The sequence below is a fragment of the Fringilla coelebs genome (genome assembly GCF_963513975.1).
Source record: "Fringilla coelebs genome assembly, chromosome: 3".
NCBI lineage: Eukaryota > Metazoa > Chordata > Aves > Passeriformes > Fringillidae > Fringilla > Fringilla coelebs.
The window spans coordinates 24,526,275-24,800,047 of NC_140030.1; the positions used below are offsets into that span (position 1 = coordinate 24,526,275).

General features: G+C 38.6%; 2 protein-coding genes across 10 annotated transcripts; both read left to right on the forward strand.

Moving 5' to 3' along the window:
- Positions 1-12,112: 12,112 nt before the first annotated feature.
- Positions 12,113-115,033, forward strand: MLIP (muscular LMNA interacting protein). 9 transcript variants are annotated; one of them, XM_084203089.1, is made up of 16 exons: positions 12,159-12,257; positions 13,433-13,473; positions 54,094-54,243; positions 56,392-56,760; positions 62,657-64,285; positions 64,983-65,117; positions 69,669-69,740; positions 78,988-79,053; positions 79,136-79,219; positions 79,315-79,374; positions 81,084-81,128; positions 83,617-83,661; positions 89,835-89,960; positions 105,056-105,109; positions 112,552-112,586; positions 114,716-115,033. In XM_084203089.1, the coding sequence occupies exons 4-15, from the start codon at positions 56,518-56,520 to the stop codon at positions 112,576-112,578; spliced, it is 2,586 nt and encodes an 861-aa protein (XP_084059215.1). In that variant the 5' UTR covers positions 12,159-12,257; positions 13,433-13,473; positions 54,094-54,243; positions 56,392-56,517; the 3' UTR covers positions 112,579-112,586; positions 114,716-115,033. The 9 variants fall into 9 exon arrangements, with proteins under 9 accessions (XP_084059211.1, XP_084059212.1, XP_084059213.1 ...); XM_084203090.1 differs by lacking the exon at positions 13,433-13,473 and adding an exon at positions 23,740-23,829 and having other exon boundaries at positions 12,208-12,257; XM_084203085.1 differs by lacking the exon at positions 13,433-13,473 and having other exon boundaries at positions 12,113-12,257.
- Positions 115,034-122,192: 7,159 nt separating this feature from the next.
- On the forward strand, positions 122,193-160,506 carry TINAG (tubulointerstitial nephritis antigen; the record flags this gene model as incomplete). Its single annotated transcript, XM_084202198.1, has 11 exons — positions 122,193-122,562; positions 126,859-126,922; positions 127,921-128,010; positions 129,594-129,708; positions 135,914-136,037; positions 137,743-137,893; positions 143,315-143,495; positions 143,949-143,994; positions 148,466-148,571; positions 159,109-159,154; positions 160,381-160,506. The coding sequence occupies 11 exons, from the start codon at positions 122,193-122,195 to the stop codon at positions 160,495-160,497; spliced, it is 1,410 nt and encodes a 469-aa protein (XP_084058324.1). The 3' UTR covers positions 160,498-160,506.
- Positions 160,507-273,773: the final 113,267 nt, after the last annotated feature.

The window sequence follows — 273,773 nt, forward strand, 5'->3', positions numbered from 1 at the left end:
CAAGCAACTCAGGGTTTTCCATTGCCATCCTGAATGTCTCTACGTTGCCCTGTCTGTAATGGGCAGTGGAAATAGTTTGCTTCCTCTTTGCTGTGCCATTTTTTCACAAAGGAAATCTGTTCTATTTTCCCTCAATCATGCTGCCCCAGGAAATGTACATTCAAATATAAATAGTAAAGAAAAGCTCCAAGAGCAAAGCTTGCCTATTTATTAGGGTAATGCTGAGGTCAGTGAAGATAAGCAGGGAAATAAGAAAGCAAAGGTAAAATCCCTCTGGGATTCTGGGAAGAGAAGCACTGGGTTTGAGAAAAGGATATAACAAAATATAATGCAAGTTTAGAGTTGTTGAGTTTTGTTCCTTTCATTTGTTTGTGGTTTGTTTTGTTTTGTTGTTGTTGTTGTTTTGTTTTAACAAAGCTGAAAGAGTAAAGGAAGCTGATAAAGCTGATGTTGGGATGTTCCTGGAGCTTGAATGTGAAGGCAGTGATAGAGGGTGCTGGGTGCTTAGGGGATGGTCAGGTGAAGGTGGTTAGGCCATGCGGTCAGAAATGTGATGTGTGTTGCTTACATCCATTTTGTGTTGGTTTTGCTTTATAGAGGAGCTTGATTGATAACTTTTGCTGCAAGGAGAGAGAGACTACAGGCCTGAACCTCTTTTCATTGAGTTAGACCTTGCACAAATGCATGCTCTATTACTTAGTTGCATTTGCAATTGCGAAATTGGCACCATCCTCAGCTGGGGGTTGGTTTTGTGTTGGTCCCTGTGATTCAGGTTTGAGGAAAGGGGCTGCTCAGCATCCCATCAGGGAGAGAGGCACACAGGAGGATGACTGGCTGCAGGGGAAGGAGCAGCCATGGTTTAGGGACAGTAGTGGCACGGGCTCACATGGCGTTTCAGAGGGAGAGTGGGCAGGGGGATGTGCAGAAAGCAGAGGGGCAGAGATACACCTGCACTTGGACCAGGACATTTGATTTGTTAGAATCAACAGAATGTCTCCAAATCAGTGAGAATCAGTCAGTGTGAGCTTTCACCTGCCTGGAGAGGGCACGGAGGGGCTGCTGTAGATCACACCTCAGCCCACTCTTCTCTTGGGAGTGCAGGTTTCCTGCCTCTGCAGCACTTCTGGGCTGAGACACTCTTCAGCCTCTGCTGTAGAAAACTGGTTGTTTATTTAGTGCTGGTTCCTCTTTATCTGCAGCAACATGGAACGCTAGATGTAAGACTTCCCCAACACCATGTGTTTTGTGGAGCAGTTAACACAATCACCTCAGAAATGTTGAAGGAGCACTTTTTATCAATTTAATTTATTTTATAATTTTCAGACCTAGTTCTATCATAATATTTGAAAGATAGTATGCAAGCAGTCATGAAATATTTGAAGAAAATCTCTTTTAGAGAATTAGTTTTAGTTCTTTGGAAACTGGGCAGTAGGAACCATGCTGAAAAAAAGTACTTAAAAAACTGACATTCAAACTGGCTAAGGTCTCTTCTTCAAAATGACAAATAGGTACAGGTGACTCAGCATTGCTAATGAGATACATGTCAGTCACGGGGAGGTGTGCACATATCTATTTTTCAGCAGCACAGGACACAAAGAAAGGTCTTCCCTGAGCTTTGAACTGGCAGCTCGATGAAATGCAAAGCCTGGTCCTGGATATGACCCTAGGTAACTTAGAGCACAGATCTCTGCAGTAGTTCTTGAGGTGTCAGAACTTCATTAAGTGACCCAGTAAAGCACCTGTATGTGTAGATGTGCATTTGCTGTACTGCAAGGCTGCTGGCTGTTGTTAAGCAAGAAGCATATTTCACCAAAGAACAGAACTATCCAGTGCAAGGAAAGCTTATAAATTATGTCATGTGTGCATAACAAAAACAGGACTTGTAGCTTTGCCAGTGCTTAGGATCTATATATGTTATTTAAAGCTTCCAGAAATGTGCCCTTCTTAGTTTAAACAGAAGAAGGAGGGAATAAAAGGTATATAATTGGGTGCTCAGTACACCAGGGTATACACTAAATTTATACATGGTTTTAAAATTAGTTTGCATCTATCAGGGGTGAGATTCAGCTCTGGACTGACGCCTGCACTTTGGTGTCTGTGTGTAGTGTGCTGTGAGCTGAGGGGAGTCAGACCTAGTGTCAGGGGAGCCTGGGGAATAACTCATTTTCCTTCAATGCAGAAACCCCCTGGCTGAAAGTGCAACACCAAAAGCATCTGTATGCTTGTGTCATTTCCTAAATCAAATAATGTACAGCGAGGAAATAATAGATAAACAATTGAATTGTGCGTGATGTCAACATTAAATGTGCTCATGAAGTAGAAGTAGCTGATAAATAAGAAATTCTAACTTTCCTGAAAATTTTCATACATCTAGTAATTTGGCCACTTTATTTATTACACATTATCATCTTACCTGTTTGTTAGATATATTGGCTCACCCTTATATGTTTTCATTACATGTTAAACCCTTTTTGGAAAGCAGTAAAAAGGAGGATGATTTTGTGCATCAGAGTGAAATTTGTAATAATCTATTCATTGATGAAAACAATTACTGATACATTATATGACTATGCATCAAGAACCTGACACTGAGGGTTTTTTCCTCAGTTACAGCATTTAAATGAATTATAAAACATTGCAATGTGATTCTCAAAGAACACAAAGTTCTTGTCCAAAAACAAATACTAATCAAATCCATGTATGCATATTTTACTGACAAATTTAAACATTTATATTTTCTCTTAATGTTTCCCTTAAATATGTTTTGTCAGTAAAGGAGCTGAAATACGCAATTTTTCAAAGATCAATATTTGATATGATTTATGGTTCTTAATTAATCCTTTATTGCTTTCAGGGGAATGAATTGAATGAATTATGAAGTTAAATTAATTTCTCATATTTACTTGTCTTTATTTTTGAAAAGTATATTAATCTTTTTTTCACCTAGAGGAGGTTTTTTAAAAGATTAGCTAATGAGAGGAAAAGGCAATTTATCCTAATTTTGCTTCATCAATGGCTTTTTGTCATAAACCAAAAAATGAAAGGAGGACTAAGGGGAATCATCCTTTATTGGAAATGGTAAGAAACAGAGACAAAGGATAAGGAAAAGTCTGGGGTACTTAATGCCTTCTTTGCCTCAGTCTTTAATAGCAAGACCGGTTGTTCTCTGGGTGCCAGTCCCCTAACCTGTCACACAAGGATAGGGAGAAGCATGAAAGCCCCACAATCCGAGGGGAAACCTGCTGCACAAGTTAGACACGCACAGGGCATGGGGAACCAGCCAGGGGTACTGAGCCAGCTGGTGGAGTGCTCCCCGAGCCCTCTCATCCTCTCTTGGCACTGCTGACTAACTGGGCAGCTCCCACCCGACTGGAAGTTGGCAAGTGGGGTTCCCATCTAGAAGAGGGGCTGGAAGGAGGATCCAGGAAACCTCAACTTGACTGACCTAACCTTCTATGACAAAGTGACCCACTTAGATGTTGTCTACCTAGAATTTAGTAAAGCCTTTGATGTAATTTCCCAGAGCGTTCTCCTGGAGCACCTGGCTGCTGGTGGTTTGGGCAGGGACGCTGTTGCTGGGTGAAACACTGGCTGGATGGCCAGGCCCAGAGGATGGGGATGAATGGGGCTGCATTCAGCTGGTGGCTGGTCACTGGTGGTGTTTCCCAGGACTCAGTACTGGGGCCAGTCCTCTTTAATGTCCTTATCGATGATCTGGATGAGGGGACTGAGTGCACCCTCAGTAGGTTTGCTGGTGACACCAGGCTGTGTAGGAGTGTTGATCTGCTGGAGGGCAGGAAGGCTCTGCAGAGGATTTGGACAGGCTGGATTGATGGTCCAAGGCCAGTTGTGTGAGGTTCAGTGAGGCCAAGTGTCAGGTTCTGCCCTTCAGTCACAAGAGCCCCATGCAGAGCTACAGGCTGGGAAAGGACCTGGGGGTGCTGGGCTTCAGCTGGCTGAGCATGATCCAGAGTGTGCCCAGGTGGGCAGGAGGGCCAGTGGCACCCTGGCCTGTCTCAGCCCTAGTGTGGCCAGCAGGAGCAGGGCAGGGATTGTCCCCCTGCACTCAGCACTGCTGAGGCCACAGCTCCAGCACTGGGTCCAGTTCTGGGCCCCTCACTGTGAGAAAGACATTGAGGGGCTGCAGTGAGTCGAGGGAAGGGCAGCGGAGCTGGGGAAGGGTCTGGAGCACAAGTGCTGTGAGGAGCAGCTGGGGGAGCTGGGGGTGTTCAGCCTGGAGAGGAGGAGGCTCAGGGGAGACCTCATTGCTGTCTACAGCTGCCTGAGAGGAGACTGTAAAAAGGTGGGGTTTGGTCTCTTTTGCCATGTAACAAGTGACAGGGCAAGAGGAAATGCTCTGAAGTAGTGCCAAGGTAGGTTTATACTGGATATTAGAAAAAAGACTTTTATAGTAGGTTTGTATTGGATATTAGAAAAAAGTCTTTACAGAAAGGGTGTTCAAGGATCAGAACACATTGCCCAGGGAAGTGGCTGAGTCACCATCCCTGGAAATATTTAAAAGACATGTAGTTGTGGCACTTAAGGACATAAATAAGTGTGGGCTTGGCAGTGCTGGGTTAGTAGTTGGACTCAATGATGTTAAATGTCTTTTCCAACCTGAACAATTCTATGATTCTCTACGGTGTTACGCCTCTCACATATTTTTTTCTCATCACCCGTTTCCCCTGTCCCTTTAAAATATTCCTATTGAACACTTCCCTGTTCTTGACCTGATTCTTTTCTCTGCAATCTTTCCCATCTTGCTGAAGATACCTCGGATAATCCTCACACGCCCGTCCACTTCTGATGAAGATGCCGACCAGCTGCCCCCAGACCCCGAGGACTTCGAGCCCGAGGAGCCTGACAGCACAGAAAGCCATGCCTATTCAGACTGTCTGAGCAGTGCTTTCTATCCTCCCTAATAAAGTCCTTTTCTGGCAGGAGTCCATGGGTGGTTTTCTTTCCCATTGTTTGATTACATTTAATGTAGTACTTGAACCGCTATGCCTTATTTATAGTGAAAACCGTGACATGGAGGAGGGATTTGGGAGGAGAGCCCTGCTTGTATTTCTTTGCCTTGAACTTCCTTCAGCAAGAACTTGTGAACCTGAAATGAAGTGCACTGGGTCAAGTTTTGTGAATATCACCATGTTTCAGTAGCCACTTTTAAAGGTACCCTGCAGTACCTAAATGTAATGGAGAAAAAAGCAGGTGATTTTTATTCAGAAGGTACTTCACCCATTTGGAAACACACTGAAAACAATTGTATAGTTGGGTGGGATTTTTCAAATCTTGTGTCCATGATTTGTCTATACAGTTCATTTTTCTATCTCCCCCCAGGTTCCTTTGATTTGTCCCTTTTAATGTCATTGTTTTCTATGAGAATTAAAAAAAAAAAAAATCTGTCTTTAAATATTCCTGGTTTTTTGTTTGTGTTTTTTTTTTTTTTACCCACTGAGCAATGTTATCTGTGTTGGAATTCTGTATCTCATTTTATTGTAATAAAGAACAGTTTCTCCAGTTGTATCAGTAATGTGAATGTATATCAGATTTGGACAGGACCAGTAAGTTGTATTTTATTCGATCCAATGCATGAGGCACCTTATGCAACCATGTACCCGAGAGTGAAGTGAGAAGCAATTTCTTAGGCATGAGGAACTATCTGAAACTTCTGCTTTTCCCCTGACTTGCATATAAGCAGAACACTTAATTTGCCTTACTGCAGTATGCCTGTGTGTGTGTGTGAGGTAAGCATTTAAGAGCCAATTGTCCTGTACAACACTTTACAGTCCTTTAATTCTCTTCACTGCTATTCAGTTTCTAATGCATTTTAAGCTGTTTAAGAGGAACTGTTTGGGACTGTTCTTTCTTTGGGGTTCCACAGTGCTGCCTTAGCTCAGAGGTGAGGTCTGGCCCTGCTAGACTTGAATGCCATGACTTTTTTTCATGTACATTAAGTGTGCATTGATGGTTTTTATGATGTTTATACAGTTTATTTTCCTGTAAATGTAATATAACACAACCCAGTGACCTGGTAAATGCTCACATTTTATTCACATTCTTGAGAAAGATTTCTCAGGTGATCATCCATAACTTCAATGCTGGTAGCTGGCTTTTGCAGAATTAGAAAGTTCCCAGGAGGGTATGGCTATCACAAAGAGAACAATATCTCCTACTAACAAAAGGGATATTTTATTTTGAAAAGATGGATTTGTGCTAACAGTATGATATCAAGTCAATGGCATTCACTTGTTTTTTTATTATCTTGTACATCTGCATTTTAATTGATGATAGCAATAGGAATATTAAGCTAACTTCATTCATTTGCAAAATGATCATTATCCTAGAATCTCCTATGACTGTAATATTAAAGACTGTATAATGTGCATAAGCATAGGCTTGAATTATATTGATAAATGAAATTTTACTTAAAATTTTTTGTTTTTCATCTCTTTTCTTCTTTCAAAATACACAGGGTTCTTCCACTATGACTTAATTTTGATCAAAGCATGTTGCAAAAATATCAATCTCAGAATCCACAAATGCTTTAGCCCTTTAGCTAGTAATGCACCATTTACTGCTACTTTATTGTGTCTTACAATAGACACAATAAAGACTGCAAAAAAACCCCACAAACCCTCAGCTGTTGTGAATCAGCCTTAGATTGCAGAACAAGTTGTAGTTGAAAGCTAGTAAAAATAAGAGTTCTCTTGAGAACTTGGTATTTTCTTCCTTTTTACTTCCCATGCACAAGTGGTTGTTTTAGATTTTCTATTAGATCTTGGAAATCAAACCAGTTGCTATCAAAATGACGAGCTTTTAACCAAATGCTGTCGCCATTCAGGTAAGTTTTAAGCACTGAGATTTTTATCTGTCCTTCACTGATTTTCAAGGCAAATTTCATATTGCAGTGTTGAAAAATTTGCTGTGAGTATAAACTTACAGTGGTAGCACTCTCTATGGATGTGCAGCTCTACAAAATGCATCAATCAAAGCCTATGCTTATTCAAGCTTTCATTAAAGAAAAAAAAATACAGCGGCAGTTGATTATGTTTTGCTTTTGCTCTGCGAAAGAGGAGCAGAGGTAAAGGTCAGAAGGTGGTGTCCTTATCAGCCCTGAGTAAAGTCTCTTGAGGTTTGGCTGTTTGATAAGAATGGGCAGAGACAGATGGTGGAGAGGCTCAATGGGAGTTGCTCTGTTAATGACAGCTCATATCCTGTGTCCTCATTTCCTGCTGACCTGGGAGGTGACTAGAAAAACTTACTGCCTGCCTATGGACTACTTGTGTTCTGTGGTGAACGGGCTTCTCCTCATTCTCAGCTGCCACATCATTTAAAAGATAGCTATGAAGGTATATAATGATTTAGCAGTGTATTTCATTAGCCCAATCTCATTAGTGTTGCATCCATCGTTGGGGAGGAAGGCATGGCAAACAGTACCAATCAATGTGGGAGGGAAGATTTTTCTTTGTACAGCTAATCTATTGATGGATATTTTACAGCCCAGGATAATTTGGTTTGCTGGGATGTAGCAGGATTATTCAGGGACATCATGTATATAGCTGAAATAATGGATATCTGACAGAAAAGAAGTCTGTTGTTCCATTCCTGTCTGTGCTCCTGGAGCACAGTAGATGTAGGGCCTTGCCAGGACAATGATTGTCCACTTTAGAACAATTAACTTAAAAGACCTGCAAAGAGAAGAATGTATGTACAGCTTCCCGGGATTGCCATATCAGAAAAGGACCTGAGCTCTTGGAATCAGTTTACTTCCTTGTTTTCATCCTCAAACATAAGCAAACTTCTCTCTTTGGAGAATATTTGTCAAGGAGCCTTGTGCTCCCTGTGTGTGACACGTGGGACTCCCCTTCCTCACACAAGGCACGGCCGTGCGGTGCCTGTGCTGTTTTCCTTGCCCACCCCTGCTGTCTCCTGCTCTGCCAGCGTTTGCAGAGCCAGCGGGGCGGACCAGGGAGTGACAGCAGCAGCTGGCAGGTGCTGTGGCAGGAATGTGGACCCATCTCTCCTAAGGATCAGCTTCCCACCCCTGGCTCCTGGCTGCCTGGAAGGTAAGCCTGCTTCATATGCTGTCACCGTAGCTCTGTCACGCTCTTCATTTCTGCAGGGATCCTGCCGTGGAATACCAGCTCAAAATGCTGCTAGGCTTCTGTCATTTCCAGGAGTGTGACCTGGGGTAGCACAGGGAATGCTTGCTGGCACTTACAGAGGCACTCTGCTGAGTTTGGTGCTTGTTGCTCTTTTCAACTTTTTGATTGAAGTGTGGGACAGAAATGCTCTCCACATTAGAGCTTTAAAAGTCACTGTGAGAATAATTTCTGTATTTCTGTATTTAACTGGTAAATGTGACTTAAGTAGATGGTTTTCAACTGAGTATGGTCTCATTGACCACATCAGTATTAGTATAATCAGAATTAGTACTTCTGTTGAATTCTTATGATGTGTCTGATGCTGAGCAAATAAAAGCTACAGTCTGAGGAGAGCAGAAGTGCAGATGTGTGACTTGTGGTGCAGCCACTGGCTGGCAGCCCTGGGCAACTGCTGAGCCAGGCTGAAAATGAAAATGTGCAAATTTAAAGAATTTCAGGAGCCACAAGAGTGAAAACACAGCTGAGAGTGACACACAAACTTCATGATTGCATCAGAAGCATTCACTTGCTTCCTTCTCCAAGAACAGCAGATCAAATGAGCACAGAAAACACATCTGTTTAAGTGCCTTATTTACACAGTGCTGTTATCTGGGATATTCAGCACTTGCATCTTACAAGAAAGCCCACAACCCTCTCCTCCATCAGCTTCTTCTGGCCTCTTGTTTCTCTTCTCCTGCTCTGAGAAGAGAAACAGGTGTCAAGAGATGAGTAACTGTAATAAAAAGAAGCAATTGGAAATAGCACAGTAATTTAGGCAATGTCTAGAACATGCTTTTTACTTAGCACCTGTTTGCTCTGTTTCCCCTTGTGAAATAAAACAGGAAATATACAGTTACTAGCAGTGTCTCAGAAAGTTCTTGGAGTAGACGAATGATTATTTCTCTGTAGGAATAAGAAATTTACTCTCATAATTATATAAACCATGGTCTTTCCTCAGCTTTGGTGATGAAATGCCATGCTGAGCAAGGTGGGGTAGATAATAAGGTGATGTCAGTTTTTCTATGCTATCTCCAGGGTCCTTATATAAAATAGCATTCAGGCTACAGAAGAGCTCTGCATCCAGTGTTTCCTGGGCTCCTTGATTTGAGTGTGATGGGATGAAGTTTGGTGTCATACTCCCTTGAATTCATAGCCTTTTTTCCGTGTTCCCATCTCCAATGCAGTTTGCTCCAAGGGCTTTGCAGCTGCACAGGCAGCAGCATGCTGCATCCAGAATATGAATTTCCATTCATGAGAAGTAGAGGTTCTCAAGTGAATGCTTTAGATGCTGTTACAAGAATGCTAATGGGAAACGCACTTGTGAAATTACATACTCTCATCACTATCTTATGTTAAAATTATTGAGTACAGTTCACACCATAATCAATTGTTTGTGTTTTTCTGTAGTGATTGTTTTCTATATCAAAGGGTGAGCTGACACATGAAAACAGTATTAAACCCCGCAAGTAAAGGCTGTAAACATATTTGAATATTAAGTTCTAGGGTAATTAGGATGAGTGCTAAGTTACATGCAACATAAACACCAGATAAAAATCTGCCATTGCCTGCTTGTGTACACCTCGAGTGCTGCATTGCTGGTTTCTTGCACCACTGAGAGCCTGCTCTCTTACCAACATGGGTGTCTGTTCCCCATCCCAAGGAGGAAGTGACTCCCTGGGAGCCACTGTTTGGAAGCCTGCTTACATCCAGGGTCTCCTGGCTCCCAGAGGGACAGGGCTGGGAGGGCACTGAGCCACGCAGCTGAGTGTGCCCACCTGAGATGCTCCTGTCCTTGTCTGTCAATTAAAACCATTGCAAATGGACTCCATTGCAAATGAAGATTAAGAGGACTGGAGGGGCTTCAGGTTCTTCACCTGCACTGCAGGAATGGTCAGTAATGTCAGCAGCAGGATAGTGCAAGCTGCTGTTTGGAGCCCACTGAAGACCTCCTTTGAGGTCTTTAAGTTGTGCAAAGCCATTATGAAGTCCCTTATCCACAGGGATAAGTCTCAGCCTCACAAAAAGATTATGGAGCTGTGAACTTATTACTGTTTGCCTTCCCACTAAAGAGTGGAGAATTGCAGCTTTGCTCTGGGTATTATGTCACTTTTGCTCCTTTTGTCCTAGCATTTCCACGAGACACAGTGGGGTGTATTTTTACTTCATGACATCAAGCTCAGATTTCTTCCCTCTGCTGCAGCAGCCCTTGCAGATTTGACTGGTTCTTTGCATTTGCCTTGCCATATTTACTCTTCTGATGGCTGTCTTACACTTCTAAAAACAGGTAAAATGAAGGCTGAAGAAAACAATTGTCACTGAAGTAACTTTTTGTTTGTTCTGAAGAATGTTTCAGAACAGGAGCAGTCTAAGGTTTTATCAGCTTTTCCTATATAAGGTATAAAGACTGTTGGGAGATGACTGGCTGCCTTTTCTTCCTATTCAAGGCTCTAAAGATCACGTGAGTATAGCATCTCTAAAGAAACATGCAGAAAGGAGTGTGCCTAGTTAGGGCTCTTGAAAAATTATAGATGAAAAATGGTTCAATATCCATTTATTCATTTATCCTATTTGCTTATTTATCTATTTTATGAGAGTCTTCTTCTCCAATGTGTCAACAGCAAGAGGTGGAAAGGATGTGTGTTTAGTGGGGACTTAGTGAGATGCTTAAACAGCCAGCTTTAGAGGATGTCTAATGAACCACTGTGATGGTGTTTGCAGGAGTGCCAGGATGAGGGAGAGATGAGAAAGTTGACTCCATGTTTCAGAAGGCTTGATTTATTATTTTATGATATATATTATATTAAAACTATACTAAAAGAATAGAAGAAAGGATTTCATCAGAAGGCTGGCTAAGAATAGAAAAAGAATGAATAGCAATGGTTTGTCTCTGAGACAGTCTGGACAGCTGGACTGTGATTGGCCATTAATTAGAAACAACCACATGAGACCAATCACAGATCCACCTGCTGCATTCCACAGCAGCAGATAATCATTGTTTACACTTTGTTCCTGAGGCCTCTCAGCTTCTCAGGAGGAAAAATCCTAAGGAAAGGATTTTACAGAAAATATCATGGCTACAAACCACAGATTACCAGAGAGCACATTCTTGTTTAAATGCAACAAACATTTTCTGTGTTACTCTGTGTCTTCATGCTTCCCCTTCCCTTGCTGGTACGTGCAGAGCCAGGCTTGTGTGTGAATCACACCTTAGACAACATGAGCCCAGTGGATGTGGCAACAGAAGGGTGTGTTGTAAACCTTGGCATCCTCAGCAGAGCTGCTGAGAGGTTCCTCCAGCCCTGCAGTTTCTAATATTGGCCTCCTGACTTTGTCACTGTGAACCAGAGCCAGGTTATTCTTCAACACTCAACTAACAAACTCCACAGCCACCCTCGTGTGGCTGTCGGCTCCACTTTAGTTGTTCCCTGGTCATTTCTTCACAGGGCCTGCTGGAAGTTCAGCAATTCCTCCTGCATTTCAAAAGTGCAAGATGTCATTCTCATATTAGGATAGGAGAGTACTCTCTGCTTGAGGGAATGTGGGGATAGCTCAGTCCCAAACACTCAACAGGGAAAGATCAATAGTTATGGTAAAACACTGTTTTAAAGTGCTTTTCTGTTCACTTTTGTCTTGGCATAGCACATGTGAATTGTATTCATTATTTTGCTTGCTTAATAATCTCTGTGAACTCAAGTTAGTGCTACTGAGACATACAGCTATTAATTTTCATGGACTTTTTTGGTATGAGCTTTTGGGATAGAGGGGAAAACGGAGAGAGTGAATGAGTCTGGTAACCAAAATCCATCCTGAACAATCTGTGATACCAGCTCAATGTTTATTGTTATCAGAGGCAGCTGCCTGCCCTCTCTCCACACTTCTATTTGTGGATTTTCGATGGCTATAAATGGAAACACACGCTGACCAGAAATCACCACAGTGCTCCTGATACTTTTCTGTCCCGACTCCAAAAGTGCAGGGATATCTAACATGTAGTCAGGTTCAATCACTTCTGCTCAGGATATTAGGTGATTTTTATTCCTCTGGGAAATGGAGTTAGGAAAACATGAAACCAAAGCCTCAGGAAGAGAAGCTTTAGAGGAAAAGCAAATGGTAAGATGTGTTGAGAAATGTTGATATTTTAAATTTTTTAAAATGTAATTATAAGCAGGAAAAGAAATAATCCATTGTACTTTACAGCAGTATTTCCTGGCTTCTTTTAACCACTAACCTTGAAGATTAAAACTTCATTCATGTGTATTTAATTAATCATGACAGTGCATTTCTGTGGAAATTATGGACATTTTTGAATTCATTTTGTGCTCATGTGAAATGCCAAAACTGAAATCTGGTTAAACTTTGTTATCATTACCCAAACTGATAGCTAATATGAGTGGTTTTCTTGTATTTTTCTTAAGGGACTATATTTTTGCACGTTATGTTCCATAACTTTAGATCAGTAAATGGCAGAAGGAATTGTTTGTGTCTGGAATGAATCTGAAACTTAGTGAAAAAAGGTGTGACAAAAACAAATTATTAAGAGAAAGTGAAAACAGTCAAAATGCAGCTTATTCCTAATTAGCTGAGGCTTGCAATGGAGTTTGTAATCTGCCTTGCATTAATGAGTTTTTTCCTTGATATCACAAAAAAGGCAGTTTATTCTTGGCTTTGCAAAGCCGTGAAGAAAAGTGGTCATCACTCTTGCTAAGAAACAAATGAGCACTGAATTTTTTAGCACTTAAATGGTGGTATTGCATTGATTTGGTTTGGTAGTGGGCCAACTTTTACTCCTGTTTAATCACAATGTTGGCCTCTACCAGCCTCAGTTAGATTGGTTTTGGCAAGCTTGTGTGTTAGTTCACAGTTTTCAATACCACTTCACCAAGGCGAGGTGCATTGGGCAGGAAATAAGGAAAGCACTGAAACTGAAAGTAATGACCTGGTTTTATTGTACCTTTTCTTTAAAAAAACCCAGTATTTATCTAAAGAGTAATATCTGAAAGAGCATTGCTAAAGCTTCATTGCTCAAGTTCTAATGGGAATATTATTTATTGTTTTAATTGTATAATTTCTCATTAATTAATGAATGAATTCTTTAGACAGTGACCTAATTTTCAATTTGCGATTGATATATAAAATATAAGGAAAACGTCCAAATTAAAAACAAGTATAAAATCCACTTGATCTTTAAGGAAGTTTTCAAAGGAAACCTTTGACATTTTGTTCTAGCTCATGCAAAGGGAAAATACATAGCAATTTAATCAGCCTGTATGGTTATCTAATTGCAGACCATATCCTCATGCACAAAGAATTGAGCAGCCAACCTTAAGTAAGGCTTTTCCAGAATGCAGAGTGCTTCATTTGGAACACTAATTATCTGCTGTTGACCTTCTTTGTGTGCATCATTTACTAATTTTAAGAAGAGCAAACTGCAGCGAACAGGGACTCCTCTGATGGGAGCCGTGCTAACGCCCATGTCAGGTCACACGCTGCTCAGTAGCTTCAAAACTAAATCCTCCCTACACGTTGAGCTGAGAGTGTCCCTGAGCAGAGGCAGGTCACGTCCCTGTGGGTGCTCAGCGAGGGGATGGAGGCGCCTGGGCTCAGGGGGCTTCACAGCGCTCTGTTGACAGTGGGGGAATGCCTCTGCTCTGTCCTCCCAGCCCCTTCCCTGTCCCCTTCCAGCTGAGCCCCAGCTTCCTCTACATCCCACCTCAGCTGTCTCTGTCTGTTTAGGCTTAATGCCTTTCTTTCTGTTTGCCAGACTGATTTCCCTTTGCCCCCACATTTTTTCCCTAGTTTCGTATCACCTGGATTTTTATTGATTCTGCCTTTTACTCTTTGTTACATGCTGGTCAGGTAAACTGACTGCATGGGAGCAGTGTCAGAGTTACAAATACTGTTTGTACATGCTGTTGTGGATGTCTGTTCACATATTTCACTTCAGCTGAGCAAACACATGCACTGTTTCATACTCTGCTTCCACCTCCTGGGCTGCCTTTTTGCACTTCACCTCAGTCACAAACTCGCTGTTTTGCCACACTGGTGTCCTGGTAAGTCTGCTTGTATTCCTGAATCATGAACAGCCTTGCATGTGTAAGAGGTTGTTTTCAAGGACATGATATCTTTTCCAAATTCCCAAATTCCAAGTTGCCTTCTGCAGTATCCCGCTTACCAGCTCCTGGATAGGCTGAAGACAGTTTTCCTAAAGCCCAGGGTGTGTGTTTTGGTGCTTGCCTTCCTCAGTTCCCCACAAGGTCTTAGGCCTCGCTATTTCACAGTCACTACAGCCTGCCCCTGGGTGTACACATCCACTGCCCCTTCTTCCTTGTTTATGAATAACAGATCCAGCTGGGTATGACCCTGCTCAGCCCACCCTGTGCCCACATCAAAAGCAGTCCTCGACACCCTGCAGAAATTGTCTGCATTGCTTGTGCCGTGCCATTTTGTTCTCTGCAGGTGTCACACAAGTTTAAGTCTCATGTGAAAAAACCCAAACAAACAGGGTGTGCAGTCTAGATACTTCCTTGAGTTGTTGAAAGAAATTGTTGTGAGGAGCGCTCTCTACTTCCTCACCCCTTCCATGCTGTCTGTAGCCCAGTCCCCCTGTGTTGTCACCCTCACTGAACTCTCCTCGGATCCTGACCCACATGCACACACCCAGCCCTGTTGTTCAACCTCTTCTCCACATTTTGGCTGCTGCTTCACACAGAGATTGTCTTCTATTCCCTGCCTTTCTGAAGAGCCCATGTCCCTTGCAGCGCTATAGCCGTGTGAGCTATCCCACCACATCTGTTATTTCTGTATTGTTGTAGCTCCTATATGTATTTCTGTGTGTAAGACCAATCTTGGATTTTTATGCCCTGTTACTAATATTTTCTAGCTATTGTCAAAAGAACAAGGTCTATGTCATCCTGAAAATACTCTGGTTGTAGCATGTCAATCAAACAGAGACCAGTTCATGCTCAGAGTCTAACACAGAAGACAGCATCACAGACAGTTTTATGAAGTGGTATTGTACCTTTACATTCACTGCTTACTGTGCATGAGATAAATGCTATAAAATTCTCTACCACTTCAGGCTATTTCACGTAATATTTCACATAATAAGAATTCTTATCCTCGCTTCCTGGAGGAAGACTCGGCAGCCAGGATCCTGAAGAGAGTCTTTGTGTGGAGCTGACTGTGAGGATGGAAGATAATGGAGGGCCCATTTTGTGAAGGGAAAATAGAATGACTCACTATAAAATGGATTGGACTAAGTAGATGGACATTGGACATACCTGCCCTTTTCAGAGCTTTGATAAATCAGAAGGACCCAGCAATTCCAAAGTTTCCCTACTGAAACAACAGCTCACCTCAAAATAGTCTCTTTTCATTTTGAAGTCCTCATCCCTTAATGCATATTGCCTTATTTGAATTTATTTTAATTATATTTCACACTTGACTCTTTCCTATTTGACGTCTTCTCTCTTCATGAAAAACGGCACTATTGCATTTAAAATAATGTTTATTGGTACGTTTAATGGGGAATATTTAATCTTTGTAGTTTAGTTTGCATTATAAGGGTTTTTCTTTACTTTCTTCTTACATGGAGTAGCAATAAAGAACAGTTCTATAGCGAAAATAGATCAACCAAATGGATATATGAATCATAAAGGATGCCATGCACTCCTTAAAAGGTTAGGTTTTGAATGACAGAGTTGCAGGACTTCATTCAGAGAATTAGCATTTGCTTTTGACAAACAGTCTGTGTGCATACAGCTTTACAGAGCAAGGCAATTTGGATCAAGCCCGCCCAAAGAAACAATGGTTAATCTTCCTACTCTGGTAGAAGCATCAGAAGTCCTGTCAATATCAGGCCTTCATGGCAAGTGTGGGCAGTAGAGATTCCTTGAAGAAGGCAGGCTCTTTCCTGAAGTTTGCCACCTAAGGGAGCCCAGACAGAATGAGGATGGTGAGGTGACTAATGAGGTGATGGCAGGTCCTGCTTGCAGGTTTTGTTGTTGATTTAACGACGTGTAAACCAGGTGAGAAGCGAGTGCGAGATGGGAAGGGTTGTTTGAAAAGCAGCAGATAAGGGAGCTGGGTGGAGATGGGTGGGAGAGGGCAGGGCAGGCAGCGCTGGGTACAGCCGTGCCTCCGTGGAAACCCTCCTGCCAGGTGAGCCCTGCTCTTGGGCCGGGAGGGCTGGGGTCAGGGATGGCAGTGCTCCTCCTGGGGTCAGGGATGGCAGCGCTCCTCCTGGGGTCAGGGATCAGGGATGGCAGTGCTCCTCCTGGGGTCAGGGATGGCAGTGCTCCTCCTGGGGTCAGGGATGGCAGCACTCCTCCCGGGGTCATGGATCAGGGATGGCAGCGCTCCTCCTGGGATCAGGGATGGCAGCGCTCCTCCTGGGATAGCAGCGCTCCTCCTGGGATCAGGGATGGCAGCACTCCTCCTGGGGTCATGGATCAGGGATGGCAGTGCTCCTCCTGGGGTTAGGGATGGCAGCACTCCTCCTGGGGTCAGGGATGTCAGCACTCTCCTGGGGTCATGGATCAGGGATGGCAGTGCTCCTCCTGGGGTCATGGATCAGGGATGGCAGCGCTCCTCCTGGGGTCAGGGATGGCAGCGCTCCTCCTGGGATTAGGGATGGCAGCGCTCCTCCTGGGGTCAGGGATGGCAGCACTCCTCCTGGGGTCAGGGATCAGGGATGGCAGTGCTCCTCCTGGGATTAGGGATGGCAGCACTCCTCCTGGGATGGCAGCACTCCTCCTGGGGTCAGGGATGGCAGCACTCCTCCTGGGGTCAGGGATGGCAGCACTCCTCCTGGGATGGCAGCGCTCCTCCTGGGCTCCTGGGGTCAGTTATGGCAGCACTCCTCCTGGGCTGCTTGCTTGCCAGGAGCAGGGTCCCATGGCCAATCTCTGCCACGCTCCTTGGGTGTGCAGCAGGCAGGTGTCCTGTGGCCAAGGTGTGCTGTGGCCAAGGTGTCCTGTGGCCAAGGTGTGCTGTGGCCAAGATGTGCTGTGGCCAAGATGTGCCGTGGCCTCCGTGGGTGGCCACAAGGAGGGCGGAGGAGCCGAGGGAAGAGCGGGTGTTTGTGCAGAGACAGCGGCTCCAACGCCTGGACAACGGGATCTGCTTTGGCGCAGCAGAAATCTCCGTGGCTGAGGAGCAAAGGATAGTTTGGTAACTGGGTGCTGAAGTTTGAGTATCATGCTCATTTCATGACATAAACATAAATATAAACACAAAAGTCAGAGAAGGCTTTGTATGAGTATATGTTTAAATTATTCCTTTTTATCTGAGAGGACGGTTTTAGCTCTTGCTGTGGAGGGTGTGTGTGACCTCCTCTGGGAGATTTTGTCTTGTAGCTGAGCTCAGGTGGGCGAGTTGACACACTTAAAGAGTTTTGTGCTACTTTGTCCCAAATTACAGCAGCTTTGGCAAAAAGGGTTGCTTCAGAAGAGCAACTTTCAAATAACCCAGAGCTGTGTAGATCAGCACTGAGGCTTTGCAGTTGCTACAGCAATAAGATCCTAACACGGTGACAATTGCATCTTGCTGTAGAGGTGTAGGAAAATGACCAGGGCAGAGCTCCAGCCACAAGATCAGCATTGCCTCCTGCGTACCTAGAGCTGCATTCCTGCCTGTGTGGAGGCATGGATTACTTCAGCAGGCAATCACCCAGAAGGAGGAGGGAATAAATTGGAGCCTGCACGTAGCAGCATATTTTTAGCACTGTTGATGTGACATTAAACAGGACAAAAGAAAGTGGGAAGCACTGAATCTTGATCTGCCCTTCTTTCTAATCCTGTCACGGAAATAAATGCAGTGAGGCAAGAGCTGCCTTTTCTTTAGGCTGACACCAGTCTTACAGAGGCACTGCTGGAACATTTGAGGCAGACTTTGGTTGTGTCAGTGGGAAAAGAGCTATCTTGGAGATATCTTCAGTGCACTTTTGGTTGGGGGTTATGTGAAACGATACCATACAATATCACACAGGGGCTCAGAAGAGGAGTGCAGCAGATTCCTGTAGGGTCTTGGATGTTGTGGTAAAAGCCTTTTCATGAACAAGTAGCAACTGCCTATATTAATGTTTTGGGGTGAGGAAAGATAAGAACCCCTGTGCCCCTGTAACAGTTGCATCAATTGCATCACAAAGTCATGCAGAGCAAGTCCAGCGATTGAATTTTGGGTGAGGCATCCAGAAAAAGAGTTTTGGTATGGAGAGACAGCCCGTGTTGATTAATTAAAGCAGTTCTGGGAAACAGTTCTAGGCATGAAACTCTCTTGAAATCAGTTAAATGGAATTTTTTTTTCTGTGGTGTTGGTTTGAGACTTCCCTGAGTGATACTCAGGTATAACCTGAGAGTTATAATGAGTGAGAGACCATTTCCAGAAGTAAGTTTGGCTATGGAGGCTGTTATTTAAAAAAACCTTATTTTTTCCAAAGATATTCCTCAGGAATGTCTGAGTTATGGGTGTTACTTGTGAAGATGTTCACAGCTGCTGCTCACACTGAAATTCAGAATGAATTCTAGGAAAAGCTCCTTCATTAGAAGTAAAGTGCAGCACTGGAACAACCAGGGAATTTGTGGACTATCTACTCTGGGAAGTTTTCAGGACTTAACCATATGAAATCATGGCCTTGCTCTGGCAGTAGTCTGAATCCATATGCTGGAGTGGATGATTTTTGGAGGTCCTTTCCAAGCATTTCTTTGATTTAATTTTGAAGCTACACTACAGCATTTGTCATGAAACATGCTTATAGCTTTTCCCATCTGCAAATCTCCTTTAACACATTTAGTATGGATACACAATGAGACTGTACTTATCATTAAGGCATCCTCATTCCAACATTTTAAACCTAATGTTTTCAATTCACTGTTCTTTGAATTCTGAAAGCACTCAGTAATAGAGTGGCAGCATTAAATCTTTTGCTTTTGTATGAATTCCTGAAAATAGAGATCTTTGTGGTTTAACCCCAGACAGCAATTAAGTACCACACAGTTGCACCCTCCTCCCCCTTTCCCAGGAAGGAGGAGAGGTGTGGAGGAGAATAAAAAAACCAAAAAACTTGTGGGTTGAGATAAAACCAATTTTTATCTGTTTAATAATTTCATCTGTTTAACAAGTTTAGTAATTGAAACAACCAATAATGGTAATTATAATGACAATAATGAAACAGACAAATAGAGAGGGATAAAAGCTAACAAAGACACAGAGGCACAGCACAATTGCTCATCACCTGCTGACCAGTGCCCAGCCTGTACCTGAGCAGCAATCAGCTCCTCCTGACCAACTCCTCCCAGTTCATATACTGGGCATGTGTTCCATGCTATGGCTCAGAGCTTTGGCTGGTTCAGGTCAGCCCTCGTGACCGTGCTCCCTCCCAGCTCTCGTGTGCCCGCTCCCTGGCAAGCAAGGGAAACTGAAAAGTCCTGGATTTAGAGGAAACACGAGTTAGGAAAAACTGAAACATCAGTGCCTTACTAAGACCTGTATCCCAGCTGAAACCAGGACAAACTACTTGACAATGTACAGAATAAAAAGAGAGGAGTGGTTAATGAAAGGGATAAAGAAGGCAGATGTTAATGAAGCTGGGCTTGGAGGACAACATGCATGTGGTGTCCCACATTCCTCCAAAAGGGGAGGAGGCACCCAAGATTCACAGATGCCTGGAGTCAAAAAGGAACAACAAAAGTCAGAGGGTCTACAAAAATTTGCAAAGTTTTATTAATAAATTACACTCATGGCAGGGCAACTGGAGTTGCCTGATATAAACACACTGCAGTGGATTTTGAGTAAGGAGTGGGGTGAAAGAGGAGGGAGAGAATAAAGAGAGGGAGAAAGAAGAAAAAAAGATCCCTAGTCCTGGCTCCAGCATCAATCCTGCTGATGGAGTGCCCAGGGTCCTGGATCATATGTGTGCCTAGGTTTTGTGGGGTTACGTTTTCATTGATACTTTTTGCCTGTTCTGGAGCTGTCTCACTTTCTGTGCGAATTAGTTGTCATATGCAGTTCATTCTTCTAGATCCTTCTGGAAACAGGTTGGAGGGCGTTGGGGATCTTTGGTGGTCTTGATCCCCCTCTGCTGGGTTGGCCTTTTGCTGGCAGCCCATTCCTGCTTCTAGACCTGATTCTGGCACTTGTGCTGTGCTGTGTTTGCTGATCTCCCGAAACCAGAACAAGGATGTTTATCCCATAAAAGTGCTGCCCTACCTCACCATGGCCTGCTTCTCCAGTCACATCAAGTGAGGCATCGAGCCTCCCTCAAGTGATGGTTGCTTATCTCTCCTTGGGAAGAAGATTCCACTGGATGAGGAGAAGCTGGAGTAGGGCAGCCTATATTTCACTTTTTAAGCACGTGGTCGGCTGCACTGAGGTTAGCAAAGGCAGGCTGAGGAAACACAAGCTGTGTGTGGAATGAGTTTGTGCCCCAGACCCATGAGGAGGCACTGGTGAGTACCTGCCACTTCCTGACAGGATGGAAATGGAGCAGTGCCTGGTGGTCCTTAGTTTCTAGGATCACCCAAAACCTTTCCTTCCTGTTGCTTCTCCTTTAGAGGGAAGCACTATCCTAACCCCTAAGTTCTCTGTACCGAGGGAGTAGAGCTTCAACTCTTGATTGATCATGAAGGTCATGCAGGAAACCTTTCTGCATTTTTGAGAGTTAACTGCTACCTTGTTTGGTGATGGTGATCTGTTGTACATATTGCAAAATAATTTCTGATGGAAATTTTGCTATATTAGTACCTTCCTGGTAACAAAGATCCATTCAATTTGCTGAACATCGGTGAAAAATTAATTTTGTTCAACCGCTTTTAATTTGTTCAGGATTCTCAAAAGTAGAAAGTGACTGGCTGAAGCTTTTCCTATCTTGAATTGTACACAAATGAATGTATTCATACCCCAGAACTGACAGAAATCCCAAAGCAATTTCACATTTTTCTTTATGAGACAGAAAGTGAATCATTGCCATTCTCTCTTTACTGTATCATGTTTCTTGTTCTTGAAGAACATTTGGAAACCAAACATGGGAAACTTATAGTGTTTTATAAATGTTATGTTTTTAAATGATGTGAAATGAACCAATGGGTTTGCTTTAAACATTTAAAACTGAAGATTCAGGGAACAGCCATCAAAAATTTTCCCCTGTTGAATAGATTTAAAATTGTTTTTATCGAAACTCCATGCATCTCATAAAATGTTACTGGCAGTACATTTATCACCATTTTACTCCTTCTTGAGCATACACCTGTTGGTGATGATAAAAAAAAAAGTTTGAAAAACATCATTAGATTTTTTCAGCCTCAAGCAAGAATTAAATGGCTTAATATACTTTTTTAGTAAATACACCTTAAAATACATCCAGATCAAACCCGAAATATCAACTGAGTTAAGTGATAATCAGACAATGAGTAATTCTTAGCAAAGCTCCTGAGCCAAAACTCAGTTCTTTCAGTCTGAGACTACAAAAGCAAAATGCAAGGTATCTGTATTTGAAGTTCCAGCAGAGGAAAGGACATGATTTGTCTTTCTCTCTGCTTTTCTTTAATAGATCATGTTTTCACTAATGTGATGGAACACATCTCAGTTAAAAATCCATCAGCTTTTCTTATGGCAATCTTATTAACAAAGTTTTAGGTGAACTGTACACTGATATATACATATTAAAAAAAATCCAAAGAAAATGTCAGTATATTTTTGTTGGGAGAGAAGTAGCTAAATCTAACAGGAAAGATTTTCTTTTTTTCATTTCATTTCATTTTATTCCTAATAACAATATATTCTAGTTTACAGTGTCTTTTTCTGAGAAATAAACTGTATGTGCTGAAGGATTATAAGGATAAATGATTCATGTAATGATTTTCAGCTCCTTCCCAGTTTCTAACTCTTAGAAGTCAGGGCTGTGCACCTCCAACCTTGCCAATGACTTGTGGTGACACAGAGCTGCATCGTGTGATGGATTGCCTGGGGTTTTCAGAGGCTCCAGTGCACTTTAAAGTTTGGGAAATAGGATTATCAGAGCAAATTTAATTTTCACTTTGTTTTATTTGCTTTGTTTCATTCATAAGTGTTATGATAAAAGTGTCAGTAACAGGATTACAGGCTATTTCTTTGTTCTCCAGTGGTGATTGTGCTTAGGAATCACCATGACCAGCTACATCAGGATACAATAGGATCTGAAAGAGAGTAGTTCCCAAAGTGGTATTGTAAGTAAAATGCAGCAAAATATAAACTAATATTTCATCCTTCTCTTTCCAATGGAATATTTTTTGCATTTTTTCAGAACGTGCTTCTTGGCATATGTAGAAAATCTAAGTCAAATGACTGAGATGTCTAAAGAAAGAAAAAATTGTAATTTTCACCCTTCCACATAATGTCAATCAAAGGGATGTGTCCAGAAAATCATTCTGCATACTGCAAAGGGCTCTCAGAAATTACCCCCTGGCAGCAAGTGTGTGGGTAACACTCTCCAAATTACTAGGGACAAGTTGAACCAGTTTCTTAAAATCAGCTAAATTTGTAGATATTAGTCATTTTTAAGAAGAATAGATGGTAAAACTGCATGATTTCTAGGAGCACTGCCTCTATGACGTGCTCAGGTACTGCAGATACGAGTGCCACGTAAAAGTATGGAAATAATTTTCATGATGCTCTGGGCAGTGTATGTCTTGGGAGGGGTGTGAGATGGGGCTTAGCAGGAATAGGGTATGCTTTGGCACGTGCTGATTTTCAGAATATCCTCTGGTGTAGCAATATTACATATTCCTCAGAATTCAAATCTTATTTGAAATGTTGACCCCAGTATTCTGAAGGAATCTCTTCTCTTTTCCTATGTTGGAGCTTCTTGATAGGAAACTCTAATAAGAACAGAAGTACTTATGTGCTGTTATATTTACTGTGTATTGTAGACTTCCTGTAAAAAATTATTTTTCTTTGAAATGGTATATTAGAATTTTCTAATTAACGTTCTTTTGTTCTGTTTTTATTGCTATTTCTCATGCAAGATCTTACAGGTTTAGATGTTCCTTCATTAATGCAGGAGATAGTTGCCTTCTTTCAGATTTCTTAAACAAGAACAATTTGTTCCAATAATGGAATTATATTTGAAATAATGGCTTTTATATAAAACATAAATAGTGACAGTAGTTGTCTCACTGAGCTGTCTCAGGGTGGCAGTGATTTGATTTGATAGTTGTTTATCTTGCTTTGTAAGTGCAGAGATTGTCTTATATTGTAGCTACCTTATTTTTGATGTCTGTGAGAGGGTACAATTCTAAATGGATATCCAGCAGCTAACGTGTAGTACGAGAATTTCTCAAATTTTCTTCACATGTAAATGATTTAGAGAGCTAGCCATGGACATAAAATATATTATATATAAAGTAAATTTATTTATATAAATGCAGATAGCCACTTTCAATCAATGTATGAGTGAGCAGATGATGATTTTCCAGTAAATCTGTTGTAACTTACATGTGTATGTCTTGCAAATAGACTATGTTTTATGTAAAATGATGATCTGAGTAGCATGTCTGAAACACTGCCCCACAGTAGAACAGATGCCAAACAATGAAGAGCACTGTTTTTGTATTTGCAGGTGTGGGACAGAATTTGCAGCATGAAGTGTGAAGGGAGTTGCTAAGCTGTTTTGTAAAACCAGCTTTCACTTTTCAAGCAGAATGTAAAGGTATTTTTAGCATTATTGGATGTTTCTGAGTTCAGTGCACCAGCTTTTCCTCCTAAAATAAGAGACCAGAACTTGTTCAGAGTGTGACTGTGCCTGCTTCTGAGAGAATTCTGGGAAGTATCCTAGCCAAATATTCTTTTTTTTTTTTTTTTTTTTGTCTGGGAAGTGGAGGAAATTGTGAGAGGGATTTTAGTACTCCAGCTTAGTGAACATAAAAGGAATTAGATAATATTCCAAACTGAATTCCAAGTTATTGTTTTGGAAACCAGTGGAGAATCAAATCATTGCATAAGTGTTAATAATATTTGCATCATCATTAGCATTACTAATATCGTGATTTTCTATGATGTATGTTGCAATTTCAGCCATGAATCATCTACATCAGGACCTTTTAGCTCAAGGTTAGGAGTTCCAGTGAGTACTTATCTGCAGAACACTTATATACTAAATTCTTCATTTGAGTTCTTGGAAATGTCTTTCAAGTTAAGATGTTTGCTTTAAGCTGCTATTGGATATGTAGAAAAGGCATGAATTCAAGTGATGTTGAAGCAATCTTCAGAAGACTATGACCAACGTATTTTTTCCCATCTGATGCATGAACAAACATCCCAGACTGTTATATTCTTGAATTCAACCAAGAGTTCTCTAATTAAATGTGTGTAATTAAAAATATGTAGATTTCATGAACAGAAAGTTATTTCCATAATTCACAATGTTTTTATGCTGGAAAATGAAGCACATTTAAGCAGTTTTAATGAAGTTTTAAAACCATAATTATATAATTAGTTTAAAATGTTTTCTATGCTGTTACTTTCATTTCAGAGGAATGAAAATATCTGACAGAAAAATAATCAGAAAGTACATATATGTGTATTAGCTGTGTGCTGAAATAAGTTATTTAGAATTCCACTGAAGTGACTGGCTAGGTATTATGTGGAATGACAAGTACTTGAGCTGTTTGGGACTATTAACCCACAAAGAAACTGAAACACACTTTTGAACTTTTAAAAAAGACCCAGGTCAATGAATTATATCTCAGTGAAATTTATTTTCACTAACCAGTTACTTTTCAAATTTGTTTTATTACGTTATCACCTCCTAATTTCACATTTTTGGCCTGCTGTTGTGGTGTGTCTTCCCTGCCTGCCCTGTCAGAAGTGCCTCTGGTGCTGGGTTTTGTTTGTGATGTGGCTTCTCCTGAGCATGGCTGCTGCCTGTCAGGAGATGTGGCACCTGAGGAATAAACCCCAGTCTGGCTTTGGGTGTGAGATGAACACCCAGGTGGATGTTGAGCTGAGCCAAGGCAGTGGCAGCTTTGGATAAGCAGCAGTGGTAGCCTGGGTTCCTAAGGATGTTTTATCCCCATATTTAGGCACCTGTGAGTTTACAGGTGTGGAAGAGGGATGAACACTGAATGGAGGAGGAGTAGGGGTTGAAAAGTTGAGCCTGGGAGAAGCACAAGTGCTATTTTGAGTTGCTAGATCATTTTTGGTGGGGAGCTTCAGCACTTCATTGTTTCCTGAAGCAATGGGACTTAACAACAGCATTTTACTCTGCTGTGTATGTCAGTAAAATCAGTGCTGCAGGGAGAAGACTGGTGATGTAAGAAGTGGGGTGAATCTGGGGGTTCTTTGCACTCCCTGGTGCTGTGGGAAAATGTGGAATGCACCACAAACCTTTTTAGTTCTGCACACCATAGGCATGGTTGTAATACACACATTAGACAAGACTTGAGAAGAAAGCTGATAATGAGACAGGAGAGGCAGGGAGTCCTAAAAATTATTAAAAGAAGGTGGAAAAAGAGTAATAAATGTAATTCTCCTTGAAATTGGGAAACTAAAACAAACGGGAAAAAAAGGTAATTACTTTTGAAAAATGGAGTAAAAAAAGCCTACAGAATGGTGGGAGTGAAAATTCATAGATATGTGTGAATTAAAGAAGTTCAAGAAACATGGGAATAGAGATGGAGAATGAGAAATAGGGGATGTGTTTGGCTGAATTTGCAGCAAGCTTGTCTTTTAATAATTGATATTTGACTAGCTGTATTTTATTTGTCAATGTAATAATTCCATCATTTGTACCTACTATTAAGTTTCCTCACACTTTTGGTGAATGACTATGTAGAATTCACAGATTACTTGGAGAACACCTGTAAATATCTTCTAAATTATGGCTCAACAGCAGAAACTCCCTCTGCTAACCTGTTCATAGCAACCCTTTGTATTGGTAAAGTGATTCTCCCAACATCTCTTAATTCCCCACTAGACACTTAGAAGCCTCTTCCATGAAAAAGTTCAGTTGGGTTTTTTCACATATTACAGGATAAAAGATTTCAGTAAGGAGACTAAAACCTTGTTGCATTTTTCTTGCTGGCTTCATCAGCACAGTTTTCCACGTGGGTTGATGCTGATCCTAGGGAAAAAAACCCTCTTTTCCCTCTGTACAAACACGTTTTGCCATTGATTTCCATACCTTGCTGAACTGTAAAAAAGATTTCCTTCCTTTCCCTGCAGCACTTTATATAAAGCATTCAACTGCACTTGTAACTCAGTCCTAACCAATTGCTTTTCTGCTGATCTATAGAAATAGATGTAGATAGGTATTCAGGAGATTTTATATCCTGCAACTGCTGTATAACTAGAAGATATATTTCTACTCAGAAAGCTGGGAGTGATACTTTGCATCATATCTTAAAGTGAGAATGCTTCAGCTCTTTTCTTGATTTGTTTTGCTATTATTATTTCTATGGTTAATATCTCTCCAGCATTGCAGACAATCCTCCTTTCCTGCTACTCTTTTAGTGACATGGTTGCCTTCTCACTCGACAGCACCAGGCAATGTGTCACATTTCTGAGTGACCTCTTGTTCTCCTGTATTTTCTGAAGTGTTTACAGGGTTTGTGGCGCTCCTGCTCGCTGCACTCCAGGCAGCTGCTGTGCTCCAGCCTGGCAGGAGCTTTGGGCATTATAACAAGAATTGTCCTTTTACAGCTTTGCAGGGCTCTGCAGTCCTATGGTTGGTTCTTTATGGGAGTCTAGAGATAACCTTGTATTTTTTCAGCATTAGGAAGCCTGAAGTAATATCAGATAACATAAATCAGATTGCGCGGTTGCCCTTGTTGTTTGTGGGCTCTTACAAGATTGTATTTTGGTTCCTTTATTTTCATTTTGGTTGTCTTCTGTCACTTACAGGAGCAACAGACTGACTGCTATTAATTTCTGACATATTATTTATTTTTTGGCACTTGGTTGGCACCTGTTTCTCTCTGATAAGTACTTAGGGCTACGACTTCGTGTGGATCTGTGCACACACTTCATTAGCAGCACTCCTCCACTGATTTTGTTTGGATTGCTTCTGTGATTTACTATCCATAGGGACCAGAGTTTGCAGTTGAAAAATTTGATAACTCCATGAAAATTATTGTTGTAAGCACTGTGTGTCTGGCTGCTTGTACTGAGATGAATGTAAGCACTGACTGTGTGTCCCTTTAGGAGAAGCACTTGCACTGTTAATTGCTAGTGCTCAGCTTCATGTGGCTCCTTTGCTACAAATGCTGACAATTTGGATTATCTGCCATTTTGTTTAGATTGAAAAAAAACTGCATCAAGGCCCCAAACACTACAGATTTTTTTAAAGCTTGCCACCACAGAATGCAGGTTTATCCAGAGAGATGGCTGGCATCCTGATATAGTCCCTGTTCCTGCCTGTGATTATGGGCTCTCTGTACAGACTTGGCTGCAATAAACATAGGTAAAATTTGGGGGTAACCCCTTAAACACACACAAACCTTTTTTTTAAAAGGATTTTCTTAAAAACACTTGTAACTATTTCCTGGTCTTAGCAGCATTTTAATATTCCTGTTAGGGGGTGTGTGTGTGTATCTATTTCTACACAGTTTTGAAATAACTAATGTACATTGATTGTACTGGAAAATCACAGTAATTAATTTTTCTCTGAACAGAATGTGATGAAGGGAATGGTAGTTAGTGCAAAAATAAATATTATTCCTGTGTTTATTTGGATTTTTCACTTTTTTCCAGTAGAGTGGATTTAAAAATGCTCAGAAGAAATCGTATTAGCATAATATGACAGTTTTTCTTCCCTAACATAATTCTTTCAGTCACAAAGGAGATGTATTTAATACAAGGGATATGTGTCTCCTTCAGCTTGGCATAAGAGTTCATATTTGGTAAAGCATAGCAGCAGTGACTGCTGAAATACAGTAGTTAGCCTGATGGCTAATTGAAAAGGAGAAGGAAAAGGAGATGTTTGAACAGAAGGAAAAAGAATGTCATATGTAAAATACTTTTTATCATAAACAGGTCAGAGCTTATTTTGTGTTGCAATGATAGTTCACTACTGAGCTCCAAAATATTATTGGGAAATCCCCATGTGTCAGATTCTTCAGAAAACAGGGTTTAAGAAGAGGGTTTTGAGCCATGGTTTGGTGTTTCATTGCCATAAAAAAAAGGGGAAAGAGGCAATGTAATAAAAAGAAACATTAGAAAAAGAAACCTTGTCTCTTACTGTTTGTATTCTCCCCTAAAAAGATGGAGGTAAAAATTCAATTAGCAGCATAAGTCACAGGCTAAGGTTTGAGCTCCCCAGAAAAAAACTCTGCAGTCAAGTTCTGCTGCTATTTTTAGCAATTTTTCTACTTTGCTGGAAAGGATGGAAGATGAGACCACTGCTGGTGACTCACATTGATGACAGAATGGATAATAGCAAGTAGGTGTTTGGCTCCAGCTCTAGCTCTGCTCACCAGTAAATATCTCTACTGAAATAATGTGTCAGGAATGGAGAATTGGTCCAAGCACAAATGTTTTGAAGTAATATTGTGAAAGCAGCTAAGGTGATGGCTTGCATTTTTTCTTTGTGCTTTGGGTGCTTCCTGGTGTAAAACTGAGGCTTGACCTGCATTTGGTAATCCTGGAAAAAAGTGGTAGGAGTGAGGTAGGACTAAAATATTCCTTGCTTGGCTCCCTGCTGTAAGAACAGTGCTGGCAATGTGATGTCAGAAAACAAGAATGGATTACTGAATTGGAGATCCAGTCTATCTAGCTCACAGTCCTGTCCTCAGCTGTTACTTGAGCTTCGTGTTTATGATTAAAAAAAAGTCACAGTGAAAAGGACAGATATTCCTGTGTCTTCTTGTCCCCCTGAGCTTAGTGTAAATAAGTGGATCTGTACATTGTGGATGTATTTTCTTGGGTTTTGATCTGTTTTTCTTTTTGGCATCTGGAACTTCCTGGTGCAGCAAGTTTCATAATAATTATGTGTTATGTGAGCTGACACTTTTGTTTGTGTGATAAATTCATGTGGTGCCTCATGGCAATTTTGTTCTTATCCCAAGAATCCATGAGACTGGAGTAGAAACTTAGCTTTATACAGATCTGTTTTTCTGTACAATATTACAGTAGTCATAGTCTTGTTCTAGGTACCCACTAGCTCATATTTACAGGGAATCTTGTGCATGAATGGTCCAACTAATGTTGCTTAGACAGGAATCATATCCCCTCTTTGAGATGTCCATAATGTACATCTGAGTGAGAAAATAATCTGATTTTTTTAATATCAGTTAAAAAAGAGACCATGATTAAGCTGACCCATATTAAACATTTACCTTTGGGTAGGATGGACTGCATCTCAGAAGTGCCAGTTCCTCTCTTTTGTATGTGGAGACAACATGGCTTTGATGTAGATTTCTGTTCTGGACACCTCTGCATTTGGTCAGATGAATATTGCTTTTGGGGATGTCATTCACTGCAGAAGAAGAAATATACATTATCCTGGGAAAAAACTAGCTTTATGAATCATTCACTATATAATAAGCTGGTAAAATGCATTTTACTTGCTGTCCTACCTCAGACACGCTTTGGGCAAGTGGTAGCCAGACCCTTTGGGCACTAGCTACAGTGATTTTGCAGTACAGAAGGAAGTGGCAAAGGAGATTTTATACAATGAATACTCTTAAGCAGGGTTTTTTCCTTAATGCCTGACATCATGATGTGCCCACTTTTTTTTTTTTTTGGTGGAATTGTCTGTAACCTCAAGAGAGCCCATTCCTTGGATGATGTGTTTCATTTAGATTGTGAAGAGAGCTCCCAGCACAGTGTCTCTTCAAAGGTCACCCAGAACATTTTGATTAATGCTATCTTGTGTCCGTTTGGCAGCTAGCAAAAGGGAGGAAAAGAAAACAGACCAAAAAAAAAAAAAAAAAAAAAAAGGCAAGGCAAGGTGAAAAAACCACTTTGCTCCTTTAACCAGAGCAAGGTGGCAGGTAAATGTTATCGTCACAAGCACATGGTGTGCAGTGTGCTGGGAATAAGAGACGATCCCGGGGCCAAGGGAAGAGGAAAGCTGGTCTCTGCACCTGGGAGATAGTGAGCCTCAGCTTGCAGGTGCCTTGGTGGTGTGCCTTTAATTGAGAGCTTGCCATCTTCAATCAATTCCAAACATTTGATCTCCCTGATGAATCAAAGGTTGCTGTTCCTCCCTGAGGAATCTGCTGCTGCTGCACTGAGCACTGGCACAAACACGCTGCCTGCCGACTGATGGTGCCCTCCCGATGTCGTCTGTCCTGCTCCTGATGCCAAATCCATAGAGTTTGATTCCACTAGGTCATTGGAAACTGTGTTTTGATTTCAACCATTTTCTAATAGGAAAATACAAGAGAAAAACTTATTCAAAGACATAAACAGCCCTAGTTTGAGCACCTAAGTAAGCTTCAAGAACCTCTAGCATTTGACTTACCCTGGTTATGCGGTTTCTGTAAGTAACAGCAAATGATATTTAGGTCCTAGTTGTGCTTTCTGGCATTCTAGCACTAAGCTTTCTTCAAAAAAACCAAAAAAGAACTTCAGACCTATTTCTTGCAGTGGGAATGAATGCTGGCATTCCATCATTCATTCCCACTACAATTTCAGGTGCCAGCATGATATTTCAATGCAGGTATTGTAAAGATAGTATCAGAGTACTGTTTAAATTTTATTTAAGACCTATGCTATGAACTTCGGATGTGGAAGGCAGGCTCTGAGGGTTTGAGACCTACAGAAGATTTCAATATTTTACTTGCCAGTCTTCAGAAATAATTGAAGAGGAGTGAGTGGGTAGACCCCAGATTAGAGTAATTTTTCTCCTACTACTTCAGAGTCTGATCTTGCCTCAATTACCTGATTTTCATTCCCTAAAATCAGTAATTTAGAAATCCTTATTTTAGCTAACAGGGCTAATCAATAGGCTGTGATTCATCTCTCCTGAATTTAGACAGCTGCATTTACCTCTGAAGAGGTTTTCAGGCTCCTGTTGCAGTCATGGAAGGAAGTAGGGACTTCTTGGGCATTATTCTCTGATGAAGTTGAAATGCCTATCCTCACTCTAAGTGTCTAATTTCTCTCCTTTGGCCCCAATGGAGCTTTGAACAACCTCACATGTAGATTAAGTAAATACCTATGTTTCCTTAACTGTCTGTATAGGAAAAGTCCCTTTAAGTTTGCAGAAGCTTTGGCTTTTCATATTATTGCAATACTATTTTTTGTCTGTCAATTCATTTAATTCATTGCTCAGAGTTATCTTTGATGTGGAACAAAGGTATCAGCAAGCACACCAAAACTTTAGATGTGAATTTCAAGATATACACAAGTGAAAATGCAGGGAAAATGTAGACTGAAATCTGGGCACAGTCCCAAGAAACAGCCATTGACATTCCTACTGCCGTGGAAAGTGTTAGGCTATATTAAGAACCACTGTTTTTGATTGATAGCAGAGGGGATTCCAGTCTAGAAAAGTATTTTTAGCATGTTAAATATGTCAGGCATTTATTATCTTACACATTCCTGTCTTTTTCTCATGTTTTCTGAAGCTATTTTTTCCCACAACCTCTTTTAATATCCTACTACATCCTATATATTCTTTCTGGTACATTGGGCAAAGCTCTGCTCGTGTTCCTCTCTTGAACAACAAAGGATCAAATGGTCAGAAGGGTATTCAATTTGTACTGTTAATTATGTGAATTTAAGTACAGCAGTTTCCAGGCTGTAATAACCACAACTGCTTCCTCTTAGAGGAATGTTGCCATGTAGACATCACCACTGCAGTGGGATTGATCCACAAAGCTTGTAGATTCCTTTATTGAATTGTCAAACAGAATAGTCCTGGAAGGTTATTCTCCTTGCTGTGTTGTGAATTCAGGACAGTCTCTGATTTAGTAGTTACTACTCAGGAAAGAAAAAATTGTGAAGGGACATCACATGTCCTTAGAGAGGGCAATCACACCCACAGAAAAATATGGCTGTAGGATCAATGTAATTATCTGTATTTTCCTTGTCATCTCTATTGTGTTTTGGGAAAATAGAATTAAGAAATGTGGGGGAAAAAAATCTGCTAATGGGATGATTTACATATACTTAATAAATGCTTTTCACCCAGTATTAATTTGTTAGAAGGAGATAGGATTTTTTTAACTACTGTGTATTCACTGATCATCACAGATGCAGAAAAAGAACAAAGAGCCACAGTTCTTTTCCAGCTCTCCTCCAGCCCAACTCCTTGTCTGCAAGTGATGTTCTTTGTCTCCTTAGTTCAACTGTCCAGATTTTCGCTTTACCTTAGGCAATGTGGAATTTTTCCCTAGAGAATTAAGTTTTCTCTGGACAAAACAGCCTCAGAAAAAATAGTTTCAAAAACCTAGTGCCAAAGACTTCTGATTTCAGTCCAATAAGTGCAAGCACAAAGGAAATTAGGTTAATCTGACACCAGGGGCAATGAGTCAGAGTATCTGGCTCAGTCATACAGGTACTCAGAGGGTTTAACTGCTATGGGTACCGTGGTCAGTACCTTTGATAAGTATCATGCATTTAATTTCTGTCTGTGTCACTACATGTCTGTAGGTACAAATGTATCACTCCAATGATAACCCTCTCTCTTCTTACAAATGTCCTTCTTTATTTGTAGACAGAGCATCCTTTGTAAAGCTGCTCTTGTTTAAATGAGAAAACCTGTTTTGTCTGTAAAGATTTTATATTGCAAGGCATTTTCCCCTAGAACTGAATTTTTCTGCATTATGATTTTCTAACAGAAATAGAAAGCTAGATGAGAACAATCAACTGGTTCATCTGTTGCTATATCAGTTAATTCTTGCAAGAATTTTTGCAGAGTTCCTGCATAATTTTACTGCTTTAATTCATACTCAACAGAGTATTTACACTCTGAAATTAAGCAAAATTCAAGCAATGGAAGTGGGATATTTCCACATATTTCTGTCTTGCACTTTCATGGCAAAGGCATAGAAAAGTTCTCTGCAGTCTAAGTGAAGTTTTCATTGATTATTTGAAGGCAGATACACGGACTGCATCTATGATGATCAGTGCATACACAGTAGTTAAATAAATCTCACCCTCTAGTAATAATGCCCCTTTATTATTGTTGGGAAATAAGCAGTCATAAATACTGAATATTTTCTGAATGTAAAGTAGTGTAATAGAAGAGGGAATGAGCATTACCTGTTGCAAGAGTGGCCTCTTGCCTGGTGGTTGGGGAATACATGGGTTTAAGTTTCTTTGGGCAGACTTTATTCAGAAAGCTGGTTTGAAAAGGGAAAACAACTGCCTATATTACACACCCTTCTTGTTTGGTAATGTAACCATCTCTGTGTTGCCAGCCTCTTCCTAATGTAATAGAAAGAATATTTGAAATTGAAACAACTTAGAAAATCAAACAACTTATAAATAGCTTATGGGTGGTAGAAATTAGATGCTAAACAATATTTAGGAAGGTATTTAGAAATGGGTTATATGCTAATGGAAAACATTGTAACAAATAAATTATAGTCCTTACAATAGAGTCATGATAATATTATATAATGTTTTATGTAAAAAATTCTTTTTTGAGACTTGCCTGTTTTCCTGTGCTACTAAAAGCCTGATGGCTGAAGTTTGGCCCAGAATTTGCATTACTGTCCTGAGGGGCTGTTTCAGAGTGCTAGATGGCCCTGGAATATGTTTCCTGATCCCCAGCTGAGTATAGCTTCCTGCTCTCATTATTTTCCCCACTGGCTCTGTGATGTGGACCAGGGAAGCCACAGGAATATACAAGGAGTGGCAGCTCACATCAGCTGAAGAAGAACCCCACAGTCCCTTAATACACTTTCAGATGAGTTCTACCTCTTTAATGAGCTCCTCCTCAGATCCTTCAGATTTTTTATGCTTTCCTGAAGCTGCAGGATTCATTCTTTACTATTGCACAATTTTAGCTCTATATAAACTTTGCTCCATCATTATTGTAATGCTTTCTCATAGGCACAGCAGCGTCAGATTTTTTTCTGTTTTTCTTACTATTACCAACATATCTTTATGACAGCTTTAAAGAAAAGGAAGAGACCTGTAATGGTTTCTATGATGTTGAAATGCTGCTCTGCAGCAGAGTGTTCCACAGGAATGGTGCAATATGGTATGTAGTGCTTTGTATGGAATTATGCATCCACAGATATTATAGGTGATAACAAGTCTGAAGCTGGTTACTAGGTGAGCTCTGGTTTAACCAAGACCTGTGTTAATGAGCCAAGCTTTGTATTTTTAAGAGATTCTCCACCCCAAAGGAACAAATATCATGGTGGTTTTGTGGTTAGAAAGCTATTTGCTAATTTATCACATTTGAGGTACAGTTTAGCCTTTGCCTACAAGTTGTGGGGATTGTATTAAAGAATATGGGCTCACTAGCTTTCCTTTTCCTCACTGTCATGTCCTTGTCAATTTTAAGGCTATTTGGTTTAATTTAAAATTGTCTTTCTTTGCAGTAATCACTCTTACTGCATGGATCAAATATGTGTTTGGGAATGCCTTTAGAGAATTAGGGTTTGACAAGGCGCAGTGATATTTATGCACATTTATGTACATTGAAGCATGTAATTGATTCTTTTTGGAGACAACAGATAGATCCTGAGACTATTGCCTTTATATTGGTTTTCCCTATCACTAGTAAACTTGTCTGGCTTTCATAAAAAATCTTTATTTCTATAACAGGCAAAGAAATGTAATTGCTTTTGTAGAGTTGCACATCATAAGCTGAAGAGCTCCAGTGTATTTTATCACAGTTGGAGTTGACTGATGGAGATTGACCTCATGCTAATCACTGTAAATGTAAATCCTTCTGTCTCAGTGCTTACTACAAAGATTGCTGATGTAATTTGTTCATATAAACAATAAGGTTTTTTTAGTTGTTTAGTAGCCTTTGTAAAATCTGACAAACTAATACATGACTTCTGACCATCTATAATATTTATGGTGCACTTTCAGTCATACAAGATTTACTGCTCCTAAATTGGACAGAAAAGAGGGAATAGCTTCCAAGTTGACAGCATTTACACTCTTTAAATCATCAAATCTGTTATATTTGTTAATATTGTTAGCATTTTTGTAAGTGATTCTTCAAATATTTTAGTCCCTGTCATGTGTCTTGCTTAATGAGATGGATATTTAAGCCAAAAAGGATAATAACAAGAAAGATTTTTTTTCTGGAGACTCATATAAGGAGTAAGATATAATATATATATTATAGTATATTTTACATTTAGTTCTGAATTTAGCACAGTAACAATATCTAGCCTTGTTAATGGTGTGTTCTTCTGTCTCATGTTTTGGGAGGATCTAGTGCAGGATTAGATGAGGTTTCCATGACAGAATATAACCTAAGGACACCCTGTGCTGTCATTTCTCTTTAGAAAAAGTAAGAGCAGCACATCTGACTTCACATAAACAATGTCTTTAAAGTACTCTGGAAAAAAATTGACGACATTTCTTCACAGAAATAAATGAAAATCCCAGAGTGAAAATCTCAGAGGCCTCTCTGGTCCCAGAATTTCCATCCCACCTCTCCTCTCCTCAGCACTCATAATTGGGTTGGGCAGATACAACACCACATTGTCCCCCTTTGGTCTCAGAGAGCCATGGACACACTGGTGATGACCTGAGCACCTGCTGCCACCTCTGCAGGCAGTGCTCACTGGAGCCTGTGCCAGTGGGAATGAGCTGCCAAGGACTAGTCCCAAGTTGCTAGAGATTTAGGGATCAGTCTTTCCTGAAGGTGATACTTGGCCCCAGAAAAACTGCTGTCATGCAGTGTTTCTAAGGGGTGTTTTTATTTTATGAAGGTTGGAAAACAGTAGTTAGGCTAAATGATGCCTAGAAAGTTTTTTTGTCTCCTTCATTGACAGTGGAAAATGCACTGTATCTCTTGCATATGTGTTTGCCACGCACCTTAATAAAATCTTCACTGGGATAAAACAAGTAAAATGATTTCAAGGTCTTCTATAGGTAATCAGACATTTATTTTATACTGCCATTATTGCATTCCTAGATGGTATATGTGGTACTAAAAAATGAGGCATTTTCATAATATAAAAGCTATTAGAATATCCAACTGCAATCACTGCCAGTCTTTTATAGTATCTACATTGGCAGAACCTTAGTTTGCTTGTAATGCTTGAAAGTTTATTACTTATTCATCAGCATCTTAAATTAGACAGCCTCAGTATCTCGGCTCTCTGCAGCAGGGCATGTTGATTAGTGTTTCTAGAAAGATTTGGCGTAAGTTAGGTTGATGCTGGCAGAGAGAGGTGGTAGCATATGTAGTGCATTATCACTATACGTTTTCAGTGTTGACAGGAACAGAAGGAAGCTGACATAACACATCTTGATAAGTAATACTGCTATTACCAGTGTCACTTTTATCACCAGCTATGCAAAACACTGACCTAGGAGTCTGATTTGATGTTAAAATAACATTGGTGTGTATTGACATAAATATCATACTGATTTTGTCATGACATTCCTTGGCAGGAATATTATTGTATATTGCTTCAGTTTACTTGTTTGTGTTGCCCTTAATATCTCCTTCAGAAGGCAGTAGTTATTTTTGTGCCTTTTTTCCTCCTCTAGTGACAAAGATAGTACTTCTTGGTGTGGATATGAAATGCTTATAGGTAACATTTTCATATGAGAGGCTGTCATACAATTAATTTCATTGTCAGCAATTCAAGTAATGAACAGATTTAGTGTCATTCAAAGATTTTTTTTTTCAGAACACAAATCCATTTTTGATAATTCCATCAAAATTTGATATTTGGAACAGCATAGTTTTTCTGTTAAAATTGGAATTTTACTATTACTTATGTAATGACTGATGCATCGTTAAGATGTGCCAATCATTTGATTGCAATCCAAAGCTGATTAGAAGTTGCTAACTTCTGAATGTGAATGACTGGTATCAAAATACTAGGCTGATCTAGTAGAGGAACTCTGGAAAACAACGTGGTGCAAATTGCATAACCCTCCAAAGTACAGGAATTTTAGGGTGACATAACTGGCATGGACTCTGAATGGTTGGTGGGAACCTGAGCTGTGAGGCATTTGCTTGCACAGGTTCATGATGCCTTAGCACTCTGGATCTCACTGGAGTTGATTTGGCCGTAGACTTTTATTTTCACCATGTCAGTACTATGGGAGCATACAGAAAGTGTGGGGATCTGTCTAGGGCACAAACAGCTCAGCAGTGCACATTTGGACAAAAAAGATCTTTTGTCAGAACTGAGAGTTGCTTGCTGGAACCTCTGGGATGTGAGAGGTGGGCCCACAATGGCTCTTAGTCCCGTGTTGCCTTTGCAGGGCTCATCCACAGGTGCCGTGCGGTGTTTTGTACATGCACACAGGCACATCCCCTCTAAAGCTTGGAGGGCCATGTTTACAGGAGAGGAGACACCACCATGCTCCATCTGGATGGGAGCCACACTGGTGTGGAGGATGAGTCATTTGGCTAGCACAGAGCTGTGCTCTGCTTATTAAATTAGGCGACGCGTTACACAATTAGCCTGTATTTGCGCGGCTGGTGACCCAGACTGGCTCAGGTCTCCCGAGCTCTGGAGCTTAGGAAGGGATAATTTGGATCTATCTGTAGTAATCACCCAAGAAAATTGTGACCCTGCAGTAGTGAGCTGCCTCGGGGAGCCACCAGGAAAAGCCCGAGCCCCGGCCCTTGGAAGCGGTAAGGAGCTGACACGGAGCCCGGGGAGCAGCTCGAGGTCGCCTGCTTGGCATTCTCAGCTGTGACTCCTTCCAAATTTAGGCCTCTCAACTAGGTATCAGTTTCTTACGAGAATGAGATGTGAGAACTGCCCCGCTGGATCAGGCAGAGCAGCTGTGCAGCGTCCTGTCTCAGGCTGTGTCTGAGAGCTGGCACCCCGAGCGCCGCGGCAGAGAGGGGCCAGCAGCAGAGCTGAGCTCACATCTCCCCATTTGCTGGGCAATTACAGCACTTCATCATTAGGCACTGAGTATGTCAGTGAGTTTCTCCTAATGAAAGTCTTTCATGTTGTTTAACTAATTGAATATTCACTGGGCCAGAGCAGGGGATCTAAACTGTCCTTTCCATTCCCGTGTCCTGATCAACTGCTAATCCTTAGCTGCTTCTACAGTACCCTAAATATTAATGATTTATATGGATTTTTTGGGTGGAATTTCTATGTATTTGTTAAATGAATCTCTCTTTGTTGCCTTTTATTAACCTAATATTTTAACTTTTTTCCCCTCAAATATTCTGATTATTGTCTTTCCCCCCCTCCAATGATTCAATTTTCCTCAGAAAATTTCCAGAAGATTTAAATGTTTCTGTGCATTCTGAACAGAATTTGTGTGTTTGAAAATCTCTTACATTTGATATCAAAATCTAACAGCAAACCAATTCTTGGTGACTTTTTTTGTGCACCTTCCTTTGCTGCTACATGAGTAAATGACATTCTTCACATCTTCTTCAAAGATGTCATGCCTCTATTTTATTTTAGATTTCATTTTTCAATAATTATATTGTCATCTTATAATGTTAATAGTAATGAAAAAGCTTTTGCATTGGACTAGCTCTCATAAAGCTCTCAGAAGTTCTGTTTGATAATTTAGTGAGTTCATTTTTACGATTCCTGGAAAAGTTTGCAGTCAGCATGAACAGAGAAGAAACATGGGGCTTTACCAGAGGGTTTATCTAACTGATCAGTTGCAATGATGGATGCAGTGTATTAGAATTCTTTCCCAGAATATACTTTCTAAGTGTGTATTTGTGTAACAGATGTTTTAAAGTGGTGAAAAACAGCAAAGAAAAAAAAAAACAACAAAAAAGGGAGATAAATATCTAAGAAGTGATGTAGAATTCAATGTTGCTGACTAAGAAATACTGCAAAAGAGTTTTTCAGGATGTTTCAGGTTTGTTTTACCAGGTATCAAAGACCACATGACTGCATAAGCTTGACTAACACAATCAAATAAGTCATCCCCTGTCAGCAGAGACACATTGTTATGCTACCCAGGGAAGAAGTAATGGTAGGCTATTTAAATAAATCCATTTGCACCACAGTATTTTTTTTATTTTGCAGTTGTGGACGTCCAGCAGTCCCTAGATGACTGATTCACTATCTGTACCTACACTGATGGATAATAACCTTTAAAAAGAGTTGTGCAATCAGATGCACATGCTCCAAGAGAGATAAACTAAGTCTGGATGAGAAAACAACTTCTAAAGTGTGCCACATTGGTAATTAGGGTTGAAACAAGCTGACAGAGTTTAGAATTTGGCCTTCTGAAGTGATACAGCATAATTCTTATGGAACTGTTCCTTTCATTAGTTTTCATGGAATGAAGTGTATTTTTAAGTGCAGGTGCAAATGTATGAAAGCCTATTTTATTTTTATTTTGATGTAATCTCAAAAACACCATAAAACCTTGCTCAAGTCTAATTTTTTTCATTTAAAAAAAATCCATTAGACTGTAGAGTTTCTTGTGAGCAAGGCCCAGTGTATTGTTACAGGACAAGTATATAGTCTGCTGATCTAGCTGTTTGCAAAAGCAAATCCCAAATTCTTGACACTTCACCTCCACCCACATAACATTCTCCTGTCTTTCGTTTGAGCACACACACGCACAAAGACACGCACTTGCTCCAGAAACCATGCCAAAGCCTCTTGATCCTGAATGCTCTATTGAATGTTTGAGGTTCTAGTAAATTTGGAGGGAAAATGCAATGACTAAGAAATAGTTTGTGTCCTGTGTAGCAGACAAGGAGATCTTAAGCAGACCTGATTTTATTTTTGTAGCACAAATCACTCTCTATAAACCTTTTGGGCTGTTGAATTTTGCCAAGAACAGCTGTGGGTCAGTACAACCTTAAATCTTGTGTTTCTTTAGCATTAGCTAGGAGCCAAACAAAAATGTCTGCCAACTGCTTCAAAGCTGTGACTATGTGCATTTCTCATTGTTTTGGAAGAAGAATAAAGGCTGATGGCAGATCAGATGTGCAGATCCTTCACCTGCAGCCTTCTGGCTTGTTTGTGACCATCAGGTCATGCAGTGACTCTTGGCTGCTTGCAGGCAAAAGGCAGGTTCCAGTGAGTGCTGCAAAACAAAACCTGTCATCTCAGAGCTACCTAAAGCTCATTTCTTGCTCCACAAATCCTTCTTCCAAGGCCTTAGTGTCAGGATTTTTGAGTCAAAAATTCTCTGACTCTGGAAGGTTGTAACACATTATAACATGCAATAATTGTGTCTAACAATTCTGACTAGGAAAAGACTTTAGCAGAAGGAAGGTTTCAACCTTTGACAATCTGTTTTCTGATGCTGATGGTGGAAGATCTCTTTCAGATCTTATGCTGAAAAACATATCTGAGAGAGAGATGTCTGAAAATAGTCTGGTAGCTGGGTCATTCATCAGCTCTGCAGGAAATGTGGGGTGAGTTTATTCTTGTCATTCAGAGAGACACTTTCAAAAGCAGTTCTGTCTCTCCATTCTGGTGCTTCCACCAATTATTCCCTCCTGGATTCAAGTCACCGTCCAGATAAAATGAAAGAAGCCAAATATGTTCTGTTAAAGGGTTTTGTTTAAGCAAACTGACTTTTTTAGTGTGGGAGAAAATACTTAAATGAAAAATTCCTGGTCCACTGCAGAACTGCAAAGGAGATGGGATCTCCTATGTACAATGGCAATACAGAGTCTGTTGAGGCAACCTGCAACAAAACACAGCCTCTGACTTCTACTGAAATGAAAGGCAGCCTTTTCAATTAGTGGAATTTCATAATCTATTAGTATATTTGGTAATTTCCTAAAAGAATCTTTCTTGAAAAGCAGAGAAAAAGTATTTTTTTTGGTATAAGAGGTCTTTTTATGCTACTTCAAAAAACAACTTCATTCGTTTTCTTAACTTTTAAATTCTTTTCTTCCTGCCGATTTCTGGCTAGTTAACAAACAAGACCTTACAGGCAGGGCAGATGCAAAGTCAGGGGTTGGAGCTGGGAGACAAATCCTGCATGAGGGAGTATCTCTACAACTTTTTGGGAGAACACATGTCAGGGATTACACTTGCTCTACGTGTCAGAGAATGGGTGTTTTAGGGAAGAGGACTGAGCTTGTGGGTGTATCTGCCTTTTGCTCGCCTTGGGGGCCTGAGTTCTCCCCTTGACCTCAGTTCTGAGTTCTCCCAGACCTCAGATTAGAGCAGTGTTCTCTGCTCTAATCAAAACCTCACCTGGATAGCTGTGGCAGCACTAAGCTCCTCATCACTTTTTTCCTGAAGAAAGAGCTGTAGTCAATAGGACCATAAAGTCCAACACTATGAAAAAGAATTTGACATAAATTGTACAGCAGTGCCTTTTTTTTGGTAAAAACTGAGTTTGGAATATTTTAAAATAATCCAAAGATTTAGTGAAAAGTGTGCATAATTAGAATTTAATTGGATTGCCAATACATTGCAATGGTCTTGATACATGACCTAGACTTTAAGGGATTTTATTTATTTATTTTTTAAATTTGAGACTAGCTGTGCTTCTGAGTTATGTAAACTAATTAAGCTGTTCAGAAGACATTGATTATGAACCTTTCACAGATTGTGCCTTGTGCAGGCAGATAGGAGAGCTTTATTAAAAATGCTTGTCATTTCTTAATATTGTTCACAGGACATATAATCTCTGGGATAAAGAATACTTGCAAGAGTCATTTGCTGATGCAGAACAAGGACTTTTATTAAGTCCAAATCTGTTTATTATCTGTAAATCTTCTAACTTGTCAAAATATTGGATGAAAAAGTAATGCATGAGTTATAGGGTCTTTTCTGTTGAATTTAAATGAAGGATATATATTTGATCTCTGGTTTAATGATCCCTGCTCTCAAAAATTAAAACTATGATGATATCTCAAACTAACAAACTGATAACTGAAATGCTTTCAATTTTTAAAATTTTATATTAACCTCTTATTTTACTTAATTGAACCTTAACTGAATTTCAGTTTCAATCTTCACCCAAGATATATTTCTCCCCTTTTTAAAGCAAAGACCAAGTTCAGAAACTCAAAATCGTACTTGTTTTCACTCAATTCTTGGGTGAAATTTGACTAATTTCAAGTAACTTTAAGAAAGAATAGTCCAAAGTTATTAAAAAAAATGAAATCACCATTTCTTCTGAAATCTTGTAAGATTCTCCTCAATCCAGGCATTTCAGAGCACTGCAGTAAGCAAGGGATGTTTTCCCTGAACCTGTCAGCTCTGCTTTTGGGAGATTGCAGATTCATCTCCCACTATGGCAAAAGGAGCAAAGGTCTCTTTGAATGGCTACAGAATTTTGGGCTCTAAAGCCCAGAGTTTGAAGAAGAGGTCATGTGTCTTTAGCTAATAGAAAACACAGCCCAAGAGAACCTTGACTTATGAACGCTCCTAACGTCATCAAAATGCTAAATGTCCTTTTCAGGAGGAGGGACAGAATCCATCCTATGGAATGTATGTCAGGAATGTCACTTCATGCACAGCTTGAGGGTAACCCGTTCTCCCTGATGATGAGGGTGGTTTAAGAATCTTGTGAAATATACTGGAATTACTGCCAGGGCCAGCCTTGATTGTACTGAGTTTATTTTGGGGAATTATAGGAAATACAGGCTTTGAACTATCTTAAGGTAACAAAAATATTTATAAAATCTCTGATATTGTAGTTCTGTCAGTAAATTAATTCAATGGCTCCTTTAATCCAAAACTATGATTATTACATTCATGCCTTCCTCCAATTTCCTAGAACGAAGATACAACATGACAGCACAAATACATAGGAATTAAGTACTGAACCTACATTGTTTCTTACTACCTGCCAAAGTGTTTTCCATGTCGTTGTCACCTGTATTCTAATATTGGGAACTTCTGAAGAAAGTATCTGTAGACAGCAGGTAGATTTTTGTTAATTTCAATTAGGTCCCCTCCCTTGTTTTATAATCCTTTGAGCCTCTGATCCTTTTAGTTAGTTTGTAGCATCTATGCAAAGAGTGCTATTTTTACATTTTCAACTGAAACACCAAAGTATTCTTTGTAACACCGACAGGGTTTTGCTTAAATTTGGGAGACTCTTTAGAACCCTGACATTAGTAGCAGACTTGGTCATGAAGTATTTTCTCACTCCCCAGATTTGTTGTCTAAAGAAATTATGCTTGTTCTTGGTGCAAAATGTACAGCCTGCTGTTCTCCTACAGTTCTTCTATTCTTTCTCCTACACTCTAAAATATCTGAGGAATGGTACATGACTGTGTTTAGTGAATTATTATGCCAAAGAGGAAAAGTAACAATTTTTTTTTTTTGGATGAGACAAAGTCAAGTTTGTACATATATAACGTAAAATTATTTGATAAGTAAAGTTATTTAATTGGAACAAGTGTAACTATTCTTCCCAATAGATAAAGTCATATGAAAATGACCCTAACACTGTCAAACATGCAGTATTCTTGATATCTGGGAAAGCTCAAGTTAAATGTTTAAAGACAGCTGCTTTTAAATTATTAACACAGAGAAGAAAACAAGATTCTAAGTTTATCATCGTGCCCTCCTGTGAACGTGCAGAAGAAGCCAGCAGCCATTCAGCTTTACCTTATTGTTTGCTAGTAGCTGAGTGCCAGAATAATTACTCTTTGTAGCCAGCATTCTTCTGGGCCCACACAGACCTACTCAGAAAATAGCTCATTAAAAGGACCTCTGAAAGTCCTTGCTGAGAAGGGGAAATTATGACCTCTTCTTCAGTTTTATCATAGACATTTTGTTGCTGCTTTTTTAATGTTCATTTTTTATTTATCTTGCAACTGTGCTCTACATACTACAGGCAGCAGTCTGCAGAAGGAGGCATCTGAATTATCAACCCTCTGAGTTTTATTAGTAGGGGACAGGTAAGAATGCTGGTAGATGGGCTTGTATTGATTATTCATTAAATGGCTGGCACAGATGACTGTTAAGGGTGCAGCTTCTGACGAGAAGCCTATTGCTGATAATACAAGATGAAATAATCCATTTCTTAGAGATTAAAATATTAACTGCCTTCCCTTATGTGTGCTTTGTTTAAAAGCTGAAAATTTAGCAGCAATTTCCAAAGTACTCTGTGTATCCCTAATGTACCATCAATGAGAACTCTGTTCTCTTCTTTATGGAAGGGAGCTGAGGAATATGGGCTAGCTGGTATTACAAGACTTCCACTGCTGTCTGCTGAAATGACAGTAGAAAAAAAATGATGTCAGATTAACTAGAAGTTCTCAGTCTGGTCATATTTGGAGTAGATAAAGACTAAGGTTTTAATTTGCCTGCATTGAAATCTATGACAGCATTGCTTTTCTTTTTTCAAAATACCCTTTTCTGATGGATAAAAAATTTGTAAAGTCCGGATGGCTTTTTGAATCTTGGAAAACATATTTGAGAGTATATCATGAACATTTAGTGGGGCAACACCAAAACATGAAAGATGTGCTGTTATCTGTCATTGGCATGTGGGTGGCAGCTGTATGGCCTTTTAAAAATTTAACACAATTCTTTATTAATATTCTTTGGATCCTGGCTCCAAAAATATAGTTCCTCAGCAGTACCAGTGCCCAGACACAAGTTGTAGCAGTTTGGGAAAGGAGATACCTATTGAAGATATGATTATTATTTTAAAATAATAGTAATAGCAGAGTCCCAACACAGGAAAGAATATGTGCTGCCAGAAGCAAATCACATCAGCCTTTACTTTCCTCCTGCCAGATCAAATATTTTTAAATTAATATTTACTTTCTAATTAAATAAAACTTGTCCAAAACTTGTCTCAAAATCCCTTGTTTTCTACAGTTTAAAAAAAAAGAAAATATTTTAATAAACTAAACTGAAAAAGCCATCAAAAACTTAAACATACTTTTAACAAGTTTTGTTTAGCTGAGAACAGGCAGCAGTAATAAATGAGGAATATTAGAGGAAAAGGAAATTTTTAGGAAATCAGAAAATCAAAATGAGGAGACAGCTGTCAGTGGAGACATGCATGTAGTAGCTGGAGGTTGTGTATGAGTACATCACTGATTTTGGTGTTGGCAGGAGAGCAGCTGGAGCTGGTTGGTTGTATCAGGGCAGGAGGTAATGACAGGACCTGTTAACCTGGGGCATGGGAATGGGCACATTGAATCTTACAGAGGTAGCTGCAATCTCTGAGGAGGGACTGTTGGAAACTGTCTTGTATCCTCTCTTGGAAAGAATTTTCTTTGCTGAAAGTGCTGGCAGTGAGAATGGATTTGAACCTGAAGTTGTAGTTCTTTGGGTTAGAGGACAATTTTTCTTAGAGTAAATGCTACAATTAACAGGTGACCTTGGTACAAAAGGCCATGGTTGTTCATTTCTTCCTGTCAGACTTGGATGCTGGGATGTTCACACTGTGTTGGAGTGTTTTGGATAGAGTTATAGCTGGGGAAACACAGAAAAAATGGTGTTGTGAAACAAATGATGTTGTGCTTGCCAAAATATTGCTGAAGTGGCCTTGCTAACAGCAGGTTTGCCCCGAAGTACTGAGAGCCCTGACATCCAGCATGTCCTCATGAGGGTCCATGAGGGATTTCACACACAGCTGTTAACCTGGAGAAGTTTGAAGTGTAACTCATCTGCTGAAGTGGGGCTGTACCAGTCCTCCTTCAGTTGCATCTAAGCAAACCAGCAAAGCAATGCTTCAAAACTGAGCAGAAACCTTGCACAGGTGGGAAATGCTCAATCTCATCTGCTGTATGCAAATCACTACCAAACCTCAAGGGAGGTAAGACCAGGTACCTTGTGCAACTCGTGCAAACTAGAGAAGCACATACAGAGAAGCAAAAGTTCCTAGTTACTCTAATTGGAAAATTAACAGTCTAATCACAGAGTTATAATGCTATTAATTCCCTTTTCCCTGACAGGAACAAGTTGAAGGAAACACTTCTCTAAAACAATATTTATGTGAACCCTTTTGCTAGTCAAAGTATTAAGAGAATGAGGCTGTTGTTCTTATAGCAGATAATTTTTCGCAGGGTGTGTTTGGTTACTCAGCAGTTTTCTCAAACCCTCATGCACTAACTCATACCCAGCTGGAGCCACAGCTCTTGGTGCAGAAGGAGAAACTTTACTACTGTGCCTTTGGCTTCTTAGGGAGTGATCTGTATGTGTAATCCTGCAGACTTTGGGTACAGCAGATAGAGGGGGAGGGGGGTTCAACTTGTTCATTGCTGATTCCACTGTGTCCTGGCGGTCTTGGGCTGATGCTCGGTATTCTGAATTTATCATTTATTTTGTATTCAACCTGACCACTAATCCCCTGAGTTTATCCATTTGGGAAAGACTTTTGTGCACTACCTCTCACACTTACCCTCTCTTCAATCTGTTTTCTCTCAGCACCTCCTCATTGTACTGTTCACCCAAGTGCACACAAACTCTCACGTACATGAGACTTATATCATGGTGTAGTCTAGGTACAGACATACACTTAAAGTCCAATGGTCCTATTATTTCAGCTCCTTCCCAGTGATCTCACAGTTGAAAGCAACCTAGATAATGTTCTCATTTCTACCTCTTTTATTTTCAGTGTATTGTTATGGAAGCTGCCAGCATCTCCAGTTGTTTGCAGGAAGGTGGATGATGGTGGGGTGGGGCTTACCCTGTGCTTTGGGCCCACTTGAAGCTACTTTACTGTCTTTGTTAACAGTTTACTTGTTCCTCTTTCATCAGCCAGAACATCCTAAATCTAAATGTAACGGTGTTTGATAAGTTTTATGTATGCCACATACTGGTTTTTTGCTTGCTCTGTTATTCTTAATACCAGCACACAAGGCTACATCCCTGTAGTGAATAACAACTTATTATTAACAATTTGTGCTTGTAACCCTAAGGCTCCTATTCCACACTTGCACTTTCAAAGCTTCTGCTATTATCTTGTCCTTGTACTTTTGGAAGCATCTTTTAAAATTCCCTGTTTTTCTTCAACAGCTTTCAAGCTATGATAGCGTGACATGTAGTATTAGCACATATGTATCCTTTTTCTGGAGTCACTCTGGAGTTAATCCAGTGTACAAAATTAATGGTATAATGGTCTGCTTGGAGATAAGCTCAACTGGTTAAAGCACATGCTAAGAATGCCAAGGTTGTGGGTTCAATCCCTGGCCACTCACAACCCAAAAAATGAGTTGGACTCATTGATCCTTATGGGTCCCTTCCAACTCAGACTATTCTGTCATTCTATCAATAAGAGGGTGTAGTTTTCAACACATGCAGGGGTATGTGCAGGCATAGCTGTGATGCTGGGCACCACCTGCTTCCAAAATGCAATGCTTGCAACAGCGTCAGTGGTGTGTTCCCTAACCTGCTCTGCAATGTGTTTTTGGAAGGAGAACAGCAGAGATGCTCACCTGTGGTGGCTGCACCTCTGGGCTTGGCTCTCCTCAGGTGTGGCAGGCAGGACTGGCAGTGCTCAGGGTGTGGTGGCAGGATGTCACATGTGAATTGGGGCACGTGAGCCTCAGCTCTGCGGGGAGGGAGCTGCTCTGCCTGAAATCCCTCTGCCCCTCAACCACATTTTGTGACACCAAAAGGCAAATGGCTGATGTGTGATACTATGAAATTGAAGTTCCTTGCTAGCATCATCCCACAAGACTGATGTCTCAGCTCTGACAGATGTAAGGAGGGATTTATTTATCCTCCCAGTGCTTGTTTTGAAACAACCTCTTATTGATAGGCACAGCTTTTGGGAAATCACAAGGAGGGTAATTATGGCATATAGATTAAGGAGAATGTCCTTTAAGGTTGCTGTGAGGGTAACAGCAGCATTTTGGGACTCTTACAGGGCTGAAACTGCAGAAACTTACAGAAAAAAAGGAAAAAAATCTAATTTTCAATTTCTCACTGAGTAATCAAGTCAGAATTGTTAAAAAATGGACTGGAAAATGGGGATCTGTTTTTCCTCTCTGCTATACTAATGTGACTAACCAGTGTGCAGCCTTTTTTGTTGGGTAGAGGTATCATGACATTGCATAAGCATACATTATGGATAGCAGTTTTTAAATGTATCAGCTAATGTGCTGGTAATGAATGCTTTACATATGAAGGCATAAGTCCTGTGACCTGTTGTCATCTTATTGCAAAGCTCCCATACCTTCTCAGTGATTTCTCATGTGCAGCTCCTTACAGCACTGACTCCTTCTTTATAGCACAACCAACAAACTCCAACTCTCTCCTCACCCAGCTAAGCCACTCTCTTGTAGCACTCCTGTTACTGGACACAGCTGTGTCCTATTAAGGGCAGTCCTGTTCCTAATCTTTGGTGATTGGTACAGCTGCAACTCCTCAGGTGTGAGACTGCCTCCTGCACTATCTTTATTTTCTTACATTCTATCCCCCCACAATGACTGCAGTTTCTAGGCAGATATTTTTCTTTATCTGCAGGCACTGGATTTGATCTGAAGTCTCACATTTCCCAAGAAGTCTTCTGACAATGATGAATACAAAAATATTTGATAAACAATCCATGTGCATGCTAGACAGCACCAGTTTTTTGTTTTATTTTCATTTTTAAATAGTTTTCTTTTGCCTTCAAACTTTTTCGGTCTACTTTTGTCAGTCCTTGACTGCTTTCTGTAGAAGGCCAGATGGCCACACTAGTGCAACATCAGCAACAAGATTTCAGCTTACTTTCTGGTTGATCCACACAGCAAAATGAACACAGCACAGCCCAAAGGAAGTGGTGATTGCCTGCTGAAGGAGAAGCTAGGGGCAGTCTAGGTGTGGGACAGCCTAGCTGTGGTTTTGTACGTGGGTGATGGACTAGAGCAGCTGGGGATGCTACAACACAGTGTTTTGGCTTGGGGCATGTTGCTTCTTAGGAAATTTTGGAGACTGAAAGCAAATAAGCAGTTTAAGGGTGTCAGTGACACTAGAAATATAATTTAAAGACCCAGATCATCTTAGGGTCAAATATTTTATGACCATTTAGTCACACTGCATTTAATTAAGTCAAGTAAGCCTGACAGGCTAGGTATTTTACTTGCCCTTAGCTAAAGGAGGAAATTAAATGTTATTTTTACTTACTTTCCATCAAACTTCGCTGCATATGTGTAGAGCAGTATCAAAGAGCAATTACAGTTGTATAAAGTCTGCTGGGCTGGAGAGCTAATTAAACTGATGTTTGAAAAAAACCACTTAATCTGAATGAGCTCTTGCATTTTGAATAATAGATTAAAAATTTTTACTATTATTCATTTGCTCTTTCTAGTGCTTTACACACATCACACATTAATTTTCAAAAGGTACTTGTCTGCATTTGAGTGTGTGTTGATGTAATGAAAGAAATGATTTGCTGAAGGTGATAAAATGGGCACATCACAAAGCTTGGGGAAGCTTCTGGACCACAGTTATCCTTGGGAGCTTTGGCACAAACTTCATCTTGACTGTAATTTCGAAGTTTCACAGGGAGAAAGTTGGTGTTCAGATGATCATCTGCTGCTGTTTGTAAAAGGTTTTAGAAAAGCCAGAGCTCAGGACACAATAAACAGCTAATCCATATTAGGTTACTGTGATAGCTGCAAAGAGCCAGGCTATGAAGACAGGCTGAAGATTCTTGCATCTCATTCACTGATAGTTCCATCTGACTAGATTTTTCTCTGTCTCAAGGAGGAGGCAATGTTTCTTTGTGGTTTGACTTTAGTCTGGACATAGAAAAGGAGTTTAAGGAGAGATTACAGAACTCAGGCTGTGTTTTTGGATGGCCCCTCTCCCTAGCTGGGTGGATGGTGTTAGCTGTGCTCTCTCTGAGTGTCAGAGCTATATTTATCCCTCAGGAATTGTGGGCATGTGAATTTGTGCTCTGACCAAAACAGTACTTCAGTCAACATGTTTCTATTTCATGATGTACGCACTTGTTATTTGTTATTATTTACTCATAATTTCCTTTTCTGTCCTTTAAACAAATAAATATCTTCAAAAGGGAGAATGATGTTTCAAGTATGAGGTTTTCTCAGGGTGTTGTTTTATTAATAGAATGACTTACATTAACAAATCAGTGGAAGAAGTGGTAACATGAACCAGCATATTGAATTTCACTTTAGCAATCTGTATTCCAGAAGGAAGTCCTGAGAAGCAATCATTGACAATAGAACCTCTATTTAAATTACAAAATAGGCAGCATGCTGAATGCATATGGAGCATATGAGAGATTAAATAGAAGTGTTCATTTGTGTTCATAAGGTAACCAAGACAATAAAAATGGGCTCTACAACTAAGGACTACAGAAGCTGTGGTAATGAAAACAATAATTAATATGATTTAAGTTACTCTCCCCAGGGCAGCTGTAAATTGATGGTATTAATTATGCAACAAACCTGTTTGGAAATTGATGACATAGGAGCTCATGGAAGTCATCTAGAATAAATTTTTCATTTTGAAGCTTTTTGGCAATATATTATCTAGCTGCCAATAGACACCAATGGATATTCAAAGGTTATTTATATTAAACTCTATAATTTTTATTATTAAAAAACCTAATTATTGTGAAGGCTGCAATTATAAACAATCAGTTATTTCATGTGCAGATTGATTATATAATATAAACCAGAATTCCTTACTATTAAATTCAACAGATGTCACATTTGATATTTTTCTGCCACTGTAACTGTATTGATTCAAGTGAATTCCAGCAGCAGGGAATGTATGATATTGAATTACCTCTGCTGCTACTACTGTTTATAGGGAAAAGACAATAAGAAGTTTAATATTTTTTTTTAATATATATTTGAATTTTAAGCTTTTTTTCTTCATTGTTTACCTCCACATATCAGAGTGGCTATTAACAGATGTAATGAAGTGCTGGAGGTCCAGCTGGTTCATTTCTTTTCATTTCTTCAAGGCCAGAAACATCAGCCAGAGAGAGAGATGGTAAATGAGATGGGTATATAAAAAAGGTGCAAAAATCTTTTTTCTACCTTAAAGAAGGAAGTAGTATGTAACAGTTCCTTCTGCTTTGCATTGTTGAATGAAAATTTAAATTTTAAAATGTCAAAGTATTTTTGCTTATTTTAAAAAAATATGTAAAATGAACGTAAGCACTTAAAAATAATTTAAAGCCACAAATATTTCTCTTTTGTTTTCCCTCAGTGGCAATGCTTGTGTTTTCTGGCTGGTCATGATATTTGCTTGTCTAGGTTTCTGTGAAGCAGCTTAGATTGCATGACCAGTTTTAGCTGCTGGAAGTACCTGTTTCTCAATTGCTATGAGTGAAATTAAGAGGAGCACAGTCCTGTCACTGCTTAGTACAGTATCCAGCAACTTGAAATTGTCTGAAATGCAGAAATTGTATTTGCTTGTGCATGCTTTCTAAACTTTAAGAAAATGATATACACTAGAGGATTATAAATAATGCCATGATTTAATGGCATCTCCCACCTGAAAAAAAAAAATCTTGTTTGTGTATTTTTATGTATTTTCCAATCATAGTTTTAGCTTGCAAGCAATTTTGGTGATTATTTCCACAATGTCTTTAGGCCAAAGACGGCAAGGTTTACTTTGTGGGTTCTGTAATTTTTCCACCAAAGCAATAAAATTGGAAGTGCAGGGTAAGACACATACAAAATAAGGTGATATCAAGATGTCTCCATTACTGTGCAACAGCCTGGAGCCTCTAGTCTAATTTCTTGTTTGTATTTTCTCATTACAAATATGCAGATAAAATAGTGGGAGTTTAGCAATGCTGACAAATTATATTGGAATTTGCCATAAATCTGTTTGTGTTCAGGCTTGCTATTTGCACACTTATTCCCTCTCTTCCTTTTTCTTTTATAAGGAATATTTTGCCCTTTGACTCAAAAATGTCCAGTGATACAGAACAGCTGCTGTCAAGTGTCAAAACAAGAGCATGAATAAAGGGTGAGGTAGAGGAGGAAAATGTTTTTAAAGGTTGTCAAAGTCATCAGCTGCACTTCCTAATTAAAGAGAGAAGATGAAAGCAAAACAACACCTCTTCAGGCAAGCAAAGGCCATCTCTAGCTGATTTCAGTGTAGAGCCAGGTAGGGTGTAAGACTGCAGTGAATAGTGTTACCTGTACAGAAATGCCTGATGCTGATGTGATGCCCCTGCCTGTGTGCAGGTGATCCTGCCCCTTGAAGGCACCTTTGGGGGCAGCAGCTGCTGGGCTGCAGGCTGCATCCCCGGCTGTGTCGTGGGGAGTGAGCGCGTCCTTGAGCACTGCTGGCGCTCGGCTGGCTTTTATCAGGTGCAGGGACTGAGTGTTTATTGTGCTGGCTAATAATATTTAAAAATTGTGTTGGTCTGTTATGAAAAGCAATGATCAAGTGCCTTAGCTCCTGAGAGAAGGACAGAGCTGTTGTTTCTCCTTCATATAAAATAACATCCCGAGCTCCTGGCATGGTGCAGCATTAGCTGTTCTTCCTTCACTGTTGATTCAGGCTGTGCATTCTATATGCCAATGCTTGGTCACTTGTGGGAAATGGAGGGGGGAGTAAAAGTAGGAGAGCACCTTGTACCTGCACACCTGGATGTGTCTGAGAGAGCACAGTTGTTCCAAACTGCAGAAGAAAGAGCAGTTGACAGCATTTCTACATATAACCTGCCTCTGTTTTGCCCAAGCAATCCAGGAGACAGCTGTTAGTAGAAGTAACTAATGTTTGCCTAGAGTTTTTTAAAACTAGAAATCCGTGTCCATCATTTTAATGTTCCAGCCACAAGATGATCAAGTAATGTAAACCATAATTCTGCTCTGTTCCATAATTGCTATTTACTTGTGGATGCAAATTACAAAGAAGCATAATGAGAGTCATAGCTCTTCAATTTGTTTCACTTCAAACAAGCAAGCAAGCAAAAAAAAAAAGCAAAAAAAGCTGAGTCAATAATCATGTTTTCTTGTATGACTCAATACAGTCCAACCTTCTGCATATTAGAGTTCATTGAAAAGACAATTAACAGCCATAAGATTTACATAAGATATAACAAAGGAATATCAATGTACTTCATAGTTTTGAATCAGAAAAAAGAATTTTTTGCACCAACAAGTAGTGGGAAAGCCAGCATGTCAGGTTCAGTGGTTTGGGGTGTGGCTCCCTCTATTTACCTGGCGAAAGCACGTGCAGTTCCTGATATCTGGCAAAGCAACTGAGAGTTGTGTGTTGATATGGACTTCTTCTCCCTGGTGCATCTCCTGTGGAGGGGATTCAAGTGTTCGGAGAGCACTGTGATAAAATCAAACATTTAGGTGAAATTGCCTTCATTTAGTCTCTCTTGTCTTTAGTGCAGTCAGGCCCTATATACACAGTCCTACTGAGAGGGCAACAGGGGGAAGGAGAAACAGGCATACAGACAAACAACTAGTTGGTGTATGTGGCAGGGAAGCCCAAAGAAAATGGAGAAGATACTTAAATTGCAATTTATTTCTGATATTGCTCAGAATTAGCTGCATTTGCATTAGAAAATGTGAACATGTTTTGCTTTTTTTTCAGAGCAAAAGCTTTTCCAATTTGGTTTTTGTTAAACAAATACTCTAGGGGCCGTAATTTGCCCAAATACACTGGTAAAATTGAATTTTTGTTCTACTTAAGTGGAGTTAAACAAAGATAAAAACAGCCTTGAAATGGATTAAATATGGTTTTCTGATTTCGTTATGGAAAATTGAAAGAATAGCAAGCTACCAAACAAAAGTTCTCCTGTCTGCTGAGCCACACCACTAGAATGTAGAGAATGTTGACGAGTATAACCAAGGCACTGTTTTGTCTGTTAAATAAGGCTTTAATACACAATTAGCCAGTTAAAAACCCCCACCAAAACAATGACAGGTAGACTTAAAAGCAGATATTTAAGTTATATAAATTCATTATTTCATGTTACTCACATTATCTCAATTCTGATAAAAATTGTCTTTATTTGGATAAAGAAGATGAATTAATTTTGTGTTTTGCAGGTCTCTTCTCAAGAATCTGGGACCAAACCATTGACCTTCACATTCGTACCATCCATTGGAAAGCTTCCAACTCACTTTGAGGTTGTGGATATCTCTAAGTTCCTTGTGACAATTCCAGAGGAACCAAAGGATCTGAGCAACCAAAAAATTGTAAGTAAGGTAGATTTTTGTTTTCATTACTTTTTACACTTCTTCAAAAGATAAAGAAAATTTTATTCTGAGCATTGCGGAACTGAAGCCCTTTCCCTTGAATGGTTTCTTGGCTTGTGCTTGGTTTAATTACCAAGATGTGGAATCATAGTGCAAGAGAAGGCGAGTGCCTGCTCAGTAGCTTGCTTTGCCTTTGGCAGACTTTATATTGGAAGGAAACCCTTGATCATCTCAATTCTGCGCTCTGTCAGTCATGCAATGGCAGAGGGGGATTCCTTCTAGATCTTCATGACAGCCAGGGTGGTGTGCAAGGAGTGTTATCACATGGAAATTGACCAGGAGTTGTTCACTGGATCCTGGTTTCAGCAAATGCCAGTGCTATGGCTTCCAGAAAGGTGCCAATTCCTTTCATGGCTGCATAGTAATGCCTCAAAGTGGAAGCGAGCTTTTGATTTTTGAAAACTTGTCCCTGTGATTTCCTGCAACAGTGAAGCCAGCAGCACAACATTCCTGGCTCTCCTTCCTTTAGTCAAGCCTTTGCTTGTTCCTTTCCTGCCTCACAACACTTAATGTGTTGTTTTATTCCATGCTGCTTGAAAGGCTACCACAATCCTCAGGTTAATATTAGTGCTTATGGCAATTCTGCTTTTGTGTAACAGCTCTTTCCCTGGCACATTGCTGGGGCTGCAGTTCTGGGTTATTTTCCATGTAATAAAATTTTCAGAGGAGTTCACAGCCCTCTGACCTGAACATGTTCCAGCATTTCAGTGACCTATCTGTTGAAAAGGGGGTTAGATAGAGCAAAGGATCAAGGCTGTGTGTCCACTGTCTGCGCAGGCAGCACCCAAAAGCCTTTCCCGTCCCTGGGGTGTAATTCAAGCAAAGGAGAAATGCAGGAGAATGACCTTCTTAAGGCTGAGTTTATCCTGATTACGGACTCCAGTGATGAAGATGAAGTAGCTGCTGCCTCAAACATTTGAAGAGACATCCACTGGAATATTATTCCCAGGTGGTTTAACTAATTAGTTCCATTTACAGCTGCTCACTATTGGTTTTGTTATAAGTAATGCCCAGGCTAAAGCAGAATCAGATCTTCCTGTGTTTCTCTTCCCCATGTGTTTCTCTGTAGACAGAGGAAACTCTTCTGGCAGTTGATGCAGCTGTGAGGCCTTCATAGCACAGATCAGTCCCTCTTCTCAAATGTCTAGAACTTGAACAATGTTTCCACAACCAACATCAGATAATCAAAATAACACTGTCAAATTCATAGTGGTGATATCCCCCTTTGTGGTCCAATATTTTTCTAAGAACTGAACTTCAGGACTCATGGAACTGCCAGTGAAGTGGAAATTTGTAATTACCGTGTTCCTCAAGCAGCATTCAAATGAGCCCCATCTGGAGGCTTCCTCTTGCAGTACACAATATGTCTATTCATTTACCTGATTCCTCCTCTGAGGGAAACATAATTTACAATAGCAGGTTTGATATTGAACGCTTTAATGATATGTGTGTCATGTGTGTAGTCTGCACTATTCCTGCTTTCATCCGAAGCATGCTTGAGAAGTGACATACTGGATGTGGAAATTGCAGAAAATATGAGGAACAATTGTGGTCTGTGCTGCGGAGCTTGAACATACAGCAAGGCTCTCTGACCTCTGAGTCTGTTTGCTCTCTTTGAAGGATGCCTTGTCTTAAGGGCCTTTGTTTCTTCATTAATATGTATAGGTTTTGTCCCAGATTTGTCTGTCAGGCTCTCTGAGGAGCATTGTCTGCCCCGTGGATCCCGCGGTCGGGGTGCCTTCCCACCGTGTCTGGCGTAGCGCGGTGTGACAGCTCCCTCGGCTCGGCTGCGCCCTCCTTGCCGGCCCCTCTGCCGGCCCTGTCTGGGGCCATCACCGTCTCAGAGCCCCCTGTTGCTCTGTGAGCTGCTGGGAAGGCAGCCCCCACAGCACTGGCTGGGGGCTGGAAGCTGGGACTCCCCGGGGAAGTGGCTTCTGCTGTGTGCACTGATGCCTAAATTCTTCATTTGCCCACTGCACTTTTGGTAGTGCAGAGACAGCCACTACCTAAAGCCAAGATTGCTTCACAATTTGGGGAACACAAATAAAATGCAGTTAATTGGGATCTTTTTCCTTGTGTCTTTTGCAGTCTGACGCAGTCTCTGATGCGCTGGTCTTGAAGAGTGGGGCCAAAGAAGGCTGTGTGTCCACGGTCTGTGCAGGCAGCACCAGACAGGCTTTCCCGTCCCTGGGGTGTGATTCAAGCAAAGGAGAAATGCAGGAGAATGACCTTTTTAAGGCTGAGTTTATCCTGATTACGGACTCTGGTGATGAAGATGAAGTAGCTGCTGCCTCCAACAACGTTCATCAGCCTTCCAATGGCTACAGTCCTATCAGTGCTCAGCTGCTGACCACATCCCCCGTTTGCCCTGGCACCGAGGCAGGGAAACCTCCTGGAGATGGGCACCTTCCAGGTGTTGCACTTTCCCACAGTACGAGTGATCCACAAAAGCATCAGGTAATGAGCTCTTTAGACTCTAGAGATAACCTTTGCTTTCTTAACCTTTCAGGATATGGAGCCAGTTTGTGCTGCACCTGGGTCAATTTGTTCTTTAATTAACATTTTCATTGGCCATTTCTGTAACGTTTGGACCTTAAGGAGGTGGCCCAACTCTTTTGGCTTGCTTCCTCTCCATTGGATTCTGGTGTGTGTGTGGAGCAGATGAGGCAGATCTACTCTTTCATTAAAAAGCAGGTCATCATGACAGCAAGTTAATCAGAGATGTTAGATTCCTAGCTAGTCTAAATTGGGTAAGGTCATTGAAATCAATGGAGCCTCGAGATCATTTGAATTATTAGCATCAGACTTCCCAGACCTAGATTCTTTTTTCTCCTCAGCACCTCTTGCAGTCCTTCATGCAATAGAAGGAAGCTTTAAAAATCCTATTAATCTGGTTGTTGGTTGGTACACCTGACTTTGCACAGGTGCATAGAACTAATGAAGATGACATTTCTATTTTATGTGGATCTTTATAGGTGCATTTATCAACTTATTAAATTTTCAATTCTCCCTGGGGCATTTCCAAAAAGTCTTTGAAATGTTTCATTTACAAAATGCATCAATCCAAACTTCTGCATGAAAAGTTAATGTCTCCCCTCTTGGGAAGAATACTGATATATATTGAAGTGGGTATATGCAGTGGAAAATTCCATCTTTAACAAAATAGCAATGTCTGTGTCCCATGAAATAAATTCAGGCATTTCCTTTGACCTCGACTGGGTTACCATCACTTGAAAATGCAATTCTTCATTGATAGTTTAAAAACAAATGTTAAGCATGACTACTTTGTTTCTGAAAATGATTTCCAGATTTCCTATCTTGTGTCAAAATACTTTTGCCACTCATTTTTTCATAAAAATTCAGAGTCAATTTATGAGAGAAGACATTGTGGATAAGAAATCCACTCTGGATGGGGATTCACAGCAATATGAAATGTTCATTTCTTCTGAGAGACTCCCAGTAAAGTCAGTGGGAATTTTCCGTGAGGGAGGTTAAAGTCATAGGTAAGCATACATAGAGGAAGCAGCCTGTAACAGAATACTTGTTCTGAGGAAATACAAATTTACTTTAGCAATATTCAGGCTTACTTAGGTATTTTTTAAAAAAGCTTTTACAGAAACTGGGTGAATTTTGGAATACTATACAGAAGAGTTCCTATGTTGGATCTTTCTTAAGCTTCTGGTGACTTGAGAAGTAAAGAGGGGTTTGGCTGGTGAGGTAACAGAAGAAAATGATTGCACAGAACAAGAAATTAAATCCAACTTTGCTAACTATTCACCTGAACAGGAAGAGAGGCAGTATGTAATATGGGTAATTGCATATCTTGTAATTATTCTTTCGTCACGAGTTTTCAAGACTGTACTTCCTCAGTCTTCATTATCTCAGTATCTTTAGCCATCTCTATTGCTTCATAAAAAAGATGTTTTTACTAAGCTGCCTTTCACTGTTGTTCTGGTTCTAAGGTGTTTCCTTAGGCATCACTCTTTCAACTTGTTGTCTAATGAAGGATCATCAGTTCTGAAATGAGGGAAAAACTACAAGAAGATTAAAGACATGCATTGTTTATCTGTTGGTACATTTCCTTTTTACACAGGACTCCATGTATGGGCTACCTTTTCAGTTCTTGGATTATAAGGGCAGTATCATGTCCCTTTTAAGAGTTATTGCATATAACATTACCTTAACTTAAAAACCTAATTAGACCATGAGTTTCCTGTCTGATGTGAAAAAAGCAAGGACCAGTACTGGGGACCATTGCATTGCAGAAGGGCTCACTCTGACCCAGAGGGCTCATTCAGCTTCATTCATTTCTGACTTTGTTTAAACAGAAGGAAAAAAAGAAAGCATTAAACATTTTGAAATTTCTGTTCTGTGAGACTCAGAGGTCCTGACTGATGTTGGAAAATGCCACGCTATATTCAAAGTCTGAAAAAAAATAACCTGTTATTCTGGTCACATTTGGAACTTTTTGGTAATAGTTTAGTGTTTATATATTGTGTTGGGGTTCTTTTGCCCCCCCCCCCTTTATTTTTTTTTAATGTTAAAGAGAGTCTAGCCATGCAAGAGAGTCAGACTGACTCCTGCCTTTGGGAACTTACCCTTTGGCTTGAGTGGGATATCTGCTTCCTGAGCCCAACTTGGAGAAATTTTTTGACTTGCTGTGGGGATAAGTAACCAGAAGGATTTTTAGTTACTTGAAGTCACTTGACATTCCTCAGTCCATTTAGTGCCATCTGGTTTGGCTTTTCCAGACAAATGAGTCAGGGGTCCCTACAAACTCATGCCATTGCTTGGACAATTCACCTTCCTTGTTGGGAGAAACTGGACTAAATATCATTTATATTAATTGGGTCTCAGCTCACAGTCTGATTTACTGTGTTGTCTCTAGGGATTTTTTCAAGTTTTCTACAGTTTCTGGTGTTTCCTTATGACTTTCTGGTTCTCAGGTTGCAGGCTTTGTAGGTAATTTGTTTTTATTTTTTCCCGTCTATAGGGAGATTCTACTGAGGTCAAAGCATGGTTAATTTGGCTCAGGATCAGGTCTAAATTGAAGACATGATTCACTCAGACATGATTTCTGCATTTTGGGGGTCTCAGTTTGCATGCTCTCTCCCTTTTCCTGTTTGACCAGCACATCTTTCAAGGTCTTGCTGGTATAACTAGTCACATCTTTTGTGCCCTTCCAGAACAGCGTGACCTCAGCAGAATGACCATTTGCTTTATCTCCAGGTCAGTTCTGCCATTTCAAATGTGCTAAAGGTCTTCTGGGCAAGGCTCAATTCTAGTATTATGTCCACTTTGAAAATTCTGGAATTATTAACTACAAGGCATCAAGATCTTTTTCAAGTGCCTTTAGCCCTTTGTGCTAACGTAACCTTGCCACCTATTTCAACTTTCTTCATACATTTTTGGGACATGTATAGGTACTCAGGGGGAGAGAAAAAGGCTTGCAGATGTATCACAGACCAAAGAAGCACAAATCTACTTTGGTCACTCACTTCTTCTGCAGTAATCCAATTCACCTACAGGAGGATTTAATCCAGTAGAGAACCTGAACAGAAAAAGATTCCTCTGATTGAGGGAAGTTATTCTATCTTGCCTGGCACTGTTGAGGCTGTAACTGTAAAGCTATGCTCAGTTTGGTGGCCAGCAACCCTCAAATTCAAGAGAGACGTGAGGAAGGGAATGGGGTCCAGCACAAAAGTGTAAATATGTCTGGGTCACATGTGAGCTGAGGCTGAAGGAGCTGGCTTTGCTGACTCCCACCAAGAGACAGCCAAGGAGGCATCTGGGAACTGCCCAGCCCCGCTGGCAGGGCATTAAGGACACGACAGAGCCAAACTCTCCTCTGCAGGGGCAGGCGAGGCAGCAATGGCTGCAAATCACAGCGAGGTGATCCCACCTGGACATCAGGAGCAGCTTCCTCAGCGGGAGGGAGGTGGTGCAGCACTGGCACAGGCTGCCTGGGGGTGCTGGAGCTCCATTAGAGCTCTGGGGACTGAGGAGACACAGCCACGGCTGACCTGAGCCAATGGTGCTGCTGAGAGCCCTGCTTTGAGAAGGAGGCTGGACTAGATGACCTCTGGAAGTCACTTCCAAGCCACTTTGATTATGATTCCCTGATCCTGTAAATAAGAGGGTGATCATCTATGGATGTGGTTATTAATGCTGTGTTGCAACAGCAAAATAATTTCTGAAGACTTGATTAATGGCTCAATTAACTCAGCATTTAAATGTTCAGTGGTATTTAAACTGGAAGAATACTGCAAAATATCTTTATCTTACTTGCAGGAACATATTTGTCATCTGCTACCATGAACACTTTTGTAGCTGCTTATAAATCTTATGAAGTTTTAACTTATTAGAAGTCAGTGCACATCATATGCTTTTATTATGAAGTTTCATATTTGTTCCTCACTTTCTTTTAATCTGTTGTCTTTGTAAGGGAAATTTATCTATTCTAGTTTGAAATACAGAGATTAAATACCCTAGCTCTCTTTTGGTAGTTGATTAACTTCCAGAATTCATTATTAAATTCAGGAGGCTGCTCCAAATTATCAGATTTATTACCACACTGCTTTTCAACTTGTTAAATAATTTTATCTTTCATGACATATTTAATAATAATTTTTCATAATGATTAAATGTTGGTAAATGATTTTCAATTTCCAGTATTTTTGCTTCTTCTTAATTAGCAGCATTTTCAACAAGAGTCCTAATTTCTCAATTGAATAGAATATATATACAATGATATAAACAACATTAATTTTTATATCCAAATTTGCCCTGTATACATCCATTGACTTTCCACTTTGAAATGGGATGCCTTAACACATGTATAAAACAGGGGAAGTTAGTGTTGTTGCAAAGGCATTCAGAGGTTTTGTGTTTATTCCTGTAAATCAGAGCATTGACCTGGCTCTTCTGAAGTTACCTTATGCAGAAAGCATCTTTGGTTTAAAAGGCTTGCTATTTGTATGGTATAATTTAGCAGGAAGAGCTCACTGGTTTTAAGTTATAAGGGCTAATAGGGTTTTGAAGTGTGTGTTTAGCCCGTATTTAGGCATATTTTTTGCCCTTGAAAGGTTTTAAATCTTCCTCTTCTGTCACAGCTTCTTCCAGCATGTGGTCTTACTTGAACATTAGTTGTTTTGTTCTTATTTTTGTTTTGTAACATATCAATACTATATTACATAATCATAATCATCATAATTCATCTCTATTATGGGTAAGACATATGTATTAAAAATATAATTCATAGGCTGAGCCACAGCCATGAACAAGCTGTGTTGAAACTGAATCATATAATAGTCTTTCATAGAGCTGCATAATATTTTCAGGGTATCTAACAGCAGTTAAATAGGTGTTCTTATATTTACGTCAAGTTTTATGAAATTGGAGTCAATTTCCCTGCTTTCAAGTTGCTCAGTGAAATGTTAGGTGACAATTTGTATCCTTTTGGTTTTACAGTAGACTTTAATAATGATTTCATACTGATATGTTTTATTCATATTGTGTATACCTCAGTTTTTAATTTCAGCATTATAATAACTTGGAAGATTTTGAGAGAATTTCTTTCTTTAGAAGCATGAAACTGTATAACAGGTTGATAATATACTTGTATGCTCTAATTAGTTTTGACAAATCCTAATTAGAACAGACCCAAGAAAAAAGACACTCATGAAAGAGCTCATTACTGTTTTATTAGTGTATCGAAAGACTGTGGAGAAGGGGATAAGGACTCTCACATGCCTGCAAACTGTCAAATGCTCTGCTCTGTGAATGACAGGAGAAGCGAAAAGCAGACTGGATGTCTGATTTAAGTAGTTCCAAGCAAATTTCTCATTCTGATATCACAGTGCTGCAGAAGGGCAGTTCAGTTGTTTACTGAATGAGAAAAAGAGCACTTGACTTGAATCCTATTTTCAAAAAGGCTGCTTTCCAGTGAACTGGCAAAGTGAGATTGGGCACTGTTGCAATTTTCTTACCTTCCATTGTGTTTACATAATGTGGATGGCATCACCTGATTCCGGACACTCATGGCACTACTGTCTTGGGTTTTACGTAAAGGAAAAATACTGTAGCATTGAACCTTGTTTACATCAACAAAACTGAAGTGTCATAAACCCAAAGTCCCACATAGCTTGTCTGCCTCAGTCACCTCCCCATAAGGACCTTATCCACCAGGCTCTATGGCCAAGCTTAAAACAGCCCTATGCTTTTAACCCACACAGCAGTACTAATGGAAACCCTATACGCATGACCACAGGACTGAAATGTGGGGTGTTTAACAGTTCCACAAGTTCCACCTATTTTAACAATTCTGTTCTTTTTTTTTTTTTTTTCTCTCCAGTTAATTTCTGCTTTTTCCACCTCTGATCATCTTTCCTCTAAACCACCTGCTGTCCACTTAATTTCTTCAATTAATCAGAAAGTAGCGTGCGGTGCCATGGTTAACATGAATCAAGCCTCTTCGCTGGAAGATTCCTGTCACAACTGGCAGTCAGCAACCAGGTTTTCTAAGCAAGACTCATCTCTCTACTTTCAGTCTGCTTCCCATAGTTCACCCCCCTCGTTGTCTAGAATATCCTCTTCTGCATCAAAGGGTTGGTACTCCACTCCTCGATTGTCTGACAGCCTACAAACACCAAGTGTCTATAACCCTGACTGTGTTTGCAAAATGGGAGGCTTCACCACATCCTCTGTTCCGGCAAGGAGTCCAAATCTTTCCTCCAATCCTCCATGTTCAACTGAAATTCAAGGATCTTTAGCTCAGCCTATATCCCCCAGTTCTTCCCAAAAATTGAGTGCTCTGTCTCCTCTCCCTGTACATATAATAACACATCCATTATCTCCTAGCCCTAAACCTTTGTCTCCACCCTCTCTTTACGGGTCCTCTTCGACCATATGTAGTATAAATGAGCCTTGCACACAAACATTATCCAGAGGAAATTTGGCCAAGTCAGGAGTCAAATCCCCTCTGCCAACCAGACTGACTCTCCTAACTGCTATTCTGAGATCAGGCTCCTCTCAGCGGAGGCCACTTTCTCCTGCTTCTTGTCCCACATTTTCCCCTAGCTCCCTTAGTTCCTCAACACTTGCAATAGATCAAAAGTTCAAAACAACTCCCCCAACCCCCAAGAAATCTCTTTCAAGCCCTCCTATAAGGCCAGATTCCCCCAGCAAAGGGGATTATTTGCTTTCAGGATGGGCTCAGCATTTGTCTTTACCTTCCAAGCCTCATCCCACCCCTCAAGCGAGGTCCCTTTCTCCTAAAAAGCACCCTCCCGTTCAATTGCGTCCCCCTGACTGCCGAAACTCTTTGTCATCCCCTCTCTCCTCCCACAGAAGATCAGTTGCCTCTCCAGATTTGCAGACTTCACTGCATCCTCCTTGTGCCCCAGCTCCCTCTTCCTTTGGATACCCCACCTCTCCTTCTCCAGAAGGGCTGGGCTACTCTGCCTCCCGGTGCCGGGCACCTCAGAAGTCTCAGAGAGTACACACTTACTCACCCATCTTTACTTGCCAGTCATATCCTTTGCTTGCTTCTACCAGTCCTAGTGGTGCATTGTCTCCCCCCCCAGAAAAACACTCATCTCCTTCCCCAAGTTTTTTGCACTCACCTTCTAGATCTAGATCAGATTCATCCCAAACATCTGTTCAGGAGATCAGTGCCTCCTCTCCTACCTCTTCTAGCATCTCAAAGCAGTGGTCTCTCCCACGGCCTCACTCTACCCCACTGGTTCCACAAACTGGTAGTATTAGTTCCCACCCATTACAATTTAATTCTTCAGTGGTGCAAGAAAATTTTAGGTCTAACTCTTCCTCTCCGAGACCTGAGCATTCTGCCACCTCATCAGTGATAAAGTGCAGATCTCCCATCTCAGACAAGTCACCAGGCACACTGCCATCAAGACCCAGAGAGCTGACTCCACCACAATCTTTTTCCCTGCCTCCTGACCATGAAAACATCAAACCCAAGGTACTCTTGGTGCATGCTTATTTTATAATATTTATTTGTCCCTGTAGGAAAAAATCCCACCCATGTTGCAGAATACTAGTAAAATTAATGGGATGTGGAAAAGATGTGGAAAAGGAACAGGTTTTGTATTAAGAGTGAAGATGGTGAAAATCAAATCCTACCCTTCAAATTGCTAGCACTGTGTTCTGTATTAGGGAGAAGATGTTGTAGGAATCCTTTAGCATAAAAAAAAAAAGATACTTTATTCTTGATTTACTACTAAAGATGGATTTGTGTGAAGTGATTCTGATGTACATTTGGTACACATATTTGTGAAGCTTGCCTAAAATCCTGGTGTATCAAAAATCAACCATGAAGAATGTTCTCTTCACCCCATTCTAAAATAAATCCCTATGTGTTCCCAGGGAAAGTAATAGAAGTGTGGTGATTTGAGGTGCAGGGCTGAGCAAGAAGCAGTTTAATCTAATTGATGTGAACTAGCTGTTCCACTGATAGGAGATTCTGAAGCACCCCAACCTGCCTGTCCTCCTCACTTCTCTGGAGGCTTTCCTCCTCCCAGCCACCCTGGGACTAGTCCAGAGGCAATAAGGAGCCAAGCCTGAGCAAAGACTTTGTGGCCAAGGGCCAGCAAGGGAAGATGAGGACAGTCTCCTGCTTCTTCCCTTCCTTTTGTACTCCTCTGATTTTGTTGTGCTAGACAGAGTATGAGGGGGAAAGAAAAGCCAAGCTTCCCACAGCTCGAACTACTGCAAATACCGAAGTCTCACACCTGGCAGATCAGCCAAGCTCCTGCTGTTCGCCATCCACCCAAAGGAGGGAGGGCCATTGCAGGGTGAGAATGAGCAGCCATGGCAATTGCTGCAGGAGGGCTTGGAAACCAGCCACACTGTGGATTTAAAGGTGTGTCTCAAGAAAGAGAAGGGAAGGGAAGGGTATCCAAAAACATGCAGCAGGTAGGTGAAAACAAGAGGAACTGCTATGCAAAAAGGAGGAGTTTCTTGCAGAAGGCACCAGAGCTGCAGGAGGCTTCCCAAAATTTTTTATCTTATCTTTGCACTCTGTGCCTTCCTTGTGCTGTGTTCTCTTCCTTCAACAATCTGAGCTCTGTCCATCACACAAAATCTCTCATAGTTTATTGATTTATTTCCTCACAGCACAAAATTACAGCCTGATCTGCCAGATCAAGTTGTGTCAGATGTAGTCCTAACAGTTTGGCCATGGTAGGGGTGACAAAAAATGTTAATTGGAAATGAGAAGTTAAAACCAGCACAAAGTAGCAATTGTCATGAATGGTTCTTTTAAAATCCAAACAAGCCAAGAGGAACCATTGTGCTGAGCAAAGCTGTACAGTGTTGTTACACCCTGTCAGTATTAGTTAATGAAACAAAAAGAGATGTGGAATTGTAGAAATTCCAAGAAAAAAGACACTGTGACCAAACCATAACCCATGACCAAGCCTGCAGATAGCAAAACAGTTGCTGTTCCTGCTAGCTGGTGCATCGAGCACTGTGAGGTCTCTGGCAGTAAGGAGATTCTCTGCTTGTGACACAGAGCTATTGCCTGGGTTTATATTTGCAGAGGTTGTTATGCTTCTGTCTTTCCTACTGTCCCTTTTCCTACTACTTCTGCTTTATCATGCAATATGATGGCAAATATTGAAACTGCCCCACCATCCCATGGAGACTGGTATCCACCAGTATAACAGACTTGGACCATTAGTCTGGTCTATTTTTAATCATGTAGATAAAGCTGACTCAGCTGGAGGTGTGGAAGACCTAAAATATCTAAATCTAATGCAGCTGGGTGTTCAGTGCAAGAAAGGTCTCTTATAGCTTTAAAATGTGAGTTGGAGACTTCATCTACTGTTAATAATACTGCCTGTTCACCCCCCTTCTGCTCACTTATTTCCACCCCTAGATTATGGTATGGCTCCTTGAACTTTGCTGATGTGTAAATGGTAGCAGGCTGTCCAGTGATACTCCAGCCTCAAATCTCAGTATGTTTCCAGAGGAAAAAAAAAGTTTTGAGGAAAAACAACTTTAATATCCTAAGCAGCATTTAGGTGTCATTAGTACTAATCAGCTCAACTTTATAACTAGACAAAAAGCAGATTGCTTTATCTGACCACTGTTGACGCATGATGAAATCTTTTCACGTATGAAAGTGCTACGTGAACATCAAGGGGAAAATACAGCATCTAGAAGTGCTTGCCTTTGGTGTGTATAATTTGGCATGTGAAATTTTTCAACCTTAATGTTGCTTCAACAGTCATTGCAGCAACCTTAAGACACACATTAAACCAACATCCATCTATTAAACTAGAATTTGGACATGCACCAAATGACACAAATCAAAGGATAACCTATTTGTTTGTTTAGCTGCTTGTATATGCATGTGCTTTCTCTTGGTTTATATTTGTTAATGATTTAAAAATGGGAATGTTTTGCAAAGTAAATATAAATATAAATATAAATCCACAGATCAGTGTGAAGTGTCAGCTTTGGGTGACCACAGGAAATAAAAGCCCTCTCCCTAGACTTTGTAGATACTGTGATATTGTCCTCATGGACCTAATATAGCAAAATGGACAGTGAAATAGAGTAGGGACAGATAAATTCTGCAGGAGCAGTTGTTAGAATAACAACCTCTAGCTTTCTGTTTTGAAAAAACTTTGTAGTGGTTTCATGGGGTACCATTCTTCTATAGTCTTTGATATTTCCTCTTTGAATGTAGCTCAGGAATGCATATGGATCTACCCAAAACAGTTGGGGAACAAACTGACTTTAGCATCGTGGAACTCAATGCAGCTGCAAAGCCTACCATAAAACAGAAAAGATTATTCATGAGCTACCAAGGTTGGTAGCACTGATTTTGAGCCTTTACAGCACAGGTCTAGCAGATTTTGCAGGACCCTGTGGGTGCCCTTGGTGATCATTTGAACAAAAAAGCTAGGACATTTTTCCCCAAACTCCCCAGACTGACATTAACCCAAGCTCTGATGTTGGAATTGGTTTGCTTTTGGCTGGACTGTGGTGCAGGCCTGCAGACCTAACTGTCCATGGTTGTTTAAAATTACTGCTAGATTCCTACAAAGCAGATTATGAATTGTATTTAGGTATTGAAAAAATAATTTTAAAAACCATGAGATAATGTGTAAAGAAACATATTCATATAGGTGAGAAACTGAATTAAAGACTTTCCTCTCATCAAGACCTGCACAAATAGCACATTGCTCACAGGTTCTACAGTATATGGAAGTCATGAAGCACATGAAAGCAGGATAGAAACTTTTACATTTTAACAGTCAGCTATCTATTTGTTTAGTTAATATAATAGTACAACTAATCTCAAAGTGATCATAGTTCTCTTTTCATATATGATGCACATTTCATTATATGTCTTCAATAGCCTAGGAGCTAGTGAAGACGTATTTCACATGTTCAATGACACAATTTTAGTTGAATTTCAATTATAATCAAACAAGAATACATTTTGTGACTATGCCTATTTTAATATTTGGAATTCGATCTTCCATCTCAGTGATCAGTATTTTATTTTAATTTAAAATAACTAAACATAAGTTTTGTTATGCATAACTAAACTTTTGCATATAGTTTTTGTAAATGCATAAATACATCTATGGAGCTATGCAGTGTTGCTGTCTAAATGTTTAAAGGGCAGGATTCACCTCACATGACTTTTGACATTTGAAAGTTACATATCCAAGCACAATTTAGCAATTCTATTACAGCTAGTGGAGAGAATATGGTGTATTTAGAAGATGATTTTATTTTACCTTTCCATTTGCCTACTTTGGGATTAGATTAATTCTGTAGAAAGGCCTATGATTATAAAAAGCATTAGTGTTGACTGAAGAAACTGAATGGTAGACATCTAAGTTAAAATCACTAAATCTCAAATGAATTACTATCCCATGCTCTAAAGCCTCTCCCACCGAAAAATAGAAAAAAGTTCAGTTCCACCATTTGCATTCATCTGCTTTGTCAAGCTGTTCATTCAATGTGATTGCTGTGATTACTGACTTCTTGAATGACTCATTCTCCATTTTCTGACTGCGTGAAGCCAAAAGCAAACAATATTATGTATAGAAAGAATTAAAAGGTTGTGCCCTACACTATTTCAAGACAGTTGTGTGGAGAAATTTCTTAGCTTATTTAAAATTTTGCCCACTCTGCTGTCATTGAGACCTTTAGTAGATATAAAGAAAATAAAAAGTAAACAAAAGAATGACCCAAAGTGCAACATGCTGTTTCAGACTGTTATCTCATAATCACCAGTATTTACTATTGCAGATAATGGTACATTAAAAACCTGACCTGATTAACCAATAACCTTATTTCTGGCTGACTGTCACAGAAATAATCAACTAACTTAAAAGTCTATTTTTGTGTGAATTTATGACTTTTTTGTCAGATTGTTGCTGAAAAGGGAGGAATGTTGCAAATATCTATTTAATATAATAATAAAAATAGTAATAGTAAAAGTTCTAGTCATGTGATTAAGAATCCTATCTCTTGAACTCCTATAAATATAGAAGAGATCATATCAATCTTCTAAAAATTACTGAATTCAGCCCCTATATTTGTAAAGAAAATGTAAAAAATAATATTTGTAAAGATTTAAAAATAGCTGGGCAAACAAATATAGTCTAAATTAGAAATTATTTGAAAAGAATAAATTTTAAGGTTCATCTTTGAATTTTTGTACCCAAACCCATACATTTTGTATGGTTTAGATTGCCAGTTGTGTTAGTTTTGTTAGAGTGAAAGTTCCTATACTTATTTTGTTTGGGTGGTAGAGTTATTTATTCAGGAGATGAAAAGCTGCATAAAGATTTAAATGATCTGTCTACTCAAACAAGCAATTCAGCATTTAAGGATCATAATCAGTCTCATGAGAGCCAATCACAGAAATCTCTCTGATTTCATGGTTCAGGATCACACCACTCAGCAACAGTTGTTGAGGTGGATGTACTGACAGAAGTAGCTGTGCATTTTCATATCAATTCACAAGAAAACTTGGGAAAAAACTTACAGCCTCCCCTAATATTCATTTAAGGGTGGTAGCCAGGAGAAAGTGGTTAAACTTACTTTGGAAGCTATAAGGTACAAGGAATTTGCTTTGTCCTGCTTCATTACTAAGAACAAAACATGTACATTACCAGGCTTTAAATCCTTAACAGAAACACTAGATTTTTAAAAAGAAATAGTTTTTCTAGGAAATACGTAAGCATTGTTTTGTTGCAACATGTCTGCAAGATGATTGTAATTGTCTTTCATTCTGTCGCACCTTTCCCCCCTCTCCCCTCTCTCTCTTCTACCCTGTTTTACTTCTCCTCCTGCTCTCTGGTTTACCCTTTTAGCAGTACAAGATCAAGACAAGCTACAAGGCATTTGCAGCAATCCCTACAAACACATTGCTTATGGAACAGAAGGTTAGTGTTTGCTCAAAGACATGGGCACTGCGTTGTACATTTGAGACCATTCAGCTTTGTGTACAAATTCTGACATGTCTCTTGGGGGATACTGCAGAATGTGAATTCTGGGAACTAACTACTCAGGATTGTAATTCCAGTCATTTTACAGGGTCAACCACTTTCACTGAAGATCAGTGGTCCACTAATCTGAATTTCTGAAAATCAATTTACCATAAAAAAGGAAAAAATCCCAGTGTCCTGAAAGAATTGCCTTTTATTGCAACATGTCAAAATCTGTTTTGTTATTGGAAAGTGTCTGAAGCACTGCTGTACTGGAACCTGACAATCAGTAATCTTGATCAGTTAATGATTATTGGACAGCTGTGCTTATACCCATAAATTTAACAACCAAAAATATGATATTTTGATTTGCTGTGTTGTTAAACTGAGAACCATCCTGGCCATTGTTCTAACCTCTGTTAATTTCCATTCTTCCTGAACACTGTGAGAGCTAGCCAGAGGGCCATTCACAGTCTGTAGTTTGTACTAACAATACTTTTCTGTAGGGCAGAAATGATGGATTGAAAGCCCAGACTTCAGTGCATTGGTTTACTACCAAAGTCACAGTCAACAAAGGCAGGGCTGTATAGTCTTGTTTGGACACTTCAACTTGGAAAGTCAATTGAAAATTTAAGCTTTGCATTAAGGGTTCAAAATACCCACAGACATTTATTTTAAAAATATTTTCCCCAAATTATTTTTACTCAAAAGAATAGCTAAGTTTAACAAAGATTTTCTCTAATGACCAATGAGATAAGTGTCTTGCATGTTTAAAGACATGTTTAATCATGCTGACATTCGGTTTGTAGCTTTATCAGAAAAGCTTTCTGTTCAGGACCTAGTTGAGGAATTTAGCCTCTGATTAATTTCTTTAAGCATTCCTGACTACACATCTAAATATTTACTCATATATACAGCTCCGTTGATTTCACTAGTAGTTTACAAAGCCTGAAGTTATTGGTTAGGGTGAACTTAACTGTGTACAATATTTGAAGATGATAATTTTTTCCTTGAAATGCTACTGATTATGATCTAGTAATGATCAGTTAAATGCTATAAATAAGATCCTTCTTCAGAAAAAAAAGGGAACATTCCTTTCTTTTCCAATGTTCTTTTAATCTTGAACGATTTTCATAATCTTTTGCATATAACCTGATCCTTCCCTTACTTAAATCTTGAATGCACTAATGAAGGTTATGTTTGCTTTAGCTTGCAATGCGGTGCGATAGAAACAGTTCTGTAAAGGAAAAGAGCTGATGCAGGAGATTCTACACCCCTACAGAATGTATTTTGGGAGGGTTTTGTTTGAGCAGAAAGCCTGTTAGTGGGTGGAAGAATTTGGTGGACTCTTGAAGTCCCACTTCATGGTTGACTTCACCTGAAAGGCGCTGTTTGTGCACTCTGAGACTGCACCACCCCGCAACCCAAGCCAGGTAGGTGACCCTGACCAGGGTACTCACTCTAAGATCACACTCCCGATGTGAGCTAGTGGGTTTATGTCAGCTGTCCGATTGCACTTTTTCATAAGAAATGGATTTCCTTTTGATGGTCTTGCTGGTGCTGTCTTGGGCACTGACTCACAACCTGTATGTTACTGATCTCCAATACATGAAACTGATTTGTGCAATCTAATGCCAGCAACTGTGGAAAAAGTAACAACTCAAAAGAGATCTGTGTTTAGATAGACTTTTAGTTATCCGCGGATTTACTGAAAATCGTAGCCTTGGTGCGTCCTTCAGTAGTGAGAGCTGTCATGTAGTACTAATAAGAAATCAATTCTCTGTTATAAGATTTGCCTTCAGGAGAGACTCTTGACTAAGTAACTTTGCAAGTGTATGCTTCAGCATTGCCTGAGAACATGCTTTCTCCCATCTGGGCAGTTATGGATAACAGTCTCCTATTGATCTCCATCAGCAGTTAATTGCAGTGCTCCTGAACTGGTCCTGTTGTGTCAGCTGATAAGAGTTTAGAGTATGACTCGTATGAGAAAGCACGAAGTAGTCACATGGCACACTCGGGCCACATTGTACCAAGTCTTAATTTCCAAATGTTCTCCTCAAAAGTTTTGGGTGGGGAACTTATGATACATTCCAACTCAATGAGAGTAGTTATGTTGTTCCCATTTTATGCAAAGCATTTTATACACAGCATTAAAAAGAGTGAGATTTAGGACAGTAAGATTTTAACTGCATAAGCAATGTTTTCTTAACAGTCAAATAATTACTATATGATTAGAAAAACAGCATAATTTTAGATATATTTTTTAGCCTAAGGTGCTAAAAAAGTGTTTTGCTATGTGATTAAATTAGAAATGCATGTTATCAGAAGTCAACTTTTTCCCACTGTGTGAGTAATTATGTTATTTAATTTAAATGGTCATGAGAAATAAAATTAGTAAGAATTGTGTTGTGGGTGATCTTAGTAACAATTTATCTGCAGTGTTAATTGGGTCCCATGACAGAAAACTGCTCCTCATGTGCCACGTAAGGTGCAATGACTTGACTGCCTCCAAATTTTCTGTAGGTGTCTTTCTTTCTCAAGTTTCTTTTTCATTTGTGTAGATGCTGTAATTTAAACCGGCATTTTTCAACTTCTGCTTATGAAACCATTAGTGTGCCATCTTAATGTTTTTTCTAGAACATGCTCTTCTTATCCTCCAGTACTCTTACTCAAAGAGAGTTCGAGTATGTGCCCATTAGCAGAGAAGAAAAGGCTGATTGGCTATATATGTGTATACTTTGAGAAACCCAGAAGTGGCTTAACCTCATCAATCTCCTCACTGGCAAACTTCCCAGCTGTTTGAGTTTATATGAACCTGATGTTTCTCACATAATTTTTGTTCTCTGCTCAGAAAAACTGCTATCCAGGATATCTCTTGGAAGATTGGGCTGTAACTTCCTTCACAGACAGAAGAACAAAACTTGTTAAGGGACTATTGTATTTGTGGGGTGCCCAGATGAAGGAAGGAATGATGAATCTGACTCCCTGTTCTTAGAAGGCCAATTTATTATTTTATGATACTATATTATATAAAAGAATGCTATACTAAAACTATACTAAAGAATACAGAAAGGATACTTACAGAAGGCTAAAAAGATAATAATGAAAACTTGTGACTCCTTCCTGAGCCTCAACACAGCTTGACCCTGATTGTCCAAAGAGTCAAAACAATTCACATGAACCAATGAAACAATCACCTGTAGGTAAATAATCTCCAAACATTCCACATGTGAGCACAACACAGGAGAAGCAAATGAGATAAGAATTTGTTTTCCTTTTTCTCTGAGGCTTCTCAGCTTCCCAGGAGAAAATCCTGGGTAAAGGGATTTTTCAGAAAGTATGACTGTGACAAGGGACTTATCCTCAGCATGGTCACGCTCTGTCAGGGACCAGCACAAGGGGCTGCTCCACAGAGAGCTGAGCTGGCAGCAAGGATGTCAGGACAATGTCCTCACCAGCACAGGCACAGCTCCACAGCGCCTGAGCAGGGATGGCAGAAATGCTGATAATGAGCTGGTGATACCCAGGGTCACTCAGCAGTGCCATCACAGCCACACAAATCCAGAGCTTTGAGTCAGGACCACAGACTGTGATGCTGAGCTCTTCAGCCCAGCGGATCATAGGAGCTGCTGGCCAGAAGAGGAAGCTGAACAAGTTTAATGTAGGCATAAGGCAAAAATTTGACAGAAAGAATTAATTAACCATTAGAAAAAATTGCGGTAGACTGAAATAGGCTTTTTATCACAAAAATGGAAAAATCAAGACTGGGCAATTTCTGGCTTCTCATATTCCAGATAGTCCTGTGGTTTAAAGACGTCATACTAGGTGAGCACTGTCATTCCTTCTGGTCTTATTAACTCTGAGACAGTGAGTCACATTTCTACAGACACTCACTCTTGTGTAAGTTCTACAATTATATGGATGTGGACACTGTCAAATTCAAAGTTCCCTTCTGAATTGGGTATTATTTAAAAAGTACTGTGTCTGTTATTTAGAGGTTGTATTTAGCAAGTATCCACTACAATGTCTTTCAGTCAAAATGGATCGATGAAGAATTTATTTCCAGGCACTACAGCAAAATTCATAACTTCAATACCTTGTGTTAAGAAAGAAAGGCAATAATTTGTAGAGCTGTAGAGTGATAAAGGGCCTTGTTTGTCTGTAATAAAAATCAAATATGCTAATATAGGAGCAGCCTATGAACTCCTTCTTTCTTTCTTTTAAGGGCCTTGAAAATAGTGTCTTGAAACAAGTACAACTTCATCTTTAGGATTATGTAAAATTTTTTATGTAACCCAAAAACTGTTGTAGGCTTTGGATTTACAAACCAAAAAAGTACTCTCTTAACAGTTCAGTCTTCTTTGGTCTACAGCAAGCTCTATGCAGGTGAATATGGGTTTGCTGTACCTAGCCAGCTGCACATCCCCTCTACGTACTGATTGTTCTGAATTTCCCTTGTCTGAGCATCATTTTGGTGGAAAGGAAACATGGCCATACAGACTTGGTGCTGTAAATATTCTGCTCAGACTTCCCTCAACCTGAACTGAGGATGAAGTGTGGTACATGTGTTACAACCCAGGATGATGGAATGTGTCATGAAACAAACCTGCTTCACAGCTGAGGCTTATCCCACACTTACCAAGTTTTCTGAAAAACACTAGGTAGGACTGGCTGTGGATGGAAGGGATGCAAGTCTTGTCTCAATTGGATTGCATTTATCAACTGATTACAAGCAGACAGCAATAATTTCAATTCTGAGTAAATGTAGAAAAAGTAAAACAGTCTGTCCATATTTTGTTACACTTCTTGGAAAACTTCAAAGATCTGGTAATTGCATCCCATCAACTGCGAAAACTGACTAGAGGTGGTGCAGCATATTCTCCTTTTGAAAGAAAAAAGTAGAAAAAGGTATTTTCCTCTGCATGCAGAAGGAAAAAAAGAGGTTTTTTTTTTGTTTGTTTGGTTTTTTTTTTCTTTGTTGAAAAAGAAGAAATGCAACTGAGGAAGTGTGGCAGCATTCAGCTACATTGAAGGCCTGAAGGCCCAGCTTTAGGTTCTTGCCTTTAGGAAACTTAATAAAAAATCCATTGCTATAGGAACTGATCACAGCAAATGCAGATACTGGTTGCTACTTGAAATCATACAACAGGAATCTGGAAGCCAATTTTTTTCACTCTCAGATGATTGACCTAACTGCTGCACAACTGGCTATTCTGAGGCATGTCAGAACTTTCTGGACCTGGAAAGCCTTTCTGACAAGACTTTGTTGGGAATATTTTGATAAAAATAGATTTTCCTCAAATACTTCTGGTGTGCACTTACAAGGTGAATTTCTTGCACCCAGATTATGTGTTCACATCAAAGTGTTTCTCAAGGCTAGAGACAAATACCTCATGGTAAGAAAGAAAGAAAGGCAATAGTTTGTGCAGTTGTAGGACTAAATAAAAGACCTAGTTTGTCTGTAATAATAACCAAATATGCCAATGTAGGAGCAGCCTTTGAACTCACTCATTTTTCGTGGGCCTTGCAATTTTCAATATTAATTATTTTATTAGACAGAAAATAGTAGGTATAATTTCAGTAAAAATTTCAGTATAATTCCCCAGAATCTTCAAGAGAGGAGTTAAAGGAAATAATGGTATATGAAGTTCCATTGTACGGTGGGATTTTTTCACACGTGCTGAGGGCTTAGAAAAAGATAGAGATGGGGAAAATATGCTCAGTCCAGGGTTTTCAGAATCCAGTAGTGTAGTAATTGCATATCCTCTGAACAGAGAGAGCCATGATTTTCCCAGGAAAATCCTAGGAAGCTGTGTAGAAGCTATGGGAAACTTAGAGGAAAGAATTCCAACAATTATTATCTCTCTTTCTCTAGCCATTGTTTATAGATATGGTTCTCCAGAGTGTGCTATTCATAGCTCACCAATAGTGTGAGATGTTTCTACTTTGAGACCAATCAGGTATCAGCTTAGTGAGTCAGACTATAAAAGTCACAACTTCTTCCTAATCAAAAATTCTATTTCGCCTTCTGATGACTGGAGCCTTCTTTCCATCCCTGACTCAACAGCATCACAGTAAGAAGAAAGCTATGTCAGATCTGGGTCACAAAATTGATTTTTTTTCTCTTTCTATTGATGTGGTCCATTGGTGGATAAAATGATATTCTATATTTCCTATATGTTGCCTGGACTTTTCAGTCTTCTGGTGAAATACTGAGGGTTGTGTTTGGATCATTTACCAATATCCTTTCAGTTCTGATAGTTTTAGCAATCAAAGAGGAAGAAAGAGGAGGGAAGGATTGAAGGGTTGTAGTCATCAGTGATGTCAGTGGCACAAATGCATCACACCCCCAAAATTGCCCTTTCCAAGAAAAGAAAAAAAAGGTTCAGCAACTGGTTATTTAATTTAAATTGCTTTACATTTTCATTATCTAAATTACAATGTTCTTTTAAATTGTGGTACCACTGTTGTTTCATATATAATCAAAAATTTGAATGTCTAAATAAGAATGTTCCACTTCTAATATTGTTAGACCATCAGCATAGGAAGTGAATCTTGAGTACTGTTGATAGTGCTAATCAGCAGTATGTAGATAGAAATTAATCATAACATTTTTGCATGATGACACAGTAATTTTGAAAATGTAGTCGTACATTTTTATCTCTTTATTTTTCCTATGTGGAAACGTGAAAGAAGGCATGCTGGGAAAAAAAAGAGATGTGTTTTGAAAAGAGCACAGATTAAGCAGAGCCATTTATCTTTGTAGAGGTGATAGGGATAGTTAGGGAGAGTATTGTTTCCTGTTTCTGCTCTTTCTTTGGAAAACAGCTGTTCAAATAAGAAAACATGAAAAATAGGAAAAAGAAAAAAAAATAAAGGAAGAATTAAAGCGGTGAAAGAGTGAATGAAATTAGATTAATTGGTTTGAAGATTAATTTTTTTTTCCCAAAAGTACAGTAAGGGAGAACACTACAGCTTTTTCTAGCATGGGTTCTGCATGATGGCTGTATCTCAGAGAGACTGTGGAGAGCACAGACCTTGGTGCTGTGCTCACCTGCATTTCTTAGTCACTGAAGGCTCCAAAATTGAAAGATATTGGGGAACTCAGCTTCCGAAATGAATAGATCCTTAAATCAACCAGTCTTGGTTCTGAGCAGAGACTCCTAGATGTAGCTGTAATTCCCCTGGAAAGATTCCCCCAAATCTTCAGGTAGTTGTTTCTAGCCCTTGATCTTGTTCACCTGCTGTTCTGGTGAAGTGAATATGAAACAGAAACTGTAGGTTTTTTCTTAACAATCCCTTTATTATGTTTATTATCTTACTGGTTTATTGGGGGCTTTGAGAAGCTTAGATAATTCCCCATTCCAAATCCATGGTTGATTAAAAGTTTTTCTTTTTCCTAACTCACATTCAAACTCATCATCCCTCTACATCAGGCTGTTTTGTCAATCCTGACAGGTACTGAAATGACTCTTCTACTTAATTTTATTCCTTATTGAACCAGGGGCACTGTATTTGAGGGCAGGGCTGAGATCTCTTTGGCTGAGTCCTCCTCTTCAACAGGACTGTCTGTCTTTTTGAAACTCTAACTGGGTGACAATGATGAGACTTCAGAGATGAGAAAGGTTATTTATCTTTCTATGGTCTGTCTTGGGATAAGATTACATTAATTTCTGTATATCAAAGTGAATCACATTCACTCTTCACCTTTTGAACTACAACTACTCTAAGGCCAACACATTTTTCATTTGTCAAGACATAGAGAGAAAGGAAAAATGTTTGGAAAGCAATCACTTTTAATTTTAGTAGAAGACATGGTGTTCCATAAATGTGCTTTTGTGCAAGATCATTTGTGGGTGGTATTATAATAATATTAAAAGTAAATTGCCACTAACTTTTCCCTTAGGTGTACACAGATGTATGCTGCCGGTAGCTGGACAAGGAAAGAAATCAAATGTAGTCAGCAAAGTAAAACTCAGAAATAAGTATGCTTCTTTTCTTCTTTAATTTTTAAATATTCTGACATTTCCATTACAGGTCCACCTACATCTCCTGTATTTGGCAGCCCTCATACCCACCTCAGTGGCACCAGTCCATTCACACATGAAAAAGGGCTTTACTGGATGAATGCATGAAAAAGGGCTTTACTGGAATATTTTTTTTTCTCTTATACTTAAAAAAAAAAACAACAAAATGAAAACTTACAAAAACATAATGTGTTAAACAAAAAAACTCCACAAACCCTGCAGTCCCCTACCCTGCAGTCCCCTTCCCTGTAGTCCAGCCTCAGCAGACACATCAGCAGGCTTCCAGAGTAATTTTTGGTCTCAGCACGATGTCTATTTGAAAATCACTTCAAAGCAAAAACGGGTGATGGCAGGGAGAATATGCTTCACAGATGCTGGATGAAGATGAAAAGGGAACTGAGCAGTGGGTTTTGGCTTTTGAGGGTGTTTTGTGACCCTTATAAAGTGAAGGGATTGGTAAACTGATTTCCACTGTTCTCAAACCTGCTCCAAGTACTGGTATAGGAAAGTGAGTGGTATAGCCAAACACAAGAAGCTAGTGTTTTGCTTTGGAGAGATTGCATATGTGCTTAGTGTGAGATCACAAACAGAGTATGGAACATACTTTGCTCCATACATTTCTGATTTCAGGCTAAAACCCAAGAATGGCAAACACTATTTCTGTTGCAAAGTGAAATGACCATCCTCTTTAAACATGAGACACTTTTCACAGAAAACATCTGCTAAAGGAAAAAAAGGGCCTCCTCCTGTGTGTTTAGGTCCCTGCCTTGTCCACCTTCTCACAGGTGGTGGCTCTCTGCTGGCACACAGCAAGCAGCCCCCAACACCTCTGTGGCACACAGTGCACACTCACCATGTCACATTTACTGTGAAGAAGGTGGCATTATTGAAGGAGGAGACAATTGGAACTGGTAGTTTCTGATTTTCCAAAAGTGGAGAGATGATTCATCCTGCTTGGATACTCTCTTCTCTGTAAACCCATACCTACACTCTACCAAAACCTACAAAATTAGGTTTTGGAACCTAAAGAACATCACTAGACCTGTAATTTCTTTCTTTTCTGTCTTTCCATGGTGAAAAAGTGCCACCTTTGGAAATAGAGTATTGGAAAAAGTGTAGGTTTGTTTGGTTTTCAGAATTTTCAACTCAGTATCACACCAGTATCTCTTGAATTGCAGGCATTAGAAGAGCCGACCAAGCCAGCTAGCACGACTGAAGGCACTGCGTTGGACACTCATTCAGAGGTAGTGGTGTTATTTATCTTTCAGGTCTATATTTGAAATCAAAAAGCAAAGTTTAACGGAGTGATCCATCCTCCCTTTTCAGATGTGCTCCCCTGCCCAGCTCAGACAACAAACAGAAGAGTTGTGTGCCGTCATTGATCAAGTCCTGCAGGACCCCTTGACTATGGTAACCCATCAGTGGGTGGAATGGACTCATTCTCTTCCTCCCCTTTTGTCTTCTGTCATTAACACGTCCATTCTCTGTTGAAAATAATTTTCCAGCGCCGGTGTGAGTCTTCTCCAAGTTTTCTGCAGATGAGCACAGAGTCAGATGTTGGCAAGGTAGGTGAATAAGCCCATGTCCACAGCAAGAGCTCTTTTCAAGTAATTATAAAGGCAGGCAAAATCAGGAGGCAGTAGGGACTGCTGTGGCAGTAAAACCAAAGGCAACTCAGAGCTGCAGCAGAGAAATGCAAAATCACAAGTGTTTGGTGGCTAAAAAAGCATGGAAAGACAGAAATGTAGCCCTGGAGTCAGTGCAGTCTTTGCTGCAGGATGCTTTCCTGAAGTCAGAAGGAGATACGTTATGAAAGAGAAAGAGTGTTTAAAGGCTTCAGAGGCTAAAAATCTCTCATACCTTGCCTCCCATAGGGCAGGGTCTCTGGTCTTCTCCCATACTTCACCCCATCTATGTGTGCTTACTACAAAGCAACCAGTGTTTCTTGTTTTGGTGGCTGGAAGCATCTTCCAGAACATAGGAATTTTTTCAAGTTCATTATTTATTTTAAAATAATGGGAGTATTAAATTAATAGCTGGACTTATTCTGAAGTTCTGATTTCATTTTAAGTCCCACCACTCCCAAAAGAAGGATGTCTGCAATATCTCTTTCTCCTGGATGACTAAGAAATAGGTAGTGAGAGGCAGGGTTAATTTTCTATTTCTAAACTTCTGGTTTCATTAAGTTATGCTGATGTGCCTTCTGGGTTCAGAAGGATGGCTAACCAAGGGAAGAAGGTCTTGTATTCAGTTTGCTCCAGGTAAATTAAAGTTACTCATCGCAGCTATAGGAAAGTGAAAATGGCAGAAATACAACTAAAAATGTCAGGAAAGGAATTTCTGGCAGATGAACACATCAAAAAGTGAATTCATTCAAAATATCCTGCTGAATGTCCAGTCCACCATACAAGAATAGGGCACAGGTCCAGCATTTCTCAGTGGCTGTATTGAATATACAATCCAAATTTAATTTCTGTTTTTTAGAGTACTTCTGTCAATCAGCATGCAGTGGTGAATTGGACTCCAAGAGGCTGAAAGACAGAAATGTGATAGCAGGAGAAGGATGGGCAGACAGTGTAATTGAGTGTGTTTTCCAATGCCTGAGGAATCTGGAGTGGTTAAAATGCTGCTACCAAGCTGAGTTAGAATATTCAAAAAACACTTCCTTGGGCAATTGAGAAGGGAAGGCACCTTTTAGCAGTCATGAAATCAAATAAAGGGGGTGAAAGCTGAGCTTAACAGGATGCAGCACAGGGACCAAGCTACAAGCGTTAAGGATCTCAGAATGAAATCAAAAAGTGCTTAACAGAGGGTAAAAGAAGGCCATAGAATGGAAAAAAAAAAGAGTTGATAAGTAAATGCCTTAGAATTGTCATAGATTAGTCAAATTAAAGCAAATACTTGCAAACGAAAGCATGGAGATGTAATGTTTTGTATTCTGTGAGCAAAAGTAAATTCAATTTCATGGGGCAATGACACCTATGGCTATCTAATAATAAGCATTTTGTTATGAGAATTCTCATATTAAATGCCATCCTCAGTAGAGCAGGATCAATGTTATTGAACAGTAAAATTAAGTAGTATTTTCTATAATAAACATACAAGCAAATCTTAAATATGCCTTAGTCTCATGTATGATGGGAATATTTCTGGAAAACTGAAGTTTTCCTGAATTTGAGCAATTAATAAATTCTCAGAATGTTGAAAATCTCTTGGAGTTACTGTTCAGAGTAACTCAATATATTGATTATATATCTATTTGGTTTTCTACAAGATGTCAACAACACTGCAGAGAGCAGCTGGGCGTGAAACCAGATATGTAAGTACTTTTACAATTGCTCTATGTTTTGCATGCAAAAATGCTTACTTTGTCTGCTCCTAAACAATCCTGGGTGAGTCTGAACAAGCATCTGCTTGTGATATCAGATGTTGACTAGCATAGACAAGCACATCTATTACAGTGCTGGCATTTGAGACTTGAGGTGTCTTCCCATTGTAGTAAATCCATCCCAGCTGGAGTCTCTTCACTGCTGTGTCTCTTGATAATTTTACCTGTGTAAATATGATGTTAAAATTAACTTCCTTGCACACTTCTTTATTGTTGTTTCCTTCAAGCCTGGGGCAAGACTTTGGTAATCAGACTGTTTGTTGTGGGTGCTGAAGGGTATGTTTCTTTAGACTCAGCCTGTGCTGTAGGGGACTTGCTTTGGTAGAAGTCCTGTAGTTCTTGCTTATCCTTCAGAATCTGGGTTTGATCCAAACTTTTCTTTCCAAGATACAGAGCTGGCTGAAAACCCACAGTTTAGATGAATTGAAGCTGTTTTTTTGCATACACACACATTCCATCATATATTGAAGATATCTATATTGAGTCGTTATTTCAATTATTGAAACACTAAACCCAATTAAGGTGTTAATTCTCTCTAGCATACACACTTACTGCAGGTTCCACATTTTACTTGCAACTCATTCAGTCATGTGGTGAGAAATCTCAGCTTCCTATTCATCATTCAGCATTCCCCTTGAATCTCAAATCAAAGCAGTACTGGCAAAGCAACAGAGGTCTCCCAGTTTTATGCCAGCACAATGCTTGACCGATCAATTCAATTTTGCTTCCTGAATGTGGCAGTATGCATATTTTATTGCATACTGAGATTTTTGCTTGACAGATTGTGCTGGCTCATACTAATTAGGAAGAATATCAGAGGAGAGCTTTTTAATGAAATAAAAGAGTGTACTTCAGAGGTAGTCTTTGAGAACAGAGTGTATTTAATAACACTCCAGTGCAAATCTCCAGCTCCCAAAACCGAAATATGGACATATACCATAATTTCAGGCATCCAGCTTAGGGAAGCCTAGGGATGGCATGGAAAATCACCTTACAAACACTTTTTTTTTTCTATTTCCACCAGAACTTTCTAGATGAATGAAACAAATCAATGGTTTAAAATGTGCTTGGGAATAACACAGAGGTTTATTGGAAGGCCAGTCTTTCCTATAAAATTGTACAGAGGTGTTGAATTTTTGTGTGTCAGGAAGGAGACCGAGTGGGGTCCCCAGGCTGGGCTGTGGTGCCTGAACTTGATGGGTTCTGGCTCTCCTGTGCTCTGCCATTGCTGTACTCTGCAGCAGAGTCTCCTGAGGAATATATCAGGTGTCTTTAATAGCATGGGTGCATCACAGCTCTTTCCTCCTCCCTCATTCTGCTTCCTTAGTAGGATATCAAAAGGCTGTTTCTGCCCCAGTTAATAATCCAGGCAGTGGTTTGTCCTCTGGCCATCAAGGAAATAACACACAGAAATGGTTTTCCATAGAGTTATCTTCTTTTTGTATTTATGATATCTAATACTGACATGCTGGTCAAATTGTTGCTTTGAAGGCATTTTTGGTTAAAAGAAGAGCTTAAATTTTTTATGAGCAATGCTAAAATATTATTTATAACCACCACATGTAAAGGTATATGTATGTATAGATGGTAATGTTGCTAATTACTTCAATAGGTTATACAAAGTAGTAGATTATTAAAGTTTGTTGAAATAGCCTGCCATTTAACAATTAAAATGTCATAGATTTGCCTTGGCCTCAGCTACCTTTTATATTCTCATGAACTTCAGAACCTTTTAAGGATGTAAGTGATTGTACAAACAGCAAGTGAGTGTATAAAAAGTATGAAAACTAGCTTCAGTTTATACCAGCTGAAAACTAAGTACTACAGTTGTAATTTAATGACATTTAAAACTGTATGGTGTTTGAGATGATTCTATTCACCATTTAATAATAAAGCATCTCTATTGGCTTTAGTGATGATACTGCTGATTTTTAATAATAATACAATGATTCTCTAGATAGGAATTTCTCATGATTAACTGGAAAAATGAATGTCCATATTACTGACATACATGTATGCTTAGGTAGAATTGTTCTGGTTCTCCTACTATAAAGTGAGAAAAGGTTGAGAAGGTACTCAACCCAGTACTATTTATAATGTTAATAACATTGATGCTGCAAATTAACAGAAAATGGCAGGCTCAGAAAAATCAGATTTAAATTTCAAGATTAGATCAAGATGAAAAACAGAAATTTTGTTGCACTTGGAAAAAAGAATTCCTAAAATCTTAACAGGCATTTGACTATATCTAGAAATAAACTGGAAATGAGAATGTTTTATATTCTTTCATACCACTGTGTCAGTGGGAAAATCTTCTCTAGCTAAGTTAAGCCTAGTACTGTCCCTGAATATTTTTCTGTCATCATTAGAATCACCAAGATATTGCATGTAATACTGTATATATTCATCTTTTTTGCAGGCCAACCTTTACAAATCGGTGCCTATAGTAACTGAGAGTCAGCTGGTATGTAGAGCACAGCTGTGATACACTGTTTTTCAAAATTTGCACAAGCACAAAACTTTATTAATTATTTGCTTTCTTAGTCCTTTGAAAAAAAAAAAATCCAGTCAATATCTTTTTACAAAGCTGCATTGCTTTTACAGAGCTGTACTGGTTTTTTTTTCCTGTGCTGAATTACACACCTGTTTCAAGTAGCTGTAAATCCTGACACTACTTGTAAACCCATGGGTCAAATGCCAAACTACAGAGTCATGATGAATCTCGAGGTGTATGACAGCAGTAGAGTCAGCTGCTGGTTCTTGGGCTCTTTTAATATTCCACTTGTACAGTTTTGTTTAAATGTGAAATGATTCTACCATCTATTTTCTTCTTACACTCTATTTTACATCAAAGCTGCTTTAGTGAGTGAAAAGCAAGGGTAAGATCAAGTAAAAAAGGGAGATTATGTATCAGATGTTCATTTTACCTCTGATCACAATTTCATCTTGTTGGAGCTAAAATTTCTGAAGAAGAGTAAGAAGAGAAATCATGGAGCCTGCCCAAGTGACAGTGATCACTAATGGATGGTTAGGGAAAAAAGGAGATATGGATGAGGAATTTTTCCCTTGTATTTCAACTAATGTGCGATGGTGTTTGCAGGGGTCTTGGGATGAGGGAAGAGGTGAGGATCTGACTCCATGTTTCAGAAGGCTTGATTTATTATTTTATGATATATATTATATAAAAACTATACTAAAAGAATAGAACAAAAGATTTCATCAGAAGGCTAGCTAAGAAGAGAAAAAGAATGATAACAAAGGCTTGTGACTGACCCAGACAGTCTGGACAGCTGGACTGTGATTGGCCATTAATTAGAAACAACCACATGAGACCAATCACAGATCCACCTGCTGCATTCCACAGCAGCAGATAATCATTGTTTACATTTTGTTCCTGAGGCCTCTCAGCTTCTCAGGAGGAAAAATCCTAAGGAAAGAATTTTTCAGAAAATATCATGGCTATACTAATAAAATCTTAGGGATTTCCTGAATCAATTTATTCTCCTAACAATCTTTGACTAAATCTTCTTTTGTGATTTATCCAGTTACTTTTTGAATTTTGCTATATTTTGATCTTTATAACATTCTCTAGCAATACCCTTTACTTTTAAATTATGCATGATGCAAAATAGTACTTTAGTCCTTTGTTTTAAACCTATGACTTGACCTTAGTTCCTGTACTGAAATAGCAAATAATTTTTCTTTCTCTGCTTTCTAAATGACATTAATTTTTTCTAGGTATTGCAGTAATATCTAGACCTAGCACTACCAGTCATGTCTGTTTCATATAGAAAATTAAAAATTGCTTGGTCACTCTCTGAAAAGTATGGATACTATCCCATATCATTGATGATCTTTCTTGCCCTTTTCTATATCTTTTTCAGATATTTGGTTTTGAGATTGGGAGACTAAAACCATAAACTGTTCTTGTATAGCTCTGAATACAGAGCTTTGTATTTACATGAGGATGTGATAAAGTCCTTCATTGCTATTTCTATTCCTTAACAATTTATAGTACTTTATTTAGTTCTTCCTACTTGTATTGAGCAGCAAGCCAATGTTTGCACAGAAGTATACACAATAAAGTCAAGATATATTTCCTGAGTAGTGAGAGCTGGTTTCTCAGCTAATTAGCTCATTGGTGCATGAGCATGAGCAAATTGGGATGTAGTTGAGTTTTTTGCTGTGAAATGTGTCAATGCTGAATTCAGTTATGTTTCCCCTGCCTTTTATTATTCATTTACTCAGTATTTTAGGATCTCTCTGTAACTCTTTGCACCAATATTTTTAGGCCCCTAATTAGTATTACCAGCAAACTTTGTCACCTTATCAGACAATCTTTTCTGTCTGATCTGCATCCATAATTCAAAGCTCAAATTCCCAAGCAGATTTCTCAGGAACTCTGTGACTTGTTCCAAGCCTGGTGCTGTGGACAGGGACACCTTTGACTAGACCACGTTGCTCAGAGCTCCATCCAACCTGACGAGGGCTGGGGCATCCACAACTTCTCTGGGCAACCTGTTCCAGTGCCTCACCACTCTCACAGTAAATAATTTCTTCCTAATACCTAATCTAAACCTGCTCTCTTTCTGTTTCAAGCAAATCTCCCTTGTTCTGTCACTGATGGAATGGGGTTGCAACTGGGACCTGACCCACCAGTTTCAGCAAGATCTCAGGGGCAGGCAGGGTCATAATAACAAGGGAAAAAATTAGAGGTGAACGTGCTCATACCTCTGCCAACATCCAGTCTTCTGACCTTTTGGACAGATATTATGCAAGGCTCATTTTCATGCAAAATACCTTCTGTTCCTGAGGGAGGGTGGCCCTGTCCATGCTGCCCATAGAGAGGCGCCCCAAACCAGCCTGTAGATTATTTCTAATTGTGCCCTTGCTGACCTGGGCCAAACCCATGCCAGAGAACGCCCTGGCAGTGGGTCAGTGTCACTGATTATGGGTCATCTCTGGAACTTGTGCCTTGGCCCTGTGTATTTTGCTGAAAGTTCTGTGCACATACGATGGCAGCCCAGTGCTACCATAACAGCCTTTACCATTTTTTTATGTTTCCGTAGGAAGACCAACGGTTTCCTTGGCAAAACTTAGTTTTAGATTGTTTCTCAGCATGTCAGCTGTGACATTTGTCATCAAAGAAAGAGTTCAAGTTCTTAGTTTTGGATCAAAGATTTTATGTAGTTTGTCAGGGTGCTAATAAAGTGTTTAGAATTCTGGTTGCTGGCTGATATCTGTCATTCTGTTAGCAGAGTCAGACATAAACACATGACTCAGTCAGCATTTGAGTACATGATGTTGTTTAGAAACTGCTTCCTTAAAAGCATTTCTACAGCATGCATTTGGAAGAGGTTCCTTACAAAAGGAGAGTAGCTTATCCTTGATGATTTAGGTACCACAATGGGCTTTTGATTGCATGGTTACATGGTGTGGAGGAGTGCCAGAAAGACCACATGTCCTTTGTCTGCATAATAATGACTTGATAACAACTGTACCTTTCTTTTTAAATTTATATTTACCTTTATTTGAAATCCAGACATTTTACAGATGCTTTTCAGAAATATTGATAGAAAACTAAGTATCTTTTGGTGAATCCTACAAAGATACAGTCATGAAATATGGACTAGAAATTCACTAAATAAGCACTGCATCTTTGAAAAAGTTGATCTTTGTAATGAAAATGTTTTTGATCCAGCTTGACAGTTACTACTCTTTAAAAAAAATTAGTATCACTGCATGGCTGATTTTTTGCTATCAGCTGAATATTTTTCTTACTTGATGAGATAAATGAAAGGGCCACAATCTGTGGAGAAGAGGGAGAGTAGAAAATACAAATCTAAGGGGAGATATTTTGCTCCCTGGGCCTTGCTGTGCCCAGGAGTGTTGTGCTGCCTCTGCTGCCTTCACCTCACACCTGGGCTGTGCTCTGTCCTTTCCCAGGGCAGCAGCAGAGCACAAAACACCCTATGGAGCCTCCCCTCCAATGGACATCCCACTTGCCTTGTCCTTGCTGGATGCCTGCAGATCTTGTTTTAAGGTGATCCATGACTCAGTTTACATGCTACATCCAGCAATCTCAGCTGCATCATTTTAAGCTTACTTCATAGTGAACTTCTCTTTTTCCAAACTGACTGATGAAGTGTATTGCTCTTGCAAATAGACAGCAGGGTGTTATTGAGTATACATATTTATTTTATAAATAAATCTAATAGTGAATCAAGTTTCTTCTATGCATTTTTATACCCAGCTGGATACTGAGAATGGGGAGCTGTGACAACACTTATTTCTCAGTCCCAGCTGGGCAAGCTGCCTCTCTGTGCTGCAGCCACAGAAGGAGCTCAGCAGCAGTCCTGTTGTTACCTTCATCAGTTGTGACAGAGACCACTTATTTTCTATGAGTTAGTCATAACAGAAGAGAATATAACGGACTCATTTAAAAGTTTAAATTCAATCACAGATCTTGGAAGACTTGACTACTTTTAAAATTCCAGTGAGAAAGTGGAGTTTTTCTTCCTTTTCTTGGCTCACTGAGCATGTCTATTTTAAAATTATCCCTTAGCCTCTATTTAGAATTTATGCCACAATTCGTCTTGTCAGATTTTACAGTAAGAATAAAAAAAAAATCACAGATATACTAAATTGAGAAGGTAATAGTCAAATTTTTTGGTTGACTGGTTGACAACTAAGGAATTTTTTCTTGGTGAAATAATCCAATTTGTCTGAAATGATGGGTATCACATATCCATGCTGATCAGATCCTCTAAAATTGTACTTTTCCAACTGAACTCTTAAAGATACTGTCACTCTGTCACCGAGGTGAATGGCTCTAGTGCTGGCATGACTGGCAGTGGAGCATTGCAGTGGGGTGCACAGAGGGGCTTCCTGAGCCAGGGAAACCTCAGAGGGAGGTGGAGAGAAGAACTGGCTGGATGGCCAGGCTCGGAGAGTGGTGGGGAGTGGAGTTTAGTCTGGTGGGTGGCTGTTCACAAAGGGTGTTCCCCAAGGCTCAGTATTGAAGCCCGTTCTGCTTAGTATCTTTATTGATGATCTGTAAGAGAGGATTTAATGCACCCTCAGCCAGTTTGCAAGTTGGGTGTTGATCTTCTGGGTAGGAGGGTTCTGTGCAGAGGGGTCTGGACAGGCTGGGTAGATGGGCTGAGGCCAATTGTATTCAACAAGGCTGAGTGCTGGGTCCTGCCCTTGGGTCACAACAGCCCCATGCAGAGCTACAGGCTGGGAAAGGACCTGGGGGTGCTGGTCAGCAGCAGCTGAACATGATCCAGAGTGTGCCCAGGTGGCCAGGAGGGCCAGTGGCACCCTGGCCTGTCTCAGCAATAGTGTGGCCAGCAGGAGCAGGGCAGGGATTGTCCCCCTGCACTCAGCACTGCTGAGGCCACAGCTCCAGCACTGGGTCCAGTTCTGGGCCCCTCACTGTGAGAAAGACATTGAGGGGCTGCAGTGAGTCCAGGGAAGGGCAGCGGAGCTGGGGAAGGGTCTGGAGCACAAGTGCTGTGAGGAGCAGCTGAGGGAGCTGGGGGTGTTCAGCCTGGAGAGGAGGAGGCTCAGGGGAGACCTTATCACTGTCTACAAGTGCCTGAAAGGGGACTGTAGCAAGGTAGTGGTAAGTCAAGAGGAAGTGGCCTCAAGTCATGTCAGGGAAGGTTTATACTGAGAGTATTATTCTTCTTCTCATTAAGAAGAGTTTCTTCAGGCTGCACAGGGAAGAGGTTGAACTATCATCCTTGGAAGAATTTAAAAGATGTGTAGATGTGGGTTTTAGTGATATAGTTTACTGGTGGACTTGGCAGTAGTAGGTCATTGGTGAGATTCTATTATCTTAGAGGCCTTTTCCAATCAAAAATATTCTATTCGACGTGTATAATTTACAGTACCTGAAATCAATAGTATGTCTCCACTTCTGGTACTCAGTCTTAAAATTTCCACTCATTGGACATAATATTCTGCAGGTATTTAAACGATGTGTAGATGGAGTGCTCAGGTACATGGTCTAGTTATGAACTTGGCAGTAGTAGGTTTATGGGTGGACTCAATGATTATAAGGGTCTTTTCCATCCTGTGTGATTCACTGACTTTATGACTCTATAAAATCCAGCATGCAATCACTGGTATTATTCCCCAGTAAGACTTTTCCTAACATGCTTCTGCCTGGGTGTAAGCTAACAGCATCACAGGTTGTCCTTCCTTCCTTCACAGTTACTGTTTTGAGGAGCCCAGTGTGAAAGCAGATGTGTGGCTGTGCACAAAGTGTGACTTGAACTTATCAAGCTGCAGCTGAACAGCCAGAAAAAAAACCAGCCAGCAAAACCCACAAACCATGGTCTGACAGCTCTGTAGCTATTTTTTGTCAGTAATAAACACATGCCAGTGATGAAGTTCTGTGCCTAAAAGCAGCTCTTGGCACTTTTTCCCACTATCTGTATTAGAAGTAGTGCAGGCAGCATGACACCTGAATAATTTTGGTGGTGAAACATGTCATTAAGAAAATTTTTTAAAATATAGTCAGTACAGCCCCACCAGAATTGACTTGTCTAACAAATATTCTGTAAATGGTAAGGTGTTTTATGTGATTCTTCTTCCATCTCTTCTCTCCTGGGTGTGCTATGGGTCAAGACAAAACCTGGTGTTATTCGTCCCGTGCTGGTGAAAGGAAAGAGTGCACAGCAAAAGGAGGAGCCCTATCAGCCCAATCCTTTTAAAAAGTACCTTGAAGAAATCAGTGATCAAAATATTGAGCAGGTGAGTAGCTCTCACTCTGAAGGATTTTGTAGCCTCAGCTAATTTCCCTAAAGATGAAAGAATAAACATAGATCCTTGTTTTGCTCCTGTCTCTTCTTTTTTGTTTTTGCAAAGTGAGATGAGGTGCCCAAGAGGCACCTGGCTCCTAAAGGAAAGTCTTCAGGCTGAGATGGGCAGCTGGGCTTTCCACAGGGCCATTTTTTTTGGTGTTGTAAAAACCTGTATGTTGAGGAGAGGAGCTTTTCATGACATCTGTAAGAAACATTGTAAAAAAGAGGATTGAAATCCTGGGCTTCCCTGTCAAACAGATGTCTATATCATATGATAGAATCTGTTTGACAGGGAAGCACAGGACCTGAATCCTCTCTGAAGGGAAATGTCAGCGAGGACTGGGCAAGGGTCACAACTTCCACTCCAAGACAGACTGCAGAGGAGCCCCAGTGTGTTTCTGTTTCACTTCCAGTGTCCCAGGTCCATACCTCCCCAGGTCCATGCCCATGTCCATGTCCCTCCACTGAGGGTACAGTTGTACCACACGTGATGGTGGTGTACCACAAAGATGCTGTCTTCTCCCACAGCCCTCTGCATGAAGCTGTAGGATCACTTTGCAAACACACGTCTTGGACTGTGCTGACCTGTATGAGGCATTATCTCAGAGAGACTCCAGATAAATGCCTGTGACAGCCTTTCCTCATGTATTTGTGCTTGTGTCCATTATTGGGAAAAAACCCTTAAATATGATACACAATTTGAATCTCCCTGTAAGAGTTTGTTTTTAACCCATCCAGTGTGTTCCAAATCTTCCATCTGGAGGGAAGTAAAATGAAGCCAATAATCCTCTTGTCAGACACAATGTGAATAAAATACCTTACTAATTGAATTTCTCTTACTCCTGTGCTTCTCTACTCACATTAGACATTTTTGCAATGGCAGCCCCGTCTTCTTCCTTTTAAAACAGAATTTAATTAAGAATTTGATTTTAGCTCTTTCCATTCCTCCCCATAGCTCTGATTTGATGTAGAAAATCCAAGAACTCCTCAAGAGTACTGCAGCAGTACAGAGGAAAATAATTGTGGTATGAATGGGTTCCAGCAACACATAGGTTTCCATAGAATGTAGAGTTTATATAAAATATAAGAAAAAATTAATAAAAATAGTGATTTTCAGTTTGACTTTCAACTTTTGAGGTTGACAGCGAATATTTGAGTTCAGTGACTACAGGTGAGTTGATAGTGAGTTATTTGTGCTTTAAATTACTGAAAGTCTTCATATTCCAAAGTGCTGTGCTGCCATTTTCCTGGGATGAAACAGCAGGAGAGTTATCTGGACACTTTACTGCAGAGCTTTTACCCTAGGCCCCCTCAGCAGAGCCTTCCTGTAAGGTCAGGGGCAGTTGAGACCTCCCTTTCATCAGGGCTGGACACTGATTATGCTGGCTATAGCTTCACTGATGAAAGTTTACCAAACTTTCTCTTTTCAGACAAATACAAACCTGGGGTTATTGCCAGGGCTTGAAGCATTATGACATTTGAAGCTAACTGTGGAAACCAATCAACTTACACTTTATAAATTACTTGTGGCACATATTACTGAAATACTGACAGCATAATAAGTCTGATGTTGTTGTTACAATAGAAGGCAAAGTTATTTATATGAAAGCTATGCATTAAAATGAACAAAAAAATACTGCATTGTCTTTAGATAGAAAAGTTGATTTCACAATTAATAGGTTCAGTTTTGCTTCCTTTATGTAAATGAATTATGTTGTATGCGTTATAGTACTGCTAAATTGGTATCTTTGTCCTAAGCTAAGTAATATTACAAGTTGCTGTAAAATATGTGTTATTTAGATCTTTTTAAAGACATCTTTGTTCTGAAAAAAGAAGTAATGGCTTGTATTCAAATGGATTCACTTAACAAAAAACTGGTTTTGTTTGTGTGAGAAATGGCTATATGATTCTCGCTGTGGTCTCATAGAACAATTAATAGTATAATAATATGCAGATCTAGGGAAAACACTGAAGTGCCAAACAAGACAGCATATGCTCTTAATTTCAGCTCCTGCCTCCCAGAGCATGTTCATGGTACTGATATTATATCCCTTGTGGGTGGAGGGGACTTGGATGCCCAAGTGAGGATATTCACAATCTTTCAGCACCTGTGAAACTTTCCTGAAGGATTTTAGTGCCTGTAGGAGGGCTACAGCACTGACTGTGCAACTGGGCTTGGTGCCAAGACAACAGCTTGAAAATTGCTCTGGTTGTCTCTAACTGTGGGCTTTTTAGCCTGTAAAGACTAATGACTCATTTTCCTCCTTCACCTGCTCTCAGTAAAAGCATTTTTGGCTGCATGCTGGCTGACTTCTAAAGGGGGGGAGTTTTTCCTACCAATATTCCCCCCAAATTGGGTAAATTTACTGCTTGCATGGGATATAAGAGCTGGGAAATAAAGCTAGGAGACTGGAAGTTAGGCATTCTGTTCTCTGTGGAAGAGCTGTGTTAATCTGTCCCCAGATAAGAATTTAGGAGGCATTGATTGTGGCTGTGGGCCAAAGTGATCATACATTTAAGATTTTCCCTGTTTTTCTTTGCAGATTTTCCCAGTTATGCTGGGAAGTTCAGCTCTTACATTTCTATTCTCTCTCTCTCTCTCTGAGTTTTCTTTTCCTTTCTTTCTAATACTGTTGCCAACAACAACCTCTCTAGGTAACGTTGCCACCTTTCCTTCAAGTAGCCCATCTTGAAAGGACAGACCCTTTCAGACTGCATCTTTGAGGAGGGTAGAGGGTAGATGTGATTCCAGATGGCATCAGCTTTATTAATTTTTCTCTTTTGATTTTTCTTAGACCTCTGCAGTACCTCCCTGCCCTGCCAAACCTCTCAGTGTGACACTGGGCACTGGTGACTATGTGGGTGACATTCAGTTTGAGACATAATGATGCAGCCAGCTGTAACTGCTGACCTTCAGCTTCACATCCCTCTGTTGAACACGCTGTGTGCTCTGCACACCAGAGAGTAGCTTGTTTATTTTTCATTTCATTGAGAAATGTCGCCATGTGGAAAAGTCAATTTCCTTTAGAAAGGAATAGTTTTTCCTTTAACAGGTAGATGATCTCGTGCAGATAATCCAAAGTAATTAACAGAGAAAAAACTATCTAAATTAGCAAAGATAATCTGAAAAGGATGTAGTTCAGCTCACAGATATCTTTCATCATCTGTGTTCTGGGCACAGTGTATATAGATTTAGACTCATGTGCCAATAAAATTTATAAACCAAGGAAAATCCCCAGTTTATTTTGGCTTTTTTTCCTTCATGTTAGCATATGCTACCAGCTTTTCTTTTTTTTTGTTTTCCCCTGAGGGCTTATACGACTGGTATTACTGTTACTGGCTGGATATCCACCCCTCGAACACTTTTTACAGACAGAGTGTAACGTTTTTGAGGTTCCAATCCAACAGTATTAAGCTTCCCACATTTTTAGATGACTTTACTGGAGATTGTATTTTTCCCATCATGAGAAAGAATTTTTTCCTCTTAGTACATATCAGTAGCATTCCAGGAATTATGTATGCTCCACTTTGTTCAAAAAAGAACCATGAAATATATTGGAACTGGAAAAAATCTGTATCAGTGCTGATTTGACAGCTTTATGAAGATTTTAATTTGAAATTGAAATTGGGGAAGCAATTTTTTTGGAGGAAAGTTAAGCATTTTGCTACATAATAATATAAAATGACTCATAAGCAATGTTAGACAATTCATGTGCTTGCAAAATTTATTAGGAAGAATGTTTACAGACTGCTTTGTATTTAAAAAATAAATTACTTTGGGCAAAGGAAATAGAATGATAAGGATGAACTAAAGAGATATTGGCTCCATTTGGCGTGAACCTGTGTGACCTGTTTGCAAAGGTTTAGCATTAATAGGAGCAGGCCTTTGAAGAGGCAAGGCAGGAGGCAAGGCTGGTGTGAAGTGGCTGGGCTGGTGTGAAGTGGCTGGGCTGCTGCTGGGCTCTGATCCTCTCTTTCCTCGTGCTCACTCTTTTGGTGGGCGATGCATTAGTTTCTGCTGGAACTAATCACAGCTCTTGTCACAAATTTTCTGGTTCTTTGGCTCAAAGGCACAGCACAGTGGAGTTGCTGGTCTAGACAACCAGCCAACTGAGAATCCAGGATGTATTATGTCAACAGCCTTGACAAAATCTAACTGCAAGATGTGTGCCAAAGCCTGGGTATGCCTCCTTGACTCTATCCCAATTCTTTTGAAAATCTCTTTTTAAAAAGGCTTTCATCCTTAGGTGCAAAAAGAGCATACATATTGGGTTTTCTTAACCAGGAACACTATTAACTACTGACAACTTAGAGCAGCAAAAAATATTGTCTATACATCTTTAAGTGGTTTAACACTTAAATGTGTCAGAAGTCTTGTTGGAGTCTTGCTAAAAACCCTGTGTGCTCCTGCTCATATACAGATACAGCTGTCTTTTGTACCTTTCAAACACCGTTTTTACATTGGTTTTGTTCCTGTTTTATTAAATCCCCCAAACATGGTCATTTTATCCTTGCACAGGATCATTTAGGGATTTTCTTTTCTGTAGCTTGAGCACCAGTTGAGCTGCAGGAGGGAAATGCACTGGACCTCAGTCAAAGTATAACTGGTTTAATGGGACATCTACTGCAGGTTTTTATGTGGGCACTTTCATGCCAATGAAAATGTCTAGTATAGATCAATTGTATTGGCATGAAAGTTCAGTACCTTTCCTGGTTAATCATCAAGATCTATGAGACATAAAACCATGCAAGACAAGCACTTTGCTTTCTGCCCAACTTCTTTTTTTGCACCCATTAATTAGTTTCTGTTTACTTTTCTTTTTTTCATTGAAGATTGCATCCTATACCCTCTGTATCCAACATAACTGATCCCTCCAACTAAGTCCCCTTTGTGTCTTCCATCCAAGTCCTTTACCAACTGTCCAAATCCTGGGCTTTCAGCCACTTCCATTGTGTGTGATGTTCATGAGAATCCTTATAGCCCTTACAGACACAACTCTTTGTACAACAAGGTGAGCATCAGCTATAGTGTGATTCAAGATCTGTGTAGGCTGTTATCCTTTTAATTCTAGGCAGAATTCAGATGAGTCATTAGGATTCAGTGCTGGCAAGAGCTATGGGAGATGTATCTCACATGAGCCCTGTGTGTCCGACTTCCTTGGAGATATTACAACTTTTCCTTTCCTTGACACAGCTTATGTTGGGTCTGGCTTTCTCTAGACCAGCTAAGACAGGCTCCCACCACTTTTCATTCAAACTATTTCTTCTCTAAAGCAGTAGTAATTGATTTCATCCCTCATGCTCAGATTTTATGACCAATAAAACCATTTCTTTATAAGGAAAATGGGTATTTACTGCTGCTAAAGAAAACAATGCTAAAAACTCAGAAATTTGAATAGAAAAGTGAATAAGTCAGGAAAAAGGTGTCTGAAGGTATCTAAGATAGTGTAATTTTTTGGTATATCATATTTTTTGGTATATCTGGTTCTTTGGCAAACAGAATAATCAGATGTCAATACTGGGCTATTTTAATACAGAGTTGTTTTCACCCCAAAAGCAAATATTCATCAGTTAGAATTTTTTTATGTTTCTGTTTTGGTCTATAATATTAACATTCATTGATAAACAAAGGAAGATTAATTTTGATTTAGTTCTCATAATCAATATTTAACATTTGAGTCAGTATATGCTGATAAAATTCCTAATGATATTTGCCTATTATTTCCTGTACCACCCAACCAAAGTCTAAGGTAATAACGTTTTAAAAAAGAAATTATTAAATTTATTGTCATGAATACTTGCAGTGGCAGAAAACAGCACAGCAGACACAGGATAAAGAGCTGACATTTCAAACAGGTAGACCCATTCTATAAACATTCCCTGGATTTTCCCCTTTCCACTTCCCATCCTTTAGGATGAGGAATAACATGCAGTGACTCACTCGCTGTCTCTCCAGTCACCCAGTAAACACGTAGTCAGTGTCCCCAGGGTCAATCTGTGAATGGTAAATTTCTAATTACATGTTGTGTTTTGCTTCACCTTCCGCTAGAGGGCAAAACCTGCTGGTATAAATTCTTATAACCATTCTAAATATGTTAAAAATGCAGTATTGAAAAGGGACAGGAGGTCACATCGAATTAAATTATTCTCCACCTGCACTATTGTTAAAAAATTACCTTAAACCAGTGTTCCCTCAGAAATGGGAGATGGAAACAACCAAAATGATTACCTATGTCTTATATTAGGGAGACTGGATATGGTGAGGACCTAAAGCCAGGATCATGTCATTTGTTGGCTCAGGGTATAAGATAATATCCGCTGTATTGATCTGAAATGCTTATTGTGGCGTTGTTTAGGCAGGCTTGACTTGGTGCCAGATTGGTTTTTTTGAAGTACCTGAATCTCGATAGGTGATGAAATTACAGAGATCAAGCCAAAAGGTAGACCGGGCAGTTTTTGTGGATTATAACTGTTTGAAGTGATGAAATACATAATCTGTGTCACAGATAATTTCACAATGTGGTTTTAAGATTTGATAGAAGGAGGCAGTGGGAACCAAGGTATTGTGTTTCTCTCTCTGCACATCTCTGCACTGGCTACTTCTGAAATAAAAATGTTATCCACTTCATTGAGCTGATTCTGTTCTTACTTGCCTTGTTATCTCTCCTCTCCTTTCCTTCCCCACTCTATTGCCCAGCCACCAGGTGCTGCTGCTCTTATTTAAACTCCCCAGACTTGAATAATTACATGGTTTAAGAGTTTTATTATTAAGAAAGCTCCTTTTCCTTTTGATTGCACTCAGGAAAAAGGAATGACATATAAGTGTTGCAGTGATGGAGAGTCAGAGGAAATGTGGAGCTCTGTGGTTTACTCCAAAGCATGGTTCTGATGGGAATCTTTCCAGTCTTTAAGGGAGAAATGTGAAGGGTGGAGGAGCACAACCCTGCACCTGGGATACTGTGTCCAATTCTGGTCCCTGCAATTCAAAAAAGATGCAGACAGGCTAGTAAGAGTCCAAGAAGGGCAACAGATGTGATCAAAGTAGTGAGAAGGGGAACCTGCCCTATGAGGAAAGACTAAAGAAGTTAGGTCTTTTCTTCCTGGAGAAGGGAAGGCTCAGGAGGACCTCCTCACAAGAGTCCAGGACTTAAAAAATAGGGAGAGGACAGAGTCTTTCTCTTCTTATGGAGCCACATGGAGAAGACAAGGTACAATAGGTCCAACTAGCAGTAGGAGGGAATTAATCTCGTTATACATAAGATTTTTTTTTTTTGTGAGAGGGACCAATCGCTGAAGCAACCTCTGTAGAGAAGTTTAGAATCCCCACCACAGGTGGTTTTCAAGATGTGTTTGGACAGGGTGCTAGGTAACCTCACCTAGACTCTATTTCCCTCAAAAGGCTGGGCCCTTCCAATCAGCACTGTTATAAGATTCTGTGTTTTATAGGAGGCACAATAGATGTAAATACATCTCAGGGCAGAGACCACTAGCTTTTAGAAAATTAGCTATTTTTTTGAAGGAGAAAGGAATGACCTGCTCAAGCAAAGAGGCAAGAAATGAATGACTGTAGCTCCCTCAGTCTCTAAGTCCCCAGGGCCTTTAAAACTTTTTTTTCTGTCAACAAGGGCTGAATACACGATTTATGAACACCCCTGTGAAAATCTCCCTGTTTGTTAAATATTTAGCAGCACAGCCTTTGAAAATGGATTGGAGGGAACTGCCTTTTTGGAGGCAGTGTGAGAAATGTTAAAAAATTACCATTTCTGTGTGGTCAGGCATTACTTATAACAGTAGCAGAGGACAAGTTCTCTTTAATGTCCAACTTTGTGCTCAAGCCAATTTAATTTTTTTCCTAAATGGGCTAAATGGAATTTTCTTGAAACTACTAAATGCAGTTATGCCAAAAGTGTCAAATTTTCATAATCGCTTGCAGGTCTCCCCGCTCATAGGTAAGCAGAATATTTTAAGGGAGTCTTTATTATTTTTTAAATGAAATCTGTGGTGTTTACTTCATCATCCAATCTCCTACTCATTGGAGTTTGTATTTGATTAATAGAAGCATAGTGGGAAGTGGCATTCGGTGAATAGAGCAGCCTTTCAAGGTTGCCATGGAAAAGCACTTTTCTCCCAGACATCATCCCATCAGCTTTTATTTTTCTAGAAGACAGTTTCTTTCTCTCTTTTGAACTTTGGTATTTAAATGTTGCACTTGTGTAGGTGTATTGTGGTTGATCATTCTACTATCTGTGACACAGAAAAATTGCTTTGGTGTAAAAAAAGATATCAGATGTAAACAAGTCAGTTCATTACTGCTGAGCTACAAATTGGACTTCCTCATTGGGAAAATATTAATGATTAATATTGCTGTGTCTTCTTTGTATATTATTTCTATAGTATTTATTGGGCTTAATGATTTATTTTAATGATATCATATTTAGATGACATTTCTATCACTTTTGACTTGGTTTAATAATGCCTTCGGAAAATGTGTCTAGAACCCCTGCTCAACTCATCTTTAAAGAAAGGTGTTTCTCTTGAAAGACTTTTTAGAAAGATCATAACTTTCTAAACATAATCAGTTGCTTTCTTTCAAAAGCCATTGAATTAGCAATAGAACTTGAAGGTATATTAGGCTCAACAGAAGACCCAGGAACATGCCCTTAAATGGAGGTGTCCTAAGTCTGGCAGCACCTGGAATGACCTCAGCTACCCATTTCTCTGGCGACAGCTCTATCAAAAAAAGAGAAAGGAATTGATTACTATGTCACCACTTTTGGCCTGGGCAGTTAGACAAGTTTGAGAGCCTTTTTCTCCTATTTCCAGTAGGAGAAGCTGCTGATGGTAGCACCCTGGCATTTCTTTGGTGTGCTTCTGTTCATTTAGAAAACACGTGTACAACGCAATGGTATCAAGCCCCAGCAGGCACTTTCTATGCTTAGACACCAAAATGTGCTTCCCAGTGAACACACCCAGGAGTGTTCAAGTTTCCTCTTGGAACATAATTACAGCCACTTCTGTTTTTTTCTGCCTTTTCCTTTATACTGGCTGTCTCTGCTAGGACGGATTAAACCAGTCTTAAGCCCCAAATAGTGCTTGAAGATGTTTTGTCTTCATTCTTAGAAGTCTCTACATAATAAAAATTTGAGTGAGTTCATCCTTATATCTGGCTGTCTAGGGTAATGGCATCTAGTCTTCTGCATAGTGGATTTCAGACAGACATTTTTATACAATAAAGATTCCCAAATATAATAGAAATTCTGGCGCTGGCTAACAACTCGCTTCTGAGAACAGAAGCAACCTGGAGATAAAGGCTCTTATTAACAACATTAGCAGAAATATGTACTTAAGTGAAGAATACCAAATCAGATTTGGTATGTGAGAAACATATGAGAAACATGAGAAACAAAACTTATACTTGTGCACTTCTAATTGAAGATAGTGAACAAGAAAGACCAGAAGGAAAAAGAAAATCATAATTAATGGAAAAGCACCCAAAGCTATATGCCAAAGCACCCAGAGCTATACAGATATTTTTACTGCAAGTATTTCTAGAATGTATACTCTGAAATACAGTCTTAATTCACTCCAATTTCAGTTATGTTAGATAAAAGCATAAAATATAACTAGTTCTGGTAAAATTGCAAGGATGTACTCAGATTTTGAATTCAAGAAGTCAGTATTTACTCATTTGCAGACATGTTGTGAACTAGCTTTTTTCTTTTTCTGACTTTAAACTAGATATAATTTTACTAGTTATACTATGGGCAGAATATGATCTTAATGCAAATTTTTATAAAATAGGTGACAATTACAGCTGTGCACTCTTGAAGATTCATTTAAAGTTTCTGGTTTGAACGTAAAGTAGCTAAGGTAAAAGATCTCTTGCATCAGAAGCTTGCTCAGAAAACAGGGATTTTTCAGTTTAGCAGCTAATCTGCTAATAAAATATGTAGGGAAAAGTCAGCTCTGAAAATTAAATCCAATTTGTTTCACAGTGTAACCTGGAAAGCAGTAAGAGTTCTTTGGATGTTTTCATTCAATTACAAATGAGCTCCTTTCCTTGGGCAGGAAGCATCTAAGCAATGACTATTTTGATGATTTCATAAATAGTTCACAGTCGATATGCTGAGGGAAATTTCAAACATTTGTGTTGGAAATTCTGACATTTTCTCTCCAATACAGATTAAATTTTGAAAACATTTGAATATTCCATTTGAATATTCATTTGAATATGCATCCTTTGGGTTACATGAACTAACTCAAAGCAGATAGCTCTAATGTGACTCTGCTGCCTTACCCTATGGATGTGTGGGCTGTGCCTCTCAAGCCTCAAGTCTTCATCATGGGTCTGGAATCCTTGCTGGCTACTGGCTCCCATAATCACCAACAGTGAAATCAGCCCTGCAAGGAACTGCAGCGCTTCATTAGCCCACAGTAGAAAATAGAGGCTCTTAACATGATTGCCACAAAGTGGATAGTGAAATGCATCTTAGTATTTTATGCAAGTGATCCAAAATGAAACATATAAGACAGAAAACACAATATTGTAGTTTCAGATGGGTTTTCTTGCACCTGAATGCTTAATTTTAATTTTCTAAATTATTAGCAAGAATTTGCAAGAGAAATCAAAATATTTTGCAGAAAGCTTAATTTTTTGTTATTGCTAGCATTTTTCATAATTTTGGTAGAAAATCCTCAGTCAAATCCATCTTGGACTGGCCCTGCATGTGAAGTTAAACTCAATCCGGGGAAAAGCAGCCCAAGGAAAATTTGTGCACTGTTGGGCTTGCATGCATCTCTCTCCCACTCCACTTATAGATAAGGAATCCTTGCTGCAAAGCCCTGTAACTCTTCCAGCCTCTGGTATTCTCTGGTGTGAGGCTGCCCAGAGAAGCTGCGGATGTGCCCTCCCTGGAAGTGTTCAAGGCCAGGTTGGATGGAGATTTTAGCAAGCTGGTCTAGTAGAAGGTGCTTCTGCCCAAGGCAAAGGGGTTGGAACTAGGTGATTTTTAAGGTCCCTTCCAAACCAAACCTTTCTATGGTTTTATGATTCACTCTATTTAGATTCAAATCTCTCAGTCTCACTGCACTCTGGTGACTTCTGGGCCTGTGTCTGGTAAGAACCTGTCAGTAAGCTGTGCCTGCATGAGAGTTGTTTCTTTTTTGCAGGTACTTTCAGTACCTGGAAGAGTTTTGAAATCTTCAAAATAAATGCACACAGCTACAATAGTGTAAAATAAGGATTTGCAAGTCTGTCAGAATGGTTTACTGCATAAGCCTGAAGGCACATTGTAAATCTGTATTGTGATCACTATTTCTACTTTACTTTTCCTTTTCATAGAGGTACAAGATGCAAAAGAATTTGGTGCTTAAGGACTGAATCTTTGAAACAGATTTTATATTGTGTTATTTCAAAGAGACTAGAGACCTTATAATCATAAATTGACCCTTTACATTATATTATTTTCTTTCCCCTTAGCTGAAAGTATTCCTTTCTTTGCTTCTGTGGGTGGTTACCATTTATTGGTACTGCGTATTTAATGTTCATTGTCACTCAGATAAAGCAGAGAGGCATAAAACTGTTTTATGAAAATATTTGCTTGTGGTATGTGTTTAAATTAATGTTTTTAGTCTTTGAGAAATCAGCTGTTTTTCCTATTGTGAAGGAATGTATCTATGTTTAATAAAGGTCTAGAGCACCTCATTTCTTTTCAAAGGGGATTAAAGACTCGACAGTGTAAATGTGAATGTTCTCTGGTTACTATAGTCGAAATATTCTTACTTTCTATGTATGTTATCTCTCACTGGTTCCAGTTTTAAGCTGGTGCCTTAATTAGCAAGGGTTGCAGACCCTCCAGAGAGCGACTTAGATTTATGAAGAACGTCTTACACTGAGAACAATTCAGAAAGCTTTATATTAGTTCAGAGGCAGCTGGGATTCATAGCACAATAAAGATCAACTGACCTTTTAGAGGCAAATATGTCTGCTGATTACAGAACTATATGAGCAAAGGTCTAATGAAGATATTATATAACCACCTCTTTCTAAGCCTTGTCTTAGCCTGTAAGAGGTTATTTTGAGCAATGTGTAATTTCTCTTTGAAATTACATGCTGCTAGTACTTACGTATTGTAAAGATATTCTGCTCTCCTCAGTAGAATGTTGCAGCCACAAATGCAGATTTGTCTAGTTTGCTCTTTCATTGTTCTTGGAAATAAGAAAGAAAAAATGCCACATTAAGAGAAACCTGAGTAACATCTGGAAAAGTTAAAAAGTTGTTGATTAACCTTGTAAGAGTAATGCAGAATTTTGTAACTGTGACAGGAAAAAAGAGCAGAATTATAAAAGCAATATTTATTTCCCACCATCAACACACACAATATTTTCACAATTGCACAGGAGATAGGGCTTCTTGCCAGCTGCTTTGACCTGAAGATGGAAAAATGCCAATGACAGAGTTTGATGAGGTCTCACTGATACTACACACCCATAAAAAGTACAAAGTCCTACTTGCATTCACATGTCAGATTTGGTGGACACAAGCACATTCCTGTATGACTCTGAGGGGTGATAGTCACACAATGTCTAGTAAGAAAGGGCTAATCCAGCCTCATTCTGCCTACTTCATGTTCTGGTACTTTTAACTTGACTGTGTAGTGTGAAGTCAAGACCACACACACAAAAAAAAAAAAAATCACATATTAAGGAAAAATCAGGAAGAACAAGATTCTGTAGCCTTTTTGTTGAACTCAGGACAGGTATGGGACATTTTCTACAGCAAGGCAGACACATTTTGGTTTACACTGGCACTTGATAGAAATAACACATGTAATCAACCTCTGGGTCTTTGGGCTGATGCCCTGCCAAGGCATTTGTTTCCTTTGCAGCTGGCAGAGGCAGAACTGTATGATTTTGGGCAAGATCTGAACACCTTTCTTTCAGGGACCTGCAAGACTAAGTGCTATTTCAGCAGAAACAGGGTGCAACCCTTGGCTTATATGTTCTATATTCACTAAAGTACTACTTAAAGTTTTTTCTAAATGAGCTATATATTTATACCCATCTGGCTAGTAGAATGCATAGACTCTTCTATAACTTCAAGGGGTTTTGGTCAAAGAAGCCTTGTGGAAACAGAGAGGACTCAATATTGTTGACTAACTATTTTTCTTCATTATTATTTGGTGAATTCCTTGCCTTCTTTTAATTAAACATCTCCAAAACAATTAATATTAAGAGTACCTCTACAGAAAATAGAAATTATTTTTCTCCTTATGGAGGCTGTCACACAGTTTGGCTCCTTAGTTTGAAAAGAGGATGCTATCAAAATAAGGGAAGAAATCTATTTCTTGAACATAAAAAGGTAATTACTTTTGTCAGGTCTAAGGATGGACTTGAGACCTCATATTCAAGAAAAAAGGTAAGGCAGAATATCATGACTCAGGGAGGCATTTCAGGTTAAGAGGGCAGGCACTGAGTACCAGCAAGAAAGGCCAGGATGAGATAACACAATAGAAGTGCATTTTTCATTGATTTTCTCTCTGTGCAATTTGAGAAAATGGTGTTGCTTTCTCAGGTCACTGCCTGACTAGGGAGCTTTTCTTTCTTGTGAGCAGTGGAGAATTCTTCTCAGATGGTTTAGTTGTAAATCAGAAAGTGAACAGAATATGAAAAATACTTTCCTTCTTCTCTTTGTGATTAACCCTTCTTACTTTGCCTGGGATACAGATGTGCCATATTCTGATGAGGCAATGAGTATCTCAACTCTAGGGTTTCTTTGAATGGAATACATTTGCCAAGATACCACAGGTGTTGCTAGAACTTTGTACCTGTGTGTCATCAAGGATTGCCTAGGCTTGGCAATCATGGGATGCTGGGTTTGGAGGCAGAACTTCTGTTCCACACAGACCATCAAACACCTCCTGTGTGTGCAGCAGCAGTAAGGTCTGGGGGAAGCCTTGGCCTGATTGACACTGGGAGGCACAGGAGTGTCAGAGGGACAGATGTTGCCACTGAGAGGATCTAGGCACCTTACTCCTTTCTAACTCTTCTTTTGCCTTAATTTATTCCTTTATAAAAATCTATTGAATAAATAAACTTGTTGCCTAAAGTTGTTCCCTTCCCTTTTCATTTTTGGGAATAGTAATCACAAAAAAAGTAGTTAAATGGTTCAAAGCTTCTGTTGTCACTAAAGTAGATTCCTTCTTCTCTGGAAAGAAATCAGGGCAAATTTACAAAGGAAGAGAGAAATATGTAACACATCCATAAAGTAATTGCAGAAAATTAGAGTGTATTCCACTTCAGTATATTTCTTTGTGTACACAGCCAGTTCAGCAGATCAGTTTTGCTTCTCAAAAAGCACAGTGTAAAAATCAATTTTCTTAGAAGAGCAATATTTTTTAGCAACATATAATTCACTGATTTACTATTTGATCTAAATGCCAAAATAAATTAATGCCTTTGATACACTGAAAATAGCAGGCTTCTTCCAATCTTTCAGAGAATTCTCGAGCACCCACATCTCGGAACTTTCAGCAACCTTTTCTTTAAACATGACGTCTCCATGTCACTCTGTAAGAAAATGTCACAAGCTTATGATCTTAACACTGCCTTTATAAACTTCAGCTGATTTACCTGCATTCTAATTAAATTCTCATTGAAGTTAGTATGGTTCTAGTTTTAAATAACTTTAAGTGCATTATCTTATACTAAGTGTATAATAAAGTAAGATCTTTTGCTGTGATTTTTACTTGAGATGCCTCTTTGAAATTCAAAAGGGATTTATCCCTTCCCCACCCTTTTAATTATGGGAATATAATATAACAGAAAACAGGCCATATCTTGAAATAGATTTTAATACAGACAAGGAGTAGTGAGAGTCTGCTGAGCACAGATCTCAATGCCTTGCTATTCTTAGTATGTCTGAGGGTATTGGCTTTAATTTTAAATTTTAGTGATATTTTTTATAGAAATTGAACTGATAAACGATTTCTTTTTCCTGTTTTTAACCTCATGGTATCTCCAACCTGTGACATCTTGGCTCGGCAGCCCAGTCTTTCCATGGTGCCTATTCCAGAAAATGAGATGCTCATCTCCAAGGAGGTAATCAGTTGACATTTATTTGGTTTAAGCATTTGCTTGCTAGCTTTATCTTCTATTTGCATAGCCCATATAAGGTTGATCAGTAAAAATGTGCTGAGCTTCCCAAACTGCTTTTTTTTCCAGTACAGAGACTAAATAAACATTAATTGTTCTTAATGATCAATGAAGAAAAAACCCAGAGCTGTTTTGCCAACTGTTGCTTATGTGAATTTGAAATAACAGTAACATTTATGCTTTAGGTTCCTGATATGCGCTGTTGGGATGTTAGCAAGTGGGAATGGTTAAATTATACTGTTTGTTATATTATGCAGCCATATTTAAATAACACATTCCACAATTTTCAGTCACTAATATAGCTTCTGTTTTAAATACCAGGTACTGCAGCTACCAGAAACACTTAGGATAGTTATTAAGAATTTCATAAAAGACAGTCAAGAAAACATAAAATGCAATTCAAGTTTGCCCAGTATCAAAATTCAGTGCCAGTTTTTCGGGTTTTTTTTACTTTGAAGAAGGATAAAAGTTTTCTTTAAGTCTAAATTCAGTTGCCAATTCCCTGCTACATTTATGTGTCTAAACTGTAGGACCATAGTGGTCACCACCATAGACAACTAATTCAGTGAGAGAATGTGCAATCTATTAGTCATTATCAATTTTCTCTTGAGACAGAGCATGTAGAAAATAAAAAAGGTTCAGCTGGCACTGGCAAGTCCTTTTTTCCAACAAAGGAATTTTTTCCAATCATCATGAGCATGGAGATGAATGATAACCTCAATGCTGGAATAGACATATGTAATTCAATTAACTATCGCACTCTTTCCTCTGGCTTTGGAATGTAATAGGACACCACTCATTATGGGACATTTTCAATACTATTTTAGAAATTCACCTATGAAAGCATAATTTAGTACCAATAACAGCAGTATGAAAATGTTTATGATACAAGAATGAATTTTTACCACCAAGACCTCTTTTACGAGATGCATTCTCACAATTATTTCACTAGTTTTTTAATGAATGTAAAAATACAGATGGGAATGATAATTACATGTTTGTAAACTGTTTTTAATTTATTATTTTAAAATTAGATTCTAATTTGTCTAAAAGCAGCCACAGGGTAATTTAAATATATGAAATGGGTGTTTGCCAGTCATTTCTACCAAATAAGTAACTTCCTTTTAGTTTTGAAAAATATTGCGGGAGTTTTGGATTCAAGTTCTTCACATTTTGGAAGTGGAGGATTGGCCTGAATTCTGAGTTTGTTGACAACATACCAATATATCCTCACAGTTTATCTCACTTTCCACTGGGGAAAAAAAAATAAGGGGGAAAAAGATAAAAATGAAAAGAGGTTGATATCTTAGTGGTTGGGTGGATCGACACACTGCAGTTCTGCACCAGGAGTACACAGGCATGACCGTAGCCTCTTCTTCTCTTGTGCATCCCTGGCCTCTCTGCAAAGGGTGTCAGGGACTTGGAGCTATTTCATATCTCTTTTTGTTTGAATCTCCATCACAGTCCTCCAAATCTCCTCCTTTGTTCCTTGCCTTTGACATTTCTGCTTGTTTCTACACCATCAATCCCCTTTCCTCTGCCTCCCAGGAGCTACTTCTTGATTCTCTCCAAAAGCAGGTGTTACAGTGTCTGCTATTCAAAGAAAAACCCAAAATGCCCTCACAAAGTGAAGTTAGACCAAGAGTACTTTTCAGATCTTCTCAGTTAGGTTGTTTTTTGTCCATCTCAGCTGTAAAGTTTCAGAAATATTATTGAAGTAATGGTATATCATGAGCAGGCAGTGAGAGGGACTACATAGTTCTGAGGATAAATTTGTTTTTGAGATCAAGCAGATTTGCAGTACACCAGGAACTCTAAAATGGATATAAATACACATCCATGTATACATGTGTATGTGTGTGTGTATATATTTGCAGCCTCTGATGATGCAGATGATTTTCCTGCATTTGAAAATAGAGGGAAGCAAACAGCTAAATCCTCGTGTCTCATCCTTCTAATTTACAATTTGCACACTGAGGAAGAATTTTGCAAATCTAATGGAAAGACATATTTTCAAAGAGAATTCTCTAAGAGACAAGTCACATAATTTAACTAATGCATTATTATGAACAATTCAGAAAGTGAAGGATCTTGTACAGACATAGTAAAGTCAGACACAACAAAAGTGCAAAATTCCTTTGGTTAGAGGCCAGCTTTGTTTATTATCTTGGTAAAATATATTAAAACTGTCTTTTAAAAGTTCCCTTATATTTTAAACAAGCACTTTGAACAGAATTTCTATCTAAATTTTTAAAAAAAGCTTAAATGTAGTACAACAATGGGAGAATTTGTACCATGACCTGTAGAACAACTATATCTGATGAAACTGTGGTTGCATTCATAAGGACCAAAGATAACTGATGGGAAAGAAGAAGATTTATAGGTGCTGTTATCAGTACACTTTGTATTTCCTTTGATTAACGTCTTATTGGATGACTTATAATAATAATGTTACCTAGAGACAAATAATTAGCTTTAAGGTTGGAAAAAAGTGTCAGATACCATTTTGTTCAGTGGAGCAAGCTGACTGCTGGTTCCCTGGGCCCTGTCACTAATGAGTATTTTGCCACTATGACTATGCAAGTGGATTCCAGTCCATGTAGAAATATCAGGAAGAATTGTGTCAGGCTCACCACAAGCTGCTCAAGAAGTAACATCAAGAGATGTCATATTTACTGTTTTCTCTATTACAAATCAAAGAAAGCATTTTTCATAGAACTGTTCAACTCATTTGTACAGAGCAAATCATCCAGTATTTTCCCAAATCTTTAATCTCATTTTTGGCAGGAGGAGGTGACCAGGGCACATCACGCGGGCCTCATGAAGGCTGAGCAATCTCTTTGTCTCTTTAATGGGTGTCAGAGAAGACAAAAATGCATCTAGAGATGACCCCCTTTTTTCATTCTCAGTCAAGAAGGACTGAACAAAGGCATCTGTTTCCCTTGAGATCTATTGCTGGAAATGGAAGTATTCAGCACTGATACCCACAAGGAGATCAACATTTATGCTGTCTTGGAGACAGACAGGAGAGCAACACAGAACTAGGAGCAGCTCAAGTTATTTGGGACAGCCTTCTTAGCTGACCTGAGGGTAGTGGCATCTTGGGCATAAGTTGTCAAGCTGTCTATGATAAACTAACACATTTTCACCATTTTCTCTTTTATGTGGTTGGGTTTTCAGAATTGTATGTTATAATGCTTTCCCTTTCTAGTGCATGAAAAAAAGCAAGGAAGGTCTTCGTTGACGATTTTTAAATTCATAACATCTTTCAGGCACCTGAGTTGTTGCTTTTTATTTGGGAACCCATCTTAACTCTAAGAACAGTTTATGCCAAATTTCCACCTTATGAGTTTCATAACCCACAAATCCTCACCTAATTTAATATGTCTTTTTTTTTTTTTATCAGTGAATTCTGTTTGGATGATGAACTGATTAGGAAAAAAATCTGTGAAGTCATAAGTCCAATATTACTTTTACTGCTATCACAAGACCCTTAGATCATTCTCCTATATTATCTAAATTATTATCTGCTCTCTTTATCTAAAATTATATATAGGCTCATACTTAACTTTTCTTGCAATGTTCCCCCCTGTGAATGAGAAAGTAAGTGTGATTTGTGCAGTTCCAAAAAAACCAAAATGGATGGGCAGATGCTCTGTGAAATGTAAACACCTCTAGGAAGGAGTGAGAGAGGAAATGAGGGAAATGTGCTGCTAGTTTCTCCTTAGTAATTTATATTGTTTTCTCAAAGCAAAGTATTAACTGGAAATAATAATAAAAAACCAAAAACCAACCAAACAAAATGGAGGTACCTCTGTATTCAGAAGAATAGCATTCGTGTAATTTTAGCATCATTCTGTTATGGCATGTACCAAGTAAGACCTGTGACTTCTCTGTGAAAGTAAGAAAATAAGTAAGTGATATTCTGCTCCTTGTGAAATCCTCCTCTACAACCATGCATTTTAAATGCAGGAGGTCTGAAGGATACTCTTTGAAACATAATCAAGCAATATGCCAATAATTTCTGATACCTACTGTCTTCCTTTCAAGTAAACCTAGTGTTTGCCCAGGCTATGATGTGTGAATGGTGTTATAATCATTCTAAGAATTTTACTGAGTCAGAACCTTTAAAGAGAACGTTGGGCATATGTACCTGTATAATCTGAAAAAACCCCATTGTTTTAAAAGTATGTCCTCATTACCCTTATTCATCTATGATTTACAAAATCCCAAGTCTACAATTACAATTACTAATAAATGACTAGTTACAGTTACCAATACAATTACTTCAGGTCCATGTAATCTTCTGCTGCAGTTGAGTAAGTAATTACTCAGTTTTATCTGTTTGTTCATGAAAGATCTGCTATACTTGAGAAATCAATAGCATTTCTAAAGTCAACATTCATAAAAAGACCCCATGAGAGAAAGTTGATTCTATTGACTTCAGTGGTGACAGGATTTTACCAACTTCTTCTGTGTAAATCAACAAAAGTTCTTGAAATTTGAAATTCTATGAAAATGTCAATATGGTCCAAAGTTCTGTTATTCATTGCTCCTAGTCTTTATTTACCTAAGGAGTGTTCCTGCTCAGAAGTCAACAATAGTATTAATCATTGATAGATTCTACCTAAAAGAGGAAAATGTACTCATTTTATGAAAGTGTCCCTGTATTACAGAATTTAGGTAAAGGGTTTTACTGTAAACAGAAGCTCCAACCTAAATGACATTATCATGGCAAAGTGAAGTTCTTCCAGTTAAACACCTGCCTCACTGGACCCTGAACTATTCTGTAAGGATTCAACTCTTGCATACTGCTCAATACCTTTTCAGCTTGTAAAGAAGATTCTGGCTCGTCAAAGCAAGAACCTAACAGAAGTAGAGGGAGCTCCACTGGAAACACTCCCACTCAAAGGTCAACTTTATGCAAGCACCTACTTTTTCCATTTGGCACTGAGATAGATCTTTCCAGACATGTTGAGGAAAAGACAGTGTTGCTCCTTGTGCCTTCCTAGGAGACAGAAACATGAGCTCTTCATGTGTCACATCACAGATGTACTATTCACTTTTTGCTTTCCATCTTGCACACGTTTGCAGCCTTGCTCCCCAGACAGTGGAGCTGGTGTAGACTGGTATGGCAGAACATTGTTGCCCCTTCCTCTCTGGAGTGGGAGTCTCACCACCCTTGGTTTATTTTGACCAAGCCAAGGAGTGGAACCCTAAGCTCTCTCCATAGACTTATAGCAGTTCATTTAGCTGAAAATTTAATGACCCTGAAAATTAACATGAAATGCATGAATAACTACTGTTTTTACTAAATGAGTAGGATTTTCAGGTCATAGTGGTGACAAATTCTTTAACCTCTAAATTGGATGGGCCACTGAAACAGTAAACTGTTACCTTCTGATATTTATAAATAGAAAGGCAGGTCACAACAATGCACACGTCTAAAATCTCAAATAAAAACTTTAAATATCAGCAGACAAACTTTCTAGTTACTTTATACTTGAACAGTGCTTTATTTATTTTCTTTAAGATTTTGTATGTTCAACAGGAAATTTATATTGCAACAGGTATTTGGGCAATACTTTAGTCAGTTTCAACTATATCTTCTTGTTTTAAGTAAAAACTTTCAGTTATAGCCTACTGACTTGAAAGGGCATATTAGATCACCATGCTGTAACAAGGAGAAAGCATTATATGCATTTATAGAATTTTATTTGTACAGTGATTGCATAAAAATAATTACTGTAAATATATTAGTTTTATAAGTTTACATTTAAAAGTCTGAAAGAGTAGTAACATAAGAATGATAAAGAGAAAGTTTGCAATAACAGTATGTGATTCAAACTGCAATTTGAATCTAATTCCACCTGGCATTAAGAAACGGCTGTTGTTATTGGTCCCCTTCAAAAAAGTGGCAGGAGTTCTGAAAAATAGTTTTAGAGGAAAAGAACTTGCCTTGAACAGCTAGACAGAACATAACTGTAGGCTGAAGTTTTTTTTTTAAAGTTATTCAATACTTAAGTAATGTATAAGTAATTAGAATAATGGAATCAGATTAAAATTAGCTCTAGTGTTTGACCACTCTTATGATATAAAGTATGTTTCTTTACGGCTAATTAAAATTTCCCCACTTGCTGCCTTGTTTTCTTTCACCATGAAATCTGGGCTGTGATTAAACCTTTCTTAAATGGCTGGAAAGGGAAAATAAATACCCCATAGTCTACTCTTTAGGTTAAACAAGTGCTACCTGTAGCCACCCCTCATCTGTCACACATCTTTCCCAGAAACAGACAAACACTTGTAACCATCCTGATAGTTGTCCATTGGTTTCCTCTGCTTGCTTGACAAAGCAAAATCTATTTTTATTGTGAGGGCTCATTAATGGAAACTACATTCCACATGCAGCTTTGCTAGTGCCCAGCAGAGGGGAATAACTTCCTTCAATCTGCTGGGTATGCTCTAATTAATGCAACTGTATATGAAGTTATCCTTCATCACAACGAGGCTGGACTGGTGAACATTCTGTGTGGTGTCAGAGCTCATGCCCCTCTCAGCAGAGCTGATTCCCAGTCTATCTCTCAGTCAGTCAGTCAGCCAGTCAGTCAGTCAGTCAGTCATTGTCCTGTGCCATTGCATGAGTCATTCACTTCCTCCACCCCTCCTTGTCTCCTGCCCCATGCAGGATTTTGTACTTGCCTTTGTTCATGGATCTTCTGCTGGCCCATTCTGTCAGTTTGGCAAAGTTCCCCAGAATGGAAGTCATACCCTCGGCATATCAGTCTCTCTCATCCTCCAAATTAGGAACATCCACAGACTTCCAGGACATAGGCTCTTCAGATGGAGATGTCACCCTAGCAATCCTCTGAAATACCACCATGGAGCAGACATTTTGAACTGTTGAATGCTATCTTTGTGGACCCGTGTCCCAGATAGGGAGAGGCTGCATTGGTCCACCCTGTAGTCTATCCTACTCCTTGGTTTGGGTGCCAGGCTGTTACAGAAGACTGGCAAAGTCCAAGCTAAGGGGGAGGCAAGTGACACCTGTGTCATGTGAATTCAAGGGTGGCCGCATGCTCTGTCCTCTGAGCAAGAGGTTCAAAAAAGAAGTGGAAGGTGGAAAACCAATGTGGATCTGGTGTGTGATTAGCCTGTTGAAATTTCTGTGGGCAGAAGAATTCCTCAAGAATGTCAATGCATGAAAATCATTCCTGGTTCAGTAAGCAGAGCTGTAAATTAAGAGTGCAGCGTATCAGTGATTGAAAAAAACCCCAGAGAAGTGCTGTATGGAGTTTTCCACCAGCTTTTACAACTGTTCCTGCATAACATTTGCAGTTTTTATTTTCCTTTTCACTTTTTTTCCTCTTTTTATTTTCATTTTTCTATAGGTTTCCAATGAAAGAGGTTCTGTTTAGATATGATGGTGAGTATTACTGTTTTTTAAAAATATGATTACAGTCAAAATTAGAATATGTAACTACTTTGGTGTCACTTTATCAAATTTTTATAATTTTATTTGAAAAGATGTTAGGATGCTTTAGATACACAATTCAGTGTTTGGACAATAAGATGGCTATATTTGGTGAGTGATTTTCTATGAATAATTACCAATGCAGAATAATTCCAATTCTTAGCATGACAGAATAGATTTACACAATAGAATTAATTTTAAGTGAGATTCAATCAAATGTTTGGAAGAAATTGAGATATACTCTGGAATTAGATTGTGAGAGGGTGTCAGGGAAATAAGATGACTTTTTTTTATATTTGAGCACATAGGCACATACTGCCATTAAATGAATGGTTTGCTAGAGTTAAACAATACCACATTGCAAATAATGTACTATGCTTGAGAGCTGACTTAATGTACTACTTAGCAAGAGAGGTCAGCAAATAGGTGATACTGAAAAGGCTGAAAAGTTCAGTGCCTTTTTTACCTCTTTCCTGGTTTCAGTTTTCACAAACAAACAAAAAAAAGAGGATAATTATGACTAAATGTTTATTTCAATTATTCTTAAGAATTTGAGAGTAGGATCATGGAGAGAAATGGAAAATGACATCTGAAGGAATACTGAGGTAAATTGGAGTATTCATGATGGAACAGCCTAATGAAATTTACCCTTAAAATACTTAACATAAGCAATTTCTCAAACACTAGTGATTTGCAGGATGAGTAAATTCCCAGAAAACTGGAGAAAGGTAAACACAATGTTCTATCTAAGCAGAAGAGGAAAGAAAAATCTGAGGAATCACAGAAAATTCAGTCCTGATAGCATTTCCAACAAAGTATTAAACAACACATTTGTGGGCATCTAGAGAATGGTAAGAAGATAAGATTATTTGCAAATGGACACATCAGCAACAAATCCTATCTAGTTGATCTCATTTCCTTCTGTGACAGCAAGGCAGATAAAAGGATGTGTTTTATACAATGTATCTTCAATGAAGTCTCATATGACATCCCTAAGCAAGCAAAGCAGATATGGACTAAATTAAATTCACATAAGGTAGATAGGTACTTGATTGGAAAGCAGGACTCTGAGAAGAGTTATTTGCTGTCCGAGTGGGAAAACATCTCAGCGACTTCCAGAATGCTGTCTTCTAGCTCTAGTACTATAAAACTTTGCTATTAATTACTGTCTTAATGACATGGACAATAGGCTTACCCAATTTACAGATAATGCCCACTTGGGAGGATTTGCAAGCAGCATGGAAGCCAGGATTTTAATTCAGAAAAATTCACTCTCATTAAAAGAATGGCTTGAAATAAATATGATACAATTAATTGAAGAAAAATACAAAGAAATATGATGGGTACAGACAGAAAAAGAATGACAATAATACTGCAAGTGAGAATCTGAGGATTATAGGGGAGGAAAAACTGAGTCTGAGTAGAAGAGGTGATGCTTTCAGGGAGATCTTGATAGGAATGCTTATAATATGATGAAGATAATTACTCTTTTTTCACTATTAGTGCAAAATCAGTGGCACAGGATATGGAAAGCAAATGGGAGATTTAGAAAAGATGTAAAGGCTACAGCATCTTCAGACAGAACTTAAGGACATAAGAAATAAGGACAGAGTAGAGGCACAGCAGTTTCTCTCTTCATAATGGACTATTATAAAGGGATATTAGTCACTTTTTCATCTTTCCTATGAGTTGGAGAAAAAGAGATGGGTCTAAATTTCAGGGAGAGAGATTTAGTTTGAATTTGAACAGTTACAGCTCTGTGAAAATTTAAGTCCTAAAAGCAGTTTGCCTCAGGCTGCTGCAAAGACAGGCAAGCTTCTCACAAGACAAATTTGATCTGCCAGCTCTCATCTTCTCCCATAAGTATAGGACAAAGGAGGTGGCTGAATATATCTTTTAGGGTTTTTTTTGTTTTTTTTTTTTAAATGTGAAACTATGAATTCTATTTGTTAGCCATATCATCAGGATATCAGGTTATCAGGTTGTAGAAATTAGAAAACTAATCAACCTCAGCGTGTGATGCATATTACTAATCTGTATTTTTGACAAATTGTGTTCATGCAAAAATCCTTCTTTTGCAGCCCCAAATTAGGATCAAGAGCTAAAACTGAATTTTGAAGCCTGTTTCTATATTAAGAAGGACTCCACAGCACCAGTCTTATTTAAAGCACCATTTCAAAAAATATTGCTTATGGTGTGCTAGTTGCAAGGCAGTAATAACAATGAAATATTCTTTCAAGAAATAACCTTATGTACTAGCATAATTAACCCCAGAGATACACACATGAATATGCCATTTCTTTAAGTGCTTGCTGATATAAGAGACGCCCAATATAACACAGCATATTTTCTTTAGAAATAATATAAATATTGAAATTAAATAAAGCTGTATTTTTGTTGCAAAATTTTTTTTGTGATTCTTGTTTTTACTCCTGTAAATCTGGCTCCATGGGTTTCAAATAGCTGAGAACAAATGCCAGCATTGCTGGGAAAGGAATGCTCCTGTGTGCTTTAACTTGGTCACATTTTGCCACCACACAGACACTTTTATTTTGTGAGGCTGTCCAGGGATTATTCACGTTGGTGTCAGCACCCACAGCAGTCAGCAGTGAACATGCACAGTGATTTTCCCCAGCCATGCAATATTCATAGCCCCTTTGACCCTGCCAGGTGCAGAGTGCAGACAGAATTACCATCTGCACTCCTGGCACATCAGGAAGAAACACCACTTTCCGCCTTATGCTGCTGTGTTTTTGATCTTGTGCTGCTTCCACATGATGTTGTACAGGCCTGGATCTTACAGATTTTGCTTTCAAAACGCATTATGAAAGAGTAAGGAAGCTGGTTGTCTATGAGCTACCTGAGTTCTCCCCAGTGTCTTGGTCCTTTGAACCACAAGTCAGCCCTCAGATGACTCTGACAACACGCTCAGGGCCTTTGCATCACAGCCCTGTCCCAGAGTGCAGGAGCATTTTATCTCATGATGAATGGTGACAAAGACTGATAATTTAATGAGAATCCCTGCTGTTTTCATTAAAATTAATGGGATGAACTATTTTATGAAATAACTACCATGAGGAAAACCATTGAAATTAAAACCAGCTTAAGTGGAATAGTCCATAGGCTACTCGGCCTTTTGCCTTATTGGAACTGGTGTTACTACAATCCAGTGTGCCTTTAAGCTGTTGGACTCTGTAGCTGTGAAAACAGAAGAAAAGGTCAGCAATCAGTGAGTCTTTCTCTCTATAGGTAGTATATAAATTTTTAAGAATGTTGTGGAAAGATTGCTACGCATTTAAGGGTGGTGTTTTTTGTATTGGCTTCTTTCTCAATGGAAAAATAACAGAAGTTAACTGTATAGATCTTGTGAATGACAAACCTATTAACCAGGTGGTGGTAAAAGACTGAAAAAGCATTTCAGTGAGTTAAAGAGTTTGTGGGGACAGAAATCCACACATACAAATAGAACAAAAAAGTATAGAAAAATTTAAAAAATAGATAAAAATTAATACATATAAAACCATCTATCACTATAAATGTATTAAAAATACTGTAGGAGCTGTAATAGATCTACCCACTAAGGACCTAATAGTATTTCTTGGCTTGAGTAAAGCACTGAAGTGGGAAAAATTATTATTTAAAGCCATGTGATCCTAGTGATTCTCAAAAACCTTAGTCTGCTTTCCTGCTCATTTTTTTCCAAGGCATTTGTTTTATTCTGAATTTGTTCCAACCCCAGATTTCTTTTCCTATTGAATTTCATTTTTGTAGAGCCCAAATCCATTCTAGCATGTCTAGCTAAGACAATTGTTCACACAGCTTATGTTTAAGTTTAAATTAACCCATGAGATAGACTGAAGCCCATAGGTGAAAGGAACACAAGCAAGAGAAGGAACTACTGGGATTAGAGGAAGAACAAAGGAGAAAACCTTTTGCTTATCTCTGGGTTTGTGATTTTGTTCATCTGTGTGTACTTTAAGAAAGAGTTTCCCTTTCTGTTTAAAAAGCTTCCATCTATGAATGAAAAATGAGATTATATTGGCAATCGGTTTCTAGAAATTGTGTCCTGGGAAACCAATGGAAAAAGTATTAAGAAAAAAAAATCTTTAAGGAGAGATTATAAAGAGCAAAACAACATGAAAAGTGATTGCTTTTTCTCTAGTATAAAAGATTAATGGATGCTGCTTATTAAATAGTGCAATATATTTAGTCCAGGTTCTGACGCCTTTACCCTGATTTTACTAATGATTTTCTGGTAAAATACACATTCTCAACAGGATCACAATGGCTGCATATCTTTACTGAGGGTTTATGATCTCTTTTTTGCCTCAATTTCTCTTGCAGTCTGGCATGCCATGTTCCCCCCCCTCTGTGCATAATTGTGGTTGTTTTTTTTGTTGCTCTGTGCTACAACTCAAGCTATCAAGAAAATGACTTATTAAAGTTGGGCCAAGTGGTCAGATGGGAAATGTGTCGAGCACAATAGGTGTTTTTGGATAGTGACATACTTGAGAAAATCTGGATGCTGCATCAGAACAAGGACAGCCCTTGGTCCTAGGGTTCAACCGGCTGGCATCCAAAGCCTGGTTTGGTAAGGCACAGATCTGTGGTCTGGACTCAGTTTTAATGAGAAAATTGCTTAAATCTCAGGGAGTTCACAAGCTAAAGCTATGCAAAATGAAAAAAAGGAAAAGCACAGAGAGAAAGATTTTGTTAGGATGGTAAGAGTAGCAACTCAGTGATAGAAAATGAAAAAAAAAATCTGTACCTGAAAGTGTAAAAAAATAATTGAAAGCAGAGAATCAGAAAGTGGTGACTAGGCAACACTGAGGATCAGCCTATAAAAGGATTAAGATACAGTCTTACTAAAAGCAGGAGCTGGGGGTGTTTAGCCTGGAGAAAAGAAGGCTCAGGGGAGACCTTATCACTGTCTATGAATATCTGAAAGGAATTTGTGGCCAGGTGGGCAATCAGTCTCTTCCAAGTAGCAAGTGGTAGGATAAGAATGGCCTCAGTTTGTACCAGAGGAGGTTTAGATTGGATGTTAGGAAAAAATTTCTTCACTCAAAGGGTGGTCAAGCATTGAAATAGGCTGCTGAGGTTAGTGGTGGATTCACCATGCCAGGTACTATTCAGTAGGTGTTTGGATGTAGCACCTGGGGACATGGTTTAGGGGAGAACACAGTGATAGACTCTGTGATCTCAAATATCTTTTCCAAAATGAATGATCCTATGATTCTAAGATTCACTAGTGGGATCAGATAGGAGCACACAATTGAAATGAAACCAACATGTGAATAACTTCCTAGCAACACCAGACAATACTTTCTGAGAGCTCATACTGTCAATGAAATACAGTACAATGCTTGTCTCCTTCATCTCTGACTGGTTGATAAGGTTTGGGATTGGCAAATTCAAAGTAAACATCACCTCTCTGAAGCTAAATGCAGCCATGCACAGGTTAATATGTTCACAATAGTCTGTACTGATGGTATAACAAAGGTGGCATGTGGTCCATCCTGTATTGGGATGCCAAAATTTCTACACCTGATTGTGTTTCTTGAGAGGCTCCTATTCAGGTATGAGCCACAGTAACTGCTGCTACCTGTTCTGTAAGTCCTACTGAAACACCATTTAGGAGAGCCCCTGCAATTGTATGACTACATGGACACTGCGCTGGTTCATGCACAGGGTCCCCCACTCTTCACTGGGCTGAGCACAAGAGCATGGCTGGCAAGAAGAATGAGATGGCACCTGCTTCTTCAAGGCTGACCAAGGCTGGTACAGGAAATATGCATGGTCAATTACTGTGGTGGGTAGGGCAAAAAGGCTGTGAGGCCATAACAACCACATAAGAATAATGATAATAATAATAATAATGGTAGTAGTAGTAGTAAACCATGTAATGTATATTTGTAACATCTACAAAGTAATTTCCTTTTACCTGCAGTTGTTGACTCTGAGCTCTTGGGCATTCATGCGTGTGCATCTCTGTGTGTGAGGAATGGGATTTCTTTGGCATGCACAGTTTGGGTCAGTTGCACTTCCTCTACCTCTGGCCCTAAATCTGTAGATTCAAATATGTGATGATTTGGAAGAACTGGTGTCAGAGACTGTGAATAACAAGTCACACTGTGATAGGACGATGAAATTTGTCACTTAAGAGACCATTATTCTGAGTGATATGTAGCTTGGATTAACATCATAAGACTTGAGATAGGCAGCCCTGAAACTTTGAATTAAAAGTGTCACTACTTGCTACCACAGCAACCCACAGCAGTGAGCTGCAAGATCTTGCCAAACAGGGTGAAGGCGCCCCCATTCCTATGCCTGCTGCAAACATAAAAAGACTGAATTGACAGTGAGAAAATCACTTTAACACACTGCTTGTCTCTGCATAAACACATCTAGGAGCTACTCATTTACAATTTGGGAGGATGAATCCTATTCTGCCATTAGTACAAGGTAGAGACAACACATTGTGGGATAATACTTTTGTTGAAGTAATTTTGCTTAGAAAACTTTCACTGCATTGCAACCATTATTAAAAAAAAGGAGTAAGCATAAAGTACAGTGGCCATTAGAAATCAGTGGTGCATTCTGTGCCAGTTAAATTTCCATTTGAATTCAATGAAAGGGATGGATGTCACCATTGCAGAGTTTAAACTGGAGATAACCAATTACATGGGTTCTATGATGCATTGAGTTGTGCCTCCTGGCAAATGACTGACCTGGGCTCTGGCATTGTGATTTCTTCCTTAACTGGCCAAGCATCCCTTCATTTTCCTGGTATGAGTACTGCAATTCCCCCTGCACAAGGCTTGACTCCAGTGTGCTTGTGGCAGCCAGGAGAAGGGAAGGTATCATGGTTGTCTGATGGCGTGGGCTCAGCTATGCATCCTGGGAGTCACCTTCAGCACCAAGAGTCTTGCCAGCCACTGCTATCCTACCCTTTTCGGAAGGTAATGAGATTTTTATGATGCCCAGTAGGCTCAGTTAGACAAATTAGGACAGCCTTTGAAAGAAAGGCTGTGAAATAACCCTGGTGCAGCTTTAAAAAGATTCTTGGACATTTTAATGTCTTTTTTTTTTTTTATTTGTTACTCCATCAATCATTCAGTGCTATTAATAGTTGAATTTCTGCCAAATGTGTGGTGTTTCCTGAAGCTCAAGCATAAACATCAAGAACTGCTGAAAGAGGAACTAGACAAACATTTTTGCACTTAACTGTGACAACTAGAAATAGTACTACGACCCTAACTCAAAATCTTAGGACAGCTGTTATGCTTGGAACAGGCTAATCTTCAACAGAGAAAAAGGATCACGTCCAGCTGTTTCAGATTATTACAGATAATTCAATGCATGCTTTCACACAGTGAAGACAGAGCTGCTTGGCTTACAGAGGAAAATGCTAAAAAAAAAATCTATTTGCTGAAGCACAATGGAATAGTTTTATGGGGTTTTTAAAGGTTTGAACAGAAACCATCAAGTGGGAAAAATGGGTTATATGAACTTTGTTGCAAAACAAAGGTACTTAGAACACAAGTTGATTTTTGTGTTCCTTTAAAAGAAATATAACTACTGTGTAAATGAGCTGAAATGATTTCCAAGCAAATTCCTTGCATCTGGTTTATCATCAGCAGGTCTTTAAAGTTTAAAAGAGATATGCTTGTTCATTTAATCTGACTGACAGACATTAACCACATATTCTTTCTTATGCTTCCAGAGCAAGGAGATAACTAGATAAAAGTGTTTCTGAAGATTTATAATACAAAAGAGATTTGAATTTTTCTAATGCCAATGCAAATCAGAGGTCATTTTCTTGGAGCTGTCAGAGCTGCACAGACGTAAGGAAAAGAAATGAATTATAATTTTCAGAGAGCACTTCACTGTTTCCATGAACATATCCTTTCTCAGCTCCCTTATATTTGTTGCACATTGCAGTCAGTGACAGAATTAAGGTTGTCCAAATTTTTCTACTATGAACAAAACAAAACCAACCAAAAAACCAAAAAAAAAACAAAGCAGAGCAAATTTGAAGGTTAATATTTATGTACTTTTAATGTAGTGGACAGCGATTGCCTGTTGCTGACCTTGGCCTTTCTGATATCTTTCACACAGAAGATTGGCTGCAAGAGAGAAAAATAAAATTGTGTGGTCAGAGGTAATTTTCCCTCATCTGCAGCTCCTTAGTTGTGACAAGGACAGTGTAGGAGGCAGGTCCAATAAAAGCACTGCTGGCAAGAAATTATATTGAAGACTTCAGTTTTCAATAAATATACACACATTCTGCCTCTTAATGTCTCTATCATTCATGGCAATACATCCACACCGGCTGTGCTTTCAAAAGTAGCTGCCCTTTGATACTGTGCTTTCCCAAGCTGGCCAGCTGAAGTCACAAAGGGGAAAACCCCCTTAATTCCCTAGAAAACTACCCACCATCAACTTCTCCAGGTTCCTCTCACTTACTAAGAAACGGAGAGAGAAGGATGACTGGTTTTTACCTCTGCTTGTTCAGCTTTGGGGGCTTAACTGTCTTGTTCAGATCTGAATTTGTGTGTGGGGTTTTTATTTCAATTAAGCCTTATGTGCTATCTCTGGTAGAAACGTCAAAGTTCTTTGGTACTTTTTTCTGAATCTTTTCTTGGAAACAGTACCATGTTTATTTCTTTAAGCCCTCTGTTCAAAAACCTGGAGATTACAGATCATGTAGCGAAGGCTGTTAGACTTATCTTTGATATCTGCTTTTTTTCCCCCTTTTTTTTTTGTGGTTATATAAATGCAGACATTTACTTTTTAAATTAGGAATGAACACTTATAAGTGGGTATTTATTATGTCAATTAGAATGACTGCCAAGTTCATTTTGACTACAGAAATGCAAACCTTAAAAAATACCTTTGAGTAATGGTTTATACTGAATATCACCTGGGGGTTTTTTTTCTGCATTTGCCCATAGTAAAACAAGTGAAAAAAGTGAAGTACATAAGGCTAAGAGAGATCCCTGGAAATGAAATTGAAATGGGGGATGCGGGATAAGTTTACTGCAGTGATGTCACCCTGCTTATCAGGTAGGAAAATTTAGATGAGATGCAATCCAGATGTTAAAGGTTTTCTAATCACGTGGAGAACATGCTGGTTATAGGTACACAAAAAGAAAGAGAGCTTCCTTTGACACCATGTACTCATTCTCACACTGTTTTGATTTTAGAAGTCTGAAGTACAGAACTAAAATGCTGGATCATGTGTATTTTGTATATGTTGAAACTTTGCTATAAACTTTCTCACATACAAGAGATCACACCAAAGTTTCATAATGGTGAATACATAGCTGTGGCTCTGTTTCCAGTACCTCTGTATCTTGGATAAATAAATCTGTTTACAACATACCTGACTAATAATTAACACATTCAGAGTCTTCCTGGAAAACTGTAGTCTGCAGCTTTCTGTTCAGATTTCTTTCTGATTGCTAACTGGAGGTACTACCTCTAGAGTAAATGAACATTTGCTGAGAAAGTGAAGGACAAAAAGCCTCAAAAAAGGCTTCTAGAGACCCAAGAATGTGGCACAAAATTCAGATATTGCTCTTATATTGCATTGCCAGTGAAGTTTCAATGACAAAACGTCCTGATTCTAGAATAAATTCCCCCCAAAGACTTTACTCTGTAAAAGACAATGGTTCTGCTAAGTGGAACAGGATTAAAAGGAGTCTGTATCAGGGAAGTTCCTGCAGGATACGTGGCTGTTGCACAGGAAGAGATGATGACTGCAGCTTCACCATTGTCTCCAGAGGAGCTATATGTTACTGTGACCAGTACTGCACCTCGGGCTCTCCTGGGCCTGTAGACTGCTGTACTGACTACTGGGATGTCTGCAACCACCCTGTGGAGCCCACCAGGTCAGAGGAACCTTGGCCACCTCCAGCATTGGGTAAGTGAAGGAAAAATGCTCAGTTGGCTTTAGTGCATCACAGTGAAAATATACATAGAAGTAAAATCCTGAAAAACTGACTAAAGTCATAGTGCACAAAGACACTGAGCATGAAACTAGAGTGAGAATTATACTGGCTGTTATTTCTTTGTCTCTAGGACATTAGTGTTGATTTGATTGCATTTCTCTTGGACAGCACCTCTGTTTTATTTGAAACTTCTCAAATAACCTCATTGGGTCAAAATTAATGTAAACTGAAAAATTTCAGTAGGGTTTTGCAGATTAACATGAGATGAACAGCAAGCTCTAAATATTTGTATCCATTAGTACAAACAAATCATCAACAAAACTGAGGGCTATCCTGAATGATACTGCCCTGAGGTGTTCTGCAGTGCTTTTGATTCAGCATAGCTTTCCTGTAGGACATTTTTTCTGACTGAGCTCAGGTGCAGGACTAAATGAAGGTATGTGCTTAGAACAAGGAGTAGGCAAAGGATGTGTTTAGAACAAGGATTTGTGGCATATTTTAGTTTCTGACTAATAGTTTGCAGTGCACGTCCCTCCAGGACTACTCTAAACTAAGTCTAATTATTTTTAGCACTAAAGATTGCAAAAAAAAAAAACCCAAAAAACAAAACAAGCAAACAAACAAACAAAAAAAAAAAACCAAACCAAAAACTCAGCAGTTTTTCAAACATGTGATCTTCCCTTGGCTTGTGGATAGGGCAAATCTCTGCTGGTGGAGAAAATTTGGTATTGTGGATTTTAAGACAATGTAGCTTCTTACTGTCAGTACACCAAATCTGGCCAAAGATGTATGAATGTACCTAAGATGTATGAATGTATCTAAGTTTCAAAAGCCTAAAATCAATAAAATGCTACTGTGATTTTTAAAAATTAACTGTCTCTTTGCAATAACCTTGCTGCTTGCAGTTCAGCAATCAGAGCACAAGCTCTTCAGGAGGCTGTGCTCTTAGAAGTGCAGCCAAAATCTGATAAGTAGGAGTGACAGAAATGCTGCAAAACTTATTTGATTTTCCAAAGTGTTTCTAATAATTTGAAAGAATGTTCTAAGGCTCTATGTAAATAAGGACATCTCATTTTTATTGGGTGCAGTGGTGTATATTATTTTTGACATGAGGTTTTTGTTGTAAGCTGTACTTAAACATGTAGTTGTATTTCTGCCTAGAGCTGAGAGCAGGTGAGTTTACTTTGGCAAACTGTCTCATGGAATTGAATCATTACAAAACCTGCAGCAGTTTACCACATGGTCACTGCCACGAGTCTACCTCTAAAAGGTAGAAGTGTAACAGAAGGTTTAGATAAGGGAATAGGTGAGGGGTAATCTTTTTACTGCTTTCCTAATCCAATTTTTTGCATTTATGTTCTCTGTTTGCAACTCCTAACATACCTGCCAGGGGTAGCAATTATATTTACAGTACCTTTACTTGTCCTATAGATGATCTTATACTCTTTTTAAATATGTCATCTTTAAAAAGATGGAAAGTCTGAAATTTTTTAAAATCTCTTTATCGGATATTCATTATGTAAGTAATTTAGAAGGTAAAAGATGAATAATAAACCCAAACTAAAGCAGGGGAAAAAAAGGTAACAAACAAAACCATCTCTAAATAATCTTTGTAGAACTGGAATATTTGAGGAATTGGAATGAAAAAAAAGGGGAAATAAGTAGGACTAAATGCCTGAAGATTAAGAAAATTAGGAAGCATCATTAGAAATGACATAAGTATGCTAGCTGACTTTTAAGAACTGAGACTACACTTCTGCCTTAGGATAAGAATTATTTAAGCACTTGAGGGCCACATGTGCCAAAGTACTTTTAACCTGGAAGTACTTTTGGTTGCAAGAGGTTTTGCTCTCAGAGCCTCCTGAGTCATAGTACTTTAAATAAACCAATAAAGTGAAGTGTTTTACATGGGCTGGAATGTACAGCAAGAAAACTGCTTAGTGGTTTATTTCTGGATCCCCACATATTCACTGACAGTGTACAGCAGAAACAAGCTAACTGTGGCTTCTTCCATGTGTGTGCACCATGCTGGGGGTCAGTATTTATTTAAATGTGTGGAACTGCTTTGACTCTGCCCTTATTATCCCAGCCTTCTGTTTGTTTCAATGGCTTTCATGTGTAGTTCCAGAAGAAACTGCACATTCCTGCCTTAAATACTGAATAGAAGTTCAGGGTCTTTTTATTATAGCCATATTTTAAATTCTTTTAGAAGAACTTTTTGTGTTTTATCTCAGGACTTTATTTATTATTTATTTTATCTCTTTGTTTCATTTATTCTGACGATAAAAAAAGCCCTGTGAAAGCCCACATACTGGGTCTCACCCTGTTGGTGGTGTAAAAGTGACATCCAGTGAGTTTGCTGATTGCTTTTACATGACAGATGGGATCTGACCTACAAGGGAGTAAGCCTGGAGATATTTCACTGACAGAAGTACTCACACCAATGCTGGGGACAATTAAATTATATAAGAACCTTTAAGGGTATATGAATGTTGGACTGTGAAGGAAGTCTCCATTTCTCAAATTCTCTTCTTTCCATTAATGATTTTCACATCATAAAATCTCATTCACAAAGTCATCAAGCTGCATCTTCACATTAATTAATTTCCCACTTAATGTATTAATATGCCAACCTAAAACAATAAGAGCCAGACAACCTCGCTGTATTCTCGTGCATCCTTTAGCTTAGCTAACTCTGCTGTCTCACTGACACGTCAGTCAGTACTCCTGGCCCACAAAATATTAACTTGGCTAGGCTAAAGAATCTGCACAGTGTTAATTTTCAATTCCCAAGGCATGCATCATTATAAAGCTGCCTCTGTACTAGACCAGGTTTGCATTTTATCTTGGGCACAGGCAGTGAGCCCTGCCAGCAGAGCTTCAATGAGGGGCTGCTCCATCTCTCAAATGCTGCATCAATCCTTCCTTCTCTTGATATTTTTGAAATAGCTTGCTTGATCTTCCTTCCAGCTACTGTCTGATGCTGACTTAGTCACATACTGTGACAAACTGTGGCACTTGGGTAATTTGCTTTGAGTATTCTGTGAAAAATACCTCAGCTCTTGGCTGAAGTTGGATCAGTGCAGACACTCTGGGCCTCAGACTGCCTCGGCAGGATCCATTTCACCTGTGCTATCTCCCATAGCCTGCTGAATTAACAACAGGGAAATAAAGGCATTTATAGTTAATACTCACTGAATAATCACTTCTAGTTCCCTTCTGCACTTTGTTCTGAAATCATGTAGGGCTCAGAGTGTGTTTGTGTCCTGGCAAGGAAGGGGGTGCAGGCAGCTGAGGGAGGGGAGTGTGTGTGTCTGGGGAGCCAAGCTCCAGCCCTGGCCATGAGAGGGCCATGGCCTCCTTCACCCTCCTGCTGCGGGAAAAGCAGGCTGCCATGCCAATTTGCCAGTCAACACCACATTAGAGCTTCTTGAGATCGGAGGCAAAGGGGGTCGAAGCCCTCTCAGCAGGGGGAGAAGCGTGGTGTCTGCAGGCCCGCCTGCCAGGAGCGGCTGGAGAGGCAGGGCCGGGATGGCCGCACGGCGCTTGGCCCTGCCGCAGCCCGGCAGCCTGCAGGCCCTGCGGAGGGAGCGGCCTTGTCCTGGAGCGGTGACAGTCAAATGCTCTGATCAAACAATTCATGGGGGGATACTGAAACACACGCAAAATCTTTCCTCAGTGGCATTACCAAATAAAAAAAAATGAGAGGGATGTATTTTTTTGGAGAACTCATCCCTCAATTTACATTTTATAGTGGGTTTTGGAGGGTGCATGAAACATACATTTGCTTTGAAGTGCAATTGATCTGGCTGTTTTTCAAAGAGGAACTAATCTAGCAAGGAAAAAGAATTTATTACAATACATTTGGAGTATTCGCTAGCTTTTAAAATTCTGTACCTGTAAAAACTTTTCTCTATTTTAATTGCCATTTAAAAAATAACCTTTATTAGAAAGATTTTCTTTTTAATATTGGAAAATAACTTTATTTGAAGAATTTTTTTATTTATGTGTAAGATAGTAACTCTTCAGTTGGTGTTTTGAATCTGATGCTGAATTTATTTACTATGAATGATAACATATTTTCTATAAAGATAAAGTACATTAAACAGCCTTCATTACTTGGAAGAAACTGGAACCATATTGCTGACTTTCAACTAAATAATTCAAGCATACTGCATAAAACCAATTAATACAACAGTAGCAAGAATTTTCAGTAATTCATGTGAAGAATTATTTTATTTTCATACATCTATATGTTATGTTGGCAGGTTGTTATAAAGATGGCCGATATTACGGAGAAGGAACAATAATTAAAGACAACTGCAATTCCTGGTAATGTTTCAGAGAACTGCAAATTGAATTTTATCTAGCATATGTCATGAAACAGGAATTAAGGTAGAGAGCATCTTTAAATTCATATTAAACATGTAATCAAATCAAAATGGCTGCAAAAGTAGTGCTAAGTATTAAGGTTTTTTGGAGGTAGATTACAGTCAATTTAGAAGAACAGCAAGAGGGAAACTGGAATTTCTAATCAAGATATGAGTACTAGACTATTCAAATCTCTTCCTCACAGGCCTAATTCTGTTCATGCTCAGTCAAACCTAAATTGAAACGGTTCCAGTCTAGACCTGGCATTGACCTGAATGCAGATTAAAGAAATATAACAAGCATCATTAAACTTTATTGAATCCTTCCTCCTTGTTTTTTTTTTTTTTTAATGAGTTATGAGAACTTATATTAACCTGTAAGGAAAGGATATACATATATATATTTATGTGGAAAGGGGTCAAATATTTGAACACCCCTTCCTCTGTCTTGGGACAGGAGCAGACAGAGGAAGCAGAGGAGCTTTGCTGTCAGCTTTTGCTTCCCCAAAAACCAGCCCTACCCTGGAGTGGGAATCCCAGGACTCCAGCCCCACCCAAACAGGGCTGGAGGTCCCACTGCGCTTACTTTAGCCCAGGGTCCTTGGAGCACAATGTCTGCGGCCACAAAACCCTGTCTGGGTTTCCAGAGTAAAACTTCCTAAAAGCATCAATTTTTTCAGGAATTCAACATCAACATTACATTCCCTGGTTTGGTCTCACAAATATGGAAGCAAAAAGTTTCAGATATGACCTTTCTCACAAACTGTAAAACTTCCCACCTTGTTCCAACTCATTGGATGGTGAAGTAGGAAGAAATGATGCTATGTTTTCATAAACTCTCTGTGACAATTATATTGTTCACACTTTCTTCCCCCTCCATCTGCCTTCTGCTGTTAAAGTGCATATTTTTCCTTTGACAATTCTTTTCCTTTTTGTTTAATTATATTCTTGTCCTTTCAGCAAATGTTTCAACAGTCTCTGGAAATGTTCAACAGACGTATGCCTTGTTCGCCAAGACTTAATTCAGCACATCAATTCTGGAGATTTTGGGTGAGAACCCTTTTATTTTAAAGTTTTGTTATGCATCACAGAATTGCTCATTCTGTGTATGTGCAAATTACAAGGTATGCAGTCTTCCCCACCCCTTCTTCCTCCAAATACATTACAGCAATTTGACAGTAAGTATGCGTTTGTGAAACTTTCCAAATCACTGGCAGATTATAAAGTTTAAATGGAAAGATACTGAACATCTCATGCTGGTAAGAGAACATCTGCTGTAAACATCTATCTAAAATAGTCTCCAAATTTAGAACAATTTCTTTCCTCTCAAAACAAGATTTGCATTACCTTCTCCTATTCTTCACTGTGTTTATTACTTGGGATAGATATTTAAAGTAATTTTTTCCTGCTCCCTTGAGAGCATTGTTCCATGTAACAGGACTCTATGTAGCACTGGAAGTGGAGAAGATGGGTGAAATGGATTATCAGAACTTGGGGAGCTTAGTGTTTTTCTTACTAACAATCTCATTCCTCTGGCTAGTGCACAGAGATTAGACTCAGTACTGGATCTGTGCCTTGGAAGCCTGCTGGCTGTTTACAGACTGAGATTCAGGGGCAGCCTCCCCAGGATCTGGGGTGCCCAATTCGCCAATGAAGCCTGCCCAAATTTCAAGCTGTCAGGAGTGCTGAAACATTTTGTACTTCATGGGAGGAATTTAAAGCAACTGAATGAGGATAAAAAAACAAGTTAGGCCCCTGGAGTCTGAACCTATCCCTTGTCAGTCGTGACCCTTGAGATACATCACAGGGTGACAGGTGAGATGGGACTCAACTTCTCCATGTGCTTGCACTTTTCACTGGGCACAGGGAGACCCAAGAGCAATGAGGCTTCTTTGGGCAGCATGAACCCCACTCCTTGTTCTTCTTACAAAAGCAAGAAAGGAATGGGTAAAGAGAATGCTCTCTCCCCTGCCACTCAGCCCTTATCCAGTAGTAAATTTCAGTGTGTTCCAAATGTGCAAGGATGGTTTTCTTTGTGTTGTGCATATAGTTTGCACATCAACATTGCAATCTGAGTTGGGTCCAACTGAGAAAAGCAAGGGAGTACTTAGAGAAACTTGGGGAGCCTTTTCTCTCACATTGGCTTTTGGTATAAAACTGGGGCAGAAGATGTCAGCTGGACTTTTTGCTGGGTTCAAGAGTATCTCTTCTGAGGCACCAGAGTTTGAAGGTGCACTGCAACTCACAACACAAGGCTGCTAGTCCTCTGTGGGAATCTGGGCTGGAGCATGACTTAAGAATAACTTCAAGAGAGCAGCAATATTTTGACTGAGTGTCTCATTTGCCGGTACTGCTCTGAATTATTGCACACTCATGTCCTGCAGTCTGATGTGATGCTGACTCCAAATCACCCCTATTCTTATACTTCTGTGTTGCTCCATCCTGCACTTATCTGCAGTGGAAAAGCCCATAGCAAATACTTTCTCATACATATTGAATGCAAGATTTTGAAATGCAATTTCAAAAATTTATTTCTGGATGCTTTTGCTGTTGTACTCTTAAATGAGCAATGTGTTAATGTGAGTGTTATCTCTAACCTTGGTCTTGCTGTTTGGTTTTCATCTGTGAGGAAGATGGAAAGCTGACAACTACAGTCAGTTCTGGGGAATGACAGTGGAAGAAGGTTTCAAAAAGCGCCTGGGCACCTTCCCTCCATCTCATTCTTTGCTGAATATGAGAGAAGCTCCTGTAAGTGTCATGTACACTTGTTAATTGTTTTAAATAACGTTATCACATGGAAAAACAAATGTGGAAAATTATAAGAATGTGATTCAGGGTTTTGTCACTAAATGTTTCCATGTTGAATATGATGTTCCTGGAACAGTTCTATAAGTCATAGAATGTCTGGCCCTATTGACAGAAATCAAACAAGAAGGAGCAAAAGAAAATCCTAATCACTGTGAAGCTCTGCAGCAATATTAATTTATCATTGTAGTTCGCTTCCTTAAGAGGGCTCTATATTAATTCTCTCCATTTGCTAATCATTGCACACACAGCTGTAACCACAGAAAAATACATCTGGGCATAGTTCATTAAGGCAAACAGCTGAGACTGAACAGCAGTCTTTGACAGAAGCTGTGAAAGCCTTTTTCAGGTTTTGAACAAATGGACAGCAAAATTATGGAAATCATTGCAAAATGAAATGGTTCTATACTACCAGCTTTCTAAATCCCTTGGCCATGACAATTTTTGTGACAGTTAAATAAAATTTCCTATCATTTATTTACACTTAAATTAGTTTGGCATCAAAGCAAATATACTTTAAGTTACGTAGGTTGGTTAAGCAATTTAAGAAAAAATACAAGTTATTGAATCCAGAGCGATTTTTCCAATGCTTTGGATCAGTTACTTAGTTTCTTTCTTACAGGACACAATTTATGGAATTCACAGACAAAAAAACCCCACCTAACTAGCTAATTTCACAGAGTGAAATTCGAAGTGGAATTATAAACAGATAGATGCAAAGTTTGCAAAAGTGTTAAGTATAACAGGTGTTTATCTTTGCCTTCAATATAGCTCAGGCAAGTGATGCCATTTCATCATCTATTAGAAATCAATTGCTGATGCTTGTTTATGTGTTGTGGTGTTTCTACAATCAAAAGAAAACTTTCCAAACAATATTAAAGGTGGTAACATAAAGAGCAGTTCTTTAATGAAAGCTTTCAGGTACACAAAATATTTGTGCATGCTCAATATGGGATTTCCACAAATTTTGCAGGTTTAATTAATTAAGATATCCAGCAAGTACATCCTATAGAAGAGCAGTTGCCCTGGTAACCACCCTTGGGCCTGCCCCTCAATGTCTCTCCAAGGGATTCTCAGCTCTATATTTTGTTATGTCTCCTGTGTGCTGGTGCAGAACACGGTGCTCTTGTTAGAAATGCTTTTCTTGAAAATAAGATTATTTATTTAAACAGAATTTCAAGAAGGTGGCATAAATGTGTGAGGGTGGTCTACTATTTTGAAGTGTGAGAAAGCATGAAATATTATACAACTGCATATTAAAAATCTACAAAGCTGCAAAAAAATCTATATAAAAAACTAAGTCTTTAGGCATCAGTGGCAGAAGGATTTCCACATGATAGAAGACCCTGTGGTGACAGAGTGCAGAGTTACCACTTGAATGGGTTTTGGGGAAAGAGGGCAGTGCTCAATAATTTGAGCAATCCTAACCCTTTTGCTTGATTCAGCCCATTCCTGGTTGCACACAATGTCAGCTCCCTGCACCAGCAGAGTGAGGCATTGTCTTCAGGACCAGATTGGCCAACTTAATAAAAATTACACTCTGAAGGGTTGCCAGAGCAAGAAGTGGACAGGAATTAAGCTTTGGAGCTTTGTCTTGTAGGATTTTCTGAACTACTCTTTGCAGCCAAAGAAGGATCATTTGACCTGAAGATGGCAGGTCAAAATAAGACAATGGCATAAAAGAATTTAACTAAATTTAGTAGGTGTCTGCCTTCAGTTACCAGTGAACTGCACTGAGGTTAAAAAGAGTTGGATTGATTTGTTGTTTTTGGCATTTTCCTTGAGGGATACAGTGAGAAGCTTATGTAGCACAGGCAAAAAAAGGATGTCACGTACCCAGACCAGTGATTGACATCACCATTGCTAGGTATCTAGCTAGGTGAGACAAATCCCACCTAGTAAAATAGGAAAGGGGAATGTTTCAAGAAATTCTTCATGATACTTCCTTTTCTCTGTTCAGTTTGTAGTAGCAGTTTACTCAGTAGTCCTACATTATATCCAGCTTATTGAATCATTGTTATTAAGCTTCCTGTGCAGCTACTTTGAGTATTCTTTAAGTATTAAACTTAAGTATTTGTCAGAACCCAGGAAATTCCTCTGGCTGCCTTGGAGGACTCGAGTCCCTGCCCAGGGGGCTCAGAGACCTTGGCACAGAGCCCAAGACCCCTGTGCCTTTGATCTAGCCCTTGGAAAAAACTATTACTGACCTTATATGAAGAATTGCAAGCCACGAAAGTTTAAGTAGAATGATAGTGAATTTATCACAGGGTGAAAAATAGATTTTTTTGGAGATTTTAGAATGGGGATTCAGGGGGCAAGATGGAGGAATCAGGGTGTGTCCACCCTTTCTCCTTCTTCTTCTTGGCCTCCACCTCCTCCTGTGATGCTGGCACTTTTAAATTGGTTTAGAGTAGAAGCTCACTGTCTAACATAGGTGATAGGTATTGGAAAGTAATTGTAAATATTGTATACGTAGTTTCTTGTATAAAAAGATAACACAGCCCTGGGGGCAGGCAGAGTACCTCTGACTGTCTTGCTGAGTGGACCTTGGCTGGACAGGAGAAAAAAATTTATGGATAAGATACAATAAACAACCTTGAGACTGAGAATGGAAGAGCTCTGACTCCTTCTTCAAATGCTGGGAAAAGAGACTTTCCAACTTATCTCAGAGTCACTCTGACCAGCTAGAGACCCCAAGAAGTATTAAATTTAATTAAGTATTAATATTAAGTATTAAACTTAAAGAATTATCTATTCTTTAAGTATTAAGTGTATTCTGCTACACTTCTTACAGCCTTTGTTCCACAGATACATTTCTCAGTCGTATTTTCTCTGTCTGCTGTTTTATGAAATCTGTGAGCCAAAAAGCAACTCCCTTTGGCACTGCCAGACACCCAAGGAGATTCAATGCATTTTTCTCCAGAAATCCAACTTGGCGTATTCATGCATTTAGTCATCATGAGACTTCCTTACATGTTGCTGGAATCACATACCTTTCACAGGAAATCTAGGAAATCTTTCTACTTACAAAAGCTAAAAATATAAAACAATACTCTCCATATGACTTTCTCAGCTTCTGCAATATTAGGCAAATCACAAACTTCCTGAAGTTGCTCATAGAGCTTTTAAAAGTTCTGTTTTTATTAAAGAATTTACCTGCTCAACAAGGCGATACTTTTGTCTGGAAGGGAAGTTTGTCATGATGGTACATTAGAACACCCAAAAGACAATGATATGGAGCAAGAACCAAATCTGAACTGAGGACCCTCTGTTGCGGAGTATGGCTGGGCCTGAGTATAGACCAACAGCTAAATGCACGGCTAAACCTGTTTGACTCCTGACAAAGCTGAATCTCCTCCATCTGAGAAGGCATTTTCACTGCAGGAGACAGTGCAGTGATTCCTGAAGTTCCATGGAGTACAAGAATAATTGCAACACCTTTAAAAGCATTGTGCTGTGCTTTTGGTGGTATTCTGTCAGCACAAGTCCTGGCAAGAGGTACATTGCAATGGTAAGGTCTGCCCCCCCAGCTACTAGGTGCTCACCTGAGTGCCATCTTACAAGAAGATGAAATACATAATTCAGTAATAAGGCACCATTTTCTCAATAAATATCAAAAAGCTCAGAAAAGCAATTGGAAAGTAGATAAAGCACAGCCTCTGTTCCACTGGTATATGGCTTTTCACAGTAAAAACCCTCAGCAATTGTAGTTCTCTTGAAAATTGAAGGTCATTCATGCCCATTTGGTCTTCACAAAGCAAGTGATGTCCAGGATCTTTTTGCTACATCAAAAAAAAAAACCAAAAAAACAACTAGTCCTGAGGTAAACTACTTCCACATTTGCAAATTCAGTTATCTTTGGCCTTTTTTCTCTTATTGGTCATCTATCTTTTCTGAAGAAGTCATTGTTGAAATTCGAGTGCTCTTTTATGTTCTCTTACCTTCCTGCTTTGGCCAGGCTGCTAACTTCACTGCAGAGAGTACATATAAAGGTTTAAAAATAGTTCACCAGTCATTTTGCTGATCGCTTTGTGCTGTCTGATGCTGGTCCATGGAGCATACATTGAGAAGCAGTTGTCTAGACTTGATATTTGCCACAGACCAGCAGAACTTCTCAATATTAGGGTAGAAACTTTTTCAGAGGAAAAGCCAATGTTTCTGGCTACAAATGACAAGGATGAGAGTTAATGAGGAATTTTCTCTGGGATTTACAATATGATGCTAATAAATACATTGACAGTAGGTTAGGAATACAGAAAGCAGTACATTGTTAAGACTGGAGATCTATTTAAAATTATGCTTTTCTCATTAGCCTAATTTGTAATGTGGCATCATAATGAGCATTATAAGCAGCAATTTCCCACACAATTGTGCTAAATATTTGCCAAAATTTGCTTTTTTACTGGTTGGTAGTGAAAAGTCTCATCATGTAAAAGAAATGCTATTTGTCTGGGATTTCTCCTGTATATTTCATCTTCAAAGTAAATCTTGAGCTAGTGCTTACTCACTAATAATGAATATAATGATAATTTTTCAAGTTATAATTTAAATTAGTTGCTGGTTCCTGAGTGTCTCTTGATGTTGCAAGTCCTACGTATATAAAACTCTGAAAAAACAGTCTTTGAAACTGATTAAGCAAAATAATGAGATAAATATTTTAGCAAGGTTTAAAAAATTTTTGGCCTTGCACGGGTGGATGTGAGACTTTCAAAAGCATTGAAGTGGCCTAAGAGCTTGCAGTATTCCTTCATGGATTCGGGACTCACAGCCTGTATCTAACCTGCTCAACCTAGAACCACTGGGTCTGGGGAAACACACAGACTGTATCAATTTGCCTCTTGGGGCTGTATCCCAGCCTAATGTCAGATATAGACCTGAGGCACAAGCTTCCTTTCTCCTCACCCACTTTTTCTCAGCTGGAGGTTCTCTGTGGCAAATCCAGGTGTACAAGCTGGATGGAGATGCTGCTGTTTCATAGTGTACACAACAAAGTGATCTTGAAACAGGCAAAGGGCTAAAATTTGGTTCTCAAAAGAGTCCTAAAATAGTTTGAAAGAGCTGGCCTCAAATGTTTAAATAATCTTATCAAGTGTATGTTTTATGATTGTAAATCACATAAACAATTTAGAAAAATGTTTTAGCAAGGGTACCCAGAATTTAAACAGGATATAAGCCATTTTGCTTCACAATTTCAGCTTAATTATGAGAAAGAAGCACAAGTGAGTGTTTTGCTTAGGAGCAGATTATCTTCTTTTGTATATTGTATTTCCTTCTGAAACTGAGGTTATCAACAGTTTTTTGAAATGGACTGATTGCATGGCCTAATACTTCAATTCTCTCTGGCCATTCCTATTTCCTTGCACAGCATAATCTATAATTCCATGAAGTTCAACAGTAAAAAAAAAATGGGTCAATAATTTTGATATGTTGAACACAGAGCAGATTATGAGCAGTTGTACCAGATGGCTCTTGCATATGCAAATATTTGTTCAAAGCTTGGAGGACTTTGGAGGGGGACATAAACTTAGGCTGAAAGATGAAGATGCCAGAAATGGCTGGCCAAATTGTGAGCAGATGATGAATTTTCATGAATTCACTATCAGACTGAAAAGCAGAAGAAAAATCACTGTTTTTTTTCTGGAAAAGGAATAATTGCTTCAGATTGAAGAACCTCTATGTAAGAGACAAATCAATGATACGCTGTACTTATTCCTCTCCCACAGTGACTAAAATTTCCTACCTACAGCCACGTGTCTGCGAGAACAGGGTAACAGGTATTTAACTTCAACTCTATTTGTAGCAGAGGGCTATTTTTCCAAAAATGCCAGCTGGGTAACACTTAGGAAATTTCATAGGGAATTACTGTTTGAGATAAAAATCAGAGAGGAACTGGTCAGGTTATTCAGGTTGGCAGTCTTAAAGCTCAGCTTTTCAGCTCAGTTAATGGAGTGCCAGAACCCTCCTGCTCTCAGGGGTCTGCAGCACCCAGCCATGGGGAAGACATCACGGAGTTGCTTGGGAAGTCACAGGGGCCAATGCTTTAGGTCTCCTCAGTCTAAAAATTAAGAATTTTACAAACTAAATTCGATAAAATTTATGATAAAAATAGGAAATTAAGCATATACCGATCTTCTACATTTTGTTTTAGGGAGAGTCACTTCCAGAAGAAAAGTTTCCTGCAATCTTTTCAGCCATTTATGAGTGGCCTGATCGGATTCATGGTCCTTTGGATCAGCGAAACTGTGGAGCATCCTGGGCTTTTTCAACTGCAAGTAATATTTCTTTTTACTCCCTTTGAAAGTATCAGTGATGTTAGATGTGTAACGAAAATTGTAGTGGTTTGTAACAAAATAATATCAATTTACTTTTCACCTTTTATTACCAAACAGGAACATTTGAAATTGCTACAACTTTCCCTCTCTAGTGTCCCAAAATCTTTAAATGTCAATCTAAGCTGCAGCAGTTTGCTTTTCATAAAATTGTGTAACATAAGCATGTGATCAATCTTTATGACTTAATTTGGCCAGTAGGTCCTCACAGGTCCAGGTTTTTGCAAATGCTTCTTTAAATCACAGCAGTAAGAGAAGGAAAGGAGCTTTAAGGTCAGCTAATCCCAGCTCCATGAAAAGACCAGACTGAACGTGCTCTTTTTCTGAATATATCTTATCTACTGCAGTTTTAAAAAGAGAAAACCAAGCGAGCTTTTAACAACTCTTTTGACAGATAACTGCAGAGATGAACAGAGATCAGTGGAGGAAAGACTTTGCAGATATTATGTCTAATTTTTCCTTTCCATAAACAAATCTTTTTATTTTAACTCACATAACTATTTTCAAAGCTGTGTAGTGTGAGATGCCTTCACATGTTGTTTAGGTGCATCTAATATTTTCAATCAGAGTTTTCAAGATTAGTTGTTGCTCAATGAACAGACAAGCACTGCTGTATAATTTTTTTCTTATCATAAATAATTTCTGTAAGTACTCCAAAACTTTACAATAAAAGGCTTTTATACCTATGAAGATAAATTCATTATCACGGGACACTTTGCAAAAGCACAAAATACAGTTGCCATCTGGCATTGGCAAACTTTGTTTTCGGAAGTCTTCCTCAGAGGTGACGAAAGTTAGTGTTGATTTTGATGGGGATTTAGATTTCAAGAGATTTTTAAAATTTTATTTAAAAATTGAAAAATGTGGGGCTAAAAGTAATACAAATATAATCTAATAATTGGTAATGACTTGCAATGAGGCTTAATGATTGTTTCATTGTCATTTGATAAAGAAAGTAGAAGCACCTTAGTTTCACCCACAACTTAGTTAACCTAGTCTGCCTTTAAATCAGTTCATAAATATTTAAGTACTAAGAATCATGATTATCTGATTGAATTCAGGTAAGGTATCTATGTCTGAGGAATAATTTTGTGTAATAAGAGAAGGAGGTACAAAGAGTCCCACAGTTACACTTCAATATGAACATCTCCAAATATTCTGTATAATAAAACCAAAATATACTTTCAGTCTTGAATTTTCTTCTTCATAGGACTGCTCTTTTTTTCTTATTTCCTCTCACATAAAGTGAAGAAAGGTTGAAAAGAAAGCAAAGAGATTTGGAGATTCAGCTGAAGAAAGCTGGGAAGTATCTGTTTCTTCTGCTGAAGACAACTAGATGGGAATATGCATTTACAAACATGATACAGACAATTATGGAGATGTCTCATCTGATATTTAGGTATTTGGGACTTTATAACAGCCAATAAATCTAGGAATTTGTCATATAACAGCAAAGTTGCTCATGATGCTTTGCAATTTCACAATCCTTTTTCACAAAAGTCTGGACAGATATATCAGTATTGTTTAGTGAAGATATCTGCTCAGACAGAAAATATTGAGATTGTATTTCTGTCTGTCTTTCACAAAAACATATGCAAAGTTGTGAGTAAATACTTGATTTGGTAATAGAAAATTTATTTTCAAACAGGTGTTGCAGCAGATAGAATAGCAATTCATTCAAAGGGTCAGATCACAGACAACCTTTCTGCTCAGAACTTGATCTCTTGTGATACCAGGAATCAACATGGATGTAATGGTGGAAGTATTGATGGTGCCTGGAGATACCTGAAAACACATGGGTAAATATTTTATCTGTCTGTTTAGATTATTTTAAATTGAAACAATTGCTTAATTTGCAATAAGTCAATATGTAAATGTACTTAAAACTTCTTTGTTTCTTGGGATATAGGCTCTTCATTTGAAACAGCCTTGAGTAATCAGCCAGTTGCATGAGACAACATTGTGAATATTCAAAAGAGTCAAACATTTTTTCTCTATAAAGCAACTTGTAATTATCTCATTCCAAGGTTGTTCCAGAGTGCAACACTCTAATAAGGATTGTACCTAGATCCTTCTTTCTTCAGATCAGACTAAGCAGAGTTAAGAGCTATCCCCATGAAAAGCTAGAAACTTTAAAATGGGATATAATCACTTATGGAATCTCAAAATTATTATGGTTGGAACTTTGGAGGTGACCTGATCCAACATTCTGCTCAAAGCATGACTTTGAAATTAGACCAGGCTATTTAGGCCACATCCCTGGACACATTTTGACTATCTTCAAGGATGGAAGTGCCACAACCTTTCTTGCAGCAGGTCAGGTTTTTTTGACTAATGGTCAAACACTTTTTTCTTAGGTCAGCATTTTCCTTGGTAGAACTTGTGACCGGTACCTTCCTTCCAGCTCTTCACTGTGCATCTCCAGGAGTTTTGCTCTTTTTCCTCTATACCTCTCCGTATGTAGTTAAAGACAGGAATAATATACTCTTTTGGCTTTCTCTTCTCTAAACTGAACAAGTCCAGCTGCCTCAGCTCCAGTCCCCGATCTTCCAATGGATTTGCTCAGTTTGTCAGTGTCTTTCCCAGGGAACACATAAGTGAAAATACAGCTCCATCTGCCAAGTAGTGATTTGAGGGGAAGATTAATTTCCCACAATGTCTTGGTTATGTTCTTGGTAACACAGTCCAGTATTGACCATCCACATTTGCCAAGAGGGCTCACTGGTCACGTACTTTCAACTTGCTGTTTCTCAGGACCTCATGTCCTTCTCTGTTATATGACTTTCTACACTGGCAGTGCCCTGACAGTACCTGGGCAGTTCTGGCTCAGAGGCAGGATTTGCCATCTGTCTTTGTTGAAATTCAGGATATTTCTGTCAGGCTCATTTCTTCAGCCTATTAAAACTGCTCTGAACAGCAGCTATGCATGCTAATCACTCCCTAAAAGTTTTACATTCTCCACAAACTTTCTTAAGGTTCCTTACATCTGGCTGTCCAGATTGTTAATAGAGATACAAAAGTGTTGCTTTTGTGTTGTCTCCTGGGGAGTGCCATTAATAAACAGACACCAGTCACTTTGATCTGTTGACCATTCAACATGCCAGTCCACAACTGACCTTCTAAGCAATTTACCTAGTCCAATAAACTAGAGGAATGCCACAAAAACCTATGCTGAAAATGTCACTAAAGACAAGGTAAATGATAAGTACTGCTTTCCTTATTCTCTATGGAGCCAGTGATTTCTCGTGGTCAGGCTGTCTCATCATATCATCATTACCTGTCATGGTAAATCCGCACATCCTGCTTTCAGTCCACTCCTTGAAGTTTGTATGCGTGGAAATGTCTTCCAGGAAAAGTTCAATAACTGCATTTTAGATACCATATAATTAAATCCTGCTGTTTCTCACATTACCAGATTTTTTTTATTCTTTCTGTTTCATACCAAAATCTATTTCCTGTCTTGCTTTCATACAATCTCATCCCTTACTCTGATATATCTGAAACTGACAGACAGAGGGATCTCAGGTGTTCTCTCTGTTAGCTTTTGATTTTATTTATAACACAAACAAACAAACCATGTCAAGAGCAGGAGAATGTCAGATGTGATGTGTCATAGTTGACATGGCACTCTGGGGATCCAGGAGAAGACCTGTGACACTATACAAGTGATAATTCTGCTTTCTGCAAGTGCATCAAACTATTTCTGATATGAAAAGGACTTTGTATTGTTATGGGGAAAGTTTACTTTGAGTGTTCCTCTATCTTTTTCTCTCAGGGTTTCAACACTAAACCAGCTTTCATTTAGGTTTTAAGAAGGAGATCCCTTCAGCTAAGTGATTAGCAAAGGGCCCTCAGCACCTCAGGAGCTAAGGCAAAAGGTTTAATTAAGGAAGAAATGAAAGTAATAACTTAGCATTTTGATTGTGAGCACTTTTTAGCTGCAATACTTTTCTGCAACTAGAAAACCAGTCTCATTTTACTCAGTAGCTCATGCTTTTAGGAGAGTAATTGCAACTCTTTCTCTCTGGACTGTTTTCTTGACAGTTAAAAATGGAGCATGAGAATTGCTGGTGTAGGTAAGAGAAGAGAGAGTAATTTTTATGAGCATTATCTCCACAACAGTTGGAACATATTCTTTTTAGAGGAAAAGCTATAAAGAATGCAGCGATAGGACAATCTCCTAGTTTTCTATTCCCTTTGACTGTTACCCCTGTACAGGCACAGCTACCATGAGCCCCATATTGATAAAATTCTTCCTATGCCAGAAAGTAGTTTTATTTTGACCTTAGCACTGTGGTTTGTGACATGGCCTGATATACAGAAGCAATTTAAGTATAAAAGAGTTAGCTTATTTTTAAAAGAAAAGCAAGGTAGGCTGAAGCTCTACAAGGCACTTCATTATCAACCTAGCTGTACCCTTGCAGGAGCTTGTTCTGGTGTGAATGCAATAACAGGTTTGACCTGACTGAGTAGCAGTGTGACAGAGCAGTCTTTCTGACTGGTGTGAGCCCAGAAACACAGAGCCACAGCACCTCAGCTCACACAGCACACCTGTGAACTGTCTTTCCACCTCCACACTGCCAAGTACTTGCTTATTGCTCAGCCTCCTGTTAGTCACCAGCCTCTTGCAGCTGATCATCTCAGTAAACAATCTGAAGGGCAGTTGTGAAAACCATCATGAATTTTTGGAAACTAACTAATTCTCCAACAAATCTCAGCAATCCAGGATTATTTTCTTAGTCATTTATTATGCTTTTTTGTTGCCATGGAGCTAGCTCCAACATGTATAACATCCCTGTACTATGACAGACCTTTGCTTGCTACCCATTTTAATCCCTGATCACTGATTTGTCATCGAAGTGCAACACATGAAAGTATCCTTATTTACCTATTTTTATAAACATTTCTACATTCTGCTTTTCTTTCCTCAAGTTCAAATGATATTTCAAAACCCATTCTAACATTTCCAGACACAAATAAACACATTAAGGGAAATATCCCAATATCTTTAGAACAGATGCTGGAAGAACACATGAACAGCCTTTCTGGTCTGAAAAGTGTCCATCTAGACCAATATTAAGACTCTGACAGTAGCCAAGAGCAAATAATATCCAGAACAATAATTAAAAATAAATGTTTTGATTCACTGGACTCATAATTTAATTAGTTTTGTAGCTAAACCTCATAATCCATAACCTTTTACCTGTGACAATGAAAAAATTGGAAATTTATGGCATACAAGTGAGAAGTGTCTTTTGAATGAGCCCTGTCAAATAGTCCTTGCTTTCACACACTTTCAGGTAACTTATTTTTAGGAATCTTTATATTGCAATCATTGTGTCATTATTCCATACCCTGCAACAGGGAGAAAATACATTGATTTTCTGTGGGGCCTTGTAAATTATCACAGCAGGCATTCAATGCTGTTTAAAGTTTCTGCTGTTTTGATTTCTGGAGTGTGCTCAGCTCAGGTTTTTGACAGATGTTCAGAAAAATCAAGTGCTGACCTAAACTATCCCCAGTGAAGTCAGAAAAAGATTTCCATAAAGCTCAAGGAAGCTAGGCCAGTTCTGAGATGTGGCTTTTCAGAATCACTAAACACCCAATTAGCAGTGAAATCTGCTGTAAGTGGAGCTGAAACACTGTTTAAATATCACTTTCTCTATGTCTTTCTCCATTAATTAAAGAATAAATATGTATTCTATTACTAATTATCATTAGTTTCAAGTGTTTCAGTTACAAGTCATAATTTGGGAGAAATAAGTGTTCTTGAAAGCGTTTATTTTAATAAGGAGAACAAAAAGGTTATATTCATCAAGAAGGAGGAAGAAACACTTCATTTTGAGGTGGTATAAAAGTTAGACATGAAAGTAAATAGTGCTTCTAGTCACAATAGGGCTTAATCTGATTTATACTTTGGGCTCTTGGCAGCTGTAGGGTTTGAGAAAGATGTTATTGTTATTAGCCAGCTTGCAAATAACATAGTCTAATGTTTAGGATTATTTCTTTTCTCACAATTCAAATATATAAATGAAATGAATCCACAAAAATTTCATTAGATTGAACACACAATCATGACTTCAAATGAATTCTGTCAAGAATGTATGAACACACTACAGAGTTTTCCTAGTTGGCCCTGGATCCTGTTTCTAACATTATTTTTGTATATATGTATCTGTATTTTTGCATATAAACGCATTTATATCTCTTTTGTTTTTCTTCTGTGACTCTTTTGGAAGGGTTTTCTCCTTGAAGTGTTTTTAATGTTTACTGGTGTGCTGATGCTTCAGCACATACGACATTATTCCTCAGCACATATGAAATTGTGCTTCAGCAGAAAGCTGTTCAATTGTGTTAATCAAGGCTGTAGAAACTGTGGTGCTGAAAAGATTCAAACGTGACTCTTAGTTCAGAGATCTTATCTGGATTACCACGCAGCTCCAGTGTGCTGCTGTGTGTATATGGTCTACTTTGGGCAGAAAGAAAAAGATATTCTCAGATTTTCTATCACCAAGTGCTAATGGTAAAATGTGATTTCTTATTCAAAACAGCTGAGGCATATATGGGCTTATCTTGTAAAACTCCTGACAGCTAAGTATACACTGGCAAGCATAGTTATACTCCATATTGTGTAGAAATATAGTTTTCAATTCCTCTGGTTCAGAAAGTCCAGTATAATTGGTGAGTATACTTAAATACAAATGCTTTTTATTGGACTGACTATTTTAAAGTATTCTGCTTCAGCAAAATATTTGATTATGCTCTCTAAAAGAAACCCTCTCATAGGCCTGCATGGCATTAATGCAGAAATGTGTATATTGTTCAGAAATGTCCAACGTATTCCACGTATTCCATTGCACAAGCCATTTTTGAGAAATGAAGCTCATTGACAACACTGGTAATTTATTGATCTTTTTCAGTATGAGCTTTCATGCATCATTAATGAGATGAATGTACCAGGTGACAATTACTAAACACATTTTTTACCCTGTCTCTCTTTGGAGAAGCGTGGGGAAAGAACTACTGCAATGGAAACTTAATGATAAATATCATGTATATCAATTGAAGGAAATGTCATCCGGCTGAAAATACGCCACCTACATTTCTGAAGAATATTATTTGAAATACAACAGTTGCAAAATAATTAAAAGCTTGAAGTAAAATAGCAAAATTTTTTGAGTGAGCTTCTTGTCAACACTTTTTTTTGACTACCTGAACAGGGTTGTATCATATGCTTGTTACCCATCATTTTGGAACAAACACCTGGGGCCATCAGCTGAAAATCAATGTTATGTGTCAAGTGAATCTGGAAAAAACCATACAAATGGGCCATGTCCCAATCCTTTTGAGAAATCCAATCGGTTATACCGGTGTGCCTCTCACTACAGGGTGTCCTCAAAAGTAAGTTAATGAAATTCATCTATTATCTCAACAATTTTACTCCTTTGAGGTTTGATTAAAATATGTTCACTTAACTTTAAGACTAGAGCTGTGAATTTTCCTTTATGTTGCCCTTGAATCTTACTATGAGTTGAAATAATTTATAGTTTCTCAGTTGTACATCATCTCTTTAAAGCTGATACTTTGTGGTCCCATAAAAATTCGAGATAGAAAAGAAAGTATGCAGTCATAACAGTGCAGCTGTTCTTAAACATGTTTCTGAAGGTTTTGTTAATTTGGTAAACAAAATATTCTCCAGCGGAAATACAAGTACATAGGTATATTTATATACCTTTGTATATTGTGTGCACTATATATATGTGTACACAATGATAAATTAGTATGAGTTTTAATTTTACTTAATAAATGTAATCTTCTCTTGCTCTCTTTGTTGCTGCTCTCACCTCCTCTCAGGAAACTGATATAATGAAAGAAATCAAGGACAGAGGACCAGTGCAAGGTACGGTAAGTTTAAAGGGTGATAACATTATTGAGATAGTTAGACTGTGCAATGACCTTGTATCAAAATATTAGAAAATGCAAATTATATGCCACAGTGAAGAAACCAGTCATATGCACTGTACTCCATCCAGGGATATTTGGTGGGTAAATAGTGGCCCTAAAGGCAGCATGACTGCATTAGAGCCTGCAAAGAGTAAAATGACCTTGAGCTGGATATATTGAAAATTTGTGCAAAATCCGTGTGCAGGAAATCTGTGTGCCTTTTTTCAGGACAGTGCTTTGGTCATTGGTGAAACAGCAATTTATGGAATTTAATGTTAACCAAACTTGGTTCTGTAGGGCTGGGGTGGATTCCCCCGTAGCTAAGGCCAGCCCACCAGACCTGCTCTCCTCTGAAGGTAATGCTCAACTATATGAGCCTTCCAGCAAATCATTCAGTACTGAAATACCCCAGAATTTCTCACCTCAGAGCCCAAATGCTCTTGTGGATGCCTACCAGTTTTGAATTTTTCTGCTGAACTCTGCAATGAAGGTCCCTGACCTCTCAGAGGTGAGAAATACAGAAACTTCACTCAGAGACTCAGCATTGAGTAGGAAACTGCAAATTTTTTTTTTTTTTTTACCCTGGATACTGTCCATTTGTGGCTATGTATGGTGCTGGACCAGCTGGAAATGCAGGCTCCAGCTCACAGCCCAGGCCAGTGCAACTAGAGAGATTGATGGGTGTGGGGCTTGGGATGAGGGAGAATGGTCACAGTGCAGGATCTCCACCTCTCTTGGATGGCTGGCTGATGCAAAACCAAAGAATTTTACTTCAGGGGACTTCTGCATTTCTACTGCCTTTAATTATATAATGAATTATCATAACCTTCAATTTATTATTCAAATTGTTTTGATTATGAGATAGAATTCATTTTGGTGCATCATGTAGTTGAAATTACTTCTTAAAGCTCTTTATGTGGGCAGCTGCAGTTAATCTGAAGTTCAGACTTGACAAGATCAACATCATCAGTCTTTTTATTTTTATTCTGTCCAAGTTTGTTTGCTCAAGGAAAATATTATTGCCCACACTGCATTTGATCTAGATGCAAAGACAGTAATTTCTGACAGTTTTAGAAAATGATAAAAATTAGGATCCTCAAGATAGAGTTTCAAACCTTATACATTTTTCTGGATTAAATCTGCTAGTACTAAATTTTACACATGAAATAATAAATATTCAGCCATTTTTTAGGATTTAGCCATTCAACAGTTCAATTTTTTTTTTTAATTTAATGTTTTTGTGTATCAGGTTAAGGTAATGTTGTTTCTAGAAAAATCAAGGTCTACATAATGGCATACAATGGAGAGTATGCATCACTGAGTGAAATGACTTGCCGTTTTTTCTTTTGGCTACAATATGAGTTTTAAATGAATCGCAGTTATGACCCTGTAATTTGTCACTGATCCTCTCTTCTATCTTCCCATATTACAAATGCAACCAGGGCAAAAGTCTAATTTTAAAACCATATCATACTTTTTCTGCAAATGATCTTCAAATACTGAGGGAGGTTTTCCATTATTCATTCACTTGTCATTCCCGACGAACTTACAAAGTGCTTAGGGACAGTCTTATCTAATGTACTAAGTAATGTTTAATAGCAGGGAAATGTTCAAGATCCCTTCAAGATCATGATGATGAATGGATTTGAATTTTTGGACATATTCAAAGTTAAGAAAAAAAAATTTTTTTAAACAACTGTGAAGCAGTAGGTTTAGGAATGTAATTGAATATTTTATGTTATGCAGCTTTCAAGTTTGAATGACAATTTCTCTCTGACCTATTTTATGTTATGCAGCTTTCAAGTTTGAATGACAATTTCTCTCTGACCATTTTCTTACATGGTATCGAAATGGAGTAATTAGCATTTTTTGATTCAAAGATGAAATACTATTTTTTTTTAAGAAATCCATTTTCAAGTAAACATAGTGAAATTTCCCCAATAATTTGAAAACATTCAGATGGAAAATCCTAATATTGCCTATTCATTTTTTAATGGACTTTATGAAATACTCTGATGGTTGTAATGCTGATGTAGGAGAATTCTCCTCTCTGACATATTAGTCAGTCTCAATTAAAAGAAAGACTCACACATTGTTGGCAATACATCAGAGTTTTGACCCCACAAAACTTACAATTTCAGCTGTTATGATCTTGGGAAAAAATTTTATATTTGCTAAAGAAAGAGAATCTGTAAAAAGATGAAGAAAATAATCTGTAGAAAGCACTTGGCTGTATTAATGCATAGAGCTAAACTTTGTTTCCTTTTGTAGTAAATAGTTTTCATTTCTCATCATTTATGATTAAAAAGAGACAAAAAAATCCTATTATAAGAATTTTATGCAGGGGAATCCATAGTGGAATCAATATTTTAATCTGCTGCATCTATATGCATAGATCTGACAATCTCAGCATGACTGAAGTAGCTCTTGCAGGAACCATAGTAAATCTTGTGAAAATCACTGCCTTTTCTGATTCATTAATAATTAATCTGTTCATTTTGGGAAATGCAAAGTCTTTCCTATGTGAGAAGGAACAAAATTAGGTGGTGGACTGTGATCATCTTGTCCTATCCAAGTCACAGTCTGTATCAGGACGAAGTCACTGAATAAATAAAAATATCTAAGTGCTAGATCTAGAATCACCATCATCTTTGTCCATCTGGTACTTCATGCACCCAGACCACTCTAACTCCAAAGACTGTACCATTTTTTAGCTCCTTATTGCAAAGTATTACATATTCATAGGTATATGTATTTACACACATGTGCCCAGGTGTGCAATGTATATATAATATACAATCATGGATAAAATTCTATCACATAAACTAAAGTTATTCTGAAATACACTTCAAAAATTTCTGCTTCATTTCAATGGAAAAAACTTAGGCATGATATCTCTTCACAGACAAAAATGTGTCTCATTTGGGGCACAAGTTAATTCTCCTTTGTACTTACATTTGAAGGCAGCAACATTGGAAGAAGCAGATGGGCTGAGTCTATTAAGACATCATAGCTCCATGGCTGGTGTCACAGGTCAAATGTTGGGGGGTTTTGACAATGGAATGGCCTAAGCACCAGGCATACTGGCATCAGATGGGACTCCCCTTTCTCAGAGAGGAAGGAGAGTCCTTGCTCAGGAACAGTGGGTCTCATTGCCAGAGCTTCAACCAAGCTGAGATGGAGAAGGGGCACAATATCAGGCTTGTCCGTGGCAAGGCAATTGGCCTCATTTCACCATGTTTTGAGAATTCTTTCCCATCCCCTAAAACTTTTAACTGTTTCATATCTTCAGCCAAATATGATGGAGGTTCTTTTAAATGTAGTTAATTTCCTTCAAGTTTATGAAAATATTTGGGTAGGAAAAAGAAATTTGTAAGTATGCCAGACAGAAAAAAATGGCAGCATGATCTCAACTTACTGGATATTGCAGATCTATACCAGGCACATATGTTATAAATGGTCTAGCCACATAAAATATGGTCAGTGAGACTTGTACTTTATGAGACTCCCAAGGTGCAAGATTTAGGAAATTGGATTTCACTAATTCTCATGTTCCAAGCTGTGTGGCAGTTAAAATCATAAGCTAAAAATAAAATGGAATGAAGCTTTTTTTAAATGCTTCTAATTCACTGGACTCTAAAAGTAATGTAGACCTGAAAAGTATTTTCCTTTCTCTGGATCTGATAGCCCACCATAAAACAATGGTGGTACTAAGGTGACAGAAGATATGAGGAAAAGAAACCTTGAACTATTTTCTTAATAAACAAATGAATGATGCTCCTAATAAATAGCAAAGAGCCTTAAAAATGCAACTTGTAATCTTCATTCTCTTGTACAAAATTTTCCATCCATCAGCTCTTTCACCTTACATTTTTATGAAAAAAGGGGTGACTTTTTCCACACTGAACTATTTATATGTATACATACAATCTAGTTTTCTTTGAGGAGATTACTGTATATTTGATGAACTTTAAGTTTCAGAAAAAGGCATTTCACTCCACCATATTTCACAGGATATGCATTTTCTGTTAAATACTTTTCTTGAATATGTAGATGCTAGTTTGAACTGACTAGTTTATATATGAACCTTGGGGAGATTAATTTTATTGATTTAGATTTCAAAATTTATGTAAGCCTTCATGAGGCAATGTTTCCTCTCACTGCATTGGAAGAAGTCAGTGAGAGGGAGTTTCCATGACAAGGAAAACTAACCAACTTGATAAGAGACCTTAGAGAGAACTCTTTTGAAATATTTCTATTGGTTCACTCACAGCAGGACACTTCTGAGAAACTGATGCTTTTAGTGGAATTACAAAGTGCATTTTATGCAGTCCAACACACAGCAAGAATTTCACTGGTAAAATGCAAGGAGCAAAGAATATTAGAGGTTATGTTTGCTGACTGTGATTTTTCCTGTTGTTTTTCAGCTATAATGAAAGTGTATGAAGATTTTTTCCTTTACAAAGAGGGAATATATCGACACTCCCAGAAAGCAGGATCTAAATGGAAAACTCATTCAGTCAAACTCCTTGGGTGAGTAAAGCACATTCTTTTACCCTTTTCCTCTGCCAGTCATGAGTGTAATAAAACATCAATGTAACCCAAAGATTTGACTCTCACAGATGGAACACTGCTAGCTCCCAGCATAAGACTGATGTTTCATTTTTGCCTTGTCTATGGATTTTAGAGAGTATTGAAAAGAGATGCAGATCCATCATCTCTTAATCTACTCTTATATTTGTTCAAAAACTTCAAATATAATGTTTATAGAATAAACCATTAAACCCCATATAAATATAGTTAAAACCCACATACACACAAACATATTTTAAAAAAAGTATATACATATATACACACCATATAAAAATACTTGGCTGAGTATTCACAAATATTCCAAGTACACATCAAGTAGTGAACAAAGTTGATATAATTTTCTTCAAATATGCCACCAAACAGAATGCAAATAGAAACATGAAAGCTGACAGTGACATCCCACTTAAATGGCATAGCTTACTGGCACAGCAGTCTAGGCTCTCTGTGCCCTGAATAGAAGCAAACTGATGCTGAGATGCTGCTGATTTTATTTGGAAAACTGCTTCAGAAGCATGTGTGTAGTACACTATTGGATTTCCTCTCAAATGTAGTCCAGGGCCACTATGTTAAGAAGACAAGTGTCTAATAATGCATATGCTTGAATTACTGAACACACCATGAGGTTTTATTCTTTGCCATGGAGGGAATATGCAAGGATGAATTTTTATTAAATCAGTGAGTGACTACACAGAAAAATGACTGTAGCATCTCAAGAAAATATTTTGTTGGTGGTCATATAAGTAATGATTCCATGTGTGCTAGGAAAATTACTGTGACTATTTTCGACATGTACTTGAAGAATATAAAATTGCAAAATAATGTTAATTTTGTGCTTGCGATCTTAGTGAAGACATCTTCATGAAGGGCATGGGAATGCCCTTCATGGTTGTGGAAACTGCTGGCTATAGATTGCAAGAGTGTGCTTGATAGTGGCATAGAAGTAAAAAGAAGCAGCAGGCTTATGCCAGATCTTCTTTGATACTGCTGCAAAAAGTATTGACTCAGGCAAATAGAGGAAAAACTCACGATCTTATGACTATAGAGAATATTGTGTGGCAATGAAAAAGAGAAACTGGAATTTAATGTAGAAAAATGGAGCAATAAATTAGGAAAATATGTTTATGGAGGACAGATGGTAAGTATTGGTTTTTGCATGTGTATTTAAGGTAACAGCCGTGAGAAACCAATAACATTAGACAGTAAAATGTGCAGTGCAATTTGAATACTCTAGCTCTGAGCTGCTGTGAGGCTGTGAGTTCAGGTGCTGGGAGGGCTGTGAAGTATGCTTGGCACAAGCACAGGGTGTTGAGAACTCTTCCCTAAGACAAGCTGCTCCACATTTGTGCAGAATAACCTATCCAGATGAATGATCATGCATGAATAGCACCAGGGGATAAAGTGATGGCTGGGGAAGGAAAGAGGAGGAGATAACTAAAGTGTCTACCATATGTACCAACCTTATGAAGGTCAACAGGGGAAAGTGCCAGATTCTGTGCCTGAGATGGGGCAACCCTGGATGTTCAGACAGACTGGGAAATGAGATGCTTGAAAGCAGTGCCACAGAAAAGGACCTGGGGAACATGTCTGACTGAAAGCTGAATAGTGCCCTGGAAGCCAGGAAGGCCAACTCTGGGGGTTATCAAGCCCAGCATTGCCCGCCAGGCAAGGGAGGGGATTGTCCCTCTCTGCTCTGAACTGAGGCAACCTCACTTCAAGTGCTGGGGGCAATTTTGGCACTGCTATATAAAATATTAAACTACTAGAGGGAGTCCAAAGGAGGGCAAAAAAGATGGTGAAGAGCCTTGAGGGGAAGCTGTATGAAAAGCAGCTGAGGTCACTTGGTCTGTTCAGTCTGGAGGGGACTGAGGGGAGACCTCACTGCAGTTACAGCTCCTTGTGAGGGGAGGAGGAGGGGCAGACCCTGATCTATCATCTGTGGTGACAGTGACAGGACCCAAGGGAATGGCCTGAAGTTGTGCCAGGGGAGGTTTAGGTTGGATATTAAAATGAGATTCTTCACTCAGAGGGTGGTTGGGCACTGGGACAGCTCCCCAGGGCAGTGGTCACAGCACAGCCTGACAGATTTCAAGAAGCATTTGGACAATGCTCTAAGGCACTTGAGAGTGTGACTCTTGGGGTGTCCTGTGAGGGACCAGGAGTTGGACTCCCTGATCCTTTTGGGTCCCTTGCTAGTCAGCATATTCTATGATTCTGTATTTCTGTGCTGAAGCAGATGCTGATTTAAATGGGAACTGACAGGCTGTGCAAAGAAAATATAGCAACCCTTAGGCAAGGGACCACTATGGGTAAAATCTGAACACTTTGACTAAGACACAGGACTGTTTTGAATGGTCACTGGTAAACACTGAGAAGGAGGAATGACAAGTGGTCTGATGTACTGAAAAATAACTTAAGTAAAGGAAAAAAGAAGAAAACTGAAGATGATATTATATATGAAACCTCAGACTTGTTCAGAGTTTAATATGGGGGAATGCATTTTCTTACTAACTCATTTATTTAATTTGAATATTCCTGAAGTATCCAATGGATCCAACAGTATAAAGATTTACCAATCCTGGAATTGTCTAAGGCCCAAATGTTGAAATGTTGTGGTCCAAGGTTGTGCCATATAAAATACTTGCAGACCTCTTTAACTGTAAAAATTAGATCTTGACAAGTTGGAGACTGCTGGAGCCTTAAACTGGTGTTTCTAGCAATGATAAATCCAGCCATAAAATGTGATTCTGCATCATGAACTTTAAACCCCTTCATTGTATAGATTTTAATGTCTTCAGGATTAAGCCACCACTTTTTAATATAATTTATTAGTTTCAATGAATTTGAATGCAAAATATATGTTGTGGATATAAGTTCTTTGTCACTCATATATAGCTTGGAAGCAAAAGAAAATTTAGACTCCTTGACCTCAATAAAAAGCTCATTGGAATCTCATCGTAGTTGTACTTCAGATAAAAATACTGATTAATATTTTCATTTTGCTTAGCTGAGATGGCGTCTGGGGAGACAAAAAGGAGCAGAGATGCTGATAGATAGGATAAAATATGCAGGTTTTTGTGGGTTTAGGTTTATTGTGGGCTTATTTTTATTTATAATCCCTTCCATAAAAGACATTCAATACTTGTTAAAGGCAGCCATAATAATGACAGACCGTATTAAGCTGATATTTGTAATATCTCAGAAACATTTTTGAAAATGCCTTAAATTGCCCGTGAATTGTGCAGCATATAAGGCAATGGAGTGATAAAATGCAAATACACTTTGGTGACGCTTGCAAGAGCTATTTGTACAAAACCAGAAATGCACATACAAACTGCTCAATTGATCATTGGACCGGAAGGATTTTAAATGTTTATACTGGCTTCCCTTGTTCTGCAAAGGGGAAATTGCAAGTTATTTTCTATCATTCAAAAGCTTATTTATAAAATCAGCTGTGACAAGACTGGGAGTCTATCTCCAGTGAGGTACTGTGTGACCTCAGGCTCAGGGAGAGAATGTGAAAAGACAGAATAGCATAGAATGAGGAGAGGAAAGTGTGGAAGAACCAGGTGGAGGCTGTTGTGGGTAGCAGAGTGTTTGTGTTTAGTCACAGTCTCTCTAGTGAAATAGGGCTTTCAGTAATCTGAAGGCAGGATGGACCGACCCACGGATACTCAGAGAGAGCAGGATCTCTCAGGCAGTTTCTGTGTCTGTTCTAGACACAGGGAGATAAGCAGAAAAAGTGAATAATCGCGACTGGGATACATAACAGTTAAGTTTTTATATAGTAAAGTTAAATTCCTATGCCTCTGCATGTTTCCTTTATCTTTTATAGATATTCATCTGTTCTAGCTCAAGTATCTAAAGGTGAGCTGAATTGCTTTGTTGGATCTGATTTCTCCTTTTAGACTGTAATAGAATTTGTGGGATAACATCACACTTAAATAGCTAAAATGAAAAATTCTAGATTAGATTACAGAAATCCCACATGTAATGGCATTTTAAAGTTGCTTAAACCCAAAATGATTGGTGTGTACTATTCATAGTAAGACAGTATTTTCAGAATCTTGCATATGTATGTGCGTGTGTACCTACATGCATTCACGGATCCATACATACACAATTACAGCTCTTAATGACACCAGAATGAAAATCAGTTAAAGAGGCACAATGAAACTGCAAATGGCAAGTGCGACTAAAGAGGAAAAACTATTCATTTGGTAATTTTCATTTTTTCATTGGCACTCTCCTATTTTAAGAAGATTGATGCCTGAAAAATGACATACAAAACTGTCATTTTTATCTCAAGGTCTCTTAATAAAAAAAGACTAAATTCACATAAAGATGAACTCAGTGGTAGATTTCTTTCAGATTGGTACATTTAAGCTAGGATTCTGATCAAACCTGTCATATTTGTTCTCTACCAGATTCTCTGCAATTTTTTTTTATTGTTGATTGCTTGGCTGGGTTTTTCAAATTTTATTTCTCTTCTTTCTAGTCTTCCAGCTTTCTTAGTTCCATCTAAGAAAAGAAATGTAATGTCTATAGGAAAAGAAAATCTGGGGCAGATTTCTTGGTATAAAATGCCATGGTCTGTTTGGTAAGGAAAGTACAGTTCAGTCAAGAAAGTACATGGAATGGAGTAGGTATGGTTCTAGTTCAAACAAATCTCTTCAAAGTTAGTGAAGGGAAGTACCCATCCTGAATGTTTGCAGCTTGTTCAGACAAATGTCTCAGACTTTTATTTCTGAATCACTTTAGTATCAGTACCAAGCTACAATATATGATCTATACCTCACTAAAAAGCTGCAACTGCTAACCCATGACACTGAAAAATCCAGGAAGGTCTCAAGAGCCCATGCCTTTGGCTGCAATTAAATCTGTGGACTATCACTTTAAGGCTTGTAGGAAACAAACCAATATTATTAAAAGCCTTGATAATCTTTTATTAACAAGATAGATTTTCAACACTTGGAAGGAGCTCAGGATGACAAGAGGCTTTTATAAGAGGACACTGAGATGTACATTAGCTGGAAACACATTTCCCCTTTATTTTAATTAGCAATTCACTGAAAGATTTAAACGGAATAATGCAGCTGATTAAATGGCTTGGCCAACTACTAAACTGAAACTTCTATGCCCTGAAAAAACATTGGTTGAATGTTTAACACAAAAAGCCATACTAATGGAGATAAAATCGATATGTGAGGCAAAGAGCTTGTGGTTTAATTTTGAGGAGACAGCCAGACAGAGCAACAACATTCTGGGATTTAATACATAATTAAACCTATCCAAAGTCCAAAGTCCAAAGTCTTGACTACTGTTAGTGATATCTGGGGTTTTGGCTTTGGAGACTGTGTTTCTCTATATTTTTCTCTTAGTTACCCTCAGTTGATCTTACACTCAAAATAACTACAAACAAGTAACATCTTAAACCACCGAAAGTAATAACCCAAACTGTTTTGTTCCTGAATAAAGAAACCTGAGCTTGAGTCCCCTTTATCTTTCATGGGGGAAAAATAATTACTTTTTCACTGTCAGACAATCAACATCAGGTATTAAAGTTAAAAATTAAACAGCAACACTCAAACATTTTACAGCAAAGAGAAATACATGAGGAGATCGTGGGGAAAAGATACAGTGTCTGATGACTCATGCTGTTAAATCCATGAGACTATCTCCCATGCAATTCATTAGAGGAGATCTGTGGGATCTGAGGGATCAGTGGGAGTGACTTAACTCTTGGCTCACTGACTCAGTTTGACTCACCTCTCATGTTGAAGTCTATGCAAAACTACAATTTCAGATTCCAGCAACTATTTTCTAAGAAGCTTTCTCTTGTGGTGAACATAAGTTAATAACCCTAACCTTCTTATTTTTAATACAAGATTAAGAATTAAACATTTGTCTAATTGAGTAGATAAAATTGCTAATTTTTGAAGCGTACTAGGCTGCTGTGATCCAGCACTAAGAGTAGGACATGACCCACAATACTTACAACTTTTTGCTCTGGTAGCGTTATGATAGTTATACAACCAAATTCACAGAAGAAACTGAAATGAGAAGTTTTTGAACTGCATATATTTGTGTCCAGCAAGCAGTTTAAATCCTTGGTTAATGCAAGGTATTGACTTCTACTAATAACAACTAGTCTGCAGAAATTAGCTTGAGGTCTAAAACCTGCCATTCCTCTTTATTTTTAAGGCTGTATTTGTTTTCTGTTTGTATCTTTAGCCTTTAGTTTGTATAATATTATTTAGCACACTCTTCAGAAGTCTTCACTGTATTTGCTGTCAAGAGCATTTTACCTACAAAAGTGAGACTAAGCACGCTTGAACCTAGTTTCTGTTATCTGCCAAAACACCTGAGTTTTGAAGCCACTGCTGATAACCCTTTTCTTGTGTTAGGTTATATTTCCCAGTTTTTATTATTTTATTTGATGATTAATTATCAGCTTACTTTTTTCCTGATAGCTTTCTTGCTTTTCTTGTGAAGTACACCTACATTTTAGTGGTGTAGTTTATTGAAAAACAAGCTGGGAAATGTTCAAATAAAACCAATTTCCATCCTCTGTAACACTACTGAAACAGTCTATGTAGTCTAGTTTTTTACCTGTCAGGCAGAGTTGTGTATTAAGGGCTTGCTCCTACAGAGTTAAAGTCAAGGGAAAGTTATTACTGAAAAGGACAGCTAAGCTGCCTCTACTATATAAAATTGGACACAAAATTATGAAAATCATTTTATATAAGACCACAAGAACTCATTCTTTTATCTGAAAGAGCAACAGAATTCTTTTCACAGAGTCACTTGGAGCAGGTTTCCTTGGAGTAAATTGAAACACATTGCTTATTTTTTCCTGAAGGGGATTGATTGAATGTGGTTTTGTGAAATTACTTTTTTTTTATTCAAGGTTATTTTTGATTGAAGATTGTGATAGTTTCTTTTGGAAAAGCTAAGTGGAGTATATCTCACAGAATATTTTTGCCAGAGAGAAGAAAACTCCCTTTCAAAAATAATTTTCAGTAATTGATAAAAAGATCTTCTAAATTATTTCTTAAAATTTCTTCTTTATCTTCTAAATAAAAATGGAAAGTTTGGATATGAAATAGTGTCATGATTTAAGCCCAGCTGAAAATTAAGCAGTCACTCTCTCAATTTCTTCTCTCCCCCCACACAACCCAGTGGAATGGAGGATAAAATCAAAGTAAAACTTGTAGCTTGAGGTAAGAGCAGTTTAATAATCAAAAATAATGTAAAACACAATAATAATGGCAAGTGATAATAAAAAGGGAAAAACAAGTGCTGTATGATGCAGTTGCTGACCACCTGCTGACCGACACCAGAACCCCCTTCATGAACCCAGATTGGAGGCATTTCTGGGTAACTTCCCCCAGTTTATATACTGGGCATGAGTTCTGTGGTGTGGCATCACCTTTTGATCACTTCTAGCCACCTGTCCCAGACAGGGTCTCTCCTAGTTTATTTTGCATTTGTCTTCATTGTTAAAGCATGAGACAAAAAGAAAAAAAAGTCCTTATTTAGCAAAACCCAAAAAATCAGTGTATTATCAACATCACTCTAATTCCAAATTCAAATCACAGTACTGTAACAGATACTGAGAAAAAAAAACATAACCCTCTATTCTAGTGGAAACCAGGACATAAGGTTGAAAGGTTTTCTAAAAAATACCAAAGGTAGGGACATTAGTGATCTAAAGCTTTGCAAAAATAACCCTGAGAAATTCCCTGTCTGTACAAGTCCTCTTGGCTTTTAAAATGGCATTCATTTGGAGTAAATACCAAGCTGGAATAATCAAAAAAGCAAACAAAAGAGTGTGATTAGATTATTTTGGTCATCTTCCAGAAAATACAATATTTTTGTTCTCTAATGGATGTTGTCCAAGAGTGTGTCACTTTAAAGTCTCTGTCAATTCCACTTGGTAACTAATTCCACTGGGAGTTTAGTTACTTCATAAAACTCCTCCAGGACTATGCTTTTTATTTTTCTTTTTTTTTTTTTGGTTTTGAAGATTTTGAGGGACTGATCAACCAATCAACACTTTCTCTGAGCTGCTACTCTGCAGGGAAGATGATCTTGCTATCTAGAGTGAGCTGGATGCAGCCATCACTACCTCCACTGGAGGTTGAGGTTCAAGTAGGGAATGTAGAAGGGGAGCAGTGGGGGGGACCACCAAAGTGTATCAGGAGAGTCTGTTCTATTTTCTCTTTACCCACCCTTTGCAGAGAAGAGACAACAAATATATCTGCCCTGAGCCTTCTCTCCTGAGGGCTGAACAAAGCCAGCTCCCTCAGCCTCTCCTCACACATCATGTGCACCAAATCCCAAACATCTCAGTGGACTCCTTCTGGTCTCATTCCAGCCTGTTACTGCCTTTCCTGTGTGGGGAAGCTCAAGACTGTGCACTGGACACAGAATGGCAGTCCCAAAAAAAGGAAATCCGTCACTTCTCTTGACCTGCTAGCTGCACTCTATATTTTAATTTACTTTAATTTAGAGTATTTGATGAATACCCATAGGCATTGATTAATGAGAAAACAGCTCTTCTGCCTAAACTGTAAATAAAATACATACCTCAAGTGCCTATGTATCAATGATGACACAAACCCTGGAAAACTGAATTCATGGATACGTTATAGCCAAGGATAAAAAAAAGTTCCTTTCCTATCATGGCTTATAAGTCTTCTTTTATCTAGAAACATTTCTAAGAATCAATGAATTCTTATCAATGTATAAAACTAGAAGTTGACTCTTTTAGAAAATAAGAAATGTTAAAAAACATTTAATCACAGAAATACCCTGTGGGAACCGGTCATTGTCATACTCAAGCAAGCAGGAAAAATAATGTGTAGTACGAAATGCAGGAGTATATGAATATCAGTTCAAGGCAATTTTCTCTGTCTTTGAGGCTAATGTAAATATTGGACTTTCACATTACAGCTGATGTATGTTTTTTTAGTAAAATGGCCATGAGTAAAGAAGTAAATCTGAATCTGATATGAAATTCAAAAGCCTAAAACTTCTTTAAAAAAATTACAATCATGACGGATTGTATCTGAAATATTTGGTAAAGAAATTGCAATTATTGATAATCCCTGAACATTCATGTGGTAATGAAAAGAAAATGCATCATGATGTCTCTTTAAAAGAAAAATAATTGCATTCCAGGGTCATTATGGCAAACACTGTTTTTTTGATTCCTTGAATTTAATCATCAGTAGCGGCAATATGTGCTTGCAACTACAATCCACATTTCATCTCTCTGCTGGTCACCAATTTGTCTTCCTTTCCTTTTCCCCTTTGGCTGAAAGCGCAGGTATTCCATGTAAATGATGGGTCACTGTTAACCAAGGAGAGCTGATGTCACTGTCACTGTTCAAACAAAAGGATGACAGAAAAATCCCATTTTCCCCATTCACAGTGGGATTTTTCATCATATTTTTGCTGGTTGCCTTTGAAAATGACTGGAGCACTGCAAATACAGCTCAAACAGGCGGTGTTGATGAGATATACACCAGTAATCACCCTGTCAATGGCATTTGATATATTCTAGGATTAACTTCACACTGGGGAAAAACCATCTAAAAGTTCACATCTTTGGTTTTTTGTTTATTTGTGCCCTTTCATAGGCACCCGAGCATCATGAGCTGTGAATAGTAACTAGACAAGCATTTGTTGTATAAATTAAAAACAAGACAGAGCTATTTAAGCTCCAGCAGAAAAAACATGTGTACTTAACTACCTAAGGTGTGCAGTGCAACTCTTGCTCACTAAAATACATCCAGGTGATTGGGTTGGAACCTCTGCCCTGTGTATAAAGTGAGACCTAAAAATCAGGGTACTAAGCAGTTCAGCTATATCTATACCTCTGTGAAAATCCTATCACTTGGCAGGTGGGTATGGCAGGTGTGGAAAATTTCTTGTGTGATTTCACAGATATTTCCACAAAATTTAGCATGCCCTCAAAGATGACGAAAACATCAACGCCCCCACCTCCCCCCCTCCACCATCCCCAATATGCAATGAAATAGATTAGGCTGTCAGCTGTCATCAGTCCAATTTAATCTGAGAAAACCTAGGAATATTTTCTGTCCCAACTCACCAGCTATTTCTGTAAAGGTGCTGGATGAGATTTTTAACAAAAATGTTGCTAGGGATCTTCAGCTGAGTTGAGGAAATATGTTCACAATAGTTTCAATATTCCTACACAGCTCAGTTCAGTAGGCAAGCTCTCCAGAAGAGAGGTTCTGTCAATGAAAACAGGTTTTTGCAATGAAAAACTAAAACTAGACTTGTGTTAACTTTATGTAATAACTAATGGCAATTTGACTTGTGGTTAGCAAGTCAGCAGGTAACCTCAGAGTTTGTTACTCAGGCTTTGTTCTGACACTGATAATGATTACAACTAATGCTTGTATTTTCTGACTGCTTGCTTCATCAAAGTACCATTTTTTTCTAAAAGGTGGGGAGCATTACCTGACAAAAATGGACAGAAACAGAAGTTTTGGGTAAGTGAATACTTAGGACAGGGTTTTGAAGCAGATGAAAAAATATCTCAACAGCAGAGATCATCTAAAATCTGCTTCTTTACTTTCATTCACCCTCTCTGCACCAATTTTTTTTCCTTCACCTTAAAGTGTCCTACATAATTCTATTCCCTCTCTGGAAAATTTTATCATTCTGACCCTCAAACTATTGCATCACTACCTCAATTGCAAAGCCTGTTTCATACCACCTATATCTGTCATTTTTCCTACACTGCCTTTTCTGTTTCAAATCTTATTCAATTTTTCAAATGTTATTAAAAATTTCTATGAAGAGTCAGTTCTTTTTGATGTCTGCAAATGAAAGTCAGTAAAATTAATCAATAGTAATTGTTAAAATATTTGGAAAAGACAAATTTTCTGTTTAAACAGTGTTGGAAATTGTTATCCAGCCATCAGAATAAGCCCCCAAAGCTAAAACCAATCAAACTAAGAACATTTCCTTTAAGCCATTTAGAGTAAGTCAAATTTTATCACTTGGACTATGACTAACAGCTCATCCCATTATTCCTGCATTCATCTGAAGGTACTTTGGTGTTTACACAGCTGATGGCAGGGCTGATGGTAGGTAGTTTCACTGGTGTCAAAGGCAAAACCTACTGAGACTACTCAGACTTCATTAGAACATAAGTTGCTGAATATGTCAATAGCTACCTGAATAAAACTCCATTCTTTAAAAGTCAGCTTATATATATATATATACACACACATATATATACACACACATATATATCTATCTATATCTATCTATATCTATCTATCTATCTATCTATCTATATAGATATATAGATATATAGATATATAGATATATAGATATATCTCTTTGGTGTGTCTCTGACAGGTTAGTAGGAATTCTGACCATCATTGTTTCACTAACCACTTTCAGCAGTAAAGAGTTGAATATTCATTTAATGATTTCTGCTTCAATGTATGAAACTGTCTTGTAGAAATACTATTCCATTTTTACTGACCCTGATTTTGGAACTGAGATTTTGATCAAACCAAAAAAGGAACAAATTATTAGAAATCAGAAAAAGATACATGCTAATTCTCAGTGCACCCAATCTGAGAGACTCTGTTCCTTAAAAAGGAAACTAACATAAAAGATTAATTTTGCATTTATACCCTGCATTTTAAAATAATATTTTAAAATTAAAATAGATATTTTTTTCTGTTTTGTTTACTTTTAGATTGCTGCAAATTCCTGGGGAAAATCCTGGGGAGAAAATGGTTATTTTAAGATTCTTCGTGGACAAAATGAGTGTGATATTGAGAAGCTGATTTTAGCTACTTTGGGACAGCCATAGTTTATCTGCGCCATCTGCGTGATGTATCTGTTCTTTCCATCGTTGTATATTGAGTCTTTATGGGGAAAAAAATCATGTCTTCTCTCTAAGTTACCTTTCTATTAGCCCTCATGAGGTCTTCCTGACTTGAACACAGACATCATAGCACTCTTGGATCTCACCTGATACAAAAAATCCTTTAGACTAAAAGCATGTTATATCCAGGACTACTGAAAACCTTGATGTCTCACAGAGCAGGAAGTTCCCTCCTCATTGAAAAACACCTAAAAAATGGAGTTACAGTGTTAGCATTAATCTCTTTACAATATATATACTCTGAACAGAAATTATTTCAGAAATATTAGGTGCTCTTCCATACAAAATTGTCTCAGCTCATGGTCATACTGGGTAATAAATTCCAAAGAAATGTAAGCAGTCCTGATCCTGTAGATGAAGAATTATTTCCTATACACCTTTACTTAAAGCTAAGTAGATAAGTTGTATCTATGTATCAATATCTCATCCAGGAAATTAATTTTTTTCTAGTAGATCCCACAAAGTTGATGCATTCAGTGTAATACAAAAATAGCTTGCAATAAAAGAGTGTGTTCTTGTTCCTGCAACCACAACCAAAATGGTACAATTTTAATAATGTTTTAATTAAAATAAAATAAAGAAGAAAATGTAATTTCTCTTCAGTCTAGACTAGACTAATTCCTGAACTGCTTGCCATCCACTCCCTGTTTAACTTGAGAACAAGCATGTGCCAACATTCCCAAAAGCCTATTGCAAATAGAAAAAGATGGAAAAGATATTCTCTACTAACATATCTGTAATCCAGGGTAATCCAGGCTCAGTTCCTGGTGTTGGTGATCAGGATCTCTAGTGCAATTGAGTTATGCAGAACTCCTAATGCTTCCATAGCTATTTCTGTCTGAAGAAGCAGCTTTTTGACCCACATTCCCTCCTATAGGCATTGCTGCAATTTTGAAGACTGTTTTGCTTATTTGCTAATTAAAATATCAATATTGAAACTATTGGCATAAGAAGAAATTAGAACTTTCTAACCCTTTCTGTTTTAATTAATGCAAATGCCAAATGCCAACTGGAATAAAATTATCTATGAAAGAAAACATGGCATGTTAAATAAGTATGGGGAAAGAGCTATCATGAAATATCAATGAACAAAGACAACTTCTACATGTACCTTCAGTGCGTTTAATAATGTTTATTCTTTCTAGAATAGGAACCTGTTTTCTAATGTCATCAACAAATTCATTCAAGAATTTTTCATGGCAGTGGTATATGACAAATGCTCATGTCTCTGAACTAACCTCTCTTAATCTAAAGTTGAGTGACAATTTATGTTGCATCACTTACAGGAGCTATTGTTAAAATGTCTGTACCATACTAAAGCACAACAAGCTTCCTGTGGCCTTTAGTGTCAAACGGAATTTAGATACAAAAAAAAAAAAAACCCAACCCTTTATCACTTGAAATTTGTAGCAAATTGTAACACAAGCAATTTTAGAAGCTCTAAATGCTGTGAGAGAAATAACTCTTCTAGCTTTAGTGAGCTAAGCCAGTACTTGAGAGGAAAGTACACTGAATCATCTGCACACCTATTTCCCAACCTCTTGGTATGTATTGATTCCATAAATGTCAAGATTTCAGACGAGTATAATTTAACTTTGAAGTGAATGGCACTGTAAAAACATGTTCAGTAAACTCTGGGGGTATTATTTATTTCAACTTCAATTTGGCTTGCGCTGCAGTGGCTTTTACTTTTGCCAGTGGCTGTTGCTGCTCCTGATTTCCTTATGAGACCTTCCTAAGATCTGGTCTGTGATGTTAAGCTTCTAATTTAGGACAGTTGCTTTGTCCTGGATGCTCAGAGTGAGATTCCTCAAGGAGAGCTTCCCCTGGACATGCTGAGATTAGGGAGGCTTCACAGCTTCAAGTTGGCAGCCAGCACTGGGACTCACAGCTGCAAAGCTTTATCTGCAGCTTAGTGCAACATGTTTTATAGGAACACAACCTGAAACAAGAGGAACAAGAACTCCCATGGACATAAGGAATTTGCATCTAGAGCAGGGACGAGACAAGCCCTGAGACTGACAAGGGAACTGTTTTCCTGTAGTTGCAGGGATCATGAAAAGTTGCCAGACTAAGAGCAATCCTGAAGAGAGGAGCTACACTTCCAGAAATCAGAATAAGAGAAGAAGTTTGTAAATCTTTTCAGTGCAATGTTTTACTAGAAATGTGACAAGAACTTGCTCTTGGTCACTTAATGCTATACCTACCATTTGGAAACTGTTTCCTAAATGAACTTAAATCTTTGCACCCATTACTCCCTGCAAGGACCAAGCCTTTATCAGGATGGAGGCTGTGTCTCTGCCTCAGTTAACAGAAAATTGTAACATTGCTTTATTCTAAAGTTCTCCTGCATCCCCTCAGTCAAGACACACCTGTATCCAGTTACCATGTTTGTTTGCAGACAATGTGGAGACTCCCAGCTCTCAACGTTTTCTCCGTCCCCTGTTGTTCAGCAGCCACCCCGAATCAAGGATTGTGGCAGAGGTCAGTGGATGAGGGCTGCAGAGCAGGCACCTCTGACTCAACTTTTATTTAGGGCATATTAGAGACAGAATGAATGCAATGAAAGGAATAAATTTTTTCTTTTCTTTATAAGTCTAGCTGTCAAATACACAACATAACACAGTAAATGTTATTGCTTCATCTATAACAATTTATTGTTTTGTCTGGAAATCTTCATCGTGGAGCAGCACTGTGCAAAGCTTTTCCTGGAGAAGGCAGCTGAGGAAGAAGCCTGAGGCAGGAGGTCAGACTAAGCTCACCATTGAAATCCTCTATGCTTTAAAGTTTTTGTGGCTCTTGAAGCTGTGGGCTGCCTCAGGCTCTGTATGAAATATTTTAGGCTTATCTGGATGTTTCATTCAGCTCTTCCAACAGTGACAGCCACACAAACACATAGATAGAAACTCATTAATTTAAACTACTGCCTTAATATAAGCACAACTGAAATTCCACTGCAAAACTCTAGAGACGATAATCTTTTATATCTCACTGCAGCAAAATGAGCATAAAACCACAAGTATAGTTCATTATGTCTATCAAATCATGATACACAGGCTGATGTATTATCAAAGAAAAATTTCTAGAGAACTTAAGAGTAGAAGACAAATATTTAGCCTTAGTGTGCTGTATTGTCATACTGTGAAGGACTCAGCTGTTGGTCCAAATTCATCAGCAATATTGCTATTGCAAGTAGTTATTATACTGTTCTCTCTCAGAATCAGAGAATTGGAAAGGACCTCTAAGGTCATCAATGCCAGCCATTAACCTAGCACTGCCAAATCCTTAACACGCACCTTTAAATGGCACATCTTCAGCTCATTGAAATACTTCCAGAGATAGGGACTCAACCACTTCCTTGGGCAGATGTTTTCAAGTCTTGAAAACCCTTTCTGTGAAGAAATTATTCCTAATATCCAATATTAGAAATGATTCCTAATATCAAGTGTAAACTTCCCCTGGCACAACTTGAGGTCATTTCCTCTTGTCCTGCCACTTGACTAACCCCCCACATTTTGATAAGGTGCTCCTCCAGCCTCCTTTTCTTCAGGCTAAACAAATCCACTTTCCTCAGCCTTGTAAGAATTGTGCTCCAGCCAAATTACTTCTCTTCATCAAGAAACTTGGGAACAGTGAAACTGGAAAATCAAGGTTTTAGAAACGGTACGTCTTCTTTTTTATAATACAGAAGAAGTTTATTAAGAGCATTGTGTGCTACTAGCTAGCAGGATCCACTACATGTGAAAAAGTGTATTAAAAGTGTGACCTCAATAGAACCCAAACTGCTGAAGTCTGTGAAAGTCTTGACATCAGAAGGAAGGCAAAAAGGGTGGAAGAAGAGGAAGGGAAGTGCTTTAATACTTGTTTTTGGTTTCCACCAGGTATGGAAGCAAAAATTGTACTTTTGTCTTGGAAACAAAATTAAACAAGTTTTGCAGGGTTTCAGCTCAGTCTAAGGCAAAAAATAAGAACATATTTACAGATTTTTCAGCAAGTCTGGGCCAAACTTTGACAAAGTCTAAAGCAACAATATGTTTCAACTGGAATCATCATCTTGTTATAGTTCCACTCCACTGAGTCTGGCGTGAAAGTCACCCATTTCACTCTGATTTCTTTCCTGGAAAACAAACCAAAATCAAAATGGACTGTAACAAGAGATTATCTCAACTGCACTGAAGGAATGTACCAGAACTAAAAAGCAAACAAAAACCGAAAAAACCTAAAAAAAATCACTCAAAAAACCCCCGCATCTTTAGTCTCTACTAAATACAGACTGTGCCAAATTTTATACAACACTGCTGTAAACAAAAGATACTAGACCACCACAGTGGTAGCTGCCCTAGTGACATTTTCAAGGTAAATAACTACATAAGGATTCCAATAAAAAAAGACAGAGGGAAGAAACACAATTAATCATTCAGTTTTTCAAGTCCTGAAGAATTTATTGTTCCATTGGACAGGAAACCTTCCTTCTTTGCATGAAGTTTGGATGAACAGATGGCATTTCACTAATTGGCTACTTTTTATGTGGATTTTCATTCACTGTTCTGATGCTTCTTTGTCCCTCATGGTGTGCTGCCTTTTAATGTGTTTGCATTTCTTGTGTTACTTTTGTTATTACTGACATTACAATTTGGGACACTGAAGATGGTATTTAAATAAGGTTGCAGGCAAGCCATCTGTGTATACTTAAGGACTTGGGTTCCCATAAGTTTCCATGGTATTTTGGAAAGGCTGGTGGAAATTATTTCAGGAGAGCAGAAGAACAAGAAATTTAATGGAATTTCTGTGTACTGAATTTTCTCAATGGACTGACTGCCCAAGTGCTAGTAACAGAAAGGGAAAGAACATAAATGGGCAAAACTACTTTCATTTCAGTCTGATTCTGTTCCGCTCTTTCATAAAATCATAAGATCATGGAACCACCAAGGTTGAAAGAGATCTTTAATATCATCAAGTCCGACTGTCAACCCAGCACCACCACTGTAACCCCCTAATCACTAAACCATATCATCCAGAGCAAGATCCAGATGCTTCCAAAAATCCTCTGTGTTTGGTGACTCCACCACCTCTCAGGGCAACATAAAAGCGAATTTTTTTTTCTAATATCTAATCTGAATCTCCCCTGTCTCAATATAAAGCCATTTGCCCTCATCCTCTCACTGCAGATGCAGTAGAAGAAACCAGCCCCTACCTCACCACAACCTCCTTTCAGGTAGTGTAGAGAACAATGAGGTCCTCCATGAGCCAGCTCAACGCTTAAAAATCCCATCTCCCACAGCCACTCCTCATAAGACATGTTTTCTAGACCTTTCCTTCATCTAAGTGGGCCACTTTTTCACAGAAGGAGATCAGGTTGGTCAAGCAAGACCTGCCTTTGTAAATCACATTGGCTGGGCTTTATTCCACAGTTGCCCTGCCCATGTTGTGGGATGGCACTCAGGATGATCTCTTCCACAACCTTGCCTGGAAAAGAGGTCAGGCTGGCAGGTCTGTAGGTCCTCTGATCATGCTTCCAACTCTTCTTGTTGATGGGCATTACATTTGCTAATTACCAGAAAACTGGAACTTCTCCAGTTAACCAGGGCTGTTGGTAGATGATCGAGTGTGGCTTGGCAACTTCTTTCACCACTTCTGTCATTACTCTGGGGTGGATTCCATCAGGGCTCATAGAATTCCAGCCTGAACGTGCATGCCAGGTTTCCTTCTATGCATGGCAGTGATGTTCAGCCTCCCCAGGGTCCTCTGCTCGCTCAGTGTATAGCTCCAACAGCTGTAGGAGCAGAGGCTTTTCTGTCACGGTCTCACCCTAAACTGAGGTAAATTATTAGTCATTGGAAGAAATTTGAAAAACTGATCATGCAGGAAAAGATGTTAAGAAAAGCCTTGGGTTTAAGCCTGAAAGCACATGGTGACGTTGGTAAAACAAGGTGATTGAGTTTAGGTTGGTGGTCCAGAACAATAGCATGTGCATGTGGCTTTTTACTTATAACTTCCTCTGTGTGAGATACTCTTGAGATTTCACATGTGTAAATACAGCTTCAGGGAAAGCTAAAGGATATTTGGGAAGTGAGTGCTGCAGAAAACAAACTGGGATCACACTAATGGGCATGACAAGAACTGCAGCATGTGGGTGCGTCTCTGGATGTGTGGATCTGTGTGTTTGGATAAATATGAGACTTTTTTTCTCCATAGCTCTATCTTGTGTCCAGAGCTCTTCTGGAGAAGAACTTCAAAATGATGAGTAACACAGGTAGTCAGGGTGTTCAGAACTGCACAAATCTCAGGGAAGAGAAGGAAGTTTTCTTTCTAAAGGCATGTTGCTCAGTCTGCAAACTATGAAGGTACCTGTACAGATGAGATGAATTTGCTTTGCTGAGAGCACTGACTGACAAGTTAGGCCTGCGTAACTCTTTCTTGTAATTTTTTTTTAAATACTCTTTATAAAATAAAAAATTTGTAGCCAAAGGTCAAGAACTTTAACTCTTTTTATCACACAGAAAGCTCTGCAAAAGCACTACACCCTTCAGTGTCAGGAAGAAAAAAAGAACAGACAAGGAGGCAATTCTGGTGCAGATCCCACAGCCCAGAACCTGGTAGCCCACGCTACCAAAAAAAGTACTAGTGTCAGAAATGGTACTACTTCACACTAAAACTGCTCCTGCCAAAGTCAGCTGAGGAGTAAGAAATGCCTTGAATGATCTGTTTATAAAACAGAATATAGCACTGGGTGTGAAAGATAAAACCCGTGAATTTATGTGAAAAACACGGCAACAGAGTTTGCTCAAGAGCAGGGTATCATGTGACATGAGCCATCTGGCAAGTTTTTGTTCCTGAGGCTAGAGCTTGTGTCTTCTGGGTGTGGTCCCTGAAAGGCCCCTGATGTCACCAGGGAGTCATTGTGACACCTGTGACAGCAAGGCTTTTGGTTCTACAGGGCAGTCCTGAAGGGCCACAGTGCCTGGCCTCCTCCATCAGGGACAGACATCCAGCTGTGTGCTTTCTAAGGGTGCAGAGAAGATTTGCTAGACAAGGACGCTGGCAGGGCCTGGGGCATGTCTGTGCCTCTTTGGAGAGGAGTGAACACCATCGGTGGGACCGCCACAATTGTTTCATTGAACTGCAGGGGACAGGGAGCCAAACCCCAGGGTGGTCCCACAGCACCTGGCACCAAATACCACAGGAGAAGCTAAGGAGGATGGAACACATTGTGGGCCAAGCTCTAGGTCCTGAACGCGATGAGCCGGCGTCAGGGAGGAGCGAGCGCCGTCAGCGAGGACGCCGGGTTTCTTTCACCGAGCCGCAGACGTCAAGGAGCCGATCCCCGCAGAGGTCCTGCAGCACCTGGCACCAAACGCTGCGGGAGAAGCTAAGGAGGATGGAGCGCGATGAGGGACGAGCTCTGAGACCCGAGCGGGACATCCCAACCTCCTCGGGGTGGAGCGAGCACCATCAGCGGGGACGCCGGATTTCTTTCACTGAACCACAGGTGGCGAGGAACTGATCCCCATGGAGGTCCCACAGCCATGCCGGGCACGAGCCTGGTAGCGCACCCTGCCAAGGGAACTACTGCATGCCCTCTTACTAGTGTCAGGAATGATTCTACTTTAGATAAAATCAGCCCCTACTAACATATGCAAAAATAAAATCGGATCCAATGCTCAGGCCTTGGGCCAAGTATCTATTCTCCATCAAAAAATGCATCTGAAAATCTAAAGATACGCCTGCAAGTCCATTTTAGATTAAGAAGATAGCAAACATGAAACTTGAGGGCTGGTTTTGTCATCACATTCTATTTTATGCTGTTCTATAAAATGTGGTACCAAACATTATGTATGGGACTCTTTTGTTCCCTATATTGTATTTCCACAGTGTTATCAACTGAAGACGTTACCACTTTTTCTCCTTTCTGCCCTGATATCAACAACACCAATGGCTTATTAGAAAAAGCTTTTGTCCTTCCATACCTGTTTTCTCATGCTTTACTCCAAGTATCACCCAGAATATCTTTTCCTGTTTTTACCATTCTCACAAGGTGGCAGTGAAAAGTGAAGTCAATTTACAATTACTCTGTCTCACACTACCTATAATGCCAATCTAAATCTAATGCCTGGTAGCAAGCCTCTGAAAAGCTTTCTCTTCTCCTGCTTCCTTAGAGACTTTAGAAATAACCCCCAAAGCTTTCATGGAGAAATTTGCCCCCATGATATGCCCTGTACAAGGCCTCAAGTTTAATGTCCAGCGTGGTACTACAGGGTACAAGCTCTTCAAACCATGGCCAAAGACTACCAAAGTCATCAAAAAACAGTGTTGCACCAAGAACTGTTACTTTCAAGTAAGACTGGAGGAAAAAGAGGAGTCTTCTCAAAAGACAGGTGTTATAATACAATAATTACTGGACAAAACCCCCCTGTATTCGATTTTTGTATTTAACTGCAGTTGACTTCTAATTTGTACACTCCTCTTGTCCCTCCATGACTAGTACCAACACAGAACTGAACCTTTAGGATGCTGCTGTGAAGGAATTCAGCTGAAGATAAATCTGCCTTCTTCTGGTTCACAGATTTGATGTGCAGCAAGTCACTTCAATTATAAATTGTGACCTGCCAACCAACAGGGAAAACTATAGTCACCTGCAATGCATGCTGAGATAACAGAGCCAATGATTTTAGGGAGATTTTTCACTCATTGCAGCCCCCATATTTTTGCTTAGCTTGTTAGTTGTCTATGCAGTCACTAATAAATCCCCTAAACAGAAAAAAATTAGGATGTGGAGATCTCATGGATGACCAGCTTCCATGAGGCAACTTCCAGCCTGGAGGCAGCAGTCTGAGCCCCTCCTCACGGGAGCTGCTCTGGTCCCTTCATTGTTTTTGTGGACCTTTGCTGAAGGCTCTCCAGCATGTCCATCTCTCCTTGTGGTGGGGAGCCCAGCACTGGCCAGAGTACTCCAGGTGTGGCCTCACCAGCACTAAGCAGAGGGGGAGGATCACACCCCCCCTCTGACCTGCAAAGCCTGCTGAGGAGTAAGAAATGTTTTGAGATTGTTTCTTTCTAAAACAAAGAAGAGTGCTGGGTATAAATGTGAAACTTGTGAAATTTTATTAAAAAATAGAACAAGAAACACTCCTTTTTCATATATCTTCTTAAATAGAAAATACTGAACTCTTGTGGTGTCATAATTTATTCACCAGCTTCTTTTCCTGTCCAGAAATGCATGCAGAAACCCAGAGAAGCAGTGTCACCATACTGAGCATGCACAAAATATATTCTCTGACTAGACTTCAATGAGACTGGTGCTGGGACTTCAGACTTAGCTGAACTGGGAAAAAATATTGCTTTCCTTTTTTTTTAGACATCTTTTTCTTCAAGCCCCTGAAACACTTTTGGTTAGGGCTGCTCAGTACTCCTGTGATTCTGAAAGGATTCACAGAACACTGAATCAGAACTGGACAGTGCCAGTCTGGACAATAGTTGTCTTTATTCAGAGGAGTCAAGCTCTGTATCAGAAGCAGCTGTAACAACCTCTAAAGTTCATGTGCATCTACACATGTGAAAGCTATCTCTTCGGGAATGCTTTAAAGGTTTGTGTGAGTACCAAGGAAGTTAATAATTTTGTCTAATTTAAAAAAAAAAAGAACAAAACAAACTCTCATCTCTTAATTTTACATCCATCAGAGTGGAATTTACCAACTTCCCATATATATTCAGCATCTTTGAAATATTATAAAACTCCTAAGGAAACAGCAGCACTGTATCATGTTTTAAACCCAGACAGAAATTAAACCCAGACAGAAACCATGCAGCCATTCGCTCACCCTGCCCCTCCCACTCCCCCACCTCAGTGGGACAGGGAGGAGAATCAGAAAAAGGTAAAACCTCCGGGTTGAGATAAGAAAAGTTTAGTTATTAAAATAATAATGACAACAATGACAATAGTAACAATAACAATAGTGATAATAAGGGTGATTACAAAGAGAGAGAGAGGAATAAAATACAAAAAAGAGAACCGATGCAAAATGCAACTGCTGTCTGCCCACTGGCCAATGCCTTTTTTAATCAATGCCCAAACAGTGACTGGTACCTCCTGATAACTCAGTTAATAAACTGAACATGATGTTCCATGGTATGAAATAACACTTTGGCCAGTTTGGATCAGGTACTGTGGTTATGCTCTGTATCAGCTTTTTGTACAGCTCCTCACTGGCAGAGCATGACACACTGAAAAGTCCTTGACTTAATGCCAACACAGTTCAGCAACGATTAAATCGTTAATGTGTTATCGACATTATTCTCATGATAAATCCAAAACACAGTACTACACCAGCTACCAGGAAGAATATGTCCCAGCTGAAACGAGGACACAGTGTAACAGTATGGTACAAGTCATGTCAAACTGTAATTGTTGGAAAATTAATCTGTTCCTGACCCTTCTCTGAACAAGTAGACATCTCTGGATGTCAGTACGCCTTCCTTGGCCGACCTGCCCTCCTGTAATCCTCTCTGCCCCCCTCAGGGTTTGGTAATTGAACAGAATTGTCAGAGATGCAGTAAAACTTTGGACCATTCCAAGAGTGAGGTAAGGAAGGAAGCACAATCTCATTCTGTTAATTTGATTTCCAGGGTTGATACTCTGAATGGGATGAAGCACTGTCTTTGATCAGAGCCTAAGCCAGGACAACTTGACCCACACTGCAGCTCCCTTTTGAGTTGTAAGGGCTGGCCCCCCATTTCCATCTGTGTTTTGCACTGACCAGGTCTGTTGCACTCCAGGTCAGTTGTGTTAAAGCACCTTTTGGAGCCTGGGTAGTGGTGCATCTGGTAGTGTAGACAGAGCTAACAGAACCAGAGGCATCCCAAACCATCATCACATTGGTCAGACCATCTTTTTTTATTCAAGTACACTTTCAAATCATTTGCTTTCAACACAGAGAAAGTCTTTGTGAGTCATTGATTGCTTTTTTCCCCCCCCCCACAATGCTGTTTCTCTTGCTCCTGTATTTAGAAACTAATGGGCTGTCTGTAGTATAACAGTCATCATTGATATATTCAATACCAGACTTGTGGCTGAGGTTCTTTGGAAGTGCTAAAGAAAGCTTCAAGTCAAGTTCTTCTGATGCACAGGAAAGTTGGGTGAATTATTTATGAGTGCTTATGAAAAGCCCACTTATGTGTATTAGAAAACTGATTTGTGTTCATAAAACTCCACTCTTTGTAGACACAGTGTAACTTAAAAAAAGCATCTTAATGGAGTCTAGCTAGAACCTAAAATCAATATTTCATTTATCCTAAAGAGAGACTTTGCTTTCCAAAAGGCACAAAAAATAGTGTCTAGAATAAGGAATTGAGAGGTTTTGCCTGATAACATCATGCAATCCCTCATCCACTAGAATTATCACATGATGTCACTAATTTTCTTTACTTTTTACTTTACATTGTCCTTCCTTTTGATATCCACAAATTGATAAGCATTTTCCAGCTCATAATTAAGCATCTGATTTAAACTTAGAGGTACACAATTTTGTGTATGAATTTACGTACAGGTTCTTGTACTAGTGGGGGAAATTCAGATTGGGTTGTGCCATTCTTGGTGAGTTGAACCTCAGATCTCCTGTGATCCACCAGAACAAGTGTCACCTTCTATGGACAATGGCAGGTAACCATTTATTTTGTATTTCTGTGTGGTATGTAGGACTGGTTAAAATGAGGAATAGTAAAGGAAATTTGTCCTCATAATATCAACAATATTGTGTAAATAAAATTCCTTGTGGATTACCAGGTGCACACAAGGCATATACTTTTTCTTTATTCCTACCTTGACATTCTTAGGCATAGTAAATCCATATATCTTAGATTCTTCCACCTCTTCACTTGTGGTCTTTACTTGCCAGATACATACTTCTGGAAATTATGACTGTGCCTTTTGGAAATTCTTGTACTGAGAAGGAGTGAGATTGATTTCAACACACATTCTCCTAAGCTGTATGAGGCTAAGAGAGAAGATGGACATGCATGCAGAATCCATAGTGATTCACAAGGTCCTGAGTGTGATCTATGAGGCTGGAATTGTTTATTACATGAACCTGACAAAAATAAATTGTTTAAGATTATAACCACTCAGAAAAAAAATAATCTCATGCAGGATTTCAGTTTCCAGGAGAAATGAAACTTTACACAAAACAAATTGTGTGGAATAAATAACTAAAATTTTTAAAAAAAGAAATATTTTCTAAGTCTAGAGTAGCACTTTGTTCCCTTTGCAATTTCTCATGTGCACATCCCACAGTGATAACAAGACTCACGGATTTAACTTCCTTTTCTTTTTTCTGACAGATAAAGCTCCTTACCACAGAGATGAATAGAGGGTACTTCACAATGGTTAATATAGAATTCTTTAATACCAGAAAACATTGTAATACATTGATGTCTTTCCAAAACGTACATATCCATTTTCTTTAGCCTCCAAGAGGCACAGGCATTACATTTCAAGCTGGGGTTTCTATTTTTAGAATGGCATTAAGTTTCTTTAGCAGTTTCTCCAGGCTGGCTGTCCTTCTGTCTGAGCTAAATGGAGCTGAGCAAATGAAATAATTCCATTCATCTGTTTCCTTGCATGTTCGTGGTTTAAGATGGTGCTGGTTTGTTGGGCTTTATTTAGCTTGACTGCAGCTTGCACTCAGTATAGCAGCAATGGAAAGACAAGAATGACTGCAATGTTTCAAAGTAAAAGCAACATTCACCCATTGCATCAGATGTGTCTTGCAAAATCCTACAGCTAAATATTTGTAAGTCAGATCTCATAGAATCAAGAGATTAATGAAAATGAGTCATCAATTTTAAAATGTTGGAGATTTTTTTCAGTTTAAAAGACTTTTGGTTTACATGCACTTCAAACCCTTTCTCACTAGGGTGAGCTTTGTAATAAATTTAAAAAAATGGTAAAAAATATCTAAAGCCCTCCCAAGGACACTTCACTTCACGAGCATAAAAATCTTGCTAAATCTTCAGGATGCAAAGTATGAAATATAAAACCATTTATCACTCCAGGTGGGTGCATTTCTTATATACAAATTTATTTCTTAGATTCAGTAAAGATAGTATTCTTAGTGTAAGTGAACATGGTATGCTCATTAGGAAACAATGTAGTAGGCTGTGGCAAGTTCGCTTCTGTCAATATTTATTGGAATTTCCATTTATTCTATTATTAAAAGATTGAATAAAGAGGATTTTTAAAATATATTTTTGCCTCATTTGGGTGGTACTACATCGTCCTTTCTTCAAGATGAATTAAAGATCATGCACTGCTACGAGGAGCTCTTATATGCTTGGACCTAGAGGAAGCCTTCTTACTGAAATAGAAAAGGGCTTTTTTAAATCCCCATGATCATCTCTTCCCTATAAAAATAGAATACTACTTTCTCATAAAAATATAATAATCAATTAGAGTTGGGAGTTTAATTCCCAACTCACTGCAATAAAATTATCCTGTGACAGGTGGCTTTAGGTGGCAAGGTGAGATACATTTCAGTTTAGAAGATAAATGTATAGTACAGTTATAGGAATTCATTTCCATCAGTGCTCTTTGTGTCATCCTGCAGAAGGTTCAGCATTCTTCTGCACTTTTGTTTCCCATGTATAGAAAGAAATACTTATTCTCTTACCTCACAGTGCACAGATACATCCCAGAATATAATCCTTGCTCATAACAGTCTGGGTTTATTTGAGAGAGGTCATATAGGTCTGAATGATTCTGCTGTCATCCAATTGAGCATAATTTTTCTCATTACTGTAATTTCGACCAAGTAGGAAAAATAGTGGAACATATAAATCCAACAGCTGTGACATATAGGAAAGAGAAGTGTTACTTGTTTAATATGTATTTTAATATTAAGCATTTGACACTTCTGTTTTATCTTACATCAAGGTCTTACAATTCACACTTATGAAATATTCATCAAAATGAATGAAGCAGGGGATTGCCAAAAGGCACTGACTTATTAAGATGTATTTCCTTTAACTTCCAAAATTCTTAGTTAGGAACATAAAGTCCTGAAACATGAGAACATGTTATGTGGAACATTTGCACTGGTTCAAATGGATTTTGTCTCTCATAAAGATAATATTATGTGCCTTGGAGGGATATACGCCTATCTATATATTTTTTTAGCTATGTATTTTTGAGAATTTATTGATTGATATTTTTGGATGTAGAGCTGGATGTCTAAGTATTCAATATTCCCAAGTGGAGTTCTTAATTCTGATTATTAAATATATCAAATTGCCAAATGTCAAGTATATAATCTTGAAAATATCTTGAAGATATTAAAAAGTTTTGATAAGTAAGCCTTCATAAGGTGCAGAAACATGAACATTATTTCAAAATGGAGGAAAAAGTGAAGAAAAGTGACTTTCCTGTCACCCAGCAATTTGGTAGAAAATAGATGTTTCTGCTGTATTGATATGGGCAAGTACACTGTCAGTAGAACACCCCTGGAATTCATCTGGCAATTTAAAGAAAAATAGTCATACCTTATAATGAATTTTTAATGTTCAATTTAAATTAGGGTTGTGTTTTCTTCAATAGTCCTTGCTTCTCTAAAACACCATTCTCCCGTAGCTGATTTTACCTTGGTTTTTTAAGTGATGAGCTTGAATCCTTCCTTAATAACTTATGGCCAGTTGTAGCCTATTTTAATAGTAGAAGATCCCCAGAGATATTCATTAAATATGTAGGAATTTAATCTAAAGATGCAAGCAGAAGCAGACCTTATTATACTTCCTCTTAGGGTAGAAGAACCCCTTATTGTGCAATGGATAAGTCATACTGGGGGGAAATTATTAAAAATGCTTTGAGATCTTTCACTGAGTATTTGCTGGACCTCACACATACTTTAAGAATAATTTAAGATACACTGCCACATCTCCCCCTCAAGAAAAGTAATCCAAAGGAAAAAAAATAAATGTCCTTAATTCTATTCACACTGAGTCCACCTGCAGAGATATTTTTGTGAGTTTCTAATGAAAGAGCGTGTGGCCAAGACACAGCTCACCTAGGTGCTACCTGGTATGGTAGCATTTGCATTTAAATAATAAACCATGGCACAGTAATTCTGGGGACAGAAGTCTACTGCTGGGTGAGGCCCAACCAGCTGCCTTTCTCCTTCTTATTATACTGTTTCAGTCACTTCCCATCCTACCAGTCAGGCATTTGCAGAAAAATCTCAGAGTCATTTTAGATACCTGAGCAAAGTTGTGTTCAGTAGACTTCTTTCAAATGCAATTTTCTTTTTCCAGCCACACACAGCTTCAGTCACAGTGCTCCTTTTGCAAGCTCTGTTAATCCATTTTCATGTAGTTACCGTTCTTACTGCTTTTTTCCCCCAGCCCTCCTTAGTTGCAGTTCACTGTTGATCACTCTCTGCTTGGGAATCCAGTTTCCAGTTATGCAGTAAAAAAGTTCACCTGTGAACTGAACTGCTGATTGAGCTGTAAGCAACAGTATTTATTAAGGTTCATTCCTGTGTTAGAACCATTAATCTAATGTGGCAGTTTCTAGAACACTATCATCATGCATTGCTTGTGCTCTGAGCTGTGTTCCCACCTTTCTTCTAAGAGAAGGGGTTCATGAAGTCTGTTGAGATGTGATGGTTGTGAGGTTTCCCAGTTGTGTAAGGCTGGTCTGTGTCTCTATGTGGGCATCTGAACAGTTGCCTCAGGTCTGAAAATTATTTGGATTTAGCTCTTGTAGTTTTTCTTGCATCTGAACATTAGTTAGATCTGAATCTTGAGTGTGAAAGTACAGAAGTATCTCTTCCAGGCTGTATCTGGAAGGAACTTTGAGGGTGTTTCAGAAATGTTTTGTCTTTTCTCACAGACATGACCAAGTGACATTATTAGTTACTGCATTTCCTTCCTTCCTGTTCATTGACATCTGACTTGTACTGTTGCATCTGTTGCAAGTTCCCCAAGGATCCCAAATATCCAAGTTTTATCCCTCTTCTGCTTTTGCCAAGGAACTCTCCAGGCTGGTGACAGTAAGCAGAAGACTCCTCTTTTACATAGCACCTGTTGGGAAGTACTCCTGAGCTAACCTGAGCATGCTAGCACACCTTGGCTGCTCTGAAAAGTACTACTGGGTACTGTCAGAACCTTTCCCTTCAGATTGTCTCAAAATCAGTGTCCTGCAAGACAGTTTATGGCAAGTATAAGGTTTTAGTTGAAAAACTAAATACAGGCATCTACCTGGCTGGGAGATGGCAGCACTTTCTCCATTCCTGAGGCTTCAATTACAATAACCTAATTGCATTAAAACCACAAAAAATGGAAACTTTTGCTCTCTCTTCTTACACTGAGAAATTTGACTTTAATGCAGACAATACTCTTCTCCTTTCCAATTATGAGTAATATAAAATATAAAAGTTTTCACGGGGCATTCCCCCCACTCTCTGCTTAGTAAAAATTATATTATTTCTTTATAAAGGGTGTATTTGAAAATCAATTATAAAAAAAGAATATTTCTGAATAGAAATACAACTAATAAAATTAATAAGAGAAGAAAGCATACTAAGAGGAATCACTGGGTATATACTGTTTCTTATCCTTCTTCCTAATGCACCTGTACTGAAACCTGCCAGACAAGATGCTGCATTAGGCAACTGGATCCATTAAGATTGTTGGAAAAAGGCATATGGGATTGCTAAGTGATCATCCATTATGCATTTCCTGTGGCTAAAAGATTCACCCTGAACACTGTTTTCTTTTATACCTATGAAGGCTGGATTATTCTTTTGAATAAAACGTGAGAGAGAAAATTTCATTGGCTTGGATTATGCCATTTCCTGCAGCATGAGCTATGAGTCAAATTATGTCAGTGAATAATAGTCTAAAGATTTTGAACAAATATGGAACACTATTCTTCCTAATTAAAAAGCAAAACAATGTGAAGCTCTTTGTTTTTGTAATGAAATTGCCATGAGGACAAGCACATTAGAGGTACAGAAACAGAATTCACAATCAAAAAGCAGTGACTGCCTGCATGCTACTGAGATAATAAAACAATATGTTTCCAGCTGAGTGACCATAATTCTTTGTAGAATAGAGATCCATTAGACAAGCAGAATTTACAGCTCATTTCAGTCTATGTGCACTTCCACTAAAAAAATCCCCAAAATATGATGTCAAACCCAGGAAGTCACAGATGGCCTTAGTCCAGCACAGGAAAAAGCTCAAGTGGGACTCACAGAAATAGAGAATATTGCTTTAGACCTCAAGGATATTTAATTCAAGTAAAAGTCTTTTTGAAAACATTTGGGATGACAGTATGATTGATTAGTTGTACTGTACAAGCCCTATACTGTACTGAATGAGAAATGTTATCAAACCCTCAGGACCACAAACTGGGTTGTGCTAAAGAGACAGAACTGAGGAGTTTGGAATATATGCTGTAGACCAAGAAATGAATGCTGAATTTTAAAATATGCATAAGATATCAATAAAGCACACATATTTTAGCAGGAAACAAGTATTTTCTCTAATGACACTGAAACAAGTTATCCAATGTATCCTACTGTTTTTAACCTGTAGTCTCTTTTTTTTTTTTAGAATTTTTCTCAGAATCACAGGAAATGAGATGGGAATCAGAAAGTCCGTCTCATTTTTAGTCCCCAGTTTGAGGCAAGACGGGCTGTATCTAAACTAGTCCTGACAGATATCTGGTAAGTTCTTAAAGCCTGCAGAGGAAGATGTAGTACATTACTGCTCAGCAATTTACTCTGGTACTTACCTGTCTCTCCCATTAGATGTCTTTTCACCTTTCTGATGTTCACTTCTCCTGCTGCAATTCTAGTCCATACTACTTGTTTCATTCTCAGTAGACATGGAAAAAGCTTTTCCCCTTCCTTTTTTTTCAGCAGCTTTTTATGCTTGCCATTAGGTTTCCCCACAGATTTCTCCTGAAAAACCAAATCACATTTTTATGTTTCCACATTTATTGTCTAATCATTTTTAAGGGCTCATATTTTTGATTGTGTAACTTCCAAATTGGAAATGACAGTACTGGGGAGATCATATCATTGCTGAGAAGAGCAGAATGATTACTTCCTGTGATTAATTTGAAACAATTCTGTCTCAATCTTTCAGTATTTCAGTAATATTATTTAATTACAATAATTATTTAAATTCTTATTTGCACAAATATGATATGCCATGGACTGCTATATAAACTTGATTTTTACTGTCACTATTTCCTGTCTAAGGCAGCTTTTGTTGTAGGTTTTTTTTCTATTGTTTGTCTTGGTATTTTTGCTCATGTGTTTTTGGTTTTGCTTTTGTTTTTATTGTTGCTGTTTGTTTTTATTTATTTTGTCAATATATTTCATTCTAATATTCCACTTACAGTAAGCTCACAACCACACATGGCTTGCACATTTAATACATTGGATTTTGTTTAGGTTCCTAGTAAAATAGGTACCTAAATAAACAAAAATGTTTGAGAATATGGAACCATAAAGTCCCCCTGTAGTACTTATATCCTTTAACTTTTGACCTATTAAAATTTTTTTCTCCAATTACCTATCCATTTTGTGAGAAACTAATCAGGAGTGTGCTTTTGGAGGAAGTCAAGTGAATATCCTATTGGACAGGGTCAAAAGTCCTATTAAATTCAAAATATCTGCTTTCACTCATCTTTCAGGTTTCCTGTCATGTCAAAAAATGTAATTGATTCATCAGGATTTCTTTTTTGACAAACCCATATTGATTATTACTTATCAGTTTGGTGTCTTCTAGATGACAATGTTTTCAAGTTGTTTCTTTCTAATATTTCTTTGAAAATTGAAGTTACAATTATTGCAGAAGCTTTTAGGCCTCTCCTATTGTTTGGTCTCTCTTTTTCTCTAGGAATAAAACCCTGAATGATGTTATGATTAATGTCTGCCATATTGCCAGTTTTCCAAAATTGTTCAGAACAATTTTGTTTGAAGAAAATATAATTCTTTGGCTATGTCTTCACTTCCTGGATCTATAGAAATGTCCTGCTTGCCTGTTGTTTATTCCTACTCTTTCTTCAGTGAATCAGGAGTTTGAAACCTGCCCTTAACATCAAAGCCTATCTGTTAGATGATGGCTTCTTCCCTTTTTTTTTTCTAAAGGCTACTTCCACTTGATCTTGCTAGTTTAGAAGACAGCAATAGACCATACCTGATGGCAACATTCTTGGGTTTTTTTCCTTCTTTTATTGTATAGAGATTTAATGAGCCTAAATGTCATTATGTTTTGGATTCAGTGAAAGTGCATATAATTTGATATATAAAATTCTACCCCAAACTTCTTAATAAGTGGCATTATTCACCAGCATTCATATTATAGAAATGATCAACTGAGTGATAGTTTTGGTGCTGAAATAATGCTTAAATTCCTATCTGTGTTACATACACACATTTTTGTTCTTGTTACTTTGCTGGAGTTCTCTTTCAGTGTAGGTGCATCTAAAATCTTGCTGATACTGATGCATCTTTTCCTACCTAACCAATTCCCCCTCCACTAGAGATTTGCAATTTCATTATGTTGATAAGCTCCTAGTCTTCCTTGAAACTCATTAACCTACAATCATTCAAGTTCTCCCACTTGATCAGTTTAATAGGACACATCTATCACACCAGATGAACTTCCTGACATTTTTTCCTGGCAGGAAAAAGGAAGACAAATTGTGTGAAACGTGGGCCAGGATACAGTCTGAGGATTCTCCCTCTGCCAGATAGAAGGCTTTTTTACAATACAGCAGTACCCTGCCAATTCGCTTCTTCCTCCTGGAGTCTTTGCAAACTTGAACGTTTGCTTCATGTGTCATTGTTTTGGGATCAATACACGGAAAAAACTAAATGGGTGTCCTCCAAAGTGCTGTAAAGGAATTGAGGGCAGCCTATTAATCATGTGTGTAACACCATGAACCCCACTGGAAGTGTTTTAATGAAAGTCTGTATTGTATATGGGGCTGGAAGGGGAGAATAATTTTTTTCAGAAAATGATGAATCTAGATCCACAGTGCTAAATTTTTTATTTAGACCAAATAGTGCTAGAAACAATATTCTAGTTAATAGTTCAAATCCCTGTGCATAAGATTTAATTTCTGAAAATACAGAAAACCAAATAACAAGAATACCCAACAAATGTGTAATAAATGAAATGGATAGCCATTAACCATGATTCACCCTCAGAAAACTGGTCTCCTTATCAGTTATACCAGTTATAACTCATGGCATAAGAGACACCACCTCTTTACAAGGAGTATAATTGCTCTGGGTTTTTTTTTCTGATTATGAAAGGTCTGACTGAGATAATTTGCATCAAAAGTCCCCCAAGAAAAGTACCTATAACAAATACAATTTATTTTTATTTTGTTTTCTGAGGGATGTTTTAGTCTATAACTTATGGAAAATACCTTTAGGACTTCTCTGTAATTTTAAACTATACAAATGAAATTTGATATTAGAGGGATGATAAGTGTTTCTTCATTAGTAATGCATTAAAGTAAATGCAGTAAATTTTCATTTTGAGAGCAAAATGGTGTAAACAAAATGTAACAGAGACTGTGGTCTGATTGTGTTTATCCCCTCACTGCAAAATAAGTGCAAAGGCATTAAATAAGATCTAGTTGCAAATTTTTATGTTGTAACCAATAACAGAGAATATAACCAAGTAAAATGCATAGAAGAGCTGCTTGTAACTGATGAAGAATACAATGTAGAACATCCATTGATGTTATAGCAGAGGAAATATGCTCCATTGTTGGAAATAGAGGTCACTGAAGTAATAATTTCAAACGAGCTAATCTATGTCTTAAAACCTGTGGGATCTGCCATGCTTTCATTGATATCAAGGTCAAAGATAAGGGCTATGCTCAGCAGGCATACATCAAAAGTACAAATTACTGCAGCCACTCGTTTGAGTGATTTCTGAATAACTACTACCATCACTGTGGGATAGGTCAAAACAATTATCATTTTGAGGCCCTCAGATAGCTGTTATATTACTGACTATGTCTTATATAGCTAAGTGCTGGACTCAAAAGCATACTTAAGACTTAGAGGAAAAACAAGCAAGGAATATGAATCAGTGAATTAGTGGTTAAATCTTTTAGATAGTAAGGTAGAGTCTTGCATGCAGGTCAAGCTCCCAAAGTCATTACTGTTTCCTGCTTCTCATCCACTGCTTATGTGAAATATATCCCAAGGAGAGGATCAGGGCTCCTTGTTTCCTGCTTCCTCCTCCTGTTGTCACTGCCACCAACTTTTAACTCTCCAGAACAGGATCTGCAGTTCGGGGGAAAGACGTCTGACTCCAGAAACTTCTTGAGACTTGCTGTAGACCCCTGGGTGCTCTTCCCTTCTTTACCCAGAGAACCCAACAAGAAGGACGAAATACAGGCATCTTCCTAGAAAAAGTCTACATGCTTCCACTCCAGGAAAGCCAGGCCACAAGGTACTGTGAAGTGTTAGTGCCTGAATCCTAATCTGGATATAGAAGCTGTCCGTGCATTGCAGGGAGTTGAAAAGCATTGGTTTGTTGTAAGCTCTAAAGGCAACATCTCAATTTTACAAGTAATTTTAATCAGGAAACTGTTAGGGGAAAGAGCTGAATTGTCATTAAAAGTCACTGAAGCATAAGTAATTGAATTTAGTTTATTCAATCAATAAAAAGCCTTCTGACTAACTTTAGAGCTTTGTCACGAGACCTTACAATCTGTGGCAATTTCTTTGTGTCTTTCCAAAATGCAAAAGAAGAGTGAAGACTTTTCTCCACATCATGGAGAAGAATCAATGAAGCAAGAGACCAAAATCAGTACAAGATTTCAGCTGAATTTGGAGTTAGGCTCCAAAACTGATCCTGAAAATGTCTTGTCTTTTTTGGATGCTGCTGGACCCTGAAGGTACCTAGATGACTCAAAAATGCTGACTTCTTCGGTCAGACAAAACTGCTGAACTTTTTAACCAACAACCACCAGAAGGTCTGTTTCTGGTCACTTGGGTATTGCCTTTGCTGACAGGAGTGAGGGGTCAGGAGTGCCATCTGGGTGCCCAGATGCCAGCCCTCACATCCTGCTCTGCAGCTGTGAGAAGGGGCTCTCCACCATGGCCCACCAGGTCACCAGCCTCAGCTGCTGCCAGAGCACCTGCACACCTTACAGACATTCACAGGACTGGCACTCAGAACATGCTGAGTGGTACCTCCACTGGAGCAGGGAAAGTTGGCCTGACTGCAAGAGAAAGGTCATAACAGCAATAACAGTCATTCAAAAACAAGCAACTCCAAATTCAAAACACCATTCCCTCAATTTTATATATCTTATCTGGTGACTTCTTCAGTCATTGGCCACTGGGTTCTCTTCTGGCCCATTTTTGTTCTGGCACTCAAGGGAAGCAAAAGAAATCCTGCTATCTGTGAATTTCTGTTTCTATCTATGACATAAGGAAACCCTTGGTATTTCAGAAGCATTCTATGTAGCTAAGTTTAATAAAGCTGGTGAGGTATTTATATTATATATATGTATATGTAATGTAATTGATATGATATGATATGATATGATATGATATGATATGATATGATATTTATTATATTATTTGAGGGAAGATAATTGCCAAAAGGAATGGAATGGAATGGAATGGAATGGAATGGAATGGAATGGAATGGAATGGAATGGAATGGAATGGAATGGAATGGAGAGGGGTGAGAGCATGGGATGGCTGATAGAGTCGCAGAGCAATGTGATTTAGCAAAACAGATGAAGCAATAGAGACCAACCTACTCAGCTCAGGGAGCTGCTGGCAGCTTGCTTACCTCATGCTGAATGCTGTTCATTATTTAATAAGTCAATATATGACTTTCCTGACTGTTTTTGGGGAATCAAGGGAAGAAATATTGAAAACATGTTTTGCTGCATTAATTTTAAGGCTCAATTTTGACATTATATGTGACATCAGATGTGACTTCTATGCATCAGCTCAACAATAAAGCACTGCTATTCAGTCTTAGTGTATTTTTTTTGACAGATTTACAAACTGAAAAGGGGGTGAAAATAAGGAATCTGTCATAGAACTGGCCAAGCAGCAATTTTCCACCAGCACACAGGCAATGGAGTAGTTGTCCTGTTAGCTCACTCCAGCAGGGTGTTTTAGAGTGTGATCCTGGTGGTGACATCAGCTTTAGGAATATGGGTGCACTGGCCAAGTCCTGTGTCCTGAGCACGTAGCCAATGCTGCTGGCTCTTAGGTTTGCACTTCCTACTCTGAAACCCTATGTGCATTTTGCTGCCTCTGCATTGGAGTCCAGTACACAAAATACTGTGAGGGATATAGAAAATTCTCTAACAGCAACTCAGCAGGAGAGGGGGGTCCCACTCCTTATGCTCATGCTCACAGCCAGAAAAGAAAGTGGTCCACCAGTTGTGGGACATAAAGGACTTATTGGGGAATGGAAAATGCTTTCATTTCATTCTAAAATTAAAACTCTGGATAACTTTTTTTTATCTCTGATTAATTTAAAACTTTGATTAACCAGGTCTGGCTTTTCTTTAATAGAGACTAGACTTATAAATTAGCCGGCAAGCCAAATGAGTCAATGTGGTTTCTTAAGCCCAGGTCTTTATAGATCCTGGCAAAATAAATGTTTATGCAGATTCCAGCCAGCGTGTTCCCACCCCAGTAAATTCTGAGCACTTCACCTATATGCCCTGTCTGATTCTACTGTCTGCTTTGTCCCACAAATGGAAGAGATACACCTGGGTAAATCATAACCACTCTCACCCTGTGTCTCAGTGCTCTTCCTCCCCCTCAAAAAGAAAGGACCAAAGGCTCTTTCATTTAAAGGCTACAAAGATCCGAGGTGAAATCCCAGTGTTATTGAAGGCAATGTCAAAACTCCCACTGAGTCCAATCAGGGCAGGATTTCACTGCTTGGTTTTGTGAAGCAGATGAGTAAGAGGACGTGGGCTATGGGTATATAAAACAGCCACAAATCACACTGAATCATGCACTGTAAGAGCTGAGCTTTTATATTACAAGAAATAGATCATCCTGGGAAAATAAGATCTGCAATTCTAAAGCTGATAAAAGCAAAGTGTTTTTATCTCATGCATAGTCACTTTTGGAACATCATAGCACAACTTTCTCATTGCTGTGTGAAGTGCTTAGATTAACCCAACATTAGCCAATGAATAAAATTTGACTTAATTTAAAAGGGGCTATGTAGTAAAAAATAAGCAGTATAACGTCTATGATCAATAAAAGAAGATAAAAACCCCCAAACCAGATGAGATTTGGCAAAACATTTAGGGAATGGACAATTATTGCAATACCTTCTCCAAGGTATTCCTATTTGCCATCTTAGCTGAAGGATACAGCACACAGAAGAGATTCCATAAGTTCTGTTGGAAAGAACTGATGTTGTGAGAAGAGATGATTCTAAGAAATTAGCCTGTGCATTATATGTCCCAGCAATAGGTACCAGAGTTTAACATTGAGTAATCTCATGTCTCCCCATGTGGACAGGAACTGCACACTGTGCCCTGCCTCTTACTGCCCCATCTCTGCAGAGTGACAGCAGCTTAAAGAAAAAAACAAATTTACTTGAGGCAAGCAAAAGCCAAGTCCTTATCCAATAATTTAGAAAGAAAATTTAAAAGAATGAAAAAGACAGGAGTAGGGGGGGATGGAGCAAGTGAGCAGAGATTCCTTCTGGCCTCAATTCTCTTTTTCTCCTGTGAAAACACAAGAATCTGCAAACTCAAAGTGCACAAGATCTCAACCTGTTTTCAGTGCAGGAAGGGATTTCTGTGATGCATTTTTTGGCTGCAAGAGCCCAACTGGATAATCCTGCTCCTTAAATCCTAACTGAAGAACATCCTTATTCACCTGCTATTTGGTAGTGGGGCTCTTCTTCAGCTACCTAGCACTTGTGAAAAGTTTAGTGGTTGCTCTTCAGGTTATCTGAAAATTAGTGAGAGTCTCCTTTCCTTAATGCTAATTTCTCTATCCATATAAACCTTCTTCTCCTAGGAAAACAACTGACTTGCAGCTACAAATCCACAGCTGCAGTATTTCAGAAATTATGTATCTGAGAGCTATGTTCTTTCTTCACAGGGGTCTTTCTGTCTGCTGGCTTTTACAGGGACAGTTAATAGCACATGAATTTATATATTCTTTAAAGGCACCTTGTCACAATATAGTATTGGTCCTCCAGATCAGTAATATGTTAATAAATTCACAGTGTTAAAAGACAGATATTTGGGGTTTGGACATAAACCGCAAAATTAAAATAGCAGCAGCAACGACAACAATATAAAAATATTTTTATTTAAAAATTCATATTTTTAAAAAACTCAAAAATTCCAGTATCTTTCAAAAGTCATTGATGAGTTTACATGATAAGGTGTCAGTTACCTTAATCAGTGATTGCATGTATTGAGTAGCCGCTCTCAAATTTCTCTTTTCATTCTTGCTGGATTTTTTCACTCTGTCAGAGGAAGAAAAAAACGATGAAGACTTTATCTCTGCTTTACCTGCACTTAGAAACCAAAATGTTTCTCCAAATTGGGCACTCTAGTGCTTGTTCCTGCCTTATAACATTCTACAAAGGAAGTTCCAGCACCGGGATTTTATCTAAAGACTTTGGGCAGATCCTGGAACACAGAACCTGTAATGGCAGACTTATTATATAACTGATTCAGCTTTGATTTAGTTCAGAGTGTCTGGCTTTTAATTGCATAGAAATCCATAAGCCAGGAGGGAAGGAAAAAGAATCATTGTGACTCATCTAAAGGCTTAGATAGCAATCGTTTTTGTGGTTCCTCTCCACATGAAATTAACCTTTGCAAACGTGAATTGATATAATCCTCTTGCCAAAGTAAGTCCCCCTCTTTTAACCCAGGGAGAACCTTAGCAAATTATGGACAACACTTCCACTGCAGATAAACTCAGTAACTGAAGCTACTGACCACAGTTATTTTACTGTTTAAGAAAGAAAATCCAAGAAGAGCCAACATGAAAGAGTACATAACAAAGATGTCTAGTTTGGCTACAGCCTCATTTTGGTATCCCTGCTTTAAGAGCTTTGATGGAGAATATTCCTTTAGGATGGCTCCATCCTGCAGTAGGATTGAAACTTATGAAATTTGTTTAATAAATTAATATTGTCCATTCTTTTAAGTGTATTACAGATGGGGAAATATCATGTGAGGATTGGAAAATTTTTGCTTAGAATATTTATGGATGACTTGAGAGAATTTGTAAAAGAGAGAAGGATACTGATCTTACCTGAGCCTATGACATCAAAACAAGTGTTAAAGGGACATTATTTTTAAAAAACTCCATTATTGACACTGTTCAGTAGTAGGTAAGCCATGTATATAAAGAAATTAAAAACTGATTAATTTCTTTTTCACAGAACCAGAAATCAGTTTATGCATGCTTTTCTAAAGTAAGTAATTGAAAAGAACCTTGAGTTAGTACCTTAATCTAAAATTGATAAGGATCTTTTTATTCTAGAATACTTTGGAGCTATAAAAATAGTGTCAAATGGGCCAAGGTTTTTTACAATTTTACTTGTTATTGCTTAAGACGTGACTAAAATGTATCATTTTGACATCTCATACGTTCACAAAAGAAGAATCTCTAGCCCTAAAACTCCTGAATGTTTCAATTATATCTCTCAGTAAAGAAAAAAAAATACATTTCATAGTTTGCCAGATCCTTATAAGTTTATCTCCTCAAGACATGGCGAGGAGAAGCTAAGTGTATATTATCCCCTCTTAATTTCTACTTGAGTGTTTTGTCAAATATGGTATAAAATGAGCAAGCACACCTTTCAGCCAGTGTTTCTACTAACGTTTCCTCCCTTCCAGTGTAACAAACTTTTTTCTACTTGTGTTTTCTAATAGGAAACTGAAGGGCCCCAGATGCAGCAATAAGCTAGAATCTAAGTGTGATGTTAGCTGCAATTTTAAAAATTATTTTATTATTTTGCCTTAAATACTTTTTCTATGTATTATTTCCACTGAAACCTGGTCACTTCTCTTGCTTTGATGACTTTTTGTTGCTTTTTATTAATTTCCTTTTAATTTTGCATTGCTACACAAGGTGAGATACTGATATGAGCTAAAACTACAGCCATTGAACACATTTCTGATACAACTGCATGCATCTGGTATATACTTATAAAATAGAAATTTTATTAATTGTAAAAGTAATTATATAGATCAAATTTCTGTAAAATTCTCTTGTCTCAGGTACTGAAATGAGCAGAAAACTATTAACTTAATAATTTTTGGATGACTTATTTTATCTTTTTTGAAAACAATGAAACTTTGCCCTCTAAGTGACTGTACCCTCAGAACTAACACCAGGCCTTTTTGATGTTCTAGTGGGGGTTTTTTTGTTTGTTTGCTATTTTAGACATTTTCACAGAAAAAAGTGACCCAAAATTTGGGTAAATATTAGGGGTTTTGAATGTTTTCACATATAAGTGCAGGCACAATTGTCACTCACTGAGGGGTCTCAAAATCCTTGAAGCTTGGTCAGAGTGTTTACTCTCTTTTGTTTTTTCTAAATTAAAATGCTTGCACAGTCCTGCTCTAATGTTTATGGCATGCTGGCTACCATACTGTAATTGATGCCATTAAATATGCAACAGTGTCAGTTTCAATTTTTTTCTCCATTATAATATTTGGAAATTTTTTTTCATGGGAGTTGCTGTTTTTACATTTGAGGTGAAAAGTTACCAATATCAAAGCCTTTGTAAAATGTCTGAACCCATCTAAAATTATAAATGCCATCTTCAACTTTTATCCATGAACAGTAGAACTGAATCAAATATTACTTCAGGATCTGGAAATAGCTGGAATCTTCATCTTTAGGCTCCCATTTTCCTGTATCTTTATGACATCTAGGATTTTGAGGCAGAACATATTATCTCTTAGAAGTTTGACCTTTTAAGCCATGGTAACCAGTTCATACAAGAATTGAAGTTTGGTCTCTAAATGTTCTCTAAACGTCAGATGTATGTAAACTGTGTAAATGTACTACATATGAAATCTGAGCATGATCTTCTGCAACCTTCACAGGGATATACATAGTATCCAAAATTTGAATAGGTATTCAAAATGTAAATATTTTCCTCATCAGAAGCCTGAATTTTTGGGGTTGGCTATACCAATCCAACTTCTCTGCTTTATTTTTCTCTTCTCTTTCGTTTTAAAACTCTGTTTTAGCGCATCTCTTTTATTAGGTATATCTAGAAAGCAAGCCCAGTTCTACAAAAACACCTTTCTTTCTGCAACTGGAGTTCCAAGACTCCCCATCCTTGTCGGTGAGTACACTGAAGCCCAATCTAGCAGCGATTTAAGCAAGGCAATGAACTGTTGTTTTCTAAGGTTCTGCCAGTCATCGCTGCCTTAACAAAATGAATGCATTGTCTCTTTCCTTTACAGTTGCCCTTTTCCTCATGTACATTGCATTTCAGATGTTTGTACATTTAAAGGCCAAATTGTGCCTTGACATGCAGCTCGCACAGCCGTGACCTGTGAGATCGTGCCTCATGACACATTTACAACTGTTTGCCTCACTCACTAAAGAATGATGACAAAAAGAGTCACCATTTTAAGGCAAAATCTTGCTAAAAAAAAAAACCCAAATCTTACAATGTGCAGGCAACTCACCACTGGTATTTGGTCACCCCCCAGAGAGCATTGAGCTCAAAAGCATCAGCGCTGACTGAGTCTGTGTCTCTGCCAAAGGGCACAGAACCATGGGAAGCAGAAGCAACCTCCCCTGAAAGAAGATTATACCACCAAAGCATAAAAATCCACTTCCAGTGGCAGAAGCAGAGGGCAGGTCAAATTAATCTATGCTTTTAACTTCAGTTTGTTTACAGGGATGTGAAAGCCAAGATGAGATGTTTCCTGAAATTCCCATGGCAGACTGGGAAGCATAATGAAACATCAAAACACCAAGCAGGGAACTGAGCAGTGAAAAAGGGGTTGTGAGTGCCAGCTGTCCATTTGGAGCTGGATGGACATGGCCAGGCAATTGGTGGGAATAATTCATGTCTGCTGGACCATCCAATAGGTGAGCACAGCACATGAAGACAATATGGGAAGGCACAAATGGGGGCATGAATAAGGGTCCTGAATACCACACTGGGCACTGGTGGCAGGTTACACTCCCTGAACATGCTTCAGAGACAAATGCCTGAGCCTTGCAAACAGAACACATTTTCAACTTGTTGAGAATATTAAGGATCAAAATATCTTTGTGCTCCTATACCTAACAACAAGGGCTGAGGAAATCATATACAACTGAGAAATTTGTATGGCTTTCTCTGAAATATCTTACTCATTTATAAAATCCTTTCTTTAAATTTCTAGACAAAATGAAGCACCACCATATGCTGAAAGTCATTCTTACATGCTTTGTGCTTGTCAGTCAAGTCTGGTGTCTCATTGAAATGTTTTATTGTTAATGTGCCACTAGGGATGCTACGATCACTTCTTCAATTTTCTTCACTGTTCTCAATAGTATCCTTTTCTATATTTTTACTTAAAGATTTTTTTATAATGCAAGATGCTCCATTTGATTAAAACAGATTAAAATTAAAGATATTTCATTTACATTTTTGTACTTTATGACTATAGAACACTTTAAGGAATGTATTATAATGACAAACTTTTAGTCTGTTTGTTTTCCACCAAGGATGTGTCTGCCATCAAGTACCTTGCTATTAGAAACAAGAGTGCTTCGTGCCCTCTTTTGTAAACCTAGAGAAGAGAAAAGTAAGTCTCAAAAGAACAAGCTAATAATGAATGTATTTGAAACAAAGATAATTCAATTTTTCAGGGAAACAGATGCTACCTTGTAAGTCTGATTTCCTACTGCAATAAAAGCAAGTGGAAAAAAGATTGCAAGCAATAAAAATCAATTATATCAGATTCTTAAATAGACTAGGACCAGACAAATATTCTTTGAATGACTGGTGACCTGGAAATCCTATAGCCTATTTTACCTCCATCGGTTTAGTTGCACAGTACTGGAAAGCCAATATCTGTGTCCTAATTCAGCTTCTCTATATTGTTCCTGTTTGTGCTCCTGGGACTGCAATAAGCAATAAGCCGCTGCATTTTACAGTAATGTATAAAAGAAAATCCAGATCTTTAAGTATATCTGGTTGCTCTATATTATGTCAAAACAAAGCAGATTTGTGGGCTGATTTTTTTCCAGATAATTTGTTTATAAATCCTGGCAAACATGGAAAAATAAACAGTTTGGGGTTTGGGGGTTTTTAGAGTATTCAAAAACAAATTTTCACAGAATTGTAATTCAGAAAATCAGAAAATGAAAAGATAAATAAATTGAATGAAACATAAAAAATATGTCATTCTTTTTAAATGTCATGATACTTGAAAAAACTGGAGGTCATTCCAAAGACTGAGATCTCACATTCCTAAAAACTACTGGTTTATTTATTTGGGCTGTCAACCTGACTGATGATCTGCACAAAACCTCGTAGTAAAATTTTCATTAAACCTTTTATCATCAATTCAATCATTCTTCAGAAAGCTATATTAATTTAATTCTTCTTTTGTAAATGAAATTGTTCCTAGAGAGATGTATTGAGGTGAAAATATTTATTGTGTTATTTTAAAGAATGACACTTTAAGTGAGAATATCCTTTCAAAATCACCTAATTTATTACTATTTTGCTATTTTACCTTTTTGTTTCCTTGTGACAGTGTAGAATAGCACATCAATCAGTAGTAATTCACAATATGAAAATATGGTTGGGCTTTATCATGTCTCAAATTTTAAAGGGAAGCTGATACTTTAAACTGGTTGAAACTACTGATTTTCTAGAACTTATTGTCTCCTCTGTTCTTGTGAGAAAACGCTTTGGCTTTTAAAACCCAAAGAAAGATAAACTGAAAATACATCAATTACATGACCAGCAACTTTCAAAACCTTTTTTTTGGGGAGGATTTTTTTTTTTTTTTTTAGCGTGAAAACAGTTAAGTGTTTATTTCACTTCTTTTGAGATAACAGGAGTACTTGTGCCATGTACCATGAAGCCCCTGATTTATAAGTCTAGTCTCTCTTTCTGTCAATATAATTTATGGACAGAAGTGTTTAACTTCAGTCAGTAAGAAGACAAGCTTGAAATTCTCTAAAATGCTTGTGTCTCACTACTCACTGAAAAGAGATCTTAGGATAAACAGGCTGCCAGTTTAGGGATCTAAACTGAAATGCTTAATGTAGGCAGACTAAATACCATCTTCATCCAGTATTGAAAAATACCTAGCCAAAATACTTTGAAAAAATTCATAGATAAAAAGAATAATTACATTATGCCATAGTATATTATTGGAGATATAATGATAAATTGGGTTAGATTGCTCACAACAATGATATTTAAAAGGATGCATTGTCCAGTCATGTCAACTATGGACAGCCCAAGGAAAATTCAGACTAAAATATTCCTCTTAACCATAGCATCCATTAAATACTAGGATATGTTTTGTAGGGACAGTACAGTGGAGTCCTGGAGTAGACTAATTTCTTGTTGCTGTTTAAGAGCAGCCCAAATAAAAAAACTGGTACTGCTGATCAGAAAAGATAATCACAAATTAAAATCTGCTGGTGAAGTTATTTTAAACACCTTCAGCGGCACAAATACCTGCTTTTAAGCTGTATTATATCTTTTGGTGTTCCACAGGCACAATACACATTCAAATGTGCTGCTAGACACAGTAGACCACTGACAGTGGTCAGGCCACACATCCTCTGTACTAATTTAATGTTTACATTTTTTGTGTACTTTTGAGTGGGTGGCTCCACTCTTCCAGTTTGGCATGCCAATGTGAACTGTGAGTTGTCAGAGAGAGGGTGTCAAAGCAGCTCACACCTTAGTTGTTTTGCTCTAGAGCCAGGAACACAATCTTTATACTCCATTATGATTTTCACCCATACCCAGTGGAATTCCCAGCTAGCTGTTCCTCAGAAGATGTTTTCTTAAATCATGGTGGTTTATGTGAAAATATGGGAGCATTTTTAAAAAAATGTGGATTTATTTCTTCTTAATGTAGCACAATGTTTGGAAGCTTTTTTGACAGGCACTGAAATGTTTTATCAGGAAATAATATAATCTGTCTGATTATTTAACAGACCTATCAATAATTCAGCAGGTGTGTACTTTTCATGCTTAAGAATAAAGAAAATTTGTTTATTACCATTGCAATAAACTGTTCTTTACACCACAAGACTGATGTTTATCAATTTGTGATTTAGTAAAAAATTTACTCTTTGTCAAGCATCTGAAATGCATGCCTTGTAAAGTGTAATACGAAAATGCATGTCTTTTAAACATATTTGAAAAACAGAAACCATACATTATAGTATTATTAGATTAAATTGTTACTATTGTGTAGACAAGCATTTTGGCCAATATCCAGTGGAATTAAATGCTTTCAAACATGTCTCATGCCATCATAGCTTCACAGGATTATCTTGACTGTATCTTTTAATACTTCTGTATATTCAACATGCCTATTTGTAAACCACTGCATTCAGTAACCCATGATAACTCTGAAAATGATCCCCACAGAAACTGAATGCCTTTAAGGGTAAGCTGGCAAGTCCATTGGCATGAGTATTTCTTAGGAGCCATGTTTTCTTCCATGTCTTGAAGATACAATGGCTGCTGGTTAATGTACATTTTCTGCAGTGATGGCTGGTTTTCAACCACAATCATAATTGTGTCTTTTCTGATCAGCAAGACTGATAGGTAAAGTCAGGATGTGAATAAAATCTCTCAACCTCAATTTAAACAGATGATCATGGTTTATAGGAGAGGAGTGAGATTGGATCAGGAAACACAAAACAAATAATTACTATACACACTCAATGTGTATAGTAATTGTGTACTGGAAAAAGACTGTAGACATGGCTCTTAGATTGCAAAAGGAAGGAAAAAGAGGATAAGGTGGTTTGTCCCATTTCAGAAATAGACATTCCCGGGATCAGTACGTGTATAATGCCTTAATTAATGGCCTAGATGAATGGAAGGGTTGCTCTCTTGGCGAGTTTGTGGGCAACACCAAGTTAGAGGGAATAGTCAATAAGTGGAGGCTGTAGAAATGGGCTGACAGGGACCCATGTCCTGTAGCTAGGTAGGGATAACCCCCACAGCACAGAAGGCTGGGAAGCAGCTCTGTGGGGAAGGATGGAGATCCTGGAGGGTTACAAGGAAAGCCTGAGCCAGCAGTGAGCCCTGGCAGCAGATATGGCCAACAGCACTGGGGCTGCACCAGAAGGTCCACAGGATGATCCTTTCCCTCTGCTCAGCACTAACACCCTATGGCGATTCCTGCCACAATTTCTCAGTAATCTTCAGCATTCTGAATTTCCTGTGCAAACAAAAACCTCACATTTTTAGCAGATTTTTCTCCATTTATTTAAATGTTAAAATTTTGCCTTCTTCATAAATCCTTGTCCAGAATTCTGATACATTAATTGGGTTTTGGTTTAGGGTTTTTTTGCCTCTGTGTCATTACATTGTCACTCTATATTGAGTTCTGAATTGGCTTATGCCACCTTGTATTCAGTCTCCTCTGTTCTGCAGTCTGACAGCTGTCAAGAACGCTTTTTTTTTTGTGTTTTGACTATCTGCATTAATTTACTTGCTTTTTGTTTCCTGATTTTGCCTCCTACCACCTCTCCCATAAAACATCACCACCTGCTCAGACTGGAAGCAATCTCTCACAAACCACCAAATTTGGGCTCAGTCTGGCTGTTCAAGGAAAATGTTCAGGAAAAAGTCCAAAATGTAGGAACATAGAGCTGAACTTCCCTAGCCAATATACTCCTTAAAAAAAGTGACAGATGATACTGCTAGTCAAAATGAAACCAAAAAGCTAGGAACTTGGATGAGGTCTGAATATCTTCATCTCTCTTTCCTTTCAGTTATTAACAATTTCTGAGATGGCTTAGGTGCAGCTATCTTACACTGCAGTTCACCCCTTTGAAGCACAAAGCAAACGCCTCATCCTTGCAGGGAAAGGGAAAGATGACAACAGACCAGGACTTTTCAGTGATTGCTTAGAAATTTAGCTGTTTAAAAGTAGTTAATTTTAGCATTACTCAGGTTAGGTTTCCATAGTTTTGACTGGAAATCACTCCTATGGAAATATCACAGTGTTAAAGGATGCAACATAAATAAACTAGTACCTAACTGTGTAGCAGTGATGTATCAAGAGGCAAAATCTAATACTAAATACTGTCCTAAATGCTCTTGCAAGATTTCATTTCTTCCTTGTTCTGAAAGGTATGTGTCCTGTAGAAATTAAACTTCACAGCATAGAGGAGCAAGTGATTGCAGAGTAGCAGCTACTAAAGTTATGTGAATATTTAAAAATATACCTTTTGAGATTTCCATCTTCCACCCTTTCCTCAGAGAGTAACACAAAGCAATAACCATTTTTAATTTTCAAATTTTGCTTGATGTTTGTTGTCTAGTCCAGTGGAAGCTGCATTTCACCTCCATTTTTGTGGTTTGTTTACAAGGCAGTGATTTGCTCTGCTGCAGCAGATCATGTGGAAAGCTTCATAGCTAAAACCTCATTTTTAGTATTCAATAATTGATAAGCAGTCTAAAAGTACTAGAGATACTTTCAAATATAGGAACCAATTATGTACTAGTAACACAGTAGTAGTCACCTTTGAGTAAAGTAGTCACCTTTGAACGGCCTCCTCTAGACAGATTGTTCTGGATACACCAGACTGCTCAGACTGTTTCTAGACAGCCCCAAGACAGGAGATGGGTGACTCTTCCAAAGTGTTTGAATGAGAACAACATGGATACTGATAGCATAGATGCAGGAAAAAACCCCCCAAAACTGGCAGAAAAGTCCCAGCAGTGGAAGATGCTACTTACCCCTCACTGTTACTACTTACAACACAGACTCTGTACAGATGTCACACTGTATTACTTGTTGATTTTATTTTGCTGGTATTACTCTGCTGTTAATAAACTTTGGAAGTTTGAAAGAAGCCTTGAAAGAAACAGCTGCAGTTAGACCTGTGATGGATGGAGCACTTCAGAGACTGCAGGGCCAGGAGGAGCTGCTGAGATCAGCTGAGATCACGGCAGGTACCAGACCACGAGGCAGCCCCAAAACTCAGTGTAACTGCAAACAGACCTCTCCAGATTCATCAACAACAGGAGCACTGGGTTTGGCTGTATTGAGCATTGTTAAGAGCAATGGGACAGAGACAACAGAGAGAAATAAGAGAAGGGGTTTTGGGACATATTGACTTTCCTCTTTAAAGGCTCTGTGATCAGCGGTACCCGGAGGCTGCAGTCAGGGGCACTGGAGTAGCAGTGACATAAAAGAGTCCCCAGCCAGGCTGATGCTGAGCCTGCTCTGCACCCTCTGCAGGCTGAATCATCCAGCAAGGGAGAGAAAAGTTTATACAGGAATGGATTAAATTTTTAAGGGATGGTTTCCCACCTTGTGGAAAAGGACAACGCATCATATTTCACACACGGCCTGCTATGTCATGGAGCTGGAAAATGACAGCTGTTTAGATTGTAAAATGCCCATTTGAAAAGAGACCAGGCTGGTATCAATCAATCACAATAGATAATTTCCTTCATTCTTCAAGTAGACAATGCATATACAAATCCTGTAGAGACAGTTCAAATTTAACTGAAGACTTACCCAATTTAGTTTTATATATTAGGCATGCAATCATTTTTTAACACCCTTCCAAAGACACAAATCTGTCTAAAGGATAAAAGACCAGTTGGATATTGCTCTGTTTTTCTGCAAGATGGAGTTTTCTGCCTTATTTTTAACACAGACACAATGCAACTGCTAGTTTGTCTTTGCCCTGTATTTCACTTCTGTAAAATTACTTGACAGCTGTGCATAATCTCATCTCAACTACAACATCCAGAAAACTGAAGAGCTAGACTTAAAATGCATAGTAGATTTTCTTTTGTAGCAGTAAAAGGTATTTAAATTACAGTGTCCCACTTACTGAAGGTATGCCAATTCCTTCTGTAGTTCTAATGTTTCTCATTTCACTTACATTTATTAGAAAAAGAAAAGTTATAATTTCTTTTTAACAATAAACTCAATATATATTAAAAGTCAACAATTAAAAAATCTTAGAATATTAAAATTCCTAAATGTCAAAATTCTACCTGCTTTGGGGCAATACTGAGATAATTTTCATCCAAAAATGCAAAACAATACCTATGCAAGCTTTCTCTGTCTCAAACTAATCAGAACATTGTTCTCCTCTTGTCTTCAAAACAATCAATTAACCACCAGACTTTACCACAAACAATTGATACATATTAAATATGGTGGTCAGAATACAGATTGGAAGTTTTTATCAAAACTCATCATAGTGTTGCACTGAAAGCTGAGCCTTTCTCTTAATAAAGCATTTCAGTCAATATCTGAATATGCAATAAGCACAGGAGGCTTGAATACTGATGACCAGAGTATTGATTAAAATTTTTTTGGAAGGCTTATTTCCTACTGAGACAATGTTAATTTAATATGCCCAATTCTTGTTGGAAACTTGAAACAAGCAAGGGGCCAGATCCAAAGTGAGGCTTTCAGTAATTAAAATAGAACTTATAATATTACAGAAATTCATGTCTAAAATTATGTTGCTGAATAACAGCTCATGAGCTGCTAAATTTAGAGTATACATTTTTTACACCAAAGTGAATTAAATTCTCCAGCGTTCATAGATGTATACATGCTCAGACCAAGTCTGGCTGAAGAAATCAGTCTCATTAGACTTGCTAAAATTAATGCACCTTAATTCTGAAGGGCCCAAATTCATCCAGCACACTCACAGAACAGTACCCTTCCCTCCCAGCACCACGACTCTTTCTCTTTGCACTGCATAATGTTTCACCTTTGCCCAGAGAGGGCCCAGGTGCCCAGCCAGCAGTCACCACCTCTTGCACCTGGGGGGCATTTGCTGAAGGAGAAGGTCGGATCTGACTGGAGCAGGAAAAGCTGAGGACCTGTTCTTCCCCTCCCATCCAGCTAATTACACACACTAATTGGAAAATGGAGCGTCTCTGACTAGTCCTATCAGAGAGTTATTGATACTTATAGTATTGAGTTGCTGGTACTTTTAGTTTTGACTGGCTTGGGGAATTCCAGAGATCAAGTTCATGTGGATTTTATGCAGGCAACACTTCACTCTTTGACTAAACTCCAGAACTAGGCAATAGCTCAGGTGATCACTGAGGAGCATTTCTGAGCTACAGGAATGTCAGCATGATCAAGGAATAGGCTTGGCATTGGTCTCCCACACTATAAACAAGAGATCTCACACTGTTTTTGAACAAGGGTGCAGTTTTTGCACTTAAGACAAATTCACAGATTTTGACTAGAAGCAGAAAAAAATTATTACAAACTGATGAGCTTTGAAACAAAGTATTTCAAACCACAGTAGTAGTGTGGCTTTTCTTCCCCTCCTTTGTCTCAGTGAATGAGATCTTATGGCCATATAGACAATTGGGGTGAATTTCCTGTCTATTGTCTTTATCAAGGACTTTTGGCCATATGATTTAAAGGGCTATCAATTAGGATTGACTTCAACTTTGGATAAGTAATCTCCATTTTCCATTCATTCATTCATTCATTCATTCATTCATTCATTCATTCATTCATTCATTCATTCCATTCCTATAAATACTGAGCCACTCTATACCAGACAGGCCTGCTGAAATTAATGCTTTAGCTCCATATCCAACTCACCAATGACAAAAATGGCAATGTTTATTATTATTATTGATTATTTGTTATTGTTATTATTATTCCTGTAGTTCATGTAATGTTTAGTTCTGTATGATTTAACAAAACAGAGTGGTTTTAAACTCAGCTGGCAAGGACAGACACAGAAAGAATAGCACATCTTCATGTATAACAGATCTTGAGAAGCTTCTGGTTTGTTACCAAATCCTCACCATTAAATTACTATTGGAATGGGAAATAAGCAAAGAAAGAGCAAAACCGTGCAAAATCCCATGTTGTGTGAGACTTGTGCTAGCAGGTCATTAATTGCCTACAGTGAACATTTAATCATTTAGATAGAAAATAAGGAGCTTAAGCAGTGTCAATTAGCGTGAAACAACATGGATTTTCAGGATTTTGCAATATGGAAGAAAACACTTCTCTAGATTTTTCACCTTTCTCATTCCTCTCAGCACTCAGGTTGGTGAACATACTGCTTTGCACAAAATGACCTTACAAGAACATTAAATCAAAAGCTAAAATCCACCTGATACAATCTGGAAGATTTTTTGAAAATAAAGGGTAGCATTCTCTTGTTTCTATCTCCAAAACACAGAAGAAGCTGACCTTGACAATTACAAGCCTATAGAAAACACTCGTGACATTGAGAGCAGTTGGAAGCAATGCAGTACAAACACATGAAATGAAGAAATACTTGCTTTTCTTTACACACATTTGCATCATACCTTTCTTCAGTTTCTTCAAATCACTTATGAACCGCAATGCAGAAAATTGATAGAAACACTGACACGGTCTCTTCACCTCATAGCAGTGCCTGTGAAATGGAAAGAGGATTCAGAGGCAAGCTTGCAATGTCCTTTAACTGAAAACTGGTCTGATAGCTGACTAATTAGCCTTTTAAAAAGGGATTTGGGGAATGAAAGCAAAGCTATTATTCTATTCTATTCTATTATATTCTGTTCTGTTCTATTCTATTCTATTCTATTCTATTCTATTCTATTCTATTCTATTCTCCCATCTTTCTAAGTTGACAGACATTTATGCTTTTAAAACGAGCAATGAGTATTAAAATTTGTGTCTGGGCAGAGCAATGATTGTGAGCTGAAAAGTGTTGTTATTTGAACTCAAGAGTTTTCTGGGAAATGTACTAAGCAAGAGCTTTTACTGACTCAGTAATTGTGACTGCAATACATTAAGAAATTACTGGGATAAAGATTTAATGGAGATTATGATTCAAAATGAATGCAGCCAAATTTTCCCAGGTACTTTACAAACTTTAAAGACAATTTTTTTTCTGCTTTTAGCTGCTGATGATAGACAATCCTTGAACTGAAGTAGGTGAGAGGGTGGAATAGAAGACACATTCAAAGAGATTCAACGGAAATAGTCCTGTCACATCTGCCTCATTATCATCCTTATTTCTGAAGCATCTGATGTCTGATTTATGTTCTAGGTAGAGAATCTCAGTGTTAAATTAAATGGAGCTTTAGTGAACATCATAACAGAATCAATGTCTATGTCATTTCTTACAGTCATAGCAATCAGCTCCTAAGTAACTGCCAACAGTTTTGTCTTAACTGTGAGCTTGTCACAGTCTTTCACTCAAACAAAAGCAATTAGCTGTTTGCATGTATTCTGTTTGTAAGCTGACATGATGATGATTCATACCACTGATGTTAATGAAACTTGCATTGTAAAAATAATTTGATGGAAGACTCTCAGCTGTCATCCCACTCTTTCCATAATCTTGTGCAGTTTGTGCCATCCTGAACACGATGATCTCAGGTATCATGAAGCAAAATGAATTATTAAAAACCCAAACCTAGATGATAAGCAGAGGTTTTACAGCTCTAGGTTGTACTGTGGTATTCCTTGATGAGCTGCAGGGTTCAGGCACTGAATCAGGCTCAGTGATGCTTTTGCTGTGTTTACAACCATGCAAAATATCTGAATCTCCATCCAATTTTTTCTGTTTCATTGACACCTGACCAATGAATCATAGAATGGTTTGGGTTGCAAGAGGCCTGGGAAGCCATCTGTGTGCCACAGGCAGGGACACCCTGCACATATGTGAGAGGCAGGTCCTGCAGCAGCTGGGCTCAGACATGCAGTGTGACCTGGAGCTGCCCCTGTCCCAGTCTGCCCAGCAGTGACACACAGACAGGCAGGCTCCCGAGGCTGCAGCCCTGCTCCAGCTGCTGGTTCCGACCATCACACTGGCCATGGCTTCCTAGGTAAGCAGGAAGAAGTAAGGAAGAAGGTCAGTACATGGCAATAAAGGGAGAGCAAAGAAAGCAGCTGAAAAATGGGCATAATTTGAATTTTTTTACAAGAAAAAGTTGTTATTTGATGAGATAGCAAGGTTTTCCTGGCTGTTGTGATAGAGTGGTTGATGTATAGAGTTGGAAAATTGAGATCACTAGGAGTGGGCAGCAGAAGTGTCAGAGTCACCGCAGAGTTTTCTACACCACTCTATGTGATACCAAAATGTGGAAAGTACTTCTGGGAAATCCTCTTGGTAAATCCCTAGAAAAGCCTAAAGATGACTACAATCCTGCGAAAAGGCAAGCCCAAGCCCATGGGGGAAAATGATGCCTTAAATTTTAGCTTTTATATTTTTCAGATTCTGTGCTGTTTTTGGTGTGTAGTTCTGAGCTTCATATTAAGGGATGGCAAGTGTGGCATTCACATTCACTGAACAGAGAGAGACATGATTCTCTTCCCAAGGATTTTTCCTGGGAAGGTAGTGAGAAGCACAGAGAGAAGAAGAGAAAACAATTCTTATCTCTATTCACTGCTCCTGTTGTTGCACATGTGGAATGTGTTATGGAGATGTTTACTGAAAGTGATTTAGTTAATTGGACACTGGTGAAAGTTGTTTTGAGTGATTAGCCAGTCATTCAAAGTTGTGTCCTGGCTGTCTCAGACAGTCACGGGTTTTCTTTAGTATTCTATAGTATAGTATTCTTTAGTATAGTATCTCTTTAGAATGTAATTTGGTTTAGTATTAATGTAGTATAGCATAATTTAAATAAAATAATTGTTCAGCATTCTGAATCGTGGAGTCAGAGCACATTATTCCCTGGCTGGGGGATCACCTCCTTCTACAATAGGCAAGCTCTCTTCACAGAGTGGGTAGACAAAACAATACCTTCTGTAGCTTGGGACCAAGGACAACCAATCCAAATTTCAAGCCCAAGAGTGTAAACAGCAGTGGCCTGAAGAGAGAAAAACAAGAAGGATGGGACTTCATAACCTAGAGCTGTAGTTGGACAATTAACTCCAATAGGCAAATGAAACAAAACTTATAAAAGTGAGAGACCTCATGATTAGTCATCCATTTTGTGACCACCTTAGGTCCATCCTGGGTGTAGCCCTGGCCAGGCTCTTGTGCTGCCCAAGGCGTGTCCACTGAGGTCTTTTAATAAATACCTACTTTATTCTTTAACTCTGTCTAGCCTCTGTTTTAGGTCAGCCTTCTCAAGGCACCACACAGACAGGTGGCCCTGATGGCTGATCTAAAAGACTAAGTCCACTGAATCATTAATTTTTTTTACAGTCATATCCTAAAAATTAAAATGTCCATGGGGAGGAAAATCCAGACCTACTTAGAATCAATTTTCTTCAAATATAAAGAAAGACAGAGATTAAAATTTGTCAGAAGAAGGCAAACAATCTGAAAATCTAGGTCAAAATTTCTTTATTTGGCAAACAGGATTTTCACAACTGTCCCTGTCTGCATGACCCACATATGGGGTAGGAGTAGCAAATAACAAGTTTTTCAAAGAATGCAACTTTTGTAATTTTGAAATGGCAATGTGATATTAGTTACTATTGTTTGTATGGGAACTTAAATACTATTTATCAAGATTTTTATCCCTTAGATAAGCATTGGTTACATAGATTCATAGTTTTGTTTAAAGCATAACACTGTACTGAATACATTTTTTTGCATAATTTTGCCAGCACCCTTTTGTTTTACCAATATTTGCTTTTCTGTATGTTTGTTATTGTCAAGGACCATTACTCTTGGCTTCATCAGCCCAGAAGCTTATCTTGTTAGGCATATTAGAATTGTGCACTGTTTTATCTTCTTTCTTTCTGTTTCTTTTTTTATTGCTTACAGAAACAACAACTAAAGTATCAGTTTCTTGCTTTCAAAGGTATTCAGAATTAAATTTTTAAATACAAAAGAGACCTAAAACCAAAGTTAATTTATTATTAATATTTTACTCATGCCAAGTATGCCTGTGGGATAAATGAATAGTTCAGATTGGGTGTGGATAAATGGTAGGTGGAGTTAATCAGAAGCAAATGGAAAAGTCCTTAAGCATTTGAAGTTCCCCAGTCCAGGCACAAGTCTCCAATGGCACTTCAAGAGTTCAAATATCTGCTTGCTAGTTAGCTTTGAGAAATTGCACTTGAGCGTCTGTAGAACCTACTTCCAGTCAAGAAAACTTCTGTTTGTGTCCACAATCTAACCCTAAAGGAAAACAATTTGGGATTAAGCAAAAATGGGAAGCTTCTGGGAATGCAGAATGTATTCATGCATAACACAGTTAAAGACTTGTGGAGAATCTGAGTTAATTATGGTGAACCAGAAAACTCCAAGGCAAAATGACTTCTAACCAAATTGCATTTAAAACCTCAGTCACTTTTGAGAAAAAATGAGTATTACCACGCAGTTGTATAATTTCCATTGTGTGAGTGCAAAGAGGGAGAGAAAAGAAATGTGAGATCATTCAAAAACAGTAGGTTAGAAGCTAACTTAAATGTGATAAACTAAATGAATCTTGTTAGGAAGTATGCATCTCAAAAGCTTTAAGTAGCTATACATCACCTCTAAAATAAACTACTAGCAGCAACCTAAGTATCACAGTGTGGTAAGGAACCATCAGGTAGGCAAGGGAAACTGGCTCTGTGAATGACTCCAGAGTACCAAATAGCACCAATTGACTGCAGTCCTGAGAACAGATCTGTGGGTGAGTGTTACTGCTCACAAAGAGGATCCAAGGGCAGTCATTTTATAAGCAACTACAAATAGCAGCTCAACCATTTGTGTCAGGGTTTGAAGAGACATTGGTAAGTGTGACACTTCTGAGCTTTGGGAATGCCTTTTCTGGCAATATTCTGTACCATGAAAGAAGACTGTGATGGAAAAGCACAGGCTATCAAGGCAAATAACCCATTATTAGGCCAAGCTTTATACTCAGTTCACACCTCCAGTGTGGAGGTCAACACTCACCTTTTGAGCTGCCCAGGACACCTCCCTGGTCTCAGGTTTTATACAGGTAGTTACTATTTCCCATCATGTCACTGAGCTCACACTCTGAGAGGGTATTGTGGGCAGACCCATCGTGTCTGCAGCACCTTGTTCCCCTGCACTCCTCTCTGGACACATCAGAGTTTTCACCTCTGCACCAGCGCCCTGCTCAGCCTTGTGCTGCACCACTCCTGCAGCTGCAGGAGAAGCTGCTGCCTGTCTGCTCTCCTGTGCTCTGTGTCCCAGGCATGGTGCTGCTCCTGATGCTCTCCCTGGCACTTCATCTGGCTCCAGCCTCTCCAAGCTTTCCTGGCACTGGGGCTGGGAGAGCCACACCTGAAGCCACCCCACCTTCCTTTTTCAATCTCCTTTCCCTGCTTTCTGCATGTTGCCCCGGACTAGCTGTATAGAGACCTGTCCTTCAGAACAGAACAGAACAGAATGTGTGTATAAACATACATAGACATATACACATACCAATGCATATATATATATATACACTCTCACATATGTATATTAATGATTAAAGAGCATTAAGGCCGAGGCAATTGTGGCAGCTGTTCCTTTGCAAAGGACTAAAACTATGAGCACTTCCCTGCTATGCCCACCAGTTTCCTCTATGAGTTAAACTGGGATATGAGATCACCTACTCCTACACAAAATACAAGAGAGGAAGCCAGAGAAGAGATAGTGCTCAATGAGCTTTGCTTTTAATGAGAATAAGAACTGGCACAAAACAAAGTTATCTTCCTTGTTTAAATTTGTGCTCACTTGGGAAGTCATGGGGACTTCTGTGCATGACCTTCTGTGCATGAACTTCTGCAAATAAACCCACAGAGTATCTTGTCCTTTGCAAAAAACCTGCGTAGCACTTTTTTCAATGAACTCCCAGTTTCCCATTTTATTTGCAAAATCCCCTCACACTTGTGACTGTAATAGAAGGGAAGTAATTCAGACACACATGTATCTGGCATCCAACATCAGTTTTTCTTGGGTGACATTTAAAAAGGTTTTGAAATTGAATTGTATTGGCTCAAATAATTTCTCCCTGGGGCCTGCTCTGTTCCAGCAGCACTGGTATGTGTATAAACAAGAGCTTGTATCCTTTGATAACTTCCTGAATTAGAACAGTGCTTTGGTTAGTCACAGCAGGAAGAGCAGCAGGGAAATACTTGGGGCCAGCAGGCACACAGATGCCCTGTGTTGACTACTAAAGTGGGAGCTCGTGTCACAAGTAATGGTTTTCAGTAACATCCCTTTGCTTGCTGTAGTCACTGTCTGTTCTTCTGCTGTGCCTCACAAAATGCTTCATCTGCTGCGTTATCTTTTGACAGCTCTAATGTTTTGAAGGGAGAAAAAGTAAGCAGGAAAAACTGTTGGGCCAAAAGAGTTATCAGGCATAATCCTGGAATGGGGAAGTGGTTGAGTCACCACCTGAGAAGGTATTTAAAGGACATGTAGATGTGGCAGTTAGGGATGTGGTTTAGTGATGGACTTGGCAGTGCTGGGTTAATGACTGGACTTGGTCTTGGAAATCTTTTCCAACTGAAATGATTCTGTGATTCTATTTTTTAACTGCCTCTGAGCTAGGATTCAGGTAAGCCATAAAAGACCTGCTTCATTTTCCTCTGTTTACTTGACTTCTTGTGGCTTCAGGAAGAAGACAGTTCTCCAGCTCTTCCTGCTTTTTTGTCTCCAAGTGGCCAGTTCTCCACCAAGATTACCTGGCAACTTCCTTGTTTATCCCTACCAAAAATAATGAGATCCCTCTGCAAAATTGCAGCCAATGTGCCCAAATTCCATTTCTCTTGGAGGTATTTAGAATTGATAAAATCTATGTATGGTATAGATCTAGAAAAAATTCAGAAGTCTTGAAAGAATTCAGAAGTCTTGAAAGAATTCAGATATTTTGTATCTGTCTCTTCTGCTCTAGCACTCACCATATTTGTCCAATAAGTAATATGCTGTGAATTTGTTTTCGAGACCAATATTAAAACAGTCACAGAAAAAGCAAATCAGTCAGAAAGTGCATATTTTATGAATAAATCTAATTATGGGCAACTTATCAGCTAACAGGTCAACTGCTAGATTTCAAAATTAATATAATCATAATTTTTACTGTTTTCTCCAGTAAGTGCATAGACAAACTTTGAGATCTTCACTCTTCCCAAGAAATATTTCTGTTTAAAGAGAATGGTATAGGTGAAGGGAGAGGTCCCAAAACAATGCTGAGTTTTAAAACTGAGAGAGACTTTTGATATTTCAACAGTCTAACTCCTTCATATGTAGCTAGAAAGGTTGTCGTTTATAAATCACTCACTTTGTTTACTAGCACAGTGATAAAATTCCTAGATTAGTGTGGTTCTGTTTTATTTATCTAAAGTTCTGTCTCTACTTTCTTACCTGTGTCTTAATTTTAATGCAAGACAACTCAATCAGGGATGTGCTGTGCTTCAATTGTTTGTCATTAAGGGAGTGGGATAGTATCCAAATTTGCTTCTCTTCATTGCTTTGACCTCATCATGTAGAGCCTCACTGGAAGATGATGTCTATATTCCCCTTCCTGTTGTCCCATACATTTAAGAAATTGAATTAAAGATGGACTACTTTGTTTGAATTCCCACATCAATGTAGAAAATTTTGAGGAGCATCTGGTCTTATAGTGCATTAGGGAATAAAAACATAATGTCACAAGCTGTGTAATTATGCAACATAAAAATTGCTTGTAGATTTGTTTAATCTTGGCTACCCATTGTAAATGTTGCCACAGACCCTGATCTTTCAAAGGCAATGACTCCTCTAGAGTATCCTTGTCCACTCCTTGTCCACTCCTTGTCCATCTTAGTGATGGCTCCCTTTAGGATACTATCCTTGTACCCTGAAAGGCCTTGGATCTTGCTATAAGACAAACTGGCTAAATATTCATTTATCCAGGCATGCATTCTAGTTTGTAGTGGCTGTTACATTAGCACAATAAATAATAAATGGATATGACCATGGGTTGTATAAATGAAGATATATTAATTTAATATCCATTAAGAAATATGGTATTTATTTGTAAATTGCCTTTCAGGAAACTGTTGTTTATTTCCTTTATCCTCATTTATAGGAGCCCTGCCACAATGATGTGCTGTGAACTATATAGCAAATATATTTCACTGTCTGCACAGGAAAAAGTATAAATTAAATGAAAATACAATTTCCCTTGAAGTTGTCTTTGATACAGGATTTCAAATACAGAGCCTAGTAAACGAAATGAATTCCCACTGGCTGAACACTAGAGTGTTGTTTGTTCAAACAATACTAAGCATGATAAAACACAATTTAATGTCATCCATACACACAGGGTAAAGATTCCCTCGTTTTTTTAATCTGGAATACTTATAAATAAAAATGTATTAACCCATCTGTTACTTGTTTTTTCTGAAAACATTGAGGTCTGTTTTGACAGAAAAAAGAATAAGTATATCAGCAATATCTATTTTCAAGGCTTTTGAGAAACTGAGATGAAAAGAACTCTGTTCCTAAAACTTGATATGGTCATTAGTGAGAAACTAGCTGTTGAAGAAAACATCACTTAGATTTACATGTTTTAACAAGCCTTATTAAATATGATAATGCTGAAAAAGAATTAAAGCTGTATCATAATGGGGAAGATAAAGCAATGAAGCCCCCAGTCAGATTGCTGAGGGATCCGTTCAGTGCCGCATCTCAGTGAGCAGCTGCAGTGGGAGCTGCAGGTGAGCCCTGGGAGCCCAAGCCCGGAGCAAGGGGATGGGAATTGCTGACCCTTTGCCCAACAAAGGGCCTGGGGAGCTGTGGCCTGGCCAGGGGAGCAGAGACACTGCAGGAGCCGAGGACTTGCCTGGATCTGTGAGGGGATGAATGCCCAGAGTTTTCTTTTTTTGAGGTCCCTCTTTAGAGGCACCAGCTTGAGCTGGTTTTGTGTTATTTAATTACTGGGCCAAGATTAAATTATTTTAAGGATGGTTCATCTGAGACTCTGCTGTGGGAAACCTGGGCAGGAGCCAGCTCAGAAGCCTGGAGTGACGGTGTGAGAGTGGGGATGCAGCTGCAAAGGGGCCGCGGTCCCAGCTCAGGTTGTGAGTGTGACTGACAGAGCGGCTCCTGGAGGGATGGGCAGGGATGTTTCCTTAACAAAATATCCTTCCTTTTTAATAGATTTAATTATTATATTGAATTGTGACTCATTCTGAAATGAACAGATGCCTTTTAGTTACTAACCTGAGAGGGGCAAGGTTTCTGCTGTTGCCAAGTGGTGAGAATCTAGACAGCATAGCTCATCTCCTATTCCATAAAGATTTTGTCTGGAAAGGTGGGTGAAGGAAATAAATAGAAGAACAGAGTAGGAAGAGAGAGAGAAAGATTGAGGAAAATGCAATCTGCAGAGCCTATGAACACAGAGTTCCCTTGTGCCTGGCTTGCTCTTTATTTTTCTCTGTCAATTACAGAGTACATTCCTGTCACAAGAATGCCCTTCTGGAGTCACTCTAGAAATGTTTATCCAGAAAAGCTTATCTTTCAGCCTTCCAGGTTAAAAGATAAGTACTGACAAAAATTCACTTTAATGAATAAAAAGTACCGGTTAATAAAAAAAAAGAATGATCTTAAGCAAAGCCATGAAATTGATGTTTGTGTCCCAGCTTTTGTGAACTTTAAATGACAAAAAGATATATGAATAATACCCTTGTGCTCTTAGAGTCATATAATATCTTGAGTTGACTCCTGGTCCTACTCCAGGCACCCCAAAAACCCCACCATGTGCCTGGGGGCACTCTCCAAACGTTTCCCAACCTCTCTCAGGCTGTGCTGTGACCTCTTCCCTGGGGAGCTGTTCCAGTGCCCAGCCACCCTCTGAACCTTCTGATATCCAACACAAACCTGCCCTGACACAACTTCAGGCCATTCCCTCGTGTTCTGTCCCTCAGTGCCACCACAGGGAAAAGATCACTGCCTGCCCCTCCTCTTCACCTTAGGGGGAAGCTGTTGCTTAAGATTGCCAGAATTTTTGGGCTTTCATTGAACACTGGTTTTGAAAATGTTACTGCTCCTTAATCCAGTTTAGGGAGGAAGATTTTAAGCACATTGTGTACAGGAACATTAACACATGGCTGTATAGGAAAGGCAAGTAGTGAACTTTCTTCAGATAGCATATTTTCAATTTATTAACGAGGTGTCAAACTTTAGTACCTGACAATATCTACTTTCTGATCAAAATGTTTTGTCACAATTTCTTTGTGCTCTTGAATCTTAATGCTTACAGCTTTTCTTTTTTTTGACAGCTGCAAACATCAAACTGACAATTCAAGTTAGAATGTTAATTTTGTTTCAATATTATTTGAATAAAAATTACAGTAAGTAGATATAAAAAAGCAACCAAATTGTCTGTATTGTGTTTCTTTCTTTGAAGGGACCCTTGCACTGTCAAATGGATGACAGTTTTAAAAAAGGAGCGGCTCAAAATACAGTTTTAAATTCTCATGGAACTGAAGCCTGCATGGAATTTAGGGGTTACCTATATGCAAGGCATAAGTAATAATGTTCATGTTAGTCTCTTAATGCTTCCTGTTTGTTAAAGTCCAAGCAATCTAGAAACATGTGAGTATTGCCCCCTGTGTCTATACAGCTGTGCTCACGTTCACTGGGATGTAGGACACAGCCAGGATCAGGCTGTAAGGTTTGCTGAACTGGGCTGCCACAAAGGCTTCCAGTGAGCATTAAAAAAAGTGCTGACTGTTTACCAGGATGGCAAGAGTAAACATCCTGTGTGAAATTCTGCTGTTGTCAGTGTTGATAATAAGACTCCCACTGACTTAAATAAGGCTAAATTTCACTTCTCCTAGTCTTAATTTTCCATTAGTCTGCTCAGTGAACCTTTGACCAGTAATTAAGACCTTAAGGGGGAGGGGGGTATGGAAAGATTCAAACTAGCTTTTTCTGTTTGCCTCTTTAAAGCTTTATAGGACTGTGATTCTTAATGATTATAAACTCTTCTGAATCTTTCCTGGGAAGATGGGAAGCAATGCAGAAATGTGGGTGAGAGGCTGGACACTAGGTTTGCCTTTGTTTCTTTGCTGTTTTACTTCAACCTTCTTCTCTTAGACTGGTTAGGGATTGGTGGGTCACAGTCTATGACACAGTCTACACAGTCTAGGTGGGTCTCCTGCACAGAGCTTTTTTCAAAAAGCTGGGTTTTAAAAGATGAACTTACTGCAGATTTTGAGTCTCATGTAGGAAAATTTTACTTCCTCTGGAATCCTTGAAATGTACAATGTAAGTAATCATGTAGCCCTTCTGAACCATTTGAAAATGTCTTTTCTTATTATCAAAAAATAGTGGCATCTTCAATTGGCCATTTTTTCTTGAATTGCTGCTTAGATGCTTTTTCTGTGAACAGCAGGACAGGCTGGGATCTAATGCCAATCCACATGGCCTGTCCTCAGAAAGCAGCAGCAGCAAAGGAGACTGCAGTTTAATATTTGCTCACTGTCTCTTCCATGCATTGCCAAATTCCTCCTTCTCCCTCCCCTTTTCTTCTTGGAATTCTTCTTGGTTCTTTGGGGATTTTAGAAGGAAGCTGTACATGAGCCCAACACAGGGAGAAGATGATTTATGTGAGGGAAGGTTGTCTTTGAGAGTGAAACCTTTTGCTAGGTAAGCTCAGGAGAATTCTTGAAAACAAGAAAGAGAAAGCTCATTTGTAGGCGACCTGAAACCTGTGCAGCAAAGAGAGATTGGATTTCTTGTCTGAGTAGATAAATAACATAATAACTTCAGAGGGGTTTGAGTTAGTCCTTAGTTGGTATTTAGCTCATTTAATAGGATTGGGAAGGTCCCATAACAACAATAGTAACTGAACTCTAGACAGATCTCTGTAGTAACTGTAAATACTGATTTCAAAGGGTGTGCAAAAAAGAAATTTGTCATTTTTCATGTAATTTTATGAGATCTCTTTACCATAATGCACTGCACAAAGTAAATAAAATATTGATCTCCCAAACCACACATTCTTCAAACGTTTCCCACCTTGCATTTTTTGTTAAATACTTGCCACTTGTAAAAATAACACAGTGTAAAAAAAAGAAAAAAAAAAAAAGAAAAGCTTTTTCTTAATCTAAATATATGATCCATACAATTAATTCTTAATGAACAGGAGTTTTCTGGTTTTGTTTGATTTAATTTTTTTTTTCCTGAAGGAAGACTCTGTCGATTTTAACATTGCTATTTTCTAACTGGTTTTGCTGATAAACATTAATTTATTCCTCCTCCTTCTTTTTGCAAACCTGCCAGAGATTAAACAGATATACAGGAGATGGCAGAAGCTGCACACAAAATTTGGATGGTGTGTTTGGAATCCTCTAAAACACTTGGTGGAGCAGATGAGAGTTTAAAGAGAGTGCCTTAATTAGTATTGGTCCGAGACAAATGCAGAAGTTTGAAAACTGGAAATAGAGGCAATCATTAGCAAATTTGGGTTAAAGAAATGAAACTCTAACACTCAGCCAGGTAAAATTCCCACAGAAGCTGAAGTCTGCATTGTAACACAAAGTATCTGCACAAAGTTTTCATGTTAAATGTAAACACCCCATATGTTATCGCTCTGTCAAATTTGTAACAACCTTTTTTAGAACAATGATGTTTTCACAGAACAGCAATGGAAAAACAAATATCTTGCTTCTTTTGAAGAAAATGAGCTGCCATTGTAGCTGCACCTTTGAGATCAGCTTAGTTGGATATCTTGTTCCCTTGCTGCATATTCGTGAACTGACACTCTTGCTTTCAGTTGAAAACTCCACATAATATCTCTGGGACTTTACCAATATTAAGCACCATGGACATTGTTTCAAATAGCTGTAGGGGTGTTTTGAAAACACTGAAAGGGTATCCTGATAGCAGAGTGGACAGTTTAGGACAAATAAAGCCATGGTGATTTTTGACAAATAATGAACCAGAATCCATATATAAACAAAGAAAACATATAAGGATATGAAGGAGATGGCAAGAAGCCCATTCCCACCCATTCTTGTATAAGAATGGAAGTGAGAACTCCTGCAAAGTCCATGGTGATGTTCTAAGCAGATAAGGAAGGGCAACAACAATATGGTCACATTCAAACTTAATTTTTTATGTCAAAAGGTTCCAGTGAAGTAAAGCAAATCCATGGTCATAGCAAAAAACTGAGCTAATAATTAAACTTTTAAAGTAAATTAAGTATCTGCAGCTTTATTGCAAGTTAAAACAAATGTTTCTGTAAAAATGTTATATACTACCAACACTCTTAGCTGTCCTCCAAGGCTCTTGGCAGTGAAGCTCAACATTGTATGTGAAAAACAGATTTCTTGAACACCACAGCCAGGACAGTTTAATTCAGAAACAACGTTTCCTTTCTTTCTTTCATTATAATAGAAAATAAGGAACTTTTTTCCCTACTATGCATGTTTCTGTTTCATGAGGGAACCAAATTTTCTGTGGAAGGCTTTGGTATATGCTTTAATTTGTCATCACTCAGTGAATCAGTAACTAGCAAATATATTTTATCTGAAAAGTCCTAGAGTCCTAGATTCTTTAAAGTAATATTGCACTAATAACTTCTGCAAACTAACCAGCTAACTATGTTACTATTATGTTACTATATGGTAACTATTTCACAGAACAGTGGGTCATCATTAAAATAACCCTTTGAAGCTCCTGTTGAATTATGTTGGGTCAAATTGGTTTCAAAGGCCATACTGTTGTGTATGACTAATTTCTCCCTTCAAGTTTGCTTTTTCCCTGCAGATCTTAAAAGGAAGCACACTCATTTTTGATCTGAAGCCTATGCTACTTTCCAACTTTATCTTCTCTTTTCTGCTATCAATTGCAATGGAAAAAAAAAAAGAAGAAACTCATCTCTTGATAGAGCTAACTGAGAAGTTCATTGGATGGCTAATGGAAAGAAATTACCTGGTTTAACACAAGATATCTATCTTGTGTTAACAGACTTACTTTGATGTATTTGGCTTTTTGAATTGAAAGCTGTTTAAGAGATAATTCTAGGATTCTTACAAAATACTTATGAGTATTGATGTCAAGTATTTTGACAGGTTACTTTGTGAAGCCTTTTAATAAGGAACGCAAAACTCCTACTGTTGTATCAAATATACAACAAATTTAAAGAAAATGAAAGAAGTTTACCCAGACAAATAAAATGCCTCAAATGTATTTGGAAATACACACAGGAGTGCAAAAACCACATAATATAACAGTATGCTTAAGGAGCAGTTTCATGTTTATTCATGTAGTATTTTCTCTGTCCATCCTCTCAGATATGGGAGCACATAGTTTGTTGGATTTCAGAATGTTTCTTTTTGTTAATTAAAAACATGAATACCATCTTGATTTTTATTGAAGCTGGTGCCTTTTTGTGTCTCGTTGTGATTGTGTCAAAGCAGAAATAACATGGATTAATCCTTTAATCTGACAGTCAACAGCTCTTTGCTCTACCAGCCACCACAGACCTTGGTCTTGCTCAGAAATATTTTGTTCTTGAACACATATCTGTTTTCCAGCCATTGTTTCCAGCAGGGAACTGCAAGGGCTCATTTATACCTGAAACTTTGCCTTTTATCTGCTTTTCCTTCAAATACCCGTTCTTCTTCAGCTCTATCCCTACTTTTCAGAACACTTGGAAATCAAACACGTGTCAGGTGGTAGTTCTTGTGTGAGTAGTTTGTATCTACTCAGTGTTAGCACGCAGCTTTACAATTTTGGGTAGATGCCTCAGTTTTCACCACAGCCTTTACTTCATTGCATTACTTGTCCCAATTACCTTTCTGTTATTGCTCTGTTTTCTGGCTTCTCCAGTTGCTCTGCTCATCTGCTCAACTCCAAATAATGCTACCTATGAGATATCATTCTTTATTTGATTAAACACCATGTAATCAAAACAACAGACTTTGGATAAAATTGATTGTGTGATGGTTGACTTCATCATTTTGACAAAATCTAACAGGAAATAAATGATTTTCATGAAGTGAGTCACATAAATCAGGAAACTAGTTCATGATAAATAGATAGTGAGAAAGCAGTATCTGCATGAAATAAGGAATTTTTTACATACCACATAGGGAATTTAAACAATGACTCAGATCTAGAGGAGAGGAGGGGCTCTGAATGCCCACTTGGGCATAGGTGGGTCTAAATCTGTTGCTAGGGAAATGTGGTTGCGCAGAATAAAATACCTCACTTTCTGTTAGAAATGTCTCAGATTAAAAGCAACAGAAAGAAAAATGATCTGTTGATTGACCTTTATCATGTTTCTTCTGATAATGCATTTCTGACATCTCCAACTTTCTTTGAAATGTTGTATGAAGGTTTATATTCTCTCCTGAAATGTACTCTGTGAACTTTTGTTACAAATCCCTTTGTTATGATGGAAGCTGAAGGCTGTAGAAATCCATTCTTCTTCATCTTTCCCTTCTTGTTCTCTTACCATTTCAGATATCTTGACCTTAGAGAGGATTAGTTTTTACACTTAAAATTACCAATAGATTAATGTCAACGTTTTAGTTAGTGAAATATAAAGTACTCAGAAAAAGAGACATCGTTGGTTCAAATCTGTCAATCCATTTGGATGGCGAATTCTACAATGAATCCTAAAGAGTGAGAATGATCAATATACTAGTATATACATAAGTAATAATAAAAAAAAAAATTTATGCCTCTGCAAGCTGCTAACATCCTGAAGTCTTCTGTCTGAAATGTAGCAGCCCAGAATAGTGCAGGAGTGAGACTGTGGGCATATTCTGTTGGCTATGGACTGCTAATAACCAGTGGTCTTTCTGACTGCTGAGGCACATGGGAGCTCTCCCAAGTACTTTCAGGTAAAATCTAAGCTGTTAGGTGTTGAAATCACTCTGGTTTTCAAAACCTGTTCCACAAAGAACTATAAAAAATAAATTTTATCTCCCATATTACTTGGACCCTTCCAGCAGATCCTTGGCACTTCAGGTATGATTTATTGGCTTTTTTTAGCAGGACCTCTAATAGTAAGTAAGCACTGGAATCATAACCACCAAACTCATGACACTACAGCATGGGATGACTTCTGGAGAAACAATAAATACCTCAAGCCATATGGTAGTGAATTGAGTCTGTGCAGCCAGGTTTGGTAGGTGAGTGGCTACAGGGGTGAATTCTATGAGAAGCTGCCAGAAGCTTCCTCCATGTCCAGCAGAGCCAATCCCAGTTGGCTCCAAGATGGACGTGCTGCTGGTCAAAGCTGGGTCAACCAGAAATTATGGTTATGCCTCTGTGATAACATAGTTTAGAAGAGAAATAAAGTGATTGAGCAGTTGTGATTGCACCCAAAGAACAGCAGTGTGAGAGTGTGTGAGAGGAGCAGCTCTGCAGAGACCAAGGTCAGTGCAGAAGGAGGGGGACAAAGTGCTGCAGGTGCCAGAGCTGAGATTCCCCTGCAGCCCCTGGGGCAGCCCATGGTGAGGCAGCTGTGCCCCTGCAGCCCATGGAGGGCCAGGGGGATGCAGAGACCCTCCTGCAGCCCGTGGAGGAGACCCACACTGGAGCAGGGGGATGCCTGAGAGGAGGCTGTGATCCAGCCTGTGTTGGAGCAGGCTCCTGGCAGGGACCTGTGGAGAGAGAAGCCCACACTGAAGTTGGTTTCTTGGTAGGACTTGTGACCCGTGCTGGAGCAGGCTGTGCCTGGACCACTTCACCTGGTGGAGGAGTGACTGATGTTGGAACAGTTTGTGAAGAACTGTCTCTTGTGGGATGGATTCACATTGGAGAAGTTCATGGAGAGCTGTTTCCTATGGGAGGCACCCCACACTGGAGCAGGGAAGGATGCCTCTCCCTGAGCAGCAGCAGAAAAAACCTGATGAACTGACCAAAACCCCATTCCCTGTGTCCCCATGCTGCTGGGGGAGGAGGTCAGGCTGGGAAGAGGGGAGGCATGGGGGTATTTTTAAGGTCCTATTTGACTTCTCTTTATCCTGCTCTGATTTTGTTAGTATTAAATTCAATTAATATCACTAATTTGAGTCTGTTTTGCTCATGACAGTATTTGATGAGTGATCTTTCCTGGTCTGCATGAGCCATGAACCCTTTGTAACATTTTCTCTCTCCTGTCCAGCTGCAGAAGTGAGTGATAGATAGTTTTACAAGGCAGTGGAGCACAAACTTCTCTGGTGAGAGGTACTAGATGTGAAATAGAGATAGCCAAAAATTCAGCTTGAGTTTTCCCATGCATTTCAGAGCTGGGGCAGGAAAACCAAAAATAAACACCCCAAGACTTTTTCTCTTGTGAGGACAGAAGGGCATATCTATTGTTAAAAGTTTGGATATGATGTACAAGCAGACTATAAAAGTTCCGAAACAGCATGCAGGTTTAAAATCCTGACTTGGAGGTACCAAGTTTGCTTGTATTTGCTAGTGTTTGAACATTCTAGTTTCTGTTTGATTCAAATAATTTCAGAAAATACTTTATAGACATAAATAACAGTAAAGTATCAAATTTATTAAAAATCAATGGAAATCATTCTCCTTCTTTCTTTTTGAATATTTTGAATCTTCCATTTCTTGGTGTATCCATAAGAGTATGTTAAAACTATACTGAAGAACAGCATAAAGACAAAAGAAATGGTATCAAAACCAGAATTCAAGTACCTCTTCAAATCTGAACTAACCTCACACTTCAATTACATGATGTATGTAATATGTATTTAATAAATTTAATAAACTAATTTATTAATTAAATCTTCCACTCTATCATTTTTAATAAATACAGAATAAATTATTGGCAAAAAGAATCTCTTATAACTAATTTTCAATTACTTTATATGACCATTTTCTGATGCAGAAAGTTCTGAGGTAATTTGCATGTGTGCTTAAATATTCAAGGAAAATCAGCAGCTAACTCGATGCATCTAAATTTTAGTACCTAAAGGCCTTCATGAAAAATCCTTTGCCTGTTGGGAAAATAACTTACTTCTTCTGTTTGATTAACTAACATAAACACAATGGAATTTTAGCTGCAGAAAGGATAAAGTAAGTCACTTGACACTGAAAGAATAAAATTATCAGCATAAAGCTCTGTCTCTCCTACTCACTGTACTCTCCCCTGTGGTTTGACTTGCTGCTTTCCTCTGCTCTTTTTAAAAACTGTGCTTTAAAATAGTCTACTTCCAGCCAGATGTAATATTTGAAACCAGTAGGAAAATACAGATTTAAGTTTCCACATGCAAAAGGACTTTTCTTAGTATTGAGCTTATGACAACTTGTCCAAGTACAGTAATGACCATGGGTAACCAAACAAACAACACTTCCCATAAAGAACCTAATAAAAACACAAAATGTAACAAATTACAAGAAACCAAAAGGTCAAGTTAAATAGCTTTAAAATTAAATTCTTTTATTTTTCCTTTTATTATTATAGGTGGTGTGGGGCACCTAAGCTCCTTCCATGATCAAGAGAGTGAAAAGAGGATCTGAGAGGGGCACATAGTACACGGCATTAATCATCTTCTGGAAGTGTCTTTGAGGTAATGTCACTTAGATTGGAATTGAAACTATTAGATTGCTGCAATGACTTCAAATGAACCCCATGCTACTAAACAGGCTGTGAACAGGAATTCCCAGGGAGTTTTGGTGACAAGGCTTAGTCTACTCAAATACAGGCTAAACTTCACCTGGCTGCTATAATTAGTGTAAGAGATGTTCGAAGTCAGGACTGACATCCCAAAGAGACTTGAGCACATAGGAGCCTCCCCTGAATGCCAAAGAGGTTTGGGTAGAGTCAGCCTTTGCCTGTGCAGGGTGCATCCAACAAGGAAGCACTGCTGAAGGTGCTCACCAGCAGTGCCCAGGGACTCAAACACATCATTCAAGAGGAATGTAGGAGCCTTCAGCTGCTGTCACAATGAGGTGGCATTTCTCTAAAGCAGGGAAGGAAGGCTGACACTTACATCCTGCCCTAACCTGAGCCTTCAGTCCCTGGGGCAACAGCTGACCACTGGGACCAGCACTTCACACCTGAACCAGAGCTGCACTTGCTGCTGCACATGAATGAAAATTGATATTACTGATTGGTTCTCTATTGGCTTCTCTTTGTGTGCCATGTCTGCTTCAAGCTGGCTTTTGTCTTTAGTTCTACGGACATTTTAATAATGAATAGATTCTAATAAGAACTATATAAGTTCTAATTCTGATAAGACTGAATTGAGTTTTTACTGCCTTATGTTCTCCCTTGTATTGGCAGAAAAAACAGAGTTTAACATGAAGTGTTGACCTTAGCCTAAATATCTGAATGTGTAAGAATCAGGAAATAATGCATTTGAAGTTGAATATTATGCTTATTATTTCTTGGCAGGTTTGTAACCATGAGGTCTGTAATTATCACCTCCTCTCTTTCAGTAGCATGGAACTCTGCTGACTACTTTCATCAAAAGGTTTGTGTGCTTGTTATTTGGCACTTGCAGTTTTGTGTCACCACAGAATAAAAAGCACTCAGAGCATGACTTCTTCCACACCTACTGGTAGAAATGAACATTAAACATATTGCAAAGAAGTGTCCTTTATTATTTTTTTTAGGTGTCCAAAGAGGTTAAAATTATGCCATTTGAGCAGTTATTTATCAGGTTGGTTGGTCTTTTTTTGAAAAAGACAACCTACTGAAATTGTTGGACATATAAAAAGAGGTTCTCCAGCTTTGGGATGCACAATCTCCATGTATGGCACTCTTCATGCCTCTTAATATCCTTAATAAATTCAATAAAATCCAACAATATTCATCCACTTCAAGTATATGTAATTGAAAATGCAACTTTCTTTCTCCTTTTATACAAATTTTGAAACAAAGAAAGATGAATGAGTGGGTCAAAGGAGCTCTTCATAAGTTTAGGTTACTCTCTTTAAAAACATTGCAAGGTTATGATTGAGTTCTGTACAGACTCTAGCATGAATTATGTCTTTGCATGGTCTTAAAGAGGAGGAGAGAAAGTGTGGAAGCAGCCCAGGCTTTTGACTTGCTCTCCTAGGGGGGTGATTAGGACACTTGCAGGACCAAGTGCAGCCTAAGACAGAGAAAAACCCCACAACTTGTTTTTGGAGGGTCAGAATAACCCACTTGCTAGATGCCATCAGCCATGAAAACGTGGGGTTTTTTCAATTCATAGCCATCCTTCTTGTACCTGCCTCAAGCAGAGTGGTGTGTAGGGTTGTATTTCCACTCAAACAGTTCTGATGAATCCCTCCATGCTCTAGTTCTCTTTTCTGCAGTGACAAGGTACTTGCACACAGCCTCAAGGACAAGCAACAGGGCATCTCTCTTTCAGGTTGCTATAACATTATACTGAGGTTCTGGATATATTCTTTGCATTTCATCTTCTATCCTTTGTGATTTTGTGGTCTGGGGGATCCCCTGACCAGCTTCTTCCAATTTGGTAAAAGCCCAGCAGACCTTCTGCTCTACCAAAAGCTTAATGGGAATCCCTGTGATTACACAGATCTGTACAAAAATTAGGGTCTGATGTGACCCTTAGGGAAAGTGGAGCAGCACAGCCTGCCACAGCTAAACTTCCTTCCCTCATCCAAACAGCCCAGATCTGTCCAGGCTGCATGATGGAAATAATCCCTGGCTCATTTAGTTCCTCAGATTTTCCTGGGCATTTTCTGATAGTTGTTAGAGCCTAAAAACTAGCCTTGCCTTGCCTGAAGGGTTTCTGGGAACAAATTGATATGGATGGTAGGAACAGTGCTGAGCTGATGTCCCAGACACCTGTTATTTTTAGCAGTTTTCACATGTCTTTGAGTCTCCTGCAGGTCCTTTTCTCTCTTTTGCCTCCAGGCTGGCCCAGACTATTAGGTGCTTCAATGCCTTTGCAAAAGGATATGTGCAGAGGAGATGTACCTGTGATTTTATTGTTTCAAAACTCTAATTTTCTTTTTTATTCTTCCTATTTATCTTGTAAGCCATTTAGTTTAGTCCTGTTGTTTCTCACAAACTAAGATTCATTAGTTGCCCCCAAGATACTGTGACAAATAGTGAGCTATCCATCCCTACACAGCTCCTCCAAATCTCTGCTCTTTGTGAATTTCTGGATCTTTATCACAATCTTTTTGTTGCCTTCTGCCAATGAGTTTTAATCTTTTTAGTAACTCTTCAAGGTCTCTCACATCTTCAGATATTATTTTTACCCTTTTGATTTATATTGTTAATATAAATGGCCAGGATTGTACTGATTCTTTAAAATGAGTGGGAACATTCACAAACTGACAGAAAATAATGCAATTCCTGTTTTGCCCTCAGCTCTTAATAGCCCTGAAAATCACCTTAACTGTTTCTGGTATTTATTGAGGACTTGACCTTCCTCCACTTGACCTCTATAGTATAATCACTTTCTAATTACTTTTGTTCTGTATTTTTTTGCATGAGAGTTATGAAATTATGTTCTATTTTGATTTCTTTTACTTTTCTTTTTGTTTTTAGTTCTGTTGGGATCTTTAGTCATCTCTTGTTCAGATGCTTCTTGAAGCTGATAGTATTGGGTGTTTCAAGAAAGGTTGTTTATTGTAGTAATTTAAGAAATAGTCACAGCATGTCCTGAAGGACTCTACTTAGTAAACAACAAAATACAGATTTCACTGCCTAGGTACCACAATTCTGGGAAACAACATTTGAGCATAATTTGAAATGCTTTAATTATTTGACTTTGCTATCTTTTTAAATCCCCAAGCGGACCAAAGAAATTATTTCCAAAGTCAACTGCATCCATTTTCTTGTAGCATCAGTCCATCCCATATGAAAGACTGAAACCTAACATGCACTACTTTTCCTTTTTTTAAGTAACTCTCATCTCTTCTTTTTATATTTTAATATATTGAATTGTAACCTTTTTCTTTCCCTATGTATGCAAATGTCAGACTTCCTGCCAAGAGCTGAAAATATTTCACAGTGGAGAGAGTGAAGAAAGGAATGCCTGCAGCAAATCTTCTGGGTGGTTTGCTTTGCCTCTCACATGTTCACAAAGAACTACACAATAGCCAATGCAGAGAAACTACCCCTTGCATAATATTTATAGATATATTTTGGTAACAATTCTTAAATCTACCTGTGTATTTCCTTCATTTTTATCAGTTCTGTTGATGTGCATAGGGTATGTGTCACAATTGATAATTATGAATCTGTGATGAATTTTAATGGTTGTGGGTCAGCTCCTTAACTTTCAGCTTTCCTGCAGGAGTTCTGCAAGCTCTGCAGAAGGCTGTATTTAAAACCTCCTACAGACACAGCTCACCAGGATAGCTTGGTTTGCCACTGTCATGGTTCAGCTGAGAGCAGGATTGAAGGAACTTAATTGTGAAGATAGATGTCACAGGCAAACCCAAACGTGTCGATGCTCAAACATGATCTGCCTATATTAAAACTTTGGGTTTAATTTCCAAGACTTACCTCCTGTAGGGCCAGCAGCATAAGGAGGTGGGTTGTTTTGGATATAGTCTAGGTGACTGAAGCTGTAAGAAACAAAACTTGTGCCCATATCATAACAAAGATGAAGATTCACTTATTCCAAGAGTAAAGTTGTCGACTCATGCCCTAAGCCAGGCAGGTGGGGAGCTTTTGAAGGATCTACCTCGGGTGTTCTCTGCTCACATAACTGAGGCTCACACAACAAAAGCTTATATAAAGAAGGCTTTCCTAATGCCTGTCATTTCAAAACAGCTCAAGTAGCCTCTCGTTTGAATCGTAAATTAATAGAGGTCACTTTACCTTTCCCAGCACTAGGAGATCCAGCTGCAATGAGGGATAATGAGTAAAGCACTCTTGTCCTGACTACTCTTTGAAAGAAAGAAGAGGAATACAGAGAAAATGAGCCCTTTCTGCAAGACTACCTCTTCAAACCAAAGAGTGTTACCATTTACCGCTCCTAAGTATTTCTCAGCAATAGCTGTCTGCTGGGAATTGGCCCTAGCTTGCTTGGAAGCATTTGTGACTCTGAGATTGAGGCAACTTGGGATTCATTCTGGGGTTCTTTGTAAGACTGAACCCTTATCACTCTTTATGGCTAAATGCTATCTTCACTGGTAACAGCTTCCACTGGTAAGAAGTTGTTTTCTCAGCATCTATCAGATACTAACATCAGCAGGGTATATTTCCTTTAATAAATTTTTATTTTCATAGACAATGAAACTATGTAGATAAAATTATCTTGCTTGCTTCTGTTCAGAATCTTTGTACACAACAGCTTCAATCCAATTGGAGTTCCTAATCTTCAGGATTCACTTTTCTAAAAACTTTTAAAACAAGCCCCTAATAGATTCTACTTGAATGTATGTGTATGTGTGTGTATATATATATATATATACACACACTTTATTCATAAGTACTAATTTCCACTCTGCCTCATCCCAAATTGCCCAAAGGGACCTATTTGTATGACTGCTATAGCAGGATCAAAAGCCATCCATATGTGGTTCCAGTCCAGAGCAGCAGCAGCATTCAGTAGTGAGTATATGGAGAAATCTGGAATTAGTCAAGACAAGAAATTTCAAAGACAGTCTTTCTGCAACATTTATTGGCCAGTCACTTGCTGATAGAAGGTACCTACTACACTTTGGATTTATAGTGCTATAAATATCTTCTCTTTCATAAAAATTGAAAACATATTGTTGGTGGGGTTTTTTTTCCAAGATGTGTATCAGGAAGTCTTACTCTCTTCCCCACTTAGAGAGGTCATAAATGGCCTTAAAACTATTATCCAGAAGTGAGAATTCTCTCCTTGGTCCAAAAACATTCACTCCACGTTTTCCACCCCCCAGTTAGAGCAGTTGCTGTGGTGTGAGCTGTCAGCTGCACGGGACAAGGCTTCCTCCTGAAGCCCTGCCACTTCTCCCTGTAAGGACCCAGGCTCCGAGGGGAAGTGCTATAAATGCAGAAAGAATTTGGGACCCATGGGGACTCAGACTGCAGGCTGATTCTATACAGGGCATTTGCATTCCAGAATTTTTGCTGGAGCACAGGCTTGGTGAGGAAAGGTGAGCAGCAGTGTCTTTGGGATACAGGGAACTGTGGCTCTGCTAGCCCTGTTTAAAACACCCTCCTGTCTTCTCTAGTCCAAACAGCTCCTCTGGTGCCAGAGCTCCTCTGGTATCCCAATGCACTCAAAGCAGCAGGATCCTGCTGCTGTTTTGTCTCAAAGGAAACAGCCCTGACCCTGCCAAGAGGTCCCAGAGGCCCAGGAAGATGGTTTGAGTTTGTTCCTAATGGGAACTGCGAGCAGAACAGGAAAGGGGAGCACTGCTCTTATGCCCTAGAGCAGCACAAAAGGAGGAAGGTGTTAAGTAAAATAGGGAAGAAAGCATTCCCTGTCTTTCCCTCTCCCCCAGACATAACCATGGTCTTCCACAGAAATCTTTCTCTGAAACTGTACAGACTCCTCTCTTCTACCCAGACATTTGGATGTGCCTGGATCATTCTGGACCATTCTGACTCTTGCTCAGTGTCCCACACAGGTCCCCTCTGCCATCCTGCTTTTAAGAGAGCCATCTGCTGTGTCAGCTCTCCCTCTCCACTCAAAACTGCCCAAATCATCTCTCCCCCAGCCCTCTCTTTGACCACCCACATAGAAGTGTGGTCCTTTCAATGTCCCTCCTTCTCCAGTTCTGCTACCTTCTCTAAACAAACTAGTGACAACTGAAACTTCAGCCACTTTCAAACTGGGAAGTGACTCTGTAGAACATATACACAACATTTAACCATCCTTCATATGATTTAAAAACAAAGTTTAAACAGTATTTAAGTTTTTGTTTTGTTTTTGTAAAGGCTGGCATAGACTTTTTTTACTCCATTCAGAAAAACCTTCTAAAAATGTAAACTGACTAAAAAAAGGAAAACAGTGTGATATAAATGGAGAGATACATGCAAAGAAACACTCTTACAAATGAAAAGCTTATATTATTTTCTGTTGAACCAGCAATGAAACTTAAAGTCAGTTTAAACTAATTATAATTTAATTTCCCATGTGATGTAGTTGTCAATGAAACAATAGCATACATCAGAGGGATGAAACTCCTTTTTTTCTTTCATCTCTATTTCCATGTCTTTGGCACTTTAAAAAGCAGGCACATTTTTCCTACAAAACTCAGAACACTTTGATTTTTCCGGTTACCTAAGGAATTCTGCCTTGTGAGGTGCAAAATGAACAGGGGAAATCACAAGATGTGATAGAAGTCCCCATGGAGTCCACTCTAATTAACTGTGTCTCCCTGAAGGATCCCCAGGAGTGGAGAAAGGCACTTGTTAAATGAAGCAACAGTTTCTATGGAAATGAAAAATAAGCACTCTCTGAAACTTCCTTTAAAAAAACCCCAAAAAGCATTTAGGCTGATTTTATGAATTATGTTACATTTGGTGCATCTTTCCAGACTGAAAACTTGGTGACTTTTTACACTAATAATGACTAGCAGTGCTGTTAGTCCAATTCTTTTCATGTATTTGGGCAGATTTATTAGCTTAGCTTGTAAAGGAGGCGTGGATCACTCCAGTCCTCTTGTGTGCATGACCACACTTAGCTAATCACATTTAGACATCTTGTTGTCTTTTTGCATATAGTGCTGTTTAGTTATAACTTGAGTTTTCATTTTGAATGTCTATTGATGCATAAAAATCAGACTTTTTGACAGCAGACTTCTTTGCAAACTGCAATTACACAGCCTAACTTGTGACACAGCTGTGAAAACACTCAGGAATAAACTGGCCAACAAATCTTTCAAATGTCAGTGTCCTACCTGACAGTTATGAGTCCTTTGCAAAATTCAGGTCACTGAGCACTCAAAGTCAAGCTCCAAATGCAAAACAATCTGAAATCATGGATGGATTTTACATCTGACTTTTTGCAAAAGTAGCAGAAAAGCATGTTTGAAGTTCTGCAAGATATATGCTAGGATGAATGAACACCAATGAGTTCTTAAGCAAAAAACCCAGAATAAGTATAAATATTAAATATTTTATGTTCAATTTAAACCATATCTTTTCTATTGAAATAATTAAATGAAATTATTTCTAAAATAAATTTAATTATTTTGGCCTTTGGAAAAAAGTAGCTAAGCATGTAGGCTTGAACTTTGGTCTCACTTTTATGTGTTCTTTCAGCTTAGAATAAATTTTTAGCTTCAATGAAATAGAACATAATTCCTGCTCCCTTCAATGGGCTGGGGCATTGTCTGTGAGAGAGAAGAACTAAATCTCTAGTTCTGCCAGACAAGTAAAGCACGATGTTTTTTCTATTATGAAAGAAGATATTGTCAGAAATACCCTACTCTCCTCTTCAGAAACAGATTAATCTAGCATCTAGCACCCTTGGGAGCAGCAGCCTAGCTGCAGAAACGACACAAAAGTACTGGGCAGCTTGGATTCACCATGACTTTCAGAGCACAGATCCCTGGAATGGCTTCATATTGTCCTGGCCACATGGAAATGTTGGAAACAGTGGATATAAATGAAAAGATAAAAACCAAACCAACCGAACAAAAAAAAAAAACCATTCAAATTTCATTTGTCACTGCAGCCTTACTGGATGATCTCCTGATATTTGAGCAGTTCATATCTAGACTCCTGCTGTGTAACACACAGCACAACTCATATTTCTGCAGCATTTATTTTAGTCAGAACTTGTGGAATGAAGCCCCACCTAAACAAGAAAACTGCATGAATGTTCAGCTCTCGTACACATATATTTTGCTGCAAAAAAATTAACTCTGAACAAATGAACTCTGATTTGAAACTCGCCTCTTACATACTGTGAAGAAGAAGAGGAAGAAAAATCAAGGAGTTGTCATTAGCAAATGTCCACTGAAATTGATCACTGCAGGTTTGATAATGAAAGCAGTGTATTTTTTCACAATTACTGGATTTAGTTTCTGTTGCAGGGTTTTGGTAGTCATACAAGTGAAAACAAATGTTTATTGAGTAGCTTTTGAGATCATGAGTCTTTTTAGTTTGAGCCATAACCATCAACTGGAGAGGATCTGGCATGGGAACAAGCTCTTTTATATCAATATAAATATTCAGATATTGATCAAGGGACTGTGGTAATAAAATAAAAATAATGCTCTATAGTATTTGAAAGACTGAATTATGTCCCCAGAGAATGTCATGCCTGAAAATTAGTTATTAACTGTGAGTAAAATGACAAAATAAATGGATTTGAATCCATATTAATAGAAGGCTAGAGGAGGACAATATAATTAACACAAATCATCTAATACTAAGCATGTCTGTGTTGAAAGCTTGTTCTCTCAAAGAACTAAATGTTAGTGCAACTGTGCTGGTTTATTTCACTTGGGCTTATGTAAAAACACCTTAATTTCATTGCATGGCTTTTTAATGAATGGGCTAAAACAATTTGAAGCTGACAGGATATATGTTGATTAGATACTTTGCTTGTTTATGTTGTAGTTTTAGGAAAATACCTAATTATGCTTTGGCAAGTTATTCCAAAAAAACATTTCTTGGCTACAGATTAGTGAATATTTTTACCAGCATCCTCAGTGTGAACTTGTCAGCTCACTGTCTCTGTATAACCAGACTGAGGGCCAGGATGTTTTATTTTGTACAGCATTATCAGGCGCAGTCTCTTGCCATTTTTTAACTATTAAACTGTGACAATATGTGACCTAATTTTATTAAGTAATAACGAGAACATGTAACTTGGGAGCCAGAGTGAGCACCTGTGTAGGGGGAAAATGAGCCTGAATTCCTCCACCTGCAAGAGCAAACTGCAAAAAGATCAAAGTCAGGGCTTTGACCTGGCCACATGGACTTCCCTGGCAGCCCCTCTGTTGGTCCTAAACCTCCTTATAAGCTCCTCTCTCCCTCTCTGCCTCCAGTGCTGAGAGCATTTTGTGGACAAAAAAATAAAATAAACATTTTTAATTTTACGAGAGCGGGCTGTGGATGTTGGGAACTGAACTGCTACAGACCACACTGTTTGGAACCAGCTATTTTCTTCATTGCCTTGTAATAGTGATCAGTTACACTTAGTGGCTGAAGGAAGCAGATCACTCTCAGACTCTTTGGCTATATATGTGCTGCTAAATATAATGTGCAAGAAGCTGTCCTTTGGTCCTGCATGCAAATAGCACATAATTTATGGGTTGTGTCCTTAGAGCTGAACATTACCCACCATTGTGCATGCAGCATGGAATACAGCAGCAATTGTGTGTGTGGGCAGTCACACACTAGTGCTTGGTATCATGTTCAGATCTATCTAATACTCTTGGCTCTGGATGTTGACTAAGCAAAGCACGTTTAGGTGATTAAAGAGCTCAAATCCCATCTAGTGGATCAGTTAAAAGCAGCATCGACACTCTTTGGAAGCACATAGGCTGATGGATGCATGAAGAACAATCCATGATATAACTGTAAATGGCTAGTCAGAAAATGGTCTTATTTCTGTCAACAGATGACCATGCTCTACACAAAGCACAATCAGTCACCCATATATATCTGTGCTAACATGAAATGAAAAATCAGAAATGTTCAGGGAGACTACGTTCTGTGTAAAATACTGACATTTCTCTGAAAAAGATGAGACCCAAAAACCCAAACCCACAAAGATGTTCATCTCTGCCTTAAGGCAGCAGATCCAGTCTTACAAGTTTTTGAGGCTAATGGAATCCATGATAACAGGCTAAATCATGAATAGAATACAGGTCAAAGCTCATGGCTTTGCTGAGGAAACCCAGAGTTTACGCTTAGGGAAGTAGTTATATTGTTCAGAGGAATAAAATCACTCAGACTTGATGGAGTTTTGATCTTTGACATGTGACCAGCGCTGACAGACAAGGATACTGCAGTCAGAAGCAGGTTGAGAGTCACGAGTAATTCAAAATCTGAGCTCTCTATGAGGAGCCAGAGCATCATGTCCTGCCCAAAATGTGACCATCCAAGCATGACCACTGCAACCCTGTGGGTCAGGGGGAAAGATACCAGGAGCACCACGAGAGCATGTGCCTCATGGTCAAGGATGTCAAAGAGCAGGATTGTCTCCCAGGAATTCCTCATGGGACACATCGTAGCAAACAGCCAACAAAACAGTTCCCATGAAATAGAAAGGTGTATATCAACTTTAGACTGAGCATATATGCGTGACTTTTATATCAGAAATAGCAGAACCAGTACTAAAGGAAGAGATAGAGTGACCAGAGGTTTCAGAACTTAATTCTTCTGAGTGTGTTAACTAAATTGTATCTATTAACAACACCTTCCCCACTCCTGCCTCTCCCACCCATTATGACATGTGGTATACAGAACTGTCAGTAAAATGTGTAATAAAAAAGACTTGGTACTGAAAGGTTGAACTCTGCCTGTTGCCATGTAAAAGCACCCCTCTCTTGAGCAAAAACTGGATAAACAGGACTTTTGAAGCTATGAGGAGAGAATGTACTAAACATACTCACAGGATAATGAATGTCCTTGCTATTATCTGTATTTTTGTTTTATCTAGTTTTTTTCAAATCTTCTGTTACCCTGACAACTGAGTGATAGCTGTATATACCTAAAACTCATAGCTTAATGAGAAAAGTTCATTTCACAAAAGGTCTAAAGACCTAAACACATAATTTGGAAATGGGAAAAGCTGTAATTATGGTACCAGTGAAAAAAAGGAGAGACTGATACTGGATTAAATGGATGTGAAGGTATGGCTAAGTCATAGTTCTCATGAAAAGGTAATGAATAAAAATAAGAAAGAATTTGAGGAGCCATCAAGGTAATAGAAAATCTCTCAATGGAGACTTGATGGGAATGGAAGGAGTTTCATATAAGGGAATTATGTACATAATTCTGTATATTGATTCTGAACTCTATTAGACCTTGAGCAGAAGAGGATCTGTGGAAGGTCAATAACTTGTGTTATAGTGACAAAGTGGTTCCATGTCAGTGATCCCCTCCAGCTGCAACTCTGTATCACAGTGGAGCTATGGAGTCCACAGCATTAATTTTTCCTGTCAGCATTCCGAGAAGAGGATGAGCATTGTGAACCTCTTTGGAAGTTGACACAACTCGGTTGACTGACATAGAAAGAGAATTTAGGACCATGGCTCACCTCAGATTTGGGGTCATTTCATCCCTAGGGTATGTCTGCACTTCTCTACAATGCTACTGTATTGACCAGAGTATGAAAGAGAATAGTTAATCACAGTTTTCCTGAGGCATTAATAAGTTGGAGTCTTCACTGAGCAGTTACTAATCCCCAGTGTCCAGGTTTCACATCCCTGAAAAGGTTTGGAAGGCTTCTGTGCCTCGTTTTGATTGTGAAATGAGAGCTGTGTTCCTATACCACACACAATGAGGTGCATGGATCTTCTTCTAAAAGCACAGCACACAGAGAAGTTGAGACTGTCACTTCTGAGCATTAGCATTCCGTGATGGCTTCCACTTGGATAAAATATGTATCTGTATCTGTACCTGTGCTTGTTTATTTGCAGATACAGTGAGAACTGGTTTAGCACCCTGTAGCATATCAATGAAAACTCTTTGCTCCTGCAAGCTGGAACTAGTAAGACACACCTTGAGTGGCATGAGAGACTAGTAGGCGAGCAAGGTGCCTTTCACACATTACTATGCATGGCATACGTTTGCATTATGTTGAGCACAGGGTACACATGTCTTGAAGGTCAAGGTCCTGCTCAGGAAGCAAGTCTTATAATTTGGAAACACAGTTTTGGGTAAGAGACCGTAATACAGACAATTCTTCATCTAATTGTCCTGAACATGCTGGTTAATTATGTGTGGGAAGAGCTTCCAAGTAATTTGAAGAGTATCATTAGGGAAAAACAGACAAAGTGAGGCACCCTGTGCCATCACTGCTAGAGCTGGCTCTTTCTTAAACACCTCCTACACACTTGATGCTGGCAGAACCATTACAGCTTGCACATTCCACTCCTACTGTGAGCTTCTTCTCAGATTAACAGCTGTTGACAACAAGCCATAGAATTTATAAAGGGTGTGAATTATCTCACACTTAGCGTTTCTGCACAAAACTTTAGCAAATACAACTTAATCTATATTAAAAAAAACAGTTGTACTTGAACTTCAGCTCTTCCTGACGTCTACCATAGTGCTATTTTCAGATTCATAAAAATGGAATGGAGAGCTAATGCAAGAAAAAAAGGGCATTCTTTCCTTAAATCTCATCCTCACATTATTCCAACCTCAAAATTTCTTTCTAAAATAAAGACTTAGAAGAAGAAAAGTATTTTATAGAACCTCATACCAAATAGTTATTTCACTTTTCAAGATATCAAATTATTATTCCACTTTTTTTTAATGCTGATATTTTCAGAATAATGTGCATGATAGTTCTTTTTTGTCTTTGTCACAGGTTTATGTAACAGGATTTTTTATAATATGCTGCAGTTTCTAAGATTTCTGATAAGCCAGTTTTTAATTGGGTTGACATGGAGATCTAAAATATGATCTACTTTCTTATCAAATTTTAATAGATTTTATTTGCTTCTGTTTTCCCCACACGTACATCCAAACCCTTGGGCCATTCTTTAAATTATCAAATTTAATTATTTAAATGTTTTCCAAATGTAGGATGATAATTTCTGACAGTTTTGAAAAGGAATTGAATTGAAAGGGAAAGTTTTAAGGAAAGATTAGGCAAGAACTTGTCAGGAGAAGTCTAGGCAGCTATAGTGTTAGTCTCAGAAAAAAGGTGTGTTGCATACAGCAGTGAGGTTGAAGGCCCATGCAATGGTGTCTTTTAATGATTCTTATTTTATAATAAGCATAAGCAACCTTAGGCTAATAGTATCACAAAGTTACCTTGAGCTACAAACTGAAGTATAATATGTGAGGCTGTTCATCAAAAGATCAAAGAAATATTTTAAATGTTTGCTCAAATTGTTCTGTTTGTTTATCTGTTTTGGTTTGGTTTTTTGTTGGTTGGTTGTTGGGCTTTTTTAAGGGAACATTTGAAACCTGGTAAAGAAACAGTTTTTCATAGAAAGCTTCATCTTAAAATTCAATATTTCTTTGCCAGAAAAAACTAATTAATTCTAAAATGCATTTTACAACTAAATATGCTGTCATAAAAAAACCTGATGCATCTCAAGTACTTGTCACATGTAAACCTTCTGAAAAATCTGGATTATTTATAAACATTATTTCATTATCTCTAGAATACTCTCTTTTAGCAAATACTGCCTCACCTGTAAACATGGGAAAGTTGGTGTACAGCACAACTCGAACATCAAAATTATGCAAAAATTGTGGTTTAGCTGTTAATAGCACCCTTGAGTCCCTAAAACAGAAGAAATTTCCCCCATCCTACTAATAGGGATTACAGTTATCTTGTCTTTCTCCAGATGGCTCTTGGATACTAAGCCTTTCCAGACCCCGTGTGCCCACCATCAATGACTGTACAGAGCAAAACCACCAGGGACCCACACCTGCAGCAGGGATTGGCTTTCGTGGTACTGTAAAAACATTGTGATCAACAAATTTTGCCCAATGCACCTTCTTAGGAATAGATCCCTAGTACAATGGCATAAACAAGTAATTTAACATCAGGAAAGCTGGAGGCAAACTACAGGACGTGGACGCTAATTAGAATTTGTATATTTCATTTTCATTTTAGCCCATTGTATATTTTTCCCATTTTTCTTATTTAGCCTTTACAGATCTGGCTATGGGAAGTAAATGTAAAGTAACTCTCTAATTTATATGAATCAAACACCAAATGAGACCCAAACAGAAAAGATTTAAAATTATTAGGAATATATTGATTGGGAAAGGAACAGAAGATCCTATGAAAATATTAGGTGCTTTATCCTACATTAGACTTCAGTCCAGAAGGGTTTACGAACAGAAAATGAATCAGTAAACTGCTCTCATATAATGAGGATTGGAGGTGGATGCTTAGATAATCTAATGTTTGTACAGATAATCAGAAGGAATTATTTTTCCCTATACACAGTCAATATTTTTTATCTCTATACATATTCAGTATGCAAATGCTATTTTTAAACTATTCTGTTTCTTTTATTCTCCTTATTAGATATCTATCTATCTATCTATCTATCTATCTATCTATCTATCTATCTATCTATCTATCTATCCATCTTTATTTAAAACCTCTTGTTTGGCCTTTTTAAAGATGAGCATGAAAGCTGCTGCTTTTGTTTCACAAATGCATGCATACTAAACACAGTGTGATAATCCAAATGACACTCTGGGGGTATAGTTTTGAACTATGTATGGTCACCTTGCCTTCTGAAACATAGGAAGCAGCAATCATGGTATTAGTAATCAAAATTTTGAACCAAATGAGTAAGTGAGTAGACAGAAGCTAGTTGTAAAGACTCTCTCCCAAATGCAGGAGGGGAACCTCAGATCAGTCTTCCCACTGAATTCTCTTTGGGCATTGCTCATATGTGTCATCTGACCAAGAAAAAATTTATTAAAGACTTCCCTGTCTTCACAATCATCAATAACAGGAGTCTGGGGAGGGAGGGAGGGAGGGAGGGAGGGAGGGAGGGAGGGAGGGAGGGAGGGGGCTGTTCCGTTAAGTACAACACCAGTTTTTGGCATCTCTGATGTAACTCAGATGAAACTTGAGCAAGGCAAACCTAGTATTATCCACAGGTACCTTAGGGATATTGAGACAGCAGCAAAACCTGCTTAACCTGCTTGCTTTCCCATACTCCTAGGCTTTACCTAGCTGCCTTATGCCAACCTCCTGCTTAATTGTTTGATTTAATTGTTTCTCATAGAATAATTGGCTTTATTTTAACCACATCAACAGCTGTTATACTGTTCTGGGTTTTTTTCTTGCTTTCATTTATAGTCACCTCATTTTGTTTGTTTGCTTTTGACATTGAGGGGGTTTTAACTCTTCCTGTCCTTAATGTAGGGTCCTAATGTTTCTCTATTCTCCATGTCATAGAAAGAGATTAGGAAAGCCAGAAGATTTAATGAGATGAAATTAGTTGAGATTCTTTCAATTCTGTCTTTCCATTTTGTTGAAAGAAGATGGGATCCTAAAAGTATTGTTTGTTTTTCAGATCCTAAACCAAGAAAAGTGACAGAAATAATGGGACAGGTCAAATTGCTCCTTTGAAAGATTGGGCACTGCAACAGCAATAAAGCTGCTGGGAAGCATTGCAGGCAAATATTCAGCCCTCCTTTTGTTCTGACAAGTGTGAAGTGAATAAGCATGAAAACCTAAACATTTGTGTAATTTCTGTGATTCACTCTTTCATGAACATCTGCAGCCATAGCAGTGATTAAATTTAAAACCCAAACAATGAAAAACAATGCTGTGCTGACAAAAGACTGTTTTTAGGCTGTCACTCTAAAAAAGTCCTTCATGCGAGTGATGGTTCCTCTCGTGTCACATCCCATTTCACAAACGCAATTCCATGGACCTTTTTTTGAAAACAGGAACAACAAACGCTTTCCTTTCATGCATCCCAGTGAGTACAGTACAGCATCGCTTTTTTTGAAGGATATCTCTTAACCTGTTAGAACTTGATAGTGCAAAGGCACACAGTGTTGCATGTACTTGCCTGTTAACTGCTAAAGAAAGGCCTTAATTGCTGTATTTCCAGCTTTTCTTCCACTTCCCAGGAGTCATAGCCTGTGCTTTTAGCTGCTTAGCAGCAAGCTGTAATTCTGATCACATTTTATCCTATCTGGACTTTCTGCCTTTCCTCCTCAGTTTGCAAACAATTCAATTCCTGGCATGACCATTTGCCAGCTTTTCCTGATCCTCAGTGGAAATCCCGTTATTTTCGCTCTGCCTGGCTCCTGCATCCCAAATACCTGGGGCACAGGGAGGTGCTTGAAGAGGAGCTGGGCAGTGTCCAAGCCTGTGGTACATTCACGTGAGCTGGAATCCACAGCTCAGTGCTTGATGTTCCATGCAAAGGTTCTGCCCACATCAGCACAAAAATTCTATGACTCTTTAGCTGATCTCTGTCTCTGCCAGCAGCTTAAGCCAGAAAGCTGAGCTGCAAATTTTTCAGAGTGAGGTAGGTATACATGCTTCCTACCACTCCAGTGCTTCCAGTGCTAACCTTACCAGATCAGTGGCTCTGGCCTGGATAGTCTTGATTTCTGGCCATTTTGATTGCTATTTGAACAAGCTCATTAAAAGCCTGCTTGTGCTCAGTTTTGGGTGGTTTCAGAGAGGCTCGTGTGGTGCTGAAACCAATTTGCCACTGTGCTGGCTACCTCCAGCCCACAACCAGGGGACAACACTCACATCCCAGACACAACTCAGACGATGTTACAAACCAACATGGGGAAAACAGAAGTTTGGGACAGAGTACAATGCTTATCTGCAATGAGGGAATGATCCCAAAAGATGTAGAGAGAGAAAGTGGGTGCCTCTGAGACCGAAGAATCAAAACCAGAAACCAGAAAAAAAGTCCATAGTTCACAGTTCTATAAACTTCCCTTTAGGAAAGTTACACAGACACCCAGGTAACTCTCACCTTCCACAAGGACCTGGAGGAGCAACTGATTCTTGGTTGCAGAAAGGCGCTTTGCTACACTCAGCACACAGCACCTTCCCCCTCGTGGGCTGGTTCTTCATCACAGAGCTGCCCTTGGTGGGTGCTGGGCAATTGAACTGCTAATCCAGTCCACCCAGACCCAGCTGCAGCCTGGGCTACACCGAAAGCAGCAGTGGCCAGCAGTTTGAGGGAAGTGCTTCCATCCCTCTGCTCTGGGGAGAGCCCACCTGGAGGGCTGTGCCCAGCTCTGGGGTCCCCAGCAGAGGAAAGGCATGGACCACTTGGGCATGTATAGAACAGAGCCAGAAGGTAATTGAGTCATTCCTGCTGTGAAGACATGCTGAGAGACTCGTGGAAGTTCAGCATGGAGAACAGAAGAATCCAGGGAAACCTTTGGGCACCCTTTGTTTCTGAAAGGGGCCTGAAACAAAGATGGGGCCAAACATTTTAGCAGGGCCTGTTGCAATAGGACAAGGGGTAATGGTTTTAACCAAAAAAGGGTAGCTTCCAACTACATATAAGGAAGAAGTTTTTTACATTTTGGGTGATGAGGCACTGGAATAGGTTTCCCCAAAAAGTGGTAGATGCCCCATCCCTGGAAACATTCAAGGTCAGGTTTGATGGGTCTCTGAGCAACCTGTGTTAGTTGAAGATGTCCCTGCTCATGGCAGGAGGGTGGGACCAGATGATCTTTAAGGATCCCTTCCAACCCAAGAAATTCTTTGACCTTGATTCCAAGTCTGGCCTCAGGTCTCTTCTCTGCATGAAGGAATACAAAAGCACAGCCCATTTCCTGGTTCCATCCAGTGGGCCCTGAGGAGAGCTAGCTGGCTCAGGTGAGCCTTGTAGGACACAGGAGAACAAAATGGAATGAAGTCTTTCTAGAGATAACTTGCACTGGAAGGAACTGGGAACAGGGTATGTTCAAAAACTTATTATTCTCTGTTAAGAAGAAACTAAGAAAGGCATCCAAGTAAAATGGTATTTTCTCACTCTTATTTCCTGTTTCAAATCAATATGATCCTACCACCATGAAGTATGCTCACACTAGGTTTGTGCACAGGTGGGAATGAAGTGGCAAGACTGGTTTGAACCAGGACTGTTTATCATTTTTGAGATACAAAAAAGCAACTGATATGTAGTATGTAATTCACTTGCAAACAGATTTTCTCTTTTAAAGGCCTACTCCTCTATTTTCCAGTATCTGTGGCCTCACACTTCAAATTAATTTTCATTATGGAAATATTCCTTTTAATTTTTTGTATTTGTTGAATATCCTACTCACTATGATCTCACAAAAAATATTTTGGGAGTTCTGCAATATGACAGTAATGGGGCCAGTTTATGAAATGTTGATGTTTCCTCCTGCCAAACTGCCTAGCTCAGTACTTTTGCTATACTTGTCAGCCATTCCAAATGCAGGTAATTAGGGTCTATGGACATAATTTTAATTGAGTGTTGTTTCTGTGTTATTGTGTTTTCCTCTAGAGTTGTGATGAGTTGTTGTGCTCTTAAAGAAAGCAAGGAAGAAGAAATGCACTTTATTAAACCAAATAAGACACTTGTGAGTTATGGTAAAGGCACCCACAAATTAATGTGTTGTGTATTCCTCCCCAAATAGATCTCACCTACCTGAACAATGCATTGTGCATTGTGAAATTTCCTGTTTCGTGCTATTTAGAGTTTTCAGTTCTAAGGTAGGGGTGGGGGGAGGATTGCCATGATAATAATGGTTACAGCTTTTACTGCAAATATTTGGTGACTATGCTGGTTGTAACCCTTATGGAGCAATCCAATTCAGAACTGTGTCACCAGGTCTGAACATGCATTTTAGGAAGGATGTTGCTCATACTCTGAGAAAAGTCAGATCGGTTTATTACAGTCATCTGAGTAATTGCTTGAGAATTCAGGACCCAGAGATGGATTCTCATGAAAGATTCTTTGATTTTTGTGCCACTGGTTCAGATTTAGGCTTCACTAACTGGTAAACTATCAAGTTTAAATTAGGACCATTGGACCCAAAATTGTTCTGTCCTTCAGCCAAACTTATGCTTTGCTTTACTTAACTTACCACACTGGGACTCTTCCCAGCTCCTAACTCGGTGCTTCATGTATTTTGATCAGTTTTGATCTGCTTTTCTGTAAACAGCAAAACACTGCACATTGTGTCACTAGACCTCAACCTTTGCTAGTACATTTTTTGCAATGCACCCGAAGAAAAATTCTGTTTGTAATAAATTTAATCAAAGATAGAAAGTAATTTTTAAGAACATACAATGGTGTAGGCAAAATTTCAAGCTATTTTCCTCTCTCTACATAATGAAATACAGAAAACTAATAGCAGAATTAATATTTGTGCTAGTGAAAACTAGAAAGATTTTCAACAAAAAAGAGATTTATTTAACATGAAGTTAGAAAATAAAATAATTTTATTGATTTTGAGAAGAAAGATAGTCTCCATTTCAACCAAAGGTCAAAGAGTTGATATAAAAAGTGTATTAATTTCTAAAATTTCAGGTCTCCCTATGGAAATAGGACTTCTGCTGTCAAAATGTATCATTTTTAACCATAGAATTTGAGCTGTGTCCAACTGCTGATTAGGCAGGGACAGGACCTGCATCCAGTGTCCTTTATACTGAGTTATGTAGAGGAAACGAATACTGTCAAATATATTACATCTATTATACATGTTAGAAATACTTGTTAAGGTAAATAGTTGCTGCTCTCAGTGCTGCAAATATTTCTGGTGACATGAGTTTTCTGTTCATGATGTTGCATATCAGAAAAGTGTACTTTTTATGGCATATATTCAATTAATAGAAATATTTTTTCACTTCTAGAGGTAGAAATAAGTCATCTGTTGATGCAAATATTTGTTTTAACTAAATGTGAGTGACCTTTTGAAAACAGCTTTACTCTTGAAAACAACTTTATTGCCAAGGTGGTTTGATTTGTTTGCTCTGGGGCTGATTCAAATGATCATTTTGCATAGCATGCACATTAGTCCACTCCTCAGGTCCACCTTATAACAATCCAATTATTTCCCTTGATGAAGCAACCTTTGGTTAAAATAGAGAAAAGTTTGTTAACAGCTGAGTCAGGTCTTTTATTCTTATATGTCACATCCCAATTTACCTATGACATACCTTTTATGTGTAAAAACCAGCTAGTTGTGGCAGGTTGTGAAGCAACAATCCCATTATTCACCTGTTTGTCTCTTTGTGCAATATCTTCCATGGAGGACAGAGCATGCAGCTCTTCACACCCTCTTTTCCCAGACCCCTGCAGGGAATCTCCTAGGCTATATGTGAGAAAATCAGCAAGCTTGCTGTGCATACTCAGGTATCCCGGGAATTCCAATATTTGAAGCTGAAAAGTGCAAAAGCTGTCAATCAGTGTGTATTTACCAGTTTCTCTTCTTTGTCTAAGACTAATGTTGTTGGAGAAGACAAAAAACTTTATGATGAAACAAAAAAACAGCATGCCTAATGCAAAATTTAATCAAGATGTCTTACTTTTTCCAATTTTTTGATCAACTCCTATATTCTTTCTGAGTTGCCATAATATCTGATATGCAATATAAAATAAATTTATACATAGTTCACAACATAAAGGGCACATAAAATCTATATATTTCCAGAATAGTTCTCACCCAATTTCCCCTCCTTTACCTAAAATTTTCAACACATTTTTGTGATTATATACGTTTAAATATGATATCCACCTGCCTAATGGAAATTCCCATTTAAAAATGTTTCCACTTCAGCCTATTCTTACAGCCCTTATTGAGATAACTGACTGATCTCTTCGAGTCTGAACATTAAGTCCTCTTGACAGAGGTACTAAGTCTTCCACTCAATTATGCAGTTATTCTTATTCCAATTCTTGTTCCAGTCATTTATTTCACTATTCTTACTCTGCCCTATTGCTTTCTGCCCATTTATTATCCCACCTCCCTTGCTGAACTGTGAGGCCTGACATTGTAACTATGAAAAGCATGTCTTATTTTTTTCTTCCGGCCATGACACAAAATGATTGCTCGTCCTGACATTTCTGTCCCTCCATTTTTTTTTTTCAGCTGCACTTACTAGAAATAAATCCCAGCTCCTGTCTCTTGGAAAAAAATTAAAATATTCAGCAAGGACAGCAGTGTATGCACCTGCTGACAGTAGGTCTTGTGGGGATAGATAATACTGTTTTTTTCCTGCAACCTTAAACGGAATAAAAGAATTTTTACCATCAATTTCTACCCTTTGCATTTATTTCTCACATTTTTCACAGTTTAGGGTAAGTTTCAGGCTTGAGAATGTCTTACACTGACAGAGACTTTCATTGCATGTTAAGTGTTCTTAACTTTTAGAAACTTTGCATTTGATCAGCTTTCAGCTTTGAAAAGTTGTGCTGCACAAGACTCTGTCTTACTTTAACTAAAACACAAAAATCTGAGGTATCTACCTCTCAAGTGTGAAATGATTTTGAAAGGTAGCTTAGCTGCAGAAGCCACTCTTCAGTTATGGCTGCATACCTTTCCATGTAGAAAATGCACTCAGAATTATTTTTATCAGGCTAAAACACCTTTACCACTTCATCTAATTCCCTGGGAATATTTCTGTTGAAACAGAAGGAAAAAATAGGAAGATGGTGCAGAGTAGCACCTTAACCTATGGTAGTGTGGTGTCTCCTATGGACTGTTGATATAACATGATAGAGTTTTACCCAATTGAAAAGGGCCCAAAGGGCAGGAAATAATAAAATGAACAAAGAATTAAAGAAGTTTGAAGTTTTCGCTTCATGACTTTTCTGAGCCTCTTAACTCAGGAATTTTTTGTCTGTGTGGATTTTAACAGGCCCAAACTGAATATCTTTTTCCATAACTTCTATAAAATAATTATTTGGAAATGACTCCTACAACTGTTGCATTAAAGAGACAGACTGAAAAATGTTTCATACAGAATTGCTATACCTTGAGTTTTCATAGTGCTAAAAGCAACAAGTTTCTGATGCTAATAGACACTTTTAGAGACTATAGTATTGGTTATAATAATTTTATTTTCTTCTTAGATTACTGAATATTTATAGTAATTAAGTCAATGCTTTTCTCACACATATCTAGCTCAGTTCTTCATCAGCTGCTGCATGTGGTTTAAATGGAAGAGTCTTTTTCCACAGAGGCTAAATCACCTCTCTTAGTTGACACTAGCGAAATCTCTGCATAGTTAAGAAAGATACAGGTTCAGTCTTACATGCAGATTTAAATCATCAGATTTGAAGAACAGATAAATGCTTTCCTTTAGCAGATGCTCTGCTAGAATCATCTTACACTGGTCTAGGTGTCTAACCTGATGAAAAAAATAATGTAAAATGTGAAGAGGATGCCATTTGAATATCATCAGGACAATAAAGAGCTGGGACATGTCCTTGCATCTCAGCACAGGAGTAAAATTCCAGACACAAAGACTTCACAGCAAATAAATATTATTTAATGGCCTGCTCATGAGTTTAATACCCCAGCAGTTACATCAGCACAGAAGTGACTAGGTGGGTCCTCCTAGTGGAAATGAAAGCCAGATGCTTTCATGGTATGTAATCCTTGTTGGCCACTGCTATGCAGCTTTTAAGTGAGCAGAATCTCTTCTGAGTACACAACATTTGCCTTTGACTTGGATTCACAGTGCCCAATTCCCTCACAGAGCTCAGTTGTAGAAGTTGAGAACAGATTTTCTATTTTAAAAACTGACTTTTAAAGGAGCATACATCACAAAGGATATCACAGAAGGGACCAGAATGGGTCATCTAAAAAACAGTGCACAGGATTGCATCCAGGTGGTTCTTGGATATTTCCATGGAGGGAGACTTGACCACTTCTCTGGGCAACTTGTGCCATTGTTCAGTACCTGCACAGTAAAGACATCCTTCATCATATTCAGCTGGAACTTCCTGTGCATCAGTTTCTGCCCATTGCCCCCTGTTCTATTGCTTGGCACCACCAAGACCCTGGCTCCATTGTCTGATCTTCATATTCAGATACCGATAGAAATTGATGAGGTCCTGTCTCCAACATCTCTTCTTGAGACTGAACAAGCCCAGCTCCCCCAGCCTTAACTCACAAGAGAAATGCTCCAATCCCTAAAACATATTGCCATCCTCTGCTTGACCTGCTCCAGGAGCTCCATGTATCTCTCATCCTGAGGAGCCCAGAACTGGACACAGCACTCCAGATGTGCCTCACCAGGGCTGAGTAGAGGAGCAGGATCCCCTCTGTTGACCTGCTGGCAATGCTCTCCCTGATGCACCCCAGGATGCTGCCAGCCCTCTGCCCATGCTGCTGCCTCAGGGGTAACTTTGCATTTGCCTTTGTTGAGTTTCAGGCAGTTCTTCTCTGCCCATCTCTCCACCCTGCTGCAGTCCTTCTGCACAGCCCTCTGGGTATCAGCCAGTTCTCACACCTTTGTGTCCTCAGGGAACGTGCTGGGGAGGCCTCTGCCCTTTCATCCAAGTCATTGATGACAAAGCAAACAATACTGAGCCAAGGATTGTTTGGTATATCTACATGTGTAATATGCCAAACAAAGGCTAGTTATGAGTGGCTTATAACAGACAAAGCATGGATTACATGGATGGCCAAAAAAAGCTGCAGGAAATGAACTCTGACAACACATCTAAAATGAAAAAAACTAAATATTAAAAGTTATGGAAAAAGATGTTTTAGTAAATAATATTTCAGAAATCACTCACAGTCAAAAAGATGAGGTATCAGAGAGTTTTGAATTTAGTCACATACGTCTTAACAGACGTATCCAAATTTGTGTGTTCATAATTGAACCAAAAGAACAACAGAAAGTTTATACTGATATGCAGCAAATAAAGCTCTATACTCATTTATACATCCTTGGTAGATTTATGAACTAAGTGCCTCATCCAAATTCCATTAACATCAAAAAGGAATCTAAATTAGGTCCCTACAGGGCACTTAATAATCTTTTCAATTAACATTGCCAATATGCAAACCAGAGAGAAGTAAGCTTTACTTTTATGTTTTCATGCAACTCTGAGGGCTGTAGTTACATCTTCTTTTCTTGCTGAAAAGCAACTTAATCCATGAGATGTTTCCACAGAGTTGTTTCAATAGGTTGTTCATCAGAAAAAAAGCCTGAAACCATTTCAACATGTAATAAAGTCCTGTTAGGGCCCTTTCTCAACTGTCCAGCTCTCAGTTTAGTCTCTGAAACAAATATAAAACTTTGTTATTAGCATGATGTTATTAGCAGAGCTCTTTGTTGCAAAACCTCTTTGATTTTTAACAGTAAACCTGACACAACTATGGTTAGACTGTTGCATTGCTCAGCAAACCTCTAGAGCCATTTTGCCATGAAAGGCAGGTATATTTTCATGGCAGGACACTGGGAACTGTGCAGTTGTGCAAGGAGTATTTGCACTCTCCTCTTTTGTGTTCTTAAACTTTTCTTACACAGGCACAGGGATGCTGGAATATAGTACAGATAAAGCAGAGACCAAATATCCTGTAATGTAAGAACAGGCAAATACATTTTAGAGAAGGGTTTTTAGATGCCAGGAAATGCCTCTCATACTAAAATTCAGAGCAGAACTTCATATCTAGAATAGGTGAATTGACATAAAAAAGAAACTTATGCTCCACCATAAGATGGGGGATAAAATTTTCTTAAAAGAGTGACAACACAAAAAAATTCAATTGCTGTACATGCATTTTATAAGCATTTAATCTAAATGGATGTACAGGAAAGATTAAACACAATTCATTTAGATTTGAATAATGTCATGGTGAAGGTCCAAGGGTAATATCTTTATGAGAGATCCCTATGCTAAATCCACTCCTTCAGAATGTTGAGTTATAGGCAGTGTTCAAGGCATTTTGAAGGCATCTCTAGCATCAATGATGCCAGTATAATCTCCAATGATCAATGCACATGAGCACTGGCTCAGTGAGCACTGAATTAGAAAATATAGACTCAAAATACCTCTCAGAGCATAATAAACCAGAAATACATTATTAAAATGTTAAGAGTTAGGTACAATATATTTATGCATATGTGCAAACTCTATTTTGAAACAAACTTTTCTTACGTATAAAATAAATAAAAGTTGCAGTTAAAGTCAATGGATGCTGTTCCTGATTATGTAGTTGAAAGTATTCTAAAAGTTTGTGGTTTAGATCACCTTGACTGACATCTCAACCTGAGAGAAACCTTCAACCTTAAACAACTTCTGTATTGGTTTTCTTACAAAATAAGGGGAAAAAAAAGAGTTAATTTGAGTTTTGTGGGACTGAATGAATTAATGTTTGTGAAACAATCTGACACTCGAGAGGAAATGAATAATTCTGCCTTACAGAAGTGTTTGAATAATGAGGCAAATAAGGTCAAGGGGTACACAGTGAACAGTGAGAAGCAAATGCAATATACAACTTCTCATTGCTGGACCACTGTCTCTCTTCATGCTTAATGAAGCAGGTGACCTATGTAACTAAAGTGTCATAGTACATTCAGCAGAAGATGGCTGAATTAAGGTTTCCTGGGCAATCCTAGCTCTGGCATTTCCTATCTTTTGAGTACTTGACTCTGCAACCTTAATAATGTTCCATTGTTTGCAAGATTATTCATGTTTTAAAGACATCAGTCATTAGAGTATCTAGGCGACACCAATGAAGTACAAACATCAAATCCTTCATTACAGGGGAACTTGCTTGCTTTCCTCTCAAGAGGAAATCCACAGCACAGTGTATCCCCCAGTATGCTGCCAGGAGCGACTCTGCCACTAGCAAGGCACTACAGAAAGCGCTCTGGTTTTGAATGCTCCTTTAGTTTGAGGACAAGCTTATCTCTAGCAGCAGAAGGGTCCACAGGGGTGTTCTGCCTTCACCCATCAGAGCTGAAGTGTTGGTGACTTCCAGTGTCAGCATGCAATGCAGCAGCTGCAGGAGGAGAGCAATGCAAAGGAGCAAGCTGGAGAAGCTGAACAGACTCTACAGGCAAACAGGCATTTCAGGGTGTCACGGTGAATCCGATGCTCCATAAGTAGCTACCTCAGAGCAGATCAGCCCATTTTCTTCCATCCATGGCAGCTGAACAGCAGTAAGAAGCTGTAGCTTCCCCAGAGCTTTCAGATTTCACTGAGTAAATGATAAAGTCTATTTCTGTGGTAGTTAATGCCATGACTTCAGCATAAGTTTGACTGACACAAACCAGATGAGGCAGGATTTCTGAAGAAAAGAAATACACATACTTCTACATTTTGTGAAGCCCTTTAGACCACAGCACACGACAGAATGCTAATCAGAATACTCAGTGAGAAAGACACCTGGCCAGGCAGACCTGCTGGGTCTGTCCCTGAAGGAGAAAGTGGCAGGAGGGCTTTGCAGATGTGCCCACAGCTGGTGAGTGTGACTACAAAGGGACCCTCGGCTTGGTACTGCCTGAAAGAAAGGAAATTTAAGGTCATTTTGCTTCCAGTAGACCTGTGCCTGAGCCAGACACACTATAGCCAGATGGGAAAACAACACTTTCCCAGGTGGTCCTACAGGCTGATTATAATCTGTGACGGAGGAAGATTGCTGAGAGAACTCACCTTTCTTTTTCAGTGAGGATGACTTTAGGTAAAGAACAATACAGATGTTCAGCTAACTGCACTTGTTTTTATTTGACTTTTTCCAGGAAAGACACTCTGCCATGGAGATCCCCCTGCTGTTTACTGTTACTCCACCAGGATCTGAGGAATATGAAGTTGCTCATCTCTCTTTTGATCAATGAAATGACTGCCTACCTCCAACACTATCTTTCTCTTATCAGTCTCTAGTAAAACTAGAGACTGATATATATACATATATATATCAGTCATATATATATGACTGATATATGTATATGTATATATATAACACATATATATGTTATATATATATATACACATATATATAACACATATATATGTATATAACTTGGCTTTTGAAGTTATTTTAGATATGTAAACAGGTATCCTTTTATAATTTTTTTCCATTCAATTTCTATGAAAAATAAGGGTAAATTTATATTTCCCTGGAATATAACTGACCCTTTGTCTAATAACCATGGCTATTTGGGAGGATTACCTACAAAACAATAACATTTATTTATTCTACTGTTTATGACTTCATAATGAATGATAAAAAATTACTACAAATTCACATTTTTTCTTTTTTCCCCCCTTTTTTTTCTTTTTCCCTTTCTTTTGTTTTTTTACATCTGGGATCCCATAAGTATGGTAAAGGAAACAGTATTATTTCACCTTTGTCGACCCTCACACCCCGGTCTTTGAGGGATGATAGCTGCAACATGGTATCTCACATGAATTGCATCTGCCTGAAACCCTGGGAGACTGATGTTTTCAGGGAAAAGCAAAGGCAGAGAGATGAGATTTTTCCCCTCCTTAAAGGTGGAAGGAGCAACAGATAAGTCTTTTAGGAAGCATTACAATGTAAGACCAGTTTATTTTGCTGTGTTACAATTTGGTTTTGGCTCCTAAACAGAACTGCGGTAAATATTACTCTATTTTGTTGTCTGCCTAGATTTCTTCAGAGAAAAAAACCAAACCAAACCAAACCAAACCAAAAAAAAAAAACCCACAAAAAAAACAAGACCAAACTCAAATCAAAACAAAGCAGTCCTGCCACTGCTGAAATACTTCATTCTCCTATTGGCAACACAAAAGTTTCAACTTAGAGCCCAGTACACCCGCCTGGAGTCAAGAGGAATGCCCCTGCAGCCTTCAGTGGGAATCAGTGATTCAAACACTAATTGCTGATGGAGACTGAAGCTGAAGCTGACACGAGGCTGGTGGTGACAGTAAGGAGAGGGGTACATGATAACATAACCTCCCACACCCACAGAGGGGGAAGCTCCACACAGCAGGTGAACAACTGCTGGGTGAGCAGAGCAATGCTCTCTCATTTCTCCCTCTGCCCTCTCTATCAAACTGTGCTGGGTGCACACCAGCCAGCCAGCTGAGCTCCTCCTGGAACAACACCACAGATGCTTTGACATGCATTTCCAGGAGGAAATTAACCCTACAAATCTTCCTCCTCCTGTCAGCAATATAGAAAAGGTTTCATGGCGATTGCCTTAGACATCTTTTAGAAGTCTAAAAGTGGTCCCTACTTGGTTTCATTATGAATAGTGCATGAAATCTGAAGTGATCAGGTCCAGGTAAGAGTCATTGTGATTTACCTTGAGTCTACCACATGATGACTAATCCCTGTGTAACTTGAACACAATGACAGAGTATTAACCTTTGTTGAACATTCAGAGTGCTGCAAGCCTGGCTGAATGTTCTAATCTAAGATGAAATCTCTTTCTTTGCAAACTAAAATGTCAATATCATTTGCAAAACTAAATGCAAAGCATTGATTCCTATTTTGTTGGCCCAAAAGCTTAAATTAATTAAAAAGTCTCCCAAACCTATAGAGGCAAACCCTGGTTTTCTTGTGTTTCCTATTTCTATCATAACAGTACTAAAAATTACCCATTAAGATTATAGTAGGCAGCTAGGTTCTGCATAAATTGAAAAAAAAAATATATTTCCTCACCTGCAAAAGCTTAACTCTAAGGGAACATAATAAAACTGACTTTTTTCCTCATAGCCTCATCACAAGAACATTTTTTTTCAAATGCAGACAGATGTGAAGGACTGCATATAACATATATTGCAAAGTCTGTATCCTAGTCCTTTTAAATAACATTTTGAAAAGTTCTGAGCACTTTCAAATTTTATATTCCTTACTTAACTTTGAAATATTTTATCTTCCTCATCACAGAAAGGCAATTCCTTGGAGGTGGCATATCTCTCAGCCTTTTCCCATACCTCACTGGAAACACAAAGTTAAGGCAAGTAAACACAACTGAGAGGTTAGCTTTTCAAGATTTCCTAGGGTTAGTTTTTGTTGTTGTTGTTTTTGCCGTGGTTTTTTTGGGTTTTGGGGTTTTTTTGGTTGGGGCTTTTTGTTTTTTGTTTTTTTTTAATCACTTGAGGTTTCCTCCTCTCTCTTTTTTTTGGGGGGTTTTTTTTTGGTGGTGGTTGGTTGGTTGGTTGGTTGGTGATTGGCTTTTTTGTCACAGAGCTGCAGGATTACACTTGAGCTGTGTTATAGGATTTACTCACCTACTGATGAAGCTGTTGGAGCTTTCATGGTATATAAGCCAAAAACAAAATTAGCAAAGAGCAAACAAGAACCTCTAGCTAATGCAGGAGATTTTTGAAGAAGCCTGCACAACTTCCAAACCCTCAGCCTAGATCTGGAACAAATGTGAGACTTTGTACAGAGAGCAGTTCTCACTCCTTTTCTGTTTGTTTCTTGAAAGAGAAAGGATCAGAAGGAAAATAAGAAAAACCAGCCATGTACTTGATGCAAACAGAGCGACAGTAACCAAAAATTACAGAAATTATAAGTATCCTATTTCATAACTGGTACTTGTATGTTAAAAAACTATTTCATATTTTTATAATAATTTGATAATTAATTTTATTGTGTCTCTTAAAAATCATAAATAGTAGAAATTAACTCCTGAATTACATTTTATTAACTTAAGAAAAACAAAATCTTAGTCTTTACTTAGGGGATGAAGGAAGATATTTTGCTTGATTTAAACCTTATAAAAAAGAAATTTTTCCTGGAACTTCAACTGTCACGTTGTTTTTTCTGTAAAAGTGCCTCATTCTCATTTTGCTGTGGAAAAAAAGAATTGTCCATGGTGGTTAAAACAGTACAATATGCATAGTATGACACAACAACAACAACAACGAGAAGATTATATCTCAGTATATAATCAGAGTATAGAATAGTACTGCTCCATTTTGTTTGTGGGTTTGATTTGAAATGTAGAAAATATTATTAGCATAAGGGTTTAACCAGATTTAAAAAAAAAAAACAGTTCATGTTTTTGAAAATGAATCAACCAGTTCAAAATGACCAAAGGTAGAGCTGTATCTTCAACACAAGTATTTAATGTAGTTTTATTCCTCACTGTTTCTTGTGAATAGCCATTGTGATCTATTACATTTTTACTACTGGACGAATTTGTGAGACTTTCTGTGTGATACAGCTAACTTTCACATCCATTTTCCTGAAACAATGCTGCATGATGAAGAATATGTTAGTCTAGTCAAAGGACAAAAGGCAATCAGAGGAGCAGACAAATCTTTAACAAAGCAAGATACATTAAAAAGAATGAAACAAACTCAGCTGTGTTAGTAATAAAATTGCATTTCAGTAATGACTAGATATGTTGCTGGGTCAGACCTAACAGCTATAGCACTATAATAATGCATAGATACCACTAAGGTTAGGTACCCAAATACTTCTTTCTATCAACTGAAACACCAAATTGAATCAGTTGTCAGCTTTTATTTTGGCAATTTGCTGGTTTTTATCTTTTTCCAAGCTCACAAACTGTTATAATAGATAAGGTGGGGTTGTCTTGTTGGCTTTAATTTTATTTTTCCCTTTAAATTTGCCTTCTTTAACTGTAACATTGCTGGGAGGAGTTTTTAATGCTTGGCACTCTGTCAGAAAGGTAAACATCATTTTCCTGAGAAAAGCCAGAGCCCTAAAGGCTCTAGCTGTGTACGCCAAGACATTTCTTTTCAAGAGCCCTTAAGTATGAGGATGATCATCAGGTATGAGAAAATGCAGCTGGAAAAGTACCAATGTTAGAGAAATACTTTTCCCGTGTTGTAACATGAATGGGAAGATTCTTTGCCTAAGTGCCGAGTTGCGCACGAGAGCACGGTGAGACAGCCACCCTCAAGGCATAATACAGCTGAAGGTGCTGGGGAGTGAACTCCCCACAAGAGTCATGATTTACTGCTGACCACACCTACAGCACTCATAAAATGTCAGTACAGCACATCTTGGTGTGGGAGAGAAAAACGCAGCCAAGGAATATTTCCTTCAGGAGCTCCTTTCCAGGGCTAATGTCTGCCGTACGTTTTCGCTGAGCTTGAGCGCTTTTCCTCTTTCAGTTCAGAATTTTCCTGGTAATAGCATTAGCAAACCAGCTGCTGTGTACAACTTCTCCAGAGGGATTTTGAGGGAGGATTCCAAGTCCTTCTTTCTTTATGTATTTATATATATATATATATATATACGAAAATATACGAAAGAAGTTATAGTATTTGTGGATAAGGGAGAGTTGGAACTGCTTGTATCTAGAGGCCTTTTATTATCCACAGGGAAAACCTGGGTGGGTATCTAGGGCTCATGATGACATTTGACTTTTTCTTTGACACTAGGGCTGATACAGCTTTCATGAGGGACTGTGGTGTTGGCATGAGATCTCACTGTCAAAAAGAGACATCCCATAAAGAAGACACGTGGAGCCTTCTAATTCTACTGACAAAAGATTGTATTAGAGCCCCTGTGCTGTGATCTGTGTGGTGGGAGGAATATCAGATGGCCAAGAGATCCCATGGGAGAACAGTGTCACTTCGGTTACTACCTTCTAAACCATTTCTAGAGGGAAGCAGTTTTCCCTGCTAACAGCCTGGCAGATGAACTGGTGAAAGGAAACAATACTTTGAGGTGTATTTCTCACAAAATGAACACCAGGTCTCCAATGGACACCTCCAAAGTACTGTGAGTGCTGGACCTTTTAAAACAAAAATAGTGTCAAAGTTGATAGCTGAGGAGCATTTTCTACTTACTGAGCAAGTTTGTTTCTCTGTCAGAAATAACCACTGTGTTTTACAGGTATCCAGTGAGGATCTGTGCAAACATGTTCCCAGCATGTAGAGTCACACCCTGCTGCAAAGGGTGTGCAGCATGAATCACAGACGGAAACACAGTTTGAAAGTTTGGCCTAGATTTTTTTTTGCAGAGTGCAGGTGTCCCACAGTAGTTGAAAAAACAATGTGCAAACTAAACTTGGAAACAACCCAAGGAGCAGATTTCCTTCTTTCTGCAATGTCCAGCTTCTCAGGAAACATTGCCTTTTGGGCAATGTTTAAACAATAAGTAAATCCCAAGACAAACTTGTAATATCATAAAGGGCTTATTTAGCACTCAATCAAGGGAAGAGTATCAGCAGATAACTGACCATCTACTGCAGAGGCTGGAAAAATGAGCTAAAAGATAAAATATTCAACAAAAAAAAAGGCAAAGAAAAAATTAATTATGAATCACACAGAATTCTATTTTAGCATCTTTGGAGTTAGCCTGTAAGCACTATACTCAGAATTCTGCTGGGATGCTTCTGATGAAAATTAGGCTTGTGCTTTTGTTCAAATTTAGATATTTTTGAGAAACAGGTTTAAAGCAAAATTACTTTTACACTTGGTTCACTGACAGACACATATATTTGTAATTACATACTGATTTTATCTATTTGTTGAGCAGCTGTTCATAAATGACTTTGTAGGTGAAAACCTGGGTTCAATCCCTGTCATCCTCTGTGTTTCAGGAGAAAGAAATAAAACATTGCTGATAAATCTGGCCAAGAGTGCTCTGCCAAGGGGAATAAATATGCCAATAAATACCAAATGCGTTTTTAGATGACAACACTAAAACAGAGAGGTGACATGATTTGCCCAAGGGTAAAAAGCAGAAAGGGGAATGGTTGCTGTTCTCCTGGTTCATGTGAGTTTGTCTGATTCCCAGTTGTGTGTATGGCTTGGAATGGTACCAAACACGGTGACTCCTTTAACTCGCCTTGAGAACCAATTGTGCAATTCAACAAGGACAGACAAAGGCAAACAACCTCTGGCAGTGATTGAGGCTGGGGTCTGGCTGCCTGAGGGGCAGGTTTTCTCAGGAAACCTCGGCAGTTCTGGGGGACACTGAGATGAGCCCATGCCAGAAGTGAGTCCTGGCAGCTGGAGTGACCAACAGCACCTGGGGCTGTGTTAGCACAGCACGGCCAGTAGATCAGGAACAGGTTTATTCCATTTAGCACTCATTAGACCACATCTGAAACATGCATCCAGCATTGTGTCTCCTCCTAAAACAGCTGCTGTTGATTTTGGGAAAGTGCACCAAGACCATCAGTGCTGGAGCACTTGTCTTTGAGACGAGGCTGAGGGAGATGGGCTTCTTCAGACAGGAGAAGACAGAGCCCCAGGAGAGACCTACAGGGAAGTTATTTGGGAGGCAGAGTCAGGGTTTTCCCAGTGGCATATCACAGGAGGTTAAGGGCAAAATGAAAGCTGAAATGAGAAGTTTGGAGTGGATAGAAGGAGAAATTTTGTCACAATAAGGATGGCTCAGCAGGAGAGCAAGCTGCCCAAAAAGGTTTGTGCAGTCTCTTGCCTCTGAAGTTTTCAGACTCATCTGGGTAAAGCCCTGAGCAACCTGTTCTGACCACATCTGATCCCGGTTTGAGCAAGAAGCCTGACTGGGGACCCCCTGAGTTTCCCTCGCACCTGAATTCTCCTGTGATCCTCTGACATTGACTTGAGTAGTTATTTCTTGTGTTAACATTTTGTACCAGCAATAACTCTAGTGTAACTCATCCATAGCATGCAGCATCCATAGTTTGTACAATATTCTTGAATGTTTTTTAACATTTTTGGACTGACAGGAGTGAAAAGAAAAACTTTAAAATATGAATTAGTATCTGTCAATATTTTTCAGGAAAAAGAATGTTTTCCAATTGTTAGTGTTATAAAAATACATTAATTAAGGCTGACCTAATGTTCTTAATAAACAATAATTAAAATAATTCCATTAGGAGTATTTTAGGGGTACTCTTCTCATGTTACTTGGTACACCTGTTGGGTCTCTGCTGTAGAAAAACAACACTCTGTTGAAACCTCAGCAAAAACACAAGCTTAGTGACTGTGTTGGCAGGGTTCAGTAACATCCAGTTACAAAATACAGCAGGGATTGCATCACATGATTGTGGGTGCAGTATTGGTAATACCTATTTCTATAAATGCTCAACTGTGTTGGCACTGTTTTTGAGGGCACGCCATTTCTAATAATTTTGTCATAATTTTTTCTTAATTGAAGCAACACATATAACATGTTAAAAGGGATGTCAAAAACTTTATGGATAGTTTGAACTGACAATTAAAGGGTAACATGGAAATTTTTTTGGACAGAAATGTGTTTCATTTTCATGCAGTCTAAAGCTGCTTCTAAGATCCATTTTCAGAGAAAATCCCTTCAAATTTCTGTGGTTGGCAGGAAAGGGTGTGAATTTGTGCATTTTGTGCATGTCAATATTAATTTCATACTGCTTGGGCTTCTAGTTCCAAAAACTCACAGCTGCAGGTCTCTTCAGATATAGTCCATGGTGCCATGAATCAGCAAAGGTGAACTCTCCCAGTTCAAATTTCCAGTTGGAGATTCTGACACAGATGATCCATAAACTCTGCACTGCAATTCTTTTGTGACACATGAAACCCTTTGCTACAAGCCATGCTGAAAAGAGTGGCTCACTACTAAGTCTAGAATTTAGAATGTATCCTCTCACATATCTGCTCAGGATAACTGCATGACTTTCAACCAGCGTAGTCCTGTGAACTCTACACAATTCTGGAAATGGCTGTTGATTCTGAATTAATTTATCTGTAAGATAAGACACAATAGCTTAAACCAGAAACTCAACATCTTCATGCAATTACCTCTCATTGTCTTTTTTATTTTTATTTTTGTGGGTGTTCCAGAAAGCTATTAGCACTGGCATAAAGAGGGATTAATTCACAATAGCAGTGACTAACATACAAGGCTGCTTCTAAGCTAGGACTTGTATCTTTTCACTAGTAGCTCCTATGTATTGCTTGCATCAGGCCATTGCACACTTTACTGCTTAAACCTCTGTCTCTTCTGATCTGACTCCAGTGCTTACATCTATCTGCTTTTGTGGCTGTTCAGTCAGCTCAGTAAAAAAAGTCAGTGGTGAATACATAATTTTGGCTAAGAACAGATTTAAAAGTAACCTGCTTCCAAAATGCTTAAATTGGTTACAGGGGATTGTAAATGTTAAGAATCTAAAAATGAAGAGAATGAGTCTTAAAACTGTTATTATTTCAAGTGATTCATCTCAGAATCAACCTGGCATTTGCACACAGATTAATTCTTGTTTTTCTGTCTCCTTCCCGAAAAGTCCAATGTGAGTTCAAAGCCTGGAGATAAATTTGTAAATTAGTATGTTTGCTTGTTTTTCAATTGCAAGAAGACAGCAGCTTGACACATGTCTAAATTTAACTCCTTTCCTTATGTGTAAGCTAGCATAATGGCAAATTCATCCAAATGTGAATGATTAAGAGGTTGCTCTGAGTCTCAAAGCAGGGAGGTGGCACATTCTCTGTAGCACTAAAGGCAAATGTACCAGCACTGTGACCCTGGGCTGGGTTGTTGGGGAAGCACCACTGCACAGTCTCCATGTCTCAGAAGGTGCAGATGAAGAGCCAGCAGCACAGTTCATAGGGAAGCCCCATGGTTACAAGCCTCTATACTGCTCCTGACATGGCAGAGTAGCACAGCACACACCTCTGCAGACAGATAGAGCTCATGTTCTGGGATCCAGAATGCCAAATGCTGAGTCTGGAAGTTAAAACACCATGGATTTTTATCTGCATTCCACTCAAGACATTGACAAGCACAGGATTGATTGGATGTAGATATTTCTTCTGAGCAAAGAGAAGAAAAATAGCAAAAGATCTTTAAATAACAACTGTGTGACACTTAAACTTATATTAATTTTTTTACACCAAGAAAAACCTGCCTTACATCTGACACTTTATTGGCTCAGTTGTCAAAGTATATGTGCTTGCTTGAAGATGCTGTTCTTAGTATTGTTTCTATTCCTTGTGATCCCCTTTATCTCTGTCTCTTTCAAACTTAGAGCACTGTGCTTATCCAGGGAGGGACTGGGTGCTGATATAAAAATATCTGTGATAATCAAAACCCTTCTGTGTTTCTCTGCAGTGTGACAAGTTGTTTGCCTGTCTTCCTACCAGCATTGCCTAGAACTTGGAATGTGCCAGGCATCCTTGTAGTAAAATTGAACATATCAAACACTGCATTTGGCAATAAAACCCCCTGCAACTGTGTACCTTAACATTTTCCTATTGGTAACCAAATATTCTAAAATTAGAAATAAAGCAGGTCCTAAACAAGTCTTCATTAATTAATAAGGGATATATTTTTTCAGGTATCCATAATCCAAAACACCAAAATGCAATAGTATCCAGTGTCCAAATCCATGCCTAGGCTGTGTGGCCATGTCTCTATGCATGCTTTTTGAAACACCCAATGCAACTTGCCATGTACCAGAACAACACACAGAGGTGAACAGTGTAATTTCAACCTGGGGGACACAAGTCCAGCATAGCAGGGAACAGAGTGCAATTTCTAGATACTAAAACCTTGTAAGAAGAGCAGGAAGATTTCAACTTCACTGGTCTTAGAGAGATTTCCATTCCTAAAAAGGATTAAAAGGAGTGTTGATAACTTTCACCTTTAGATTTATGTTTACTGAAGGAATCTTGGAAGGGTTAGCCATAAGACTGTGCAGAGGGATGCTGAGAAGTCATTGCAAACCACTGTAAGCCATTAGTTTGACCAGCATACATAAAGTCTTACATTTTTGAATTACTTGAACCAGATTTTGGCCTTGGAAGTATTTGGATATAAGCTATTTGTGTCTGTTCATACAATTTTTTGGAGAGTTTGGTGTCAGGGTAGTTTTTTATTAAGTATTAATAATAGCAATATGCAGGTTATATTGGAGGTCCTCATCAAAGCTAAGAGGTGTGCATCAAAGGAAACTCTCTTTCCTGCTGTCATGCACATCACACAACCTTTGCCAGACACATTGCTAGAATGGGAAATCCCCTTGGGAAATTAGGCTGAAGAGACAAAACAAAGGTGATTGATGAAAAAGAGATGAAAAGGAAGAAAAAAAGAATTTCCCCTTTGTTATTTAGATACCTGTGGTGATTTTGTTCAAAGCAGCAGTCTACATGTATTTCCTTAGATTTAAAAAAAAAAAAAAAAGGTGATATTTTTTAAAAATGTTAGAGTGAAGCATACTTCCAAGGGAATTTACAGGCCCTTGCAGCCCTGCCAGCATTTCCTTCTGTACAGTCAGCTGTGCTGCAGATGACATGTGAAATTTGTAAATGTAAAGCAGTTAAGGCTGCACATTTCTATGTGTGCTACACATATATATGTGAACAGTCCTCCTAGAATCAGCTCAGCTTCCTGGAGCCTGGAGGTGTCAGAGAATGGTGCCTGGAGCAGGGATGTATAGTAACTGTGTTTGCAACAGAGATTACAATTGTAATGTTATGCCCACTGAAGTTCACAAACCTTTGGAAAAAGAGATTCCTTAGCAGGAAACGGTTCAAAGAAATGGCAAGAGATTAATTTTTACAGAGAAGTTAAAAAGAAAGAGTAAAGAACATAAGGTCTGAAGACGGTCAGAAGTTATAGACGAGTAACACATTATCAGTGTGGTGGTAGATCTCCCAAGAGACCACATCTCCTAAACTCTTTCTTCCTGTTCCCTGCTGTTGTGCTGACAGCACTGAGGGCAAATAGATGCTGCACCTGAGCCAAGCAGCTGTGTCTTTACACAGTTACCATGTGAAAATGTCTCTCTGGCCTCCTTCACAGAATGCTGGGCTCCAGGTCCAACCTGCACGAGCCTCTTGGGAGTCGTAGGCCAGGTGCATCAGCCTCACTATCCACAGATGAGCTGCCAAACTAAAATGGAGAAGCACATTCAATCTTTAGCAGAAAAATGGGGGAAAAGTGGCAGATAAGGAAATTTAGACATTTTGTAAAAAGAATCCAGCCAAAAGTATATATGTTTACAGAGGAGAAGAAAAATTACATTTCTTGGCATGTTTAAAATCAGCCATGATAGTTTTACTGACAAAAATACTTGTGAGGAGCAATCCCACACTTCTGAAAGGTGACAAGAAGACCAGGTAATTTATTACCATTTGTGTATTCTTTGACACTTATTTGGGCTACTTCAAAGAAATTTTAGGCAACAAAAATCTATTGCTCATTCTGAGACTGCAAATAAAAACAGAACTTATCAACCTGACCCTCTGAAGACCCATTTGCTGATATGGAGAAGGTGTTTCTGAAAGCCACAATGGCTGCTAAGAATTGGTAGCTTACATCACTACATGAAAACCAGATATTTATTAAAAAATACATATTAGAAAATGTTGCTAAATGTGTAGGAAACTCAGCTGCATGTGTATTTCCATATCCTATTTGAACTGGACCCAAATGGCACTTCCAGAATCAGGTAAAATGTCGTATAGGGATTGAAAGTAATAACTTTGACAGTCCCTACGTTCCACTATCTTTAGATGACTTTTTATCCTTAAGGACACTGTACAAGTGACAAGTGTAATCTTCCCTAATAAAGCTCAGTCTGCTACAAATGGCTGCTTGGAAGGGCAGGATAGAGGTGCATGAATCAGACAGACTCAGAATCAGACAAGTTCAGATGAATGGCCAAGAGCAGCCAGAACAAATGAACCACTTCTCAGTTCTCATTTTTAGCAGAAGTCTGCTCTTTCAGCAGCAGCTGATGGCTGGTGGCAAATAAATGTTTGTGTCATGCAGATTCTACACAATTGTTTTCCTTTCTCTGAAATACAGCTAATTTCCCATTCATCCTAGGTATTCTAAGAAAACAGCAATATTTACATTAAATTGTCTTCAATGAATATAATAATATTGTATAAATATCTCAAGTGCAAAGTGAGTTCTCATTAAAGTATTAGAGCCCGCCCAAAGTTTTGTGGCAGCCTACATTAGAGCACATGGCAAGTTGAAACATTTCTTCCTTGAGCTTGGTTTGCTCTGCATTTGCATTTCTACCTCAAATACACCAAGTGCCTAGGGCTTTCCTCCATTGATGAGGACTCTTCAGCCATTTTAAGGATTTCTGTGGTCTCTGGAGACTTCCTACTTGAGGCTAGAAGTGAGAAAGCAGATATGAATTCCACATTCAGACCTGGGGGTTGAGAGGTAGTTAAACTGTGGTGCAATTTCCTACTGTGTGAGAAAGAGAGGCTGGGCAGAATATTCAAACCCAGCCTGTGGCTGCTGCTGCAGTGTAAAGCTTATACAGGCTTAGTGCCACTGCACTCTTCCCCAGAAAAGGACATTTCATCTCTCAAAAAGATCATCTGTTAGAAAGTAGGTGAATTTGGCTTTATTTTCAAATTGGCATGGAAGATAAAGAAGTTTCATTTTCCACCTGTGTTTGATGACAGAGGGATGTCTGTTCAGGGAAAAAAGTCAAGATCAGTTAGAGCTGACAGCAATTATATCCAAAGCTATTGTCACCCACCTGTGTAATAAAATTATTTTCTTGAAATTCTTCCTTTTTGTTATTTCTTTTTACCACAGAAAAGTAGAAATAATAATTTTAAAGACATTTTCAAAAGTAGGAAAAAATTGGAAAGAACTTTTGTTGGAAATTATTTCTAGAATTTATTAAAATCCCAGTTGCAAAGGGAAGGGGAGGTAAGAGAAGCCAGATTTCAGCTGCTGAGATCTGAAACTATTTTCAAGTTTTGAGGAAAACATTCAGGTACGTTGTTTTTTTAAAAAACTATCTTCAAAATTCAACAAGTCTTTCAAATAGGTCTAGAGTAAATATCAGGATTTTATTTTAATTTATTTTCTTGAAGAAGAGAGTTATTATTGATCACAGCTTGTAATATCTTCACATATAAAGCATTTTGCATGTTCTTCCATATAAGTAAATATTTTAGACTACTGGAAGAGTTTTGTAACTTCTTATTTCTCCTCTATTTCTAAACTGAGATGGATAAAAAGCATCTAAGTCAACACAGTCAAGCACACATGTTCCAAAAAATGATTGTAGTTTTCTTTAGTAGTCAGAAAATTTCTGAAAATTACAGTAGGCAGTAATATCTGACTAATATTCAACTTGATAGGTGTAAGCCATCTGAAATTTTGCTAAAATATGCCAATTGGTTTTCTTGCCAAGTAACTGAGGATATAAAAAATATTTACAAAGTCAAAAGTAACTCTGGATGTTCATTTCTTAGAACATTTTAAAGATGATTATATCACAGAGGCTGACAAATCGACATGAAGAAAAGTTTATAGTTTTCCAACCATCTGCTTTGCGTTACCCCTGCCATAAAAAGCACTCTAACCACAAAGTCTGGATAAACTGTCTCTGTTTACTTCCCACAGGTGAGACTTACAGGATCTGCGCGTAACAAATAAAAAAGAAAACAAACAAAAAACCCCAGCAATGTGCAGAATCAATTTGCACTTTGTTGCAGTTTTTCCAAAGTATTTGTAGTGAACTGGGAGCAGTACTGCACCAACATGTAACATGTTTTCTTTGCTTCAAAGAAGGTACAGCCCTAATGTAGCACACCAAAACATAGGATTAAAGGCCAAACTAAGTAAAGGTGTGAGACAGTACTGTCAATTATAAAGAGAGTTAACTTGGAGATATGTGTTTGGGGACAGCAGAGTGAGAGAGAAGAGGACCTGGCAGATGAAAGCAGAAAAGATGTCTAGTAGGATAGAAGGAAGGAAGCAAAGCAGATAAAAGAAGCAGGAAAATTAAAGGATTGGGAAGAACAAAAAAACAAGAGAAGAAAGATAAAAGCAGGGGCGAGGTGATGAGATACGCAAAATTCTACTCAGACACTTATAAAATTAAAAACACACCCTGATGTGTACAAAACTTAGCCACACCTTCTTTTCACACACAGATCACTTACACTACCTGATAGTCCCATAGATATGCACTCCATTTCACTAATATAAAGGCATATAAAATCCACATCCAATTAGCTTTCAGTCTAAATCAGATACAACCCTCAGCTGAGCAGCAATTTATATACACACTGAACTTATTAACATGAGATATCACATTGATTATTAGCAGGGCTTTACACTGTCCTGAAGTTTGGTATGTAAATAACTACAGGTTGAGACCCCTAATGCGTGTGCTTCCCACTTTATTTCCAGTTTCATGCTATTACTAAGAACCTAGATGTCATAAAAAAATATAAGAGTGCAGTGCTGGTACACAACATGGCAAGTGTCATCCTGTGAGATCTCTGGGTAGTAAGAAAAGTTTGAACAGGAGAGTGACAGAGAGGCTTTGGTGTCCAGCCAGGGTCAACTCATACACTTCTTGATGAGGGGAGACAGAAGGGCAGGCACTGAGCTCTTCTCTCTGGTTACCAGTGACAGGATCCAATTTTGGGGGAAGTCACCTACTAGAAGAAGCAGCCTTGAGCAAGAATTCACCATTCTGGCTGCATGGATGGAGTAAAATATGAAAAGGGACTTGAAAGCTTATATAAAGGCATGTGGTCAATGTGGACACAAGCACACACTCATGTGGCTGTACACAGTCATCTAAGCAGAGAGACATGCATGTAGATATAATGATTGAAAGGGGGAGTCATAGCTGCAACTAAGCACCTACACATTTTAATCCTAGGAGCATTTAATCAGACGCCTACAGCTTCAAGACCTCCATTTGCACCAATAGTGCAAGTATTGTTTGCAGCAGGGTGATCTTGCATTGCAAACATTTTTCCTCACCTACTGTATCTGTGCAATCCAATAGAGAATGAGATCACATGAAAAGGTAATATCTCTCCCAAAAGATTACTGCCTCATTCAAAATACCTATTTTGTGGCTCCCAGAATAAGGAAAATAAAGTGTTAATAGAGATAGTCAGCTTCTCACACTTTGACATATTTCATGGGTCTTGATCAAAACGTACAGTGTATAATTAATCTAATAAATCCTGTCACACTTGACCTGGGTTTGCACTTCTCCCCAGGATACACACATACAGCACTATCCTCAATGTCACTGTCCTGCTGACTCACTACCAAATAAAATTATCCTGCTGGATGAGTCTGCACAGGTGAGGTGAGGGTAGATGGTTAGTTGTTCCAGCCTTACAGACCCTTGGCTCATTTCCAGACATTTTGCTAGAGGGAGGGCTTAAAATGGGGTCAGTCTGGTTTATGTCTTTCATGCACTTAAAACAAACATGTTAAAGGTGTCAGTGTGCCATACTGTTGACATGTCTTGCCCAGTTTTAGAACTTTCCTAGCAATTGTAGGGGGTTGTCTATCACACTGATTAAAAGAACTGTCAAGCTGCTACTTCCCTTCATTGTGTGCATCCACTCAGTTAGCACACCACCAGGGGCAGGGGAGATAACAGCACATCCTTGTTCTCTCTCCTATCCCAGATTTTTACAAGCAGTTTAGCAGGCTTAGAAGTGATGGTGACTAAGTTCTGTTTAACTGGCCAGAATAGGAATTGTGGCAGTGGACATTGGGAGGAAAGGGCTCTTATTTTAACCAGTGTTATATGCTGGTTCCATTGGACAGCCTCACTGTTATTTGGAAGTTTTGATTATGACCATGATACCTATTTGGAGATCCAGAAAAAATACTGGCAGATAACTCTTCTCCAAGCAAGTAGAAGGTACAGAACCATGAGATGTCTGTTCCAGAAACTGCAAAATTTGTATAATGACTGAACACAGTGAAGAGTTTGGTTCTAGAAAATAGAAAGGGAGTGATTTCATTCTAACATTTCTAAAAAATGCCCTAATAAAAGTTCAAAAGTGAGTTAGGACAATTTCAGATTCAAACAGTTGCACCTCTTTGAGGAAATAATTTCTTGAAGGCTTTGTGGTACCTTTTTAGTGAATGATTGCAGTACTAAAAATGGCAAATACATCTAAAAACCATTGGCACTGGAGCCTGCACTGTCATCCTGCACGTTCAACAGGCTTCATGTAAATGCCTGACAACAGAGATTTATAGGTTTCTTTTAAGTAGCGTTTTATCATCTCTCATTACCCATCTCTTCTCTGTGTTCTGTCAGAAGATTTGACTAGCATTGCATCATCTTGCTCAAGTAGCATCATGTCATTGGGTTAGGATCTGGAATAGCATGTGCATTAAAAGCTGCATAAAAGGCTAATAAATAAAATTATGCTGTCCATAGCAAAACAGTGTTCACTTTAACATGCTGTTAAAATATTCTTGTTTACGTGCCAACATCGTAAGATCTGCGATTTCAGCAGAGGTGACCTACTGCTGGAATTCAGTATTTTTTTTACTTTTTTGTACCCTTGTTTTTGAACCAAAAGTTCAATTAGGTTTACTGGTATCACAGAGTCTAGGTATATTTTAGCTACTGCACAGTTCTGCAATTCTCATTTTATTTTTAGTTAAACTTTATGGCTTTTAGATTTTAAGGCCAGAATTATAGGTACATTAAGCAGGCCTATATAATACAATTGGCAGAGGAAAAATTGTGATACAGATGATTTAAAATAAAAGAACCTGACAGATAACCTTTGTTTACCTGATATATGCAATTTTTATTTAACCCAGGTTCTATTTTAATAACATATGAGAATGACATGCTTCCTCTTTCAAGAAAAATTGTTATAAATGTAGATATTTGACAATTTACTTTTAGAAAAACTACTAAAATAGGTGAAATTATATCTCAGTCAAAAGACTATGGTTTAAATTTAGTAATTTTCAGCTTAAATTTATTATCAGTGTGTTTGACTTTACTGCAAAATTTTAGTACTTTTTAAGATGAAGAATTCTGTGTTTTTGGAGGCAGCAAGATCTTCAACACATTATAAATCTTTATTACTGTCTATGTTTGACTATAAGGCTGCCCTAAAATATTCTGTTTCTGTGTGAAGTCGGATTTCTTTTTCTGATTGGAGTGACTTATACAATATCTGATAAAAAGTGTAATATGTCCTGGAAGCTGTTGTTCACAACTATGAAGTTGTTGGTATTCAATTGATGTTACTGAAGTTAAACTTCTGTTGTGTGTACATGAATTATTACCCTGTTGTCTACCTTGCATTAGTGGCTGCAAGACAGAATTTCAGATTAGGAATATATTTACACTGCTGATTTTTTTTGTGACTGCAAATGTTGCTGAGGAAGGCTGCAAAATCTACCAGGGAAGCTGAACAAATAGTTTAGAAGTCAACAAAGACACAAAGCTTCACCCTGCTGGCCTGCACTGCGAGGAGCTGAGTGTCAATACCCAGCTCACACATTCAAAACTGGCTTTGGTAGGGCTCTGAGTCTGCAGCCAGCCTCCAGAGGGGGCATGTCAGGTGTACCCTGGAGGAAGCACAAATGGCTCAGGAACTAACTTGCACGTGAGATTGGTGAAGTGACAAATGATCCCAGCGCAACAGCAACAGGCCCCTGAGAGCACAGCTTCTCAAACAGCAGTCAAGGGTCACCAAAAGAAAAGAAGCAGAGGAAGCATTAGGCCATTTCATAGGGGTTAGACTGAAATTGCAAATCCCTGCATACTGAAAACCAAACCAGTTATTTATATAATATGACCTAACTGCAATGAGATCAATCTGACATTGATGCTCAGATTGTTAGTGTTCAATAGATCTCTGATAGTATTCCAAATCATTTTTACTTTAGTTTAATCAGTGGATTAAATTAAACAATTCCAAATAAACATATTCCATTTACATTGCCAGTCTTTTGCAATCATAGTTTATAGGGACCTTATTAGAGTCAGCCATCTCTGCGATGAGCATCTACCTTCTTCCTTGCCCTGTAATATTAAAAATTATGGATTTGTGGGGAATGACATTCTTTTCCAGAAATATTTAATAGAGATTTTTCTTCTGGCTTATTTCATACTACTGAAAGCACAAAAACTTAGAAAGCATGGGCAGTCATTTCAGAGCCCAAGGAAAATGGTAGCTAGCTATTTTCTGATTTCAGAGAAAATCTATGCCAAGTGTTGTCTGTGCCAACTTTATATAATTCCATCAAACAGCAAATTCAACTGGGAAACACTGTCTGCCAGAAGTATTCTTTCCCTGTTTTTTACTTCATACAAATTTCACTTGCAAATTAAACCTATTTCTTAATGGATTAGCAACATCCAAACACAGTTTTAGCCTAACACAAGCAGTGAAGGCCAAGTGCATTACTGACAATTTAAAAACTGAAACAAAGTCTTTTAGCCTCACACTGCCATTGAAGCGTTCACCAATTTACCTTTGTAGATATATGAAATCTCACTCATTTATTATATCTAAAACAAAATGTCTTCTCACATCCCATCAAAGTGTCAGCAAAGAGCACTTCTTATCCCTTTTATCACCATTTATAAAAATGGTTCTAAACTCCCAAAGACATCTAACAGCCTTTGGACAATTTGTCCTTCAAATACTTTAGGCTTTGATTAATATACTTGAGCTTAAACAGGCTGCCAATTTAGAGGTTTCTTCCATCTTAAATTGAGCTTGTTTCTTGGTTTGTAATGTTGGGCAAAATGGAATTTAAGGCTACCCAATATTTACACAGGAGAGCACAAGCTGGGGAACAAATGAGGCTTTGATTTCACCATTCCTAATACCAGCCATGCATGACCACATCCCTGAACAAGACAGACTCGTCCTGGGTCACACAGGGGTGCACAATCAGACTGCAGAGGATGAATGGGCAGGCAGCCACAAGACATTGTGCACCAATTTGATGCCAGCTACAGAGAGACAGATGATAACTTAGGGTGAATTAAATTCCATACATCATGGGAACTGTTTATCAAATACTAGTGTCTTTTCATTTCTATGTCATCATGGTCAACTAAAGCAAAGTTCCTCAAATCTCTGCTCTTAAGAACAGCCCTTTTTTGCATTGACTTAATTTGAAGTTAATGGGAATGTTCACCATGTTTAGGCAGGTAATGTCTTTATATCCTTGCGACCTTGTAAGAACTGAGGAAACAAAAAAGATATTCATTTTTTTAATTTTCAAAATAACAAATAGCAGCACTTCAGCACTGCAAAGTCATCACAAAGAAATCTTTGAATAAATGTAAAACATTTATGTAATATTTGCAATTCCTTTTATTTGCAGCCCTCTTTCAGCTTTTACTAGTACTGGTGTAAATCAAAGTATCTGCCCAAAGTGGGATAAAATGTAAGATTTTTTTGTGCACTGAGATTTTGAATCATTTTCCAAAACTCCTGAATTCCTAAAGAGTTCACTTCACAATAGAAAAGGCTATATGGATAATGGGCAAAGTCTGTGTCTGAATATAGTACCAGCTGGTGATCTGCTGACATTTATACATAGGCTCAGAGTTTACCCACTGGTGGAGACCATCAATTTTTGTTACTGAATTAAGTTATTACTTAGTTACAAGTTAAGCAGCCAAGAAGAATGCTTGATACTGGTGCTGAATGCCCAAACCTGCTGGCAATACAAAACGCTTCAACAAGCCTGTGCTTGGCATTTGGTGAGCTAAGCTTTCTGTCAACACATTAAGAATGTAATGGTATTGCACAGCTACAGATCTGTACAGTCTTATTTGAACTACAAAAACCTGTGCCACAGTATATCTCAGAAACCAGACACAACTGCAGAGATTTAAAGCAGCTGACAAAGAAAGGGAAGCATTCATACAGAAATTAATTCTTTATAATTTTACTAATGCCCAGTCAAAAGGCTTGGATTGCAATAATCAGCCCAGATCTCCAGGACTGAGAACAATTGACTGCACAGTGATGGCTCCAGTGGCTCTAAATATTTTTCCAAGTTTTATCATGTTGAAAAATTAATTTTCTTTGGCAAAATGATTAAGAATAGGTCAATGTTAAGTTCCAACAGCCTAATATTCCAGAAATGAACTCCAAGTTCCAGCATGTCCTATATGTCAGAAACCAGGACACAATTAGTGTTTCTGACCCTGGCAAGGCATCAAGGTAGTTCTGATGGCTGCAAAAATTCAACAGGGAATGGTCACCAATTGCAGCAAACTATTCTGGTATTTTACACAAGGTGCAAGAAATAGATGTGCCATTATGTGTCTAATATATAGTATGACATTCCCTTTTATTAAAAAGACCACCCTTGAAAGAAAAGAAGGCTGCAAAGTCCATCATCCTGATTTTTCTGAGGTGGTATGCTTCAAGATAGCCCCTGTACTGGTAAGCTGTCAAGAGCATCACATAGTCAAGAGTATTTGGAGAAGAAACAAATAAAACTACAATTATTTTACATAGGATTACAATGTTATTTTGCAAAGATAGAAAGAAAAAGAAATGGTAAGAAAGGTTTAAGTCATTGGTGGACATGCTACATATCTACAAAATTTAATGGAAAGTGTGAGTGAAATAAACAAATGGGGAAAAGTACAAAACATGTTTTCCAGCTATAAGACCTTTAAAGATGTAAAATAAACATATGGAATGGCAAGTTGGAATGACAATGACAGAGACACATTTAATATGGCTACTAGCACAGAAATCTAAGAAAAAGAAATGTAAGGGAAATAAAGAAAGTAAAATTGGTAACACCTGAAAGTGATAAACCATTTTTTTAAAGTACCACAGTAAGTAGATGCAGGGCTTCTTACTGCTTATCTTGAAAGGAAATAAAAAAGCTATTAACTGAATGAAAATACTTTAACTTAAGCTTGCATTCAGTTTCTGAATTCACGAGATAATTATTTTCTTGGTGTTTTCAGTTGCAAGAGTGTGTTGCTATCACTTTTCCTTGTAATAAAATCTCTTCTGTGAGCAGATCCGCCCTAGAGAAGACTGCTTTCAGGCAAATTGTAAAAGCTGCAAAAAGGTATCAGCGTCCTACAGCAGGTTCTGTATGTGTTTACATCTGAAAATAATTGATTCTGTTCATGTGCTAACATAATTAAGGATGTCTGTCTCAAGTTTAGATTAGTTGGACAACAGTTATCAACAGATCATCTTCTTTCAGATCAGTTACTTTGGTTTCCATTAAAGGTCCCAAAACATTAATACATACTAGTTAATTCAAAAAGGATTCTCCATTTACCAGTGCATTTTCTTAGCAGGAATTTTCCAATTTACTGCCTCAATTATTTAAAAAAACCCAAAAAGTTGGCTTATTTCCACCTTTCATTACTACCTTTCCCATTCTTTAGTGTGACTTTACTGCTGAGCACTTAAAATGTGCCAGCAAGTATCTTATCTATCTACAGATCCTAGATTTTGGGCAGACTTAAGAAAGTAGATGAGATTTTTGCATGCGATGGAGCCATACATAAGACATCTGTAAGGAGCTTGACCTGGGACACATATTTACTAAAGAAAAATCATTGCAAGAAAATTGCTCTTCAAAAGTCATTCATAGGGAATAAGAGGCCTTGTTTTTGATTCCTAGAAATAAATGGATTTTCAAATATCAGAGAGTTACTTTGTAGAATGGCTGAGACCTTTTTTTGTCTATCCTATGCACAGGTTCCGGTCTCACTATATTTTGGTGTTGATATGCTCAACATCAAAAATAAAGGACCTAAGTCCTACTGAGGGAAGATGGACCTAAGTAGGACCTAAGTCCTACTGAAAGGACTCTGAGCACCTCCTGTAATGGTGCTCAGAAGGGGGCATGATTTCTGGGACTGATGGACGACTGAGAGGCAGAAATACAGATTCTCTGTTGTGACAAAATGGGGTAAACAGGGTGGCATCAGTCATGATTAGGGTAAGCAGGCACATATGTTTCTGTGGGGAGCCTGCCCTGTTTGCAGAGTTAGACAAGTGAGGTGGCTCCCAAACAAGGTAACTATTGCCACTAAGCTGCTGTGTGTGGGTTAATTCATCCCTCTGAAAACTGGGGCTTGTTAGTAGAGGTGTGTCACCATGTCAATATGAAGACAGCACTTACCTGCCAGCACAGGAACTGTGCTTGCATTTCCTGATAGGTACAGCATCATGTGGACATTGCAGCTCGAGTGGTACTCCCTTAGTATCTGTAAAACCCACTCCACACAAATGTGTGCCCTAAAGTATCGGAGCGCAATCCCCTCCACAGCCTACAACAGATGTGTAGCACCATTTTCATCTTCTGGAAAGGCCCATTTGCAACACTCAGCGTACCCCATCTTTTAGATACAGAGCTAATAAATCCATCTGCTAAACACCCAATCACAATCTCTCCTGGCAGGGACACAGCTACAGCACTGCTCTTCAAGTTGATCAACTTCAGGTTGATGAATGCTGTGCTTTGAAGATAAAAAGGGTGATAAAAGCATATTGTGCTTTGAAAAGGAAGCATGAAACATCTCATGTTCAGCATCCAAAATTTGGGAATGTTTTTGACAATTCTAGCCTTAATCTTTATGTGTCTCAATTTCTCAGTTATAAAATGAGGGTAATAGTGGCACTTAATTTTGTAGGGAACCATGGATTAAGCAATTTTATGAAGCACTTACATGCCATGGCAAGAGCACAGCACAATCATCCATGATAATATGAGATAATTTTGAATTTGATGCAGGATGTTGTCGGATGTTGAGTAAAATCTGATATCAAATACTGGAGGAAGAAGAAATAAGGAATAACTACCCCTTTACTGAATAAGGCAGGATTTCCAAATGTGAAGAAACAATACTGATACAATCATGTAATTAAAAGCTATCTGATAATCTGTGTACATAAAAAGGGCAGATTGAAATTTGCACAGGAAGCCTTTTTTTAACATTCCACATATTTAAAGCACCTCACTTTCCAATCACTGTTTGGATACGGTTTATCCCTGTAGGCAATTTTATTTTAATTATATGACGAGTTTATTGCATAAAATAGTTTAAAATATTGAAAGTTTTGTTTTTCACACAATGGCAAAAAAATTATTTTGATTGTCTTTTTTATTTTCTGTGTCTATTTATGGTTTTGTAAGCATTTTTCTATCATTATAAAATAATTTATTACTTTCATAATTGTTGCTGAAATCTTATCAGGAAGTTTAGCAGTTGATTGCATAATGCATGAAGCAGGTAGAATCAATTAAATCAATGGAAAAATAGAATTCTGACACTATTGAAAAAACACCTTTCATTCAAAAAAGATCCAACTGGTATCAAAAATCTGCAAATGTGATTTGTTGTTCAGTACAATGCTCTTAGAATCTCTGTATACAGCTGTCCAGCTTTCTGCCTAAGAGGAAAGTGAGTTTCCAAGAAAAGGAATTTTTTGTAGGTCACTCCAGGAAGTATAAAATTAGTTTTGAGGGAATGTAATAACTATTATGTGTTTAGCAATTTGCATTTCAGATGCAACGCATGTATCTTCAGTCAAATTTTCCTGTTAAGGCACACCAGGTATTTGTTTGTTAGCTTTATTTGTTTGCTAGCTTTATTTGTTTGCTTGTTTTTTAAATCCCCAATTCTTCCTACAGAATCCTACAAAAACAAGCAGTACAAAATGTAAACAACTTTCCTTCTGGAGAAGAAGGAACAGATGGAACTGTACCTGCTGTTTCATGAACCATTGGCAAGGCTTACCCAAAACTTTGTGGGGTGATGGAGGAAATGATGAAGGATAAGATATTAGATCTGTATTGATTGGAATATGTTTTTTGTTTAAGAATGTTAAATGCAGACTGTAGAACATATGAATTAAGACTTAAATAAGTTTACCAGCAGTAAGTCATTTAACAGCACACATTCCAACACAATCAGGGTACAATATCTGAAATATAAAGTTGTCCAGTGTAAATACACAATAAATGTCCAAATAAAGAAAGATACTCATCCTAATTCATGACAATTTTTCCTGCATTAACATCTTTATTTCTCCTCTTAATAACTAATCTTAACTTGAAGAAGAGCTATATTCCAAGTATGAGCACAACCATATTTTGGACAAATGTATTTAGTTCTATGCATAAATGACCTACTTTTTCTTATTAAAGAAATCACCACTTCCATCTAGCTTTTTTAATCCTTCATTTTCAATAAATATGCTACACACCTGATTTTTGAGTTACATTTGCTCTCTGAATATTTTACACTCCATATGGAGTATTTGTATTTCCATCTATATTTCCATTTATTGTGATCCCAGAAATTTATTGGAGTAATCTGCTCAGTTCCACTGCGATAGCTCTTCTCAAAGTTGCCAGTCATTCACCTGCATTTCTCAGCATCCAGGTTAATACATGAATTACTATCAAAACAGAATGCACTATCAAAACAGTTTCCAGTTGCTGTTATGAATAATAACACTGAACTAGAGCTTTAATTTTACATTACACAGAATTAAATGTTGTGCAAATCTCCTTTCTCCCTGTCTTCATATTTCCATTCTCAAAGCCAGGATCACACTTACTGTCAGGCATTTTCAGAAACCTCTCAAGGCTTCTTCTGTGAATAGTGTGACTCCTGTGTGTCTGCTGACAACATGATCATCTCCACTGTGCTATTTTCTGCTTGGAAATGGAGTAAGAACAATTCAGTCAAACTCATAGTCACTCAGGCACTTTTTACCACAAATATCCTTGGTTATTATACATTGTTAGTTGCATGTGGCTTTCTGTGATGCCCAATATGAAATTAAATCAAATCAAAACTTACAGACATTCTACAGAGCTACTTTGGCACTTTATTAGGCTATGGAGGAACATTTTGCAATAGTAATGAACAAACTCACAGAAAAAAGGAGAATGATTTTTTTTTTCAGGAATAGCAGGTTTTATTGGGAAATTGCAGGATGACAAGGAAAACAAGCAAAATACTGGCAGTGAAAACTACATTGCTGAGAAGGTACATTAAAACAATATGTATGTGCATATTCAGTAAGGGCTAAGTGAGATGACAGAGGCTGCTATTGAATTATTTGCCTATGAACTAGCCCCTGAGGAATACTTCTATTCCTATCACATCTCAATTACCTGTATTAGTATTTCTCACTAATCCTTTTGTCTCCCATGTTACTTCTGACATGGGCAGTAGTTTCCCAAACTCAGACCATGATTCATTACGACCCTCATTCACAAAAATACTACTTCTGCTATGAACAATATAGCAATTAAATGCCAAATGTACCTGCCCATTTGGAGGTTATTGACCAAGATCTAAGTGCCGTTGTTTACTTGTCTTCCAGCTCCACTGCTCTTTTATTGTTTCCTACTACTAGGACACACATAAAAACAGCTGCACAGGACCTTGCATTTGCTGCTCTTCCTGTGGGTGTGGGTGTGCTGCATTCTGTTCATGCTGTAGGTCACCAGCCCTCCACGCTCCTGAGGTCAGCGGAAGCCTTCCTTACTCACTGCGGTCCGTGCACCAGCCTCCTCTGTGAGCCCTGCTCACCTTTCTGGTGAGGTGCCTGCTGTTTGTTAAGAGCCTGAACTAAAGCTGACTGAAGCAATTGAACTGGGAGTATTTTCTATGATTTCACTGTAAATCACAGTAAATAAAAACTGAAATGTAGTTAAGCGGATCAGAGCGAACCTGAGAGCCTTTTGATTTGATCATGGGGGATGTGAGAGGAGGAATTCAAAGCTTCTAGGGGTTGATCATGCTTATGAGTTGGGTGTGAAGGTGCACATAAGGGCCAAGATCCTTGTATACACAAGCACAGAGCATCAGGCGCACCAGAATTTAAAAAGGAAAAATAAGATTATCTGGAGCAAGTTTAAATAACAGTTGAGAAGAGTTTATTTGATGAGCAATTTTCAAGACAGGAGTCTGAAATGCTGTGTTAGTCATGAAAGACCCTTAGTAGTTGAAATCATATTGGCTACTTCATTCAGGAATTTCTTAGGCTTTGATGAAAAATGAAAGGATAGTATTTACTCCATTTGGAGAAGATTTTATGGTGCCTAACATTTTTATGATAGTCTGCCTCATTCTAGCTTGCCATACATTTATAGCTCAGCACGACTGAATTTAAGATATTTTCTATCCTTCTTTTTTTTGACTCAATTTTAAAACAAGTTCAATTCTTGGAGAGGGTAACTGCCAATTTCTATGTTCATAACCCAGTCCTTTTTACTTTCTTAGTCTATGTATTTTTTGCCCTTAGTTGAACAACCTTTATTCATTTACTAACTCAGTACAAGCCAGATAAAGATTGCCACTTAAAATTTGTTTAATCTAAATGAATTGAGAGCACATGACATCCCATAATTGGTAAACACAGGATGACAACTCAAACCCACTTCTAGGCCTTCATCACACAGGTTTTCTATTTCAGGTAGCTGAAGGGAATGGAAAGAATCCGCAAACATTTGAATTTATGAGAATGTTTTGTCCAAGATACTGTTCAAGGACCTGATTATTTCAGATTAACCATCACATATCACAGACAACTCAAAGCATTGTTCTAACCACTGAAACACAATCTCTTGCAGCCACATCAATGTTATTGATAAAGTACAAAAAACTTTTCATCTTGTTTGTTCACAAACATTTGACATAGAGCTTCTCTCTGATGTCAGTTCACCAATTGCCAGTAAAATCTGACAGTATTTGTTTTGCTTGAAGTTTTGTAAGTTTTGTACATAGTCATGTATACTGCCATAAGGAACACACATGGCCATGACACATATATGGCTCCAGACCTAAGCTGGTGTTTAGAAATATTATGTATTATATTGGTTTCAGGATTTCAAGCCAGACCTTAAGGACATTAACAGCTAGCTGAAGACTCCAGTGTTAGGAGTGAACAGTCTCCATTGATCTTGCAAGTTTAACTTCAAGGCCAATTCAAGTATCAGAGAAGTTAGCCATTCTGTTATTGATAAAATCTCTAGACACAATCAGATAATAACATTATTTCATAACCTCAAGCTATTATTTCTCACTGTTTCTCAGTTGATTCTCACATGAATTGGCAAACCTCCTCAGTTTACTGGAAGTAACTTCTTCAGTGCTCCAAAGTGTTTTGAATGTAAAATTGTTAAACTTTTAAACCAAACATTTTTATTATCATCAGGTAATTTTAGTTAAAGACTTGAGATTGTAACACACAACAGAGATGCATAAATAAATATTTCATTTAAAAAAATTCCTGTAAGATTTTTACCATTCTAAGGATGGAATAACCTCTGTTACAGCTGTTACAGGAAGGAAAATAAGGACAGAATCACAGTATGACAGAACAATTAGGCTGGAAAGGGTTTCTGGATGTTATCTAGTCCAACCTCCTGCTTCAAGTCAGTTTAACTGAAAAATCAAATGAAGATGTTCAAGGACTTGTTCAGTCATGTTTTGAAAATCTCCACAGAGGTGGATCCCACATGCTGTCCAGGAAGCACATCCCAGTGCTTAACCACCCCCACAGTGAAGAATTTTCCGGTGCCCAATTAGAATTTCTCTGGCTGCAACCTGTAATTCTTGCATCTTGGTGTCTCATTGTCACAGAGAGCGCTGCCTAAGTGCCATTACAATGTATCCCCTTCCTCTCACAGCAACAAACAGATTGAAACAAGAGTCTCTGTATTTTATCTACCTGGAAATCAGATATTTTTGGGTTTTCAGCATGCTTTGGGGATGACAGTGATGGGGATCCATCATCCCCAATTCTCATATGCCTCAGAAAGAGCTAAGAGACGAAGATGGAAGACCACAAACTTACCCAAAAACTTGGTTCTAACCAATTACTGTCAAAGGCATGGTGTTGAATTAGATGGATTTAGTATAGATACTCTGGTATTGTACTAGTGTTGTTTCTCTTCTGTAGTTGAAACATCTCCAGTTTAACCCAGAGCAGTTGTTCACAATTGGTACTTGTATTTGAAGTTTGCTGTGTGTATTCCAGGTTTGGAGAAGTGTCAGTGACTATAAGCTTGTCTGCTTTCCACAACAGCATTAGATGATTTGATGAAAGATTTAATTATTCTTAAAAATCTGAATCATAGATATTCTTAGTTTATCATCGTCACCACTACACTACTACATTAATTCTGAAGACACCTTGATAAATGCAGAATAAATTATTTTTCTTTCATTAATTGTACATGTAAATTAACAATTTCACACTGATTATAAAGCACCAAATTCATGGGAAAACATTTTCTGACCTCACAGTGCTTGTAAGTGAACTCCACATTTGCTGTGCACCATTCAGCCAAAAAACATTCCCTAATCATAGTACTTTTTTGTTTTCTGTACAGGTGTGTGGACACTTGAGAAAACCTTGTATTTGAGGATGGAAAAATCTGCCACCTGTTTTCCTCTTATGCCATTGGTAATAACTTCGTTGGCTGTAACTTCATTGGCAGTTTGGGAATCTATTCAGAAAGAGTAAATTTGCCATTTGTAGTAGCTGCATTCAGACTTATCATGTTGGTACCTTAGAACATTAACATAACTTCCTTTGCTGTTGAGACTTCAATGTGATTATATTACTTGATATAGGCTGCTCTATTCCCTGGTTTATTTTTCTCTTCTACTTCTGCCAGTATTACTTTTGATGGCCAGAGGACTCCCAAAGTCATTATGAGACCTTTAAACCTCCCCAGATTTCAGAATAAGAAAAGATCTACAAGAAATATGGGCTTGGGTATATAAAGCTCATGAGGACCATGAGCACCCAAGCAAACACTAGGGTAACATTGAGGACTCCAAGTAACCAGTTCTAGGAAAACTAGCTTCAGGCACTTCTGGGATTGGAAGGAGACAAACAGCTTTCATCCTTTTGCCAACGTCACCTCCAAGCAGAGAGGTAAATACTAGGCCAAAATTAGGTCCTTGTAAGTGGCAACCCACTGCCACAGTGGTTACAGCTTTGAAAATAAACCACGTGCAAATCAAGCAATGATTTGTTCCCTCTAGCCCCATCCCATTTTTCTCTTTCTATGAATTTATTTACAGGACTCACCTTTCTGAAGGAGGTTGCAGGGAAGCTGGAGACAAACTCTGTAAGGAACTGTGGACAGAACAAGGAGGTACAAATTGAAAGAGTGGAAATCTAAGCTACTTATTATGAAGACATAAAACCTCAGAGAAACCTACTGCCCACTGTGCAGTCCTCTTCCCCAAGGACAGGGGTGGAATTATATTTCATGGCACACACCGATATCTCAAGCCTTTAAGAAGACCAAGAGGAGCTACGTCTCTGATCCATAGAGAAGGAAGGTAATCCCAAGTAAGGAATCTGTATTTCTACAATTTCTTTATACATTGGCTTTAGCATACTCTCAAGGAATATAAGAACAGATGTATGAATTCAGAACGAAGGTCTATGTAGCCCTGTATCTGCCCTTTAATGACATGCAGACTAGTAGCAAAGTGAGAGGAATGAAGTATAGGAGCAGAGAATACTTTGTCAACCTCCATCAGTTTAGAACTTCTTGTCTTGGAACTGCCTGAGAGAGAGATACTGGTTTCATATTAAAGCTGGCCTCAGAGGAGTTTCCTTCTCTGTATTCAGGCCTGTTGTACATTGGAGCTACACATCATGTAATGAACAACACCAGGAAGCCTCAATCACCAACTCCATTCCAGTCTGAAGAGTCCCAGACTCAGTGACTCTTCCTCAGATGGCAGTTCTTCACCTTTGGTCATCGCTCTCACTCTGCTCTTTTACCCTCTCTCTCAGCTACTTATGATATGGGCAGAAAATAAGGACTGGTGGATTTCTATTTATTTACTTGTGTCTCAAAAATAATGTACTTTGCACAACTTTATTCACCTCCTACCAAAATTTTTCAAAGGAAACACACAGATTCTCTTCACACAATTGAACTTCTTGAAGTACTTTCAGAAGGCTTGTACA

Coding starts and splice junctions, on each gene's coding strand:
- MLIP (XM_084203085.1), top strand. CDS start 12,195: ATGGAGTTAGGAAAACATGAAACCAAAGCCTCAGGAAGAGAAGCTTTA. Junction 12,258..54,093: donor CTTTAGAGGAAAAGCAAATG/GTAAGATGTGTT, acceptor TGTGTTTTGCAG/GTCTCTTCTCAAGAATCTGG. Junction 79,220..79,314: donor TGCAGGACCCCTTGACTATG/GTAACCCATCAG, acceptor ATAATTTTCCAG/CGCCGGTGTGAGTCTTCTCC.